We start from the raw sequence: 288,358 nt of genomic DNA, 5'->3' as shown, positions 1-288,358 counted from the left end.
AAAGAGAGAAAAGAAAAATCACTTACCAGTCACAAGCCAATCACTTACCTGCTGGCTGTGATGTAATTGCTCCCGAGACTCCCTCACAGGTCTGCTTCTCTGCACCTCCTTGAGATGAGCACCAAATTCCCTTAACTAGTTAATTAATTTAATTAATTGGTTGTTTTTTTTGGGAAACTCCACCCCAAACACCAAAAAACACAACCCTCACACACCTCTTACCGAACTCAGCCTTACCCAAACTCAGATACACTGTTTGCTTCCAGCATTCTGTTTCTAAAGGCTCTTCAGCCACACCTTTTGTATCCTTCCTGATTTACAGTCAGCCAATAGGCCTGCTCCCGGAACTGAACTCCCGAAACTAAGATGTGCGGTGGTATCCCGTCTGAGCGGACCCCTGCTCGGACGGAATTCCACATTGGTCCCGAACCCCCCCCCCCCAAGGTGCTGGTGCCCCGCAGCCCCAGCCGCCTCGCGGAAATACCCTTTGTGGCCTTTCGCACTGCGCGGAGGGGTTTCCTGTACGGCCTGCTGTTGCACACCCTCCACCTCCTTGTCCTCGCCCACCATCTGGACACGGCTTGGCGTACCTCATTGCCGTCCGGCGGCAGAGGTCCCCACTGGAGGTCCCTCTACGGAGGTGTCCTCCCCATAAAACTAGGGGACCTGGGGCGGAGGGTGCTGTGCGTGGCAGTGCCGTGCAACCATTGTTTAAATCACTTCACAGCTTTGCCAGAGACCTGCCACTTTTGCGGCCTGGTGGAGACCGTGGAGCACGTTTATGTCGTCTGTCCGCGGCTGCTCTCCCACTTTGTTGTCTTCACAATGTTTTTGTTGATGTTTCCTTTGCACTTCAGCCCCACGCTCCTGATCTACGGACATCCGGTGCGGAGAGGGGCGGGGAAGGCGGAGGACCTCCTCGTGAACCTGCTCCTGGGCCTGGCCAGACTTGCCATTTATAGGCCCAGGCGGCGGGCGACCAAGGGGGTCGTCCAGCCTGACTGTCTGCCCCTCTGCCGCGGCCTCGATCGCGGCCGGGTGTCCCTGGAGAGGGAGCATGCGGTGTCCACGGGCACACTGGAGAAATTCCGCGCTCGGTGGGCACCGCAGGGGTTGCATTGCCTTATCCACCCCGATTCTCACACTTTAATTTGACGGGTTTGTGATAAGTTTTTGTTTCCTTTCTCGTTCTTTGTGGGCTGTGCTCCACTCGTTTTGGGGCACTCCCCTCTTTGTTTTATCCATCAGTTACTTTCTGTTCTTTTGCTTGGTTGTCACACCCAGCATCACACCAGTGTCAGTGGCAGATGCTGGCTTTACTCCTGCACGTGTAGATAAACGTACAGGTCACAGATTCACGAAAAACACATAAAAAAACCAAACAAAACACACCCAAAAACATTAATTAGAGTAGTGAGGCCCTATAAAAAGGTCTAAACCAGCAACTTTGAAGTGAATTAACCAAAGTAAGAGTTTCAGCTTGGACTGAGGGCTCAGCTGAATTGAGCCTGTGAGGAAGTGCTTCCTGTTGCTCCATTGCTTCCTGTTGTTTCTGCCTCGTCCCCAATCACCAACCCAACCTGCCCCACCTTCTGTCCTCCCAGCCCTGTGTCTGTGGTGGGAGTGGGACCACCTGTGGTGGGGGTGGGGCAGCTTGGGACATTATTTTTAGGCCCCTCCAGGGCTGAAGAACGCTGCCCCGCTCTGCTGTTGCCCTGCAGCACCTTTCCCTTGTGGCACCTGCTGTTGTGGTGCTGAGGTGTTGGGTGCTCCAAGGTACAGACGAACCAACACGGTTGCGATTGGCACAACGCAGTTTTATTCCATCCAACTATTTATACATCTGACTTGGTACTCAGCACGTTGTGACTGTGTGAGTGTCTTGCTAATGAGGTCCTGGCCCTGTGCTGTCTCCAGATGGACTGCCCAGGAAGTGTCGTGTTTCTTGTCTTATACTGTGTCTGCTCTTGTCTGTGATTGGCTGTCGTGTTATGTGTGCTAATTGGTCCGTTGGTCTGTCTATCATTATGTATGTGTTATGATGTATGTTTGAATATCATGACATCCCCCCTTTTTTTACAAGATTATGTGCCTATGTGGTTATAAATATAAATGTGTCTTGAGTGCAGCTAAATGTGTGTGTGCGTAATATTGACATCATGTAAATGGGGCTTAACTATATACAAGAGGCGATGTCAGGTGTGACATGCTAACGGGTTGTACCATAACAAAAGAACGTTGTAATTTGGAACGATCAAACAAGGCCTGGAACGATAAAACAGTGACATGTTACAAAACAGTAGTTGCTAAAGTTTGACGTGTGAACAGTCTCATAAGTCCAGTCCAGTAGGTGGGCGACAAATTCGGGTTGACCGTCTCAAGGGTGGGTCGAGAACCACCGGCTGAGGTGCGAGCCTGGCCACGGGCGGCGACAGAAGGGGCATGGTATACGGCAGCTCCACAAAGTCGCGATCAGGAACTAGTGGATGACACGGCGTCTGTGTAGGGTCCCGTTGCGAGCGTGGAAGTAAGCGAAGGGCTCGGCGATTACGCCTATGCACGGATCCATCCAGCATGCGTACCAGGAACGAGCGGGGAGCCATGCGTCGGAGAACTTCGGCAGGTGCTGACCAGCCACCGTCTGGTAGGTAAATGCGGACGTTGTCTCCAGGAGCCAGGGAGGGAAGATCAGTTGCCCGTATGTCGTACGATCGCTTCTGGCGATTGCGCTGCAGTTGCATCCTATGCAGTACTGGAGCATGGTCTATTGTTGGTGCCAGGATGGAAGGCACAGTGGTTCTGAGGGCGCGACCCATCAGCAACTGTGCTGGTGAGAGACCAGTGGCTAGTGGGGCCGAGCGATAGGCCAGCAGGGCGAGGCAGAAATCCGATCCCGCAGCCTTGCAGAGGAGCCGCTTGGCAATGTGAACGCCCTTCTCCGCCTTTCCATTAGACTGGGGATGCAGAGGGCTGGATGCCACGTGGGCGAAGCCATACGAAGCAGCAAAGGACGACCATTCATGGCTGGCAAAACAGGGCCCATTGTCCGACATGACAGTCATCGGAATGCCGTGGTGAGCAAAGGTGTTTTTGCAGGCCCTGATGACAGCAGACGACGTCAAATCGTGTAGACGTATGACTTCTGGGTAGTTTGAGAAGTAGTCAACTATGACGACATAGTCCATGCCGAGCGCGTGAAATAGGTCGACACCCACCTTCGTCCACGGCGACGTCACCAGCTCATGGGGCAGAAGCGTCTCAGGAGGTTGCGCCGGCTGAAACCTTTGTCAGGTTGTACAGTTGAGCACCATGTTGGCAACATCGTCACTGATGCCCGGCCAGTATACCGCCCCTCGAGCCCTCCGTCTGCACTTCTCGACCCCCAAGTGGCCTTCATGTACTTGGTCGAGAACCAGCTGGCGCATGCTGTGCGGAACCACAATCCGGTCCAGCTTCAGAAGGACACCATCAATGATGGCTAGGTCGTCTCGAACATTGTAGAACTGCGGGCACTGCCCTTTGAGCCATCCTCCCGTCATGTGGCGCATCACTCGCTGCAGAAGGGGGTCGGCCGCAGTCTCTCGGCGTATGCGGGCCAGACTGGAGTCGTCAGCCGGCAGATTTGCCGCTGTAAAAGCCACCTGTGCCTCGACCTGACATACGAACCCCTCCGCATCTGGCGGCGTGCTCACTGCTCTGGATAGGGCATCCGCCACGATGAGGTCCTTCCCTGGAGTGTAGACCAGGTGGAAGTCGTACCTCCTGAGTTTAAGTAGGATGCGCTGGAGGCGAGGGGTCATCTAGTTCAGGTCCTTGTTTATTATGCTGACCAGGGGGCGGTGGTCAGTTTCAACCGTGAACCATGGAAGACCATAGACGTAATCGTGGAACTTGTCTAAACCGGTTAGCAAGCCCAGGCATTCTTTTTCGATTTGCGCGTAGCGCTGCTCTGTGGGGGTCATGGCCCGCGATGCATAGGCCACTGGGGCCCATGATGCCGTGTCATCCCGCTGCAGGAACACTGCTCCAATGCCGGATTGGCTGGCATCAGTCGAGATTTTGGTGGCACGAGACGTGTCAAAAAACGCCAACACTGGTGCCGTAGTGAGTTTGCGTTTGAGCTCCTCCCATTCCAGCTGGTGTGTGTGTTGCCACTGGAACTCTGTGGATTTTCTGACGAGGTGGCGCAGAGTCGTCGTGTGGGAGGCAAGGTTGGGAATGAACTTCCCCAGGAAGTTGACCATGCCAAGGAAGCGTAGGACAGCCTTTTTGTCGGCCGGCTGCGGCATGGCTGTGATGGCGCTCACCTTGTCTGCATCCGGACGGACCCCTGACCGGGAGATATGGTCCCCCAGGAACTTCAACTCTGTCTGGCCAAAGGAGAACTTGGCTCGGTTGAGGCGCAGGCCGTTTTCCCGTTTGCGGGCAAAAACGCGTTGGAGACGATGTATGTGCTCCTGCGGTGTGGTGGACCAGATGATGACATGTCCACATATACGCGCACCCCTTCGATGCCTTCCATCATCTGCTCCATGATTCTATGGAAGACCTTGGATGCCGAGATGATGCCAAATGGCATCCGGTTGTAGCAGAACCTGCCGAAAGGGGTGTTGAAGGTACATAGCTTTCGGCTGGACGGGTCCAGTTGGATCTGCCAAAATCCTTTAGAAGCATCCAGTTTCGTAAATATCTTGGCCTGGGCTATTTCACTGGTAATCTCCTCCCGTCTGGGTATGGGATAATGTTCCCTCATAATATTATTATTGAGGTCTTTGGGGTCTATACAGATGTGGAGCTTGCCAGAGGGCTTCTTGACACACACCATGGAGCTGTCCCATGGCGTGGGCTCCGTGACCCTGGATAGGACCCCTTGGTCCTGGAGATCCTGCAGCTGCTGCTTGAGGCGGTCTTTAAGTGGCGCAGGAACCCTGCGAGGTGCGTGAACGACCGGGATGGCGTCCGGTTTGAGGCGAATTTGGTAGGTGTATGGCAGTGTTCCCATGCCTTCGAATGCCTCCTGGTTGTGGGTGAGGAGCGATTGGAGCTGTGCGTAGAACTCTGCATCCGGGAAGTCAGACGTGCCGTCTGGAGAGAGAGCGAGAGCGAGAGCGAGAGAATGAGAATTTGTTGCACAAGGTGGAGAGCCTTATATGCCTGTGCGCCCAGCAGGGAGTCCTTCGATGAGCCAACTATCTTGAACGAGAGTTTGGCCGTGTGTGTTTTGTGTGTCACCTGGAGCTGGCAGGATCCCATGGCCGGGATAACCTTCCCGTTGTAGTCGACCATCTTGCTGGGTTGGTGGTCTGACCTTCATGGCATAGAAGGCTGACCATGCTATGAGGTTGGCGGAGGCGCCAGTGTCCAGGCGGAAAGTGATCGGCGATCGGTTGACCGTCAGGGTGGCACTCCATTCATCGCCCGGATTGATGATGTTGACCCGGTTCGCATCAATGACTGCAACACGGAAAGCGTCTTGGTCATCTGTGTCGTCGGTTTGGATGTCGTGATGTGGAGGCTGAATGGTCCGCACGTTCCTGCGAGGTTGTCGGAGATGTGGAAGATCAACAGGTTGAGCCGCTCGACAGTAGGCAGCGTAGTGGCCCATCTTGCCACAGCGTAGGCAGTCGGGTTTTTGCAGGACATTGCCCTTTTAAATGTGCAGCTCCACAGTTGCCGCACGTCATGGCGTTCGTTACGCCACTGCGCATGCGCAGTTCGGTCTTGCGTCGGGCGCGCCTGCGCAGCACGTCCCTCAGTGTTGCCGTAGGTTTTGGCGCGCACAAATGCGGGAGGCCTTAAAAAGCGCGCGAAACGGCCGCCCTCGTCCGGGCCGCGGGCCGGGAGAAACTCGATTGCCTGGATGAGTTCGGCCTCGAGTGCGGCCTGGCTTGCCGATTTGATCGCGTGGGACCCCCTCCGTGCCGATTCGGTCGCCTGAAATTGGGCATAGCGGCTGGTCGCATTCTCATGCAGGACACAGGCTTCAACTGCAGATGCTAAGGTCAGGCCTTTAATTTTTAGAAGCTGCTGGTGTAGGCCACTGGAGGCAACGCCAAAAACGATCTGGTCCCGGATCATGGACTCTGAGGTGGTGTCGTAACCGCAGGACTGCGCGAGTATGCGGAGGTGCGTCAGGAAGGACTGAAAGAGCTCATCCTTACCTTGCAGGCGCTGCTGAAAGACATACCTCGCAAAGCTTTCGTTGACCTCAACGTTGAAGTGCTTGTCGAGCTTGAGAAGGATCGTGTCATACTTAGCTTTGTTCTCGCCTTATACATCGATGGCGTGCTGACCTGCGGTAGTGAGGAGCATGGCAATCTTTGTTTCGTCCGAGGCGCCCTGTTTTTCATTGGCTTGCATGAAGAGTTCGAATCGCTGCTTGAAGAGCTTCCAATTTGTGCCCTGGTTCCCAGCGACTTGCAACGGCTGCGGTTTGTTGCGGGTGTCCATGGCTCAGGATGGCAGATTTGCCGGTAGGTATCGATTCACTCCTGGTATCATGAGGTGTTGGGTGCTCTGAGGTACAGACGAACCAACACGGTTGCGATTGGTGCAACGCAGTTTTATTCCATCCAACTATTTATACATCTGACTTGGTACTCAGCACGTTGTGACTGTGTGAGTGTCTTGCTAATGAGGTCCTGGCCCTGTGCTGTCTCCAGATGGACTGCCCAGGAAGTGTCGTGTTTCTTGTCTTATACTGTGTCTGCTCTTGTCTGTGATTGGCTGTCGTGTTATATGTGCTAATTGGTCCGTTGGTCTGTCTATCATTATGTTTGTGTTATGATGTATGTTTGAATATCATGACAGGTGCCACATCCATCACTGCCCCTCCCCCACCCCCCCCACTCACCCACCCTTCCCCCGACTACCCTGATCTCAGTTACACGACCATGCTGTACCAGGGGTGGGCATGGCTAGCACCTCAGGGGCATCCTACGCGGGGGCGGCAGCCCCTCGACCTTCCGCTGCCTCCGCGGCCCCCTCGCCCTTCCGCCTACTAACGCGGCAGGTGGGGGTGAAATGTAATATCCACCCCACCATGACCATCGAGGCGTGCACTCGTGCGATGGTGGGGTCGTCGGCCCCTCGGCAATCGTAGCCGCCTCGAGGATGTACGGCAAGGCCATGTCTTTCCTACGGGCCGAGCAGGCGGTCCACCGGGCCCTGGAAAGGGGGCTCACTGTGGGCGGGACAAACGTGGCGGTGGACCCGCTGGAGGCCACCGCCGAACGTGTCAACATCCTGCCCTACCTCCCCGTCGAGCTCCTCCTCCCCCATCTCAACCTACTGGGGGAGGTCAGGTCCAGGGCGACGCCGCTGACGCTCGGCCTGCGGGACCCCTCCCTCCGCCATGTTTACTCCTTCCGGCGTCAGGTTTTTGTCCGCCCGGCCCGGGAGGAGGTCACCGAGGGAGGTTTTGTGCTCTCCCATCAAGGGGAGGACCATATAGTGTTCTGGTCTGCGGATGGCATGCGGTGCCATGCCTGCAGGGGGCTGAGGCATCTCCGCCGGAACTGCCCCACCATAACGGCCGCCAACACCATCTCCAGGGCGACTGCGGCTGGCACTGCCCCACTTTTTCGTCTGCCCAGCAGCCAGCCCATGGCAACACCGCGGCTGCTGGCGGGGGGGGGGGGGGGGGGGGGGGGGGGGGGCAGGGGGGGAGGGAGCCTCCGCTACACCAGAGGCAGCCTAAAAAGACTAAACGGAAGACGGCGCAATGGTTGGACTGGGCCCATCTACACCTTGGCCCCATCTCGGGTACTGACCCCGTGCCCGTCCCAGCCTCACCTCAGGATACCGCCACCACCTCGCAACAACACGAGGGGCCCGGAGAGACCACCACACTGGCTCCGGAGGGCGGTGGGGAGCCTGTGTACGGTCACGAGCTGGAGGCGGTTCCGGCCTCGCCACCGTCCCAGGAGCTGGGCGATGCGGAGGGGGAGGATGCTGCCGAGGGCCCTCCAGTGAGATGAGCCTGCCCCCCCCCGCAAGCGCCGCCTGCCCGGGCTGGAAGAGGTGGTGGATCTCGCTGACCCCTCCCCAGGCGAGCAAAGTTCGGTACTCCGGTGTATGTCCCCATCACCCGGACTCCCAGCCCCGTTAAAAAGAAAGCAAGGGAGGCCTCCAAGGCGTCCGTGCTGCCATCGTCCCCCGAGCAGGGAGGCCTGGTGCCGGGCGGAGACTGTCGTGTTGGGTGTTCTGCTGCACAAATGATCCAACACGGCTGTAGATGGTACAATTCGGTTTTATTGTCTTAACTACGGTAACAACTAACTGCTGGCTTGGTACGTGCTTCACCAGCTAACCTGTGGACCCAGCCCTATCACTATCTTAGTGAGGCACTCAGCACATGGTCTATGTCTGAGTGGCGCACTGTGAGCTCTGTGCTCTGAGCTATCTCCTGGTAGAATGAGCGGGAACTGTGGTGTTCCCTGTTTTATAGTGCGTGTGCTCTCACTGGTGATTGGCTGCGATGTTATGTGTGTGCTGGTTGGTCCAACTGCCTGTCCATCAGTGTGTGTGTGATTGCACCATGATATGCTGATGTGGATATCATGACGGAGACGTGACCCCCGAGGGCTCGTTCCGCCCGGTGGAGTTTTACTCCCCGGTCACCTCCTTTGGTTCATGGCCGGCGGCAGCCACCAGTGTCCTCATATATTCGGGTCGTGGGCGGGCGACGGCAAGGAGGGCCTCCCGCTCACGACAACCAAGCAGACGATGCCAGGGAGCCCAGGTTCCATCCCGGAGCTGTTCCCGGGGGTTTTCCCGGGTCTCTCAGAGAGCCCAGCATCGACAGTGGAGGCAGGGTCAGAGACACCGCTGCCCACACAGACCCTAAATCGCGGGGGGAGCCTGCGCGGGACCCGCCTGAGGACGATCCTGGGGGTGGGATCGACTCGGGCCTAGGGTTAGCCAGTGGGCCCGTGCCGCCCGCCGCACTCCATGTGGCGGGGGACTCGGGCTCAGGTTGTGACCGCTTGGAGGAGGAAGGCTGCTCGGTGACTGGTGAGGAGGAGGATTTAGACGCTCTGCGCAGCGAGGCAGAGGGTGCCCTCACACCCTGCACTGAATCTCCCCTCATCCCCTCAGGGGAGGTCCGAGCACTTCTGAAAAAACATCACGGTCACCAGGACTGTGTGCGGCTGGCCCTGGACAGCTGGGGAAATCTGGGGCTGCTCCTCTGGTCCGCCCGCGTCTATGCCAGAGAGGCCCGGGAATTCGATCAGGACCAGAGGGAGCGGCGCCGAGCTGTTCTGTTCCTCACAGGGCTCCTGAGGGAGTGGAGGGAGCGACAACCCTCTTCTTCCTCTGAGCACTGAGGTGATTGGTAAAGGACACACGCTACAACTGACTTGGAGGTGACCATAGCCAGCCTCAACATCAACGGCAGCAAGGACGCACATCGCCGTTTCCAGTTCTTCTCTGTCCTTCAGGACGGAAAGTATGGGGGCTTCAGTTTGAAGTGAGAGCTGTTGGTGGTGAGGAAGTGGAGATCCTGCCTGTCCCAGCTTGTGTTGTGCCTGGTGGGAGTGGGACCATCCAGGGCTGCGGACTCTGTCCTCCCACCCCTCTGCCCGAGGTGGGAGTGGGACCCTGGGACTGCGGACGGTCCTCCCACCCCTCTGCCTGAGGTGGGAGTGGGACCATCGGGGACTGCGGACTCTGTCCTCCCACCCCTCTGCCTGAGGTGGGAGTGGGACCACCTGGGGCCGCAGCGTAAGTCTTTGTTTTTTGGGCTTTTACCATCTGTGGCGGGTGTGGGGCAGCTTTTGGACATTACTTTGGGCCCCTCCAGGGCTGAGGAACGCTGCCCCGCTCTGCTGTCGCCCTGCAGCGCCTTCCCTTGTGGGACCTGCCCTCAGGGTGCCACACGCCCACCTTGTGTACCCTTTCTACACGGCCGGGTTGTATCCGGGGTGGGCATGGCCAGCACCTCCGGGGCAGGGCGGCCAGCAGGTTATGCGGGCGTGGCAGCCTCTCGTCCATCCGCTGCCCCCGTGGTGCCCTCGCCCTTCCGCCTGCTCACGCGGCAGCTGGGGGTGAAGTGCTATGCCCACCCTTCCATGACCATGGAGGCGTGCACCCGTGCGATGGTCGGGGTAGTCGGCCCCTCGGCCATCGTAGCCGCCTCGAGGATGTACGGCAAGGCCGTGTTTTTCCTGCGGGCCGAGCAGGCGGTCCACCGGGCCCTGGAAAGGGGGCTCACGGTGGGCGGGACACACGTGGCGGTGGACCCGCTGGGGGCCACCACCGAGCGACTCATTCTATCCAACATCCCGCCCTACCTCCCCACTGAGCTCCTCCTCCCCCATCTCACCCTACTGGGGGAGGTCAGGTCCGGGGTGCGCCGCTGACGCTCGGCCTGCGGGACCCCTCCCTCCGCCATGTTTACTCCTTCCGGCGTCAGGTTTTTGTCCGCCTGACCCGGGAGGAGGTCACGGAGGGAGGTCTCGTGGTCTCCCATCAGGGGGAGGACCATAAGGTCTTCTGGTGTGCAGATGGCATGCGGTGCCATGCCTGCAGAGGGCTGGGGCACATCCGGCACAATTGCTCCACCCGGACAGCCGCCAACACCACCTCCGCGGCGGCTGGCACTGCCCCCCCTCCTCTACCACCACTTCGTCTGCCCAGCAGCCGGCCCAGGACAACGCCGCGGCTGCTGGAGTCGGGGGGGGGGACGACCCACCGCCCAACCAGCCTCCACTCGAGCAGCGGAGAAAGGCGGGTGGCGAAACGCGCGGCGGCGGCACGGGAGTGACCGGGCCCTCCAAGACCTCAGCCTGGCCCCGACTGCTGCCCCCACGTCCAGCTCAGAGACCGCCGCCTCCCTCGAACAACCAGAGGGGCCCGGAGAGACCACCGAGCGGGCTCCAGAGGGCGGCGGGGACACCACCGAGGGTCCCGGGGAGGGCCAGCCCACATCGCCATCCCAGGGGCCGAGCCACGTGGAGGAGGGGGATGCTGCCGAGGACTCTCCAGCCATGGAGGCCGTGCAGCAGGGTGATCCCGAGCCGTCCCCTCCCCGCACGCGGCGCCTGCCCGGGCAAGAGGGGGTGGTGGATTTTGCTGCCCCCTCCCCGGGCGAGGGGCGTGGGGGTCACCCGTGTTGGTGCCCATCCCCCTGACGCCTGATCCAGGGCACACTAAGAAGTGAAGCAAGGCCAGGGGGGCCTCTGCGGCCCCCGAGCTGCTGTCGTCCCCCGAGCAGGAGGACCCGGGGCCGAGTGGGGATGAAGCCCCTGGGGGCCCTGTCCCGCCCGGTGCAGGTTGCCTCCTCGGACGCCTCCTCTGCACCATCGCCGGGGGCCGGCAGCAGCGACCGATCTTCGTATCACTGTGGGTCGTGGACGGGGGAGGACGGGGAAGGTTCCCCGCCCTCCACACCCGGGCGGGCGACGCCGGGGAGCCCTGTTTTCAACCCGAACATGTTTCCGGGGGACTTCTCTGACATCTCCGAGGCCCCGGAGTCGCCGGCGGGGGTGGACGCGCCATCCACGGGCCCTGAACCGCGGGAGGAGCCTGCGAGGGACCTGCCTGAGGACGACCCTGGGGGTGGGGTCGACTCGGGCCAAGGATTAGCCGGTGGGCCCGTGCCGCCCGCCACACTCCATGTGGCGGGGGACTCGGGCTCGGGTGGTGGCCGTTCGGAGGAGGAAGGCTGCTCGGTGGCGGGTGAGGAGGATTTAGACGCTCTCTGCAGCGAGGCAGAGGGTGCCCACACACCCGGCACCGAGTCTCCCCTTGTCCCCCCCTGGGGAACTCCGGACATTTCTGGGTACGCACCATGGTCACCCAGACTGTGTGCGGCTGGCCCTGGACAGCTAGGGAAATCTGGGGCTGCTCCTTGGGTCATCCCACGTCTATGCCAGAGAGGCCCGGGAATTAGTTCAGGACCAGGGGGAGCAGCGCCGAGCTGTTCTGTTCCTCGCAGGGCTCCTGAGGGAGTGGAGGGTGCATGGTACCCTGTTATAACCTGACTACTTACTATTGGCTGGGGACTAATGACTATCCCACAATCCTGTGGGAGTATGAGCTTCCCCAATGAGGGGGGGGTGGAGAAACCACTAGTAAACTCCTAGTATATATAAAGCTGGCCAGTTCAGGAACCAGCAGGAAGGAGTGTGCAGCAAGGGAAGTTACTGCTGCTGTTATGTATATATGTTATAGTAAATAAATGCTATTACTTTGTATCCTTAAAACTCGTGCTGGGTTCTTCGTGGCCCTTACAAAACTGGCGACGAAGGTAAAAGTGAATAGCTGTCTACACTGCTGAAGCCACCTCCCTGGATTTTTGTTGGATACAGGTTGGAAGTTGTTTTCTATTACACCATGCCTCTGTACGGACGTTTGGATGTTTTTGATGCTGCGCTGGAAAGCTGGAACCAGTATGCACAACGGATGCGTTACTATTTCCGGGTAAACAATATCACCGAACATGAGCGCCAGGTGGTCATATTGCTCACCTGTTTGGGGTGATTAGGAGCCTTACGTACCCAGCTGCGCCGGACACCAAAACGTTTGAGGAACTTGTGAATGTAGTGGGGCAACATTTTAACCCAACCCTGTCCACGCTAGTCCAGCGTTACTGGTTTTATACCGCTGAGGGGACCCCTGGAGAATCCCTTGCCGATTTTCTTTCCAGGCTACGCAGGATTGCGGAATACTGTGACTATGGTGAGACCTTGTCAGAAATGTTACGCGACCGTTTGGTTTGCGGTATTAACAATGCGGCCACCCAGAGAAAGTTGTTAGCGGAGCCAACATTGACTTTTCAACAGGCCATTCAAATAGTATTGTCCCGAGAGAGCGCAGAGCGAGGAGTACAGGAGCTACAGGGAATGGAAGTGCATGCCTTGAGGCGCAACCCCTTCCGTCCGAAAACGTCCCCCCGCACTCCTGCGGTACCTTGGGCGAGGCAACGTCCGGACCGACGCCAGTGGCCGTCGGACATTCCTCCCCGAAGGGAGCCTTCTCCAGAGCCAATGGATGAGGAGCCATGTCCGTGTCAGACTTGTAGGCGCTGACCCCGTCGCGGACGGCGGTCCTGGGGACGCCAGAGGCGCCGTCGTTCCGACCGAAACTGGGACCAGCCCAGGGGCCGTAACTGGGACCAGCCCAGAGGCCGTACCTTCCATGTGGATGAACCTGCGGCGACTACTCCTGAGGACGTGGAGACAGAGGACGACTGCCTGCAGCTGCATTGTGTGGCAGCTCCCCGTGTGGCCCCCATTAAGGTGACAGTACGGGTCAATGGCCACCCGCTTGAGATGGAGTTGGACACTGGCGCAGCGGTCTCTGTGATCGCCCAGAGGACATTCGACCGCATCAAGCAGGGTATACAGACCCTTACATTAACCGACACACAGGCCAGGTTGGCCACCTGCACGGGGGAACCATTGGACATTGCAGGAACTACGGTGACCCCTGTTGTCTATGGACGCCAGGAGGGGCGTTTCCCACTTATCGTGGTGCGCGGCCATGGGCCCAGCCTGTTGGGTCGGGACTGGTTGCGCCATTTGCGGTTGCAATGGCAGCACATCCTCCAAACAGTTTCTGAAGGGTTGACTGAGGTGCTAGGACGATACCCAGATGTATTCCAGCCTGGCTTGGGGAAAATAAAAGGGGCCGTAAACCGTATCCAAGTTGAACCAGGAGCCACGCCGCGCTATTTCCGGGCGCGCCCAGTGCCTTACGCCTTGCTCGAGAAGGTAGAAGGGGAGCTCACTCGTTTGGAGAGTTTGGGTATTATCAGGCCCGTCCGTTTTGCTGACTGGGCAGCACCAATTGTACCTGTAATGAAGCCAGATGCCACAGTTCGCTGAATACGGTTTCCCGACTCGACCGATATCCAATGCCTCGCATAGAGGATCTCTACGCGAAACTTGCAGGTGGACTCTCGTTCACAAAATTAGATACGAGTCACGCCTACCTGCAGTTGGAGCTGGACCCTGCCTCCCGACCATATGTAACGATTAATACACACCGGGGCCTGTATGAATATACACGGTTGCCCTTTGGAGTATCCTCTGCCTGCGCAATTTTTCAACCTGTTATGGAGGGCATTTTGAGAGGTTTACCACGTGTGGCTGTCTACCTGGATGACGTTTTGATTACAGGGACGTCGGAGCAGGAACATTTGGAAAATCGGAGGCTGTCCTTAGACGCCTTTCGGAGGCTGGAGTCCGTTTACGTCGCACAAAGTGCGTATTTCAGGCAAAGGAAGTAGTCTACCTTGGTTATCGGGTGGACCACGAAGGTCTGCACCCCGTCGCAGAGAACGTGCGTGCAATTCAACATGCCCCCGCCCCGACTGACACTTCGCATCTTTGTCCTTTTCTCGGTCTCGTAAACTATTACGGGAAGTTCCTCCCCAATCTGGCAACTACGCTGGCCCCTTTGCACCTGCTGCTAAAGAAAAATCACACCTGGGTTTGGGGTCAGCCGCAAGAATCCGCTTTCGGGCGGGTAAAGCAACAATTGTCGTTGTCTGGGTTACTAACCCACTATGATCCGGGAAAGCCTTTGCTCGTCACATGTGATGCATCCCCGTATGGTATTGGGGCCACAAGATGGAGAACGGGGCCGAGCGACCGATAGCTTTCGCCTCCTGCACAGCGGAGAAAAAGTACGCGCAGATTGAGAAGGAGGGCCTGGCAGTGGTCTTTGCGGTGAAACGCTTCCACCAGTACGTGTACGGCCGCCATTTCACTATCGTGACCGATCATAAGCCCCTGCTGGGACTTTTCAGAGAGGATAAGCCGATACCGCCCATTGCTTCCGCACGGATCCAGCGCTGGGCTTTGTTGCTTGCTGCATACGAGTATTCTCTGGAGCACAAACCAGGTACGCAGATAGCAAATGCCGACGCACTGAGCCGATTGCCTTTATCGACCTGCCCCATGTCGACCCCCACGACCAGTGAGGTGGTTTCAACCGTAAATTTTATGGACACCTTGCCTGTCACGGCATCACAGATCCGTGAGTGGACCCAGACGGAGCCAGTCCTGTCAAAGGTTCGGCACATAATCCTGTATGGTGGGCAGCATAGACAGCTCCCAGGCGAGTTGCGGGCATTTTCCTCCAAGCTGTCAGAGTTCAGCGTGGAAGACGGCATCCTCTTGTGGGGGACGCGAGTGATTGTCCCGGAAAAAGGACAGGAGCTGATACTATCAGACTTACACAATGGGCATCCAGGCGTGACCAAAATGAAAATGTTGGCCCGGAGTTATGTTTGGTGGCCAGGCCTCGACGCTGACATTGAGAAGGTGGCCCAAAACTGCTCCATTTGCCAGGAACATCAGAAGCTTCCACCGGCCGTGCCCCTACATCACTGGGAATGGCCAGGGCGGCCTTGGGCACGCTTGCATTAAGATTTCGCAGGCCCTTTTCAAGGATCCATGTTCCTTCTACTAATTGTCGCCCAGTCCAAATGGCTAGAGGTTCATAAGATGCAGGGGACAACGTCCTGCGCAACAATTGAAAAGATGCGTTTATCCTTTAGTACGCATGGCATCCCCGAGGTGCTGGTCACGGATAACAGCACTCCATTCACGAGTGAGGAGTTTGCGGGGTTCACAAAGATGAACGGCATCCGCCATATCCGCACTGCCCCTTACCACCCGGCTTCAAATGGGTTGGCAGAGCGCGCAGTGCAGACATTCTAAAGAGGCCTAAAGAAGCAGTCTTCCGGATCAATGGACACGAGACTGGCTCGGTTTTTGTTTACCTACAGGACCACCCCCCACGCAGTGACTGGGGTAGCTCCCGCAGAACTCCTAATGGGCCGGAGACTTCGCACCCGCCTTAGTATGGTTTTCCCGGACATTGGCGCAAAAGTACGCCGCACACAACGGCAGGGACAGGGATTTTCTCGGCATCGGCCGATTCGGCAGTTTGTGCCCGGTGACCCAGTGTTGGTTCGCAATTTTGGTGGTGGTGCCCAGTGGGTCCCTGGTGTAATCTTTCGCCAAACGGGCCCTATATCTTACCAGGTGCAAGCACAGGGTCGTCTCCAGCGCAAACATGTAGACCACGTTCGGTCCAGAAGACTATCCCTTCCAGAGATTCCCCGCCCCCACAGTTCATTTCTACAGCCGCAGAGACCAGAGACAATGGAAAGTAGTCCTCACAATCTTCCTCTGGTGCCTCACTCAAAGCCTGCGCAGGTCGTTACAGAACCGTGTGGAGATAGAGACGCCGAGATGACGGAGGCAGCAGACTCTGACTCCGAGATGGAGACACAGGATGCATCAGAGGGGGAATCCTCGGGTCCACGGGCTGTGGATGTACAACCGCGCCGTTCATCACGGAAGCGCCAATCTCCGTCTCGTTACAGGCCACCTGATCCAGCGCCGCGTGCAAATGGTGTCCGGTCTGCGGCAAAACGAGTCCAACGCCCTCCTTCGCCAGGGTCTTCGGTGGATTCCTTGGACTTTGGGGGGGGGGGGGGGGAAGGGATGTTATAACCTGCCTACTTACCATTGGCTGGGGACTAATGACAATCCCACAATCCTGTGGGAGTATGAGCTTCCCCAATGAGGGGGGCGGAGAAACCACTAGTAAACTCCTAGTATAAATAAAGCTGGCCAGTTCAGGAACCAGCAGGAAGGAGTGTGCAGCAAGGGAAGTTACTGCTGCTGTTATGTATATATGTTATAGTAAATAAATGCTATTACTTTGTATCCTTAAAACTCGTGCTGGATTCTTCATGGCCCTTACAAAATACCCCCACTCCCTCTGAGCATTAAAGGTGGTTGGTGATGGATAAATATTGCTGGCGACATGGAGGTGACCATAGCCAGCCTCAACATCAATGGCAGCCGGGACGCACATCGCCGTTTCCAGTGCTTCTCTACCCTCCGGGACGGAAAGTACGGGGTGTGCTTCCTGCAGGAAACCCAGGCCATTCCGGGTGACGAAGCTCAGTGGACCCTGGAGTGGCAAGGAGGAGTCGTCATGTGTCACCTGGCCCCACGTTCGGGCAGGGTGGCCATCTTGTTGGCTCCACATTTTCAGCCAGAGATCTTGGGGGTCAAGGAGCCGGTGCCAGGCCGTCTGCTGCACCTAAAGGTCCGCGACGGGGCAGTGGTGACTCACTTTGTAAACGTCCACGCTCCCCTGGTCGGGCTGCAGCAGGCGACTTTTTTCACACAAGTGTCCACTCTTCTTGGCACCATCCCGGCGGACGAGTGCATCGTCCTCGGAGGGGATTTTAACTGCACCCTCCAGGACAAGGACCGTAGTGGAGTCCAGCGCAGCTCGGCGGTGGTGGTGAAGTTGAGGGACCTGGTTAGGTCCTTTGACTTGGTGGATGTTTGGCGGACTCTCCATCCTGAATGGCGGGTGTACACCTATGTGCATCCCCCGTTCAGAGCGTCCAGAATCGACCGTCTTTACATTTCTAAGACGTGCTTGCCCAGCGTTCCTACGGCCTCCATGGAGCAGGTGCCGTGCTCGGATCACAACCTGGTGTGGGTGGGGCTTTGCCGCATCCCGCGCTCAGACACAGTCCGCGTACTGGCACATTAACAAGCTGCTGCTGGAGGACGAGCGGTTCCTGGACTCGTTTCGCCGTTTCTGGGCCGGCTGGAGAAGGAAGCGGGGAGGCTTCCCCTCCTTGAGGCTATGGTGGGACATGGGCAAGACTCACGCCCGCGCCTTCTGTCAGGGGTACACAAAGGGGTCTACGGCGGGGCGGAACTCCACGATCGCCAAATTGGCTGGGGAACTCTTCGATCTGGAGTCACGTCTCGCCCAGCCCGATGAGGACCTGGCCCTGTGGCTGGTGTGCAGAGAGAAGAGGGGCGCGCTGCGGGACCTGCAATTGGCTGGGTCCCGCGGCGCGTACGTACGGTCGCGGATCCATCTCCTGACGGACATGGACTGCGGCTTCCCCTTCTTCTACTCGCTCAAAGAGGACGCGGTGCCCGTCGGTAGATTTCTACGATGCTGGCCAACGACGGGTCCCTCGTCTCGGATCCGGAGGGGGTCAGGACCCTGATTAGGGGTTTTTATTCGAACCTCTTTTCTCCGGATCCGTCCAGCGAGGACGCTTGCAGAGTTCTGTGGGGGGACCTGCCGCAGGTCGGCCCGGAGGGCGCCGGGAAGCTCGATAATGCCATCAACCTCCAAGAGCTGACCGGCACCCTGGACAGCCTGTCACAGGGCAAAGGCCCAGGGCTGGACGGGCCGACCGTGGAGTTCTTCAGGGTGTGCTGGGGAGAGACTATGCGGGGGTCCTGGGGGAATGTATTGCGACCGGGGAGATGCCCCTTTCGTGGCGCTGGGCCGTCGTTGCACTGCTGTCCAAGAAGGGGGATCTCCACCAAGTTCAGAACTGGCGACCGGACTCCCTTCTCAGCACGGACTATAAAATCTTTGCCAAGGTGCTGTCTTTACGCCTTGGCCCCGTGCTGGACCACATGATCCACTCTGACCAGTCCTACACAGTCCCGGACCGCACAATCCACGATAATGTCCACCTGGTCCAGGACATTATCCACCTTACCCAGTGGACTGGTATGTCGTGTGCCTTCCTGTCTCTCGATCAGGAGAAGGCGTTCGACAGGGTGGGGCACGAGTATTTGCTCGGGACTCTGCGAGCCTTCGGGTTTGGGACGCATTTTGTCGCCCGGATCCGGTTACTGTACGCTGCCTCGGAGTGGCTGATTAAGGTTAACGGGTCCCTGACGGAGCCCCATTGCTTTGGGAGAGGATTGCGTCAGGGCTGCCCCATGTCCGGTCAACTTTATTCCCTATGCGTGGATCCATTCCTGTGCCTCCTGCGGAAGAGGTTAACGGGGCTGGTTCTGCGTGAGCCGGACATGGGGGTGGTCCTCTCGGTGTACGCTGATGACGTGCTCATGTTCAGTGACCCCGGTGACCTGCGGAGGATGTGAGAGTGCCAGGATGTCTACTCCGCCACGTCTTCCGCACGGATCAACTGGGCTAAATGTTCCGGACTCCTGGTCGGTCCTTGGCAGATGGACCCCCTCCCGGAGGAGCTCAGGCCCTTCAGCTGGAGTCGGACCAACATCCTCTACTTGGGAGTCCATCTTTGCCCGGCAGAGGAAGCCTGGCCGGCGAACTGGCAGGAGCTGGAGACCAAGGTCACCGCTCGCCTGGGACGCTGGCCAGGACTGCTCCGAGTGCTGTCCCACAGGGGTCGAGGTCTCGTCATAAACCAGCTGCTCGCCTCCATGCTGTGGTACCGGCTGGTCACTTTGACCCCTCCCCCTGACCTGGTCACACGCATCCAGAGAGCCATGATTCGGTTCTTCTGGGACAATCGATTGCACTGGGTCGCTGCGGAGGTCTTCAGTCTCCCAATTGCGGAGGGCGGTTTGGCGCTGGTGTGCCTTTGCACCCAGGTCGCGACTTTCCGCCTTCGGACTCTGCAGCGTTACCTGTACGTTGAGCCTCCTCCACCATGGTGTACCCGGGCGACGGATTTCTTCCGCCAGGTGCACGGCCTGAACTACGACGTGCAGCTCCTGTTCGTTGACCGGAATGGTCTTCGGAAATCTTTGTTGGCGCTGCCCGTCTTGTACCAGGACCTCCTCAAAGTCTGGAACATGGTCGCCAAGCGCCGCAGCTCTCCCCCGTCAGGAATTCTGGCTCTCGTAAGGGAGCCGCTGCTCAGGAATCCGCACCTCCGCCAATATCCATTCCGGTGGCTGTCGGAGTGGAGGGCTGTGGATGCCGGGGTGACCAGGATCAGGGACGTGCTGGGTGGCGGAGGGGCGGGCTGGCTGACACCCCACGAGCTGGCCGAGCGCGGGGCAGTGTCTGTCCGGCTCGCGGCCAATGCCATCTAAGGCCTCAAAATGGCCGTGCTCGGCCCTGCGGGCACACTGGAGCTAGAGCCTGCGTGGTTGTGTGGTGGCATCCCGTCTGAGTGGACCCCTGCTCGGATGGAATTCCACCTTGGTCCCAGGCCCCGGCCGCCGGCACCCCACAGCTGCAGCCGCCTCATGGAAACGCCCTCCGTGCCTTTTCACACCGCGCGGAGGGGTTTCCTGTACGGCCTGCTGTTGCACACCTTCCACCTCCTTGTCCTCGCCCGCCATCCGGACACGCCTTGGCGTGCCTTGTTCCCGTCCGGCGGCGGAGGTCCCTGCTGGAGGTCCCTCTACGGAGGCGTCCTCCCCATAAAGTTGGGGGACCTGGGGTGGAGGGTGCTGCGCGTGGCAGTGGCGTGCAACCGCAAGATTTACCACTTCACGCATCTGCCAGCGACCTGCCATTTGTGCGGCCTGGTGGAGACCGTGGAGCACGTTTATGTCGTCTGTCCGCGGCTGCTCTCCCACTTTGCTTTCTTGACGACGTTGTTGTTGAGGTTTTCTTTGCACTTCAGCCCCACGCTCCTGATCTACGGACATCCGGTGTGGAGGGGGGGGCGGAGGACCTCCTCGTGAACCTGCTCCTGGGCCTGGCCAGACTTGCCATTTATAGGCCCAGGCGGCGGGCGACCAAGGGGGTCGTCCAGCCTGACTGTCTGCCCCTCTGCCGCGGCCTCGATCGCAGCCGGGTGTCCCTGGAGAGGGAGCATGCGGTGTCCACGGGCACACTGGAGAAATTCCACGCTCGGTGGGCACCGCAGGGGTTGCATTGCCTTATCCACCCGACGGCCCCGGACGGTAGCGAAAGCCACCACAACGATCGCCATCAACGGCCAAAGCTGCGTCCACCCCGACACGCTAAGGCGCTGTTTCCTTGTCACCCATCCCGTAAACCAACGGATATCCCTGGCCTCCGGGTCACACTCAGTGGAGATAAAGGGGTTCTGCCCAGCGAAACTCACTGTCCAAGGCAGGGAATTCTGCAATTTCCGCCTGTACGTTCTGCCGCACCTCTGCGCATCCACCCTTCTTGGATTGGATTTCCAGTGCCACCTACAAACCCCTACCTTGAGATTTGGCTGCCCTATACCCCCTCTTACTGTCTGCGGCCTCGCGACCCTTAAGGTCGACCCGCCTTCCCTGTTTGCGAATCTCACCCCGGATTGCAAACCCGTCGCCACCAGGAGCAGACGGTACAGTGCCCAGGACCGGACCTTCATCAGGTCAGAGGTCCAAAGGCTGCTGAAGGAAGGGGTCATCGAAGCGAGCAACAGCCCCTGGAGGGCTCAAGTAGTGGTGGTAAGGACCGGGGAGAAACATAGGATGGTCATCGACTATAGCCAGACCATCAACCGGTTTACGCAGCTGGACGCGACCCTCTTCCCCTCCCCCGTATAGCCGACCTGGTAAACAGGATTGCGCAATACAAGGTCTTCTCCACGGTGGATCTCAAGTCTGCCTACCACCAGCTGCCCCTCCGTCATGGGGACCGCCAGTACACTGCCTTTGAAGCAGATGGGCGGCTCTATCACTATTTAAGGATTCCCTTCGGTGTCACGAACGGGGTCTCGGTCTTCCAGCATGAGATGGACTGAATAGTTGACCGGTACGGCTTACACGCAATGTTCCCATTTGGTAGTTTGGTGCAGTGAGGTAACCAGGAAAGATAAGTGGTTAATCTAATTGTGCTGTTTTTCAGTTAAAAAGTGCAGGGTAGATTAGTGTCTGATTGGCTGAAGCTGCCCCCACCATAAACTTAAATTAAACTAATTAATTAATCAGTGATGGCTGGTCAGGTGATGTGCTTGAGCTGCTTGATGTGGGAGCTGGCAGATCCCATTGCGAGCTGCAGCGACCACATCTGCAGTAAGTGTTGGTTGCTCGAAGAGCTCCGGCTCAGATTTGATGAGCTGGAGTCTGAGCTTCAAACACTGAGGCACATCCGGGAGGGGGAGACTTACCTGGACACTGTTTCAGGAGGCAGTCACGCCTGTCAGAGTAAGTAGTTTAAATCCTGCCAGTGGCCAGGGACAGCAGGGTGTGACTGCAAGTCAGGCAGGTAAAGGGAACCAGCAGTCAGGAACTCAGGAGCCTCAGCCCTTGACCCTGTCCAACAGGTATGAGGCACTTGCTCCCTGTGTGGATGGCGAACAGGGCTGCAGGAAGGATGAGTCAGCTGACCAAGGCACCATGGTTCAGCAGGCCATTCAAGGGGAGGGAGTAAATAGGCAAGTTGTAGTTGTAGGGGATTCTATTATCAGGGGGATAGATAGTATCCTTTGTGAGCAGGATAAAGAGTCCCGCATGGTATGTTGCCTGCCCGGTGCTAGGGTGCGGGACATCTCTGACCGGCTTGAAAGGATACTGGAGAGGGAGGGGGAGGATCCAGTTGTTGTGGTCCATGTCGGTACCAACAACATAGGCAAGTCTAGGAAAGAGGACCCGTTTAGAGATTATAAAGAGCTAGGATTCAAATTAAAAAACAGGTCCTCAAGGGTCATAATCTCCGGATTACTGCCCAAGCCACGTGCAAATTGGCATAGGGAGGCAAGAATAAGGGAAGTTAACACGTGGCTGAAAGAGTGGTGTGGGAATGAGGGGTTCCTTTTCATGGGACACTGGCATCAGTTTTGGGACAGGGGGGGACCTATACCGTTGGGATGGTCTCCACCTGAACCGAGCTGGGACCAGTGTTCTGGCGAAAAGAGTAAATAGGGTGGTCAATAGGACTTTAAACTAGAGATTGGGGGGGGAAGGGAAAGTCAGGGAACCAAGAGGTGAAGTAATCAGCGGGGCGCTTAGCTGCTTAGGAATACAAAAAAACACGAACAGGCAAAACTCAAGAGTGGTTACGACTGTCCCCATCCCACAAAATATGACACAGTGTATGGAAAGGCTCAGTAAACCAAGGTCCACCACACTAAGAAAACAAAAAGGGACGGTCAATAGAGAATTAAAGGTGCTATATTTAAATGCGCGCAGTGTACGGAACAAGGTAGATGAGCTTGTGGCCCAGATTGTGACTGGCAGGTATGATGTGGTAGGCATCACAGAGACATGGTTGCAGGGGGTTCAGGACTGGCATTTAAATATCCAGGGATTCACAACCTATCGAAAAGACAGAGAGGTGGACAGAGGGGGCGGGGTTGCCTTGTTAATTAGGAATGAAATTAAATCGATAGCACTAAACGACATAGGGTCAGATGATGTGGAGTCTGTGTGGGTAGAGTTGAGGAACCACAAAGGCAAAAAAACCATAATGGGAGTTATGTACAGGTCTCCTAACAGTGGTCAGGACCGGGGGCACAAAATGCACCACGAAATAGAAAGTGCATGTCAGAAAGGCAAGGTCACAGTGATCATGGGGGACTTCAATATGCAGGTGGACTGGGTAAATAATGCTGCCAGTGGACCCAAGGAAAGGGAATTCATTGAATGTTTACTGGAGGGCTTTTTGGAACAGCTTGTGATGGAGCCCACAAGGGAACAGGCCATTCTGGACTTAATGTTATGTAATGAGCCAGACTTGATTAAAGATCTTAAACTAAGGGAGCACTTAGGAGGCAGTGATCATAATATGGTCGAATTCAATCTCCAATTTGAAAGAAAGAAGGTAGAATCAGATGTAAAGGTGTTACAGTTAAATAAAGGTAACTACAGGGGCATGAGGGAGGAACTGACGAAAATCGACTGGGAGCAGAGCCTAGTGGGAAAGACAGTAGAACAGCAATGGCAGGAGTTTCTGGGAGTAATTGAGGACACAGTACAGAGGTTCATCCCAAAGAAAAGAAAGGTTATCAGAGGGGGGATTAGGCAGCCATGGCTGACAAAGGAAGTTAGGGAATGCATCAAAGCAAAAGAGAAAGCCTATAATGTGGCAACGAGTAGTGGTAAGTCAAAAGATTGGGAAGGCTACAAAAACAAACAGAGGATAACAAAGATAGAAATAAGGAAGGAGAGGATCAAATTTGAAGGTAGGCTAGCCAGTAACATTAGGAATGATAGTAAAAGTTTCTTTCAATATATTAAAAACAAACGGGAGGCAAAAGTTGACATTGGGCCGCTCCAAAATGACGCTTGTAATTTTGTGATGGGAGACAAGGAAATAGCTGAGGAACTGAATAAGTACTTTGCGTCAGTCTTCCCAGTAGAAGACATGAGTAATATCCCAACAATTCCGGAGAGTCAGGGGGCAGAGTTGAATATGGTAGCCATCACAAAGGAGAAAGTGCTAGAGAAACTAAGAGGTCTAAAAATTGATAAATCTCCGGGCCCAGATGGACTACATCCTAGAGTTCTAAAGGAGATAGCTGAAGAAATAGTGGAGGCGTTAGTTATGATCTTTCAAAAGTCACTGGAGTCAGGGAAAGTCCCAGTGGATTGGAAAATCGCTGTTGTAACCCCCCTGTTCAAGAAGGGAACAAGGAAAAAGATGGAAAATTATAGGCCAATTAGCCTAACCTCGGTTGTTGGCAAGATTCTAGAATCCATTGTTAAGGATGAGATTTCTAAATTCTTGGAAGTGCAGGGTCAGATTAGGACAAGTCAGCATGGATTTAGTAAGGGGAGGTCGTGCCTGACAAACCTGTTAGAGTTCTTTGAAGACATAACAAATAGGTTAGACCAAGGAGAGCAAATGGATATTATCTATCTTGACTTCCAAAAGGTCTTTGATAAGGTGCCTCACGGGAGACTGCTGAGTAAAATAAGGGCCCATGGTATTCGAGGCAAGTTACTAACATGGATTGACGATTGGCTGTCAGGCAGAAGGCAGAGAGTTGGGATAAAAGGTTCTTTTTCGGAATGGCAACAGGTGACGAGTGGTGTCCCGCAGGGTTCAGTGTTGGGGCTGTGGTAGTATGTATTGGGGGTCATGTGGGACTGGAAGCCCTAATGTCATTGGCTGACAGATCCCGGGTCCTGGTTGGCCGTTGCCCTCTAGCTCCGCCCTGGAGGCGGAGTATAAGAAGCCGGAGTCTTCCCCCGCAGGCCAGTTTACTATCGAGCTGCTTCTTTGTGCGCTACAATTTATTAAGCGTGTCTGTTCCCCCGCAGCTCGAGGGGAGGAGGGGCGCCGATGTGCGACCCGCAGACGCCGCCATTTTGGGTCCCGGCCACCACGAGGGGAGGAGGGGCGCCGCCATCTTGGACCGCCCCAGCCACGTGCGATGTATGGGGGCGGCCATTTTGTCCATCCCCGACGCCATCTTGGACGGCAACAACGGACCCCACTCCACTACTGCAACCACGGCTCGCTTCAATTACGCTCGATCAAGCTCGGCCCCGGACACTCCAGACGACGACGACAACGGTGCTAATAAACGGCCACGAGACGCCATGCCTAGTCGACTCCGGGAGCACGGAGAGCTTTATACACCCCGACACAGTAAGACGCTGTTCCTTGACCACCTATCCCAGCGCACAAAAGATTTCCCTAGCTGCAGGATCCCACTCCGTACAGATCCAGGGATTCTGCATAGTTACCCTAACGGTGCAGGGGAGGGAGTTCAAAAACTACAAACTAAACGTCCTTCCCCAACTCTGTGCCCCCACCTTGCTGGGATTAGATTTCCAATGCAATCTACAGAGCCTTACGTTCAAATTCGGCGGCCCAATACCCCCACTCACTATCTGCGGCCTCGCAACCCTCAAGGTGCAACCCCCGTCCTTGTTTGCGAACCTCACCCCGGATTGCAAACCCGTCGCCACTAGGAGCAGACGGTACAGCGCCCAGGACCGGACCTTCATTCGGTCCGAAGTCCAGCGGCTACTAAAGGAGGGCATAATCCAGGCCAGCAATAGTCCCTGGAGAGCGCAGGTGGTAGTAGTGAAGACAGGGGAGAAACAAAGGATGGTCATTGACTATAGCCAGACCATCAACAGGTACACACAACTAGACGCGTACCCTCTCCCCCGCATATCCGACATGGTCAACCGGATTGCCCAATATAAAGTCTTCTCCACCGTGGACCTCAAGTCCGCCTACCATCAGCTCCCCATCCGCCCAAGTGACCGCAAGTACACAGCCTTCGAGGCAGACGGGCGATTATACCATTTCCTACGGGTCCCTTTTGGCGTCACAAACGGGGTCTCGGTCTTCCAACGGGAGATGGACCGAATGGTTGATCAACATGGGTTGCGGGCCACGTTCCCGTATCTCGACAATGTAACCATCTGCGGCCACGATCAGCAGGACCACGACGCCAACCTCCAAAAATTCCTCCAGACCGCCAAAGCCTTGAACCTCACGTACAACGAGGACAAGTGCGTTTTTAGCACCAATCGGCTAGCCATCCTGGGCTACGCAGTGCGCAATGGGATAATAGGCCCCAACCCCGAACGTATGCGCGCACTCATGGAATTCCCCTTCCCGCACTGCCCAAAAGCCCTGAAACGCTGCTTGGGGTTCTTTTCATACTACGCCCAGTGGGTCCCCCAGTACGCAGACAAGGCCCGCCCCCTAATACAGACCACGACTTTCCCTCTGTCGACAGAGGCTTGCCAGGCCTTCAGCCGTATCAAAGCGGATATCGCAAAGGCCACGATGCGCGCCATCGACGAGTCCCTCCCCTTCCAGGTCGAGAGCGACGCCTCCGATGTAGCTCTAGCGGCCACCCTTAACCAAGCGGGCAGACCCGTGGCCTTTTTCTCCCGAACCCTCCACGCTTCAGAAATCCGCCACTCCTCAGTGGAAAAGGAAGCCCAAGCCATAGTGGAAGCTGTGCGACATTGGAGGCATTACCTAGCCGGCAGGAGATTCACTCTCCTCACGGACCAACGGTCGGTAGCCTTCATGTTCGATAATGCACAGCGGGGCAAAATCAAAAACGACAAGATCTTAAAGGTGGAGGATCGAGCTCTCCACCTTCAACTATGAGATCCTGTACCGTCCCGGAAAGCTGAACGAGCCGTCCGATGCCCTATCCCACGGCACATGTGCCAACGCACAAATTAACTGCCTCCAAACCCTCCACGAGGACCTCTGCCACCCGGGGGTCACTCGGTTCTACCACTTTATTAAGTCCCGCAACCTCCCATACTCTTTGGAAGAGGTCCGTACAGTCACAAGGAACTGCCACATCTACGCAGAGTGCAAACCGCACTTTCAGGCCGGATGGTGCGCACTTGATTAAGGCTTCCCGCCCCTTTGAACGCCTTAGTCTGGATTTCAAAGGGCCCCCCCCCTCCACCGACCGCAACATATACTTCCTGAACGTGGTGGACGAGTACTCCCGCTTCCCCTTCGCTATCCCCTGCCCTGACATGACAGCGGCCACAGTCATTAAAGCCCTGAACACCATATTCACACTGTTCGGTTGCCCCGCATACGTCCACAGCGACAGGGGGTCCTCCATCATGAGTGACGAGCTGCGCCAGTTCCTGCTCAGCAACGGTATAGCCTCGAGCAGGACGACCAGCTACAACCCCCGGGGGAACGGGCAAGTAGAGAGTGAGAATGGCACGGTCTGGAAGACCGTCCTACTGGCCCTACGGTCCAGGGACCTCCCAGTTTCACGGTGGCAGGAGGTCCTTCCGGACGCCCTCCACTCCATCCGGTCGCTACTGTGTACTAGCACTAACCAAACGCCCCATGAGCGCCTCCTTGTCTTCCCCAGGAAGTCCTCCTCTGGAACGTCACTGCCGACCTGGCTGGCGGCCCCAGGACCTATCTTGCTCTGAAAACATGTGCGCACAAGTCGGACCCGTTGGTCGAGAGGGTTCACCTCCTTCACGCGAACCCGCAGTACGCTTACGTGGAGTACCCCGACGGCCGACAGGACACGGTCTCCCTGCGAGATCTGGCGCCCGCCGGCAACACACACAGCCCCCGACACCAACCACCCCCACCCTGCCACCGGCGCACCCCGCGACCGGCCCCTTCCCTGGAGGATCGGTCCTCCTCCCAGGCCCGACCAGTAAGGAAGCCGAAGCTGAAACCGTAAGGCTCCCGGAGACGACAACACTGGAACAAGCACCACCACCACCACCGGGGCCGAGGCGATCGACACGGACGACCAGACCGCCCGACCGACTCGTGGCGTCGATCTAACACTACAATATGTGGACTTTTAACGAGAACATTGTCTTTTTCTCCTGACGATTACTGTAAATACTTCGAAAAAAAACCTTGTACATACTGTAATAACATGCTAAAGGTTTTCCTCCCAGGACCAGCCTTGTAAACCCTTACCACCATGCGAAGCATCACCCCGCCGGGTTCATTTTTAACAAGGGGTGAATGTGGTAGTATGCATTAGGGGTCATGTGGGACTGTGAAGCCGTGATATCATTGGCTGACAGATCCCGGGTCCTGGTTGGCCGTTGACCTCTAGCTCCGCCCTGAAGGCGGAGTATAAGAACCAGGAGTCCTCCCCGCAGGCCAGTCTGCTACTGAACTGCGGGGGAACAGTCACGCTTAATAAAGCCTCATCGACTTCACTCTATCGTCTCTCGGAGTCTTTGTGCGCTACAGGGAGGCACCACAGAAATTCATCCCAAGGAGGAGGAAACATGCTAAGCGGAGGACAAGGCGCCCATGGCTAATGAGGGTTGTCAAGGACAGCATAAAACCTAAAGAAAAAGCATACAAAGTGGCGAGAATTTGTGGGAAGCCAGAGGATTGGGAAGCCTTTTAAAGTGAGCAGAGGACAACTAAAAGGCAATAAGGGGGGAGAAGATGGAGTACAAGCTAGCTAGTAATATAAAATAAGATAGGAAGAGTGTTTTTCAATATCTAAAAAGTAAGAGAGGCAAAAATAGACATTGGACCACTGAAAAATGTGGCTGGAGAAGTAATAATAGGAAACAAAGAAATGGCAGACGAACCTAATAGTTACTTTGCATCAGTATTCACGGTGGAAGACACCAGTGTGATGCCAGAGTTCCAGGAGAACCAGGGGGCAGAGGTGAGTGCAGTGACCTTTACTAAGGAGAAGAGTCTGGGGAAACTGAAAGGTCTGAAGGTGGATAAGTGACCTGGACCGGATGGACTACACCCCAGGATTCTAAAAGAGATAGCTGAGGAAATTGTGGAGGCATTGGTGGCGATCTTTCAGGAATCACTCGAGGCAGGAAGGGTCCCAGAGGACTGGAAAGTGGCAAATGTAACACCACTGTTTAAGGGAGGGAGGCAGAAGACGGGAAATTATAGGCTGGTTAGCCGGACTTCGGTCATTGGTAAGATTTGAGAGTCAAGGCTTCGTCAAGGGGAGGTTATGTCTGACAAATCTGTTAGTGTTCTTTGAGGAAGTAACAAGGAGGTTAGACAAAGGAGAACCAGTGGACATGATTTATTTAGATTTCCAGAAGGCCTTTGACAAGGTGCCGCATAGGAGACTGTTAAATAAGTTAAGAGCCCATGGTGTTAAGGGTAAGATCCTGGCATGGATAGAGGATTGGCTGACTGGCAGAAGGCAGAGAGTGGGGATAATGGGGTCTTTTTCAGGATGACAGCCGGTGACTAGTGGTGTGCCTCAGGGGTCGGTGCTGGGAACACAACTTTTAACAATGTACATTAATGATCTGGAAGACGATACTGAAGGCACTGTTGCTAAGTTTACAGATGATACAAAGATCTGTAGAGGGACAGGTAGCATTAAGGAAGCAAGGGGGCTGCAGAAGGACTTGGACAAGCTAAGAGAGTGGGCAAAGAAGTGGCAGATGAAATACAATGTGGAAAAGTGTGAGGTTATGCACTTTGGAAGGAGGAATTTAGGCACAGACTATTTTCTAAATGGGGAAATGCTTAAGAAATCAGAAGCACAAAGGGACTTGGGAGTCCTTGTTCACGATTCTCTGAAGGTTAACGTGCAGGTTCAGTCGGCAGTTAAGAAGGCAAATGCAATGTTAGCATTCATATCGAGAGGGCTAGAATACAAGACCGGGGATGTACTTCTGAGGCTATATAAAGCTCTGGTCAAACCCTATTTGGAGTATTGAAAGGAAGGATGTGCTGGCCTTGGAAAGGGTCCAGAGGAGGTTCACAAGAATGATCCCTGGAATAAAGAGTTTGTCGTATGAGTAACAGCTGAGGACTCTGGGTCTGTACTTGGGAATTTAGAAGGCTGAGGGGGGGGTCTTATTGAAACTTACAGGATACTGCAAGGCCTGGATAGAGTGGACATGGAGAGGATGTTTCCACTTGAAGGTAAAACGAGAAGCAGAGGACACCATCTCAGACTAAAGGGACGATCCTTGAAAACAGATATGAGGAGGAATTTCTTCAGCCAGAGGGTAGTGAATCTGTGGAACTCTGCCGCAGAAGGGTGTGGAGGCCAAATCACTGGGTGTCTTTAAGACAGAGATAGATAGATTCTTGATTAATAAGGGGATCAGGGGTTATGGGGAGAAAGCAGGAGAATGGGGATGAGAAAACGATCAGCCATGATTGAATGGTGGAGCAGACTCGATGGGCCGAGTGGCCTAATTCTGCTCCTTTGTCTTATGGTCTTAATCACCCCATTTAGTCTTCCTTTCCACTTTTCGCTGGCCCCTATCCAGCCCCACTGCTCCATGCCCACCCTCCCCCACAGTACAAATCTGAACCCATTTCCAGTTCTCTCCAGTTTTGACAAAGAGTCATCCAGACTCAATGTTAGCTCCCTTGTCCCCCCACAGATATAGCTGCTAAGATTGTCCAGTATTTCGGTTTTGTTTAGGCCGACACTCCCTGGAGTTTAATCGACTGAGAGGAGATGGAGGTTGTGATTTTAAGGGGTGGATGTAGAGCAAATGTTTTTCCTTGTTGGACATTCTGGGGAGGCAGATTTAAAACAGAATTGGAGGAATTACTTTAATTAATCTGTGGAATTCCCTACCCCAGAGTGCCATGGATGCTGGAACACTGAACAAATTGAAGGAGGAGATAGGTGGGGTTTTAATTAGTAGCAGGATGAAGGGTTATGGGAAGCGAGCAGGAAAGTGGAGATGAGGTTAGACTGATCATATTGAATAGTGGAGCAAGCTCGAGGGTCTGACTTGCCCACCCCTGCTCCCAGTTTTTAGGTTCCTCCAGTGTGGTAAACCACTGATCATACACTACGTGTATTACGGTACTGCCATTGTACTCCAGTCATTACAGTAAATCCCGGCCTGCTGGCTCCACCCAGCAGGCTCTGTATAAAAGTGTACGCTCTCCTGCACTGCCCCCATTCTTGGTTCCAGCTGCAGGAGGCATTAACATCTAGCACAATAAAGCCTCAATAGTTCACCATTCGTCTCATAGTCATTGATGGTACATCAATTTATTGTGCCAGAATTTTTAAGATGAACATCTTACTCAAGCCAGATCGCCTGGAGCTGAACCCTCATGCAGCCGACGCCACAGCGACTTTCGAGCACTGGCTAGCCTGCTTTGAAGGATATCGCGGAGCATCCACTGTAGTCATCTCAGACCCACAGAAGCTCCTACTCTACGCATGGGTGAGCCCACAAGTCTTCCTCCTCATTCGGGACGCTCCCACCTACACGGAGGCGATAGAACTACTGAAAGGACAGTATATCAGGACTGTTAATCAGGTGTTCGCCAGGCACGTCCTGGCCACGAGGCGGCAACTCGCGGGGGAGTCTCAGGACGATTTCCTGCGGGCCTTGCGGCTACTTGGCAGAAACTGCGCTTGCCAGGCGGTGTCGGCCATCCAACACATGGAGCTGCTGATAAGAGACGCCTATGTCACGGGCATCAAGTCCAATTACGTCCACGAGCGATTAATAGAAGGGGGTACACTCGGCCTTCGAGACATTTCAGCTCGTTAACTCCGTAGAAGTGGCCTCCCGCGACTTCCGGTTGCGGCTACGCCTAGGTAGGTCGCACGTTCGGCAGCTCCCACCGGGAACGGACTTTTGGGCCCTTTTGAGGAGCCCCAGCGGCACTTGTACAACGGTTCGCAGTGTGGGAAGGTGATAGTAAGGTTCCCCCAGCACTGGATGGAGTGGACCAGGAGTGGAGCGATCAAAAATGTGGTTTTGGAGCAGTGAAGAGAGCAGGGGAGGAAAAGCAAGATGGCGGCAGGTCGAGATCAAGCAGCGTGGGCGCAGTGGTCGCGGGAGCAGCAAGAGTTCCTTAAAAACTGCTTTGCGGAGCGGAGCGCAGAAATGCTGGCGCCAATTAAGGCGTCGATCGAAAGGCTGGTGGAGACCCAGAAGGCCCAAGGGGCGGCGATTCGAGGGGTGCGGCAGAAGGCGTCAGAGAACGAGGATGAGATTTTGGGCCTGGCGGTGAAGGTGGAGGCGCTACACAAGAAGTGGCAGGAGAAGTTTGAGGACCTGGAGAACAGGTCGAGGAGGAAGAATCTTCGGATTCTGGGTCACCCTGAAGGAGTGGAGGGGCCCGATGCCGGGGCGTATGTAGCTACAATGCTCAACACGCTGATGGGCACGGGAGCTTTCCCGAGGCCCCTGGAGCTGGATGGGGCTCATCGGGTCCTGGCAAGGAGGCCTAAAGCCAACGAGCCGCCAAGGGCTGCAGTGGTGAGGTTTCCACCACTTTATGGACAGAGAGTGTGTCCTGAGATGGGCGAAGAAAGAACGGAGCAGCAGGTGGGAGAACACGGAGATCCGAATCTACCAGGACTGGAGTGCAGAGGTGGCCAAGAAGAGAGCTGGTTTTAATCGGGCCAAGGCGGTTCTCCATCAGAAGGGGGTGAAGTTTGGAATGCTGCAGCCAGTGCGATTGTGGGTCCCGTTTCAGGACCGTCACCACTATTTTGAGATGCCAGATGAGGCGTGGACCTTTATTCAGACTGAAAAGCTGGACTCGAACTGAGGGTTTGTTGTGGGGGGGGGGGGGGGGGGGGGTTTACTGTATTTTGGGGGTGTCCTTCTTCTGGTTTCAGGTTGGGAAGAGGGGAAATGGGAAGGGGTGAGTGTATATGACGAGGGGGCTGTGAGAGAGTGTGGGCGCCGGTACTGTAGGGGTAGGTCCCCGCTGATTAAGGGGTGGTTGGAAGCCCGGGGTTGGGAGCTGGGGTGAGGTCGCAGAAAAAGGAGCTGCGCCATTGGGGGCGGCTCAGATGGAAAGCGCGGGCTTTTTCCCGCGCTAACGAAGGGAGGGGCAGGGCCTGGGGGGGGGGGGGGGGGGGGGGAGGGAGAAGGGTGGTGCTGGAGGAGAGCGCACATTGATCGACAGGGGGAGGTGGGGGGGGGGGGGGGATTCCCACACTGGGGGATCGTTGGAATGGTGGGAATGGCCGGGGTCAGCAGGAGTCAGCTGATTTACGGGAGTGTAATGGGGGGGGAGCAAAATGGCTGGATGGTGATCAGGCTGGGGAGGGGGGGGGAAAAACTGGGTTGCTGCTGTATTGGCCAAAGGGGAGCTGGAGGTAGAAGAGGGAGTCGGGGCGGGGGTCCGCCGCCTGGGGGACTGGAGGGTGCAGGAGGCGCGGGCACGTGGCTGGCCTAGAAAAGGGGATGGCTAGTCGGCAGGGGGGGGCGAGTAGCCCCCTGATTAGAGTGATAACATGGAATGTGAGGGGCCTGAATGGGCCGATCAAGAGGGCCCGGTTGTTCGCGCACTTAAAGGGACTGAAGGCAGACGTGGTCATGCTCCAGGAGACACACTTGAAGGTGGTAGACCAGGTCAGGCTGAGAAAGGGATGGGTAGGGCAGGTCTTTCACTCGGGGCTGGATGCGAAGAATAGAGGGGTTGCGACAGCTGGGGAAGCGGGTGTGGTTTGAGGCGATGAATATTGTGGCGGATAATCGAGGTGATACGGGATGGTGAGTGGTAGGTTGCAGGGGACGCGGGTGCTACTGGTTAAGGTATATGCCCCAAATTGGGATGATGCCGGATTTATGAAACGTATGTTGGCTTGGATCCCGGATCTGGAGGCAGGGAGCTTGATAATGGGGGGGGGGGGGGGGGGGGGGGGGGGGTGGTGGTAAACCACTGTTCTGATATGAGAGGTTGTACGGTAGAACCTGCACTACAGGTTCGCCTGTGGCCCCTGCATGCTAGCTCCGCCCAGGAGCCGGGTTATAAACATGCGCGGCCTCCAGCTAGCAGCCATTTCGTCAGCTGCTGTGGGAGGCCACACATCTGATACTAATAAAGCCTCAGTTTGGATTCAACTTGGTCTCCAATCAAATGGATCGCGCCTCGGTGGGGGGGGGGGACTTCATCCAGGTCCAGGACGGTTAAGAGGCCGGCTGCGGCCAAGGTGCTCAGGGTTTATGGACCAGATGGGGGGAGTGGATCCGTGGAGGTTTGCCAGGCCGGTGGCCAGAAATTTCTTTTTTCTCCCACGTCCATAAAGCCTATTCACAAATAGGATTCTTTATACTGAGTAGGGCACTAATCCCGAAAGTGGAGGGAACGGAATATTCGGCTATAGCCATCTCGGACCACGCCCCGCATTGGGTGGAGCTGGAGTTGGGGAGGAGAGGGACCAGCGCCCATTGTGGCGCCTCGATGTGGGACTGTTGGCGGATGAGGGGGTGTGCGGGCAGATCCGGGGGTGTATTCAAAGATACATAGAGGCCAATGACAACGGGGAGGTACAGGTGGGGGTAGTCTGGGAGGCTCTGAAGGCAGTGGTCAGGGGAGAGCTAATTTCCATTAGGGCCCATTGGGAGAAGAGAGAGAGGAGGGAGAGGGAGAGATTGGTGGGGGAGATATTAAGGGTGGACAGGAGCAATGCAGAGGCCCCCGAGGAGGGGCTACTTAGGGAGCGACGGAACCTCCATACGGAATTCGACCTGTTGACCACGGAGAAAGCAGAGGCACAGTGGGCGACGTATGAGTATGGGGAGAAGGCGAGTCGGATGCTGGCACATCGGTTTCGTGAGAGGGAGACAGTGAGGGAGATTGGTGGAATTAGAGATGGAGGGGGGGAATGCGGTGCGGAGTGCGGTGAGAATAAACAAGGTATTTAGGGACTTCTATGGGGATCTGTACAGGTCTGAGCCCCCAGCAGGGGAGGAGGGGATGCGACAATTCTTCGATCAACTGAGGTTCCCGAGGGTGGAGGAGGAGCAGGTGGCTGGTTTGGGGGCGCAGATTGGGCTGGAGGAGCTGGTTAAAGGATTGGGGAGCATGCAGGCAGGGAAGGCCCCGGTGCCGGAGGGGTTCCCGGTTGAATGCTACAGGAAATACGTGGACCTGCTGGGCCTGTTGCTAGTGAGGACTTTTAATGAGGCGAGGGAGGAGGGGACCCTGCCCCCGACAAAGTCCCGGGCGCTGATCTCGTTGATGTTGAAGCGGGATAAGGATCCATTGCAATGCGGATCGTATAGGCCGATCTCGCTCCTCAAATGTAGACGCTAAGTTGCTGGTGAAGGTGCTGGCTACGAGGATTGAGGAGTGTGTCCCGGGGGTGATCCATGAGGACCAGACGGGGTTTGTGAAGGGCAGGCAGTTAAACACGAATGTGCGGAGGCTCTTAAATGTGATCATGATGCCCTCGGTGGAGGGGGAAGTGGAGGTAGTGACGGCTATGGACGCGGAGAAGGCCTTTGATCGGGTGGAGTGGGAGTATCTCTGGAAAGTGCTTGGGAGGTTTGGGTTCGGGGAAGGGTTCATAAGATGGGTCAGGCTGTTATATTGGGCCCCAGTGGCGAGTGTGGCTATGAACCGGCGGAGGTCGGAGTACTTTAGATTGTACCACAGGACGAGGCAGGGGTGTCCCTTATCCCCCTTGTTGTTTGCACTGGCAATTGAGCTGCTGGCCATGGCACTGAGGGAGTCCAGGAAATGGAGGGGATTGGTCCCGGGGGGGGGGGGGGGTGGGGGGGGGGGGGAGGGAGAACACCGTGTGTCGTTATATGCTGATGACCTGTTGTTATATGTTGCAGACCCAGTGGAGGGGATGGTGGAGGTTATGTGGATCCTTAGGGAGTTTGGGGACTTCTCGGTGTATAAACTCAACGTAGGGAAGAGTGAGCTCTTTGTGGTGCATGCGGGGGTCCAGGGAAGGGGGATAGACGAGCTACCGCTGAAGAGGGCGGAGAGGAGCTTCTGATACCTGGGGATCCAGGTAGCTAGGAGCTGGGGGGCCCTGCACAAGCTCAATTTGACACGGTTGGTGGAGCAGGACTTCAAGAGATGGGATATGCTGCCACTCCCCCTGGCGGGTAGGGTGCAGTCGGTCAAGATGACGGTCCTCCCGAGGTTACTGTTTGTATTCCGGTGCCTGCCCATCCTAATCGCCAAGGCTTTTTTTAAAACGGGTAAGCAGGAGTATTGTGGGATTTGTATGGACGAATAAGAGCCCAAGGGTGAAGAGGGTGTTTTTGGAGTGTAGCAAGGACAGGGGGGGGGGGGCTGGCGCTGCGAATCTCTGTGGCTATTATTGGGCAGCTAATGTGGCGATGATCCGTAAGTGGGTAATGGAGGGAGAGGGGGCGGTGTGGAAGAGGCTAGAGGTGGCGTCGTGTGGGTACGAGTCTGGGGGCGCTGGTGACGGTACCGTTGCCGCTTCCGCCAACAAGGTACACCACGAGTCCGGTGGTGGCGGCAACGCTGAAGATCTGGGGGCAGTGGAGGCGACACAGGGGCGAGGTGGGGGCCTCGGTCTAGTCCCCGATATGAGAGAATCACAAGTTCGCTCCGGGTAGGATGGAGGGGGGGTTTCTGAGCCGGCATCGGGCTGGGATTAAAAGAATGGGGGACCTATTCATCGATGGGACTTTTGTGAGCCTAGGGGCGCTAGAGGAGAAATTTGGGTTACCTCCCGGGAATGATTTTAGGTACATGCAAGTGAGGGTGTTTGAGAGACGGCAGGTGAGGGAATTTCCGCTACTTCCAGCACGAAGGATTCAGGACAGGGTGATTTCGGGTGTATGGGTTGGAGAAGGCAAGGTCTCGGCGATCTATCAGGAACTGCAGGAGGCGGAGGAGGCCTCGGTGGATGAGTTAAAGGGCAAGTGGGAGGAGGAGCTTGGGGAGGAGATAGATGAGGGTCTGTGGGCTGATGCCCCGAGTTGGGTTAATTCGTCCTCCTCTTGCGCCAGGCTCAGCCTAATACAGTTCAAAGTTGGCCATAGGGCGCATGTGACAGGGGCGAGGATGAGCAGGATTTTTGGGGTGGAGGACAGATGTGGGAGGTGCTCAGGGAGCCCAGCAAATCACGCCCACATGTTCTGGGCATGCCCGGCACTGGAGGGGTTCTGGAGGGGCTTTGCGAGGACGATGTCCAAAGCACACCCGGGTCAAGCCGAGCTGGGGATTGGCATTATTTGGGATATCGGACGAGCCGGGAGTGCAGGAACTGAAAGAGGCCGGTATTCTGGCCTTTGCATCCCTGGTAGCCCGCCGAAGGATCCTGCTGATGTGGAGGGATGCGAAGCCCCCAAGCGTGGAAGCTTGGATTAACGATATGGCAGGGTTCATCAAGCTGGAAAGGATAAAGTTTGCCTTGCGAGGGTCTGTGCAGGGGTTCTCCAGGCGGTGGCAACCGTTCCTAGACTTTCTCGCGGAACATTAGGCGGAGGTCAACAGCAGCAGCAACCGGGGGGGGGGGCGGGTGGGGGGGGGGGGGGGGGTTTGGTTTTTCTGTTTTGTTTAGGTTAGAGTGGGGCATTTTCCTTACTGGCGCTTTTATTTGTTAAATGGGAGTTATTGTATTTTGTTGTAAATCTCATGTACAATTTTTGCTTGTTTTGTGCTTTATTCTTTTTTTCCTGGTTGGAGTGTTTTGTTGAAAATTGTTGAAAATTTGAATAAATATTTAAAAAATCATAAAGAAGTGGCCTCCCGCAATCTGGAGTCCTACACCTCCGACCACGCGGCACCCACGTGGGCGTCATGGGCCCCACCATCGTCCGACCCGGGTACACCGCAAGCCTGCGCCACGCGGCAGCCAGCGAACTCCGGAGGCCCCAAATGCTACTTTTGTGGCCAGAACAAGCACCCCAGGCAACGCTGCCCGGCACAGAGCGTGACGTGCAACGGGTGTGGCAAGACCACTTCGTCAACTTTTGCCAGGCCGGATCGTTCGCCGCCGTTTCTAGGCCCAGCATCGCTACTGCTACACCCACATGTGCGATCCAGGGGCGCCGCCATCTTCGCCGCCGCCTGCCACGTGCGGGCTGTGGGCGCCACCATCTTGGATGTCGCTCGCCATGTGCGCCCCGTGGGCGCCGCCATCTTGGAACGCACCCCAGGACCCCTGCTCGCCTGGCCGTACGCTGGCCGCCGATACCCTCCCGCCAACTTCCGCAGCTCGCCTCCATCACCCTCTGCCTCGCAATCTCGCGATCGCTACAACGACTGTACAGATCAATGGGCACAAGACGACCTGCCTCTTCGACTCTGGGAGCACGGAGAGTTTCATTCACCCAGCTACGGTATGGCGCTGCTCACTCCAGGTTCTCCCCGTCACCCAGAAAATCTCGCTGGCCTCCGGATCCCATTCCGTACAGACCCGGGGGTACTGCGTAGCGACCCTCTCGGTACAGGGCGTAGATTACAGTAACTTCAGACTCTGCGTTCTCCCCCATCTCTGCGCTGTCCTGTTACTGGGTCTCGATTTTCAGTGCCACCTCCAGAGCCTTACTCTGAAGCTCGGCGGACTCCTGCCCCCCCTCACCGTCCATGACCTCACAACCATTTAGGTCGATCCACCCTCACTCTTCGCGAACCTCACCCCAGACAGCAAGCCCGTCGCCACGAGGAGCAGACGGTACAGTGCATAGGACAGAACCTTTATTAGGTCGGAAGTCCAACGGCTTCTGCAGGAGGGGGTGATTGAGGCCAGTAACAGCCCCTGGAGAGCCCAAGTGGTAGTAGTTAAGACTGGGGAGAAACACCGGATGGTCATCGACTACAGTCAGACGATCAACGGTACACGCAGCTCGACGCGTACCCCCTTCCACGCATATCTGACATGGTCAACCAGATTGCGCAGTATCGAGTCTTCTCCACAGCTGACTTGAAGTCCGCCTACCACCAGCTCCCCATCCGCCCGGAGGACCGCCAATACATTCCATTCGAAGCAGATGGTCACCTCTACCATTTCCTTAGGGTTCCCTTCGGCGTCACCAATGTGGCGTCGGTCTTCCAGCGAGAGATGGACCGAATGGTTGACCAGTACGGGTTGCGGGCCATGTTCCCGTATCTGGATAACGTCACCATCTGCACCACGACCAGCAGGACCACGAAGCGAACCTCCAGAAATTCCTCCACACCGCTGAACTCCTTAACCTAACCTATAATAAGGAGAAATGCATTTTCCGCACAACCCGCTTAGCCATTCTTGGCTACCTTGTGGAAAATGGGAGTCCTAGGGCCCGACCCCGACCACATGCGCCCCCTCCTGGAACTCCCCCTCCCTCACTGTCCCCAGACCCTGAAGCGATGCCTGTACGCCCAGTGGATCCCTAATTATGCGGACAAGGCACGCCTACTCATCAAGTCCACCATTTTCCCCCTGACGGCCGAGGCCCTCCGGGCCTTCAACCACATCAAGACGGACATCGCCAAAGCCATGATGCACGCAGTCGATGAGTCCCTCCCCTTTCAGGTGGAGAGCTAAACATCGGACGTGGCTTTGGCCGCCACCCTCAACCAGGTGGGCAGGCACGTGGCTTTCTTCTCCCACACCCTCCATGCCTTCGAAATTTGGCACTCCTCTGTCGTAAAGGAGGCCCAAGCCATTGTGGAAGCTGTGCGACGTTGGAGGCATTACCTGGCCGGCAGGCGATTCCCTCTCTTCACTTGACCAACGGTCGGTTGCCTTCATGTTGAGTAACACACAACGGGGCAATATTAAGAACGACAAGATCCTGAGGTGGAGGATCGAACTCTCCACATATAACTACGAGATCTTGTATCGTCCTGGGAAGCTCAATGAGCCTCCAGATGCCCTATCCCGCGGTACATGTGCCAGCGCACAAGTAGACCGACTTCGGGCTCTCCAAAATGACCTCTGTCACCCGGTTCTTCCACTTTATCAAGGCCCGCAACCTGCCTTAGTCCATTGAGGAGGTCAGGACCGTAACCAGAGACTGCAGTTTGCATGGGGTGCAAACCGCACTTCTACCGGCCGGACAGGGTACATCTGGTGAAGGCCTCCCGCCCCTTTGAGTGCCTCAGCATCGATTTCAAAGGGCCCCTCCCCTCCTGACTGCAACATGTACTTTCTCAATATCATTAATGAGTACTACAGTTTCCCTTTCGCCATCACGTGCCCCGACACGACTTCTGCCACGGTCATCAAGGCCCTGCACAGCATCTTCACCCTGTTCAGTTTCCCCACCTACATCCATAGCGATCGGGGATCCTCCTTCATGAGCAATGAGCAGCGTCAGTTCCTGCTCAGCAAAGGCATCGCCTCGAGCAGGCCGACCAGCTACAGCCCCTGGGGAAACGGGCAGGTGGAGAGGAAGAACGCAACGGTCTGGAAGGCCGTCCTGCTGGCCCTTCGGTCTAGGAGTCTCCCAGTCTCCTGCTGGCAGGAGGTCCTCCCCGATTCGCTCCACTCCATCCGCTCGCTCCTCTGCACCGCGACCAATGAGACCCCTCACGAACGTGTGTTTGCCTTTCCCAGGAAGTCCACCTCCGGGGTCTCGCTCCCAACCTGGCTGACAGTTCCTGGGCCCGTCCTCCTCCGGAAGCATGCGAGGAGCCATAAATCAGACCCTCTCGTCGAAATAGTCCTCCTCCTCCATGCACACCCACAGTATGCCTACGTGGCACACCGTGACGGGCGACAGGACACAGTCTCTCTCCGGAACCTGGCACCCGCTGCTTCCCCATCCACCACCACCCCCGACCTGGTACCGTCTCCTCCCCCTCCGGTTGCCACCCCCACCCCTGCACCGTTCCCCCCTCCCCACCAGCGACTATGACCACCACCCCTGATGGCCACAGGTTGCTTTTGAGCCTGGAAGGCCGTGTCCCGTGGTGTACCGCAGGGATCAGTGCTGGGCCCCTTGCTCTTTACGGTGTACATTAATGATCTAAATGGGAATGCGGGAGGTACAATCAGTAAGTTTGCAGAGGACGAGAATTGGGGAGATGGTAAATCGCGAGGAGGAAAGATTACAGGGCGATATAGATGGTCTGGTCAGCTGGACATAATGGTGGCAAATGGAATTTAATCCTGAACAGAGAGGGGTGATGAATTTTGCGAGGACTAACAAGGTAAGGGAATGCATAATGAATGGTAGGAAATGCAGAGGACCAGAGGGACCTTGGGATGAGTGTCCCTAGATCCCTGGAGGTGGCAGGGCAGGTAGATAAGGTGGTTAAAGAAGGCATATGGGAGGGAAGTTCTAATGGACGTAGATAGAGGAGATAGGGAGGAACATTTCCCCTTAGTGGAGGGGTCAATGACCAGGGGGCATCGATATAAGTTAAGGGAAGGAGATTAAGGAGAGTTGAGGAAAATCGTTCACACAGAACGGTGGAAATCTGGAACTCACTGCCTGAGAGAGAGTCGCAGAATTGGGAAACCGAGACATTTGAGAAACATTTCGATGAGCACCTGACTTGCACATGACAAAAGCCATGGACCAATGCTGGAAAATGGGTTGACATTAGATAGATGCTCAAGCTTGAAAACTCTTCAGTGACCAATTGCCCGAAGCCTGGGACTGACCCTACATCCCATCCAGGAACCCAGGACCTGAGGCTTTGCGGCCTGCAAGGGAGAGTAGAGCACAGTAAGAGGGAGGACTGGGGACTGGAGGACTATGATCGGTTTGATTTACATCTCCAAGAGGTTGGTGTCAGGACTGTGTGTTTTGGGGGGGGGGGGGGGTGGGGGGGAGAGAGAAGAGACAGGGAACAGGAAGAGAAATGTAATTTCTATCAGATTTCATCAGGGAGAGGAAAAGAACAAACACTTGACTGTGTCAAGAAATAAGTGTCAGCGGCCTCCTGACAGAAAACATATATATTTATATAGAGAGCAGGAAATCAGCAATCATCTGCCAAGTGCCCCAACAGCCCATAATTCACCCATACCCACCATCACAGCTTCCGAAGTCAGATCGGCCTTCCTGAAAGTGAACCCTCGGAAGGTGATGGGTCCAGACGGGATCCCTGGTCGTGCACGGAGAGCTTGCGCGGATCAGCTGGCAGAGGTGTTTGCGGACATCTTTAACCTGTCACTACTCCACTCCGAGGTCCCCATCTGCTTCAAGAAGACCACCATCGTACCGGTCTCGAAGAAGAACCAGGCAACGTGCCTTAATGACGACCTCCCGGTGGCCCTGACTTCAGTCATAATAAAGTGCTTCGAGAGGTTGGTCATGAAGATCATCAACTCCATACTCGCAGAACGCCTAGATCCACTGCAATTCAGATACCTCCGCAACCGGTGCACAGCAGACACCATTTCCCTGGCCCTACACTCATCCCTAGAGCATCTCAACAACAAGGACTCCTACATCAGATACCTATTTATTGACTACAGCTCCGCCTTCAACACCATAATCCCTACCAAGCTCATAGCAAAGCTCCAAAACTTAGGACTTGGCTCCTCACTCTGCAACTAGATCCTTGACTTTCTGACCCACAGACCACAAATCAGTAAGAATAAACAACATCACCTCCACAATAGTCCTCAATACCGGGGTCCGGCAATGCTGCGTACATAGCCCCCTACTATACTCCCTGTACACACACGACTGCGTGTCAAAATTTGGTTCCAATTCCCATCTACAAGTTTGCTGACGATACGACCATAGTGGGCCGGATCTTGAATAACGATGAGTCCGAATACAGGCGGGAGATAGAGAACCTAGTGGAGTGGTGTAGCGACAACAATCTCTCCCTCAATGCCAGCAAAACTAAAGAGCTGGTAATTGACTTCAGGAAGCAAAGTACTGTACACACCCCAGTCAGCATCAACGGGGCCGAGGTGGAGATGGTTAGCAGTTTCAACTTCCTGGGATACACATCTCCAAAAATCTGTCCTGGTCCACCCACGTCGACGCTTCCACCAAGAAGGCACAACCGCGCCTATACTTCCTCAGGAAACTAAGTAAATTCGGCATGTCCACATTAACTCTTACCAACTTTTACAGATGCACCATAGAAACCATCCTATCCGGCTGCATCACAGACTGGTATGGCAACTGCTCAGTCCAAGACCGCAAGAACCCCGCCCAGTCCATCTCACAAACCTGCCTCCCATCCATTGACTCCATCTACACCTCCCGCTGCCTGGGGAAAGCTTGCAGCATAATCAAAGACCCCTCCCACCCGGCTTACTCACTCTTCCAACTTCTTCCATCGGGCAGGAGATACAAAAGTCTGAGAACACGCACCGACAGATTCAAAAACAGCTTCTTCCCCACTGTTACCAGACTCCTAAACGACCCTCTTATGGACTGATCCGATTAACACCACACCCTGTATGCTTCACCCGATGCCGGTGTTTATGTATTTACACTGTGGACCTTGTGTTACCCTTTTATGTATTTTCTTTTTATTTTATTTTCATCTGTGAGCTGCTCGCAGAAAAATACTTTTCACTGTACCTTGGTACACGTGACAATAAACAAAAGCCAAATCCAATCCAAGAAAGCAGGCATGAAGAGGGGATAGAGTTTACAGATCGGCTAGGAGTTTGGGCCAAAAGTTGCCAGAAGGCGTTGAATGTGGATCAGTGAGGTTATCCATTTTGGCCGAAAAAAAATAGAGGAAAGCCAATTCAGAAAGCGTCTGGGCAGAGGGATCTGGGTGTCTTTGCTCACGAATCGCAGAAAGTCGGTGTGCAGTTACAGCATTAATTAAAAAGGCAAATCGGATGTTCATACTTATAGCAAAAGGACTGGAGTAGAAAAGTGGAGATGTGTTGTAATTGTATAGGATGTTGGTGAGACCACATCTGGAGTATGGTGTCCAGTTTTGGTCTCCTTATTTGAAGGATGTGGTGGCATTGGAGGCAGTTCAGAGGAGGGTCACCAGATTGATTGCGGGGGTGAATGGATTGATATATGAGGAGATATTAAACAGTTTGGGCTTGTACTTGCTGGAGTTTAGAAGAGGGTGGGATCTGATCAAGGTGTATAAAGGTGAGCGGGATTGATAAAGTAAACAGACCAAATGTTCCCCCTTGTGGGGCAATCTAGAACAACAGGTCACAGATATACGTTGAGAGGCGGTAGATTTAAAACTGAGATGAGGAGGAACTACTTCTCGCAGAGGGTGGTGAATTTGTGCAACTTGCCGCCCCATAGATCGGTGGGGTCGGAATCATTAAATGGTTTCAAGGAGATAGATATATTTCTGATTTTTAAAAAACGGTTCAAGGAATATGGGGCACAGGTAGGGAGGTGGATTGGAGACCTGGAATAAATCAGCCACGATCTGATTGAATGACGGAGCAGGCTCGAAGGGCTGAATTGCCGACTTCTGCTCCTAGTTCCTATGTTCCCATTTCATTGACAAGAAGAGGAAAACTCTCGACAGCTGGCAAAATGACGTCACCAGGAAGGCAAAGAGGAGGGTTCATCAAACAGCAAAGACACGGGTAGAAAGAAGAACTAGGGGAACCAGTGATAGACTGAGAAAGCCAAGGAAGGCCTTCTTCAGTGCCACTAAGGAAATATATGGACCCAACACCCTAGGCCTCAAACCAGTGCGGAGTAAGGATGGAACCCTTGGAGAGACAGAGAAAATGTCAGCCTTCAATGGAGTGAACACTTCAAAACGATACAATCATTGGTGAGGATGTTTGAGGAAATCTCCCCGTCAATTATGATCTGTGATTCCTACCAATCGTGAATGAAGGTGAAGCTGCCATTAATGGAAAGCTGCAGGAGTGCACGGGACATCCATCACCTTGAGTTTTTTTCCTGAAAATCTGGGACAGAAAAGAAATTCCTGCTGATCTCAGGGATGCAGTCAGTCATTGCCACTCTCTTCAAGAAAGGAGAGAAAGTGGACTGTGGGAATTACCATCAACATCAAGAGAAATGCCAGGAGCAGCATCAACCACTCGACATGGTCTTCATCGATCTGAACCACTCGACATGGTCTTCATCGATCTGAACCAATGCTTTTGGCTCAATCAATCGGGAACTGCGATGGAAGACCCTGTCAAAGGCCGGCTGTCCTGAGAAATTCATCAAAGTCTTCACAGACTCCTCCACAACAAGAAGTCGGCAATAGTCTTCACCGACAGAAATAAGGTAGAAACCCTTTGGGGTCAAGCACGATGTGTCATCGCCCCCACCCTTCTCTCCATTTTTATCGCCACCATCCTTCACCTCGTCAGTAACAAGCTTCTCAGTGGCATGGACATAGTCTACAGGATGGATAGAGAATTTTTCAACCGACTGAAATAGAGCTGACATTGCAGTACGCGGATGACAACACCATCTCCATTCTCTCGGAAGAGAATCTCCGAGCCCTGTTTGACCCCTTTGCAGAAGCAAACCGAAGAATCGATCTCAGCCTCAATCTTAAAGTCCTTTCGCAACCCGCCCTAGGGAAAGATCCCGTCTCCCTCCGTTAAGAACCGCAGAAAAGTCCTCCCACACCGGATCATTTCCCCTGCCAGGGGAACCCCCTTTCATCTAGGCTAACAGTGCCGCGGAGATCCATCATATCCAATCCACGAGGGCAGATTCGAATGCCGATGGACAAGAGGCTTTGATGACCGCGATATCCGTGCCACCTCCAAGATCTTGATGTACGAGGTAGTCATCCTCACAATTCTTCCATATGGCTCAAAAATCCGGACTACATACAGACACCACCTCAAGGCCCTGGACAGTTACCATTAACGCTGCCGGAGATGTATTCTCTGAATCATAGGGCAGGCCTACTATCATGTTGCTGCTCTTCGCATCTTCAAGGAAACTGGAGGCCAGAGTCCCGATTGCCAAAGGAAATCCTCTTCGCCCAGCTCAAGGAAGGCATCGAAACATGAGTAGGACAAAGAAAGCACTTCGCCCAGCTCAGGGAAGGCACCCGAAAAAGAGAATGAGGAAGGCAGCAATTCAAAGATACCCTGAAGGCTTATCTCAAGAAATACAATATCGATGTCAATGCCTGGGAGACCCTGTCTCAGAAGAAGCCTACCTGGAGGAATCTCCTGACTAAAGGGACACAATTCCTGGAGTACACCAGATGGCAAGGAGGAGGCCCGAAAAAGGAGCCTGAGAAAGGAATACCAGCGACCTCAAATCCAAGGACCAATCCCACCTCCCGGAAACACCTGCCAAATGTGCGATGGAAGATGTGGCCCTCTGATCAGGTTCATTCGTGCAAGGACCCACAAAATGCTGACCAGTAACAGAGTTCTCTTAGGTGGGCAATCATACCCGTTCGTGAGTGTTCCCTGAAAAAGAGAAAGGAGCGATCTCAGAGAAGTTGTTTTAGAAATTTCCCAGATGCAGAAAGAAAACTCGGGAGACTGAACAAATGGGGCGGGATTCTCCGCTGGCGGGATGCTCCATTTTCCCGGCAGCTCGGGGGTTTCCCGATGGCGTGGGGCTGCCCCACAATGGGAAACCCCGTTGGCCAGCCGGCGAAACGGAGCATGTCGGCGGCGGGGTGAAACAGAAATGTGCCGTGGGGCGGGAGGGAGAATCCAGCCCATGGTTTTCCGGGGCAGGTGGGATTTTTCAGAGTGATCGGTTTGTTTTGCTTAAAATAGGTTAAGCTCCACGAGAAACTGATCTCGCTGCAAAAATCGACAAAAAACAGGAATGAAACTGAACGGACCACCCAGCATCGACACTGGTACCGGAAACTAAAATGGTAAACCCCAGCCCTGTCAACTCTACAAAGTCCTCCTTACTAACATCTGGAGTTTCCCCACAGACTAGACAAGCAATAGCCTGACAGCCACATTCACGGAATCAGACAGTACAGACAATGTCCCAGAAACCACGATCGCAATCCCTGGGTATGTCCTGTCTCATCAGGAGGACAGATGCAGATGTGGCAGCACCATGGTATACAGTCGGGTGAGAGAGTCGCCCTGGGAATCCTCAACATCCACTCCAGGCCCCATGAAGTTGAATTGGACCAGGTCAAATATGGACAGGAGAAGCTCCTGCTGATTACCACGTACTGACCACCATCAACTGATCAATCAGTGCTTCTCATGTTGAATACTTTTGTGGCAGCACTAAGGATGGCCAGGGCACAGTAGTACCATGACAGACCGAGCTGGCCGGGTCCTAAAGGACAGAGCCGCTAGACTGGGACTGCAGCAGGTGGTGAGGGAACCAAGAGGGAAAAACATACTTGACCTCATCCTCACCAACCTGCCTCTGTCCATGACAGTGTCGGTGGAAGTGACTACCGCACTGTCCTTGTGGAGACAAAGTCCCGTCTTCACATTGAGGATACCCTCCATCGTGTGGTGTGGCACTATCCCCGTGCTAAGTGGGATAAGCTCAGAACAGATCTAGCAACTCGAGGCTGTGCATCCATGAGGCGCTGTGAGCCATCAGCAGCAGCAGAATTGTATTCCACCGTAATCTGCAACCTCCCTCAGGGCCCGGCATATCCCCCACTCTACTGTTACCACCAAGCCAGGGGATCAACCCTGGTTCAATGAAGAGCGCAGGACTACCAGGAACAGCACCAGGCACATAGAAAAATGAGGCATCAACCTGGTGAAGCTACAACACAGGACTACTCGTGTGCAATACAGCATAAGCAGCAAATAATTGTCAATAAACTGCTAATCATTGCGCATGATAATTACCGTGTTCACAGAATTGCTAGTTATACTAGAATACTTTGTGGGTGGGAGCTTCTTGTGAGGAAGTGTCTTACAATAACCCAGCTTGAACCCAAAACTACCAGACTGGATTGATCCTTCCACCATAGCCCCTGGTTGTAAGTAACAATGAATGAGCTTTCAGCTTGGTGATTAACTGAAGCTTTTTGTCTCAATCCCGGAGGAAAGCAAACCGTTAGAAACACCACATTTAAGTTAAAATGGCGGAACGATGGCGCAAAATGGAAAATTTTGACTATCAATTGTTCGGATTTTGAATCATATCGGCAAGTGGAAAGCTGAAGCTGATATGTGGACCTGGGTTACCTCCACATCCCAAAAGCAGCAAGGTGTGGAATGAGCTTTACTGTCATTAAAGCTTTACTTTTCTGTCCTTGACAGAAATCTTTGGATCCTCGCTGTCTTCAGGGGATGTCCCGGAGGACTGGAGAATAGCCAATGTTGTTCCTCTGTTTAAGAAGGGTAGCAAGGATAATCCCGGGAACTACAGGCCGGTGAGCCTTTCTTCAGTGGTAGGGAAATTACTGGAGAGAATTCTTCGAGACAGGATCTACTCCCATTTGGAAGCAAATGGACGTATTAGTGAGAGGCAGCATGGTTTTGTGAAGGGGAGGTCGTGTCTCACTAACTTGATAGAGTTTTTCGAGGAGGTCACTAAGATGATTGATGCAGGTAGGGCAGTGGATGTTGTCTATATGGACTTCAGTAAGGCCTTTGACAAGGTCCCTCATGGTAGACTAGTACAAAAGGTGAAGTCACACGGGATCAGGGGTGAACTGGCAAGGTGGATACAGAACTGGCTAGGCCATAGAAGGCAGAGAGTAGCAATGGAAGGATGCTTTTCTAATTGGAGGGCTGTGACCAGTGGTGTTCCACAGGGATCAGTGCTGGGACCTTTGCTGTTTGTAGTATATATAAATGATTTGGAGGAAAATGTAACTGGTCTGATTAGTAAGTTTGCAGACGACACAAAGGTTGGTGGAATTGCGGATAGCGATGAGGACTGTCGGAGGATACAGCAGGATTTAGATTGTTTGGAGACTTGGGCGGAGAGATGGCAGATGGAGTTTAATCCGGACAAATGTGAGGTAATGCATTTTGGAAGGTCTAATGCAGGTAGGGAATATACAGTGAATGGTAGAACCCTCAAGAGTATTGAAAGTCAAAGAGATCTAGGAGTACAGGTCCACAGGTCATTGAAAGGGGCAACACAGGTGGAGAAGGTAGTCAAGAAGGCATACGGCATGCTTGCCTTCATTGGCCGGGGTATTGAGTATAAGAATTGGCAAGTCATGTTGCAGCTGTATAGAACCTTAGTTAGGCCACACTTGGAGTATAGTGTTCAATTCTGGTCGCCACACTACCAGAAGGATGTGGAGGCTTTAGAGAGGGTGCAGAAGAGATTTACCAGAATGTTGCCTGGTATGGAGGGCATTAGCTATGAGGAGCGGTTGAATAAACTCTGTTTGTTCTCACTGGAACGAAGGAGGTTGAGGGGCGACCTGATAGAGGTATACAAAATTATGAGGGGCATAGACAGAGTGGATAGTCAGAGGCTTTTCCCCAGGGTAGAGGGGTCAATTACTAGGGGGCATAGGTTTAAGGTGAGAGGGGCAAGGTTTAGAGTAGATGTACGAGGCAAGATTTTTACGCAGAGGGTAGTGGGTGCCTGGAACTCGCTACCGGAGGAGGTGGTGGATGCAGGGACGATAGGGACATTTAAGGGGCATCTTGACAAATACATGAATAGGATGGGAATAGAGGGATACAGACCCAGGAAGTGTAGAAGATTGTAGTTTAGTCGGGCAGCATGGTCGGCACGGGCTTGGAGGGCCGAAGGGCCTGTTCCTGTGCTGTACATTTCTTTGTTCTTTATTTGTTTGTTCTTTGTTAGCATCAACAGTAAGATCAGGACTAAGGTGTTCTCAGAGCAGAAAGTGGATGATCTAGATCAAGAAGAGGGATTGGACCGACGAGAATGAGTTATTGGAAACATATGAAACCTGGGCAATCAGTCCATGAAAGAAGATGTAAGGGGAAAATTCGGGACAACGGATCAAGACCGTAAATCATGCCTGACACTATCAGAAACAGGCAGGCAAAGGGTTAAATCAGATGGGTAGCACAGAAAGACCACACTTACAAAGCACAGACACAGATCCTATCAGGACAATAAACAAAGCTATCAGGGCAATACAAAGCCTGCATTTAACACCTAGTTGTGTAACCCGGAACATAACCCGGAGCCAGGAGTGAGACACAGCTAAGAGTGAGTTTGGGAATTTGAATCTTGGTGGGAATTGAATTAAATCAGTAAGGCAGGTCCTTTTAAATTTCAGGAGTTTAAATTAATTTAGATTAAGCTAGTATTGTGCATTGTGGGTTAACAAGGGCTGCCCCACCCACTCACATAACTGGTTGGCAGTTAAGTGTCAGTCACTTAAATCTACCTTGATCTAAAAGCAGGTGGGGGAGGGGAGTCAATTCAGGACAGTTTAAAAAGAGCAACTTGTAAACTCACTCTCAGTGAGTTCTCCCAGTGAGCCAGAGAAGACAGAGCCAGGAGTGAGACACAGCTAAGAGTGAGTTTGGGAATTTGAATCTAGGTGGGAATTCGAAGCTGGGTGGGGAGGAAGTGTTTTTTATCCCTGGTAAGTGACTGGTAAGTAGTGTTTCTGTTTTTCTGTTTCTTTCATTGGTATATTTATTTTTTCTTTCTTGTTTTTTTTGTTGAAATTGTAGTTGTTGAAGTTAACCGAAGGTTTAAGACATGGCAGGAGATCTCAGACCCGTGTCATGCTCCTCGTGTGCGATGTGGGAGCTCAGGGACACGTCCACTGTCCCTGGCTCCTTCACGTGCAAGAAGTGTGTCCAGTTGCAGCTCCTGTTAGACCACTTGACGGCTCTGGAGATGCGGATGGACTCACTTTGGAGCGTCCACGATGCTGAGGACGTCGTGGATAGCACGTTTAGCGAGTTGGTCACACCGCAGGTGAAAGGTACTGAGGGAGATAGAAAATGGGTGACCAAAAGACAGAGCAAGAGTAGGAAGGCAGTGCAGGTTTCCTCTGCGGTCATCTCCCTGCAAAACAGATATACCGCTTTGGATACTGTTGAGGGAGATGGCTCACCAGGGGAAGGCAGCAGCAGCCAGGTTCATGGCACCGTGGCTGGCTCTGCTGGGCAGGAAGAAGAATGGCAGGGCTATAGTGATAGGGGACTCAATTGTAAGGGGAATAGACAGGCGGTTCTGCGGACGCAATCAAAACTCCAGGATGGTATGTTGCCTCCCTGGTGCAAGGGTCAAGGATGTCTCGGAGCGGTTGCAGGACATTCTGGTTGGGGGGGGGGGGGGGGAAAGAGGGAGAGAGAGGGGAGGGTGAACAGCCAGCTGTCGTGGTGCACATAGGCACCAACGATATAGGTAAAAAAACGGGACGAGGTCCTACAAGCTGAATTTAGGGAGCTAGGAGATCAACTAAAAAGTTGGACCTCAAAGGTAGTAATCTCAGGATTGCTACCAGTGCCACGAACTAGTCAGAGTAGGCATGTCAGGATAGAGAGGATGAATGCGTGGCTCGAGAGATGGTGCAAGAGGGAGGAATTCAAATTCCTGGGACATTGGAACCGGTTCTGGGGAGGTGGAACCAGTACAAACCGGACGGTCTGCACCTGGGCAGGCCTGGAACCGATGTCCTGGGGGGGGTTGTTTGCTAGAGCTGTTGGGGAGAGTTTAAACTAATGTGGCAGGGGGATGGGAACCGATGCAGGTAGTTGGAAGGTAGTAAAACAGGGACAGAAATAAAAGGCAGTAAGGGGGAAAGTGTAAGGCAGAGAAGCCATAGTCAAAAATCAAAAAGGGCGACAGTACAAGGTACAGTGACTGAGGGGAGCTCAGTGAATAGGACCAGGAATACTAAAAGAAATAAAACGGGAAGTGAAAACATTCATGGTAAGCGACGCAGCAGGTTGTTACATGAAGATATGGGTTCAACGACAAGGAAAATTAGGAGAACATTTAAGAGGAAATATAAGTTAAGACAGGTTACTGATCGAGGTGTTAAGATTCAGAACAGAGGTAAAAAAGCCAACATATGTTTACTTTACCTGAATGCTCGTAGTATTCGGAATAAGGTAAATGAGTTGATGGCGCAAAACATCGTGAATGACTATGATTTAGTGGCCATTACTGAAACATGGTTAAAGGATGGTCATGACTGGGAGTTAAATATCCGAGGGTATCAAACTATTCGGAAGGACAGAGTGGATGGTAAGGGAGGTGGTGTAGCTCTGTTATTTAAGGATGACATCCGGGCAACAGTAAGGGATGACATCGGTGCTATGGAGGATAAGGTTGAATCCATTTGGGTGGAAATCAGGAATAGTAAGGCGAAAAAGTCACTGATAGGAGTAATCTATAGGCCACCAAATAGTAACATTATGGTGGGGCAGGCAATAAACACAGAAATAATGGATGCATGTAGAAATGGTACAGCAGTTATCATGGGGGATTTTAATCTACATGTCGATTGGTTTAACCAGGTCGGTCAAGGCAGCCTTGAGGAGCAGTTTATAGAATGTATCCGCGATAGTTTCCTGGAACAGTATGTAATGGAACCTACGAGGGAACAAGCGGTCCTAGATCTGGTCCTGTGTAATGAGACAGGATTGATTCAGGATCTCATAGTTAGGGATCCTCTCGGAAGGAGCGATCACAATATGGTGGAATTTAAAATACAGATGGAGGGTGAGAAGGTAAAATCAAGCACAAGTGTTTTGTGCTTAAACAAAGGAGATTACAATGGGATGAGAGAAAAACTAGTTAAGGTAGACTGGGATCAAAGACTTTATGGTGAAACAGTTGAGGAACAGTGGAGAACCTTCCAAGTGATTTTTCACAGTGCTCAGCAAAGGCTTATACCAACAAAAAGGAAGGACGGTAAAAAGAGGGACAATCGACCGTGGATATCTAAGGAAATAAGGGAGAGTATCAAATTGAAGGAAAAAACATACAAAGTAGCAAAGATCAATGGAAGACTAGAGGACTGGGAAATCTTTAGGGGGCAACAGAAAGCTACTAAAAAAGCTATAAAGAAGAGTAAGATAGATTATGAGTGTAAACTTGCTCAGAATATAAAAACAGATAGTAAAAGTTTCTACAAATACATTAAAAAAAAAAAAAGAGTGGCTAAGGTAAATATTGGTCCTTTAGAGGATAAGGGAGATTTAATAATGGGAGATGAGGAAATGGCCGAGGAACTGAACAGGTTTTTTGGGGTCGGTCTTCACAGTGGAAGACACAAATAACATGCCAGTGACTGATGGAAATTAGGCTATGACAGGTGAGGACCTTGAGAGGATTGTTATCACCAAGGAGGTAGTGATGGGCAAGCTAATGGGGCTAAAGGTAGACAAGTCTCCTGGACCTGATGGAATGCATCCCAGAGTGCTAAAAGAGATGGCTCGGGAAATTGCAAATGCACTAGTGATAATTTACCAAAATTCACTAGACTCTGGGGTGGTCCCGGCGGATTGGAAATTAGCAAACGTGACACCACTGTTTAAAAAAAGGAGGTAGGCAGAAAGCAGCTAATTATAGACCCGTGAGCTTAACTTCGGTAGTAGGGAAGATGCTGGAATCTATCATCAAGGAAGAAATAGCGAGGCATCTGGATGGAAATTGTCCCATTGGGCAGACGCAGCATGGGTTCATAAAGGGCAGGTCGTGCCTAACTAATTTAGTGGAATTTTTTGAGGACATTAACAGTGCGGTAGATAACGGGGAGCCAATGGATGTGGTATATCTGGATTTCCAGAAAGCCTTTGACAAGGTGCCACACAAAAGGTTGCTGCATAAGATAAAGATGCATGGCATTAAGGGGAAAGTAGTAGCATGGATAGAGGATTGGTTAATTAATAGAAAGCAAAGAGTGGGGATTAATGGGTGTTTCTCTGGTTGGCAATCAGTAGCTAGTGGTGTCCCTCAGGGATCAGTGTTGGGCCCACAACTGTTCACAATTTACATAGATGATTTGGAGTTCGGGCCCAAGGGCAATGTGTCCAAGTTTGCAGACGACACTAAGATAAGTGGTAAAGCAAAAAGTGCAGAGGATACTGGATCCCAGGGGGATTTGGATAGGCTAAGTGAATGGGCTAGGGTCTGGCAGATGGAATACAATGTTGACAAATGTGAGATTATCCATTTTGGTAGGAATAACAGCAAAAGGGATTATTATTTAAATGGTAAAATATTAAAACATGCTGCTGTGCAGAGAGACCTGGGTGTGCTCGGGCATGAGTCGCAAAAAGTTGGTTTACAGGTGCAACAGGTGATTAAGAAGGCGGGAAGGGCGCAGCCGTGATATTGAGGCGGGAAGGGCGCAGCCGCGATATTGAGGCGGGAAGGACGCAGCCGCGATATTGAGGCGGGAAGGGGGCAGTCGCGATATTGAAGCAGTGGCATAGTAGCATTGTCGCTGGACTAGTAATCCAGAGACCCAGGATAATGATCTGTGGACCCGGGTTCGAATCCCACCACGGCAGGTGATAAATTGAAGCTCAAAATATCTGGAATTAAAAATCTAATGACCACCGTGAAACCATTGTCTATTGTTGCAAAACCCCATCTGGTTCACTGATGTCCCCTTTGGGGAAGAAAATCTGCCATCCTTATCTGGTCAGGCCGACGTGCCTCTCCAGGCCCACAATGTGCTTGACTCTAAAATGCTCTCTGAAATGGCCGATCAAACCACTCCTTTGTGTTCGACCGCTACAGAAACACCCAAAAGCAATGAGACCGGATGAACCAGGCACCAGAAAAGACGACAGCAAACCCAGCCCTGCCGACCCTGCAAAATTCTCCTTCCTAACACCTGGGGGCTTGTGTCAAAGTTGGGAGAGCTGTCACACAGACTAGTCAAGCAACAGCACAACACTCATACACACAGAATCAGAATCATACTTTACAGACAATGTCCCAGACATCACTATCACCATTTCTGGTTGTCCTGTCTCACCGGCAGCACAGACCCAGCAGAGGTGGCGACACAGTAGTATACAGTGTAATTGATAATATGGAAAGTTGTCATTTGAAACATCGAAGTCTGGCAATACCTGGTCTGAGAGAAACATGAGAGGATACAGGGAAAGATCCCATGAAGGGTTAATAGCAGCTGCAAAGAGCAGGATTGTAAAATGCAGATTCCTTCCCCCAAACAAACAAACAGAATTTTTGTATGAAGCGAAAAATAAAGGTTTACACCTTCATTGAAATTAATTATCTTAGTAAGCATCTGGACAAGCATGGATGAGGGTTAGTGGAATTAGGTGACGAATGTTTAAAACAGGCAGGTCGTTCAAGGTCATAACCAAGTGGATTTTTAGCATTACGCTAAAAGCAATGATTCACACCTTCCTTGAAGTAAAATCAGCAGATACAAAAGAAGGAATTTGGTGACAATTCTAGGTGTGAAGCTCTGCCAACATCAGGTAAATTCAAGAAAATTGGAGACTATCAGTCTACGCGAAACATAATTTAAAGCCAAAATAAAAGTCAAAATTATGAGCTGGGGACACAATTGGAAAATAAAACTATAGAAATGACAGGAATTACAAGTAACACTTCTTGAAGTCAAAGCATTTTGAACATCACAAAGGAAACAATGTAATCAGAGACCTGAGAGGTGAGGTCATGTCAGAATGAATACTTAAGTCGTGTTAGAAAAATTTAGATTAAAAGGTACCTTTTACAATCCAGGTGAAATAAACGTGACTTTACAATAAAGTCACAACTTAATAACTGTTAGAAAGTGAATATAAACCCAGAGACCTGAGCAGGAACTACCAAAACTCAGAGAGAGGAGAGAACGAGAGAAGCAGCGAAGGAACAAGAGACAGCCAGCAGAGCCAGCTCTCACAGCTCGGTACATGGGAAAGATAGAACATAGCAACCGAGCAGAACAGTGAATACATGTAAAGAAGACCAGACTTTAAAGAATATTTATTGTCAAGTTGGGCCTGAAGGTCCCTTCAACCAACCAGAAGAATCCAGAAGCAAGATCTTTTTCCTTTCTGAAAAGACAGTAATTGCAGCTTTTAAAAGAAAAAATATAATAATAAAATAACTTAATTTAACCTGAAATAGTGGTTATTCCAAAGTCTACTTTACTTACTTAGCAATGCGGGACACAGGATCGATGCTACTAATTGGCAAGTAGATGAAATCTTCGGTGAAGGCATGGGTTATACCGGGGGATAACTTGAAAACATAGTTTGACCTGAATAGCACCCACTGAAGCCTGCATCGGAGTCAGGAAGTGAGAATCCCTGATCACCATTTGGAATGTCTTTTTGGTATTGGGGGACTTCTAAGAATAGTGCTGAGTTTTCAACAACAGTCGGGAGGGAGTTGCCCTGGGAATCCTCCACATCGACTCTGGACCCCATGAAGTCCCATGGCTTCAGGTTAAACATGGGCAAGGAAACCTCCTGCTGATTACTATGTACCGGCCACCATCAGCTGATGAATCCGTACTCCTCCATGTTAAGGAGAACATGGAGAAAGCAGTGAGGTTGGCAGGGGGGTGGAGGACTTCACCATCACCAAGAGTGGCTCGATAGTATCACCAAAGACTCAGCTGGCGGGGTCCTAAAGGATATAGCTGCTAGGCGAGGGAACCAATAAGAGGGAAAAACATACTTGACGTCATTCTCACAAACGGCCTGCTGCAGATGTCTCAGTCCATGACAGTATCGGTAGAAATGGCCACCGCACAGTTCTTGCGGAGACAAAGGACATCTTCACATGGAGGATGCCCTCCATAGAATTAACAGTGCAGAAGGAGGCCCTTCAGCCCATCGAGTCTACATGGCCCTTGAAAGAGCACCCTACCCAAGTCCACAATTCCACCCTTTCCCCATAGCCCAGTAACCCCACCTAACCTTTTTTGGACACTAAGGGCAATTTAGCGTTACCAATCCACCTAACCTGCACATCTTTGGACTGTGGGGGGAAACCGGAGCACCCGGAGGAAACCCACACAGACGCTGGGAGAAGGTGCAGACTCCGCACAGGCAGTGACCCAGCCGGGAATCGACCCTGGGACTCTGGAGCTGTGAAGCAACAATGCTACCCATTGTACTACCGTGTTGCCTACCGCACAACCCTTGTGGAGACAAAGTTCCGTCTTCACTTTAAGCATACCCCACAGTGTTGTGTGGCACTACTATCATGCATATGGGATAGACTTGTAACGGTCTAGCAACTCAAGACTGGACATCCATGGAGGTGCTGGGGGCCATCTGCAGCAAAATTGTATTCAACCACAATCTGCAACCTCGTGTCCCCCTTTCTACCATCACCACCGAGCTGGGGATTAACCCTGGATCAATGACTGCAGGAGAGCATGCCAGGAACAATATCAGGCATCCTGAAATATGAGGCACCAACCTGGTGAAGCTACAACACAGGACTACTTGTGTGCCAAACAGCAGAAGCAACAAGTGATAGACAGAGCTAAGTGATTCCACAACGAATACATCGGATTGAAGCTCTGCAGCCCTGCCACATCCAGTCGTGAATGGTGGTGGACAATTAAACAACTCACTGGAGGAGGAGGTTCCACAAATATCCCCATCCTCAATGATGGAGGGGCATTGTACCCACACGTCTACATCAATGGTGCCAAGGTAGAGATGGTTGACAGCTTCAAATTCCTACATGTGCACATCACCAAAAATCTGTCCTGGTCCATGCTACAACCAAGGAAGCACCTCTACTTCCTCAGGTAACTAAGGAAAATTGGCATGTCCACATCGACTCTTGCCAACTTTTACTGATGCACCATAGAGAGCATCCTATCTGGCTGCATCACAGCCTGGTATGGCAACTGCTCGGCCCAAGTCCGCAAGAAACCACAGAGTTGTGAACACAGCCCAGTCCATCACACGAACCCGCCTCCCATCCATTCTACACCTCCCGCTGTCTGGGGAAAGCGGGCAGCATAATCAAAGACACCTCCCACCCGGCCAATTCACTCTTCCAACTGCAGGAGATACAAAAGTCTGAGAACACGCAAGAACGGACTCAAGAACAGCTTCTTCCCCGCTGTTACCAGACTCCTGAATGACCTTATGGACTGAACTGATCTCTTCACACATCTTCTGAGGAATACACACTCCTGTATGCTTCACCCGGTGCCTGTGTCTATGTATTTGCCCTATTATGTATTTTCTTTTCATATGTATGGAATGGTCTGTTTGAGCTGCTCGCAGAACAATACTTTCACTATACACGTGACGTGACAACAAACCAATCCAATCAGCTCCAGGACATCACTGCAGGAGTTCCTCAGGGTCGGGTCCTCGGCCTCCCTTCCATCACAAGGTCAGATGTGGGGATGTTTGGGGATGACTGCACAATATTCAGCACCATTCTCAACTCCTCAGACACTGAAGCAGTCCATGTCCAAATGCAGCCAGACCTGGACAATATCCAGGCTTGGGCTGACAAGTGGCAAGTTACAGTCACGCCACACGAGTGCCGGGCAATGACCATCTCCTACAAAAGAGGATCCAACCACCGCCCCTTGACATTTAGTGACACCACCGTCGCTGAATCCCCCACAATCAACATCCTGGGGGATACCATTGATCAGAAACTGAACTGGACCAGGCACATTAATAATGTGGCTACCAGGGCAGGTCAAAGACCAGGAATCCTACGATGAGTAACTCACCTCCTGACCCCCCCAAAGCCTGCCAACTATCTACAAGGCACAAGTTAAGAGTGTAATGCCACTTGCCCACTTCCCTGGATGAGTGCAGCTCCAACAACACTCAAAAAGCACCTTCCAAACCCACCATCACAACCATCTGGAAGGACAAGAGCAGCAGATACCCATCACCTGGAGGTTCCCCTCGAAGACACTCACCATCCGGACTTGGAAATATATCGCCGTTCCTTCGCTGTCGCTGGGTCAAAATGCTGGAACTCCCTCCCTCACAGCACAGTGGGTGTACTTACACCTTAAGGACTGCAGCGATTCAGGAAGGCAGCTCACCACCACCTTCTGAAGGGCAACTTGGGGATGGGGAATAAATGCTGGGATAACCAACCACACCCACATCCTGCAAATGAATTGAAAAAAAGAAGTGGGATATGTCAGCCACACCATCAGGTCCGTAGCCAATTGGAAGAGTCCCAGAGACTACAGGCGCAGGAGATGGTGTCAGCAATGTGTGGCACAGAGGCCAACACTGCCAGGATGGCGGCCGCCAGCAGCCAGGTGTCTAAGTGTGGATCAGTCGGCGACGGCCATGACCGAGGGTCTCAGTGGACTGTCCCACTCACTGGGGACGTGTTATAACCTGCCTACTTACAATTGGCTGGGGACTAATGACTATCCCACAATCCCATGGGAGTATGAACTTCCCCAATGAGGGGGGCGGAGAAACTCCTAGTATAAATAAGCTGGCCAGTTCAGGAACCAGCAGGAAGGAGAAGGTAGCAAGGGAAGTTACTGCTACTGTTATGTATATATTGTTATAGTAAATAAAAGTTATTATTTTGTATCCTTAAAACTCATGCTGGATTCTTCGTGGCCCTTACAAAAGGACGTGACTCAGTATCAGGCGGCAGACCATGGGACACATCCCAGTCTCAGATGGGAATCGCCGAGGCACTGCGGAGCTTGTCCCAGTGTCAGGTGGGCATTAGGGAGGTGCTGCAGAGCATGTCCCAGTCACCGAGGAGCATCGCCAAGGGCATCGACACCATGGTGCAGATATTGAGGAGCTGCCAGGGCTGGCAGAGCGAGATGACGCTGGGTCAGCTGGCAAGGTGAACCCTCGAGCCCTATGGGCACCAGCCTGGAGGGGGCGCTGTTTGCCTTTCGAGACCAGTCTATGGAGTGGCGACAGTGGGCACCAGCTCCCAGGTTCCACCCCGCCGACGGCACCGCATCTCACAGTCAACACCTCGGTCAGGGCAGCATGGCTGTGCACGTCCCGCCAAGTGTGCCAGGGGCCTCCATCCCCAGAGGACACCCGCCAGGGGCATCGGGCCATGGGACGTGGTAAGCAGCAGGCTGCCCCCACCCCTCGTGCATCCTGGGGAAACACCTAGATGCAGCGCTAGGGCAAGAAGGCCCACCGAGGGTCACAGAGGGCACTGGGGGAGGGGAGAGTGAGGGAGATAAGAGCAGTGATGTGGATACATTAACAAGCTTTCACGACTTCCGGGTGCGGTGATGACCAGCTAAGTCGCACGTTTCGGCAGCTCCCGGTGGAACGGACTTTTGGGCTCTTAATAGGAGCCCCAACGGCAATTTAAACGGCCAAAAGCACTGTGCGGTAAACCAGAAGGGAATCCCCCCGGACACGCATGGATAAGGGAGAGGATAGCGGCCGGATTGCAGAGGATCCTCTGGAGCAGCGGCAAGGAAGGCAAGCTCAAAGCAAGATGGCGTCGGAAGGTGGCCGTTTGTTATGGGGCCCGGACCAACAAGAGTTCCTGCGGCGCTGTGTGGAAGAACTTAAAAAGGAGATGAAGAAGGAGCTGCTGGCCCCAATATTACAGGCGATTGAAGGGCTAAAGGAGGAACAAAAGACCCAGGAGCAGGAGCTTCGGGTCGTGAAGGCAAAGGCTGCTGAAAATGAAGATGAAATACAGGGCCTGGTGGTGAAGACAGAGACGCACGAGGCACAGCACAAAAGGTGTGTGGAAAGGCTGGAAGTACTGGAGAATAATTCGAGGAGGAAGAATTTAAGAGTCCTGGGTCTTCCCGAAGGCGCAGAAGGGGTAGACGTCGGGACATATGTGAGCACGATGCTTCACTCGCTAATGGGATCGGAGGCCCCGGCGGGCCCTTTGGAGGTGGAGGGAGCTTATCGAGTTTTGGCGCGAAGACCGAGGGCTGGAGAAATACCTCGAGCTATAGTGGTGAGGTTTCTCCGTTATAATGACAGAGAGACGGTCCTCAGATGGGCGAAGAAAACTCGGAGCTGTAGGTGCGAGAACGCGGTGATCCGCGTATACCAGGATTAGAGTGCGGAGGTGGCGAGAAGGAGGGCAAGTTTTAATCGGGCTAAGGCGGTGCTTCACAAAAGGAAGGTCAAATTCGGAATGTTGCAGCCGGCGAGATTGTGGGTCACACACCAAGGGAAGCACCACTACTTTGAGACGGCAGAAGAGGCGTGGACATTCATTGTGGACGAGAAGCTGGAATAGTCTGGCGAGAGAAAGAACTTTTGGGACAAAGTGGTGGGGTGGTTATGTGGGGTGAGGAAAAAGGGGGGGGGGGGGGATGATTTTTCAATTTGTTAATCTTGCGATCCTGTAGCTTTTCTCTCTTCCCCATGTCGTGGGGGAGGGGGTGAGGAAGGATGAGGAACTGTGGGCGGCGGTCATTAGGGGCGGGGCCGAGTGGGAAACGCGGGCTTTGTTCTCACGCTATGGTAATTATGGCGGGAACAGGGAAGCAGGAAGGAGGGAGCCTCGCACAGTGGGGGCCGAGGACAGAGGACAAGGGGGGAAGCCGAGGTCAGCCAGAGTTCGCTGACTTCAGGGAGCAACATGGGGGGTGCAACTACGCTGGAAAGGGATCTAGCGGAGGGGGGGGGGGGGTTAACTGGGTTGCTGCTGCTAAGGAGAAGGGGGAGCTGTTATGGGGTGGGGTGGTCGAGGCGGGAGGGCGCCGTCGGGGGGATACACGGGTACGTGGGAACTGTGTGAGCAGCTGGGTTAAAAAAGGGGATGGCTAGTCGACAAGGGGGGGGGGGGGGGGTAAAGAGTCCCCCAACCCGGCTGACCACGTGGAACGTGAGAGGGCTGAACGGGCTGATTAAAAGGGCACGGGTACTCGCACACCTAAAGAAATTAAAGGCAGATGTGGTTATGTTGCAGGAGACACATCTGAAACTGATAGACCAGGTCAGACTACGTAAAGGATGGGTGGGGCAAGTATTTCATTCGGGGTTAGACGCAAAGAACAGGGGGGTGGCTATATTAGTGGGGAAACGGGTACGGTTTGAAGCAAAGACCATAGTGGCGGATAGTGGGGGTAGGCATGTGATGGTGAGTGGCAGATTGCAAGGGGAGGCGGTCGTTCTGGTGAACGTATATGCCCCGAACTGGGATGATGCAAATTTTATGAGGCGTATGTTGGGACGTATCCTGGACCTGGAGGCGGGAAAGTTGGTAATGGGGGGAGACTTCAATACGGTGCTTGATCCAGGGCTGGACAGATCGAGGTCCAGGACCGGGAGGAGGCCGGCAGCGGCCAGGGTGCTCAAGGACTTCATGGAGCAGATGGGAGGGGTAGACCCCTGGAGATTTAGTAGGCCTAGGAGTAAGGAGTTCTCATTTTTCTCCCATGTCCACAAAGTATACTCACGGATAGACTTTTTTGTCTTGGGAAGGGCACTGATTCCGAAGGTGACAGGGACGGAATATACTGCCATAGCTATTTCGGACCACGCTCCACATTGGGTAGACCTGGAGGCAGGAGAGGAAAAAGAACAGCACCCACTCTGGAGAATGGATATGGGCCTATTGGCGGGTGAGGGGGTGCATCGAAAGGTACTTGGAGCTTAATGACAATGGAGAGGTTCAGGGAGGCGTTGAGGTGGGGTGAGAGATGAGGGAGAGATGGAACGGGGAGCGGAGAGAGTTAATGGGGTGTTCAAGGCATTTTATGAGAGGTTATATAAGGCTCAGCCCCCGGAAGGGAAGGAGGGAATGATGTGTTTCTTGGATCAGCTGGAATTCCCTAAGGTGGAGGAGCAGGAGAGGGCGGGACTGGGAGCACAGATTGAGATGGAGGAGGTGGTAAAAGGGATTGGGAGCATGCACGCGGGGAAGGCCCCGGGACCGGACGGATTCCCGGTGGAATTTTATAGGAAGTATACGGACTTACTGGCCCCGCTTTTGACGAGAACCTTTAATGAAGCTAGGGAAAGGGGGCAGCTGCCCCCGACTATGTCGGAGGCAACAATATCGCTCCTTTTGAAGAAGAAAAAAGACCCGCTGCAGTGTGGGTCCTACAGGCCCATTTCCCTTTTAAATGTAGATGCTAAGCTCCTGGCCAAGGTGATGGCGACGAGGATAGAGGACTGTGTCTCGGGGGTGGTCCACGAGGATCAAACTGGGTTCGTTAAGGGGAGACAGCTGAACACGAACATACGGAGGTTGCTAGGGGTAATGATGATGCCCCCACCAGAGGGGGAGGCGGAGTGTGGTAGTATGTATTAGGGGTCATGTGGGACTGGAAGCCCTAATGTCAATGGCTGACAGATCCCGGGTCCTGGTTGGCCGTTGACCTCTAGCTCTGCCCTGAAGGCGGAGTATAAGAAGCCGGAGTCCTCCCCCGCAGGCCATTCTACTATCGAGCTGCAGGGGAACAGACACGCTTAATAAAGCCTCATCGACTTCACTCTATTCGTCTCGCGGTGGCGATGGACGCCGAGAAAGCATTCGACAGAGTGGACTGGGATTATCTGTGGGAGGTGCGGAGGAGATTTGGTTTTGGAGAAGGGTATATCGGATGGGTACAGCTGCTGTATAGGGCCCCGGTGGCGAGCATGGTCACGAACAGACAGAGGTCTGATTACTTCCGTCTTCATAGGGGGACGAGGCAGAGGTGTCCCCTGTCTCCGTTACTGTTTGCATTGGCGATTGAGCCCCTGGCCATAGCACTGAGGGGCTCCAGGAAGTGGAGGGGAGTGCTCAGGGGAGGAGAAGAACACCGGGTATCCTTGTATGCAGATGATTTATTGCTGTATGTTGCGGACCCAGTGGAGGGGATGCCTGAGATAATGCAGACACTCAGGGAGTTTGGGGAATTTTCGGGGTACAAATTGAATATGGGTAAGAGTGAGTTGTTTGTGGTGCATCCGGGGGAGCAGAGCAGAGGAATAGATGACTTACCGCTGAGGAAGGTAATAAAAGATTTCAGGTACTTAGGGATTCAGATAGCCAGGAGTTGGGGAACCTTACATAGCCTTAATTTAACAAGATGGAACAGATGGAGCAGGACTTTAAGAGATGGGACATGGTGCCCCGTCACTGGTGGGTAGGGTGCAGGCGGTCAAAATGGTAGTCCTCCCGAGATTCCTCTTTGTGTTTCAGTGCCTCCCGGTGATGGTCACGAAGGCTTTTTTCAAGAGAATGGAGAAAAGTGTTATGTGTTTTGTGTGGGCCGGCAAGACCCCGAGAATGAGGAGGGGGTTCTTGCAGCGTAGCAGGGATAGGGGGGGGCTGGCACTACCGAGCCTAAGTGAATACTACTGGGCCGCCAATATCTCAATGGTGTGTAAGTGGATGGGAGAAGGGAAGGGAGCGGCGTGGAAGAGATTGGAGATGGCGTCCTGCAAGGGAACCAGCCTACAAGCAATGGTGACGGCGCCGTTGCTGTTCTCCCCGAAGAAATACACCACAAGTCCAGTGGTGGCGGCAACACTAAAAATTTGGGGGCAGTGGAGACGACATAGGGGAAGGATGGGAGCCTCGATGCGGTCCCCGATAAGAAATAACCATAGGTTTGTCCCGGGGAGAATGGATGGGGGATTTGGAGCATGGCAAAGAGCTGGGGTAGTACAATTGAGAGATCGGTTCGTAGATGGGACGTTTGCGAGTCTGGGAGCGCTGACGGAAAAATATGGTTGCCCCAAGGGAATGCATTTTGGTATATGCAACTGAGGGCTTTTGCGAGGCAACAGGTGAGGGAATTCCCGCAGCTCCCGACGCAGGAGGCTTTTCACCAGCAACATGCTTAGTCTTGGCTTGGAGACGCCTTCCATATCAAGCAGAATGCTAGCGCTCATTGTAAACTGGAGCCATTTGACACATGCCACTGACTGAGCCCAATACATACATCAGGCGAGCGCAACGTCTTTGTCCCAACGGCATCACAGGTGATGAATGACGGACTGTCACACTACTGACCATCAACAGTCCGATCTATGTGTTGATTATTAGCCTCACCTTGGCCAAACAGCCCTTCGTGACTTTGGTCACCTTGATCGAGAGGCATTTGAACCCCTGCCCCCAGTCACGGTCCGGAGACACTGATTCCACCTGCCTCTCAGCCCCCGACCGAGTCCAACGGGGAGTTTCAGACCCGCCTACGAAAGCTCGCCCTGCAGAGCAGTCTTGTCGGTGAGCTGCAGGACCGAGAAACACAGCGGAAGTCGCACATGGAGATGCCCCTGACCCTCCAGCGAACAGTAGGCATCGCACACGGCGGGAGTAACTATGACTCTCTTGGACGGGTCTCCCGGGAGTGTCAATTCTGGATAGTTACCCTTGGTGTTTTAACGTGTTTTTGTCACCACATGGAAAGGCGTGCCTCCACGACGGCCCTGCTGGTAAACGCAATAGGAGGAAAGGACTATTGAGGGACTAAACGTCGAGAAAAAGCACGAGACGGCTGTGATCGGAGTGGATCTGATATCTTGCGATATTGATTGTGAAAAGGTTTGTGGAAATGGAATTAGAGATGGCGGAGACCGGATGGGCTGCGTCCCGGAAGACAAACCGCCCGCAGGAGCATCAGCAGCAGCGCTCTGCGCAAAGTGCCGATACTGCACACGTGCCGATCCAGCCCGCTCGGCTCGTAACAGCGTCCACCTCAATCCAGACGCAAGAGGAAGACGCGAGACCAATCAGACAATACCTCCTTCCCTATTGGGCGCTGGATCTGGGTGCCAGACCAGAAAGACCAGTATCCCCAATAGCCGATGACACAAACACTGCTCGAGAAGAACCTGAGCGGGCGGCCCACCCGACAGAAGTAGTAGCAGCTCTGGTAACCCAGACCCTCTATAGTAAGAAATACGCTAATGGGAACCCGGGAACGGTGACTAAAACAAATCTGGGCGGACAAACTGTGGGCGAAGAAACATCCGATGCGGCCACCTTCATGGAAGAGGTCGTTATCGAACCCAGCTATGACAGAACAGCAGTCAAAGAAATGACGATGCACTATCCCACCGATCTGTTGTACTGCAGATTGCGATTCCGTCCTCTCCAGCATGGGACTGTTTAACATTCATATGACAAAGTCCATCAGGTCAAGAACATCAGGACCAAACACTCAAAATGCAGCAAAACGAGCGAGTACCACGCGATCGCCTGTCACTTTGCAAAGTGCAATGGGGTAAGGGAAACGGCTCCGGCCGGTGCCTTGGGTTGAGAATGTGCGAGAAACGGTTCACGACCAAAATTGGACTCGGGCAACATGAAAGGCACAAGCACCCAGCTCTGCGGAACGAGAAAAGGCTCGAGTCCTCTAGAGTCATGTCCAAGCCGGGGAGGCGAGACCAGAAGTGGTCCACAGAGGAGGTTGCCTTCTTGAGACAACTCATGGTACGGTTTGGAAGAGAGCGGTTTATCAATAAACAGATAGACGCGGTCTTGACAACGAAGTCTGCGAAACAGATCTCAGACAAGCGCAGAATCCTGCGGAGAACCCAGACGGAAGCCCCAGCAGCAACTGAGGACAATCCTGCGGAAGATGTCCCAGAATCCGAGCCTGAAGGGGAGATGAGCAACCCCAACACGTCAAACCCACGCCCAGAAAGAGTGTTAAGACCACCGACAGCCCCCCCAAGACATAGGGATGTGGATGATCAGCTAATGAAAGCTGAGCAGTTACTGGACGTGAGGAATGACCCCAACAGCAGGGCTGAGGGCATTGGGATGGTAGAAAGTATCACAGATTTGCTGCTGACGAGGGGAAAGAAATCCTCCAAAGCTAAAGGGCCTCGCAGAGGTCAGGAAAGAAAGAACAGCAAAGAGAAATGCAACGTTAACAGCGGCGTGCGCAAAAGATGGGCCACCCGGAAATCAGTCTTGAGAGCAACCCAGCTGCTCTACAAGACCAATAGGCGCCAGCTGGCAAGACAGATCATGGGCCCCCCAGCCACAACCACATGCCCTCTACCCTTTGAGGAGCTCGAACGGTGCTTTCGAGACAAGCTCTCAAAGCCCAATAATAAGGCGAATGTGAGCAAATTCGCCACCTACAAAGGCAGTACTGATAAGGGGGAGCTGATGAAACCATTTGAAGGAGAAGAGGTAACAAAAGCGATCAAGGACGTGGATGAAAAAAGCGCTCCCGGCCCGGATGGCATGACGCTGTCTGACATCCAGGACTTACATGTCGAGGATTCCTCGGCTCTTCTCCCTCTGGTTAAAATCAGCGACGATCCCTGATTCACTCAAAAAGAGTCAAACGGTCTTGATTTCTAAGTGCGAGGATCAAGAACGCCTGAAAGATAGACAACTGGCGCCCGATTACCATCGGTCCAATGCTGCTTCGCCTCTTCACCAAGATCATGGCGAAAGGTCTCAGCGAGACGGTCTGGATTAACCCTCGGCAGAAGGGTTTCCTGGCAGCTACTCCCGGGTGCAATGAGAACATCGCAATCCTTGAGACCATCATAAAGGGAGCGAAAAAGAACAGGAAGGACCTCGCACTTGTCTTTGTCGACCTGGCCAAGGCGTTCGACTCGGTTGGACACAAGCTCATTGTGAAAGCATTACAGAGAATGCGACTAGCACCAGATTTCACAACCATGGTCACTGACCTGTACACTGGCAACACTACCATGGTCAAAGGTAACAAAACCAAGACCGCTGAAATAAAGACAGAGAGGGGTGTCAAGCAAGGAGACCCACTCTCAACAATGCTATTTAACATTTCTTTGGATCCACTGGTATGCTCCCTGGAGGAGGCCAACTCAGGGTGTTATTGAAAATATGGGAAGATGTGTCATTTGAAACATGGAAGTCTGGCAATATCTGGTCTGAGAGAAACATGAGAGGATACAGGGAAAGATCCCACAAAGGGTTAACAGCAGCTGCAAAGAGCAGGATTGTAAAATGCAGATAGCCTTGGTCAAGCAGGCTTAGCAAACACAGGATTTTGAATGAAGCCAAAAACAATGGCTCACACCTTCATAGAAAGTAACTATCTTAGGAAGCATCTAGAAAGGAAAAGAGGAGGTTCAGTTGAATTTGGGACAATTCTAGGTGTGAAAATTAGTTAATTCCAGGTAAATTAAAGAAAACTGGAGACTATCAGTCTACGAGAAACATAATTCAAAGCCAAAATCAAAGTCAAAATTATGAGCTGAGGACACAATTGGCAAATAAAACTATAGAAATGACAGGAATGAAAAGTAACACCTCTTGAAGTCAAAGCATTTTTTAATATCACAAAGGAACTTTGAACGTCACAAATGACACAATGTAATCAGATTGATGTTGGATTAGAAAGTTTAGATCAAAGCTACTTTTTACAATCAAAGTTACACAAGAGTTACTTTACAATAAAGTCATAAAAACTAGATAACTGTTAGAAAGAGAATATAAACCTTGAGACCAGAGCAGGAACTCCCAGAACCAGAACTGATAGAGAGGCGGAGAAGCAGAGTCAGATTACAGTCAGCTCGGCCATGGGAAAGGGACAGGGCAAAGCAGCCAAGCTAAAATAGTTAATCCATCTAAAGAAGACTAGAATTTAAAGAGGAGGCAAAGTCAGCTCAGAAACAGCTCAGAGACGGTCAGCAGAATCAGCTCTCACAGCTCGGTACATGGGAAAGGTAGGACACAGCAACCGAGTTCATTAGCGAATATATCTAAAGAAGACCAGACTTCAAAGAAGATTGATTGTCAAGTTGGGCCTGAAGATCCCTTCAACCAACCAGAAGGATCCAGAAGCAAGATTTTTCTCCTTTCTGTAAAGAAAGTATTTGCAGCTTTTAACAGAAAAAATATAATAATAAAATAACTTAATTTAACCTGAAATAGTGGTTATTCCAAAGTCTACTTCACTCACTTAGCAATGCGGGACCCAGGATCGATGCTACTAAGTGATAAGTAGATGAAATCTTCGGTGAAGGTATGGGTTATACCGGGGGATAACTTGCAAACATAGTTTGACCTGAATAGCACCCACTGAAGCCTGCATCGGAGTCAGGGAGTGGGAATCCGTGATCACCATTTAGATTGTCGGCCCTTCTTGGTATAGGGGGACTTCTAAGAATAGTGGTGAGTTTTCAACAACAAGGGGTCATCACGCCGGAGAGAATCGAGTCAACTGCTCTGCTTCGGCCTTCGCGAATGACGTAGCCCCTCTGAGTGACTCTCACGCAGGGATGGAACAGAACCTGAAGCTCCTCCAGAAGTTTTGCACTAATACAGGCTGAGCGATTAACACCACGAAGGCCAAAGACTTCCACTTCGCCCACAAGTCGAAACCTTTGTATACAACCACCACGAAAACTGGAAGCTCGGGAACGAGGTTATTGCCTCCATCCCTCCAGGTGACACAGAGAAGTACCTGGGAGCCCGAATAGACCCATGGGCTGGCGTGACAGAAGGGGAGTGGTCAGAAAAGCTCAAAGCCTGGACTAGTGCTTTGCCAGCAGCGGCTCTCCGACCAGCACAGAAGATCGAGGTCCTGAAGACCCACGTCATCCCCAGGATGTAGTTTCATTTGATCCAATCCGAGGTATCGCAGAATACGCTCCGCAAATTGGATCAAATTATACGGAATACCACCAAAGAACTCCGACACCTCCCACCGCACGTGACCGACGGAATCCTGTATTCGAACAACAGGATTGGTGGACTGGGTTTGCCCAAAGTCGAAGTGTAGATTCCATCCGCGATTGTCCGCAAACGCGAAGCACTCGAAAGGTTTAAAATAAGGAACAACTGTTAAGCGTGAAAACTTGCTGACACCAGCAATAAGATGAGACAACTGATTTACAAATGAAGGAAACTAGAAGGTGACGCGGTGAGGCTCTGACATCCACCATTTTGACGTGAAAACCTTGAAGAAAATGGCCGAGCCAGATAAGGGTAGAGTCGATGGGGGCAACCTGACCATGACATTAGCTTGACCCAAAGGTGACCCAGGTGGAGACCGAAAGAATCATTAAGAAAGACAAATCTGAAAGGATACTGACGAAGACAGACAAATTTATTACATGTCAAACAACGTGAGAAAGTTCAAAGTAAGTAACTCGACCTTGTGGAATGAAGCCATGCTGTTGCAAAGGTGCCACCTTCGAACCGATAGAAACTAACCTTCAACTGTGTTATAACTTAGCTGCTTACCATTGGCTGGGGACTAATGACAATCCCACAATCCTGTGGGAGAATGAGCTTCCCCAATGAGGAGGGGGGGGGAGGGGGGGGGGCGGAGAAATCATTAGCAGACTCCCTGTAAAAATAAATCTGGCCAGTTTGGAACCAGCAGGAAGGAGTGAGCAGCAAGCGATATTTAAACAATATCATCGAAAACGAGCGCCAGGTGGTCATATTGCTCACCGCCTGCGGCCCGCATACGTTTGGGGTGATTAGGAGCCTTACGTACCCAGCTGCGCCGGACACCAAAACGTTTGATGAACTTGTGAATATAGTGGGGCAGCATTTTAACCCAACCCCGTCCACGATAGTCCAACGTTACCTGTTGAATACCGCTGAGAGGACTCAAGGAGAATCCCTTGCCGACTTTCTATCCAGGCTACGCAGGATTGCGGAGTACTGTGACTATGGTGAGACCTTGTCAGAAATGTTACGCTACCGTTTGGTTTGCGGTATTAACAATGCGGCCACCCAAAGAAAGTTGTTAGCTGAGCCAACATTGACTTTTCAACAGGCCATTCAAATAGTATTGTCCCGAGAGAGCGCAGAACGAGGAGTGCAGGAGCTACAGGGAATGGAAGTGCATGCCTTGGGGCGCAACCCCTTCCGTCCGAAAACGTCCCCCTGCACTCCTGCGGTACCTTGGGCGAGGCGACGTCCAGTGGCCGTCGGACATTCCTCCCCGAAGGGAGCCTTCTCCAGAACCAATGGATGAGGAGCCATGTCCGTGTCAGACTTGTAGGCGCCGACCCCGTCGCGGACGTCGGTCCTGGGGGCGCCACCGTCGTTCCGACTGAAACTGGGAGCAGCCCAGGGGCCATACCTTCCATGTGCATGAACCTGCAGCGACTACTCCTGAGGACGTGGAGATGGAGGACGACTGCCTGCAGCTGCATTGTGTGGCAGCTCCCCGTGTGGCCCCCATTAAGGTGACAGTACGGGTCAATGGTCACCCGCTCGAGATGGAGTTGGACACTGGCGCAGCGGTCTCCGTGATCGCCCAGAGGACATTCGACCGCATCAAGCAGGGTATACAGACCCTTACATTAACTGACACACAGGCCAGGTTGGCCACCTGCACGGGGGAACCATTGGACATCACAGGATCTACGATGACCCCTGTTGTTTATGGACGCCAGGAGGGGCGTTTCCCACTTATCGTGGTGCGTGGCCATGGGCCCAGCCTGTTGGGTTGGGACTGTTTGTGCCATTTGCGCTTGCAGTGGCAGCACATCCTCCAAACAGTTTCTGGAGGGTTGACTGAGGTGCTAGGGCGATACCCAGATGTATTCCAGCCCGGTTTGGGGAAAATAAAAGGGGCCGTAGCCCGTATCCAAGTTGAACCAGGAGCCATGCCGCACTATCTCCAGGCGCGCCCGGTGCCTTACGCCTTGCTCGAGAAGGTAGAAGGGGAGCTCACTCATTTGGAAACTTTGGGTATTATCAGGCCCGTCCGTTTCGCTGACTGGGCAGCACCAATTGTACCTGTAATGAAGCCAGATGCCACAGTTCGCTTGTGCGGCGACTATCAACTTAGTGAATACGGCTTCCTGACTCGACCGATATCCAATGCCTCGCATAGAGGATCTCTACGCAAAGCTTGCAGGTGGACTCTAGTTCACAAAATTAGATATGAGTCACGCCTACCTACAGTTGGAGCTGGACCCTGCCTCCCGACCATATGTAACGATGAATACACACCGGGACCTGTATGAATATACACCTTTGCCCTTTGGAGTATCCTCTGCCTGTGCTATTTTTCAACGCATTATGGAGGGCATTTTGAGAGGTTTACCGCGTGTCGCTGTCTACTTAGATGACCTTTTGATCACAGGGACGTCGGAGCAGGAAAATCTGGAGGCTGTCCTTAAGACTCTTTTCGGAGGCTGGAGTCCGTTTACATCATACAAAGTGCATCTTTCAGGCTAAGGAAGTAGTCTACCTGGGTTATCGGGTGAACCGCGAAGGTTTGCACCCCGTCGCAGAGAAGATGCGCGCGATTCAACAAGCCCCCACCCCAACTGACTTCGCATCTTCGTTCTTTTCTGGGCCTCTTAACGATTACGGGAAGTTCCTCCCCAATCTGGCAACTACGCTGGCCCCGTTGCATCTTCTGCAAAAGAAAAATCACACGTGTGTTTGGGGTCATGTGGTATTATCAGGTATTACAGTACACAAGAGGCCGAAGACCATTGGTTAAACCTAGGAGTTTACCATTGGCTGTTGGTATGTAGCTCCGCCTTGACAGGCGGGGTACAAGAACTGGTGCCGTCACAGCAGACCACACTTTCTGTACCGAAGCTGCTGGGGAACAGTTCTAGTCGATTAAAGCCTTCAGTTATGTTACAACCTCGTCTTTGAGTGTAATTGATCGTGCATCAGGTCAGCCGCAAGAAACCGCTTTCCGGCGGGTAAAACAACAATTGTCGTTGTCTGGGTTACTAACCCACTATGATCCTGGAAAGCCTTTGCTCGTCACATGTGATGCATCCCCGTATGGTATTGGGGCCGTCCTGTCCCACAAGATGGAGAACGGGGCCGAGCGGCTGATAGCTTTCGCCTCCCGCACATTGACTCCAGCGGAGAAAAAGTACGTGCAGATCGAGAAGGAGCGCCTGGCAGTGGTCTTTGCGGTGAAACGTTTCCACCAGTAAGTGTATGGCCGCCACTTCACTATCGTGACCGATCATAAGCCTCTGCTGGGACTTTTCAGAGAGGATAAGCCAATACCGCCCATTGCTTCCGCACGGATCCAGCGCTGGGCTTTGTTGCTTGCTGCATACGAGTATTCTCTGGAGCACAAACCAGGAACGCAGATAGCAAATGCCGACGCACCGAGCCGATTGCTTTTATTGACCGGCCCCATGTCGACCCCCACGACCAGTGAGGTGGTTGCAACCCTAAATTTTATGGACACCTTGCCTGTCACGGCATCACAGATCCGTGAGTGGACCCAGACGGAGCCAGTCCTGTCAAGGGTTCGACACATAGTCCTGTATGGTGGGCAGCATAGACAGCTCCCAGGCGAGTTGCGGGCATTTTCCTCCAAGCTGTCAGAATTCAGCGTGGAAGAGGCATCGTCTTGTGGGGGACGCGCGTGATTGTCCCGGAAAAAGGCCAGGAGCTGAGGCTTGCACAATCAGCGTCCAGGTGTGACCAAAATGAAAATGTTGGCCTGGAGTTATGTTTGGTGGCCAGGCCTCGACGCCGACATTGAGAAGGTGGCCCAAAACTGCTCCATTTGCCAGGAGCATCAGAAGCTTCCGCCGGCCGCGCCCCTACATCACTGGGAATGGCCAGGGCGGCCTTGGGCGCGCTTGCATGCGGATTTCGCCGGCCCTTTCAAGGATCCATGTTCTTTTTATTAATCAACGCCCAGTCTAAATGGCTAGAGGTGCATAAGATGCAGGGGACAACGTCCTGAGCAACACTTGAGAAGATGCGTTTGTCTTTTAGTACACATGGTCTCCCCGAGGTGCTGGTCACAGATAACAGCACTCCATTCACCAGTGAGGAGTTTGCGAGGTTCATGAAGATGAACGGCATACGCCATATACGCACTGCCCCTTACCACCCGGCTTCAAATGGGTTGGCGGAGCGCGCAGTGCAGACATTCAAACGAGGCCTAAAGAAGCAATCTTCCGGGTCAATGGACACGAGACTGGCTCGCTTTTTGCTTTCGTATAGGACCACCCCCCATGCGGTGACTGGGGTAGCTCCCGCATAACTCCTAATGGGCCGGAGACTTCCCACCCGCCTTAGTATGGTTTTCCCGGACATTGGCGCAAAAGTACGCCGCACACAAGAACGGCAGGGACAGGGTTTTTCTCGGAATCGGCCGATTCGGCAGTTTGCGCCCCGTGACCCAGTGATCGTTCGGAAATTTGCTGGTGGTGCCCAGTGGGTCCCTGGCGTAATCTTTCACCAAACGGGCCCTATATCTTACCAGGTGCAAGCTCAGGGTCGTCTCCAGCACAAACATGTAGACCACGTTCGGTCCAGAAGACTATCCCTTCCAAAGATTCCCCGCCCCCGGAGCTCATTTCTACAGCCGCAGAGGCCAGGGACAATGGTAAGTTGTCCTCACAATCTTCCTCTGGTGCCTCACTCAAAGCCTGCGCAGGTCGTCACAGAACCGCGTGGAGATAGAGACGCCGAGATGACAGAGGCAGCAGACTGACTCAGAGATGGAGACACAGAGAGATGGAGACACAGGACGCATCAGAGGGGGAATCCTCGGGCCCACGGGCCGTGGATATACAACCGTTATGCCGTTCATCACAGAAGCGCCGGTCTCCGTCTCGTTACACGCCGCCCGATCCAGCGCATCGTGCAAATGGTGTCCGGCCTGTGGCAAAACGAGTCCGACGCCCTCCTTCGCCAGGGTCTTCGGTGGATTCCTTGGACTTTTTGCGGGGGGGTGGGGGGGGGGGGATGTTATAACCTGCCTGTTTAGCATTGGCTGGCGACTAATGACAATCCCACAATCCTGTGGGAGTATGAGCTTCCCCAATGAGGGGGGGCGGAGAAATCATGAGCAGACTCCCCGTCTAAATCAAGCTGGCCAGTTTGGAACCAGCAGGAAGGGGTAAGCAGCAAGCGAGGTTGCTGCTGTTGTGTATATACATGTTATTTTAAATGAATGTTATTTCTTTGTATCCTGGAAATTTGTGCTGGATTCTTCGTGGCCCTCACAAAAAACAGCTAGGCTCAAACAGCGGAAGGGAGCCTTTTGTGAAGGTCAGGCTGCAGAAATTGCTATAAAAACTCTGACAAACATGTTCTTCCTCGGTGATGGGACGAGCAGCAACTGGAGACCGAGCAACCCAGAGAAGCGAACAGAAGACCAAAAGTTCAAGAAAAACCATTGACAAGATAGACTTGAAACTGACAACTGGTCCGAACAAGAAAAGATCTTTTTACCTTTCTGTAAAAGTAGTTTATCTTTTTAACTCGAAAACAAGTTTAAATTGATAACCTGAAAGAGTGGTTATTATTATGATGAACTTTACGGGGACGGCGAATCGCCGCAACCGCGCCACGACTCCCCGACGCGCGATTCTCCAAGGTGCAGGGACTCGGTGCCGTTTGCGCCGGCGCGTTTGGCACGACGCCAGCCGCTGGAATCGGTGGGGCCGCCAATTCTCCAGCACGGATGGGCCAACGGCGTTCACCCCTGATTGCTGCCGGTGGGAACTCTGCGCGAATGGTCGGGGGGCCGCCTGTGGGGGGGCTCCTTCACCTTGGCGGCCTCCGATGATGTCTGGCCCGCGATCGGGGCCCACCAATTAGCAGGCCGGCCTCTCTCCTCCCCCCCACTTTCTGGCACGGCCAGCCCCTGAACACCGATACCATGTTTGAGTCGGGGACGGCGCACTAAAGAGGTCCCCTGCGCATGCGCGGGTTGGCGCGCCGCCCATTTGGCACCACGAAAGGAGGCTGGAGCAGCGTGATCCACTCCAGCGCTCTGCTGGCCCCCCGTGAGGTCTAGAATCGGTCGCATCGTCGTTAAACGCAACGGCACAAACACTTGGCTCTATATTGGAGAATCGCCCCCTCCTTTACTCTACTTAGCAAGCCGGACCCCGTCAGTAAGCTACTAAGTGGTAAGTATTTAAAATTCTTCTATTAACGTATGGGTTATGCCGGGGGATAACTTGAAACACTAGATTGACCTGAATAGCACCCACCTAAGCCTGCATAGGAGTCAGGGAGTGAGAATCCCTGTTCACCATTTAGAATATCTTGACCTTTTTTTGGTATAGGGGGCATTCTAGGAATAGTGGTGAGGTTTTAACTTCAGGTTTCATCAAGCCCACAGAAGTGGATCAGGCCATGTCGGGGGAGCAGCCACAGGCAAGAGCAAAACTACACTCCAGCACAAGGAACGAGTTTGAGATGGGCGAGGAGCACGTTATCATGAAATGGAAGAACACCATCCACATTTAATCAGGACTTTGGTGCCACAGTAGCACACGTACACACTGCATCACCAAAAAGCCGTCCTGATCTACTCTTGTCGATGCTACAACCAAGAAAGCACAACAGCGCCTAGACCTCCTCAGAAAAAAGCAAATTCGGCATGTCCACATTGCATCTTACCAACTTTTACAGATGCACCCTAGAAAGCACCCTATCCTAAGGAGGAGGTAAATCCACCTTTTTATAGACATCAATACAACGTGGCATATGGGCAAAACTGGCCAAACTCACTGAAAACGTCTGGGGCTGGACTCTGGGATAACGGGGCTGGACTCTGGGATAACGGGGCTGGACTCTGGGATAACGGGGCTGGACTCTGGGATAACGGGGCTGGACTCTGGGATAACGGGGCTAAGTGTTGATGCCGTTGTAAATACCGGAGCGTTTTACGATGGTGTCAATGGCCCCCCAGGTGCATCGATTCAGCGGCCCCCCCCACAAGGGGCCAGCACAGGCGCCACAGGAAGCGCTCGAGGGAGCAGCCGCCGACACGCGGGGGTGTGTCACTGACACGACGGATTCCCCCCCGCACACAGCCATTGCTGGGAAGATGGCCGCCTGCCGTGTGTGGTGAGCCACGTATGGCTGTTGGATATATTATTGTATTTACTCTGTTACTGTTGTGTTGATGTTGTTGTTGGCTCCGCCCCTCTGAGAAGGTATATAACCCATTGATCCAGGACAGCCTCTCAGTGCGGGAGTGGCTACTGGTGGGCACATTCTAGCTGATTAAAACCACAGTTCTTGTTAACTACAGTTTCAACTGGATTGATTGGCTTCACCGTGCAGCACCCAGACTGCGAGCCGGCGAACTGGACACCCTCCTGGACCTGTGGAGCAGAGATGGGGGGGGGGGGGGGGGGGGGGGGGGGGAGGGGTCTGTACAATCCACCCCCCCACGGTCCAGCCCCCGCTTTGACCCACATGGCTGCTCCCACCCATGCCATCATAGACTCAACCGCTGGACTGCATGCGGCGGCCCATCTAACACTGTTGCGTGACCCCCCCCCCCCCAGGAGAAGTCTGCCACAGGGAGCGAGACACGACAGAGGGTGGAGCACCGTGCACGAGCAGAGGTCACTGGACATCATTGGGGGTCCAGAGGAGCGGGAGGTTGCCGATGTGGAGGCGCGACACCAAGTGAAACTCCCCCTGCCTGGCCATGGATGCGCCACCCAGTGAGGCCCCTCAACACATTTGTGCCAACCCCCACCCCCGTCGGCTGTCTTGTGTCTTACAGGACCAGCCGGTGATAGTCCTGGCCCATCCAGCACCCCCCACCCCCAGCCAGTGCGCCAGTGTCGGTGCCCCCCAGGGACACAGGCACCGACGCGGAGGGCAGCCGTCTCAACAGACCTGCACCCGAGACAAGCCTGGACCCACAGCACACGACGGACACAGGAGACCCGGACTTCGGGCCTGTGGTAGTCGGTGTTAGAAGGATTACGGTACCATTGGTGGAGAATGTACTTGCTCCCATTGGTTAAGCTTGTATGTTAGCTCCGCCCTGCAAGGCGGGGTATAAGAGCCCGTGCCGCCCCAGCAGCTTTCTGTACCTGCGCTGCTGGGGGAAACATCTAGCGTATTAAAGCCTTCAGTTGTCTCCAACCTCGCTTCTGGAGTTATTGATTGTGCATCAATTTAATAAGCTAGTTTTTAAAGGATGGAGCTCCGAATCAAGCCGGAGTGTCTGCAACTCAACCCCCACGCGGCAAACTCCGCGGCAACCTACAAGCACTGGCTGGCGTGCTTCAACAGATATCTCGCGACGGCCGCAAACACATCCACGGGAGAACAGAAAATGCAAGTCCTGCACTCGAGGGGGAGCCCAGAAATCTACACCCTCATCGAGGACGCGGACGATTTTGATGCAGCAATGGAGCTGCTGAAAGGACATTATACACGCCCTGTAAACCAGGTCTACGCCCGACATCTACTAGTGACGAGGCAACAAATCCCTGGGGAAATCACTGGAAGAATTCTACCGTGCGCTCCTGGTGTTGGGGAGAAACTGAAGCGGGAGCGGTGCGCAGGGGCCTTCTGGGAGATGAGTATTTACTTTAAAAACCCTTACCTGGTCCCGTTTCTGTTCTTCTTTTCTGTTTTATTTTATTTTTTTATGTAAGGCGGGAACCGGAAGTTTGACCCGCAGACTTTTGGGAAGGCCCCCCCCCAACCAATAAATTCTGGTGGAGAGGAAACCCGAGACACTACACGTGTAGTGTCTCACACCCACCCGCCCTCCTCCTCTAACCTAATAGTAAGACCCATTGGTGTGAGGTAAGTGCCATATTATATTATTATTATATATATATTTTTGTTTTTTATTTATTTATTCACCCGATCTTGGTTGGAGGTTAGAGGGATGGCACGGAAGGGAGTGCAATGTTCCTCCTGCAGGATGTTTGAGGTGAGGGATGCCGTTAGTGTCCCTGCTGATTTTACCTGCAGGAAGTGCAGCCATCTCCAGCTCCTCCAAGACAGAGTTAGGTAACTGGAGCTGGATGAACTTCGGATCATTCGGGAGGCAGAGGGGGTCAGAGATAGCAGCTTCAGGGAATTAGTTACACCAAAGATTGGAGATAGATGGGTAACTGTAAGAGGGACTGGGAAGAAGCAGTCAGTGCAGGAATCCCCTGCGGTCGTTCCCCTGAGTAACAAGTATACCGCTTTGGATACTTGTGGGGGGGGGGGGGGACGTACCAGGGGTAAGCCATGGGGTACGGGCCTCTGGCACGGAGTCTGTCCCTGTTGCTCAGAAGGGAAGGGGGGAGAGGAGCAGAGCATTAGTAATTGGGGACTCGATAGTCAGGGGCACAGATAGGAGATTTTGTGGGAGCGAGAGAGACTCACGTTTGGTATGTTGCCTCCCAGCTGCAAGGGGAGGTGATGTCTCAGATCGTGTTTTCCGGGTCCTTAAGGGGTAGGGGGAGCAGCCCCAAGTCGTGGTCCACATTGGCACTAACGACATAGGTAGGAAAGGGGACAAGGATGTCAGGCAGGCTTTCAGGGAGCGAGGATGGAAGCTCAGAACTAGAACAAACAGTTGTTATCTCTGGGTTGTTGCCCGTGCCACGTGGTAATGAGATGAGGAATAGGGAGAGAGAGCATTTAAACACGTGGCTACAGGGATGGTGCATTCGGGACGGATTCAGATTTCTGGATAACTGGGGCTCTTTATGGGGAAGGTGGGACCTCTACAGACAGGATGGTCTACATCTGAACCTGAGGGGCACAAATATCCTCGGGAGGGGGGGGGGGGGGGGGGGGGGGGGGAGATTTGTTAGTGCTCTTTGGGGGGGTTTAAACTAATGCAGCAGGGGCATGGGAACCTGGATTGTAGTTTTAGGGTACGAGAGATTGAGAGTATAGAGGTCAGGAGCACAGATTTGACTTTGCAGGAGGGGGCCAGTGTTCAGGTAGGTGGTTTGAAGTGTGTCTACTTCAATGCCAGGAGTATACGAAATAAGGCAGGGGAACTGGCAGCATGGGTTGGTACCTGGGACTTCAATGTTGTGGCCATTTCGGAGACATGGATAGAGCAGGGACAGGAATGGTTGTTGCAGGTTCCGGGGTTTAGGTGTTTTAGTAAGCTCAGAGAAGGAGGCAAAAGAGGGGGAGGTGTGGCGCTGCTAGACAAAAACAGTATTACGGTGGCGGAGCGGATGCTAAATGGGGACTCTTCTTCCGAGGTAGTATGGGCTGAGGCTAGAAACAGGAAAGGAGAGGTCACCCTGTTGGGAGTTTTCTATAGGCCTCCAAATAGTTCTAGGGATGTAGAGGAAAGGATGGCGAAGATGATTCTGGGTAAGAGCGAAAGTAACAGGGTAGTTATTATGGGAGACTTTAACTTTCCAAATATTGACTGGAAAAGATATAGTTCGAGTACAATAGATGGGTCGTTTTTTGTACAATGTGTGCAGGAGGGTTTCCTGACACAATATGTTGACAGGCCAACAAGAGGAGAGGCCACATTAGATTTGGTTTTGGGTAATTAATCAGGCCAGGTGTTAGATTTGGAGTTAGGTGAGCACTTTGGGAACAGTGACCACAATTCGGTGACGTTTACGTTAGTGATGGAAAGGGATAAGTATACACCGCAGGGCAAGAGTTATAGCTGGGGGAAGGGCAATTATGATGCCATTAGACGTGACTTGGGGGGGGGGGGGGGGTGGTGGAAGTAGGCTGCAAGTGTTGGGCACACTGGATAAGTGGAGCTTGTTCAAGGATCAGCTACTGCGTGTTCTTGATAAGTACGTACCGGTCAGGCAGGGAGGAAGGCGTAGAGCGAGGGAACCGTGGTTTACCAAAGAAGTGGAATCGCTTGTTAAGAGGAAGAAGGAGGCCTATGTGAAGATGAGGTGTGAAGTTTCAGTTGGGGCTATGGATAGTTACAAGGTAGCGAGGAAGGATCTAAAGAGAGAGCTAAGACGAGCAAGGAGGGGACATGAGAAGTATTTGGCAGGTAGGATCAATGAAAACCCAAAAGCTTTCTATAGGTATGTCAGGAATAAGCGAATGACTAGGGTAAGAGTAGGACCAGTCAAGGACAGGGATGGGAAGTTGTGTGTGGAGTCTGAAGAGATAGGCGAGATACTAAATGAATATTTTTCATCAGTATTCACTCAGGAAAAAGAGAATGTTGTGGAGGAGAATGCTGAGACCCAGGCTATTAGAATAGATGGCATTGAGGTACGTAGGGAAGAGGTGTTGGCAATTCTGGACAGGCTGAAAATAGGCAAGTCCCCGGGTCCTGATGGGATTTATCCTAGGATTCTCTGGGAGGCCAGGGAAGAGATTGCTGGACCTTTGGCTTTGATTTTTATGTCATCATTGGCTACAGGAATAGTGCCAGAGGACTGGAGGACAGCAAATGTGGTCCCTTTGTTCAAGAAGGGGGGGTAGAGACAACCCCAGCAACTATAGACCGGTGAGCCTCACGTCTGTTGTGGGTAAAGTCTTGGAGGGGATTATAAGAGACAAGATTTATAATCATCTAGATAGGAATAATATGATTAGGGATAGTCAGCATGGCTTTGTGAAGGGTAGGTCATGCCTCACAAACCTTAGAGTTATTTGAGAAGGTGACTGAACAGGTAGACGAGGGTAGAGCAGTTGATGTGGTGTATATGGATTTCAGTAAAGCGTTTGACAAGGTTCCCCACGGTAGGCTATTGCAGAAAATACGGAGGCTGGGGATTGAGGATGATTTAGAGATGTGGATCAGAAATTGGCTAGCTGAAAGAAGACAGAGGGTGGTTGATGGGAAATGTTCAGAATGGAGTTCAGTTACAAGTGGCGTACCACAAGGATCTGTTCTGGGGCTGTTGCGGTTTGTCATTTTTATCAATGACCTAGAGGAAGGCGAAGAATGGTGGGTGAGTAAATTTGCAGACGACACTCGAGTCGGTGGTGTTGTCGACAGTGTGGACGGATGTAGCAGGTTACAGAAGGACATCGATAAGCTGCAGAGCTGGGCTGAGAGGTGGCAAATTGAGTTTAATGTAGAGAAGTGTGAGGTGATTCACTTTGGAAGGAATAACAGGAATGCGGAATATTTGGCTAATGGTAAAGTTCTTGAAAGTGTGGATGAGCAGAGGGATCTAGGTGTCCATGTACATAGATCCCTGAAAGTTGCCACCCAGGTTGATAGGGTTGTGAAGAAGGCCTATGGAGTGTTGGCCTTTATTGGTAGAGGGGTTGAGTTCCGGAGTCAGGAGGTCATGTTGCAGCTGTACAGAACTCTGGTACGGCCGCATTTGGAGTATTGCGTCCAGTTCTGGTCACCGCATTATAGGAAGGACGTGGAGGCTTTGGAGCGGGTGCAGAGGAGATTTACCAGGATGTTGCCTGGTATGGAGGGAAAATCTTATGAGGAAAGGCTGATGGACTTGAGGTTGTTTTCTTAGAGAGAAGAAGGTTAAGAGGAGACTTAATAGAGGCATACAAAATGATCAGGGGGTTGGATAGGGTGGACAGTGAGAGCCTTCTCCCGCGGCTGGAAATGGCTGGCACGAGGGGACATAGCTTTAAACTGAGGGGTAATAGATATAGGACAGAGGTCAGAGGTAGGTTCTTTACGCAAAGAGTAGTGAGGCCGTGGAATGCCCTACCTGCTACAGTAGTGAACTCGCCAACATTGAGGGCATTTAAAAGTTTATTGGATAAACATATGGATGATAATGGCATAGTGTAGGTTAGATGGCTTTTGTTTCGGTGCAACATCGTGGGCCGAAGGGCCTGTACTGCGCTGTATCGTTCTATGTTCTAATACAGGCAGAAGACGGGAGGGCCGCTGAAACGGATGCGAACACGAGACGACAACGGCAGCGAAATCCGTCCGGGTGAAGCAAGGGACACCAGCACCAGACCCATTCGAGGATTGCCCTCCGGAATTGTCTCTCTGACACCCAAATATATATCGACCCCCACCCCCCCCACAAACAGATGCTTACTTATGTGTGTAAGTACTTTTGCCAAGTGTACAGAGTTGCTGCGAGTTTTGACAGCAGTTAAGTTTGCAGATAATGATACCTTATTCGATCAGATGATAGAGGCCTGAAAGAAGTTTCTGGGGAAACATGAAATTCCTATGGCTCTGAAGACACAAATGGGTCAGTCAGCAATAAAGCAGACTATGGAAGATACACTACTGACAGGATGATGAGATCGTACGGCTACAAGCAGGTTACGAGAGAATGGAAGGAGATCGGGACCTGGAAATTATAAGGACAGAAACCCATTTAAAACCTGTAACAGGACGAGGGACAAGGAGAATGGTAATAGGAAAATAAATCCCAGAAATGCCCGGGGTACGATAATTTGATGTTTTCGGTGTGACTCTCAATACCATTCTGCTATAAACTGTCTAACACGATAACGAGTGTTTGAAGCTACGCATGACATGGAGGAATTAGAAGAGGAAAACGATAGTGAGCAGAAAGAAGGCATTGTCCAATTAACAAGCAGTTTTTCGCCGGTAATGAGGGTGTTGGTTGCAGAATCCTTCAACTGTGCTGTATTGGACAGTGGCTGCACATCTACTGTGTGTGGAATTGACTGGTTAAAATGTTACCTGGAATCCTTGAATGCTGAAAGTCGTAACAAGGTTAAGGAATTTGAAAATTCCCCAAGTTTCAGGTTTGGGGATGATAATATTCTGAAGCCGCTGAAAAGAGTTGTGATCCCTTGCAATATTGCCGGAGTGAATCATTTCATTAGCACGGATGTTGGATCAAGTGAGATACCTTTGCTTCTGAGCAGACCGTCGATGAAGAAAGCACACATGAAACTGGATATGGAACAGAATAAGGCAACAGTTTTTGGAAAGACTGTGGATTTACAATTTACACAGTCGGGACTATTCATTACTGACAAATAATATTGCAGTTGTTAAGGATGGGTTATTGGCAGCTGGAAATGGGACTTCAGCTGATAAAAAGCTTGTTGTATTAAAACTGCATCGGCAATTTGCGCATCCGTCTCCTCGGAGACTTAAATTATTAAAGGGTGCAGGGGTCAGGGATGAAGACTATACTAAACTGATCGAACAGGTTAGTGATCGCTGTGAGGTTTGTAGGAAGCACAGAAGGACACCAGCACAACCGATAGTAACCCTACCTTTGGTCATGGATTTTAACGACATTGTGGCCATGGACCTTAAGATCTGGGATAAAGCCAATAATATATTTATTTTGCATTTTGTGGGTTTAGCGACCAGGTTTAGTCAATCAACTGTTGTATGAAGAAAGAAGAGAGTAATTCTGGATCAAATCGTGGAAAAATGGATCGGCACAGGAATGAGCCCACCGGCAAAATTCCTTACAGACAATGGGGGAAAATTTGCTAATGATGAGTTTAAGGATGTGTGAGAAAATGTGAATATCACAGTGATGAATACGGCTGCAGAAAGCCCATTTAGTAATGGTGTGTGTGAAAGAAACTATGCGGTAATGGATGACATGCTCCGGAGAATTTTGGCAGTTGGACCAAATTGCAACTTAAATTCAGCTTTAGCATGGACGGTACATGCAAAGAATTCATTGCAGATGGTTGGGGGCTGTAGTCCCCATCATTTAGTGTTTGGTGAAAATACTAAAATTCCGTCCATTTTGGATGACCAGCCAAAGCTTGGGAAGTGATTACAATTAGCTCTGGTTTTGCTGATCATTTTAATGCATTACATAGCAGTAGAAAAGCTTTTTTGGAAGCAGAAGTCTCTGAAAGAATTCGCAGAGCTTTAAGACATAACGTACGGCCATCAGATGCCGTTTTTCACGAAGGAAACGGTTTACTAGAAGAGACAACTATAATGAATGGAAAGGCCCACAGAAGATTATAGGCATAGATGGCAAAACAATTATTTTGCAACATGGCAATTAGGGTACATTCATCAAGGATAATGGGTACAGATTTTCAAGGTTAGACAGAGCAGACAGACATGAGGAAGCAGGGTCATCTGGTACGCACTTGTTACAGAACTATGAGGACCAGTTAACTGACATAGATAGACAGGGTTTCTGTAGGGGAACACAACATTTCTGATGAATTAGAACAAGCCATTTTTCCGAAAGGACAACTGCCAAAAGTTGGTACAAAAGTGACATACTTGCCTGAAGAGTCTAGTCAATGGAAGAATGCCACTGTTATTAGTAGAGCAGGGGAAGGCCACTGAAAGTATAAACACTGGTTGAATGCACAGCATACAGGGAGGAACATGAAGTTCAAAAATGGAGAGCACAGAAACGCAGTGCTAGTTCAGATAGTACATCGGATAGAGAACTATTGAAAGGACATCCCACAGCAGAAGGGAAAGATCAAGCAGTAGCAGTACAGAACGAGATACCAGGCGGGAGAGGGGACGTAGTTTGACAAGATCTCGGAACATGAGTAAGACTACGAATACTAATAGGAGTAGAAGCCCACATGCACGTGAGATTTTGGTGGCCTCCAATAAATTAGATGAAAAAGTTATCAAATATGCTAAACAGCAAGAATTGCATAGTTGGAGTGAATTTGGGGTATACACGGAAGTACTGGATAGGGGACAAAGAGCTCTATCCCACAGATGGATTGGCACGGAAAAGGTTCCTCCAGATGGAACTTATAAGGCAAAGGACAGGTGCTGCGTCATGCTCTCGCCTGGACCGGGAAAAATTCATCAACTTCGCTTCCGGTTTCCACCCCTCCATCACTTTCACCTGGTCCATCTCAGACACTTCCCTTCCTTGATCTTTCGGTCTCCATTTCCAGAAATAGACCATCAACTAATATCCACTACAAGCCCACTGACTCCCACAGCTATCTGGACTACAGCTCTTCGCACCCTACACCCTGTAAGGCCACCATCCCTTTCTCTCAACTCCTTCGCCTCCGTCGCATTTGTTCCAATGATGCCACTTCCCAAAATGGTGCTTCGAAAAAGTGTTCCCTCTTCCTCAACCAGCATTTCCCACCTACAGTTGTTGACAGCGCCCTCAACAGTGTGCGGTCCATCTCCCGCGCAACTACCCTGGCCTCCTCCACACATTTCACCCCACCAGCCTCCTTATGCAAAGAATAATCCTCCGCCATTTTCGCCAACTCCAGCGTGATGCCACCACAAAACACATCTTCCCTTCACTCCCTCTGTCAGCATTCCGCAGAGACCGTTCCCTCCGAGACAATCTAGTCCACTCCTCCACCATACCCAGTACCTCTCCCATCACCCACGGCACCTTCCCATGCAATCGCAGATAGTGTAACACCTGCCCCTTTACCTCTTCCATGCTTAACATCCCAGGCCCAAAACACTCATTCCAGGTTAAGCAGCGTTTCACTTGCACCTCTTTAAATTTGGTCTCCTGCATTTGCTGCTCACAATGTGGTCTCCTCTATATCGGAGAGACCAAAGGCAGACTGGGTGATCGCTTTGCTGAGCATCTTCAGCCTGTGCGCATTCAGGACCCTGACCTTCCTGTTGCTTGCCATTTCAACAAAAGACCCTGCTCCCATGCCCATGTCTGTTCTTGGCCTGCTGCAATGTTCCAGTGAAGCTCAACGCAAACTGGAGGAACAACATCTTATCTTCCGGTTAGGCACGCTACAGACATCCAGCCTGAACATAGAATTCAACAACTTCAGATGATCAGCTCTACCCCACCTCGACCCATTTGTTTTCATTTCATTTTATCTGTCTTTTACCATGTAAAAAAAATATATATACATTTAATTCTCCCACCCAATCTTATCCACCTTTCCTTCACCTTTCTCCTCTTTGCTTCCCCATTCCCCCCACATCTACAGTTCACCCTCTGATGTTAGTTTCCCTGCTGTTTGACCCTTCACATCTTTTGTTCTCTCTGGGGACTGCCATTAGCACTCTTTCCCCTTGGTTTCTGTGGCCATTAGCACCCAGTTTCCCCGGGTTTCTGTGGCTATAACTCATCTTTCATTCTCACTCCACAGTATAAATATTTCCCACTTTCTCTGTCTGCTAGCTTTGACAGAGTCATCGGACTCGAAATGTTAGCTCTTTTCTCTCCCTACAGATGCTGCCAGACTTGCTGAGATTTTCCAGCATTTTCTCTTTCATAGGCTAAGGCCAGGCTTGTGGCAAGGGGATTTGAAGAAAACTTAGAAGATTAGGGTTAGGAAAGGTTATTTTAAAGATCTTCTTGGCTCTATTAGCCACAAAGGCATGGGAATGCAAATCTATAGATATAAAAGCTGCCTTTTTGTAGGGGCATCAGCTCCAGAGAGGCATTTTTCTCCGTCCTCCTAACGAGGCAGCTAACACAGAAGGGGTACTCTGGAAGTTGAACAAATTTGTATATGGATTAAATGATGCGTCTAGAGTCTGGGATTTTTCGCTAAGGTCAGTTTTGTTAAAGTAAGGCTGTTGCCAGTTGAAAGACTATCCGGCAAAGTTTTACTGGCACTATAAAGGAAATCTTTCTGGCATCTTTATGATGCATGTCGATGATTTTTTGTGGGGTGGGACTAGTGATTTCAAAGCTATTGTAATCTCTGTGTTGAGGAAAGAATTCAGGGTTGGAAGTCAGGCTTCCGGTGCATTTAAATATATTGGACTGGAAATCGGCCAGACTAAGTTAGGGGCAACTTTACGTCAGCAATCTTATTTGGAGAGCATCAGCCCAATAGTAATTAGAAGGTAGGAGCAGGAGGCAGCCTTTTGGCCCTTCGAGCCTCATTCGTCTACGGCAGGAAATTAGTCCTGGCCGGGTTTCACAAAAAGACGCAGTGGTTTCAAAGGTGGAAAAAGAGCAACTGCGAAGTTTAATTGGGCAACTGAATTATTGGAGTACAAAAATGAATGCTCCTAACGTGGAAGACATAATGAGGGCAAATAAAGCGTTGGTCAAACAAAAAATGCAGGAGTGTTTTGAGTTTCCCGGTATTAGGTGATCTTAGGCACTTGAAACTCAGTTCATGTGATGGGGTTTCAAGCACAGGAAGGTTTATAATTTTCCTTTTGGGGAACAATGGTAAATGGTGCCATAAAATTCTAACAGGACTAGACAGGATAGATGCAGGGAAGATGTTCCCAATGATGGCTGTGTCCAGAACCAGGGGTCACAGTCTGAGGATTCAGGGTAAACCATTTCGGACAGAGATAAGGAGACACTTATTCACTCAAAGAGTGGTGAGCCTGTGGCATTCCTTACCACAGGACGTAATTGATGCTAAAACATTGAATATATTCAAGAGGTGGCTGGATATAGCACTTGGGGAGAATGGGACCAAAGGCTATGGGAAGAAAGCAGGATTAGGCTATTGAGTTGGATGATCAGCCATGATCGTGATGAATGGTGGAGCAGGCTCGAAGGGCCAAAAGTCTTCCTCCTGATCCTATCTTCTATGTATCTATGCATCGAGAAAATGTTGATCACGTGGCCAGAACTTGGGTTAGATCCTCAAAACAAAGAGGATTCAGCTCCCAAGGGAAAACCAGAAGAACGTAGAGGTTTGATTGGGCAGTTGAAGTGGCTGTCCACTTGGACTAGACCGGATGTTGGCTATGATGTGTTTGAACTGAGTACCATCATGAAACATGCTTCAGTTGAGGCAATTCTCAAAGCAAATAAAACTCAAATTCTGAAAGATGCGTGCTAATGTTCCCAGCCTTGGGTGAGCCAGAAAGATATGGTTGGTCATTTTTAGTGACCTCCCAGATGGGTACTCCAGCACAGCAGGATATATTTTCTTGGTGTGGAAAAGTGTTGCTCATTGGCTTGGGAGACCAAGAAAATTAAATTTTAAAATGGTTTAAAAAAAAAAAAGAGCACATTAGCTGCTGAAACAATGGTATTGGTTGAAGCACTGCATATGGGGGTTTACTTGTCCAAAATATTGTCCAAAATATTGTCAAAACGTAAGATTCAATGTGAGAAAGTTAACCCATAGAACGTTGCTGACGACCAGTCACAATGGTCATTCAACAATGAATGTAACGGAGAAAAGATGCAGAATAGACCTAGTCCACATGAAATAAATGTGAGAAGGGAAATCGCCAAAATAATGTGTTGACACAAGTCACCAGCTATCAGACTGATTTACACAAAGTGCCTGCTCATTATGAAGAAAAACATCCAATGTTATAATGATGGAACAAAAAAAATCATTTGTTTCTTAGATAATGGTTTATGTATATTTGGTGAAGGAATGGTAAAAGAATTACGGTATTTTCTATGATCATTTATTGCGGTTTAGATTCAAAAGAATACCCTTTAATTTTCAAACCTCAAGGAACAGAGGGGAATCTGTCACTGTACTGTTCATCACTGTGGCAATTACCTTAAGGGAACTTCTAGTTAAACGACATTGTATTTAAATACAGACAGTTGGAAGACTGGTGAGAGCTTCTTGTTGGTCAGTAGTCTTACAATAAACCAGCTTGAACCCTAAAACTTGGTCAGTAGTTCAAAGGAAGTGTCTTACAATAAACCAGCTTGAACCCAGAAACCATCAGACTGGATCGCTTCTTCGACCATAGCCTTGCTTGTCAGTAACAGTAATAGACAAGAGAGCCAAGCGATCCACAACCAACAGATCAGTTTGAAGCTCTGCAGTCCTGCCACATCCAGTTTGAATGGTGATGGATAATTAACCAACTCACTGGAGGAGGAGGCTCCACAAATACCCATATCCGCCATGATGGAGGAGCCCAGAACATCAGAGCAAAAAGATAAGACCGAGGTATTTGTCCAATCTTCAGTCAGACTTGCTGCGAGGGTGATCCATCTAAATGAAGCATCAAATGAGGCATGTCAACTGAGCTCAGAAATTAAAAGGCAAAAAGGTTGCCCCACTGCTTGGAGCGAGTGTGCCATCAATCCCCAAATTGTGGAAGAGAGTTAGAAGAGCCAATATGTAGACAGATTTTGGAGTGCTAAAGCAATCGGGCAGTAAACTCTTGGGGACTTCAACGACCCCAGTGTCAATTGGAATATGAACCGTGTACTCAATTCTTGAGCTGCATTCATTGGGCAGCACATAACCAGCCCAATGAGAGATTCTAGATTTAGTCTGAGGAAATTAAGCTGGGCAAGTGGATGAAGGAGTAGTGGGGACCATTTAGCATCATAACGGAAAAGGACAAAGAGAAAACAGGAGCAAAAGTTCTAAATTGAGGCAAGACAAGTTTTACAAAGTTGCGGGAGGAGCTGACAAGAGTGGACTGGAGAAGGGAAAGCTGTCAATCAGCGGGAGGCGGTATAGACACATCCCACAGGCACGGTATAGACATCCCACAGGCACGGAATAGACATCCCACAGGCACGGTATAGACACAACCCACAGGCACGGTATAGACACATCCCACAGGCACGGAATAGACACATCCCACAGGCACGGAATAGACACAACCCACAGGCACGGTATAGACACATCCCACAGGCACGGTATAGACACAACCCACAGTCTGGCACATTAGAAGCCGGGAATCTCAATTACCGAAATATTCTGATTATATTTAATCACCATCCACTGAATACTGTGCAGTCCTTACCCAGTTGCAATTTCTTGTATCCACTTTACCCACCATTTATCGACTCTTCCCTCCTCCGATATGCTTTAATGATTCAGTGAATGCTGAAGAATGTGGTCACAGTGAGTGTCAGGCACACGGACAGAGCTAAGCCCACTTTCACTGATCATTTGGGACTATTTCTCACCTTCAGAACCCTGCACAATGGAACCCTCATGTCCAAAACAGGAAACGAGAGCACAGTGGGCTTCAGAGAGAAGAAAGAGGATCTTCACATATCTTTTGATACCAAAGAAATTCTCAGTGAATTTTGTCATGTCCATGAATCCTTACAGAAGGGACACTGTCACTCAAACTACTGCTGTTTCACCATAGGTGATGACTATTTGGCCTATTAAATTTGTTCGCTCATCTCTGCTCCATGCTCCCTCATCTCCGCTGGGTCTTTCAAATTTTCAACCATTTACCAATTTTTATATTTAAAATAGCAATGATCTCCTCCAACACTCCACAATGTGATGAAAACCGGAGGTACTTTATTCATTTTAAGTTGCTGACTCCTCATCACTAAAAACCCGAGGTGCTCATTACCACTTCTTCCCGTTCAAGGCACCTTGTCTTGGGATAAAGGCAGACAACTGGTTTCAACATCCTCTGCTAGACCCGGCTGGACTTCAAACATCCGGTTTTGCTCGCCTGCCAAAACTGCTCAATTTCAGAATCACCACGAGTGCGACTCGGCCTCTTGTCCACGATCTCCACAATCCTCACCAACAGGTACAAGGACTTGGTGACCAAGAATGAATTGATGCAAACCAGTTGCTCTGCCATGTTTCTCCCCCCCCCCCCCCGTCCACCGGCCTCAATTCCTCAAACTCTTCCTGCCCCAGCGTCATCTCAGTTTGTCTCCCATCTGCCCTCATGGCTTCTCAGCTCATCTAGTCCAGGAGACCCACTTCCTACTCCAACTCCCACCTCCCCGGAACTGCTGACCGTCAAACGTCCCCTCCTTGTCTCCATGCAGCCTGTATTGGTAACCAGCTATTCCAACCCTTCAGATATTGCCCACTTCACCAAATCAGACATCACCGTCCCTCTTCAAAAACCTAACCTTGACCACATTGTCCTGTCAAACTACCAACCCATTGTAATTGAAAATATGGAAAGATATCTTATTTGAAACACGTTAGTCTGGCAATACCTGATCTAAGAAACATGAGAATGTAGGGGAAAATCCCACAAAGGGTTAACAGCAACTGCCAGGAGAGGATTATAAAATGCAGAGAGCCTTGGTCAAACAGGCTTAGCAAACAAAACAGCAGGTCTTTCAAGTTTTAGTATACAGCAAAAAGCAATGTTTTGCACCTTCGTTGAAGTTAAGTAAGCAGTTGGAAAGGAAAGGATGAGGTTCAGTTGAATTAGGACACAATTGTAGGTGTGAAATTCTGCTAACACCAGGTGAATATGAAAAGCTGGAGACAAGGTCTCTACGGGAACACATATTAGACCCAAATTAAAGTCAAAATTATGAGCTGGGGACACAATTTGATAATAAAACTATAGAAATGACGGGAATCAAAGCATTTTTGAACATCACAAAGGATACAATGTAATCAGAGGTCTATGAGATGAGGTCATGCTCAAAACGAATACTTAGTCGTGTTAGAAAAATTCAGATTAAAGGTACCTTTTATAATCCAAGTGACATAAAAGTTACTTTACAATAAAGTCATTAAAACTTAATAACTGTCAGAAAGATATATAAACCCTAAGGAAGGGGACAGCTCAAGAGTCAGCTCGGTCATGGGAAAGGGACAGAGCAAAGCAGCCGAGCTAAAACAGCTAATACGTCAAAGGAAGACCAGAATTTAAAGAGGAAGCAGAGTCAGCTCTCACAGCTCGGTACATGGGAAAGATAGAGCACAGCAACTGAGCAGAACAGCGAATACATCTAAAGAAGACCAGATTTTAAAAAGTAGTGTGATTGTCAAGTTGGGCCTGAAGGTCTCTTCAACAAACAAGAAGCAAGATCTTTTTACTTTTCTGCAAAGACAGGGATTGCATCTTTTAAAAGAAAAAATATATATATAATAATAAAATAACATTTTCACCTGCAACAGTGGTTATTAGTCAACTTTACTTACTTAGCAATGCGGGACCCAGGATATCAATGCTACTAAGTGTAAGTAGGTAAAATTCTTCTGTGAAGGTATGGGTTATACCGGAGGATAACTTGAAAATATAGTTTGCCCTGAATAGCACCCACTGAAGCCCACATACGAGTCAGGGAGTGGGAATCCCTGTACACCATTTAGAATATCAACCCTTTTTGGGATAGGGTGAATTCTACGAATAGTGGTGAGTTTTTAAACTTCACCATGTCCAACATCTCTATCCTCTCAATTCTTGGCAGATCACCTCCCAAAACTCCATTTTGAATCCCTCCAACCAGGTTCATACCTTGGCCGTGGCACCAAAACAGCTCCTGAATTCACGCCTAGTGCCTGTGATGAACGTGAACCCGTTTCCTCATCCGTCAAGATTTGTCTGCAATCTTTGACCAGACCATCATCTTTCAATATGTCTCCGCTAACATCAACTTGGAGGAGACTCGGTAGGGAATCATTTCCAATGGATTATCTGCCTGCTTCAGCACTGTTGCACCTTCAACTTGTGCCCCCCCCCCCCAACAAGAATCTGCCCTTGGCCCAGTCCTAATTCTTATCTGCATGCTGTCCCTCAGTCATCCAGAGACGGTGACAGTTTTCACACGTACACAGGCGATACCCAGCTCCTATCTCACCAGCAGACTGTTTATCCAACAAATGTGCAGACATTTGTTCATTAAATATTGAGGAACCTAAAGCGTTTTGTCTCCACGTTCACTCAACACCCAGGTCCCTCCCTGGCAACACCTGGAGATTAAGTCAGTCTGTTTCAAACAACCGTGTTTCATATTTGACGTCAGACGAGTTTCTGCTATCAATAGGGCTCCTCCATTTCCACCTCAGGCACGTCGCTTCTGTCTCAGTTCATCTGCTGTTGAAACCCTCATTCATGCCTTTGTCCGAAACACTCATCCACATTCAACCCTCCAAAAGCTGGTGCGGGTTTAAGGCACAGGTACAAACATTCCGTTCTGACCAGCCCTGGTGCTCACTGACTTACATCCTCATCAAACAACGTTTTGATTTTAAAATCCTTATCCTTGATTTCAAATCCCTCGATTGCGTCGACCCTTCCAATCAGTAATCTTCTTCCAGCACAAGTCTTAGATATCGGAGATCCTCTCATTTTAACTGGTCCACCATTGCTGGCTGTGCCTTCCAGTACTGAGGCCCCAACCTCTGGAATCTCTTCCCACTTCAGGAAAGTAGTGACTCTACCCCACTGTCCTTCCCACTCCAGGAAAGTAGTGGTTCTATCCCACTTTCTGCCTTTAAGACACTCCTTAAAGCTTACCTGTTGATAAAACCTTTGATCATCTGGCCTAATATCCTAGTGTGGGTTGGCTCACTTTGCTCCATGATGCTCAGGAGACTGGAATGCTTCATTGTTAAAAGGTGCTTTATTAGTAATGGATTGGTCTGGCTGTAACAAACAGAGTGCATTCCATTCAGAGCAAAAAGGAACATGGAGGCCGGTGATGGAACCAAGTTTTGAACTCGAGGGATTTGTTGAAAGCCAGCAATCAAGAATCTAATTGGGAAAATTGCAGCTACCTTAGTAAAGGATATTGACTGGAAGACTAAGGGGTGGGATTCTCCAACCCCCCCGCCGGGTCGGAGAATCCCCGGGGGGAAAGGGGGGGGGGGGCGCGCGTGAATCCCGCCCCGCCGCCAGCTGCCGTGATCTCCGGCACCGGTTATCGGGCGGGGTTTACGCTGGTCAGGGGCCTTTGGCAGAGGCCCCCCCCCCCCAGCGATTCTCCGGGCCCCGATGGGCCGAGCAGCCGTCCTTTCCAGGCCAGTCCCGCCGGCGTGAAATGGACATGGTCCCACACAGCGGGACCTGGCTGGTAGGCCTTCTCGTGGAGTCCTTGGGGGGGGGGGGGGGGGGGGGTGAAAGAGAGAAAGAGAGATCTGGCCCCAGAGGGGGCCTCCACGGTGGCCTGGCCCACGATCTCAAGAGCTTTGACAAAGGGTCATCGGACTCGAAACGTTAGCTCTTTTCTCTCCCTACAGATGCTGCCAGACCTGCTGAGATTTTCCAGCATGTTTTCTTTGGCGTTGTGTATTCAGTCTGATTTGATCTTACAATTATGCAGCTGTAAGGGGAAAATTCGGGACAACGGATCACGACCGTAAATCATGCCTGACACTATCAGAAACAGGCAGGCAAAGGGTTAAATCAGATGGGTAGCACCGAAAGACCACACTTACAAAGCACAGACACAGATCCCATCAGGACAATAAACAAAGCTATCAGGGCAATACAAAGCCTGCATTTAACACCTCGTTATGAAACACGGAACATATCTCAACCGCCAGCCAAAAGCCATCACCATTTGGTCTAGTTAAAGGGAGCTCTATTGTGAACCTAAATCAATCCTATTAAAGAGCATGGTATTGACTGACGTCAGAGCCAGGAAGCCCGCGAAAACTATCAATGAATGAAATCATGAATGAATGGGCTGTGAAGTGGGAACAGGTAATGGCCCACTGAAACTAACCGACGATAAAACCTTCATGAATAAGCCCACCAAGAATCATGTCTGCAGGGTAAACCTATAAATATGCATGAACCCAAAAGCCCGCCAAAACTAGTAAGAAACCTATATTATACAAGATGAAGCCTTTCTGTATGTATTTTGAGTTCAGTGTGGACCGTGCTGTCTTTTAACTCCGACCCGCTGTTCTCCCTGGAGCTTCAGACAATAAACCCTGTCTTGCGATTCAAACTTCTGACTCAGACTGCAACACACCCGACACTAGAATGTCATTCGTAGTCATAGAAACAGTCAGAGGGGAAGCCCTGCTAGACAGAGATTAGTCAAGTTTCAATCTCCTCAGACAAAACCATTACAAAGATCAAGTTCCAATACCTTAAAAGATGCATACACACAGAAGACTAAACTTGAATAAAATGTAATCCTGCAGCAAATTTCATCCAATCTGTACTGATAACCTTGTCAGCTAATTGACAGACATCTAGCTGGGCAGACCATAACAGGGTCCTCCGGGAAAAGGGCCAATTAGAGACAAAGCAAGGGTTAACCCAAAGATAAGCATCTCCTTGGAGAGGTGCCCAGCAAGCTGGTTATTGTTCAAATCCCCCATCGGTCTCCAAGCCTCTTCTTGACCAATGCTCATTAGGTTTTATACTGACCGGATGGTCGATTTGTTTTATTGAAGTAACAGAAATAGTGTATCGTCAGCCGCACTGCCTAACATTAACGTCAAAAGTGAACTTTTACCATCCCACAGAATTGGTCCTTTTAATCGAGAAAATACAAGGATTCATCAATATTAAGATTCCATCATAATTGGCGCCCGACCAGAGTGGGAAGAGAAATCGGACACTGAACCGTCGAACGGGAACCGAACCATCGACCGGCGGGATCGAGCTAAGAAATCATTTTGACCTCCTTGAAGCCTGAAGCCGTTCAGAGTCGGTTAGACTTTCCGCACCACAAAGAACCAAATTACAACGATAAGGTGTGATTGGACGTGCAAAATCACTTTAAGACGCCATTGCGATGTTATATGGTATGTTATACGGCGTTATAGTTATACATATTTTGACCTACGCCTCACAGAAGAGGCCAATGTTTTGCAACCCAGCGTTAGGAAAGTGAGTTTTTGGAAGAGAAATGGGGGATGATGACCTGCTGACAACCTCCAAGCAGGGGCCAGGGCCACCGGATGAGTCAGCGAAGGATTGAAAATATTTATAGAACAACAGGTTGAATTGGCAGAAGAGCAGAGATTGAGCAAAGATATAATATCCACAAGGGCCAATGGTCCCTCGATGATATTAGAGTTTGGGGCAAATTTACTAGGGGTCACGAGTTCAAGGTGAGGGGGGAAATGTTTAAGGGAGATATGCGTGGAAAGTTCTTTACGCAGAGGGTGGTGGGTGCCTGGAACGCATTGCCGGGCACGATAGCGTCATTTAAGATGTATCTAGACAGATACATGAATGGGCAGGGAGCAGAGGGATACAGATCCTTGGAAAATAGGCGACAGTTAAGAGGATCTGGATCGGCGCAGGCTTGGAGGGCCGAAGGGCCTGTTCCTGTGCTGTAATTTTTCTTTGTTCTTTGAACCCCAACATGATAAATGACAATAGTTTAAGAATTTTTGTAGCTTGATGCCATGGCAGGAAAATTGTTACCAAAATAGCAAACAATATTGCTTTGAAGAGCTGTAATAGTTATCAAGGAAGAAATATCATGTAAATTGTTAGTGACTGTTATGTATGTAGGATAATGGGGATGTGTGTGAACTTAATCAGCATTTCTAAACTGTGTGAATGTTTTAATAGAGGGGGAATAGTGGTAGTTTACTGTGTTTTCTTGATTTAACTGCATCGAACATCACAAATAATATTCATGTTGTTAACACACCATATAAAATATGTAATTATGATTGGTCCCAAAGCCACAAAGGGATGTGTTGATATTGTACTTTATTTTTACGGTTGAAATTGTGATAACATTTGCAAATATGTAAACTTGTGATACAGTCTATTTGTGTGGTTAGGTAATGAATAATGTGTTAAGGTAAGACTTAATTTTTTACTGCATATTTAACAATAGAGAGAATTTACGTGGAAGAAAAAGTGATAGTTCGACGTGGTTTTGCAAATACTGTTGGCTTATGTTGCAAATGTTATAATGGCAAATATACACTTCCTGTTGTAAGGGAAATGATAACAGACGAAAGGGATTTGGTGGAAATTTGGCAGAAAGTTATTATCTCATGTAAACCAGGGGCTGGCAGACATACATGGTTCAGAACAATGTTAGACATCAATAAGAGTCAGGAATAGAAGCCGGATCGATTGAACCTTTTAAATTGATGAAGCAAGGGAATCAGTGGAGAGTACATGATATTATAATTTACCACTCCAATGAGAAACGGAAAGGAATTTGGATGAAAATGGGACACTAGACAGCCAGTTATGGACAAAAGATCTTTTTGGTTACTGATGGACTGAGTTGTGTGCTGTTTCTAAGGGAAATGAGGAAGCTTCTATCGTGCTGCTACCCCAAGGAAGTAAAATGGTTTGGTGGTAGTGGAACACACGGATATAGCCATTGCGTTACATTCCTGAGCAGCTACAGCTATGGTTCACAGTGATTGGATTTGAGGAAAGAATGAAAAAAAAAAAAAAAAAAAAAAAAAAAAAAAAAAAAAAAGTGTATCGACACTGGCCTGAGACATGGATACTTTTCCAATTGATTTAGATTTCAAATCACGACACGTACATACAAATGACAAAGTCGAGGATAAATGTTTGTCAGTACAATTGGATGGGGGGGGGGGGGCGGGGGGGAATAATTGACCAAAAGGTATAGTTATGTTTCAAATGTCAAGACGGGGTGTAATTGAAAATATGGAAAGATATATGTCATTGATATGTCATGAGAAAATGTAGGGAAAAATCCCATGAAGGGTTAACAGCAGCTGCAAAAGAGGGTTTTGAAATGCAGATAGCCTTCATCAAACAGGCATTAAGAAAACAACGTGTGACTGTTGAAACTGTAAAACTGGCAGTCTTTTAAGTCACAGCAGATTGAACTTTTAGTACAAGGAAAAAAGCAATATTCCGCACCTTCTTTGAAGTTAATTGTTTTTGTAAGCAGCTGGAAAAGAATGAATAAGATTTTCAGTTGAATTAGGTGACAAATAATTAGGTGTGACATTCTGCTGACACCAGGTGAATATGGGAAGCTGGAGATAACGTGTCTACGGGAACACACGTTAGACCCAAATCAGAGTCAGAATTCTGTGCTGGGGGCCCTATTTGATAATGACTGGAATCTAAGCACTTTTGAACATCACAACGGATACAATGTAATCAGAGTTCTATGAGCTGAAGTCATGCTCAATATGAACATAGTCGTGTTAGAAATAATTCAGATTAAAGGTACCTTTTACAATGAGAAGTAAAATAAAGTTACTTTACAATAATGTCATAAAAACTTACTAACTGCTAGAAGGGGATATAAACCCTAAGAGAGGGGACAGCCAGCAGAATCAGCTCTCACAGCTCGGTCATGGGAAGAATAGAATATAGCAACCGAGCAGAACAGCGAATCCATCTGAGGAAGACCAAAAGCTAAAGAAAAGTGATTGTCAAGGTGGACCTGAAGAAAGTCTCTTCAACCAACCAGGAGAATCCAGAAGCAAGATCTTTATACTTTTCTGTAAAGACAGTGATTGCATCTTTTAAAAGAAAAAATATGATAATAAAATAACTTTAAAATGCCTGGAACGCTTTGCCAGCGGAGGTGATAGAGGCGGGCACGATAGCATCATTTAAGCTGCATCTAGACAGATATAGGAACAAGTGAGGAATAGAGGTAATTAGATCCTTGGAAAATAGAAGATAGTTTTAGATAAAGGATCTGGATTGGCGCAGGCTGAGGGGGCCGAAGGGCCTGTGCTGTAATTTTCTTTGTTCTTTGTTCTAAAAGTTTTAACCTGAAACAAGTGGTTATTACAAAGTCTACTTTACTTATTTAGCAATGCGGGACCCAGGATGGATGCTACTAAGTGGTAAAGTAGATAAAATTCTTCTGTGAAGATATGGATTATACCGGCCTCTCCCCCCTCCCCTGGGCCTACTTTCTGGCACGGCCGGCCCCTGAACACTGACACCCATCTTTGAGTCGGGGACGGCGCGCTAAACAAGTCCCATGCGCAGGTTGGCGCGGTGTCCATTTGGCACCGCGAAAGGAGGCTGGAGCGGCATTAACCGCAACAGCGCTGTGCTGGCCGCCTGTGGGGGCCAGAAGCGGTCGTACCTGGGCCGCATCGTCGTGAAACGCGACGGCGCAAACACTTGGCTCCATATTGGAGATTCGCCCCCTCCTTTACTCTACTTAGTAGATTACTGACGGGTCCGGCTTGCTAAGTGGTAAGTAGATAAAATTCTTCTATGAAGATATGGGTTTATGCCGGGGGTTAACTTGAAACACTAGATTGACCTGAATAGCACCCACCGAAGCCTGCATAGGAGTCAGGGAGTGAGAATCCATGTTCACCATTTAGAATGTCAACCCTTTTAGGGCGAATTCTAAGAATAGTGGTGAGTTTTTAAACTTCAAACTTCACACCGAAAGTAAAGCTTCGGGGCAGCACGGTAGCACAAGTGGGTAGCACTGTGGCTTCACAGCGCCAGTGGCCCAGGTTTGATTCCCCGCTGGGTCTGTGTGGAGTCTGCACGTTCTCCCTGTGTTTCCACCGGGTGCTCCGGTTTCCTCCCACTAAGACGTGCAGGTTAGGTGGATTGGCCATGATAAATTGCCCTTAGTGACCAATAAGGTTAGGAGGGGTTATTGGGTTACGGGGGGGAAGTGAGGGCTTAAGTGGGTCGGTGCAGACCCGATGGGCCAAATGGCCTCCTTCTGCATGGTATGTTCTATGTTCTATGTTCTTCCAATTATCCCTTCACATCACTACTCAATTTCCCATTAAACCAGGAACAGACAGCTCTCAATCTATCTTAGTGAGAGAATTGTGGACTCCACGTCAGGCAGATCAGAATTCAACTCATCTCTTCAAGGTTTCTCCACCAACTGCCTAGTTTTCAAAATGTCTCTCTGCCTTCCTTGGCTCTACCCAGCAATGACTTCATCACCCGAGCTGAAAATCCAGTTCTCTCTGCTGGCTGCTAAGTAACATCAACTTCCCAGGGACTTCCCCAGTCGAACCACAGCCCATTAGCCTCGACTGAAAAACACATGCTTTTCATCTTACAGCTGCTGAAAGCACCCAGGCCCTGCCAAGTTATTTTTTCATAAAAACATGGCCATTTCTGTCAAACACTCGGCCCGGGCTCGCCCAATACTTAGAACCCAATATTCTTCAAGACTTCCAGTCGTCACACTGGGTCTGCAACAAGTGGTGAGGGAAGCAACAAGAGGGGAAAACATACTTGATCTCATCCTCCCCAACTAACTGCCACAGAAGTATAATCAGTAGAAGTGACCACCGCACACCGCTCCTTGTGGAGACAAAGTCCTGACTTCACATGTTGATACCACCACCGTGCTAAATGGGATCGACTCAGAAGAGATCTAGCAACTCAAGACTGGGCATCCATGAGGTGCTGAGGGCCATCAGCAGCAGCGGAATTGTATTGAAGCAACCTCATGGCCCGGCATATCCCCCACTCCGTCATTACCACCACGACAGGGGATCAACCCGGGTTCAGGTAAGAGCGCAGGAGAGCACACCAGGAGCAACACTAGGCATACCTAAAAATGAGGTGTCAACCTGGTGAAACTACAACACAGGACTACTTGCGTGCCAAGCAGCACAAGCCAGCAAGTGGTAGATAGAGCTCTGCGATTCCACAACTAACAGAACGGATCCAAGTTCTGCAGTCCTGCCACATCCAGCTGTCAATCGTAGTGTACAATTAAACTCACTTAGGGAGGAGGCTCCACAAATATCCCCATCCTCAATGATGGGAGGGCTCCGTATGCGCAAAAGACAAGGCTGAGGCATTCGCCATAATGGATGATCCATTTCGGTCTCCTCTGGAGGTCCCCATCATCACTGTTGTCAGTCTTCAGCCAATACAATTCACTGGATACTGTCAAGGCTATGTGCCCTGACAATATTCATGCAATAGTATTGAAATCTTGTGCTCCAGAACTTGCCGTACCCCTAGCCAATCTGTCCCAGTACAGCTACAACACTGACATCTACCCGGAAATGTGGATAATTGCCCAGGTGTGTCCTGCACACAAAAAAAAAAGGACAAATCCATCTCGGCGAATTACCGTCCTATCAGTCTATTCTCCAACATCAGCAAAGTGATGGAAGGAGTCATCAGCAGTGCTATCAAGCGGCACTTACTCAGCAATAACCTGCTCACGGACGCTCAGTTTGGGTTCTGCCAGGGTCACTTGGCTCCTGACCTCATTACAGCCTTGGGTTCAAACATGGACAAAACAGTTGAACTCCAGTGGAGAGGGCGAGAGTGACTGCCCTTGACATCAAGGCAGCATTTGATCAAGTATGGCATCAAGAAGCCCTAGCTAAACTGGAGTTAATGGGACCAACTGGTGGGTGTGTTTGCGGACATCTTCAACTTCTCCCTACTGCGTTCCGAGGTTCCCACCTGCTTTTGAATTTTGGCGGGAGCGGTGTGCAGAGGCCTGCTGGGAGGTGAGTATTTACTTTAAAAACCCTTAGCTGGTCCCGTGTCTGTTCTTTTCGGTTTTATTTTTTATATAAGGCGGGAACCGGAAGTTCGACCCGCGGACTTCTGGGAAGGTTCCCCCCCGCCCCCCCCCCAAACCAATAAATTCTGGTGGAGAGGAAACCCGAGACACTACAAGTTTAGTGTCTCCCACCCGCCCTCCTCCTCTAACCTAATAATAAGACCCATTGGTGTGAGGTAAGTGCCATATTATATTATTATTATTTTTTTATTTTTTTTTAAACCAGATCTTGGTTGGAAGTTAGAGAGATGGCAGGGAAGGGAGTGCAATGTTCCTCCTGCAGGATGTTTGAGGTGAGGGATGTCGTTAGTGTCCCTGCTGATTTTACCTTCAGGAAGTACTGCCATCTCTAGCTCCTCCAAGACAGAGTTAGGGAACTGGAGCTGGAGTTGGATGAACTTCGGATCATTCGGGAGGCAGAGGGGGTCATAGATAGCAGCTTCAGGGAATTAGTTACACCAAAGATTGGAGATAGATGGGTAACTAAGAGGGACTGGGAAGAAGCAGTCAGTGCAGGAATCCCCTGCGGTCGTTCCCCTGAGAAACAAGTATACCGCTTTAGATACTTATGGGGGGGGGGGGGGGGGGGGGGAGAAAACTTACCAGGGGTAAGCCATGGGGTACGGGCCTCTGGCACGGAGTCTGTCCCTGTTGCTCAGAAGGGAAGGGGGAGAGGAGCAGAGCATTAGTAATTGGGGACTCGATAGTCAGGGGCACAGATAGGAGATTTTGTGGGAGCGAGAGAGACTCACGTTTGCTATGTTGTCTCCCAGGTGCAAAGGTACGTGATGTCTCGGATCGTGTTTTCCGGGTCCTTAAGGGGGAGGAGGAGCAGCCCCAAGTCGTGGTCCACATTGGCACTAACGACATAGGTAGGAAAGGGGACAAGGATGTCAGGCAGGCTTTCAGGGAGCAAGGATGGAAGCTCAGAACGAGAACAAACAGAGTTGTTATCTCTGGGTTGTTGCCCGTGCCACGTGGTAATGAGATGAGGAATAGGGAGAGAGAGCAATTAAACACGTGGCTACAGGGATGGTGCAGGCGGGAGGGATTCAGATTTCTGGATAACTGGGGCTCTTTCTGGGGAAGGTGGGACCTCTACAGACAGGATGGTCTACATCTGAACCCGAGGGGCACAAATATCCTGTGGGGGGGGGGGGGGGGGGGAGATTTGTTAGTGCTCTTTGGGGGGGTTTAAAGTAATGCAGCAGGGGTATGGGAACCTGGATTGTAGTTTTAGGGTACGAGAGATTGAGAGCATAGAGGTCAGGATCACAGATTTGACTTCGCTTGAGGGGGCCAGTGTTCAGGTAGGTGGTTTGAAGTGTGTCTACTTCAATGCCAGGAGTATACGAAATAAGGCAGGGGAACTGGCAGCATGGGTTGGTACCTGGGACTTCGATGTTGTGGCCATTTCGGAGACATGGATAGAGCAGGGACAGGAATGGTTGTTGCAGGTTCCGGTGTTTAGGTGTTTTAGTAAGCTCAGAGAAGGAGGCAAAAGAGGGGGCGGTGTGGCGCTGCCAGTCAAGAACTGTATTACGGTGGCGGAGAGGATGCTAGATGGGGACTCTTCTTCCGAGGTAGTATTGGCTGAGGTTAGAAACAGGAAAGGAGAGGTCACCCTGTTGGGAGTTTTCTATAGGCCTCCAAATAGTTCTAGGGATGTAGAGGAAAGGATGGCGAAGATGATTCTGGATAAGAGCGAAAGTAACAGGGTAGTTATTATGGGAGACTTTAGCTTTCCAAACATTGACTGGAAAAGCTATAGTTCGAGTACATTAGATGGGTCATTTTTTGTACAATGTGTGCAGGAGGGTTTCCTGACACAATATGTTGACAGGCCAACAAGAGGAGAGGCCACATTCGATTTGGTTTTGGGTAATGAATCAGCCCAGGCGTTAGATTTGGAGGTAGGTGAGCACTTTGGGAACAGTGACCACAATTCGGTGACATTTACGTTAGTGATGGAAAGGGATAAGTATACCCCGCAGGGCAAGAGTTATAGCTGGGGGAAGGGCAATTATGATGCCACTAGACATGACTTGGGAGGGGTAGGTTGGAGAAGTAGGCTGCAGGTTTTGAGCACACTGGATATGTGGAGCTTGTTTAAGGAACAGCTACTGCGTGTTCTTGATAAGTACGTACCGGTCAGGCAGGGAGGAAGGCGTCGAGCGAGGGATCCGTTGTTTACCAAAGAAGTGGAATCTCTTGTTAAGAGGAAGAGCAAATGTGGTCCCTTTGTTCAAGAAGGGGAGTAGAGACAACCCCGGCAACTATAGACTGGTGAGCCTTACGTCTGTTGTGGTTTAAGTCTTGGAGGGGATTATAAGAGACAAGATTTATAATCATCTAGATAGGAATAATATCATTAGGGATAGTCAGCATGGCTTTGTGAAGGGTAGGTCATGCCTCACAAACCTTATCGAGTTCTTTGAGAAGGTGACTGAACAGGTAGACTAGGGTAGAGCAGTTGATGTGGTGTATATGGATTTCAGTAAAGCGTTTGATAAGGTTCCCCACGGTAGGCTATTGCAGAAAATACGGAGGCTGGGGATTGAGGGTGATTTAGAGATGTGGATCAGAAATTGGCTAGCTGAAAGAAGACAGAGGGTGGTGGTTGATGGGAACTGTTCAGAATGGAGTTCAGTTACAAGTGGCGTACCACAAGGATCTGTTCTGGGGCCGTTGCTGTTTGTCATTTTTATCAATGACCTAGAGGAGGGCGCAGAAGGGTGGGTGAGTAAATTTGCAGACGACACTAAAGTTGGTGGTGTTGTCGACAGTGCGGAAGGATGTAGCAGGTTAGAGGGACATAGATAAGTTGCAGAGCTGGGCTGAGAGGTGGCAAATGGAGTTTAATGTAGAGAAGTGAGGTGATTCACTTTGGAAGGAATAACAGTAATGCAGAATATTTGGCTAATGGTAAAGTCCTTGGAAGTGTGGATGAGCAGAGGGATCTAGGTGTCCATGTACATAGATCCCTGAAAGTTGCCACCCAGGTTGATAGGGTTGTGAAGAAGGCCTATGGAGTGTTGGCCTTTATTGGGAGAGGGATTGAGTTGCGGAGTCATGTTGCAGCTGTACAAAACTCTGTACGGCCGCATTTGGAGTATTGCGTACAGTTCTGGTCACTGCATTATAGGAAGGACGTGTAAGCTTTGGAGCGGGTGCAGAGGAGATTTACCAGGATGTTGCCTGGTATGGAGGGAAAATCTTATGAGGAAAGGCTGATGGACTTGAGGTTGTTTTCGTTGGAGAGAAGAAGGTTAAGAGGAGACTTAATAGAGGCATACAAAATGATCAGGGGGTTAGATAGGGTGGATAGTGAGAGCCTTCTCCCGCGGATGGAAATGGCTAGCACGAGGGGACATAGCCTTAAACTGAGGGGTAATAGATGTAGGACAGAGGTCAGAGGTAGGTTCTTTACGCAGACAGTGGTGAGGCCGTGGAATGCCCTACCTGCAACAGTAGTGAACTCGCCAACATTGAGGGCATTTAAAAGTTTATTGGATAAGCATATGGATGATAATGGCATAGTGTAGGTTAGATGGCTTTTGTTTTTTGACTCCATGTCGGTGCAACATCGTGGGCCAAAGGGCCTGTACTGCGCTGTATCGTTCTAGGTTCAGGACCATTATTGTACCGGTGTGAAACGAGAACCAGGCAACGTGCCTCCACAACTGTAGCCTTGACATCTATCATTATGAAGTGCTTCGAGAAGTTGGTCATGAGACACATCAACTCCATATCCCAGAATGCCTTGATCCACTGCCATTCGCATACCACCATAACCGGTTGACAGCAGATGCCATCTCCTTGGACCTACTCTCATCCCTGTAGCATTTCGACTACAAGGACTCCTACAATAGACTCGGCCTATTCATTGACTCCAGCTCCGCCGTAATCCCCGACTCCAGCTCCGCCGTAATCCCCGACTCCAGCTCCGCCGTAAACACGGCCCAACTATAAAAACTCCAAAACCTAGGACTTGGCCCCTCCATCTGCAACTGGATTCTGGACTACCTGGCCCAGAGACCACAATCAGTAAGGATAAACAACACCTCCTCCACGATAGTACTCAATGCCGAGGCCCCGCAAGGACGGGCGGGCGCACGCGCGCACACACACAGTGGGGCAAAATGTGGCTCCAAGTTCATCTACAGGTTTGCTGATGACACGAGGCGAGTGTGTCGGATCTCGAACAACAGTGAGTCAGAATACATGTCTGTGTGTATGTATTTACATTGTATATGTGTGTAGGTTTTTCATGTATGGAACGATCTGTCTGGACTGTACACAGAACAATACGTTACACTGTACCTCGGTACACGTGACAATAAATCAAAGCCAAAGGGAATCAGCACGGGCAAAGGGCAGCACGGTAGCCTTGTGGATAGCACAATTGCTTTACAGCTCCAGGGTCCCAGGTTCGATTCCGGCTTGGGTCACTGTCTGTGCGGAGTCTGCACATTCACCCAGTGTGTGCGTGGGTTTCCTCCGGGTGCTCCGGTTTCCTCCCACAGTCCAAAGATGTGCAGGTTAGGTGGATTGGCCATGCTAAATTGCCCTTAGTGTCCAAAATTGCCCTTAGTGTTGGGTGGGGTTGCTGGGTTGTGGGGATAGGGTGGAAGTGTTGACCTTGGGTAGGGTGCTCTTTCCAAGAGCCGGTGCAGACTCGATGGGCCGAATGGCCTCCTTCTGCACTGTAAATTCTATGATAATCTATGAGGAGGAAAACTCTGCTGTTTGGAGTCATACCCGACACAAAGGAAGATACTCGTGGCATTGGAAGTCAGTCACCGCAGTCAAAGAACCAAGAACAAAGTACAGCACAGAAACAGGCACTTCGGGCCCTCCGAACCTGTGCTGATCATGATGCCCCTAACTAAAAAAATACCTTCTGCCCTCACTCGGCCAGTGTCCCTTTATTTTCTCCCTATTCATGTACCCATCCAGATGCCTCCTTAATGTTGCTAATGTGCCCGCTGAAGAACAGGAGTTGCTCAGGACTGTGTCCTAGGCCCAACCATCTTCAGCTGCTTCAGCAATGACCAGCCTTCCATCATAAGGGCAGACGTGGTGATCTTTTGTGTTCAACACCATTTGTGATTCCCCAGATAGTGAAGCAGTCCGTGTCCAAATGCAGCAAGATCTGGACAATATCCAGGCTTGGGCTGACAAGTGGCATTTGTGCCACACAAGTACCATGTAGTGACCATCCCAATAAGAAAAAAAACATTGCCCCTTGATATTCAATGGCATTACCATCACCGAATCCCCCATCAGCAACATCCTGGGGTTACCCATTGATCCGAAACAGAACTGGACCAGCCATACAGATAGTGTGGGAGCAACTTAGAGTATAGGAATCCTACGGCAAGTAACTCAGCTCCTGACCCCCCCCAAAGCCTGTCCACCATCTACAAGGCACAAATCAGGAGTGTGATGGAATACTCTCCACTTGCCTGGATGAGCGCAGCTCCAACAACACTCAAGAAGCTTGACATCATCCAGGACAAAGCAACTTCCACAAACATTCACTCACTCCACCACTGACGAAAAGTGGCAGCCGTGTGTACATCCATAAGACACATTGTCGGAACCCACCAAAGATCCAGCACCTTCCAAATTCATGACCACTGCCATCGAGAGGGAGGAGGGCAGCAGATACCTGGGAACCACCACCACCACATGGAAGTTTCCCTCAGAGTCACTCACCATTCTGACTTGGAAATAGATCACCGTTCCTTCACTGTTACCATCTACAGGATGCACTGCAGCAATTTTTCCAGCTTCCCTCAACAGCATCTTCCAAACCCATGACCTCGACCAGCTGAAATAACAAACGCAGCAAACGTATGGGAACGCCACGACAAGCAAACTCCCCTCCTCCTGCAGCCCCAACAAGTCACCAACATCCTCAACTATATCACCAATCATTCACAGTGGCTGGGTCAAAATCCAGAAACTCTCCTTAACAGCACCGTGGGTGTACCTACACCCCATGGACTGCAGCGGTTCTCCACCACCTTCTCAAGGGCAATTAGAGATGGGCAATAAATGCCGACCTCGCCAGCGAAACCCACAAAAATTAATTTAAGTTTGCCCAACCCCACCTCCATCTACTGGGGGAGGTGCAGTCCAGGGTGGCACTGGTCCCCTTCTGAGGGAGTGACCCTTCGCCACACTTACTTCTTCCGGCATCATATCTGTGTCCGCCTGGCCCAGGAGGGGTGTTGGAGGGCAACTTCGAGGCGTGCTATGAGGGGGGTAGCCTATCGCATCTTCTGCATGGAGAGGTTTCCTGCCTGGGCTTCAGTTCATCACCCAGACACGCCTTGGTTGCTGCCCAGCAGCGGAGGTCTCCAGTAGAGGTCCCTCGATGGAGGGTGAAGTAAAACTCACCACTATTCTTGGAATTCCCCCTATACCAAAAAGGGTCAATAAGACATTCTGAATGGTGAACAGAGGTTCTCACTCCCTGACTCCTATGCAGACTTCGGTGGGTGCTATACAGGTCAAACTATATTTTCAAATTATCCCCCGCAATAACCCATACCTTCATTGAAGATTTCATCTATTTACCACTTAGTAGCACCGATCCTGGGTCCCGCGTTGCTAAGTAAAGTAGACTTTGTAATAAGCACTGTTTCAGGTTAAATTAAGCTATTTTATTATTATATTTTTTCTTTTGAAAGATGCAATCACTGTCTTTACAGAAAAGTAGAAAGATCTTGCTTCTGGATCCTTCTGGTTGGTTGAAGAGACCTTCAGGTCCACCTCGACATTCACTTTTCTTTAGCTTTTGGTCTTCCTCAGCTGGATTCGCTGTTCTGCTCAGTTTCCGTGTTATATCCGTCCCATGTACTGAGAGCAGCTCTGAGAGCTGACTCTGCTGCCTGTTACCGATTTAGGGTATATATTTCCCTTACCACGGTTATTAAGTTTATATGACATTCTCATAAAGTAACTTTGTTTTGCTCAATTGTTCAAGGTACCTTTAATCTTAATTACTTGTAACATGACTATGTATTCATGTTGAGCATTACTTTAGCTCATCGAACTCTGATTACATTGTTTTCCGTTGTAATGTTCGAAAGTGCTTTGATCCAAGAGGGGTATTGCATCTGGTTCCTGTCACTTCTGAAGTTGCTTTATTACCAAATACTGCCCTAAGCTTGTCAGAACTCTGGCCCCGATTTGGGGTTAACCTGTGCTCTCGTGGACATGTCGTCTCCGGCTTCCCATGTTCACTTGGTGTCAGCAGAATTTCACACCTAAACATTTGTCACCCAATACAACTGAAGATTCTGGAAATTCTTTTTTAGCTGCTTACTAAAATAATTAACTTCAAAGGAGGTGTGAAGTAATTTTTCTCGCCATGTAACTACAAGTTCAATCTGCTTTAACTTAAAAGACATGCATCAGTTTTACAGTTTGAGCTGGAACAAGCCGCTTCCTTAACGCCAGTTTGATAAAGGCTATCTGCATTTCAAAACCTTCTTTTGCAGCTGCTGTTAACCCTTCGTGGGATTTTCCCCGACATTCGCTCATGTACCCTCAGGTCAGGTTTTGCCACTCGGGAATGGCGGCGGCAGCGGAGACGGAGGAGGCTTTAGCTTGGGATTCCGCCAGCTGGCAGCTATGGAGAGGGTTGCTCGCGCGGGGCTTCACCCCGCCCGAGCAGGAGGCCCGTCTGCCGGGTCAGAGCCGTGGGGGGGAGACACCAAGTCTTCGGCAGGGATTGCTGGCCTATTCATAATGAGAAAATGGCTGCATGCTTCAGAAAGGTGTACTTTGAGTGGATAAAGAAAATTGCGGATGACATGGGAAATACATTTCCTCGATTCACAGCATTGATATTCCGGTCTCCAGGAGGCCCAAGATTTGCTAACCTCATGTGCCATTGTCATGGAAATCATAAATAAAGACAAATTCCTCGAGGTTCGATTTCAGGAAATTTATTTCATAGAATTTACAGTGCAGAAGGAGGCCATTCGGCCCATCGAGTCTGCACCGGCTCTTGGAAAGAGCACCCTACCCAAGGTCAACACCGCCACCCTATCCCCATAACCCAGTAACCCAACCCTAAAGGGCAATTTTGAACACTAAGGGCAATTGATCATGGCCAATCCACCTAACCTGCACATACGGGGAGGATGTGCAGACTCCACACAGACAGTGACCAAAGCTGGAATCGAACCTGGGACCCTGGAGCTGTGAAGCGATTGTGCTATCCACAACGCTACCGTGCTGCCCCAAATATATTTACACAAATATATTTGCGGAGAGATAGTGTTCTAGCTGCAAAGCCATTGCACTGCACTCAGATTCGATTGAAAACAGCATGTTGTTATAATCGGAAGTAAACAGGCATGTTTATATTAAATAGACCTTGGAAAGTACGTACGATGAAATACGCAGCACGTATGTTCTTGCCCTTGGCTAAAAACAACTTGAGTACACATTGTTACCTTTCAGAGGACAATGTGTTTTCATAATAAGGCCGAAACCAGAATATTTCAGCAGTATTTCATTTATGTTAATTTCCCTTCCCCAGCCATTTTATAAACTATGTGCTCATTTACACACGTGGCTGTATCTTCAGAGATGTTTGTGCTCAGCGCGCAAAATTTGCTGCCAGCGTCATCAATTCAAGTCCGAGAAGTTGGACCTTCTGAACAATTCCCCCCACGAGGAAAGCCCAGTCTATGTCTGCACACTCAACAAGGCCCTGAATAAAGACAGAAAGCCAAAGCTCTCAGCAGTCATGGGATTTCAGTCAAAGGGCATGCTCAGAATAATATGCAAATCAAGAAATAAGCATTTTATGTAGGGCCTGCTGGCCAACACCGAATGTAAAATTTATTTGGTATGTATGTATTTTTTCCTGCAAATATAAGTTCTATTGACTGAAGAATTAAATAACACTGTTCAAACTGTCCAGCCAGAAAGAAAAAAGGTCAGGTTTTGCCACACTTCCATGTTTCAAGTGACATATTTTCCCATTTTTACTTTACAAGGGGTCCTCCCCCTTAACATCAGTAACCTGAAGTGGAGGATGTTGCACACAGCAGTGCCCCAAGTTGGATCGGTTCATGCACGCCAATATGCCTGGTCTTCTTGCTGCCATGTGTATGGACCATGCGTGTAGAGGTTGCTTTAGACTGCACCCCCTTTTTGATTGTTTAAAAGAAGCTTCATTTAGTTTATGTTTGCACTTCAATCCCATGCTCCTGATCGATGGACACCTGGTGTGGGGGGCATGGTGTCCACTGGTACAGTCCGTGCCCTGTGCCCAGTGGGCATCGCCAGGTCTACGGTGCCTTATTGACCCCTTCAATCACATTTTCGTTTGATGTATTTAACTTTCTTTTGTTTACAGTAATATCCCTTTAGGGTGCTGCCCCTTTCATTTTGTCCCTCAGTTTCTTCCATTTAATTGGTTTTATACAAAATAGTTGGAAGCCTAGCCCCCAAACCAAGATGAGCTGGTAATTCTTTTGATTGTTATCGTGCGGCTGCACATGGCCAGGGCCCTGCAGAGAGGGAAGCAGGGTCACAAGATGGCGGAGTCTCCGTGACAACCAGCCCTGGGTATTCTGATGTAGAACTTTCTACCTCCAGATGTGAGGTCCAGTGTCGGAAGACTGCATCTGTCCAGTCGGCCAGTGAGCCCCCTGTGCCTGGTGATGCAAGAGTTGGTACCACATGGACTGGAGGTCACCCGTTGCCTCTTGCCCCCAAAGTCACTGCTGCTCTTAAACTAGCTGCCTGGCGGATTAGTCTTTTTGGCGGGAATTCAGCTGGAGTGGGCGGAGCTACAGAGTCGAGCGGTGAGTATTTAAACTAGCTGCTTGGCGGATTGGAGTCTTTTTGGCGGGAATTCAGCTGGAGTGGGTGGAGCTGCTTCGCTGCTTAAACAGCGTACACAGGGTATTTGGCGATAAATTTGAAGAGTGATATCACAGCAAAGCAGTGACCCGATTGGCTGGTAAGGAAAGTGCTCCAATTAGCAGTAGGTGGGAGAAATGTAACTCTTCGTGTGTTGGTAAGCATTGTGATTGGTAAGTAAAATCTTTATTCCTCTCACTTATTCATTATTTGATATTATATTTGTAATCAGTTAAGGTAAAATGTAAAAATGGCAGGAGATCCCAGACCCGTGTTATGCTCCTCATGCTCAATGTGGGAGTTCAGGGATGCGGCCAATGCCCCTGACTCCTTCATTTGCAGGAACTGTCCAGCTGCAGCTCCTGTTAGACCTCATGGCAGCTCTGGAGCTGCGGATGGACTCACTTTGGAGCACCCACGATGCTGAGGAGGTCGTGGATAGCACGTTCAGTGAGTTGGTCACACCGCAGATTAGAATTGGTGCGGGAGACAGGGAATGGGTGACCAAAAGGTGGAGAAAGAGCAGGAAGGCAGTGCAGGTGTCCCCTGTGGTCATCTCCTTCCAAAACGGGTATACTGTTTTGGATACTGTTGTGGGGGGGGGGGGGGGGGGGGGGGAGATGACTCACCAGGGGAAGGCAGTACTAGGCCAGGCTCATGGCACCATGGCTGGCTCTGCTGCACAGAAGGGCGGGAAAAAGACTGGCAGGGCTATAGTCATATGGGGAATCAATCGTAAGCCGACTAGATAGGCGTTTCTGTCGTTTCTGCGGTCGAAAACGAGACTCCCAAATGATATGTTGCCTCCCGGGTGCACGGGCCAGGGATGTCTCAGATCGGCTGCAAGACACACTGAAGGGGGAGGGTGAACAGCCAGTTGTCGTGGTGCATATAGGCATCAATGATTTAGGTAAAAAATGGAATGAGGTCCTACAATAAGAATTTAGGGAGTTATGAGCGAGGTTAAAAAGTAGGACTTCAAAAGATAGTAATCTCAGGATTGCTACCAGTGCCACGAGACAGTCAGAGTAGAAATTCAAGAATAGTCAGAATGAATACGTGGCTTGAGGAATGGTGCAGGAGGGAGGGGTTCAGATTTTGGGGACATTGGAACCGGTTCTGGGGGCAGCGGGACAAATACAAATCGGATGGTCTACACCTGGGCAGGACTGGAACCAATGTCCTAGGGTGTGCTTTTGCTAACGCTGTTGGGGAGGTTGGAACCAGATTAGGAAGTTAGAGGTCAGTAAAGAGGCAGCAACTAAAGCCAGTAAGGTACCAGATAATAAACTCATTGTGACTAAGGGGAAGAGTAGACAGGGAAGAGATGATGAATGCAAAGGGACAGGTGGTCTGAGGTGCATTTGTTTGAATGCAAGAAGTGTAGTAGGTAAGGCAGATGAATTTAGGGCATGGATTAGTACCTGGGAATATTATGTTATTGGTATTACTGAGACTTGGTTGAGGGAAGGGGAAGATTGGCAACTAAATATCTCAGGGTATAGATGGTTCAGGAGGGATAGAGAGGGAGGTAAAAGGGGTGAAGGAGTTGCATTACTGGTCAGAGATGATATCACAGCTGTGATTAGGAGGGCACGATGGAGGTTTCAAGCACTGAGGCAATATGGGTAGAGCTAAGAAATAGGGAGGGTGCAGTAACATTGTTAGGACTTTACTACAGGCCTCCAAAAAGCGAGCGTGAAGTAGAGGTACAAATATGTAGACAGATTATAGAAAAATGTAGGAGCAATAGGGTGGTCGTGATGGGAGATTTTAACTCCCCAACATTGAATGGGACTCATGTAGTGTTGGAGGCGTAGATGGAGCAGAATTTGTAAGGAGCATCCAGGAGAGATTTTTAGAACAGTATGTAAATAGTCCAACTCGGGACGGGCCCATACTGGACCTGGTATTGGGGAATGATCCCGGCCAGGTGGTTGAAGTTTCAGTCGGTGATTACTTTGGGAATAGCGATCACAATTCCGTAAGTTTTAGAATACTCATGGACAAAGATGAGACTGGTCCTAAAGGAGGAGTGCTAAATTGGGGAAAGGCCAAGTATAACAAAATTCGGCAGGAGCTAGGGAATGTGGATTGGGAGCAGCTGCTAAATCCACATTTGAAATGTGAGAGTCTTTTAAGGAAAGGTTGATTAGAGTGCAGGACAGACATGTCCCTGTGAAAATGATGGATAGAAATGGCAAGATTAGGGAACCATGGATGATGGGTTGAATTGTGAGACTAGACAAGATGAAAAAGGAAGCATACATAAGATCTAGGCGACTTAAAACTGATGAAGCTTTGGAGGAATATCGGGAAAGTAGGACAAATCTCAAACGCACAATAAAGAGGGCTGAAAGGGGTCATGAAATATCTTTGGCGAACAGGGTTAAGGAAAATCCCAAAGCCTTTTATTCGTATATAAGGAGCAAGAGGGTAACTAGAGAAAGGATTGGCCCACTCAAAGACAAAAGAGGGAATTTATGCGTGGAGTCAGAGGAAATGGGTGAGATTCTTAATGAGTACTTTGCATCGGTATTCACCAAGGGGAGGGACATGATGGATGTTGAGGTTAGGGATGGATGTTTAAATACTCTAGGTCAAGTTGGCATAAGAAGGGGGAAGTTTTGGGTATTCTAAAAGGCATTAAGGTGGACAAGTCCCCAGGTCTGGATGGGATCTATCCCAGGTTACTGAGGGAAGCGATGGACGAAATAGCTGGGACCTTAACAGATATCTTTGCAGCATCCTTGAGCACGGGTGAGGTCCCGGAGGGCTGGAGAATTGCTAATGCTGTCTCTTTGTTTAAGAAGGGTAGCAGGGATAATCCAGGGAATTATAGACCTGTGAGATTGATGTCAGTGGTGGGCAAACTGTTGGAGAAGATACTGAGGGATAGGATTGTAAAGGGGAAAATTCGGGACAACAGATCAAGACCGTAAATCATGCCTGACACCATCAGAAACAGGCAGGCAAAGGGTTAAATCAGATGGGTAGCACCGAAAGACCACACTTAAAAAGCACAGACACAGATCCCATCAGGACAATAAAGTATTCCCAATCAATACAAAGCCTGCATTTTAACACCTCGTTATGAAACCCAGAACATATCTCAACCGCCAGCCAAAAGCCATCACCATTTAATCTAGTTAAAGGGAGCTCTATTGTGAACCTAAATACATCCTATTAAAATGCACGGTATTGACGTCAGAACCTGGAAGCCCTCGAAAAACTATGAATGAATGAAATCATGAATGAATGGGCTGTGAAGTGGGAACCGGTAATGGCCCACTGAAACTAACCTAATCATGTCTGCATAGTAAAGTTGTAAATATGCATGAACCCAAAAGCCCGCCAAAACTTGTAAGAAATCTATACTATATAAGATGAAGCCTTTCTGTATGTATTTTGAGTTCAGTGTGGACCGTGCTGTCTTTTAACTCCGGCCCGCTGTTCTCCCTGGAGCTTCAGACAATAAACGCTGTCTTGCGATTCAAACTTCTGACTCAGGCTGACTTTTTCCCTGCAACAGGATCTATTCACATTTGGAAGAAAATACTTATCAGTGATAGGCAGCATGGTTTTGTGCAGGGAAGGTCATGCCTTACAAACCTAATAGAATTCTTTGAGGAAGTGACAAAGTTAATTGATGAGGGAAGTGCTGTAGATGTCATATACATGGACTTCAGTAAGGCGTTTGATAAAGTTCCCCATGGCAGGTTGATGGAAAAAGTGAAGTCGTATGGTGTTCAGGGTGTACTAGCTAGATGGATAAAGAAGTGGCTGGGCAACAGGAGACAGAGAATAGTGGTGGAAGGGAGTGTCTCAAAATGGAGAAAGGTGACTAGTGGTGTTTCACAGGGATCCGTGCTCGGACCATTGTTTGTGATATACATAAATGATCTGGACGAAGCTTTAGGTGGTCTGATTAGCAAGTTTGCAGATGATACGAAGGTTTGTGGAGTTGCAGATAGCGAGGAGGACTGTCAGAGAATACAGCAAATTATAGATAGATTGGAGAGAGTTGGGCAGAGAAGTGGCAGATGGAGTTCAATCCGGGCAAATGTGAGCTGATGCATTTTGGAAGATCCAATTCAAGAGCGGGCTATACGGTCAATGGAAGAGTCCAGGGGAAAATTGACGTACAGAGAGATCTGGGAGTTCAGGTCCATTGTACCCTGCAAGTTTTTCGGGCAACTCAGGCTTTTCTCGGAGCTGGGAGAGGATTGAAATCAAGGAACTGTGAAAGTTGGCCACGTTTGGCTGCAAAACCTGACCAAAGCTCCCAGTAGGCTCAGCATGCCGGTGTGTGTGTGTGTGTGTGTGTGTGTGTGTGTGTGTGTGTGTGTGTGTGTGTGTGTGTGTGAGAGAGAGAGAGAGAGAGAGAGAGAGAGAGAAACCCCAGCCTTTGAATTGACAAACTGCAAGATGCCAGACAGCCACTGATTAGTTCAACCAACAGAACAATGGAGTGAATTATGTCACCAGACTCAACCAGCAGGATGTCAGAGCACAGAAACTGGACTTCAATACAGGTGCTAACGGCCGTATCTCAGGGTAATGAGAAACCCATTACCATGATGGGGAAGTAAGTTCAGAATCTCCGGAGAAACAAGGAACGGCTGTTAAGAAGTCCTTTTATCTTGCAGATAGAGAGTGGTTTTTGTCATAGGAACTTTGCCTGTTGGAGAGTGGGCGGAGGCTGCGGGAGCTTTGAAATCATATTATAAAGTAAGGGGCCAGGACAGCCATTGTTCAGTTCAATCAAGTGGTTCCAGGGACTGAAGTTCAGCAGTTCAGCTAAGTAACTCAAGGTCAGTTGAGCTAACAGTTCAGTTCTAAATGCTCCTGATTCTACGCTCCTGCCGTTTTTGTGTCTACAGTCTGCTCAGAAATCGGACCTTTTAAACTGTGAGTACCTCAAGCAGCTTGCGAAGTTTCCCGAGAGATTCATAGGTGTTGAGAATCTGGGGAAAGGGGGTTTGACTTGTTTATTAATTGTTTTGAAACATTGCTAAGAAACTGTGTAACAGTAAGCTTTTACCTTGTGTCCGTTATAGCAATTTCTTGATAGACATAGTTTTGGTAGAGTTTAAGGTTTTTATTGTATTTTCCTTCTGTTTTGGTGATTTCGACCTGGGTTTTGCAATAAACCTCGATTTGCTTGTAATTGGAGTCTGTTTAAATTCTTCAATCTCTCACCACCAATCTCTGACCAAGTCACTTTAAAAATACTCCTCACCCTAATTCCGGGGTTGAGAATCTGGGGTCACCTTGGAACGATTCGAACCCATTCACTCAGGACAGGCTGCTGGTTAGGCGATAAACAGCAGTGTCCTATTCTCTCTCTTGGGAAAGCTACTCCAGCGAAGTAGGAACCGGGTGGGTGTCGTACCACCGGCAAGAGAGAATCACCTGGGCATTGGTGGGGGTCTGGATATCTGTGCGATATAAGCCTCAGCTTCCGGTTAGGGATAAACGGCAGGCTTGATTCAGTGCTCTCTCCCGCGGAGGTGTCCCAGAGCGGCATCCCCTGGTCTGAAGTTTCAGTGCCAGCTGGAGAGAGACACACAGATATACAAACCCCAGATATCGGCCCAGTAGTGGAGTAAAGCAAGAATGGAACCCGCTACACTGGCGACCGCGGCAGGACCTCTGTGGTTTGCAGTATGTGACTTGGTAGAGGGGGTGAGGGAACAAAGTAAAATGGAGGAGAGAATCTCCTCGTATATGTGGCAAAAGGTCAACCTCACCAAACCTTGGGTCTCAGAGTTAATCAATGCGGAGCGACCCGTAATGGCGGCGGCCGCATGGACGGAGAGTAAGGCACACAAAAAGCATTTGGAGAAGGCAGTGTGGCTGGTCTGCTTGTCCCAGCAGGTAGTCAAAACAGAGCAAAGGGTCGAAGAATTAGAGCAGGAGTTGGGAGAAGTTAGGGCCAGCGCAGGGGGCAGCGCTCGCACAGCCGAACGACTGCGGGAGGAATTGGCAGAAGTGAAACAGGGCAGCCTACAGGACAGCGAGTCTAACCGGTATGAGAAGGAGTATCTCCACTGCCAGATAGTGGAGGGTAAGGAAAAGGAACAGAGGTTCCAGGAACTCTATATTCCTGGAGTAGTACAAGTAGTAATAGATATAGGACAGAGGTCAGAGGTAGGTTCTTTACGCAAAGAGTAGTGAGGCCGTGGAATTCCCTACCTGCAACAGTAGTGAACTCGCCAACATTGAGGGCATTTAAAAGTTTATTGGATAAACATATGGATGATAATGGCATAGTTTAGGTTCGATGGCTTTTGTTTCGGTGCAACATCGTGGGCCGAAGGGCCTGTACTGCGCTGTATCGTTCTATGTTCTATGTTCTATATTCGGAGTACAGAACAGTGTAGCAAGCTGGAGGGGAAGTTCCGGGACATCCAGGCAGCGTACCGGGTGGCTCGCGAGGAGGTAGGGGACTGTGATCACAGGCCGTGCCAGGCACGGATAAGGGAGTTGGAGGAGACCTTGTCAAAGGTCAGGGGACAGGTACACCTGGTAGGTCCAGGGGGGTTCCCTAGGGGCAAGGTGCTCCTCGCAGCGGATGATTCCCCAAAGGCCAAGGGGAATAGACCGCCTCCTGAGGCGCCGGGATTGTGTCCGGGTCGGCAGGCAGGGAACGGGATGTCTGGGGAGGGACGGGCCCAAGGGGGAGCCGAGAGGGATCCCCAGTTAACAGCATCTCCTGTGTGGGTAGTTAACCCAGGGGTGGTAGGGCCAAAGGACACAGGAGAAGAAGAGTCAGACAGTGAGGAGGAGGATCAGGAACCCCAGGTAGGGCAGATGTGCCCTGTAAGGCAGAGAAGGTATGGTCCCCCGGCGGGGCTGGCGAATAGGGGACCGGTTGAGGGCGACATTATCATTCCTCATGGGGCATCCGCGCTCAGGGGGATGGTGGCACACGTTCCCAGGCTAACTCCGAAAGGGGATCCGTCGCTTCATTTTATGGAGGTGGAGCAGGCAGCCAGCATTAATGACTGCGACAAGGGGGAGCAGGTAAGGATGCTCCTGATGACCCAAGATGCACAGCTATGCAGGGCAGTGACCTCCGGGAATGGGGGAAGACCTGACACATGGGCGGCAGCACAGACTGCTGTTCTGGAGGCAATGGGCTTGAAACTGGGGAGCCCTTTCCTGAGGGTGGGGGAAACCAAGCAGCAACCAGGGGAATCTCCAACTATGTTCGCAGACAGGCTGTGGACTGTCTATGTGGAGGCATGCGGGACTCCCGCGGATAGACAGAATTTAGGTGAGAGGACAGCTCACTGGCTGAAGACCCGAGAAGCCAACTGTCTCCCTAACGTTAGGGCAAAAGCCGAACACTGGTTCGACCCGCAGACCCCGGCCCTTAATGAGGCAGGAGGTCCTTAGAAAACTCACCCTTGCATATCGCAACGGGGAGACGAGTGAGGAAAGCCCATAAGGGTAAGGTGCATGAAATCGCGGCAGCACCCCTTAAGAGAGAGTGGAAGCATGAGGGCACCTGGACATCCGACAAGAAACCTGTTTGCTACGGGTGTGGTAAGGCCGGGCATTCCAAGAGGGAGTGTAAGAACCCTAGCAAGGAGGAGAGGGCTCCGCAGTAGGAAGTCCGACCCCGGCGGCAGGAGCAGCTGCCCCGGAAACCATCAACTTGAAAAAGCTTTTAGCCTTTTTGCAGGGCCCGGGACAGGGGTCGGGACAGGTGGCAATGGCAACAGGCCAGGGCCTGCCCGCTCCCGCACCCAGGGAAGCCTCCGTATGACTAGCCCCTAAACAGCCCACCTTTCTATGCCCACTGGAGTATGGCCCGTGCGGGAGACCCTGGGTCAAGATGGAGGTCCAGGATGTGGTCGGGAGTTACCTGCTGGACACGGGTGCTTCCAGTACCATCGTCCACGCGGACAATCCCCGAGCATCCCCTCTATCCAGCGGGGTACCCTATAGTCTAATCGGATTCACTGGGAACGAGAAGATTGGTTTTTTCTCTGTTCCCCCGTCTATCAGGTTAGGGACACTCCAGGCGCACTGGAAATGCGTCCTGATGAGATGGGAACAGGAGGGGAAGGGGATCCTCGGTGCCGATTTTATAGTGGCTCATCAGATCCTTGTGGACCTGAGAAACCACTGTTTGGGGGGTATAGCAACGGAAGGGAGTGAAAGGGAAGCGAGGGTAGAGCACAGGAGAAAGGAGCTTTGTGTGTGGTACAGCCAAAGGAAGGGTATGATTTAGAAGCCCTGGAGAGGAATATCCCGGAGGAGTTCAGGGAGTACGTCCGCAGGAATCTGGCTGTTTTTGCCACACAAGCAGGATTGTGGGAGGGTCACTGGGACAGAGGTCAGGGTAGATGGAGACCCCATGTCCCAACCCCAGAAACAGTACCGCTGTCCCCGGGAAGCAGAGGCAGACTTGGAGGGGGCCCTAAATTCACTGGCGCGGCAAGAGGTGTTGAGGACAATTGCCACCCATGTGAACTCACCGCTTTGGCCGGTGAGGAAGCCGGACAACTCCTGGAGGGCCACCGTGGACTACAGAGTCCTGAATAAAAACCTCCCGGCCTGCGCCCCAACGGTGGCGGCCGTGGCAGACTTGCTCGGGGAAATTCCAGCATCCGCCTCAGTTTTTACGGTGCTGGATATTTCCAATAGGTTTTGGTCCGTCCTGGTCAGACGGGAGGACCAATATAAGTTTGCCTTCACCTTTAAGGGACAACAGTACACCTGGACGTGTCTCCCGCAGGGGTTCCATAACAGCCCGAGCATTTTCCATCAATGCATGGCCGAATGCTTAAAGGGGTTCAGTGAGCCACACAGTCTGGTGCAGTATGTGGACGACATTCTATTGTTCACCGGTAATAGTGAGGAACATGGGCCCCTGGTGGACGAGTTGTTAGGGTTATTGCATAGAGGAGGGTTGAAAGTTAACCCTAAAAAGGCACAGATCGGGGTAGGAGAGGTGAAGTTCCTGGGGTTGACCCTGAGAGCCGGAGAGAGAGGTATTGACACTGCCAGGAGACAGCCAGTGCAGGAGCTCCCAGTCCCCGTAGATGTCAGGGGGATACGGTCCATTTTGGGAATCACCGGCTACTGCAGGGATTTCATTGAGGACTAGGCCACCACAGCAGCGCCTCTGTTTAGGCTGCTGCACAAGTGGGTGGAGTGGGACTGGGACAGTAAGAGTGAGACGGCGTTCGTCCGACTCAAGGGCGACTTACAGAAGGCCCCAGCCCTGGGAGCCATTAATCCCCGGGAGGAGTTTTTTCTGGAGGTGGCAGCAGGCAGTGATGGCCTGAGCGCTGTACTCCTCCAGGCCCGGCATGGCAACTTGAGAAGTTGAGGCCGGTGGTCTACTCCTCTCGGGTCCTCAGACGTGGAGCTGGCATACTCCAACTGTGAGAGGCATCTGCTTGCCACACACTGGGCGGTGAAGCGGATGCAAGTATTTGTCAGGATGGGACCCATCACCCCCTTGACACATCGCACCCCGACCCAAATGCTGCTGGACGGCAGGATTAAGGACAGCACGGTCAGCAGTGCCAGGATCACCAGGTGGACCCTCCTGCTGTCCCAAATGGCACTTCAGGTAAAGGGGCTGAGTGAGCCACAGCTCGCAGCCAATCTGATATACCCCGGGGAGCCACACCACTGTTCCGTAGAAGGGGTATGGGAGGTAGGGTTCGGACTCCGGGCAGGGCTGCATCCCACAGGGAGGGAGATCTATGTGGATGGGTCCAGTACTGTATCAGAGGGCGTCAGATTCACGGGCCATGGGATCTGGGACACCGATGCAGAGATAGCCCTGGCCCTTGAACTCCCCCATACACTCAGCGCCCAGCAGGCAGAGCTGGCTGCAGTGATGTATGTGGTGACCCACCCCAACCGCTTCCCCACGCCGTATACCCTCTGCTCAGATAGCATGTTTACATGCAACTCCCGCACGGAGTACCTGGCTATCTGGTCCCGCCAAGGATACACCTCCTCGGATGGAAAGCCCCTGAGCACAAAACCCCTCCTCGAGAAGATCGTGGCAGCAGTTGGGCAGGGGGAGGACAGGTATATCTTTAAAGTCAAAGCCCACTCAAAAACGGAGCCACAGGGCGAGGGGAACCAGAAAGCAGACGGCCTGGCTCGAGAGGGGGCCAAGAATGGGATAGCTTGGGACCCTTACGGAGAGGGACAGGTAGCGGCGGTTACAAGACAGCCCCGGAGGGGGGGATGGAACGAGTTTGGCCCCAGACCTAGCCACTGCCCAGGGACAGGACCCCGAGCTAAAGAAAGTCATAACGGCCATGGGTAGGCAGGAAAAGATAGAGGGACCCTATGGGGGAAAGGACATCACCCTGAAGGAGGGCATGCTCTTCAGGGGGGGGGCGGGGGGGGGGGAAAATCAGTGGGTAGTGCCTTCCCAACACCATAGAGAATTTATTGAGATGGCCCATGAGAGCCCCGGAGCGGGACATCCCGACCCTGAGACCACCTGGCAACGGGTGGAAAGGGTGGGATTGTGGCCTAGCCTCCGGGAGGATACTCGCGATTTCTGCGCGAGTTGTTTGGTTTGTGCCACCAATAACCCAGACCCCAAGAAAAGAAAGGTCTCGTTGGGGCACATCCGCAGGGTGGAGGGGCCCTGGCAGTCGATACAGATAGACTATATTGGAACCCTTCCCACAGCTGCAGGCGGTTACAGGTACAGTTTGGTGCTGGCGGACGTATTTTCAAAGTGGGTAGACGCCTTCCCCTGCCGAACAGCCACCGCTGCGGGCACCGCTAGGATATTGGTCAGGGAGGTATTTTCTAGGTGGGGACTCCCACAGTTTGTGGAGTCAGATCAGGGGAGTCACTTCACGGGACAGGTGATGCAAGCGACCCTAAAAGTCCTGGGGATCAAGGCGAAGTGGCATGTGGCCTATAACCCCCAATCCTCAGGCCCTGTGGAAAGATTGAACAGGACCATAAAGGAGAGGACAAGGAAGGAGACAGGCCACTCTCCCAACCGGTGGGTAGAAATCTTACCCCTAGTATTAATGGGGATCTGAGCAAGCCAGTCCAGGAGCACAGGGTACTCCCCGCACAAGCTCATGATGTCAGGGTACCTTCCCTGACAGAGGGACAGCTTAGGGAGGTGAACAGGGACAGGTTTGCTAGGAATCTGATGGAGCAGCTAATAAAATGGCAGGCAGCTTTTAACATGGGAACCCAGCACCGGAGGAACAAGCTGCTGCTCGAGCCCCACACTACCCAGGAATGGGCCATAGGGGACCAAGTAATGGTCCAAAATTTTGCACGGGTAGGAGCCTTTGAGCCACTGTACGCGGGACCGTACCAGTATAGTGGACAAGGCCAGCCCCATGGTTTACGCAGTACAGCTCCCCCGGAAGGTTAAATGGTTCCATGTGAATCAATGCAAGCTCTTCGACCCCCACCAGGGCCAGTAAGAGCAAGTTGGGGGGAGGACTGGGGGTGGTAGTGGAGAAAACCCCTGTAGAATTAAGGACGGTGGGGAAGGTCCCTGACTCCACGGTCACGCAACCGGTGGCAAGGTGCTGTCCCGAAGGGGCAGTCCCAAAGAAACCGACAGTGCTGCAAGCACACAGCCCAGGGACAGTAACAATCCCCAAGCCCCTGCCTGTGGGTCAGGTGGCCTGCCTTAGTATAGAAGCTAGGGAGGAAGAGGAGATGGAGGTATTACCTTTGGCTTAGGAACCATCCAGGGGACGAAGGAGCAATTGGGTCTCCAAGCCCCCGGTAAGATGGTCCCCATCACACATCCCTAGAACCCGGTCCCGCAGTAAGAGGGCCCGGGTAGAAGGGAACGGTGAGAAGTGTAGGACACTGCCCAGTGCTGCCACAAGTAGCCCAGTCTCCGGAGGGAGCAGAGAGGGATCCCCGTACCCCTTTGGGGAAGAAGAGGCAAGGGGCAGTCCGGAACCCCGGGCGGGGGAGGTCTGTACAGAGTGGTCGGGCCAAATGGATGACTGGCCCCAGCCAAGTGGGGACCAGTTTTGAGATGGCCACCCTGGGGGGGGGGGGGGGGGGGGGGGGTGGCTATGTAAGTTAAGGTTTAAGGTGTAAAGTATAGTTGTAGTGTAGGGTTAGAATTCCGTTAAGTTCTTGGTAAGGTGTATTAGTTAAATATGGTAAGAGTTTGGGATAACAGCAGGAAACCCGTTGAATCACTGCAAGATACAATGTATAAGGCATTGTTCCGTGCACTCCACGCATCGACCCAATCAGAGGGTGGATGACAATTGCAGAGGACAGGAGGCCTTGTTTTTATATCTTACAGATGGATCATCCTGCCTTATGCTTGCTGGTGATCTTGGCGATGTTGGGACCGGGAGAACTCCGCAGAGGCGAGACGGAAGAGTCCTTTGTCTATGGGTGCTCTGGCGGCAGAGCCCCTCTTGTCACTACCGGACAGGGAGACCAGGTGGCCACAGAGCAGACCCGCTACTCCCACCTGGGGAGGTGGCCTGGGTGGCTGGGGTCGAACTCGACCAGGTACTCCAGCCACCAGAGCTTCACCTATGGAGAGGCCTCTGTACTCTGCGAGGAGATACAGGTGGCGACTGACCGGGTTAGGGTGACTGAGGGCAGGCAGGTGTGTTTAACCTGTGAGGGGAACGTTCCTTTGGGGAGATGGTGGTGGCTCAGGAAGCTGAGCCTGGACATGAGGGATCGGTCCTCGGACTGGGAGCGCCTGGACAATGACACCCACCGGACCATCACGGGGTCACCGGGTGGGATCACCGTTTGCTGGGATAAGTGGTGGGCTTCTGACCAGGGCATTTATTTGTGTTTATGGGGGTCCGCCAAGGCATGTCCACAAGGGGCATCAATCACCTTCGTGAGGTGGTGGCAAGACGCCGGGAATGGGATTAATTGGGACCATAGTGGGAAGGGATGTGTAACCCCCGGGGGGGGGGGGGGGGGGGGGGGGGGGGGGGGGGGAGGGAAGAGAGAGAGACCGTGAGAGCTACCGAACTGCTGCTTCAGGTAAAGAGGCCCCTACCCACAGCCCAATCAATCGACCCTCACAACTGTCCGATCACCACCCGGGGGCCCAAAAATGGTTTGGTGCTTGTCCCCACAAAGAAAGTATTGTATCAGAGGGTACATTACGCCGTTGCCTCTGTGGTGCTAAATATAACCGAAGTGAAGTTACCAGCGTGGTGCCCTCGCGAGACAGAACTGTTGTATCAGGCGCTGCTGAAGGACATGTTCCAGAAATTCCACAATTTGGATTTTGGGGACATTGATGTGGAAGATTTGTATCGTGGGGAAGGGGAATTTAATGTGGAGTCCAGCCGGCAGCGGAGAGGGCTGGTCAATGATGGTTTCACTGCTTTCAATACGGGTCACCCATTGTTAACAGTGTGGATACTGTAGAGCTGGCCTTGCACATCAATCAGCTAAAAGGCCAGCTGAGAAAAGTGTTGGGGGATGAGAACACAGTAGTGGGGTCTGGTTTGCATGAGGAGGTGGCAATGACCCTCCATCTAAAGGAGATAATCGCGCAATTGGAAGATCATGCCAAAACCATTAACGCGCTAATTAGAGAAGACCGGAATGCATCTGATCAGGCTGCCCAGAATGAAGTGTGTGGGCTGTCTGGGGCCTGGTTGCTAGGAGAGGGGAGGAGTAATCTAGAGGACCAGCGACAGGGTCAGGTCCCCTCTTGGATTAGCAACAGGCACTTGGCAGCGCTGCATCCATTCCAGTGTTTTGAGTCCTTGCCAGCTCAGTGCAGCCTCGGAGGCGTACCCGGTACCGGTTGATTGTGGTAGCTCTGACCACACAATCTTAGGGGTCATTGTAAGAATCCCAGTGGTCTCGGGAAGTTCAGCACAACCAGTGCCGCTGTACCGAGTGGAGAATGTGGGGGTCATTCGTGGGGGAGTGCATATTCGTTATGGAAAGGTCCCGCCGTATGTCATAGTGCGGGAGCGAGCTGTGGCAGGCATTGACCTCTCGGGGTGTCGGAGCCGGGGAGCGCAGGTGATCCTGTGCCCCCAGCACATGGGCGCTGTAAGGTTTTCGGGCAATTCGGCCCTTTTTGGACTGCCCAAGGATAAAACCCAGAGACTGTAAACTGGACACTTTTCAGCCAAGGGAACGTAACCAAATTTCCCAGCAGGCTTGGTCCGCTGAGCTGAGTAGGGGCATAGGTATTTACAAACCCCCCCAGGAGCTACAAGGAAGAAGGAGCCAGACAACTAGATGAGATTAAAACACAGACAAAGGGGCATGGTAATGCTGTAAGGGGCCTGCCTGCAAGCAGGACAATGGGATGGTCATAGCCCCATGCAGATGTAAATGACTTGGCCTCCACCAGAGCAGAATCCAATTAACACCCCATCAACATAGCAAGGTGAGAATAGCAGCCATCTCCGGAGCAGCTGGAAGACTTTGAAAATCTTCACAAGAGAGCTTAACCTTGTTATCCCAAAAAGCAGACTGTCTGGGCTCAGTATATTGCGCTGGAAAAGCCCCTTGAAGATAAACGGTAGAAAAAAAACAAGTTGGAGGCGGACCTGGGGGAGGTACTCCAATCCTGACAGAAGCCACCGGCAGGAACTCACTGGGTGGAGGGGGCGGAGTCGGCGCCAAATTCAAATCGCGGCAGGTCTGCCTGGCTGGAAGGAGCGGACCCGCGAGGAGAACCCGGAAGTCGACAGCTCTGACCGGCTCAAAGGGGGCGGGACCAGCGGGAACTTTAAACCTTACCAATTCAATGCAAAAGGGGCTGGCCGAACACAGGAAAAAGCCAGGTAAAACGGATATAAAAGGGGCTGTGTTTCGATTGAGGGGCTCTTGGCTTGACCTCTCCACCTTTGACTTGACCTCCTGCAGCCTGTGACTGTAAGTACCCTGCAGCAGCTTGCGAAACTCCCTTGACCTTGATAGTGGTTGAGGCTTTGGGGAAGGGGACTTGATTTGTGTTCTGTGTCATTGCTAAAACTGTGTAACAATAAGATTTTTCGTTGTGTCCGTTATAGTACTTTCTGAATAGACTTAGTTTGTGTTAGAGTTTAAGATTTTATTATAATTTCTTCTGTTTGATGATTTTGACCTGGGTTTTGCAATAAACCTTGATTTGCTGATAATTGGAGTTGTTTAAATTCTTCAATCTCTCACCAGCGATCTCTGACCAAGTCATTGTTAAGATATTCCTCACCTTAATTCCGGGTTCAAGAATCTAGGGTCATCTTGAGCGATTCACTCAGGACAGGCTGCTGGTTAGGTAATAAAGAGCAGTGTCCTATTCTCTCTCTTGGGAAAGCTACTCCAGCGAAGTAGGAACCGGGTGGGTGTTGCACCACCGGCAAGAGAGAGAGTCACCTGAGCATTGGTAGGGGTCTGGATATCTGTGTGATATAAGCCTCAGGCTTCCGGTTAGGGATAAACGGCAGGCTTGATTCAGTGCTCTCTTCCGTGGAGGTGTCCCAGTGCGGCATCCCCTGGCCTCTGAAGTTTCAGTGCCAGCTGGAGAGAGACACACACAGATACTCAAACCCCAGATATCGGCCCAGTAGTGGGGTAGCAGAGATGGCACCCTCTACAATGGCGACCGCGGCAGGACCCCAGTGGGGTGGAGTATGTGACTTGGCAGAGGGGGTGAGGGAACGAAGTAAAATGGAGGAGAGAATATCCTCGTATTTGTGGCAAAAGGTCAACCTCACCAAACCTTGGGTCTCAGAACTAATCAATGCGGAGCAACCGGTAATGGCAGCGGCTGCATGGACAGAAAGTAAGGCGCACAAAAAGCACTTGGAGAAGGCAGTTTGGCTGGTCTGCCTGTCCCAGCAGGTAGTCAAGACAGAGCAAAGGGTCGAAGAGTTAGAGCAGGAGGCTAGCGCAGCGGAACGACTGCGGGAGGAATTGGCAGAAATGAAACAGGAAAGCGAGTCTAACCGGTGTGAGAAGGACTATCTCCACTGCCAGATAGTGGAGGGTAAAGAAAAGGAACGGAGGCTCCAGGAACTCTATGCTCGGAGTACAGAGCAGTGTAGGAAGCTGGAGGGGAAGTTCCGGGACATCCAGGCAGCGTACCGAGTGGCTCGCGATGAAGTAGGGGACTGTGTCCATGGGCCGTGCCAGGCACGAATAACGGAGTTGGAGGAGACCTTGTCCAAGGTCAGGGGACAGATACACCTGGTAGGCCCAGGGGGGTTCCCTAGGGGCAAGGTGTTCCTCGCAGCGGATGATTCCCCAAAGGCCAAGGGGAATAGACCGCCTCCTGAGGCACCGGGATCGTGCCCGGGTCGGCAGGCGGGGAACGGGGAGTCCAGGAAGGGACGGGCCCAAGGGGGAGCAGAGCGGGATCCCCAGGTAACAGCATCTCCTGTGTGGGTAGTTAACCCATGGGTGGTAGGGCGAGAGGACACAGGAGAAGAAGAGTCAGACAGTGAGGCGGAGGAGCAGGAACACCAGGTAGGGCAGATGTGCCCTGTCAGGCAGAGAAGGTATGGTCCCCCGGCGGGGCTAGCAGATAGGGGACTGGTTGAGGGCGACATTATCATTCCTCATGGGGCATCCGCGCTCAGGGGGATGGTGGCCCACGTTCCCAGGCTAACTCCAAAAGGGGATCCGTCGCTTCATTTTATGGAGGTGGAGCAGGCAGCCAGCATTAATGACTGCGACGAGGGGGAGCAAATAAGGATGCTCCTTATGACCCTAGATCCCCAACTATGCAGGGCAGTGACCTCCGGGAATGGGGGAAGACCTGACACATGGGCGGCAGCACAGACTGCTGTTCTGGAGGCGATGGGCTTGAATCTGGGGAGCCCTTTCATGAGGGTGGGGGAAACCAAGCAGCAACCAGGGGAATCTCCCACCATGTTCGCAGACAGGCTGTGGATTGTCTATATGGAGGCATGCGGGGTTCCCGCGGATAGACGGAATTTAGGGGAAAGAACCGCCCACTGGCTGAAGACCCTAGTTGCCAACTGTCTCCCTAACGTTAGAGCAAAAGCCGAACACTGGTTCGACCCGCAGACCCCGGCCCTTAATGAGGAAGAGGTCCTTAGGAAACTTACCCTCGCATATCGTAATGGGGAGAGGGGTGAGGACAAGCCCCTTAAGGGTAGGGTGCATGAAATCGCGCCAGCAGCCCCTAAGAGAGAGTGGAAGCATGAGGGCACCCGGACCTCCGACAAGAAACCGGTATGCTACGGGTGTGGGAAGGCCGGGCATGTCAAGAGGGAATGTAAAAACCCTAGCAAGCAGGAGAGGGCTCCCGCAGTAGAGAGTCAGACCCCGGCGGCAGGAGCAGCTGCCCCGGAAACCATCGAGGTAAGTAAAATTTTAGCCCTTTTGCAAGGCTCAGGACAGGTGGCAATGGCAACGGGCCAGGGTCAGCCCGCTCCCGCACCCAGGGAAGCCTCCGAATGACTAGCCCCTCAGCAGCCCACCTTTCTATGCCCACTGGAGTATGGCCCGTGCGGGAGACCCTGGGTCAAGATGGAGGTCCAGGATACGGTCGGGAGTTACCTACTGGACACAGGTGCTTCCAGTACTATAGTCCACACGGACAATCCCCGAGCATCCCCTCTGTCTAGCGGGGTACCCTATAGTCTCATCGGATTTACCGGGAACGAAAAGATCGGTTTTTTCTCTGTTCCCCTGTCCATCAGGTTAGGGGCACTCCAGGCGCACTGGAAATGCGTCCTGATGAGATGGGAACAGGAGGGGAAAGGGATCCTAGGAGCTGATTTTATAGTGGCTCATCAGATCCTGGTGGACCTAAGAAACCACTGCCTGTGGGGTGCAGCAACGGAAGGGAGTGAAAGGGAGTTGAGGGTAATTGACAGAGCCCAGGAGAAGGGAGCTTTGTGCGTGGTACAGCCAAAGGAAGGGTACGATTTAGAAGCCCTGGAGAGGAATACCCCGGAAGAGTTCAGGGAGTATGTCCGCAGGAATCTGGCTGCTTTTGCCACCCACAAGCATGATTGTGGGAGAGTTACTGGGACAGAGGTCAGGGTAGATGGGGACCCCATGTCCCAGCCCCAGAAACAGTACCGCTTCCCCCGGGAAGCAGAGGCAGACTTGGAGGTGGCCCTAAACTCACTGGTGCGGCAAGGGGTGTTGAGGACAATTGCCACCCATGTGAACTCACCGCTCTGGCCGGTGAGGAAGCCGGACAACTCCTGGAGGGCCACCGTGGACTACAGAGTCCTGAATAAAAACATCCCGGCCTGCGCCCCAACGGTGGCGGCCGTGGCAGACTTGCTAGGAGAAATTCCAGCATCCGCCTCAATTTTTACGGTGCTGGATATTTCGAATGGATTTTGGTCCGTCCCGGTCAGACGGGAGGACCAATATAAGTTTGCCTTTACCTTTAAGGGGCAACAGTACACCTGGACCTGTCTCCCGCAGGGATTCCATAACAGCCCGAGCATTTTCCATCAATGCATGGCCGAATGCTTAAAGGGGTTCAGTGAGCCACACAAGCTGGTGCAGTATGTGGACGACATCCTGTTGTTCACCAGTAATAGTGAGGAGCATGGGCCCCTGGTGGACGAGCTGTTAGGGTTATTGTACAAAGGAGGGCTGAAAGTTAACCCTAAAAAGGCACAGATCGGGGTAGGAGAGGTGAAGTTCCTGGGGTTAACCCTGAGAGCTGGAGAGAGAGGGATTGACACTGCCAGGAGACAAGCAGTGCAGGAACTCCCAGTCCCCGTAGATGTAAAGGGGATACGGTCCTTTTTAGGAATCACCGGCTACTGCAGGGACTTCATTGAGGACTATGCCACCACAGCAGCGCCTCTGCTTAGGCTGCTGCACAAGGGGGTGGAGTGGGACTGGGACAGTAAGTGTGAGACGGCGTTCGTCCTACTCAAGGAGGACTTGCAGAAAGCCCCAGCCCTGGGAGCCATTAACCCCCGGGAGGAGTTTTTCCTGGAGGTGGCCGCAGGCAGTGATGGCCTGAGTGCTGTGCTCCTCCAGACCCGGCATGGCAAGTTGAGGCCGGTGGTATACTCCTCTCGGGTCCTCACAGACGTGGAGCGGGCATACTCCAACTGTGAGAGGCATCTGCTGGCCACCCACTGGGCGGTAAAGCGGATGCAGGTATTTGTCAGGATGGGCCCCATCACCCTCCTGACACATCACACCCCGACCCAAATGCTGCTGGACGGCAGGATTAAGGACGGCACGGTCAGCAGCGCCAGAATCACCAGGTGGACCCTCCTGCTGTCACAAATGGCCCTTCAGGTAAAAGGGCTGAATGAGCCACAGCTCGCAGCCAACCTGATATACCCCGGGGAGCCACACCACTGTTCCGTAGAAGGGGTATGGGAGGTAGGGTTCGGACTCCGGGCAGGGCTGCACCCCACAGGGCGGGAGATCTATGTGGATGGGTCCAGTACTGTAGCAGAGGGTGTCAGGTTCACGGGCTGTGGGATCTGGGACCCCGATGCAGAGATAGCCCTGGCCCTTAAACTCCCCCATACACTCAGCGCCCAGCAGGCAGAGCTGGCTGCAGTGATGTATGTGGTGACCCACCCCGACCGTTTTCCCACGCCGTATACCATCTGCTCAGATAGCATGTTTACATGCAACTCCTGCACGGAGTACCTGGCTATCTGGTCCCGCCGAGGATACACCTCCTCGGATGGAAAGCCACTGGCCACAAAACCCCTCCTCGAGAAGATCGTGGCAGCAGTTGGGCAGGGGGAGGACAGGTATATCCTTAAGGTGAAAGCTCACTCCAAAACAGAGCCACGGGGCGAGGGGAACCAGAGAGCAGACGGCCTGGCTCAAGAGGGGGCTAAGAATGGGATAGCGTGGGACCCGTACGAAGAGGGACAGGTAGCGGCCGTTACAAGACAGCCCCAGAGGGGGGATGGAACGAGTTTGGCCCCAGATCTAGCCACTGCCCAGGGACAGGACCCCGAGCTAAAGAAAGTCATAACGGCCATGGGTAGGCAGGAAAGGATAGAGGGGCCCTATGGGGGAAAGGACATCACCCTGAAGGAGGGCATGCTCTTCAGGGGGGACCAGTGGATAGTGCCTTCCCAGCACCATAGGCAATTTATTGAAATGGCCCATGAGAGCCCCGGAGCGGGACATCCCGGCCCTGAGACCACCTGGCAACGGGTGGAGAGGGTGGGGTGGTGGCCGAGCCTCCGGGAGGATGCTCGCGATTTCTGCGCGAGCTGTTTGGTGTGTGCTACTAATAACCCGGATCCCAAGAAAAGAAAGGTCTCGTTGGGGCACATCCGCAGGGTGGAGGGGCCCTGGCAGTCGATACAGATCGACTATATTGGACCCCTTCCCCCAGCGGCAGGGGGTTACAAGTACTGTCTGGTGCTGGTGGATATTTTCACAAAGTGGGTAGAAGCCTTCCCCTGCCGAACAGCCACCGCAGCAGGCACAGCCAGGATATTGGTCAGGGAGGTATTCTCGAGGTGGGGACTCCCACAGTTTGTGGAGTCAGATCAGGGGAGTCACTTCACGGGACAGGTGATGCAAGCGACCCTAAAAGTCCTGGGGATTAAGGCAAAGTGGCATGTGGCCTATAACCCTCAATCCTCAGGTCCTGTGGAAAGGTTAAACAGGACCATAAAGGAGAGGATCAGGAAAGAAACAGGCAACTCGCCCAACCGGTGGGTAGAAATCTTACCCCTAGTTTTAATGGGGATCCGAGCAAGCCAGTCCAGGAGCACAGGGTACTCCCCGCACGAGCTCATGACAGGGAGGGTTATGAGAACCCCGATCCATGTCAGGGTACCTTCCCTGACAGAGGGACAGCTTAGGGAGGTAAACCGGGACAGGTTCGCTAAGAAGCTGATGGAGCAGCTGAAGGCAATTAATTGGCAGGCAGCATTTAACATGGGAACCCAGCACCGGAGGAACAAGCTGCTACTCGAGCCCCACACTACCCAGGAATGGGCCATAGGGGACCAAGTAATGGTCCGGAATTTTGCACGGGTAGGAGCCTTTGAGCCACTGTACGCGGGACCGTACAGTATAGTGGACAAGGCCCGCCCCATGGTTTACGCAGTACAGCTCCCCCGGAAGATTAAATGGTTCCACGTGAACCAATGCAAACTTTTCGACCCCACCAGGGCCGGTAAGAGCAAGTTGGGGGGGGGGGGCTGGGGGTGATAGTGGAGAAGCCGCCTGCAGAATTAACGACGGTGGGGGAGGTCCCTGACTCCACGGTCACACAACCGGTGACAAGGTGCTGTCCCGAAGGGGCAGTCCCAAAGAAAACGACAGTGCTGCAAGCACCCAGCCCAGGGACAGTAACGATTCCCAAGCCCTTACCTGTGGGTCAGGTGGCCTGCCTTAGTATAGAGGCTAAGGAGGCGGAGGAAGTGGAGATATCACCTTGGGCTTGGGAACCATTCACGGGACGAAGGAGCAATCGGGTCTCCAAGCCCCCGGTAAGATGGTCCCCATCACACCTCCCGAGAACCCGGTCCCGCAGTAAGGGGGCCCGAGTAGAAGGGAGCGCTGAGGGATCACCGAACCCTGTTGGGGAAGGAGAGGCAAGGGGCAGCCCGAACCCCCGGGAGGGGACGGTCTGGCCCGAGCCGTTGGTCCAAACAGGTGAACTGCCCCAGTTTAGCGGGGCCCAGTTTTAATTTGGCCACCCGGAGACGGGTGGCATTGTATATATCATTTTCCCCCTCCTAGTTCTAATTAGTGTGTAGTGGTGTGTGGGTTATTTAGGATCGTGGGATCACAGAAGCGCCTAGTGCAATGGTATAATGATGGAGCAGCAGGCACTAGGACCCTGGTGGAGCCGGGCTGTGGACACAGAACCACAGACAGGCTGCGGCAACTTCAAAGCGGGAGCTGCTGCTGCCGCCGGATAGCAGCAGGCACTAGGACCCTGATGGAGCCGGGCTGTGGACACAGAATCACAGACAGGCTGCGGCAATTTCATGTTGATTTCACAACTTCAAAGCGGAAGCTGCTGCTGCCGCTGGATAGAAGCCATGCACTTTAAGGTAGGTAGTTCTGTAGAGGCAAGGATGTGTTTTGTCTGTTACAGATGGGGCACCCGACGATGTGGAGCTTGCCGATGATCTTGGCGATGGTGGGACCGGGAGAACTCCGCAGAGGCGAGACAGAAGAGTCCTTCGTCTATGGGTGCTCTGGCGGCAGAGCCCCTCTTGTCACTACCGGACAGGGAGACCAGGTGGCCACAGAGCAGACCCGCTACTCCCACCTGTGGAGGTGGCCTGGGTGGCTGGGGTCGAACTCGACCAGGTACTCCAGCCACCAGAGCTTCACCTATGGAGAGGCCTCTGTACTCTGCGAGGAGATACAGGTGGCGACTGACCGGGTTAGGGTGACTGAGGGCAGGCGGGTGTGTTTAACCTGTGAGGGGGACGTTCCTTTGGGGAGATGGTGGTGGCTCAGGAAGCTGAGCCTGGACATGAGGGATCGGTCCTCGGACTGGGAACGCCTGGACAACAACACCTACCGGACCATCACGGGGTCACCGGGTAGGATCACCGTTTGCTGGGATAAGTGGTGGGCTTCCGACCAGGGCATTTATTTATGTTTGTGGGGGTCGGCCAAGGCATGTCCACAAGGGGCATCAATCACCTTTGTGAGGTGGTGGCAAGACGCCGGGCATGGGATAAATTGGGACCATAATGGGAAGGGATGTGTAACCCCCGGGGGGGAAGAAACCGTGAGAGCTACCGAACTGCTGGTTCAGGTAAAGAGGCCCCTACCCACAGCCCAACCAATCGACCCTCACAACTGTCCAATCACCACCCGGGGGCCCGAAAATGGTTTGCTGCTCGTCCCCACAAAGGAACTATTATATCAGGGGGTACATTACGCGGTTGCCTCGGTGGTGCTAAATCTAACCGAGGTGAAGTTACCAGCGTGGTGCCCTCGCAAGACTGAACTATTGTATCAGGCGCTGCTGAAGGACATGTTCCAGAAATTCCACAATTTGGATTTTGGGGACATTGAAGTGGAAGATTTGTATCATGGGGCAGGGGAATTTAATGGGGACTCCAGCCGGCAACGTAGAGGGCTGGTCAATGATGGTTTCACTGCCTTCAATACGGGGACATCCATTGTCAACAGTATGGATACTGTGGAGCTGGCCTTGCAAATCAATCAGCTAAAAGGCCAGCTGAGAAAAGTGTTGAGAGATGAGAACACAGTAGTGCGGTCGGGTTTGCACGAGGAGGTGGCAATGACCCTCCATCTAAAGGAGATAATCGCGCAATTGGAAGAGCATGCAAAAGCCATTAACGCGCTAATTAAAGAAGATCGAAATTCATCGGATCAGGCTGCCCAGAATGAAGTGTGTGGGCTGTATGGGGCCTGGTTGCTAGGAGAGGGGAGGAGTAATCTGGAGGACCTGAGACAGGGTCAGGTCCCCTTGTGGATTAGCAACAGGCACTTGGCAGCGCTGCACCCATTCCACAGGGTTTTGAGTCCTTGCCAGCTCCGTGCAGCCTCAGAGGCATACCCGGTACCGGTTGATTGTGGGAGATCAAACCACACAATCTTGGGGGTCATCGTAAGAATCCCAATCTTGGGAAGTTCAGCACAGCCGGTGCCGCTGTACCGAGTGGAGAATGTGGGGGTCATTCGTGGGGGGGTACACATTCGTTTTGGAAAGGTCCCGCCGTATGTCATAGTGCGGGAGCGAGCTGTGGCAGGCATTGACCTCTCGGGCTGTCGGAGCCGGGGAGCGCAGGTGATCCTGTGCCCTCAGCACCTGGGCACTGAGGCGCGACCTCAGTGCGGGTTCAGGACTGTTGGGGCAGAACCTATAAACTGCACCATGGAGGCGATGGCAGCGAGCCATGTCCAGCCCCAGGTGGCATATATAGGAAGTGGGACATACTGTGTAACCACTGGAGCCCAGCAGTATCAACATGGGCCACAGCAGTGGTGTCCGATACTGCACAGCAGCTTCTGTTTTAAACCCAAGGCAGAGGTCCAGGTGGCACAGCAACGAATACTGCCCATTCCACAACCCTCCTCAGTTCACCTCTCGGTACGGGAAAACACTACTAACTTACAAGAATATGTGGCCCGTTTTGGGTACGATATTCCCCCGGTCAAGGAAGACCTAAAGGTATTATTACAAGCTGTGGAAGTTTCACAAAGACACTTTTTCTCCTTAGAGCAAAAAACCCAAAACATTGATCACGAAATAACAGATATCAAAGCCCCGGACTGGTGGAACATGGGATCATGGATTGTGATCCCAGCCTGGATCCGAATAGCCTCCCACTTGTTAGTGGTATTACAAGTGTTCGTAGTTATATATTTATGTTGCCTCAGCTGCAGGTATCGACGACTGAGGAAAATGAAGAGCCTTCATCGGGTCCTGGGGAAGACGCGGAGTGCAGCCCACAAAAGAAAAGTCGTAGTGTAATAAATAGAGCCACATGTAAATAGTTGTATGGATTCGCGGGTTTCAGTTACTTGATTGTGATATATGTACAGGGACCCTTACGTTTGGGGTTCCGGTGAAATGTGTGTATGTTACTGTGTGTTTGAATTAAGTATGGTCTTGTCTTTCCCTTTCAATGAAATCAGGGGTAGCCTAGATTAAGGGAACTGTCTTGGGACTTGTAGTTTCGCATGTTGTTGAGGGGGGGCCTACGGTCCACACAAAAGGAAATGATTGCCCTTCACCTGTGTCGATACGGTCCAAGCAGGTAGGGACGTATCGAAGGGGCATCTGTAAGGTTTTCGGGCAATTCGGCCTTTTTGGACTGCCCAAGGATAAAACCCAGAGACTGTAAACTGACTTTTCAGCCAAGAGAACGTAACCAGATTTCCCAGCAGGCTTGATCCGCTGAGCTGAGTAGGGGCATAGGTATTTACAAACCCCCCCCTAGGAGCTACAAGGAAGAAGGAGCCAGACAACGAGATAAGATTAAAACACAGACAAAGGGGCACGGGAATACACAGGGGGCCTGCCTGCAAGCAGGACAATGGGATGGTCATAGCCCCATGCAGATGTAAATGACTTGGCCTCCACCAGAGCAGAATCCAATTAACACCCCATCAACATAGCAAGGTGAGAATAGCAGCCATCTCCGGAGCAGCTGGAAGACTTTGAAAATCTTCACAAGAGAGCTTAACCTTGTTATCCCAAAAAGCAGACTGTCTGGGCTCAGTATATTGCGCTGGAAAAGCCCTTGAAGATAAACGGTAGAAAAAACCCAGTTGGAGGCGGACCTGGGGGAGGTACTCCAATCCTGACAGAAGTCACCGGCAGGAACTCACTGGGTGGAGGGGGCGGAGTCGGCGCCAAATTCAAATCGCGGCAGGTCTGCCTGGCTGGAAGGAGCGGACCTGCGAGGAGAACCCGGAAGTCGACAGCTCTGACCGGCTCAAAGGGGGCGGGACCAGCGGGAACTTTAAACCTTACCAATTCAATGCAAAAGGGGCTGGCCGAACACAGGAAAAAGCCAGGTAAAACGGATATAAAAGGGGCTGTGTTTCGATTGAGGGGCTCTTGGCTTGACCTCTCCACCTTTGACTTGACCTCCTGCAGCCTGTGACTGTAAGTACCCTGCAGCAGCTTGCGAAACTCCCTTGACCTTGATAGTGGTTGAGGCTTTGGGGAAGGGGACTTGATTTGTGTTCTGTGTCATTGCTAAAACTGTGTAACAATAAGATTTTTCGTTGTGTCCGTTATAGTACTTTCTGAATAGACTTAGTTTGTGTTAGAGTTTAAGATTTTATTATAATTTCTTCTGTTTGATGATTTTGACCTGGGTTTTGCAATAAACCTTGATTTGCTGATAATTGGAGTCGTTTAAATTCTTCAATCTCTCACCAGCGATCTCTGACCAAGTCATTGTTAAGATATTCCTCACCTTAATTCCGGGGTCGAGAATCTAGGGTCATCTTGAACGATTCACTCAGGACAGGCTGCTGGTTAGGTAATAAACAGCAGTGTCCTATTCTCTCTCTTGGGAAAGCTACTTCAGCGAAGTAGGAACCGGGTGGGTGTTGCACCACCGGCAAGAGAGAGAATCACCTGGGCATTGGTAGGGGTCTGGATATCTGTGTGATATAAGCCTCAGGCTTCCGGTTAGGGATAAACGGCAGGCTTGATTCAGTGCTCTCTCCAGTGGAGGTGTCCCAGTGCGGCATCCCCTGGCCTCTGAAGTTTCAGTGCCAGCTGGAGAGAGACACACACAGATACTCAAACCCCAGATATCGGCCCACTAGTGGAGTAGCAGAGATGGCACCCTCTACACGCCAGCAGTACTTGTAGATTGCTCACTTCATGGCAGCACCAAAGTGTGCAACAAGGTCACATGGTCATCTCCTCCGAGACATGAGCAAGGCTGGATCATGAACTGCTGACTTGTATTCGCACCTTGTTACGGAAAGTCAGAGTGCCATTTTCGGTGAGGAAATCTGTGCGATTCCTGCCAGCCTCGGCAGCGCAATCCCAAACGCATTTTTAAAATTCCCCACACCTGAAGCACCGCGTGCTGCATTAGCCTACCCTGGGGTGCTATATTGAAACCGCTCCACAGCACCTGCTCTCATTCAAGCTGGGAGAAGAGGGGCCCCTCCCATATGCTGAATACCAAGGAGAGGTGGGTTACAAAATCCCTCGGGCTGGCAGGATGCCCTTTAGCACAGGTGACGAATCACGCCTGGGAGACGGTCGCAGCTCAGGGCAGTGCCAGCAGCCTGACCAAGGAGTACGAGTGGACTATGGAGAATGACCTCCTCCATTCTGCCAGGGGGGTGCTCCCCCATCTCCACTCCGCACGTCACCCCCCCAGAATGTTATCTCGATTACACCTACTGCCATCTTGCAAAGCCCCTGTACCCCAACTTCAGTCAAGCATCCTCTAACTCTGCCTGGCACTCAACAGAATCCCTCCCTGCTTTGGATCAGTGCCAATACACGCCAGTGTCATCAACATCTGACCCACCAGGGGCCAGCTCACATCATCCCATTTGTCTTTGTGCAGGAGGCTTGCCCACAATCTGTGCGAGTGGGAGAAGACGTGCGGTGGTATGCCCGAGCCGAGGATCCTAACTCTATGAGGAGCGCGCCATGGAGCTCGCATTTCATCATCAAGGTATGTATCCCTATGGAGTTCCTGACTTGCATATTCTATTCGAAATTGGATGCCTGTTGAAAAGGTACGGCACTCCTTTTTCAGATTTATAGGCTCCGCTATGTCTGCCTTGCTCCTATAAGGTTTCTGCAGGTTATGTAGCGCTATTGGGAATTCACTAGACATGTTGGTGTGCACTGTATCCATGTTTACATGACCTTATCAGTTTATCCAACCATTGTATAGTCAGACGCCCAGGTTTAATGATTAAGCTGAACTGACTGCGTTGGCGTTCACCTATAAAATCATAGAATTGACAGTGCAAAATGAGGCCATTCGACCCATCAGGTCCGCACCAGCCTTTGAAAGGGCACCCTACTTAAGCCCACACCTCCACCCCATCCCTGTAACCCCACCTAACCTTTTTGAACACGAAGGGCAATTTAGTACGGCCAATCCACCTAACCTGCACATTTGGACTGTGGGAGGAAACCAGAGATCCCAGAGGTAACCCACGCACACACAGTGACCGAAGCTGGGAATCGAACCAGAGACCCTGGAGCTGTGAAGCAACAGTGCTAACCACTGTGCTACCGTGCCACTACATTTTTCTGCATGAAGGGTTGCTGAAGCAGTTACAGTGTCAGTTGAGGGTTTATTGCATTTTTGTAAAAATGTAAATACCAAATACAAGTAGTAATTCACAGCAGCATGACATCAACTGTTTGGTGGGGAGATCTAATGAGGGTTGAAGATTGACATTAACGACATGAAGTAGATGTTAATAAATCAAATTCATACAAATTTGGTTCATACCCTCCCTGGGTCATAAACCCAATTGCAACATGGAGGAGACCTGACAAGTGATCATAAATCGCACCGACACAAATCCAGTTTTGGCCTCTCGAGCTTCAGCGACCAGGACTAACCAGGCACACTAAATCCTGCCCAGAGTAACTCGTTATTGAGTCAGAGTCCTTTACAGCACAGGGAACCATTCAGCACCAGGTCCTGGAGGCCATTCAGCACCTCGAGGCCATACCACCTCCCCCAGAGCACTCGTCAGGCCCACTCCTTGCTTTAATGGTCTATTCACACTTTCATATCCTAGAAATTTCAGCCCGACCGAGGGAGAATTCCCAGAATCTGGTTTTATTTCACTGGAGTCTAATTGCCCACGGTGCAGGGTCAGCCCCGCTCTCCACACCCCTCACCAATAAACATTTTCAACTGAGAATTAATCTCATGGCTCTTGTCCGGCAAAATTGAATAGTCATCGCATTCTGAAACTCCATCCTAATGGATAATGACAGGAAAGGGACTGTGCAGCTTGCATTGCAGAAGAACATGGAGTCTCTCAAATTCAGTTAGTCTCCAATACACCACAGTCACAACCAACTCAAATATCAAGGGCCAAGTCCCAGGTGTTGCCACTACACACTAATGACTGCCAACACAAATCTTCACCTTCAACAGCAAAGCTCCCAGTATCAACACTTCAAATGGTGAAGTGAAAGGCAGTTTGGTGATTAAACAAACCTAACTGCTGGTATCAAATAGAGTGTTTTGCCAATTCAGCTCTATTTAAGCCTATTCTAACACTCTGATGGAATCATGTCAATATATACATGCACAGGATTCACATTGCCTAGACGGGCTTCCATATCTCAAATAACTTAGCTTCAAAACCCATCTATCTCAATTTGGAAATAGATAAGTGCAAGCTACACTGCTGGAATTTCTACATTGAAAGTGTTGAGAATATCTCAACATGATGAAGATGTTACTTAATAAAAACAGTGCCTTAAGTGACTACTGATGTGAGGCAGAGGCCAATCAGTTTCAACTGCACACTGTTACTTTTCCCCCTAGAGGTTTACCTACTATTTATAGATGCACTTTAAGGTCAACAAGTTGTTGGGGAAAGAAAGCTCTCCCCACTGTGGTCAAGATTTTAAGTGTTACAAAATGGCGCCATCTGCTGGAGTGCCTTGGCCAGTCCAGTCCATTTCCACAGACCATGTCATGTCCATACAGGATTAGAATCCTCCAGGCAACAGATGGCGATCACTCCCAGTATGAAACTTCCCTGAGCAAAAGCGACTATTCTTTCTCTCTCTCAATTGATTGAAGACTTGTTGCCCAACTCCCCACCCCTCAGCTCCTTCCTTTAGTATAAATACATGCAGGAGCATGGTCTTGGAGTTGTTTGTAGAGGAATGCTGTGAGGAATGGCTAGAATGGCATATAGGAAATCTATAGAATTCTAGCCAATTAGGACCAAAGGACTAGAAGTACTGTTTTCTAGTTTTATTATTTGATGTTAAACAAACTACAACTGGCTTCTGTTGTAGATCAATAGATATTACTGCTCCTCAAGAAATGGGAGTTAGTAGATTTAACCTTTAATTCAAATTCAAGTGCAGTTTGGGAGAGTGAGAAAAAGTTTTCCCAAGTTGTTAAAGTTTGTGCTATGTATCCTGGAGCTTTCTTTCGAGAACTAATTCAGTGCAAATTAATTGTTACAGAATAATCAGCTGAGTGGTTTCAGCTTGAAGTTATTCTTCTTTAAACTCTGCAACGTAAGAGAACTATTTGGTAGGAATGTTCTACCATTGCAAATAATAGGGGCTGTGTAACTCCAGAAATAGCCCTTGTGGGGAAGCAGTTGTTGCTTCATAACTGCAATGTGGAGTTGAGGGATGTTGGAGCAAAGCTTTGGGTTATGGGGATAGGGTGTAGGGTGTGTTGACCTTGGGTAGGGTGCTCTTTCCAAGAGCCGGTGCAGACTCGATGGGCCGAATGGCCTCCTTCTGCACTGTGAATTCTATGAAGGCTTTTTTAAAAAAAAAAAAAGCCATGTGGCAAAATAAAAAGCTGATGAGTAAGAACAGTGAGGGAACAGATGCTATCAATCATTAAGCTCTGAAATAGCATCTTAAAGTTTGGCCAATCAATTCACTCATCACATGCTCCAGGTGGACAGATCCAGATTTTGGTCCACTCCTATTACACCTATCATTGTCGTTGTTTGCATTTGTTCGAGTTCCACTGAACATGTAAGCTTTGCGGTGAATTCCATTATTTGCAAGCTTTTATCACTGCACACCATTTGTGTATAAATGAAGCATACATATGTTTTTAGGTTGCACTAACTGCACAATGTCAGTTTTGGAGGTTAGCTAATTGCAAACATGCCACACTTGGTGAGGAAATTAATGGCTTCCCTTACCTCGCAGCATATTAGACCTCAATCAGGTGTTTAACTTAATTAGAGAGCTGGCCTGTTTGTGTAGGGATTGTTTTTTTAAAAAAAAAACTAGTCCGGAGGGTTTTCCTAAGATGAGATTTAAACATATCTGCCCTGGTTATTCTAACAAGGGTATCAAAAGCATTAATACTCTTAAAACCACACCGGTTAGGAGAGTAAAATTTGGACTGAATTTTGATAATTATTGCAGTTAAACTAAGCCGGTGAATCTTCATTATTGTGACAAGTCTGCTTGCATAACTGAAAATCCCCTAGCCGCCGAATTCCAGCACCTGTTTGGGTACACTTAAAGAGAATTCAGAATGTCCATTCCACCTAACAGCACTTCTTTCGGGACTTGCTGGAAGAAGTAGGAGCACCCGGAGGAAACCCACGCAGACACTGGGAGGACGTGCAGACTCCGCACAGACAGTGACCCAAGCCAGGAATCTAACCTGGGGCCCTGGTGCTGTGAAACGTTAGTGCTAACCCCTGTGCTACCGTGCTGCCCAACAGTGAGCGGCTGAAAAGGAGAACTGGGCCAGGTATCAAACAGTTTGGAATGCAACTGCTCCTGAGAAACCAATTCTCACCACTTAAGCCCTGTTTCCATTCCATCTCCCTATTTGCCCTTGGAGAATTATCCTGAAATATGCAGCTGGACTCCGTTTTCAATGAAAATGATACTTTTGACTAATTTACTTTAACCATGTCCCCTTTCGGGAATTCAAAAGTTCCTTTAAAAATCTCCTTTTTGCTTTCCCAGGTTCATAATGACATGGCGGTTTCCCTCTGATCAGTCCAAGCTGCCTGCTACTGCCACAGCCACACCGCCACAGCCACACTAGCTGTGGCCGAGCAAACGGGTTCCTGAGTCATTGGACTGATTTGCAGTCTGAATGGTGACCTGGTATTGAGCACAGTAAAACGGGGAGATCTCGGTGTTATGGGCCAGGGTTTAGAGAATCCCAAAGTGTATCAGAGTTCACCTGACCCACAACTTGTAATCGATTGTGGTATGGGGAGCACACGGCCCACTCTAAACCTGTTGATGGTCTGACTGTAGTCGATGACCATCTTGTGCTTCTCCCCGGTCTTCACCACCACTGCTTGAGCTCTCCAGGGGCTGTTGCTAGATTCAATGACCCCCTTCCCTCAGTAGCTGTTGGACCTCTGACCTAATAAAGATCCGGTCCTGGGCACTGTACCGCCTGCTCCTGGTGGCGACGGGTTTGCAATCCGGGGTGAGGTTCGCAAACAGGGAAGGCGGATCGACCTTGAGGCTCGTAAGGCCGCAGATCGTGAGGGGGGTATAGGGCCGCCGAATTTGGAAGTTAGACTTCGGAGATTACACTACAAGTCTAAAGCTAGGAGTGTGGCTGCGCAGAGGTGGGGAAGGACGTAGAGCCGGTAATTTTTAAACACCCTTCCCTGGACTGAGGTTTGCTACACAACCCCTTTTGTCTCCACTGAGTGGGAACCGGAGGCCAGGGAGATTTTTTGATTTTAACAGGGTGGCTAAGGAGAGAACAGCGCCTTACCGTGTCTGGGTGTATGAAGCTCTGAGTGCTCCCAGTCAATTAAGCAGGATGTCTCATGCCCTTGATAAATACAGTCGTTGTAGCAGTTGAGAGTATTAGAGACCGGGACTGATCCAGTCACAGAGGCTAATCGCAGCAGTTGAGTGTTCTCTTTGGGCAGTGTGGGGTCAGCCGAGCTGGGGGTGCACAAAATGGCAGCTCCCATTGGTCACATGGCTGGGGGTGCACACAATGGCAGCGCCCATCCATCTAACATGGTGTCCGCAGGGCAAGATGGCAGCGCCTGGGGTCTGCACGTGGCCCTGGAGTAGGAAGAGGGCGGCACCCGCTTGCTGCACGGGGACCATGGAGAGGTTTGTGGTGGCGGTCCGCATTTGCCGCCGGAGACCGCGGCAACCGCACAGGCCTGGCATACCACCACAAAATGGCCCTTTTTACCGCATCCCTTGCAGGTGGATGCGCGGGCCGGGCAGCACTGGCGGGGGTGTTGGGCCTGCCTGCAAAAGTAGCAGCAGGGCCCCCTGGGGTTGCCAAGCCACCTTTCAGCACAAGCTTGTGGGGGTATGGGGATGTCTCGGTCGGCTGCGGGGGGGTTCAACTTTGCCCAGGGGGCTGCTGGGCGGTTGAGAAACCAAGCGCGGGCATTTCTGGAGGCCACATCAGGGAGCCTGCAAGGACCTGTGCCTCCTTGAGACCTAGTGTGCTTTTCCAGCAATCGCTGGTGGATTTGGGCGGTCCTGGACCAAGAGTTCTGTGTTCGCTGACCGAAACGTGCAGGCAGCTCCAGTTTCTCCCCCAGCTGCAGTTTCTCCCCAAGACCAGGACTGCACAGTAGAATTCTTCCAGCGATTTTCCCCAGGGATTTGTTGTCTCGTTGCTGGTAGATGTCGGGCATAGACCTGGCTTACCGGGTGAATATCATGTCCTTTTAGCAGCTCCATTGCTGCATCGAAGTCTGCCGCTTCCCTTGACAAGGGTGTAAATTTCCGGGCTCACCCTCGAGTACAGGACTTGCATTTTCTGTTCTCCCGTGGGTGTGATTTTGGCCGTCCCGAGGCATCCTTTAAAACACGCCAGCCAGTGCTTGAAGATTGCCGCTTGAGTTCGCCGCGTGGGGGCTGAGTTGCAGACACTACAGCTTGATTCGGAGCTCCAACCTTTTAAATCTAGCTTATTAAATTGATGCACAATCCATGACCACTAAAGCGAGGTTGTAGTCAACTGAAGGCTTGAAGAAGCTACATGTTTCCCCCAGCAGCTCAGGTACAGAATGAAGGCTGCTGGGGCAGCACGGGCTCTTATACCCCGCCTTGCAGGGCAGAGCTACCATACAGCTTGACAAAGAACAAAGTACAGCACAGGAACAGTCCCTTCGGCCCTCCAAGCCCGTGCCGACCATGCTGCCTGACTAAACTACAATCTTTTACACTTCCTGGGTCTGTATCCCTCTATTCCCATCCTATTCATAGAACATAGAACAATACAGCGCAGTACAGGCCCTTCGGCCCACGATGTTGCACCGAAAAAAAAGCCATCTAACCTACACTAGACCATTATCATCCATATGTTTATCCAATAAACTTTTAAATGCCCTTAATGTTGGCGAGTTCACTACTGTAGCAGGTAGGGCATTCCACGGCCTCACTACTCTTTGCGTAAAGAACCTACCTCTGACCTCTGTCCTATATCTATTACCCCTCAGTTTAAAGCTATGCCCCCTCGTGCCAGCCATACCCATCTGCGGGAGAAGGCTCTCACTGTCCACCCTATCCAACCCCCTGATCATGTATTTGTCAAGGTGCCCCTTAAATGTCACTCTTGTCCCTGCTTCCACCACCACCTCCGATAGCGAGTTCCAGGCACCCACTACCCTCTGCGTAAAAAAACTTGCCTCGTACATCTCCTCTAAACCTTGCCCCTCGCACCTTAAACCTATGCCCCCTAGTAATTGACCCCTCTACCCTGGGGAAAAGCCTCTGACTATCCACTCTGTCTATGCCCCTCATAATTTTGTAGACCTCTATCAGGTCTCCCCTCAACCACCTTTGTTCCAGTGAGAACAAACCGAGTTTATTCAACCGCTCCTCATAGCTAATGCCCTCCATACCAGGCAACATTCTGGTAAATCTCTTCTGCACCCTCTCTAAAGCCTCCACATCCTTCTGGTAGTGTGGCGACCAGAATTGAACACTATACTCCCAAGTGTGGCCTAACTAAGGTTCTATACAGCTGCAACATGACTTGCCAATTCTTATACTCAATGCCCCGGCCAATGAAGGCAAGCATGCTGTATGCCTTCTTGATTACCTTCTCCACTGTGTTGCCCCTTTCAGTGACCTGTGGACTTGTACACCTAGATCTGACTTTTTCAACACTCTTGAGGGTTCTACCATTCACTGTATATTTCCTACCTGTATTAGAGACCCCCCCCCCCCCCCCTATATCTTCTACCATTCACCTTAAATTTATGTACCCCTGTAATGGTTTGTTCCACCTGGTGATAAAGTCTCTGACTGTCTACTTTATCTGTTCCCCTGATCATCTTGTAAATCTCTATCAAGTCGCCCCTCATCCTTCTCCGGTCTAATGAGAAAAGGCCTAGCACCCTCAACCTTTCCTCGTAAGACCTACTCTCCATTCCAGGCAACATCCTGGTAAATCTTCTTTGCACATTTTCCAAAGCTTCCACATCCTTCCTAAAATGAGGCGACCAGAACTGTACACAGTACTCCAAATGTGGCCTTACCAAGGTTTTGTACTGCATCACATCATGGCTCTTAAATTCAATCCCTCTGTTAATGAACGCTAGCACACCATCGACCTTCTTCACAGCTCTATCCACTTGAGTGGCAACTTTCAAAGATGTATGAACATAGACCCCAAGATCTCTCTGCTCCTCCACAATGCCAAGAACTCTACCGTTAACCCTGTATTCCGCATTCATATTGTCCTTCCAAAATGGACAAACTCTCTCTTTTCAGGGTTAAACTCCATCTGCCACATCTCAGCCCAGCTCTGCATCCTATCTATGTCTCTTTGCAGCCGACAACAGCCCACCTCACTATCCACAACTCCACCAATCTTCGTATCGTCTGCAAATTTACTGACCCACCCTTCAACTCCCTCATCCAAGTCATTAATGAAAATCACAAACAGCAGAGGACCCAGAACTGATCCCTGCGGTACGCCACTGGTAACTGGGATCCAGGCTGAATATTTACCATCCACCACCACTCTCTGACTTCTATCGGTTAGCCAGTTCGTTATCCAACTGGCCAAATGTCCCACTATCCAATGCCTCCTTACTTTCTGCAGAAGCCTACCATGGGGAACCTTATCAAATGCCTTACTAAAATCCATGTATACTACATCCACTGCTTTACCTTCATCCACATGCTTGGTCACTTCCTCAAAGAATTCAATGAGACTTGTGAGGCAAGACCTAGCCCTCAAAATCAGTGCTGACTATCCGTAATCAAGCAGTGTCTTTCCAGATGCTCAGAAATCCTATCCCTCAGTACCCTTTCCATTACATTGCCGACCACTGAAGTAAGACTAACTGGCCTGTAATTCCCAGTGTTATCCCTATTCCCTTTTTGAACAGGGGCACGACATTCGCCACTCTCCAACCCCTGGTTCCACCCCTGTTGACCGTGAGAACGAAAAGATCATTCCCAACGGCTCTGCAATTTCATCTCTTGCTTCCCAGAGAATCCTTGGATATATCCCGTCAGGCCCGAGGGGCTTGTCTATCCTCAGGTTTTTCAAAATGCCCAACACATCTTCGTTCCTAACAAGTATCTCCTCAAGCTTACCAATCTGTTTCACACTGTCCTCTCCAACAATATGGCCCCTCTCATTTGTAAATACAGAAGAAAAGTACTCGTTCAAGACCTCCTATCTCTTCAGACTCAACACACAATCTCCCGCTACTGTCCTTGACCGGACCTACCCTCGCTCTAGTCTTTCTCATGTGTAAAAGGCCTTGGGGTTTTCCTTGATCCTACCCGCCAAAGATTGTTCATGCCCTCTCTTAGCTCTCCTAATCCCTTTCTTCTGTTCCCTCCTGGCTATCTTGTATCCCTCCAGCGCCCTGTCTGAAACTTGTTTCATTAGCCTTACATAAGTCACCTTTTTCCTCTTAACAAGACATTCAACCTCTTGTCAATCATGGTTCCCTCACTCGACCATCTCTTCCCTGCCTGACAGGGCCATACATATCAAGGACACGTAGCACCTGTTCCTTGAACAAGTTCCACATTTCACTTGTCCTTCCTTGACAGCCTATGTTCCCAACTTATGCACTTCCATTCTTGTCTGACAACATTGTATTTACCCTTCCCCCAATTGTAAACCTTGCCCTGTTGCACGTACCTATCCCTCTCCATTACTAAAGTGAAAGTCACCCAATTGTGGTCACTATCTCCAAAATGCTCCCCCACTAACACATCTATCACTTGCCCTGGTTCATTACCAAGTGCCAAATCCAATATGGCTATCACCCCATCCCAACTATTTGATGTAAGAGTTTCCACTCCACATTTGGGAAGTTGAAGACACCCATGACTACTACCCGGTGACTTCTGCACCTTTCCAAAATCTATTTCCAAATCTGTTCCTCCACATCTCTGCTGCTATTGGGGGGCCTGTAGAAAACTCCCAACAAGGTGACTGCTCCTTTCCTATTTCTGACTTCAACCCATACTAGCTCAGTAGGCAGATCCTCCTCAAACTGCCTTTCTGCAGCTGTAATACTATCTCTAATTAACAATGCAACCCCCCCCCCCCCCCCCCACCTCTTTTACGACCCTCCCTAATCTTATTGAAACATCTATAACCAGGGACCTCCAACAACCATTTCTGCTCCTCTGCTATCCAAGTTTCCGTGATGGCCACCACATTGTAGTCCCAAGTACCGATCCATGCCTTAAGTTCACCCACCTTATTCCTGATGCTTCTTGCGTTGAAGTATACACAATTCAACCCATCTCTGTGCCTGCAGGTACTCTGCTTTTGTCACTGTTGGATAGATCTACCATGCAGTTTCATTAGCACTTGCGACTTCTATTGTGTTACCTTCCCCACGGCTCACTACACGCTTTGACGTCCTGAATATCGGCTACCTTAGTTGCTGGACTAATCCAGTTCCCATTCCCTTGCCAAATTGGTTTAAACCCTCCCCGAAGAGTACTAGAAAACCTCACTCCCAGGATAATGGTGCCTCTCTGGTTCGGATGCAACCCGTCCTGCTTGTACAGGTCCCACCTTCCCCAGAATGCGCTCCAATTATCCAAATACCTGAAGCCCTCCCTCCTACACCATTCCTGCAGCCACGTGTTCAACTGCACTCTCTCCCTATTCCTAGCCTCGCTATCACGTGGCACCGGCAACAAACCAGAGATGACAACTCTGACTGTCCTGGCATTTAACTTCCAGCCTAACTCCCTAAACTTGTTCATTACCTCCACACCCCTTTTCCTACCTACGTCGTTGGTACCAATGTGCACCACGACTTCTGGCTGCTCCCCCTCCCCCTTAAGGATCCTGAAGACATGATCCGAGACATCCCTGGCACCCGGGAGGCAACATAGCTTCCGGGAGTCTCGCTTGTGACCACAGAATCTCCTATCTATTCCTCTAACCTTGAGTCTCCTACAAATATTGCTTTCCTATTCTCCTCCTCCCCTCTTCTCAGCCCCAGAGCCAGACTCCGGAGGAGAGAGGTTCTGTTGAGGGACCTATGCTTCCTTATCAGGCCATATTGGCATTTTTCTACCAACTGCAGAACACCTTGGTGTGACTGGAACAGGAATACTAACTCCTGCCCTGTCGGGAGCATGTACACAAACAGGGATACTAACTCCTGCCCTGTCGGGAGCGTGTACACTGGAGGGCATGTCAGCAACTGAGTATATGAATAGAGCCTTGTGTCCTGGTGAAGAGGATTATTTGATTTGATTTACTATTGTCACATGTATTAGTATACAGTGAGAAGTGTTGTTTCTTGCGTGCTGTACAAATAATGCAGACTGTACATAGGGAAGGAAGGAGCGACTGCAGAATATAATGTTACAGTTATAGCAAGGTGTAGAGAAAAGATCAACTTAATACGAGTTAGGTCCATTCAAAAGTCTGGCAGTATGGAAGAAGCTTGTCGTGTTTGGTACACTGGTCTAACGGGCTGCAACAGGATGCAGCTTAGATCGAAAAGATATTCCAGGCCTTGAAGTTAGTTCAATCCGGTTTATTGAACTAATAGCACAGGTTAGCACAGTTCTGAGTTTGACTCTCCTCTAACTTATAAGGGTGGTGACTCTGACTGAACCAGACTAGCTCTTAGCCACGTGGTGGTGGTGGTGTGAGATTGTAACTAGACCCTTGACTGACTCTCTAGCTGTTAATCAGTGGAAAGAGGTGGAGTGTGACGCCTGTAGGGGGCTCCCTCTTTTTAACTGCACTCGCTGGCTTATTGTGGGTTTGGTTCTCCGTTGCCCAAACCCCAATGCCAGTGATTTTTCTCTCTGTGGGTGTGCTCACAATCCCTGACATAGAGGACAAAGTCGTAGAAGCAAGTTTCTTTATTAGTTTTGAGTCTGCAGAGTCGGGTGCCTCCACTAGAGAAGCACACCATATACGGCAATTGTTCTGTCCCCTTTATCCTAATCCCATCGCCACAGTTCCCTCCCCTCTTGCCTGATTGGTTCAGCTTGTCGAGGTTCACATTCTTTCCGGTACGCCTACCATATGTTGCATTGCATGTTCACGTTAATGTCAGTTGCTCGCCTTAGGGGCGTATTTTACAATATGCATTAGTTTATTACGCAGTAGCGCAATTGTTTGTGGTAGTTGACCCACTGCCTTACTCATCACATCCTGTTATCTCCACATCCTGTGGCCCATTCTAATGATTTAATCAAACCTTATCCCTCACAACCACCAAGATTAAACCTCCTCATCAACACCAGAAAACATGTCGGTACCTTTATGCTCTAGTTCTTATTCCCGTAGTCATAGTTTATAAACGGACACAAATGTAAATTAGCAATGTATTCCACTATGAAAGGTTCATGCACCCACCATTCCCACAAAGCCTCAAATGCTATGTTACCCTCGGGAACTTCACGAATTACTAGGAAATACTCCCAATTCTGGATTATAAATTACTCAGTTGAGTCGACCTTGACCTTCTGCGCTGGCTGCGTGCTGTGAAAAAACTGCTGTCTGTAACTCTGTTCAGGAGAGTCGGAAGAGAAAGAGTTGCCATGCGGGTCCGAAGAGAGCTGCCATGCACGGTAGCATTGTGGAGAGCACAATTACTTCACAGCTCCAGGGTCCCAGGTTCGATTCCGGCTTGGGTCACAGTCTGTGCGGAGTCTGCACATCCTCCCCGTGTGTGCGTGGGTTTCCTCCGGGTGCTCCGGTTTCCTCCCACAGTCCAAAGATGTGCAGGTTAGGCGGATTGGCCATGATAAATTGCTCTTAGTGTCCAAAATTGCCCTTGGTGTTGGGTGGGGTTACTGGGTTATGGGGATAGGGTGTAGGGTGTGTTGACCTTGGGTAGGGTGCTCTTTCCAAGAGCCAGTGCAGACTCGATGGGCCGAAAGACCTCCTTCTGCACTGTGAATTCTATGATATGATAATGCGCGTCTGGAGAGAAAAGAGAGCGAAATGGCGGCCAAGCCACACTTTTTAAAGTTCAGATTTCAAAAGGTCCCGTGAGCTCCGCCCTCATCGGCAATTGCAAGAACAATGGTCCTGGACTGCTATCAGCCTCAAGTGATACAACCACAGTCTATTGAAATTACAAACTGCTGAGACTGCCCTGCCCAGTACGAATGGGCCCCATCGATGTTCCTAATCCCTTTACCGGAGCTTACAGATTGCTTTCCCATCATGGAGATGGGTTTCTCCTTACTGCTGGACAGCCCCGTTATCATGCCATTATTATCGTGTCTATTGTCTCTTATCCAGGTCCATTGTGGTTGGTATCGATCTTCCAATCTCGATGCGGGTCTGGTAATGTCATCTGCCCCATTTGTGTTTCAGTCAATCTAATGAGCAGCCTGTCTGGGCTCTGAGCGTTTGTGAATTCGACCGGGGGCTGAGCCTGCTGGGAGAAACGGCCAGTTTCTGCAGCCAAAGGTAGCCACTTCGACCATTTAAAATGGCCAATGTGCGTTTTACAACCCTTATAGGTGCTGGTGTTGCCCAAAAAATATAGTGCCTTGTGTCTTTTATAGTCCGATCCCACCCCCGGGTGTCCTGCCTGCTTATTGGTCATGTCCATGTTCTGTTCTGTGTCTGTTAGCTGCTTGTCTGTGCCTAGCTGTGTCTGCATATCATAACATTCCCCTTTTTAAAAAATGTTTGGATGACCTATGTGAACGTATTGACAAGAATAGGCCAATATTAACATATATACATGCAGTGGATGTGAACATATGTACATGTGAAAACCGCTGTCTAATGCGAGAACACAGAACATGGCAAACAGAACACATGTTCATAAGTCCAGTCTCTGTGGCTTGCGTTTGATCCTGGTCGACTGCTGGAGAGGTGATGGTGGTGGGGACGACAGCGCCTGGATGGGCGGGATGGAAGCCTGACTGGTGGCCTCATGAGTCGAGGTATCAGGAGGTCACCAAACAACAGAAGGAAACGGAGAATGTGGTTGCGGGCAGGCAACTTTGCGCAGTGCCCGTCTGTTTCGCCGCACAACAGAACCATCAGCCAGACGCACAACATATGAGCGGAGGGCAGCCTGTCAAGCATCAACAGCTGGAGCTGACCAGCTTCCATCAGGGATCTTGACCCGAACCGTGTCTGACGGGGATAACCCTGGCAAATCGGTGGCATGAGCATCATAGCCCTGCTTTTGCTGGTTTCTGAGTTGCTTCACCTGCAGCACCGGGAGGTGATCCCGGTTGGGCAAGTGTATGGCTGGAAGTGTCGTTCGCAGGTCCCTGTTCATCAGGAGTTGAGCCAGCGACATGCCAGTGGACAGTGGGGTCGCCCTGTGCGCACGCAGCGCAAGGTGAATGTCAGACACCGAATCTGCGGCCTTGCAGATGAGCTGCTTCACTATGTGCACCCCTTTCTCAACTTTTCCTTTTAGTGTGGGCTGGAAGTCATGTGTTTGAGCTGATACAACTGGGCAAACAGACCACTCGTGGCTGCTGAAGCACGGGCCATTGTCACTCATGACCGTGAGTGGGATACCATGCTTGGAGACGCTCCTTCCAGGCCCTGATGTTCCGAGATGAGGTCTGAGAGCTTCACTACTTTAGGGTAATTGTAATCACAACCATTTGAATGAAAGAAATCGATGCCAACCTTGGACCACAGAGGTTTCGATTTTGTGCTGCTGAAATGTCTCATTAACTGTGCGCTGGCTGGAAGCATTGACAGGTCGCACAGTTAAGGACCATGTTTGTGATGTCTTGGCTGATCCCGGGCCAGTAGACAGCCTGCATGGCTCTGCGTCTGCACTTTTCCACACCCAGAATGCCCTCATGGATTTGATGGAGCACCAAGTTCTGGAGACTGTGGAATTACAATCCAGTCCAGTTTGAGGAGGATACCATCAACCACCTGTAGAAGTCAATATTTTTCCTGCTTCTTGACTGTGGTAGAAAGACTCAACAAAGTTTGTTCTGACAAAATAACTGGTCTTTATTCACAAAAAGACTGCATGCAGTATTGGCTGCAACTTGAGGTTAGAGAGCAGTTGTTACAAACTGCTAATTCTTCCTCAGTCCGTGCTTACACACCGAATCAGTTCATGCATTATCATTATCAGTATTGTGTGACTAGAGCTTGTTTAGGAATTCGATCAGTGGTAGAAACATAAGCAATGTCATAAATCATGGTGCAACCTGCTGACCTCCTAGAACTCTTTGTCTTATCACTCACCCTTATCTTGTCCTTTGATAGAACATTAAAAGGTCGGTGACTCCGTCATGCCTGACCTTATCTTGTCTTACTCGTACAGCCCTGGGTCATGAGGAGTTAATCTTATCAAAATTTACAGAGGTCAGGCATTTTGGAATAGCTTGGTCAGCTTTTCTTGGTACCAAGTAGTTGACCAATTTTCCCATCATGCCATTACTTTATTCGTACCATATCACATTCCCTCCTTTTGTCATATCATGACAACTAGTTAAATATGTAGCATGAAGGCCTTAAAGATCCAGTCAAATAATCCGTGACCCAATCACCCTAGCCAACCCGGTGGGTTATAGTCATGACATTCACTGCCAATCTCTTGAATTTGAGCAGCCTGTCTCTTAATATGGTCGGCCAGGTTAGTGATATTTTCAGAGCCATCTGGAATACAAGTTCAGCACTCCTGAACTACGATAGCGCACGTTCCTCCCTGCGAGGCTAACAGATAAACCAAAGCCAGTCAATTTTGTAATGCCACGGTCCGGACAGCCACTAGCTCAGCTGAGACATCAGCCAGTGCCTGTCCAGTTTCCCTGGCTTCTGCTGACGTTGTGTTCACCAGTTGTTCCAATGCTGTGGCCATGTGGATCAGTTCGTTGGCTGCCTTCCCGTTCCGTACAAGGGAAAGGCCATCATAAAGAACTGTTCCGTTTTAGTAACAGTCCTTGTTGCTCGCAAGGGGGAGTGCTTAAAGGTGGGTAGGTGACACATTTGGGGTACGACATATCCCAGATGACAGGATCCTGTCCATTCATTAGGGAGCCACGGGTATGCTTTCGTGCCGCATATGAAATGGGTTCCATTACAGGCCGTAAAATCATCAGCTAATGTCAGGTATGGGGTTGGGGATCTATGTGCCCATGACCTATTAGAGGTTATATTCCATACCCTGGACCAATCACAATTAAACATGCCCTAGCTGGATATGCCTGGTACCGGTCCTTGACAGTCAACTCTACGGTTGCACCTACTTCACCGCATTAACTTCGCTTTCCCTGATTAACTGAAACACATGGGAACCTTGAACATCAATCGAGTGGATGGTGAGGGAGGGCAGAATCAAGGCATGATTATAAGCAGGCTGATAACGAGCCAAAAAACCTAGTCATGTCATAGCCAGCAGATCTCCATATTTCCATATCCTCCTTCCCACCCCTTTTCTCCCCTGTTCCCTGTTGGATTTTGTCGTAAAATCCATTCAACTGTCTCTGCGGCAGGGAAAGAGGGATTGGAGAGGTATCCCTTCCCTTGAATGGACGGGATGTGGGTACAAACCCAACACTAGCTTATATCTTTATGCTGAAAAATTGAATGTGACACATATAAATTGGTATTGGCATGCAGTTCCTGGGTAGTTTGTTTCTATACGACCAAGTGGCCATGAAGGCCAAATAGTCCAGAGTCCAAAAACTATAATGAAGGTCTTCATCCTGTGTTCGTGTCTGGGTTGGAGACTGTCGTGTCAGAGCACCTTTAAGACATGGATGTTTAATCAAAGTACCTTTTAGAAAACAGTGATGTCAGTGTGTGGGGCTGGGCTTTAGGTCAGCCATTTTGCAGGTCTTTAGTTTCAGTTTAAAAAGCAGTGTGTATGTCTGTGTTTCCAGAGAGCTGCAAGTTTTGAAAAGAGCTGGGTGTGTGTCTGTGTTTTGCAGTGAGCTGGATCTCTGCCATGAAAGACTATCTCTGGATCATTTGGGTGATTTAAACTTATAATAGTGAAGCCTTTAACCTGATGTGATTTTGTTTAAAGGTGTTAATTCTCTTGGAAGTTTGAAGGAACATTTGGAGGAATTATTTACTGTTGCAATATTTTCTGAGTTATCTTTGAAGTAAGAGGTGTTAAGAGATCCAATGTTTATTTAAGATGTTAAGTTGAGTTCATGGAATAAACAGTGTTTAAAAACCCACGTGTCCATTGTTATTCCACACCTAGGGAACAAGCCGTGTGCTAGGAAAAGCAACAATACATTAAAGGGAGAGGTTGGTTGAACTCCATGATACATTTTTGGGGTTCTGAAAATGCCTCGCCCATAATTGCTTCAAATAATTCTGCATCTGTTACCCCATCACATGGAGGTCTAGTCCATCCAGGGATTTTTCATGGGCATCCCAGGGAGTCCTCATTGGCCGACCATAGACTATCTCTGCAGCTGACTGTCCGGTCCGCGAATGGGGAGTCACCCACTGGGCGCCACCAGCAATTTAACCCAGTTTCTTCAGTTAATTTTTCTTAAAGTCCCATTGGCTCTTTCCACAATTCCTGCTGCCTGCGGGTGATACGCGCAGTGCAGTTTCAGTTTAATTACGAAAACTCAATATTGATCCGAGCCACAAAATGTGGTCCATTATCTAAGCTCCGATAATGGACCCCAAAACTGACAATAACTTTGGTAACAACAACTTGTTAACACCAACTCCACCACCGTATGTGCAGTACAATTCGTGGTGGGGAAGGCTTCAATCCATTTACTAAACACATCAATTATTACTAAATAATATTCATAGCATTGTACTTTTGGTAATTCAATAAAATCAAGCTGTATACAGGCAAAAGGGCCATCTGGCAAGGGAGTGGTTCCTGGAGGGTCCAAGGAATCCACTGAGGACCCTGGCGAAGGAGGGCGTCGGACTCGTTTTGCCGCAGGCCGGTCGGCATTAGCACGAGGCGCTGGATCGGGCGGGGTGTAACGAGACGGAGACCAGCGCTTCCGTGATGAACAGCGTAACGGTTGTACATCCACGGCCCGTGGGCCCGAGGATTCCTCCTCTGATGCGTCCTGTGTCTCCATCTCTGTGTCACCATCTCTGAGTCAGTCTGCTGCCTCTGTCATCACGGCGTCTATCTCCACGCGGTGGCGTCTATTTCCACGCGGTTCTGTAACGACCTGCGCAGGCTTTAAGTGAGGCACCAGAAGAAGACTGAGGACTACTTTCCATTGTCTCTGGTCTCTGCGGCTGTAGAAATGAAATCTGGGGGTGGGGAATCTCTGGAAGGGATAGTCTTCTGGACCGAACGTGGTCTACATGTTTGTGCTGGAGACGACCCTGTGCTTGCACCTGGTAAGATATAGGGCCCATTTGGCGCAAGATTACGCCAGGGACCCACTGGGCACCACCAGCAAAATTGCAAACGAACACGGTCACTGGGCACGAACTGCTGAATCGGCCGATGCCAAGAAAAATCCTGTCCCTGCCCCGTTCCTGTGTGGCGTACTTGTGTGCCAATGTCTGGGAAAACCATACTAAGGCGGGTGCGAAGTCTCCGGCCCATTAGGAGTTCTGCGGGAGCTACCCCAGTCACCGCATGGGGGGTGGTCCTATACGAAAGCAAAAAGTGAGCCAGTCTCGTGTCCATTGACCCGGAAGACTGCTTCTTTAGGCCTCGTTTGAATGTCTGCACTGCGCGCTCCACCAACCCATTTGAAGCCGGGTGGTAAGGGGCAGTGCGGATATGGCGTAAGCCGTTCATCTTCATGAACCTCGCAAACTCCTCACTGGTGAATGGAGTGCTGTTATCCGCGACCAGCACCTCGGAGACCATGTGTACTAAAAGACAAACGCATCTTCTCAAAGGTTACGCAGGACGCTGTGCCGAGCATCTTATGCACCTCTAGCCATTTAGACTGGGCGTCGATTAATAAAAGGAACATGGATCCTTGAAAAGGGCCGGCGAAATCCGCATGCAAGTGTGCCCAAGGCCGCCCTGGCCATTCCCAGTGATGTAGGGGCGCGGCCGGCGGAAACTGCTGATGCTCCTGACAAATGGAGCAGTTTTGGGCCACCTTCTCAATGTCGGTGTCGAGGCCTGGCCACCAGACAACTCCGGGCCAACATTTTCATTTTGGTCACTCCTGGATGCCCATTGTGCAAGTCTCTTAGTATCAGCTCCTGTCCTTTTTTCCAGGACAATCACACGCGTCCCCCACAAGTGGATGCCATCTTCCACGCTGAATTCTGACCGCTTGGCGGAAAATGCCCGCAAATTGCCTGGGACCTGTCTATGCTGCCCACCATACAGGACTATGTGCCGAACCTTTGACAGGACTGGCTCCGTCTGAGTCCACTCACGGATCTGTGATGCTGTGACAGGCAAGGTGTCCATAAAATTTAGGGTTGCAACCACCTCACCGGTTGTGGGGGTCGACATGGGGCCGGTCGATAAAGGCAATCGGCTCACTGTGTCGGCATTCGCTATCTGTGTTCCTGGTTTGTGCTCCAGAGAATACTCGTATGCAGTGAGCAATGAAGCCCAGCGCTGGATCCGTGCGGAAGCAATGGGCGGTATTGGCTTATCCTCTCTGAAAAGTCCCAGCAGAGGCTTATGATCAGTCACGATAGTGAAGTGGCGGCCATACACGTACTGGTGGAAAAGTTTCACAGCAAAGACCACTGCCAGGCCCTCCTTCTCGATCTGCGCGTACTTTTGTTCCGCTGGAGTCAATGTACGGGAGGCGAATGTACGGGAGGCGAAAGCTATCGGCCGCTCGGCCCCGTTCTCCATCTTGTGGGACAGGACGGCCCCAATACCATACGGGGATGCATCTCATGTGACGAGCAAAGGCTTTCCAGGATCATAGTGGGTTAGTAACCCAGACGACGGCAATTGTTGTTTTACCCGCCGGAAGCGGTTTCTTGCGGCTGACCCCAAACCCAGGTGTGATTTTTCTTTTGCAGAAGATGCAACGGGGCCAGCCTAGTTGCCAGATTGGGGAGGAACTTCCCGTAACAATTTACGAGGCCCAGAAAAGAACGAAGATGCGAAGTGTCAGTCGGGGCGGGGGCATGTTGAATCGCGCGCACCTTCTCTGCAACGGGGTGCAAACCTTCGCAGTCCATCCGATAACCCAGGTAGACTACTTCCTTAGCCTGAAAGATGCACTTTGTGCGATGTAAACCGACTCCAGCCTCCGAAAAGCGTCTAAGGACAGCATCCAGACTTCCGCTCTGACGTCCCCTGTGATCAAAACATCATCTAAGTAGACAGCCACACGCGGTAAACCTCTCAAAATGCCCTCCATAATGCGTTGAAAAATAGCACAGGCAGAGGATACTCCAAAGGGCAACCGTGTATATTCAGACAGGCCCCGGTGTGTATTCATCGTTACATATGGTCGGGAGGCAGGGTCCAGCTCCAACTGTAGGTAGGCGTGACTCATATCTAATTTTGTGAACGAGAGTCCACCTGCAAGCTTTGAGTAGAGATCCTCTATACGAGGCATTGGATATCGGTCGAGTTGGGAAGCCGTATTCACTAAGTTTATAGTCGCCGCACAAGCGAACTGTGGCATCTGGCTTTATTACAGGTAGAATTGGTGCTGCCCAGTCAGCGAAACGGACGGGCCTGATGTTGCTAACTTTGTTGCTAACTTTGCCTTAGTTCAATTGCTCTGTTTTATTACCTTTGCTCTCGAGTCGCCAGGTACCTTTGTGATTCCGCCACGAGGTTCAAGTCCGAGTCATGATCAATAATCCAATACACCAATTAGTAAGATTTAAATCCAAGCACATTTATTATACACAGTAATCGCTACTCATGCACAAATTCTACTTCTATAACTAACAGGCCTATACTTAACTTCGGACTGGCCCACCAGGTCAGGGAACAAATGGCCTTTCGTTCGGGTTCTGAGCCTGCGGGATTCGAAGTTGGTACAGATTGGTAGCTAGGAGCGCCTATCTCGTAGCGAGCGTTGAATTAAAACTTACGGGTTCGATCTTCACTGGAGTCACTGCACCAGTCACGGTCAATGTTGGTTCGTTGTTGCTGGGCAGGACTAAGAGGTGGCGAGGAAGAGAGGAGAGCGATTTGAACTTGGGGCTTAACTCTTGTAGTCCCCAGGGGCTTCCCGCCTTTCGGGGCGGGCCCTGTACCTGGTCCCAAGTGATTGGACTTTGTCCCAATTGCTTGGTTCGATTTTCTCCAATACTGGAGCGGTTCCCTGATCGATGGGCGGTCTGGAGGTGCTCGTTCTCTTTGTGTAGGCTGCTGCTGGTGCCGAGGAGTCTGGTTTTGCTTTGTCTAAATGTTGCTTATTGTTCCCGGGGATTGCTCATTAGTATGCAGATGGCTGTTGTTTTGTTATGCGGATGGACGCTGATGGTTGCTGGTATCGATATTGTCTGGCCTTTCCAGAGGTAAATACACAGCCAACCTGCAGCTGCTCATTTTTGTCTTGTTGGCTGACTTTCCCATCAGCCTTTGCCGTTCGCCATTTTGAATCAGGAGTTGGCCATTGTAAGCGGCTACATCCCCTCCTTGTGATCATAACGCAAAACGTGAAGGATCACAACTATGTTGCTTTCCATTCCCTGACCTGGGGGGGGACACTTCCTTCATGGCCTCTGCACTGACCATAGCTATGCAAAACATTTTTAACTAACAATTCTTAGGGCGCTATGTCAAACAGGGATATGCATTACAAAACAATAAACTAGGAACCTACTACACTCAAACATTTCATCATACTACCTTCCTCAACCATACAAACAAAATCATAGCAGTTCATGCATTTTTTTCCTGGCTTGGCAGTCAAGCTCGGGATCGTACAATTTGCTCATGAACAGTTCTTTACATCTATTTACAATAAAACCGCAAATGAATGCTCTTTATTATAGATCGCGGGGGTCTGGTCATATCCAAAAATAGGGGATCTGATCCTACATAACGGGGTTCGAGAGCGGTAGGCTCTCCGTCTCCATTTCCTGAGACACATAGTCTGCACGATGCAGCAGATTATCGCCAATACCAGTAAGGTTCCTATTACGTATGACAGAGTACCAGGTTATAAACCTGGCACACCAAGATGGTGTGGTGTCGCTGGTGACTGGGTTCTGGGTACTATGGGGAAGTGAAACATTAACGGCTGGAGAGTTTGAAGTCATGGGGTTTGCGTTCACTCGCAACCAAATGTCCATCAGTATGATGCTGATCCATGTGGAAGAAGTCCTCATTGTAGCGGGTCCCCTTTTACCTCCACCCCCGTGGGCTTCTACCAGGCTCGGCACCCTGTCGTCCAAGCCCCACCACTGCCCGGGTGATCCTCTCTCTCTACGGTGGATTCGCTACCACCTGCGCCTGCTTCACCTGAGCAGCGCCCCCAAGAGAGAGAGGAAAGGAAAACCTCTGCCCACCTGTACCTGGCAGCCTTTCCTGGGTGAGCGGGTTCGAATCGCCCAGGGATTTCCCTCCGTTCTCTACACCGGATACCGGATTTATGGTAAGGAGTATTTTAATAGTGACTTGGCTAGAGCTCATTGAGGGATTGAAGGAATTGAGACAGATGCCAATTCCAAAATCCAAACATATATATATTTATTAATTGCCAAGATCAACCACCACCAAATACAGAAAACCCACCATTATCTTATACTTTAATGACTATTACTATGGAAGGAATATTATCGCAGCACAACGTAAAATTTACGTACACTTTTAGGAATCTTTTAAAAAGACAAAATAGGAGCATGTGACAAAACATAAATTTCTTTACCCGTCAGTCTGGCCTCAATAAAAGTAGAGATGGATTTGCAGGTACAGCATTAGTTATTTTATTTGACTTGCAAGCCTGACTCAGTTCACAGAGGTACAAAACACATCTTGCTTTCTGTACCTCTGGAATCAAGTGAGTCTGTAGGATGAAGGAATCTCTACTGATACACACATGGCATCAAGTTTCACATACACGATTCCCATAGGTCAGCCTACACCCCTCCTGACCTGGCCATACATCCTAATTAGCTCACTTCCAATCCTTTCCTCTGGCCCCCTTATTACCCAGCATCCTTTTCCCCTCTGTAGCTGGACACACCTCCTCCTTGCTTTGCCATGCGTTCTGAAATCCATTGTCTGTGAACTCACCAAAATGAGACTGGCCTATCTCTACATTACAGTAACTAATATCTCTAAAACAATTATTTTATATCACATTCGTCATTCCCTCCTTGTATCATTCCAAGATAACCGAGGCTTTTCCCCAGGGTAGAGGGGTCAATTACTAGGGGGCATAGGTTTAAGGTGAGAGGGGCAAGGTTTAGAGTAGATGTACGAGGCAAGTTTTTTACGCAGAGGGTAGTGGGTGCCTGGAACTCACTACCGGAGGAGGTAGTGGAAGCAGGGACGATAGGGACATTTAAGGGGCATCTTGACAAATACATGAATAGGATGGGAATAGAAGGATACGGACCCAGGAAGTGTAGAAGATTGTAGTTTAGTCGGGCAGCATGGTCGGCACGGGCTTGGAGGGCTGAAGGGTCTGTTCCTGTGCTGTACATTTCTTTGTTCTTTGTTCTTCGTTATTCAATCCATAGCTACAGTCCCTCATCTAAAAAGATCCGTCGCTGCATTTCCAATTCCTGTAGTAGCCCCCTTCATCTGCTGCACTGTCATGTATTTTGACAGCCAAGATTTTAGGGGCGTTGATCTGTTCCAGTGCACCCTGCATTCTACCCATCACACATTTAAGGATGGCTGGGCCCACAAAGATGCAGCCAATAGCCACTGCTAAATACATGGCCATATTTATCAACCAGTCCTTCCAACATCCAAATCCCCAGTTACCCCAAGATCCTGCATTCCGTCCAGGTGATCCCGTATGCGATCCATAAATTTAGTGATGTTAGCGGTTAAGTCCTGAACTCCCATGATACACTTGCCCTGTACGATGGCGCATGCCCCACCCTCAAGAGCCAGAAGATAGTCAAGAGCATACCGGTTCTGCATTGCAAACAACCACAGCTACAAGACGCTCAGAATTCCCCCACCCGGCTGAGTGGCCCCGGTTGGGTGCGAGAACCTGAGGTTTTTTCCAGTTCGCGCAGAATTCAGCTGAGACTGCCTGGCGTGCTAACTGATTATGCAGCATCCACGCCGAGTGGCAGGGGACTGTGGTAGGGACTAGAATCCCGTTAGCAATTTGGCGGGGAAATGAGGCTGACAAAACATGGGTCGTTGTGCCATTTAAAAAAAAAAAAAAAAAAAAAGTAGTATCCTTGCTCCGTGTACAGGCTAGCATCACAATCAGTATATCGGTTGCGTGGGGATCCCCCAGTAACCCAGTTTATCCAGCCTTGGAACGCCCATTCGGGCCTCCTAGCAATGCGGAAAACCCTAGTCCCAACAGTGATATGAGACAATCGCCCAGCCACAAAGGAGCTGGAGGCCGGCGTTCAATGGAACGCAGGTGGTGTTATAACAAACTCATTGGCCAGACGCCTGGGTGATATGACACCTCCTGTCCGTACAGGTGGGGAACAGACATGTTATATTCGTTTCCACCTCTACCAGCAAACAGCCGTATCCTTCTCTTCTGAAACAATTCTCGTACGACCGGGAGTCCCTATTGGGAGTGAAGTGGCTAGGTATGTACACCCTCCTAGTTGCAGCCTATCATACTGTGAGTGGGAATTATCCCGAGGAAGGGGAAGGCAAATAGCCGGTGGTGCTGAACCCGGATCGTAAGGAAGAGGGACTTGCTCGGGCGGTGGCTCGGAATGCTGACAATGAACCACCGTTTGGGGACTGCCCCAAAGCGGTGAAACAGAAAATAACCTAGACACGGCTGCGGGGTTTGGGTAGCAGACGACCCGTCTGTGGCCATACAAGCGGTGGTAAATCTGGTAGAAGAGATTCATACTACCCAGGTTTTCCTCAGTGTGGCCTTTAACTATCTTCTGATAACCTACGTTCCAGCTGTACTCCCCTTCTCACACGCCCTGTCCTCTCTCTAGTCTCCCTCTCTCTCTCAGCCTCTTCCTACCCTCTGACTGTCTGATGTTACATGTATCACACCAATCTTAACACATCCAAAATCAAATTTACATGTACTCCAAAATAAGGCAATGTCCATATAATGTTCCCTTCCCATCGCCGGGACTGGTGCAATTGCTTTGAGTCCTGCATTGTCCGTGAATTTGATGACCTTCCATGAGGCGATACCATGTCCTCGTATATGGGGGCAGCGAAGAACATCACCTTTTGCATAAATGAAATGTCCTTGATAGTTTGGTTGGGGTTAGAAATGTAGATAATATTTCCCTTTTCCATGTCCGTCGCCAATAACACTCCAAGCGCGGTGAGGCCGTAGATCTCAGATGGTGCGTAGCCACACCATCATACACAGTCGTCACATGCACCGCCTTTCCCCAAAGCCTCAACCACTATGCTAGTCCCGGGAGCTTCGCAAGCTGCTGTGGGATACTGACAATCCAAGGCTGATGTTGTAGGAGCAGAGTTCAGCACGAGCAGAAGATCCTAAGAGATCGAACGGCCATTTGACCACCCTTTTCATAGTCCAAAATCAAAAGTTTTTTTTTTCGCTCCAGTCCAGCTTCTTTTGTGTGAGCATATCAGTTAGCATTTCAAAGTTCCTGCAGGTCCCGCCCCTTCTCCTGATACGTCCAGGTAGCCAGCTCCAGTCTCCGGGCAGTTTCCCTCCAGGGTAAACTGCTTCCTGCCCGCTCCATTGTCCTGGGAGATCGCAGTCTTCCACACCTCGTTAAGAAGATGGGATTTTCGAGTCTGCCATTCGCTCGCCATTATGACCTGATTATGCTGATGGGTTTTTCAGCTCCGATGGAGACAAGGTCATTATCATATGTAAGGAGTTCTTACCAACACATTGTTTCTTGGCTGGGGGAGTTTCAGGGCTATTAGTATTTCCATTTGTGTCCTTTTTGCTGATCCAATTAGTGCTGTCAGTCTACTGATGAGTTGTAAGTCCAGGGGGGGTTGCTGCAAACATTCCTTTCACACTCTCAGCCCTGCAAGCCAAGGTTGCTGGGAAAAATTTGGCCAAGAAAGGTGTCCAATTTACAGTTTGAGGTTAAAGTCCGGTTTCGCTGTTCAAGGGGACCAGGGGTTCCCCGATATTCTTACAGTATGGGCCGCGACGGGTAAGAGTTGGATGGAGTCCCCGGGTAGGACGGCTACCAATGCCGTGTCTCTCCTACCCGAGCGTAGTTGACCAGAGGGGGATTCCCAGGCAGGGCGGGTCCCAAGCCGGTTCTCCACTGCCTGAGCAACCGACGAGAACGGGCAAGAAATGTAGTCATCGTGGTGGGGCTGCCGTAGTGGTTTCCCTCGAACCAGAAGGGCAGTTATGAACGGGCGTCTGGTACCTTAACCAGTCTTTGCAGACAAGCTAGTTCCACTGAACTTCAGCAGACAAGCTAGTTCCACTGAACTAGTGTCTGGCAATAGTGAGTCTCTGTGGGCAAGTCCTGGGAGGTTTCTGCTGAAAAGGTGTGGGGCTGTGAATTTTTGTCCTGTCGGACATACAACATTTAACAAACTTACAAACAACACAAAACATGCGGCAGGTTCCATCAGAAAGGACACCACTTCTCCCAAGCGGTTCCTTTTAAAACATCATCTGGACACCTCAGTTCTCTGTTGCGAACTGGGTCGCAAAGGGGTTCTCGGTTTGGGAGTCAGACCCAAGGTAGTCCTCTTCTCCCGGGTGCCAAACTCTGGAGGATTAGGGCTGAAAGGGCTGCGTGGTGTGATCTGGGATCGCTCTCGTCGTTCCGGACGAGTTGGAACGAGTATTTCGGTGCCAATAGTTGGTGTCTATTTGTGTGGGGACAAAAGGAAAGTGAGCATCAAGGTATCACTCTGATCATAGTCGGAATCGCTGGGTGTGAGGCCTGTTGCATGGGGATAGTAGGGAGGTGTGCTGTGGCTATCGTCCGAGTCACAGTCGCTGTCTCTGCTGTTGCAGTCTGTGGGCATTCCGGGGCGGAGTGTATATTTAGGGGGTGGAGTCGAGGTAGAGTCCGTGGCTGGGCTGGATGTGTTGGGGGATGGTAGGGTTACGTTGGCTGTGGGCGGGGCTTGGTGTGCTGCGTCGAGCATGACGTGGTGTGCATGGTTCGACTGTTCCATAAGCCTTCAGTTAGTTTATATGAAACCACGCAGTCTTGCCATTGGGGTACTTTATTTTGTAGACGGAAGGGCTTACTTCGTCCGCAATGGAGTACGGACCTGAGTATTTTGGTGACAGGAATGTGCTGGGGTTGTATACGGAGAGCATGACTTGCTGTCCTATACTGTACTCAGTCGCATGCACTGTCTTGTCGAAACAAGCCTTGCTCTGGTTTCTTTCTGGTGCCCAATTTTACTGCGGCTGCGAGCTGAGCCGTTTTAACATGTTCAACTAATTTCTCTACTGCTCTCTCTCGTGTGTGAGGGCCGTCACCTCGAGGCTGGCTGAGCCTAAACCTAATAAATATTCTGTGCCTTTCATGGGGCGTCCGGTCATGAGGGTGTGGGGTGTAACCTGTGGATGTGTAAACTGTAGTACGCAGAAACATCAGCGCGAAAGGGAGGACTGAGTCCCAAGTGGTGTTCTGCTGGACCATTTTGCTGAGGGTGGTTTTTAGGGTCCGATTCATGCGCTCCACGATACCACTCGACTGGGGGTGGTATGCTGTGTGGAATTTTTGGGTGATGCAAAATATCGTGAGGACGTTCTGCATGACACGTCCCGTAAAATGGGAACCTCGGTCTGATTCAATGCTGCGGGGGAGTCCCCATCTTGTAAAGATGTGGTGGGTCAAAACCTTGGCTGTGGTTTTTGCAGTGTTTGTGCGGGCTGGGAATGCTTCCACCTATTTCGTAAATGTGTCCATCACCATGAGTACATACTTATAGCCATTCCTGCAAGGGGGCAATGGTCCTATAAAATCAATCTGGAGGTTAGTCCAGGGGCCATTAACGGGTCGGGTGTGGCTGAGTTGAGCCTTTTTGGCATATCTGTCCGGATTATTCTGGGCACAGATAAGACCATTCTCGATGTAGTGATTAACATCTTCCTTTAAATTCGGCCACCAACAAAGCTGCTTGAGATGGGCTGTAGTGGGATCGATTCCCTGATGTCCGTGACCGTCATGGAATAAACAAATCAGTTGATTCCTGTCCTGTTCAGGAACCACATAGGGTGTTTTTTAACACCACACCGTCATGTGTGGTCATAGCGTGCTGGATATTTTCCTTTTCAATCTCCCTGAGATTGCTGTCCTGCTTCTGGGCCTCTACTAGATCCTCTATCCTTGTCTGCGAGACCTGAACTGCGCTCACTGGTGCGCTTGCGGGGGTTGTCCAAAAATATCCATGCCTGGAACCTGCTTTAGCCAGTGGGTCGGCTTTCACATTTCCAGGGTGAGACATGATGGTGACTACGAACTTTGACTATCCCAAAAGTCCTGTTCTGTGCTCGGTCTAAAATGTGATGGGGCAATGGGGCTGAGGGGAGGGTTACCTGTCTGCAGAAAGAAATCCTCTTGCTTTCCACGGGCAGAAATTCCGTGAGGCTGTTACAGACATAGAGGCTGTCCGAGTATATGTCTGCTGGGCTGGGGAAGGAATCTGGGCGTTGCACTATGAACGCGATGGCTGCGAGCTCTGCTGCCTGCGTGCCTAAGTGGCCTGGAGGTTTTAATGATATTTCCTCAAGGACATGTCCCTGCGCGTCCTTGACATGTATACCGCAACCTTTTATGCACTTCCTATCCAAGACTGGAAGATGCGTCCACATATATCTTTATGGGCTCACACGTGTCCGTGTGCTGGGGGCTCTGGTTTGAACTACCCATCTTTTAAGTTGTCGGCTAAAAAGGTGTGCGTCTTTGTCGGTGGTGGTAATACATAGAACATAGAACATAGAAAATACAGCACAGAACAGGCCCTTCGGACCACTGTTGTGCCGAACCTTTGTCCTAGATTAATCATAGATTATCATTGAATTTACAGTGCAGAAGGAGGCCATTCAGCCCCTTGAGTCTGCACCAGCTCTTGGAAAGAGCACCCTACCCAAACTCAACACCTCCACCCAACACCAAGGGCAATTTTGGACATTAAGGGCAATTTATCATTGGCCAATTCACCTAACCTGCACATCTTTGGACTGTGGGAGGAAACCGGAGCACCCGGAGGAAACCCACGCAGTCACTGGGAGGACGTGCAGACTCCGCACAGACAATGACCCAAGCCGGAATCGAACCTGGGACCATGGATCTGTGAAGCAATTGTGCTATCCACAATGCTATCGTGCTGCCCTTAAGAACAAATAAATCTACACTATCATTTTCCCGTCATCCATGTACCTATCCAACAGCTGCTTGAAGGTCCCTAATGTTTCCGACTCAACTACTTCCACAGGCAGTGCATTCCATGCCCCCACTACTCTCTGGGTAAAGAACCTACCTCTGATATCCCTCCTATATCTTCCACCTTTCACCTTACATTTATGTCCCCTTGTAATGGTGTGTTCCACCCGGGGAAAAAGTCTCTGACTGTCTACTCTATCTATTCCCCTGATCATCTTATAAACCGCTATCAAGTCGCCCCTCATCCTTCTCCGTTCTAATGAGAAAAGGCCTAGCACCCTCAACCTTTCTTCCTAAGACCTACTTGTAGAGGGTGCCATCTCTGCTACTCCACTACTGGGCCGATATCTGGGGTTTGAGTATCTGTGTGTGTCTCTCTCCAGCTGACACTGAAACTTCAGAGGCCAGGGGATGCCGCACTGGGACACCTCCACGGGAGAGAGCACTGAATCAAGCCTGCCGTTTATCCCTAACCGGAAGCCTGAGGCTTATATCACACAGGTATCCAGACCCCCACCAATGCCCAGGTGATTCTCTCTCTTGCCGGTGGTGCAACACCCACCCGGTTCCTACTTCGCTGGAGTAGCTTTCCCAAGAGAGAGAATAGGACACTGCTGTTTATTACCTAACCAGCAGCCTGTCCTGAGTGAATTGTTCAAGATGACCCTAGATTCTCGAACCCGGAATTAAGGTGAGGAATATCTTAACAATGACTTGGTCAGAGATCGCTGGTGAGAGATTGAAGAATTTAAACGACTCCAATTATCAGCAAATCAAGGTTTATTGCAAAACCCAGGTCAAAATCATCAAACAGAAGAAATTATAATAAAATCTTAAACTCTAACACAAACTAAGTCTATTCAGAAAGTACTAAAACGGACACAACGTAAAATCTTATTGTTACACAGTTTTAGCAATGACACAGAACACAAATCAAGTCCCCTTCCCCAAAGCCTCAACCACTATCAAGGTCAAGGGAGTTTCGCAAGCTGCTGCAGGGTACTTACAGTCACAGGCTGCAGGAGGTCAAGTCAAAGGTGGAGAGGTCAAGCCAAGAGACCCTCAATCGAAACACAGCCCCTTTTATATCCGTTTTACCTGGCTTTTTCCTGTGTTCGGCCAGCCCCTTTCGCATTGAATTCATAAGGTTTAAAGTTCCCGCTGGTCCCGCCCCCTTTGAGCCGGTCAGAGCTGTTCGCTTCCGGGTTCTCCTCGCAGGTCCGCTCCTTCCAGCCAGGCAGACCTGCCGCGATTTGAATTTGGCGCCGACTCCGCCCCCTCCACCCAGTGAGTTCCTGCCGGTGGCTTCTGTCAGGATTGGAGTACCTCCCCCAGGTCCGCCTCCAACTTGGTTTTTTCTACCGTTTATCTTCAAGGGGCTTTTCCAGCGCAATATACTGAGCCCAGACAGTCTGCTTTTTGGGATAACAAGGTTAAGCTCTCTTGTGAAGATTTTCAAAGTCTTCCAGCTGCTCCGGAGATGGCTGCTATTCTCACCTTGCTATGTTGATGGGGTGTTAATTGGATTCTGCTCTGGTGGAGGCCAAGTCATTTACATCTGCATGGGGCTATGACCATCCCATTGTCCTGCTTGCAGGCAGGCCCCCTGTGTATTCCCGTGCCCCTTTGTCTGTGTTTTAATCTTATCTCGTTGTCTGGCTCCTTCTTCCTTGTAGCTCCTAGGGGGGGGGTTTGTAAATACCTATGCCCCTACTCAGCTCAGCGGACCAAGCCTGCTGGGAAATCTGGTTACGTTCTCTTGGCTGAAAAGTCAGTTTACAGTCTCTGGGTTTTATCCTTGGGCAGTCCAAAAAGGCCGAATTGCCCGAAAACCTTACAGACTCTCCATTCCAGGCAACATCCTGGTAAATCTTCTTTGCACCTTTTTCCAGAGCTTCACATCCTTCCTAAAATGAGGCGACCAGAACTGTACACAGTACTCCAAATGTTTTGTACAGCTGCATCATCACCTCACGGCTCTTAAATTCAATCCCTCTGTTAATGAACGCTAACGCACCATAGGCCTTCTTCACAGCTCTATCCACTTGAGTGGCAACTTTCAAAAATGTATGAACATAGACCCCAAGGTCTCTCTGCTCCTCCACAATGCCAAGAACTCTACCGTTAACCCTGTATTCCGCATTCATATTTGTCCTTCCAAAATGGACAACCTCACACTTTTCAGGGTTAAACTCCATCTGCCACTTCTCAGCCCAGCTCTGCATCCTATCTATGTCTCTTTGCAGCCGACAACAGCCCTCCTTACTATCCACAACTCCACCAATCTTCGTATCGTCTGCAAATTTACTGACCCACCCTTCAACTCCCTCATCCAAGTCATTAATGAAAATCACAAACAGCAGAGGACCCAGAACTGATCCCTGCGGTACACCACTTGTAACTGGGATCCAGGCTGAATATTTGCCATCCACCACCACTCTCTGACTTCTATCGGTTAGCCAGTTTGTTATCCAACTGGCCAAATTTCCCACTATCCCATGCCTCCTTACTTTGTGCAGAAGCCTACCATGGGGAACTTTATCAAATGCCTTACTAAAATCCATGTACACTACATCCACTGCTTTACCTTCATCCACATGCTTGGTCGTCACTTCAAAGAATTCAATAAGACTTGTAAGGCAAGACCTACCCCTCTCAAATCCGTGCTGACTATCCCTAATCAAGCAGAGTCTTTCCAGATGCTCAGAAATCCTCAGAAATCCTATCCTTCAGTACCCTTTCCATTACTTTGCCTACCACCGAAGTAAGACTAACTGGCCTGTAATTCCCAGGGTTATCCCTAGTTCCTTTTTTGAACAGGGGCACGACATTCGCCACTCTCCAATCCCCTGGTACCACCCCTGTTGACAGTGAGGACGAAAAGATAATTGCCAACGGCTCTGCAATTTCATCTCTTGCTTCCCATAGAATCCTTGGATATATCCCGTCAGGCCCGGGGGACTTGTCTATCCTCAAGTTTTTCAAAATGCCCAACACATCTTCCTTCCTAACAAGTATTTCCTCGAGCTTACCAATCTGTTTCACACTCCTCTCCAACAATATCGCCCCTCATTTGTAAATACAGAAGAAAAGTACTCATTCAAGACCTCTCCTATCTCTTCAGACTCAATACACAATCTGCTACTGTTCTTGATCGGACCTACCCTCGCTCTAGTCATTCTCATATTTCTCACATGTATAAAAGGCCTTGGGGTTTTCCTTGATCCTACCCGCCAAAGATTGTTCATGCCCTCTCTTAGCTCTCCTAATCCCTTTCTTCAGTTCCCTCCTGGCTATCTTGTATCCCTCCAATGCCCTGTCTGAACCTTGTTTCCTCAGCCTTACACAAGTCACCTTTTTTCTCTTAACAAGACATTCAACCTCTCTTGTCAACCATGGTTCCCTCACTCGCCCATCTCTTCCCTGCCTGACAGGGACATACATATCAAGGACACATAGCACCTGTTCCTTGAACAAGTTCCACATTTCACTTGTGTCCTTCCCTGCCAGCCTATGTTCCCAACTTATGCACTTCAATTCTTGTCTGACAACATCGTATTTACCCTTCCCCCAATTGTAAACCTTGCCCTGTTGCACGTACCTATCCATCTCCATTACTAAAGTGAAAGTCACAGAATTGTGGTCACTATCTCCAAAATGCTCCCCCACTAACTAATCTATCACTTGCCCTGGTTCATTACCCAGTACTAAATCCAATATTGCCCCTCCTCTGGTCGGACAATCTACATACTGTGTTAGAAAAGCTTCCTGGACACACGGCACAAACACTACCCCATCCAAACTATTTGATCTAAAGAGTTTCCACTCAATATTTGGGAAGTTAAAGTCGCCCATGACTACTACCCTATGACTTCTGCACCTTTCCAAAATCTGTTTCCCAATCTGTTCCTCCACATCTCTGCTACTATTGGGGGGCCTATAGAAAACTCCTAACAAAGTGACTGCTCCTTTCCTATTTCTGACTTCAACCCATACTACCTCAATAGTGTGATACTTCTCGAACGGCCTTTCTGCAGCTGTTATACTATCTCTAATTAATAATGCCACCCTCCCTAATCTTATTGAAACATCTATAACCAGGGACCTCCAACAACCATTTCTGCCCCTCTTCTATTCAAGTTTCCATGATGGCCACCACATCGTAGTCCCAAGTACCGATCCATGCCTGAAGTTCACCCACCTTATTCCTGATGCTTCTTGTGTTGAAGTATACACACTTCAACCCATCTCCGTGCCTGCAAGTACTCTCCTTTGTCAGTGTTCCCTTCCCCACTGCCTCATTACATGCTTTGGCGTCCTGAATATCGGCTACCTTAGTTGCTGGACTAGAAATCCGGTTCCCGTTTCCCTGCCAAATTAGTTTAAACCCTCCCGAAGAGTACAAGCAAACCTCCCTCCCAGGATATTGGTGCCCCTCTGGTTCAGATGCAACCCGTCCTGCTTGTACAGGTCCCACCTTCCCCAGAATGCGCTCCAATTATCCAAATACCTGAAGCCCTCCCTCCTACACCATTCCTGCAGCCACGTGTTCAACTGCACTCTCTCCCTATTCCTAGCCTCGCTATCACGTGGCACCGGCAACAAACCAGAGATGACAACTCTGTCTGTCCTGGCTTTCAACTTCCAGCCTAACTCCCTAAACTTGTTCATTACCTCCACACCCCTTTTCCTACCTATGTCGTTGGTACCAATGTGCACCACGACTTCTGGCTGCTCCCCCTCCCCCTTAAGGATCCTGAAGACACGATCCGAGACATCCCTGGCCCTGGCACCCGGGAGGCAACATACCTTCCGGGAGTCTCGCTTGTGACCACAGAATCTCCCATCTATTCCCCTAACCATTGAATCTCCAACTATTGCTTTTCTATTCTTCCCCCCCCCCCCCCCTTCCCTTCTGAGCCCCAGAGCCAGACTCAGTGCCAGAGACCTGGCCGCTAGGGCCTTCCCCCGATAGGTCATTCCCCCCCCTCCCCCCCCCCCCCCCCTCCCCCTCCCCTCCCCCCCTCCCCCCCTCCCCCTCCTCCCCCTCCCCCCCTCCCCTCCCCTCCCCCCCTCCTCTCCTCCCCCCCCTCCCCCCCTCCTCTCCTCCCCCCCCTCCTCTCCTCCCCCCCCTCCTCTCCTCCCCCCCCTCCCCCCTCCCCCCCCTCCCCTCCCCCCCCTCCCCCCCCTCCCCTCCCCCCCCTCCCCCCCCCTCTCCCCCCCCTCCCCCCCCCCTCTCCCCCCCCTCTCCCCCCCCTCTCCCCCCCCTCCCCCCCCCCTCTCCCCCCCCCTCTCCCCCCCTCTCCCCCCCCCTCTCCCCCCCTCTCCCCCCCTCCCTCCCCCCTCCCCCCCCTCTCCCCCCCTCCCTCCCCCCTCCCCCCCCTCCTCCCCCCTCCCCCCCCCTCCCCCCCTCCCCCCCTCCTCTCCTCCCCCCCCCCTCCTCCCCCTCCCCCAACAGCATCCAAAACGGTATACTTGTTTTGAAGGGGAACGGCCACGAGGGATCCTTGCACTGTCTGCCTGTTTGTTTTTTTTCCCCCTGACTGTAACCCAGCTATTCTTGTCCTTGGGTGTGGTTACCTCCCTGTAACTCTTCTCAATCACCCCCTCTGCCTCCCGGATGATCCGAAGTTCATCCAGCTTCAGCTCCAGTTCCCTAACGCGGTCTTTGAGGAGCTGAAGTTGGGTGCACTTCCCGCAGGTATAGTCAGTGGGGACACCGGTGGTATCCCTCACCACCCACATCCTACAGGAGGAGCATGTAACTGGCCTAGCCTCCATCCCCTCTTACCTTACAGAATATAGCTGCTGTGTGGACTAACTAGATCTCCGCCCTCCGACTCTGCTCCCAGTCAGCTACACTTCCTGTAAACTCCTGGCTCTCTTCGCACTCTTTGCGGAAATGTCGGAAACAAAATGAAAGGAGCACCTTACTCCCTCCTCACCTAACTCCCTCGGTCACCAAACTCTCCCTATCGCACTCAAAAAGCACCAAATTCAGCACTCAGTGCAAACAAAGTCTGCACTGTAGGGGATCACTTTTATACTGTGAATCTAGCCTCTGAAAAACTGGCCTAATCCAATTAACTAATTAACAAGCTCCAGCTGCAAGTGCCTAGAAGTAGAAGCCTGTTTAAAGCTGATTGAAAATTCACTTTCTAAACCAAACAGCAACTTTTAAGTTAATTAACTAAATAAAAGAAAGACTAAACTTTAGATAAAAATGAAGCCTTATACTCCCTCGGTCACCAAACTCTCACTATCGCACTGAAAGCACCAAATTCAGCACTCAATACGGTACACCATGAATGCCGAGGAGCCATTGGAGGACAGATGCTGGATCCTGATTGGATCCGCCGCCTACTGGGCTCCACCCAGATAGGCGGGGTATAAGAACCTGGGTTAATCCCTGCAGCTGCATTCTGTGACTGAGCTGCTGGGGAACGAGTCTGAACAAGTCTTCTCAATAAAGCCTCGATTGAAGTTCTCTACGTCTCGCCTCGTGTGTGATCGATGGTGCTACAGTCCGTTAACAGTCATGTCCCGTCCCTGCAAGAGAAGGGTCCATCTAGCTGCTCTAATCTGGCTTACTGTACCGTCCATGAGTCGTCCGTCCAGTAAAAGTTGGGTGGGGCTGTGTTCGGTGAGAATTGTGATGGGGTTCAGTCCGGTAATGTATGAAAAATATTGCACTGCCCAAAATACTGTGAGCAGGTACCTCTCTCAGGCTGAAAATCCCTGCTCCACAGCATCTAAAATCCTGGAGGCGTAAGCTACGGGCCTTAACTGGTCGTGCCGTTCCTGTAGGAGCACGGCCGAAAGGGTGCGGTCTGTGGCCGCTACCTCTATGGTGTAAGGGGAAAGCGGGTCTGGAACTTGTAGTGCGGGGGCTGCTAGGAGTGCCTGTTTTAAAGAGTCCATAGCATCCGTATGCTGCGGAAGCCATTCCCAGGGGGCTCCTTTCTTACGAGGTCTAAGAGGGGCGCTGCCTTGCTGGCGAAACAGTCAGTGGTTTCGGCAGTAGCCAACCAGTCCTAAAAACGAGTGGAGGGCTGAAATGTTCTGGGGAAGGGGCAATTTAGCAATAGTCAATCCTTTTATGCTCGATCTCGCGTTTACCATGTGTAATAATTGTACCCAAATATATCACTTTTTCTTCCGAAATCTGTGCCTTTTTGGGGTTGACTTTACTGGGGTTGACTTGAGTGTAAGAGTTCCGGGAGTTCGGACAGAAGCTCAATGTGCTCTTCCTTGGTGTCTGTCTGCAGTAGTAGGTAGTCTACGTACTGAACAAGACATTCGGGGGGGGGGGGGGGGGGGGAGAATTTGGCTAAACCATTTGCCAGCTGTCGGTGGAAAGTGGAGGGGGAGTTGTGGAAGCCTTGTGGCAGGCATGTCCACGTGTACTGCTGCGCTCTGAAAGTGAAGCAAATTTGTACTGGCACGCCTTTGCCAATGGAATGGACCAGAATCCATTACTGACATCCAAAACCGTAAAGTATCGGGAATTGAGTCCCTGCTTGAGCATGGTCTCGGGACTTGTGGCTACTGTGGGGGCTGCTATGGGGGTGACTTTGTTGGGCTCCCGATAATCAATGGTCAGTCGCCATGATCCATCGGGCTTTCTCACTGGCCAAATCGGGGCATTATTAGTGGAGGCTACTGATCTGAGTACGCCCTGCTCTAATAAGCTTTCTATTACCTTGGAGATTTCTCCCTCTGCCTCTTGGAGAAATCCGTACTGATTTTGGGGTCTAGGGTCAGGTCCTGTTATTTGTACGGAGCTAGTCATCCGTCCACAGTCGTGCTTGTGGGTCGCGAATGCTGCCCTGTTCTTTTGCAGGACTGCCCTAACCTGTCCGTCCGTGCTGAGTGTGGTGGGGTTGAACCAAAACTCGCCTACTGCGCTAATTTTGTTCATATAGTCCCCAATGTTGAGCGTTGCGGGGGCTCTTGCGGATTTTGCCATCTTCCAGACACACTGGTTGACTGAATCAAATGAACGATTATGGGAATTCATGAAGTCGATTCCCAGAATGTGTTCTGCTGTGTGGAGCAGGTCTACTAAAACTATGGGGTGCTTGGTGGTGATGGTACCGATTTGAATGGGTACAGGGGCTGTGATGTGTCCCTGCTGTGAGTGGCCTGTAAAGCCGCTGAGTGTGATTGTGGCTGTAGTGGGCCACGTGTTCTTTTGAAATAGGGTGGAGGAATTTATTGTGGTGCGGGACCCTCCTGTGTCCCAGAGAAATTCGATGGGCTGTCTCCGAATTTTCACTGCAACTACCGGTCGTCCGGACCTACCCAAAGGGTGTCGCAGACCCAACTGGGGGAGCCTGTACACCGTCAGTCCGTTCCGGTCAAGTCCGTCTGATCTGAACGGGCGCTAACGCTATGAATGGGCTCTCTTCTTACTCGCGTGCCCGTCTGCTTGGCTCTCTGTGGCTTTTTAGGGGTATTGCATTCCCTTGCGAAGTGTCCCAACTGTCCGCAGTTGTAACATTCCTGTGACTTGGGTGGCGGGCTGTTCTTTCCCTCATTCACCCATGCGGGGTTCTGGTGTTTTTACTGCCTGCATATCTGCGCCGGCCTGCTTTTCCTCAGGATTCTTGACTGCGGGTTTGCTTTGTACCGATTGCTCCCAAGCGCGGGACAATCTTTTCACTACCCACTTCTCGTTATGGACCTCCTCTGAGGGATCAGAACTCGCACAAGCTTTCTGTCCTGTTTCTGTGGCATGGGAGAAGGGTGCGGGTCCATTTGGCCATGTTGTCTGGGGACAAATGGGCACGTTCTAAGTCTCCCAAGACTGCTGCAAAGTGGATCCACAGGCGTCCAGCAAACGCTGTGGGGTGCTCTGATTTCTTTTGCCTACATTTGTTGAGGCCATCTATGGGGTCACCGCGGTTATACCCGATCACATCCAGGATCGCGGTATGCATTTAGCAAAGGGTGCCTCCTCCTACGTTCTGTGGGTCGGGAAGGGCTACTGCTACTGAAGGGTCTAAACTTAAAACTGAGCTTTACATGCTCTCGCTCATCCAGGCCGTACATGGTCGCCTGATGCTTAACTGTGGCAAAGAAATGGTGGGGGTCTGAGGTGGGGAGGAACGGTGTAATCTTCTCGCACGCGTCCCATAATTGGGTCACTGTTAAGGGGATGGAGTATAGAAATTCCGCATCGTCTGATGTGGCTGTGCGGTGGGTGGTTACTGGGTTCATTGGAGCTTGAACTATCTGCTGTGTGGGGGGTTGGGGCGCTTTCCTTTTTTTGTGGCTTTCCCTGCGCATATGCTCCCTGAACATATCTCTGCGCTGTTTCGTTCAAATTCGTCCCAATCAGGGCCGTCTTCCTGATCTAATCTTTCTCAATGTTTCCTGGAAACCTTTCTGAACGGAAAGCAGCGATTGCAGCTCTGCAATCTGCTTCCGGCACTTTGCGTGATCTAGCGTGCTTTGTCTTTGTTCTGTGGTGGCAGCATGGAGTGCTCTTAATGCTGCCCGAGGTCACTACACTGTCTCTGTAATGCCTCTACCTGCTTTTCTGTCTCTTCACGTACCAGGACTGCACGTTGCGTGTCCTGATCAGCTTCCAGTCCCAATATGAAAAGGCCTAAGTGCTCCAGACAAGACTGGTGTGCCCTTCTGGCATCCTCCACCTCTCCATCTTTTGCTGCCAACTTCTTTCTCAATTCCAAATTCTCCTTTTCTACCTCGCTTACATCGACCTTAGTCATTCGATGTATGCCCTTAACTTCTTTCTGGAGCGTCCTAACGACCACCTGTGTGCCTCGCAATTGTGCCAAGCAGGACACGATTGCCATCGGCTTTCGAGCTTTCCCTAAGCTCTTTTTGTGGATCTCGCTCAGGGTCTCCCACCAAGTATGTCCTATACTCCCGGGGCCTGATTCCTCGTTGTCACAGAATTCATTCCAAAGGGGCCATCCTTTCCCTTTGAGACATTTCCTGATCTCTTACTCACAAATGGGACATTGTCCCACTCTACTGCTGCTGGTCGCTGCGACCGCAAATTCCTCTGGGTTCATGAGGCATTGCATTGCCATCTTTCCTATCTGAATGCTGCTTGTCAAATTTGGGACAGGGGTATTTAGGCGGTGCTGTAAATACGGGTACCGGTTTCGCTACTTTCTGAAATACAAACTTCCGACAGTTTTGTCGCAACAAAATGTTTTACCTTCTCGCCCTCTTAGTTACGCATGCATTGACACAGTTCCGAATTATGAGTATTGATCAGAACTGCTTGAACACTTGTGGTTTTCTGTTTCCAATTGGATCTCTAATTCAAATTCTGGGTTCTCACTGAGTGGTTTTCCACTTCTACATCGGGTCCTGTCAGGATGTCGCCAAATAATGTTGCAACTTTGCCTTGGTTCAATTGCTCTGTTTTATTACCTTTGCTCTCGAGTCGCCAGTTATCTTTGATACCGCCACGAGGTTCAAGTCCGAGTAATGATCAATAATCCAATACACCGATTAGTAAGATTGAAATAAAGCCCATTTATTATACACCGTAATCGCTACTCATGCACAAATTCTACGTCTCAGCTACTTCTATAACTAACAGGCCTATACTTATCTTCGGACTGGCCCACCAGGTCAGGGGAACAAATGGCCTTTCGTTTGGGTTCTGAGTCTGCGGGCTTCGAAGTTGGTACGGCTTGGTAGCTAGGAGCGCCAATCTCGTAGCTAGCATTGAATTTAAGACTTATGATTGTCGGTCTTCACTGCACCGGTCATGGTCAATGCTGGTTCGTGTTGCTGGGTGACCCGGGCAGGGAGAAGAGAGTGAAGGGCAGGTGAAGAGCTGGAGAGAGCGATTTGAACTTGGGGCTTAACTCTTGTAGTCCCCAGGGGCTTCCTGCCTTTCGGGGCGGACCCTGTACCTGGTCCCAAGTGATTGGGCTTTGTCCCAATCGCTTGGTTCGATTTTCTCCAATACTGGAGCGGTTCCCTGATCGATGGGCGGTCTTGAGGTGCTCGTTCACCTCCTTTGTGTTGGCTCCTGCTGGCACCGAAGAGTCTGGCTTTGCTTTGTGTGTCCAAAATGTTACTTATTGTTCCTGGGGATTGCTCAGCAGTATGCAGATGGCTGTTACTTTGTTATGCTGATGGCCGCTGGTATCGATGTTGTCTGGCCTTTGCAGAGGTAAATACACAGCAAACCTGCAGCTGCTGGTTTTTGTCTTGTTGGCTGACTTTCCCATCAGCCTTTACCATTGTAGAGGGTGCCGTCTCTGCTACTCCACTACTGGGCCGATATCTGGGGTTTGAGTATCTGTGTCTCTCTCCAGCTGGCACTGAAACTTCAGAGGCCAGAGAATGCCGCACTGGGACACTTCCACTGAAGAGAGCACTGAATCAAGCCCGCCGTTTATCCCTAACCGGCAGCCTGAGGCTTATATCACACAGATCTCCAGACCCCTACCAATACCCAGGTGATTCTCTCTCTTGCTGGTGGTGCAACACCCACCCGGTTCCTACTTCGCTGGAGTAGCTTTCCCAAGAGAGAGAATAGGACACTGCTGTTTATTACCTAACCAGCAGCCTGTCCTGAGTGAATCGCTCAAGATGACCCTTGATTCTTGAACCCGGAATTAAGGTGAGGAATATTTTAACAATGACTTGGTCAGAGATCGCTGGTGAGAGATTGAAGAATTTAAACGACTCCAATTATCAGCAAATCAAGGTTTATTGCAAAACCCAGGTCAAAATCATCAACAGAAGAAAATATAATAAAATCTTAAACTCTAACACAAACTAAGTCTATTCAGAAAATACTATAACGGACACAACGAAAAATCTTATGGTTACACAGTTTTAGCAATAGCACAAAACACAAATCCAGTCCCCTTCCCCAAAGCCTCAAACACTATTAAAGTCAAGGGAGTTTCGCAAGCTGCTGCAGGGTACTTACGGTCACAGGCTGCAGAGGTCAAGTCAAAGGTGGAGAGGTCGAGCCAAGAGACCCTCAATCGAAACACAGCCCCTTTTATATTGTTTTACCTGGCTTTGTCCTGTGTTCGGCCAGCCCCTTTTGCATTGAAAAGGTAAGGTTTAAAGTTCCCGCTGGTCCCGCCCCCTTTGAGCCGGTCAGAGCTGTTTGTTTCCGGGTATTCCTCGCAGGTCCGCTCCTTCCAGCTAGGCAGACCTGTGCGATTTGAATTTGGCGCCGACTCCGCCCCCTCCTTCCAGTGAGTTCCTGCCGGTGGCTTCTGTCAAGATTGGAGTACCTCCCCCAGGTCCGCCTCCAACTTGGTTTTTTCTACCGTCCGCGATTTGAATTTGGCGCTGACTCCGCCCCCTCCTCCCAGTGAGTTTCTGCCGGTGGCTTCTGTCAAGATTGGAGTACCTCCCCCAGGTCCGCCTCCAACTTGGTTTTTTCCACCGCTTATCTTCAAGGGGCTTTTCCAGCGCAATATACTGAACCCAGACAGTCTGTTTTTTAGGATAACGAGGTTAAGCTCTCGTGAAGAATTTCAGTGTCTTCCAGCTGCTCCGGAGATGGCTGCTATTCTCACCTCGCTATGTTGATGGGGTGTTAATTGGATTCTGCTCTGGTGGAGGCCAGGTCATTTACATCTGCATGGGGCTATGACCATCCCATTGTCCTGCTTGCAGGCAGGCCCCCTGTGTATTCCCGTGCCCCTTTGTCTGTGTTTTGATCTTATCTCGTTGTCTGGCTCCTTCTTCCTTGTAGCTCCTAGGGGGGGGGGTTTGTAAATACTTATGTCCCTACTCAGCTCAGCAGACCAAGCCTGCTGGGAAAACTGGTTACGTTCTCTTGGCTGAAAAGTCAGTTTACACTCTCAGAGTTTTATTCTTGGGCAGCTCCAAAAAAGGCCGAATTGCCCGAAAACCTTACAGATGCCCCTTCGATACGTCCCTACCTGCTTGGACCGTATCGACACAGGTGAAGGGCAATCATTTCCTCTTGTGTGGACCGTAGGCCCCCCCCCCCCCCAACAACATGCGAAATTACAAGTCCCAAGACAGTTCCCTTAATCTAGGCTGCCCCTGGTTTCAATGAAAGGGAAAGACAAGACCATATCTAATTCAAACACACAGTAACATACACACATTTCACCGGAACCCCAAACGTAAGGGTCCCTGTACATATATCACAATCAAATAACTGAAACCCGCGAATTCATACAACTATTTACATGTGACTCTGTTTATTACACTACGACTTTTCTTTTGTGGGCTGCACTCCGCGTCTTCCCAAGGACCCGTTGAAGGCTCTTCATTTTCCTCAGTCGTCGATACCTGCAGCTGAGGCAACATAAATATAAAACTACGAATACTTGTAATACCACTAACAAGTGGGAGGCTATTCGGATCCAGGCTGGGATCACAATCCATGATCCCATGTTCCACCAGTCCGGGGCTTTGAGATCTGTTATTTCATGATCAATGTTTTGGGTTTTTTGCTCTAAGGAGAAAAAGTGTCTTTGTGAAACTTCCACAGCTTGTAATAATACCTTTAGGTCTTCCTTAACTGGGGGAATATCGTACCCAAAACGGGCCACATATTCTTGTAAGTTAGTAGTGTTTTCCCGTACCGAGAGGTGAACTGAGGAGGGTTGTGGAATGGGCAGTATTCGTTGCTGTGCCACCTGGACCTCTGCCTTGGGTTTAAAACTGAAGCTGCTGTGCAGTATCGGACACCACTGCTGTGGCCCATGTTGATACTGCTGGGCTCCAGTGGTTACACAGTATATCCCACTTCCTATATATGCCACCTGGGGCTGGACATGGCTCGCTGCCATCGCCTCCATGGTGCAGTTTATAAGTTCTGCCCCAACAGTCCTGAACCCGCACTGAGGTCGCGCCTCAGTGCCCAGGTGCTGGGGGCACAGGATCACCTGCGCTCCCCGGCTCCGACAGCCCGAGAGGTCAATGCCTGCCACAGCTCGCTCCCGCACTATGACATACGGCGGGACCTTTCCAAAACGAATGTGTACCCCCCCACGAATGACCCCCACATTCTCCACTCGGTACAGCGGCACCGGCTGTGCTGAACTTCCCAAGATTGGGATTCTTACGATGACCCCCAAGATTGTGTGGTTTGATCTCCCACAATCGACCGGTACCGGGTATGCCTCTGAGGCTGCACGGAGCTGGCAAGGACTCAAAACCCTGTGGAATGGGTGCAGCGCTGCCAAGTGCCTGTTGCTAATCCACGAGGGGACCTGACCCTGTCTCAGGTCCTCCAGATTACTCCTCCCCTCTCCTAGCAACCAGGCCCCATACAGCCCACACACTTCATTCTGGGCAGCCTGATCCGATGAATTTCGATCTTCTTTAATTAGCGCGTTAATGGCTTTTGCATGCTCTTCCAATTGCGCGATTATCTCCTTTAGATGTAGGGTCATTGCCACCTCCTCGTGCAAACCCGACCGCACTACTGTGTTCTCATCTCTCAACACTTTTCTCAGCTGGCCTTGTAGCTGATTGATTTGCAAGGCCAGCTCCACAGTATCCATACTGTTGACAATGGATGTCCCCGTATTGAAGGCAGTGAACCCATCATTGACTAGCCCTCTACGTTGTCGACTGGAGTCCCCATTAAATTCCCCTGCCCTATGGTACAAATCTTCCACTTCAATGTCCCCAAAATCCAAATTGTGGAATTTCTGGAACATGTCCTTCAGCAGCGCCTGGTACAATAGTTCAGTCTTGCGAGGGCACCACTCTGGTAACTTCACCTCGGTTAGATTTAGCACCACCGAGGCAACCGCGTAATGTACCCCCTGATATAATAGTTTCTTTGTTGGGACGAGCAGCAAACCATTTTCGGGCCCCCGGGTGGTGATTGGACAGTTGTGAGGGTCGATTGGTTGGGCTGTGGGTAGGGGCCTCTTTACCTGAACCAGCAGTTCGGTAGCTCTCACGGTTTCTTCCCCTCCGGGGGTTACACATCCCTTCCCATTATGGTCCCAATTTATCCCATGCCCGGTGTCTTGCCACCACCTCACAAAGGTGATTGATGCCCCTTGTGGACATGCCTTGGCCGACCCCCACAAACATAGATAAATGCCCTGGTCGGAAGCCCACCACTTATCCCAGCAAACGGTGATCCTACCCGGTGACCCCGTGATGGTCCGGTAGGTGTTGTTGTCCATTCGTTCCCAGTCCGAGGACCGATCCCTCATGTCCAGGCTCAGCTTCCTGAGCCACCACCATCTCCCCAAAGGAACGTCCCCCTCACAGGTTAAACACACCCGCCTGCCCTCAGTCACCCTAACCCAGTCAGTCGCCACCTGTATCTCCTCGCAGAGTACAGAGGCCTCTCCATAGGTGAAGCTCTGGTGGCTGGAGTACCTGGTCGAGTTCGACCCCAGCCACCCAGGCCACCTCCCCAGGTGTGAGTAGCGGGCCTGCTCTATGGCCACCTGGTTTCCCTGTCCGGTAGTGACCAGAGGGGCTCTGCCGCCAGAACACCCATAGACAAAGGACTCTTCTGTCTCGCCTCTGCGGAGTTCTCCCGGTCCCACCATCGCCAAGATCCTCAAACTCCACATCGTCGGGTGCCCCATCTGTATAAAAAAAAAAAAAAAAAAACACATCCTTGCCTCTACAGAACTACCTACCTTAAAGTGCATGGGTTCTATCCAGCGGCAGCAGCAGCTTCCGCTTTGAAGTTGTGAAATCAACATGAAATTGCCGCAGCCTGTCTGTGATTCTGTGTCCACAGCCCGGCTCCCCAGGGTCCTAGTGCCTGCTGCTATCCGGCGGCAGCAGCAGCTCCCGCTTTGAAGTTGCCGCAGCCTGTCTGTGATTCTGTGTGCACAGCCCGGCTGCACCAGGGTCCTAGTGCCTGCTGCTCCATCATTATACCATTGCACTAGGCGCTTCTGTGATCCCACGATCCTAAATAACCCACACACCACTACACACTAATTAGAACTAGGAGGGGGAAAATGATATATACAATGCCACCCGTCTCCGGGTGGCCAAATTAAAACTGTGCCCCGCTAAACTTTGGCAGTTCGCCTGTTTGGTCGAACGGCTCGGGCCAGACCGTCCCCTCCCGGGGGTTCGGGCTGCCCCTTGCGCCTCCTTCCCCAACAGGGTTCGGGGATCCCTCAGCGCTCCCTCCTACTCGGGCCCCCTTACTGCGGGACCGGGTTCTAGGGAGGTGTGATGGGGACCATCTTAGAGGGGGCTTGGAGACCCGATTGCTCCTTCGTCCCCTGACTGGTTCCCAAGCCCAAGGTGATACTTCCACTTCCTCCGCCTCCTTAGCCTCTATACTAAGGCAGGCCACCTGACCCACAGGTAAGGGCTTGGGAATCGTTACTGTCCCTGGGCTGGGTGCTTGCAGCACTGTCGGTCTCTTTGGGACTGCCCCTTCGGGACAGCACCTTGTCACCGGTTGTGTGATCGTGGAGTCAGGGACCTCCCCCACCGTCGTTAATTCTGCAGGCGGTTTCTCCACTATCACCCCCAGTCCCCCCCCCAACTTGCTCTTACCGGCCCTGGTGGGGTCGAAACGTTTGCACTGGTTCACGTGGAACCATTTAATCTTCCGGGGGAGCTGTACTGCGTAAACCATGGGGCTGGCCTTGTCCACTATACTGTACGGTCCCGCGTACAGTGGCTCAAAGGCTCCTACCCGTGCAAAATTCCGGACCATTACTTGGTCCCCTATGGCCCATTCCTGGGTAGTGTGGGGCTCGAGTAGCAGCTTGTTCCTCCGGTGCTGGGTTCCCATGTTAAACGCTGCCTGCCAATTAATTTCCTTTAGCTGCTCCATCAGCTTCTTAGCAAAGCTGTCTCGGTTTACCTCCCTAAGCTGCCCCTCTGTCAGGGAAGGTACCTTGACATGGATCGGGGTTCTCATAACTCTCCCTGTCATGAGCTCGTGCGGGGAGTACCCTGTGCTCCTGGACTGGCTTGCCCGGATCCCCATTAAAACTAGGGGTAAGATTTCTACCCACCGGTTGGGTGAGCTGCCTGTTTCTTTCCTGATCCTCTCTTTTATGGTCCTATTTAACCTTTCCACAGGACCTGAGGATTGAGGGTTATAAGCCACATGCCACTTTGCCTTAATCCCCAGGACTTTCAGGGTCGCTTGCATCAGCTGTCCCGTGAAGTGACTCCCCTGATCTGACTCCACAAACTGTGGGAGTCCCCACCTCGAGAATACCTCCCTGACCAATATCCTGGCTGTGCCTGCTGCGGTGGCTGTTCGGCAGGGGAAGGCTTCTACCCACTTTGTGAAAATATCCACCAACACCAGACAGTACTTGTAACCCCCTGCCGCTGGGGGAAGGGGTCCAATATAGTCTATCTGTATCGACTGCCAGGGCCCCTCCACCCTGCGGATGTGCCCCAACGAGACCTTTCTTTTCTTGGGATCCGGGTTATTGGTAGCACACACAAAACAGCTCGCGCAGAAATCGCGAGCATCCTCCCGGAGGCTCGGCCACCACCCCACCCTCTCCACCCGTTGCCAGGTGGTCTCAGGGCCGGGATGTCCCGCTCCGGGGCTCTCATGGGCCATTTCAATAAATTCCCTATGGTGCTGGGAAGGCACTATCCACTGGTCCCCTCTGAAGAGCATGCCCTCCTTCAGGGTGATGACCTTTCCCCCATAGGGCCCCTCTATCCTTTCCTGCCTACCCATGGCCGTTATGACTTTCTTTAGCTCGGGGTCCTGTCCCTGGGCAGTGGCTAGATCTGGGGCCAAACTCGTCCCATCCCCCCTCTGGGGCTGTCTTGTAACGGCCGCTACCTGTCCCTCTTCGTACGGGTCCCACGCTATCCCATTCTTAGCCCCCTCTCGAGCCAGGCCGTCTGCTCTCTGGTTCCCCTCGCCCCGTGGCTCTGTTTTGGAGTGAGCTTTCACCTTCAGGATATACCTGTCCTCCCCCTGCCCAACTGCTGCCACGATCTTCTCGAGGAGGGGTTTTGTGGCCAGTGGCTTTCCATCCGAGGAGGTGTATCCTCGGCGGGACCAGATAGCCAGGTACTCCGTGCAGGAGTTGCATGTAAACATGCTATCTGAGCAGATGGTATACGGCGTGGGAAAACGGTCGGGGTGGGTCACCACATACATCACTGCAGCCAGCTCTGCCTGCTGGGCGCTGAGTGTATGGGGGAGTTTAAGGGCCAGGGCGATCTCTGCATCGGGGTCCCAGATCCCACAGCCCGTGAACCTGACGCCCTCTGCTACAGTACTGGACCCATCCACATAGATCTCCCTCCCTGTGGGGTGCAGCCCTGCCCGGAGTCCGAACCCTACCTCCCATACCCCTTCTACGGAACAGTGGTGTGGCTCCCCGGGGTATATCAGGTTGGCTGCGAGCTGTGGCTCATTCAGCCCTTTTACCTGAAGGGCCATTTGAGACAGCAGGAGGGTCCACCTGGTGATTCTGGCGCTGCTGACCGTGCCGTCCTTAATCCGGCCGTCCAGCAGCATTTGGGTCGGGGTGTGATGTGTCAGGAGGGTGATGGGGCCCATCCTAACAAATACCTGCATCCGCTTTACCGCCCAGTGGGTGGCCAGCAGATGCCTCTCACAGTTGGAGTATGCCCGCTCCACGTCTGTGAGGACCCGAGAGGAGTATACCACCGGCCTCAACTTGCCATGCCGGGTCTGGAGGAGCACCGCACTCAGGCCATCACTGCCTGCGGCCACCTCCAGGAAAAACTCCTCCTGGGGGTTAATGGCTCCCAGGGCTGGGGCTTTCTGCAAGTCCTCCTTGAGTCGGACGAACGCCGTCTCACACTTACTGTCCCAGTCCCACTCCACCCCCTTGTGCAGCAGCCTAAGCAGAGGCGCTGCTGTGGTGGCATAGTCCTCAATGAAATCCCTGCAGTAGCCGGTGATTCCTAAAAAGGACCGTATCCCCTTTACATCTACGGGGACTGGGAGTTCCTGCACTGTTTGTCTCCTGGCAGTGTCAATCCCTCTCTCTCCAGCTCTCAGGGTTAACCCCAGGAACTTCACCTCTCCTAGCCCGATCTGTGCCTTTTTAGGGTTAACTTTCAGCCCTCCTTTGTACAACAACCCCAACAGCTCGTCCACTAGGGGCCCATGCTCCTCACTATTACTGGTGAACAACAGGATGTCGTCCACAAACTGCACCAGCTTGTGTGGCTCACTGAACCCCTTTAAGCATTCGGCCATGCATTGATGGAAAATGCTCGGGCTGTTATGGAATCCCTGCGGGAGACAGGTCCATGTGTACTGTTGCCCCTTAAAGGTAAAGGCAAACTTGTATTGGTCCTCCCGTCTGACCGGGACGGACCAAAATCCATTCGAAATATCCAGCACCGTAAAAATTGAGGCGGATGCTGGAATTTCTCCTAGCAAGTCTGCCACGGCCGCCACCGTTGGGGCGCAGGCCGGAATGTGTTTATTCAGGACTCTGTAGCCGGCAGAAACTCACTGGGAGGAGGGGGCGGAGTCAGCGCCAAATTCAAATCGCGGACGGTAGAAAAAACCAAGTTGGAGGCGGACCTGGGGGAGGTACTCCAATCTTGACAGAAGCCACCGGCAGGAACTCACTGGAAGGAGGGGGCGGAGTCGGCGCCAAATTCAAATCGCGCAGGTCTGCCTAGCTGGAAGGAGCGGACCTGCGAGGAATACCCGGAAACAAACAGCTCTGACCGGCTCAAAGGGGGCGGGACCAGCGGGAACTTTAAACCTTACCTTTTCAATGCAAAAGGGGCTGGCCGAACACAGGACAAAGCCAGGTAAAACAATATAAAAGGGGCTGTGTTTCGATTGAGGGTCTCTTGGCTCTTGGCTCGACCTCTCCACCTTTGACTTGACCTCTGCAGCCTGTGACCGTAAGTACCCTGCAGCAGCTTGCGAAACTCCCTTGACTTTAATAGTTTTATTCTTGGGCAGCTCCAAAAAAGGCCGAATTGCCCGAAAACCTTACACCGTTCGCCATTTTGAATCGGGAGTTGGCCAATTCAAGTGGCTACATGCATCCGGTCAGGGTCGGGCCCTAGGACCCCGTTTTCCACGACGTAGCCGAGGATGGCTAGCCTGGTTGTGCGGAAAACGGAATTTCCTTGTTATAGGAGAGGTTGAGTTTTTGGGCGGTTTGGAGAAATCGGTGGAGGTTGGCGTCGTGGTCCTGCTGATCATGGCCGCAGATGGTGACATTGTCCAAGTACGGAAACGTGGCCCGCAGCCCGTACTGGTCCACCATTCGGTCCATCGCTCGTTGGAACACCGAAACCCTGTTCGTGACACCAAGGGGGACCCGGAGGAAATGGTAAAGGCGTCCGTCTGCCTCCAACGCCGTGTACTGGCGATCCTCCGGGCGGATTGGAAGCTGGTGGTATGCAGACTTCAGATCCACCGTGGAGAACACGCGGTAGTGCGCGATCTGATTTACCATGTCTGCAATCCGGGGAAGGGGGGTAAGCATAGAGTTGCGTAAACCGGTAAATGATCTGGCTGTAATCAGCGACCATCCGGAACTTTTCCCAGTCTTGACGACAACCACCTGAGCTCTCCAGGAGCTATTGTTGGCCTCTCTGACCCCCTCCCTCGAGAGACGCTGGACCTCGGACCTAATGAACATCCTGTCCTGCATGAGGTGAGGTTTGCCAAGAGTGGGGTGGGGGGGGGGGTCGACTGTTAGGGTCGCGAGGCTGCATATGGTGAGCGGGGGCAGGGGCCCCCCGAATTTCAGAGTTAGGCTCCTGAGGTTGCACTGCGAGTAGAGTTCCAATAGGAGAGGAGCGCAGAGGTCTGGGAGCACATAGTTGAACATCAGCATACTCAGCGCCCTGTATCGCTAGGGTTGCAGTAGTGCACCCTTGGATTTGCACCGAATGCGACCCAGAGGCGAGGGATATGGCTTGTTGCGTCGGGAATATTGGAGCGAGCAGCATCTTACCATGTCCAGATGAATGAAGCTCTCTGAGCTCCCGGAGTCAAAAAGGCAAGGGCCCGATTCTCCGATGCCATGCCGTTTGGGAGCCTGGGGCGACGTTGTTCCACGCGACGCCGGTCCGACGCCCTCCCGCGATTCGCCCAAGCGGCGAGATCGGCACTTGAGTTCTGCGTGGCACAGGCCGGCGAATTGCCCGAGACACCCAAAATGGCGATTCTCCACCACCCCCGCTATTCTCAGGCCCGGATGGGCCGAAGTCCCGACGGCGTGACCCTAGTTCACGCCCTCGCCGTTCACACCTATTTAAAGTTATCAGCCAGTCGTGCTGGTTGACGCTGAGCAGTGAGGAGGTGAGTGGACTGTTCCGCAGCTCCTGGAGACCGGGTCAGCTTCCCCAAGAAGGCTGCGGCCAGTGGGGGGGGGGGGGGGGGGGGGGGGGAGGGAGAGGGAGAGTGTGGATGGTATCGTCCATCCGCGGATGCCACATGTCAGCCGCCCCGATATGGCAGGACGGTGACGAGGACACTGCCACTGTCGTGTGGCTGATTGGCACAGGCGACTGGCACACTGGTGAGCAGTACGGTGTGAACTGACCGTTGGACGCAGGAAGTGACCAGGTGTTGCGCTGGGTGCGTATCTGCAGTGCGACCATCCCACCAGGGCACACCGGTAACCCATGCAACCCGGCTGGCGAGGTGTGGAAGAATCTGTGTAACATGTCGTCTCTCTGCCCCCCCCCACCACCCTCCTGCAGGTCACCATGTATGCCAACCAGACAGCGATGTTTACTGCCGTGGTTGGAGCCGCAGTTCTGGAGTTCGCCATCCGGCAGCGTAGAGTCGGACGGCCCACAGTGGCTGCAGATGCAGTGGTCGCTGGTGCAGCAGAGGAGATGGCCGCGGAGTGGCCAGTCATCGCCGCACAGGCCGCAGGCACTCGCGCCCTGTTGCTCTTCTTAACCTTAGTCTATTTGCTCTGTTTAGGTCACCATTGCTCATGAGTCGCCAGGTATCTTTATGATACCGCCATGTGGTTCAAGTTCAGGTTATGGTTAATAACACAGCACACCGCTTAGTAAGGATTAAAATAACGGTCATTTATTATATACAACAAGCAATATTAATACCCTAATACTACATTCTATACAATAAACCTATCACTACTGGCCAATACTTAACTTAGGAAGAGCCCACCAGGTCAGGGAAACAAATGGCTTGTCCAATCAAATCTGGTCCGTGGGATTCAAAAGGCTGCTACAGGTCGGTGGCTAGGTGTCTCTACCGGATAGCGATCGCTGGATTCAAACTTACTATACACGGTGGCTGGTCTTGCGAAGGTCTCGAGCAGGCGAAGAGGAGAGAGCTCTGAACTTGGACCTTCACTTTTATAGGGCCCAGGGGCTTCCCGCCTCCCGGGGCGGCCCTTGACCCTGAGTCCCAAGTGATTGGATTCTGTCCCCAGTCTCTGGGGTCGATGTGTCCAATGGTGAGGCGATTCCTCGATCGGGGGGTGGTCGTTCACCTGTCTTTGTTTCCGCCACTGCAGGCGCCGACAGGTCTGGCCCGGTATTGAATTGCTAATCTGTTGCAATTGTTCCCGGGGATAGCCGGTTTAACGGAGGATGGCTGAATAGATTGGCTGCAAACAGTCCTGAATGCAACTGTGAATACCTGGGTTGATGGGCTGTTGATAGCCCTGAGTATCGATCTGGGCTACCTTCCCAGAGCCGAATATGCAAACCTGTCTGCAGCTGCCTGCTTGTGCCTTCTTGGCTGCTTTTCCCAGCAGTCTTTCGGGTTAGCCGTTTTAAACTGGGTTTTGGCCAGATTAATCGGAACGCATCCATTTTACATGGCTACAGCCCCGAACGTACAGGGGGATACCGAGGGGAACATTGACCGCCAGACGGCGAGGAATGCAGAGGAAGTGCTTGGGGGGAGGGGGGAGAGCAGGAGGATCCACTGATGGTGGTGCCAGGGCACCACAGGCGTCCAGCAAGGCCGAGGGTGTACCGTGACAATGTCGTTCGAGGCCCTACCGGACATCTGTAGCGGGTTCCATTCTTGCTTTACTCCACTACTGGACCGATATCTGGGGTTTGAGTATCTGCGTGTGTCTCTCTCCAGCTGGCACTGAAACTTCAGAGGCCAGGGGATGCCGCACTGGGACACCTCCGCGGGAGAGAGCACTGAATCAAGCCTGCCGTTTATCCCTAACCGAAAGCCTGAGGCTTATATCGCACAGATATCCAGACCCCCACCAATGCCCAGGTGATTCCCCCTCTTGCCGGTGGTAAAACACCCACCTGGTTCCTACTTCGCTGGAGTAGCTTTCCCAAGAGAGAGAATAGGACACTGCTGTTTATCGCCTAAACCAGCAGCCTGTCCTGAGTGAACGGGTTTGAATCGTTCCAAGGTGACCCCAGATTCTCAATCCCGGAATTAGGGTGAGGAGTATTTTAAAAGTGACTTGGTCAGAGATTGTTGGTGAGGGATTGAAGAATTTAAACGGACTCCAATTACAAGCAAATCGAGGTTTATTGCAAAACCCAGGTCAAAATCAGCAAAACAGAAGAAGATACAATTAAAACCTTCAGCTCTAACAAAACTATATATATCAAGGAAATTCTATAACGGACACAACGTAAAATCTTATTGTTACACAATTTAACAATGGTACAAACAGAGTAAAAGAACACACACAACAAGCCCCCTGTCCCAAAGCCTCAACCACTATCACAGTCCCGGGGTTTCGCTCGCTGCTGCAGGGTACTTACAGTCCAAGGCTGCGGCTGGAGCAGGAGGTCAAGTTGAAGTTGGAGAGGTCAAGCTAAGAGTCAGAAAAAAAAAAGCCCCCGATGACAGTTTGACCACCCCTTTTATACCCGTTTACCTGGTTTTTCCTGTGTCAGGCCAGCCCCTTTTTGCATTGAATAGGTACAAGTTTAAAGTTCCCGCTGGTCCCGCCCCCTTTGATCCAGGCAGACCTGTCAAATTCTGAGTTCTCCAGCAGGTCTGCCCCTTCCAGCCAGGCAGACCTGTCAAGATTTGATTTTGGCGTGGACTCCGCCCCCTCCAACCAGTGAGTTCCTGCCGGCGGCTCCTGTCAAGATTGGAGTACCTCCCCTAGGTCCACCTCCAACTTGGTTTTTTTTCCACCGGTTATCTTGCAGGGGCTTTCCCAGCGCAATACACTTATCCCAGACAGTCTATTCCTTTAGACAACGAGGTTAAGCTCCATTGTGAAGATTTTTCAAGGGCTTCCATCTGCTTCGGAGATCGCTGCTATCCTCACCTTGTTATGTTGATGGGATTCCGCTCTGGTGGAGACAGTCATTTAATACATCTGCATGGGGCTATGACCATCACATTGTCCTGTTGCAGGCAGGCCCCTTACAGCATTACCATGCCCTTGTCTCGCTTTTTAATCCCATTAAGTGGTCTGGCTTCTTCCTTGTAGCTCCGGGGGGGGGGGGGGTTTGTAAATACCCATGCACATAGCTCAGCGGGCCAAGCCTGCTGGGAAATTTGGTTATGTTCCTTTGGCTGAAAAGTGTCCATTTTTTACAGTCTCTGGATTTTATTCTTGAACACAGTCCAAAAAGGGCCGAATTGCCCGAAAACCTTACAGATGCCCCTTCGATACGTCCCTACCTGCTTGGGCCACATGCAGGAGGAGACTACGGTTCAGCAGGGAGATGGTTGCACATATATGCAACCTCGTTGCGCACCTCGCACCACTTGGAATGGGTGGAGGACACGCGGTATCGGTCTCCGTCAAGGACCGGTTCCTTCCAGGGGCCGAGCGGGGACCTAACCGGGATATCACAGGCATCAGTCCACAGCATCAGGGCCGTGACCGACGCCTTGTACGCCATCGCGGACAGGTACATAAAATTCCGAGGACCAAGCACAGCAGGAAGCACGGGCACGTGGATTCGCCAAGGTGGCCGGGATACCGATTGGTCCAGGGTGTCATCGATGGTGTGCACGTCCCCATGCGCCCACCTACAGACAGCAGGGACGTGTTGATGAACCGGAAGGGCGCATACTTTATGAACATTCAGGTGGTGTGCGACCCCCACATGAATATCATGCACGTGTGTGCAAGGTACCCCGGGAGTGTGCATGGCGCCTACATTCTGGCACAGTCGTTCATCCCCGCATTGTTCGATGGATGCCCCCCCTGGCTGAGGGGCTGGTTGCTGGGCGACAAAGACTATCCATTGAGATCATGGCTGCTGACGCCAATACGGAGGCCTCACACCAACGCGGAGAGCCTATACAACGAGGCACATGCAGCAACCAGGGGTGTGGTGGAGCGGTGCTTCGGCCTGCTGAAGATGCACGTCAGATGCCTGGACCGATCAGGAGGGGCCCTGCAGTAGCGACCCGACAGGGTCGGTCGCATAGTTGTGGTCTGCTGTGCGATGCAGAGGGGAGATGACCTGGTGGAGGAGCCGGAGGGAGGACCCGACTGCACCGGAGCCAACGCAAACGAGGGGGGATGGGGAAGAGGAGGATGCTGGGGCGCATCAGGGGGAGGGGAGGGGCGCAGGCGCACACTGCCCGGGTGCTGGTTACGTCCAGGAGGCTGCACGACAGCACCGCAGCGGGCACGCGATGCGTTGGTGGCCGCACGGTTCACACATTTGCTGAACACTGCCACTTGCACCGTCAGTCCTGCACATGGGCACCCACCACCACCCCACCCCCGCACCGCGTACACGGCAACAATTCCACATCACCTTACCATTGCGGCACTACGGGATTGCACCAGTGATGATTGGGTAAGCGGGTGTGATCAGTGCCATGTTGAATGATGACGGCCCGCTCTGCGATGACCTGTGCTCAGATTCGCCAGCTGAGGTCTGACTCATGGCTATAGCTGAACCATGAACTCCGGTGGTCACAGCCTTTGTGACGGATATTTCACCACATGCCCGTGTGGGGTGGCTGACATCGGTGTGCTGAGGACAACGGTGTCGGATTATGGGAGGCAGGGGGGCAAGGGTCAGCACATCCGGAACAGACCTTGAACGGCTCGTATACCACTATGCCACTCGGTCACCCTTCCGAGCCCCCTGGCACCGGACATAGCACAGAGTCTTACAAGTCAAATTCAACAGTGAGTTTATTTGTGAGATTAACATACAGATGCCCTACCCCTACAAATTAACTGTGCCCTGCACCTGTGCCAACTTATGTGCCTAACTTTGCCTTACGGGCCCCACCACGTCTAGGTGTGTTCTGCTGTACCATCTGGGGAGTGGAGGCGGACTGCTGAGAATCACTCCCTTCGACATGGCTCACTGTCGGCACACGCTTCCTGAGGCGGCCCGGCTTCGATGGGCCAGGCTGCTCGGCAGGCGTGCTGGATGGCGTTGTCACCCTGACCTGCCCGCTGCCCATCAGATGCGACAGGGACGGAACGGGGGGGGGGGGAGGCCGAGACGTCCATTGCTGGAGGTACCGGGACGGGTCCCAGAACCATCTCCTCCCTTGGGGAGCCCGGTGGCCCCTGGGCCTCAATGTGGGACGGAGATGCGATCTGAGACATGCCCCGTCGCACCACCGACAGCTGGCGCTGCCAGTCCTGGAGGCCTGCAGCGGGATCGGCCACGGTCCGAATGTTTGCAGAGACAGAGCCCAGGGAGTGCAACATTCCTACCAGTGACTGTGCTATCTCAACCTGAGTGTGCGACGCCATCCATCACGTGTGCCAAGCGGTCAATGCTCTGCGCGACTGACTGTGCCATTGCTTGCTGGGACCGGGCCATGGCATGGTGCCATGGCATGGTGAGACTCGGCTAGGGCTCGGAGAGCGGCGGCAATGTCGTGTTGGCTCTGGCGCGTGGCTACCTGTGAGAGGGCAGCCTTCTCCTAGGCCATGGATGATGCGTGCACGTGAAGCCCAACGCCTCAGGAAGCCCAGCGCGGCGGAGCCAACAACAACATCAACACAGCCATACGTGGCTCACCACACACGGCAGGCGGCCATCTTCCCAGCAATGGCTGTGTGCGGGGGGGAATCCGTCGTGTCAGTGACGCACCCCCGCGTGTTGGCGGCTGCTCCCTCGGGCGCTTCCTGTGGCGCCTGTGCTGGCCCCTTGTGGGGGGGCCGCTGAATCGATGCACCTGGGGGGCCATTGACACCGTCGTAAAATGCTCCGGTATTTACAACGGCATCAACACGCAGCCCCGTTATCCCAGAGTCCAGCCCTGTTATCCCAGAGTCCAGCCCTGTTATCCCAGAGTCCAAGCCCGGACGTTTTCAGTGAGTTTGGCCAGTTTTGCCCATATTCCACGTTGTATTGATGTCTATAAAAAAGGTGGATTTACCTCCTCCTTAGGATAGGGTGCTTTCGAGGGTGCATCTGTAAAAGTTGGTCAGGTGCAATGTGGACATGCCAAATTTGCTTTTTTTCTGAGGAGGTGTAGGCGCTGTTGTGCTTTCTTGGTTGTAGCATCGACAGGAGCAGATCAGGACGGCTTTTTGGTGATGCAGTGTGTACGTGTGCTACTGTGGCACCAAAGTCCTGATTAAATGTGGATGGTGTTCTTCCATTTCATGATAACGTGCTCCTCGCCCATCTCAAACTCGTTCCTTATGATGGAGTGTAGTTTTGCTCTCGCCTGTGGCTGCTCCCCCGACATGGCCTGATCCACCTCTGTGGGCTTTGATGAAACCTGAAGTTAAAACCTCACCACTTTTCTTAGAATGCCCCCTATACCAAAAAAAAGGTCAAGATATTCTAAATGGTGAACAGGGATTCTCACTCCGACTCCTATGCAGGCTTAGGTGGGTGCTATTCAGGTCAATCTAGTGTTTCAAGTTAACCCCCGACATAAAATTCTTCTATTAAGATGTGGGTTTATCTACTTACCACTTAGCAAGCCGGACCCGTCAGTAAGCTACTAAGTAGAGTAAAGGAGGGGGCGATTCTCCAATATGGAGCCAAGTGTTTGCGCGTCGCGTTTCACGACGGTGCGGCCCAGGTACGACCGCTTCTGGCCCCCACAGGCGGCCAGCACAGTGCTGTTGCGGTTAATGCCGCTCCAGCCTCCTTTCGCGGTGCCAAATGGACACCGCGCCAACCTGCGCATGGGACTTGTTTAGCGCGCCGTCCCCGACTCAAAGATGGGTGTCAGTGTTCAGGGGCCGGCCGTGCCAGAAAGTAGGCCCGGGGAGGGGGGGAGAAGAGGCCGGCCCGCCGATGGGTGGGCCCCAATCGCGGGCCGGAGCCCCCCACAGGCTGCCCCCCGACAGTTCGTGCAGAGTTCCCGCCGGCAGCAACCAGGGGTGAACGGCGCCGGCGGGACTCTGTCCTATCGGCGCGGCCCATCCGGGCTGGAGAATAGGCGGCCAGCGGCTGGCGCCGGTGCAAATGGTGCCGATTCTCTGCACCTTGGAGAATCGCGCGTCGGGGAGTCGTGGCGCGGTTGCGGCGATTCGCCGTCCCCGTAAAGTTCATCATAATAATAACCACTCTTTCAGGTTATCAATTTAAACTTGTTTTCAAATTTAAAAAGATAAACTACTTTTACAGAAAGGTAAAAAGATCTTTTCTTGTTCGGACCAGTTGTCAGTTTCAAGTCTATCTTGTCAATGGTTTTTCTTGAACCTTTGGTCTTCTGTTCGCTTCTCTGGGTTGCTCGGTCTCCAGTTGCTGCTCGTCCCATCACCGAGGAAGAACATGTTTCTGCTCACTTGTCAGAGTTTTTACAGCAATTTCTGCAGCCTGACCTTCACAAAAGGCTCCCTTCCGCTGTTTGAGCCGAGCTGTTGAAGGTTAGTTTCTATCGGTTCGAAGCGTAGCACCTTTGCAACAGCGCGGCTTCATTCCACAAGGTCGCCTTTACATAATTTGAACTTTCTCACTTTGCTTGACATGTAATAAATTTGTCTGTCTTCGTCAGTATCCTTTCAGATTTGTCTTCATGATTCTTTCGGTCTCAACCTGGGTCACCTTTGGGTCAAGCTAATGTCATGGTCAGGTTGCCCCCATCGACTCGACCCTTATCTGGCTCGGCCATTTTCTAAAAGGTTTTAACGTCAAAATGGTGGATGTCAGAGCGTCACCGCGTCACCTTGTAGTTTCCTTCATTTGTAAATCGGTTGTCTCATCTTATTGCCGGTGTCAGCAGGTTTTCACGCTGAACAGTTGTTCCTTATTTTATACTTTAGATTTTGGCTGTTTTTCCGAATTGTTCAATAAAATAATTTATTGCTTAAAGAATTGTGAAATACTGTTCCCTTTCATATAACTTGAGAATTTAAGTTGATCAAATGACTTTTTAACTTGTAAATCAGAATGAATTGTTCCTGGCTGTTTCACACCAGTGAAGCTGTCTGCATTACAAACCAGCTGCTGCTGTTAACCCCTTGTGGGACTTTCATTAAAAGCCTCAGGCATTCTCAGTGTTACTTCCACGTTTCTAACTTCATATTTTTCCAATTTTTCATGACAAACCTCATCCCCCCCAAGTTTGCAAGCATCCTGACGAGGAATTCTATTGGGTTCCTAACCCCCTGCACCCTCTGTTCGCCTGACTAATTGAAGGTTCTGTCAAAAGGACCGTTTCTTTAGAACAGAACATTACAGCGCAGTACAGGCCCTTCGGCCCTCGATGTTGCGCCGGTCACCCACTTTCCCCTTTAGTGCTTTCTGGGTCACCAATCCCGCGACCTCTGCTGCCAGGTGAGGTAATCCGCCTCCTGTCTCAGCTCCAATGTTCCCTTTATGAGGGCCAATGTGACCTCACTGACCTCATTGTCGCCACCATGCGGTCTGCTTTTACCACCCCTCTGCTTTCGAGCTCTGCGGAGGTAAAACTCTGTCCACTTCTCTGCCAATGGCTCTTGCGTTGGTGGTGTCCATGGTCAGATCTGGTTGGCCAGGCTGGTCCCCCTGTCCAGAGGTTGGGGTTTGCCCCTCGGTGCTCTTATCGGCCTTGCTGCTGCGTTGGCGCATCTCAATCAGTCAGCTGCCAGAGGAGGTTCAGTTCGGGAAATGTTTAATACTTCGGGTGCCCATTTAGACCAGAAGACATAGGAGCAGAATTAGGCCAATCGAGTCTGCTCCGCCATTCAATCACGGCTGATATTTTCTCATCCCCATTCTCCTGCCTTCACCCCATAACCCCTGATCTCCTTATTGATCAAGAACCTTTCTATCTCTGTCTTAAAGACACTCAGTGATTTGGCCTCCACAGCCTCTTGCGGCAAAGAGTTCCACAGATTCACCACCCTCTGGCTGAAGGAATGCCTCCTCATCTCTGTTTTAAAGGATCGTCCCTTTAGTCTGAGATGGTGTCCTCTGGTTCTCGTTTTTACCTTCAAGTGGAAACATCCTCTCCACGTCCACTCTATCCAGGCCTCGCAGCATAGAACATAGAACATTACAGCGCAGTACAGGGCCTTCGGCCCTCGATGTTGCGCCGACCTGTGAAACCACTCTAAAGCCCATCTACACTATTCCCTTATTGTCCATATGTCTATCCAATGACCATTTGAATGCCCTTCGTGTTGGTGAGTCCACTACTGTTGCAGGCAGGGCATTCCACGTCCTTACTACTCTCTGAGTAAAGAACCTACCTCTGACATCTGTCTTATATCTATCTCCCCTCAATTTAAACCTATGTCCCCTCATGCTAGACATCACCATCGGAGGAAAAAGACTCTCACTGTCCACCTTATCCAATCCTCTGATCACCTTGTATGCCTCAATTAAGTCACCTCTTAACCACCTTCTCTCTAACGAAAACAGCCTCAAGTCCCTCAGCCTTCCCTCATAAGATCTTCCCTCCATCCCAGGCAACATTCTGGTAAATCTCCTCTGCACCATTTCCAATGCTTCCACATCCTATAATGCGGTGACCAGAATTGCACGCAATACTCCAAATGCGGCCGCACCAGAGTTTTGTACAGCTGCAACATGACCTCATGACTCCGAAACTCAATCCCTCTACCAATAAAAGCTAACACACCGTACGCCTTCGTAACAACCCTCTCAACCTGGGTGGCAACTTTCAGGGATCTATGTACATGGACACCGAGATCTCTCTGCTCATCCACACTGCCAAGAATCTTACCATTAGCCCAGTGCTCTGTCCTCCTGTTATTCCTTCCAAAATGAATCACCTCACACTTTTCTGCATTAAACTCCATTTGCCACCTCTCAGCCCAGCACTGCAGCTTATCTATGTCCCTCTGTAACTTGTAACATCCTTCCGCACTGTCCACAACTCCACCGACTTTAGTGTCATCTGCAAATTTACTCACCCATCCTTCTACACCCTCCTCCAGGTCATTTATAAAAATGACAAACAGCAGTGGCCCCAAAACAGATCCTTGTGGTACACCACTAGTAACTGGACTCCAGTCTGAACATTTCCCATCAACCACCACCCTTTGTATCAGAAAATGGCTAGCTGGAAGAAGACAAACTGCTCAATCTCCCTGAATCCCAAGCTCCTGTATTTTCTGCAGTAGCCTACCATGGGGAACCTTATCAAATGCTTTACTGAAATCCATATACACCACATCAACTGCTTTACCCTCATCCACCTGTTTGGTCACCTTCTCCAAGAACTCAATAAGGTTTGTGAGGCACGACCTCCCCTTCACGAAACCGTGTTGACTACATCTAATCAAATTATTCCTTTACAGGTGATTATACACCCTATCTCTTATAAACCTTTCCAAGATTTTGCCCACAACAGAAGTAAGGCTCCCTGCTCTATAGTTACCGGGGTTGCCTCTACTCCCCTTCTTGAACAAGGGGACAACATATGCTATCTTCCAGTCTTCTGGCACTATTCCTGTAGACAAAGATGACATAAAGATCAAAGCCAAAGTCTCAGCAATCTCCTCCCTAGCTTCCCAGAGAATCCTAGTATAAATCCCATCCGGCCCAGGGGACTTATCTATTTTCACCCTTCCCAGAATTGCTAACACCTCCTTATGAACCGCAAGCCCTTCTAGTCTAGTAGCCTGAATCTCTGTATTCTCCTCGACAACATTGTCTTTTTCCTGTGTAAATACTGACGCAAAATATTCATTTAGCACCTCTACTATCTCCTTGGACTCCAAGCACAACTTTCCACTACTGTCCTTGACTGGCCCTACTCTTACCCTAGTCATTCTTTTATTCCTGACATATCTATAGAAAGCTTTAGGGTTATCCTTGATCCTACCTGCCGAAGACTTCTCATGTCCCCTCCTAGCTCTTCTTAGCTCTCTCTTTAGGTCCTTCCTCGCTAACTTGTAACTCTCGAGCACCCTGACTGAACCTTCATGTCTCATCTTTACATAAGCCTCCTTCTTCCTCTTGACAAGTGTTTCGACTGCTTTAGTAAACCACGGTTCCCTCGCTCGACCACTTCCTCCCTGCCTGACAGGCACATACTTATCAAGGACACGCAGTAGCTGTTCCTTGAACAAGCTCCATATTTCCGTTGTGCCCATCCCCTGCAGTTTTCCTCTCCGCCCGATGCATCCCAAGTCTTGCCTTATCACATCATAATTGCCTTTCCCCCAGATATAACTCTTGCCCTGCGGTATATACCTATCCCTTTCCATCACTAAAGTAAACTTAATCGAATTGTGGTCACTGTCCCCAAAGTGCTCACCTACCTCCAAATCTAACACCTGGCCTGGTTCATTACCCAAAACCAAATCCAATGTGGCCTCTCCTCTTGTTGGCCTGTCAACATTTTGTGTCAGGAAACCCTCCTGCACACATTGTACAAAAAAGGACCCATCTAATGTACTCTAACTATAACATTTCCAGTCAATATTTGGAAAGTTAAAGTCTCCCATAATAACTACCCTGTTACTATCACTCTTATCCAGAATCATCTTCGCCATCCTTTCCTCTACATCCCTAGAACTATTTGGAGGCCTATAGAAAACTCCCAACAGGGTGACCTCTCCTTTCCTGTTTCTAACCTCAGCCCATACTACCTCGGAAGAAGAGTCCCCATCTAGCATCCTCTGCGCCACCGTAATACTGTTCTTGACTGGCAGCGCCACACCTCCCCCTCTTTTGCCTCCTTCTCTGAGCTTACTAAAACACCTAAACCCCGGAACCTGCAACATCCATTCCTGTCCCTGCTCTATCCATGTCTCCGAAATGGCCACAACATCGAAGTCCCAGGTACCAACCCATGCCGCCAGTTCCCCTACCTTGTTTCGTATACTCCTGGCATTGAAGTAGACACACTTCAAACCACCTACCTGAACACTGGCCCCCTCCTGCGATGTCAAATCTGTGCTCCTGACCTCTCGACTCTCAATCTCTCGTACCCTAAAACTACAATCCAGGTTCCCATGCCCCTGCTGCATTAGTTTAAACCTCCCCCAAAGAGCACTAACAAATCTCTTTCCCCCCCCCCCCCCCCCCCCCCCCCCCCGCCCCCCCAGGATACTTGTGCCCCTCGGGTTCAGATGTAGACCATCCTGTCTGTAGAGGTCCCATCTTCCCCAGAAAGAGCCCCAGTTATCTGGAAATCTGAATCCCTCCCGCCTGCACCATCCCTGTAGCCACGTGTTTAATTGCTCTCTCTCCCTATTCCTCATCTCATTATCACGTGGCACGGGCAACAACCCAGAGATAACAACTCTGTTTGTTCTAGTTCTGAGCTTCCATCCTAGCTCCCTGAAAGCCTGCCTGACATCCTTGTCCCCTTTCCTACCTATGTCGTTAGTGCCAATGTGGACCACGACTTGGGGCTGCTCCCTCTCCCCCTTAAGGACCCGGAAAACACGATCCGAGACATCACGTACCCTTGCACCTGGGAGGCAACATACCAAACGTGAGTCTCTCTCGCTCACACAAAATCTCCTATCTGTGCCCCTGACTATCGAGTCCCCAATTACTAATGCTCTGCTCCTCTTTTTTCCCCCCCCCCCCCCTTCCCTTCTGAGCAACCGGGACAGACTCCGTGCCAGAGGCCCGTACCCCGTGGCTTACCCCTGGTAAGTTGTCCCCCCCCCCCCCACCCCCCCCCCCCCCCCCCCCCCCACAAGTATCGAAAACTGTATACTTGTTACTCAGGGGAACGACCGCAGGGGATCCCTGCACTGACTGCTTCTTCCCAGTCCCTTTTGCAGTTACCCATCTATCTCCAATCTTTGGTGTAACTAATTCCCTGAAGCTGCTATCTATGACCCCCTCTGCCTCCCGAATGATCCGAAGTTCATCCAACTCCAGCTCCAGTTCCCTAACTCGGTCTTGGAGGAGCTGGAGATGGCTGCACTTCCTGCAGGTAAAATCAGCAGGGACACTAACGGCATCCCTCACCTCAAACATCCTGCAGGAGGAACATTGCACTCCCTTCCGTGCCATCCCTCTAACCTCCAACCAAGATCTAGTTAATAAATAAATAAAAAATAAAAAATATAATAATAATATGGCACTTACCTCGCACCAATGGGTCTTATTATTAGGTTAGAGGAGGAGGGTGGGTGGGAGACACTACACGTGTAGTGTCTCGGGTTTCCTCTCCACCAGAATTGTATTGGTTGGGCGGGGGGGGGGCCTTCCCAGAAGTCCGCAGGCGAACTTCCGGTTCCCGCCTTATATTAAAAAAACATATAAAAAATAAAACAGAAAAAGAACAGAAACGGGACCAGGTAAGTGTTTTTAAAGTAAAAACTTACCTCCCAGAAGGCCCCTGCGCACCGCTCCGGCCGAAATCCAAAGGCCTTATTCAGGATGATCCTGGCATTGAAGAAGACACACGTTAAAAAGCCTTCCTGCCTGCCGGTACACTCCTGCAACTTTAAAACCTTAATCATGACCTCACTACTCTCAACCTCCTGTATACTTGTTACTAAGGGGAATGACCACAGGGAATCCCTCTACTGACTGCTTCCTCCCAGCCCCTCTCACCGTCGCCCATCTATCTTTATTCTTCAGAGTAACTACATCCCTGAAGCTTCTATCTAGGACCAGCTCTGGCTCCCGAATGATATGAAGTTCATCCAGCTCCAGTTCCCTAATGTGGTTTCTGAGGAGCTGGAGATGGGTGCACTTCCCACCGATGAAATCAGCAGGGACACTGTCGGCGTCCCTCACCTCAAACATTCTGCAGGAGGAACATTGCACTACCTTCCCTGCCATCCCCTCTAGATAAAACAAGAAAGAGCTTCCCTGTTATTCCCTCCCCTTCTCAGCAAGCACTCACTCAGCAACCTCCTGTGCCCTGCACGATAACACCTGAGGGAAAATAAAAGAAAAACTACTTACCAGTCACCAGCCAATCCCTTAACTGCAGGCTGTGGCATCACGGTCAACTTCTTTCTATTTCTACCTGACCTCGAGCCTTCCTCTTGATCTTTACAGCGGTTGGCTTTTTTTGGTTAGAGGAGGGGGTAGGGAGGGAAACACTGAAGAAGTGTTTCGGGTTTAAGTGTCATTTGACAACCGCTCCTCCACAAACTACCTTCAAATTAGGGTGATCACGACGGAGGTATGCACATTTCCCTTATGTTAGAATCTGCAACTCAAGGAATGATAACTCCTGGCTGGCTCGCCAATTGTTGAAATCTTTAATTTGAGAGGAATCTTAACCTGCCGAACTACCGCCAAGTTTGGGGGAAGCTTAGTTGATGAATCAAGTTCCTGGTGCAATAGGACAAGTTGTAAGATTTGTAATATTTCTAGACTGTTGTTGGATGCCAAGTTGTTGGATTCCTTGTATTATTCGACTGTGTAAAGTTGAAGGAATTTATATTATTTCTGCTATTCGGTTACCAGTAGCACTTTGCGATTACTGGGACACAGCAGAAACTTCAGTTAAAACTTCTCAGGTGCCAAAAAGAATTGTTTTATTTGTAGTCGCTTGATTACAATTTGAAAGTCATTTAAAAGGCAATTCGTAGACAATTCGAAGCTTTCAGAGAATTACTGACATTATCTTTCTTTGCTTAGGCAGACAGCTCGAAAGTAACTTTTAAAAGGTCAAAGTCTGGCAATGAAACATGAAGAGAGAGAGAGAGCTAATCTTCAGCTAAACTCAAACTCAAAGTCAAAAGTACACTACATCACTGACACACAATAACACAAAGACAGAACCCCCAAAAGACAACTCCTGAACTAACAGACTATTAAGGACAAAACTGACTAAACTAACAGAAAGACAACACAAAGACACTACAGAAAGACTAAGAATTAAAGACAGCAAAGGACAGACAACACTAAAATGGCGGGCGGAAACCTTTCAGTTATACACCTTCATGTCTGTCTTAAGTCATCTAATCACACCCTAATATAATCCAAATTGGTTTGGGTTAGACTCAAACACATTTGATGGCAAGCCGTCCATCTTCAATGTGCAACATTAGCTTTTCTGACCCAGCTGTTATCTGCATTGTGAACAATGGTGCCTTCATGTTGCTATGGTATTCAGTCCTTGTCCTTGACAATTAGCACAAGCAGTGTCAAATTGTCTTGCAACTGTGCTGTTTTAATGTCACACTGACTTTGAAAATATGCATTTTCCAGAACGACGGACCTCAGTAAAAGTGAATTATGCTGTATAAATGGGTACTTAAAACTGGGGCTTAATATTTATGCTTAAACAACTATCTTTTACCTATACTAGTTGTATTTGAAATACCTGGCTTCTACACTAGCTCAGGTACACGTTCAAGTTAGGGTGACCACGACGGAGGTACGCACATTTCCCTTGCAACAGCCAATCAGCAGCTCCGCTCTACTGCCCTCTGCTGGATTTGTAAACATCCCCTCATCTTTCTAAACTCCAACGAGTACAGACCCAGAGTCCTCAAATGTTCCTCATAAGACAAGTTATTCATTCCACGGATCATTCTTGTGAACCTCCTCAGGAGCCTTTCCAAGGTCAGCACATCCTTCCTTCGATACGGGGCCCAAAACCGCTCACCATGTTCCAAATAGGGTCTGACCAGAGCCTTATACAGCCTCAGAAGAACATCCCTGGTCTTGTATTCTAGCTCTCTCGACATGAATGCTAACATTGCATTTGCCTTCCTAACTGCCGACTGAACCTGCACGTTAACCTTAGGAGAATCGTGAACAAGGACTCCCAAGTCTCTTTGTGCTTCTGATTTCCGAAGCATCTCTCCATTTAGAAAATAGTCTGTCTCAATTCCTCCTTCCAAAGTGCATAACCTCACACTTTTCCACATTGTATTCCGTCTGCCACTTCTTTGCCCACTCTCTTAGCCTGTCCAAGTCCTTCTGCAGCCCCCTTGCTTCCTCAATACTACCTGTCCCTCTACAGATCTTTGTGTCATCTGCAAACTTCGCAACAGTGCCTTCAGTATCATCTTCCAGATCACTTGTGGTCCCAGCACTGACCCCTGAGGCACACCACTAGTCACTGGCTGCCATCCTGAAAAAGATCCCTTTATGCCCACTCTCTGCCTTCTGCCAGTCAGCCAATCCTCTATCCATGCCAGGATAACCTCCTTGTTACCTCCTCAAAGAACTCTAACAGATTTGTCAGACATGACCCCCCCTTGGTGGGTTGAAAAGGTCCAAACACATTGCCAGGAGGGAGACTCCCTTTGTGCTGCCACCACCTTCCGTGCTGCCACCAGAAGTCCGCGATCTCTCCTGAGGCTCCCCTGTCTGCCCTTGGGTGCTTGGAGCTCCATCAATTACACACCGACCCAAGTTCAGGCAGCTGGCTACGGGGATTCCTCCCAAGTGTCAGATCCCGGAAATGTCCCTGCCTCCGCAGGGACAGTGAGGTGCACACAGCACCTCTACTAAGAGCCACTGTCCGCACCAGTGGAGGGTGCGGGTGAAAGATTCACACACCGGAGGTATCGCGTCTACTTGCAGATGGCTCTGGCTGCTCCCCTGCGATGCTTAAAAGAAGGGAGGTAGCATTTGTGTATGGAAGGGCCACTAGCGTATAAGCGAACTGGTGTTTGGTGACATAGATAGTGCTATGGACCCTCTCTACACAATAGCGGCCCTCTTCCTCCTTGGCCAGCAGGAGTGCTTTCTCCTCCGGATATTTAACTCTAGCCCTCTGCTCTCGCCAGCCTAATGTGTCCCAGCTTGTTCTGGGAGAGTAATCGGGCCGTGTACTGGGTCAGTGATCTATGCTGCAAGTAGTGGCGATTCTGAGGTGGCCATACCCCAGCGGAGGTACAACATGAGACCGAGCAGAGGATCATTCATTCTCCTTCTGCCCTGCACCCTGTCCTGTGCAGGAAGTTGGTGCTTCCCTTGCCTCCTGCCTCCCGTGCTGGGGTTGGTCACCTTGCACCCCCTTGCTTCCCGTGCTGGGGTTGGTCACCTTGCACCCCCCCCCTTGCTTCCCGTGCTGGGGTTGGTCACCTTGCCCCCCCCCCCCCCTTGCTTGCCGTGCTGGGTTTGGTCACCTTGCACCCCCCTGCCTCCTGTGTTGGGGTTGGTCACTTTGCACCCCCCTGCCTCCCGTGCTGGTGTTTGTCACTTTGCCCCCTGCCTTGTGCATAGTATCCAGAATCCTGCTCCGGGCTCCATGTACAAATTTTGGCATGGCTTCCCAAGCGCCCATCCTCCTTTTGAGGATACCGGTTTTCCCACCCTCGTTGACACTTGCCAGAATATTGGAAAATTCCTTCTCGGGTCTCAATACCATGAATCCAGGATGAGGATCGGAAATGATGCCGATCAGCATGTGCCAGGGATTTGTGATTTATATTCCCAAGAGGTTTGAATTGGGCTACTTGGGCGAGATCGAAAATGGGGAATTCCAAATGCCTTGGGGCTAGTCTGCATGAAACTTGCAAAAGGCCTGATGCGCGATCAATTACACGCAAAGTGATTTCATAACTGAAGGCTTTAATCTACTAGAACTTGTTCCCCAGCAGCTTCGGTACAGAAAGTGAAGGCTGCTGGGACAGCCCCGTTTCTTATACTCCGCATGTCAGGGCGGAGCCACGTATCAACAGCCAATGGTAACCTCCTGGGTTTAACCAATGGTCATCAGCCTGTTAGGTACTGCAATGCCTGGTACTACCAGGTACTACCACAAGGCCATTCAGCCAAACATGTCACCATTGACAACATGATGACTGAGTGTCACTCCCCTGCCTTTTCCCCATACCCCTGCCCTTGTTTCAATTCAAATAATCACCTAATGTCCTCTCGAATGCCTCCATTGAACCTGCCTCCACCACCCTTCCAGATAGTGCATTCCAGACCCCAACCACTCGCTGTGAAATATTTTGATCTCCTCACATTTGCTGTTTTTGCAAATTGCTTTAAATCTGTGCCCTCTATCCTAGATGCTTCTAGAAGATTTTGAACATCTATCAAATTTCCTCATGGCCTTCTTCTCTCCAAGGAGAACAGTCCCAACCTCTGCAATCGGTCCTTACAGCTGGAGATTCTCATCCCTAGAACCATTCTTGTAAACCTCTTCTGCGCTCTCTCCAAATATGTTCACATCGTTCCTACAGTGTGGCGGCCAGGACGGTATACAATCTTCCAGCTGAGGTCCAACTAGTGTCCTGTATAAGTTGAGAATACTAAATGCTTTATTAACTCCTCTCTCCACCTGTCTTGCCACCTGTTTTTATTGGAGTTTTGACAAATGTTTTGGTTCTTGTCTCGTGCAATGTATCGACAAGACTTGACAGCAACTGTTGTTAATTTACAGGGTTTATCCTCCGGTATGTGTAGCTTGTCATTCAGGGTATCTGGGCTACAAGTAATGTGGAAGCCTGGCTCTGATTTGGCATTTTGCTTTCTCTAGCCTTAGGAATTCTGAGAGGTCGGGTAGCCAGTCTGCAGCTTTGGGTGGTGCTGCTGATGGCCAGCCAAGCAGGAGTCTCCAGCAGGCTGGCGATCGGAGGCCAGGGTGGCAGCCCCCCTCTGCATGGAAAGCTCTGGTTGTTCTCGTGCTCCAAAGAGGGCAAGGCTCCATTCTCAGCCCCACAACCCGAGTCATGGCCTCAAGTTACGCCCAGTACCCAGCAAGTCTGGGGCAAGACCAGAACATGGTGCGGTTGACTGGGCCTCCCTGGCACGGTTCACGTTTAGCCTCCACCACTGGGAAAACCTCCTCGTTCTTGTCCCGGTTAGGTGTGCCCTGTACACCAGCTTCAGTTGTTTGGCTCAGCCCTGCACAGTGCTTCGGTCCAGAGTCCTCTGCTGCCCACTTCTCCCATGCCTCCAGAGCTGAGCGTGCCTCGTCTAGTAATCGCCCGTCTCCTAGTTTGCCCGTGGTCAGAGACGATAGTGATGTTTAAGGGGTGTGTGACGTTAAGGGGTGTCTTGACAAATGCATGAATAGGATGGGAATAGAGGGATACGGACCCCGGAATAGGATGGGAATAGAGGGATACGGACCCCGGAAGTGTAGAAGACTTTAGTTTATACGGGCAACATGGTTGGCGCAGGTTTGGAGGGCCGAAGGGCCTGTTCCTGTGCTGTACTTCATTTTATTCCAACAGTGAGTGTGGTGCTACCTGCGCAAATGCTGTCTCTCTGCAGGGGAGGTTTTTGACTTTGTTATATCTTAGTTTGTTTCCTTTCAAGAGCTGGAACTTGTCTGATGGTGCCCCTAGGGTCACTGCTGCCTTCAATGTACATAGTTCCCTTAGGGTCACTGCTGCCTTCAATGTACATGTCTCTAACCTTGGGAGTCCCTTTTTCCTGTCTCCACCTTGTTGAAGGAGGCACACATTGTACCAAGGGATCTTTGTATCTGGAGGGGGTTGGGGAAAGAGATTGGGAGTGTCCTCGTGGCCATTGCTTGGAAAGTTGTCCCTGTGCAGGAACTCTCTTCCATTCTGACTATCCCCGTATCTTTGTGTGGTAGCTGCCCAGTGGTAGTGCTGGAGGTTTGGGGGGGCCAGATCTCCCCCCCCCCCCCCTCCCAAATCCAGCTTCACAGGGAAGGTTTCATTCCCACTCTGGTTTATTTTGGAGTTCCATTATTCCTCCCATGTCAGGGAGCCGGTCATCTGCACAGAGGGACTCTACGCTCTGTCTGCCCTTTGAATGCCTTGCCACCCCTTTGCTGCTCCCAGAGTGATGGCCAGTGGCTCGATTGCCAGGACAAACAGCAGTGGATGTAAAGGGTGATGCACTAAGCGTCAAGATCCACAAAGACATGTGAGACTTTAACCAAGGCTTTAATACACTACCATAGGAAGCTTACCCGACACAGACGACCCCAGACAAAATGGGTCAGGTCTCAGAAGCTGGGTTGTATACCTAACTCCCGGGGGCGTGGCCAAGGCGGAGCTCTCCGTGGCCAGGTCAGGTTACATACAGGTGACCGAACCTCTGCAGAGCTACAGTACAATACACAGGATTACAGGGCCACGTTGCACACAACTATTATATAACTATGTACAATGCTAGGGAAGTACAGTGGTGTATCACCACAGCCTGTCCCACAGGTACTATCGGTGGTTCTGCCCGGTCTGTTCCTACAGCTTGCTCCTAGCCCGTGGGACTGAGCGTTCAGAGGGGCTCCGAGGCGCTCCTGCCTGTGGTTCTGTACTGTGAAATTACCAGAGTGTGAGTAAAAAGACATGCAAGGCTTCTGAGGCAAGGTCAAAAATAGGCTTTCTTTCAAACCAGATGAAATCACCAAACTTGCACTGATAGAAGTTATAGAATTTACAGAACAGAAGGAGGCCATTCGGCCCATCGAGTTTGCACCATCCCTTGAAAGAGCACCCTACTTAAGCCCACGCCTCCACCCTATCCTTGTAACCCAGTAACCCCGCCTAATCTTTTCAACACCAAGGGACAATTTAGGATGGCTAATCACCGAACATGCACGTCTTTGGACAGTGGGAGGAAACCGGAACACCCGGAGATAACCCCCGCAGACACAAAGTGCAAACTCCCACTGACGTCACCCAAGGCCAGAATTGAACCCTGGAGCCGTGAGGCAGCAGTGCTAGCCGCTGTGCCACCGTGCTGCCCCAGATAATACAACAATACAAACTGGATGAGGGAGAAGGAAGGGAAGATGCAAATACAATGAACCACAAGCAAAACAAAAACTCCCTCCCACTTCCCTCTGCTGACTGACGAGATTGTGGCTTGGCGTGTCCGGATCGACGCTCGCCACTGATCTGGACAGATGCTTCCAAAATGTGGTTCACTCCCCCCTTGGCTTTGCTGGTTGGAAGCACTGTAACCCGTTGGAGGCACTGCCCTCCGGTTGGGACGCACGGCACTCCGGTTGGGACGCACGGCACTCCGGTTGGGACGCACGGCACTCCGGTTGGGACGCACGGCACTCCGGTTGGGACGCACGGCACTCCGGTTGGGACGCACGGCATCCCGTTGGGACGCACGGCATCCCGTTGGGACACACGGCATCCCGTTCGAAAAAGAATCCAACTGTTCACCCTATCTCTACCCCTAATAATTTTTTTAACTTTGATCAGGTCGCCCCTCTGTCTCCGTCTCTCTCTCGGGAGAACAATCCCAGTTTACTTGGTCTCTCCTCATAGCTAATACCCTCGATACCAGGCGACATCCTGGTAAACCTTTTCTGTACTCTGTCCAAAGCCCCCACGCCCTTCTGGTAGTGCGGTGATCAGAATTGGACATTATTCCAAATTTGGATTTGTTTATTGTCACGTGTACCGAGGTACAGTGAAAAAGTATTTTCTAAAAGTATGGCCTAAGCAACGTTCTATATAACTCTCATAATTTGCCATTTCCCTGCCCAATTTTGCAGCCTATCTATATCCTGTTGTATTCTCTGACAATCTTCATCACTATCCGCAACTCCTGCAATCTTAGTATCATCCGCAAACTTGCTAATCAGACCCGCTACGTTTTCTTCCAAGTCATTGATATAGATTACAAACAGCAGAGGTCCGAGTACTGATTCCTGCGGAACACCACTAGTTACAGACATCCATTTGGAAAAACACCCTTCCATTGCTACCTTCTGTCTTCCATGGCCAAGCCAGTCCTGGATCCATCCAGCTAGTTCACCCCTGATCTCCAACATCGTCTGATATTAAGGGGAGGATTTACAGACATCACCACAAACCAAACGTCACATCAAAATCTGGGAGTCGCTCAATTCACAGGAATCTAGGAGGAGAAATGTTTGTCTGCTCTGTCTGCTTAAGAAGGCTTTAAATATCAGTGTGACTGGAAAAGCAACGGGACACACACACACACGAGTGTGTTCAACTGCACCAACTGTGGCAAGAGCTTTAACAAGTTACACAGCCTGAAAGAAATTGCACCATTCACAGCAAGGAGGGACTACCCTGGTTCGGTGTCAGACTAAAATGGATTATCTAACCTTGAGAGACATGAGGATACCCGCACCATGGAGAAACGTTGGGAATGTGGACACTGGGAAGTTATTTCGGTCTCCATCTGCAGTGGAAACTCATCGACGCATTCACACCGGGTTTCAGCTGCTCTCACTGCACAAAGAGGTTCAGAGCGTCTTCCACCCTGCAGGGGAGCATCAGCGAGTTCACACTGGAGAGACTGGACTTGCTCTGTGCAATGGGGTTCGTTCTGCTGTCCAAACTACTGACACAGGCAGGTTCACCCCGGGGAGAGGCCGTTCAGCTGCTGTGTTGGAAGGGATTCACTCATTCATCGCCTGCAGAGACGCCAGAGAGTTCACCAGCGATTTACAGGCATTGGATTCTGTTGTTAATCACATTCAGGACAGAACTATGTTCATTCAAATGCGTAGTAAAGAGGGAGGGTCGAAGAGTTTCTTGCTGCTGGATTGGCTAGTCACGACATTGCTTCCAGTGGGCTGATGCTCTTGAGCCTGGAAGAGCGCATTTCCCCCTGAAATGATCCACAAAAGCTGATGAAGTATATTTATTTTATGCTGATTTTATCCCGCCACTACAGGCAGATCTGTAACAAGACCGAATTGTTATTGATACGCCTTCAATCACCACAAAACGAGTGATGAATGTAACTGAGACTTTAATACACTAAACAGCAAGCCTCCTGCCTCTGGACCCGAACTGGGTTCGGGGCGGAGACTGTATTTCTTAACTCACCACAATTCTTAGAATTCCCCCTATACCAAAAAGGGTTGATTTATTCTAAATGGTGAGCAGGGATTCTCACTCCCCGACTCCCACGCAGACTTCGGCGGGTGCTATTCGGGTCAAACTAGTGTTTCAAGTAATCCCCCGGTATAACCCGTATCTTCGTAGAAGAATTTTATCTACTAACCGCTTAGCAAGCTGGACCTGTGTGTAAGTTACTAAGTGAAGTAAAGTAAATTTTTAAAGCAAATAATAACCACTCTGTCAGGTTATCAATTTGAACGTAACTTTATTTTCAAGTTAAAAGAGGATAACTACTTTTACAGAAAGGTAGAAAGATCTTTTCCTGTTCGGACCAGTTGCAGACTTTCAAGTCTCTCTTGACAATCAGTTTTCTTTCACTTTTGGTCTTCTGCTGACTTCTCTGGGCCGCTCGGTCTGTCGATGCTGCTCGTCCCATCTCCGAGGAAGATGCTCTTCTGGTTATCTGCTCATTATCCCCAGTCTTTATAGCCGTTTGGGGCCCCTTAACCTCTGCACCCGGCACCCTTCAGACTGTCTGCATGACATTTGGAAGGCTGAGTTTTAGCAGTTTAGCCGCGTGGCGCTGCTTGAACAGCCACATTTGCAGCTTCACCCTCCCCAGCTCGCCATCCTTGATGAACTTTCCTCGCTTTGCTCGACATGTCACAAATTTGTCTCTGCCTTAGTTCGCACTCTTTTTGGTTTTATGTCTTTTTCGATGCGTTTTTTCTCCGACTCGACTCGGGTCATCTTCAGGTGAAGCTAATGTCATGTTAGTGTTATCCCCCCGGACTCTAACTTTATCTGCTCCGGCCATCTTCAAAAGGTTTTAACTTCAAATGTGATGTACGTTAAAATGTTACCTTGTCACCTTCTAGTGTTCTGCAGTTGTTTCACTTTATTACTAGTGTTAGCAACTTTTCCCACTTAACAATTGTTCCTTATCTTATACTTTAGATTCTGGCTGCTTTTCCTAATTGTTGAATAAAATAATTCCTTACTTAAAGATTTGTGAAATACTGTTCCCTTTCATATAAGAGTTTTTCAGTCAATCAAATGTCTTTTCTAACTTGTGAATTAAAATGAAGCTGCTATCTGTTTTCATCCCAGTCTGTGAAGTTGTCAGCTTTCAAAACAGGCTGCTGCTCTTAACCCCTTGTGGGACTTTTCCCTTTCATTTAAAAGTCTCAGGCATTCTGTTTTGCTTTCATGTTTCAAATGTCATATTCTTCCGAGTTTTCACAACAAGACTTGCCACCTTTATAAACAAGCCCGAGGGGAGGAAGCCCAGGTATGTACAACACACACAAACAATTACTCACTCAAGTCGAGAAGAGATTAAATCAAACTAGGCTTTATTAAGCAAGACTTGTTCCCCAGCAGCTCAGTTACAGAATGCGGCTGCTGGGAGAACTCGAGCTCTTAGACTCCGCCACATTCACCGCTTGTTTTTTAAAAAAAAAAAAAAAAAAACCGGCGGGGTGGTGCTTCGCATGGTGGTAGGGGTTTACAAGGCTGGTCCTGGAACTAATTTCGTACAGTGGCTATGCATTTAGCCCAACAGTTAACTGTTGTGGCACCATCGATAACACACAAGGCGGGTCATAGTAAATTCAAACGAGGCTTTATTGAGCAGACTTGTTCCCCAGCAGCTCAGTTACAGAATGCGGCTGCTGGGAGAACCTGGGTTCTTATACCCCGCATTCTGGGTGGAGCCCAGTAGGCGGCAGATCCAATCAGGACCCAGTACCTATCCACCAATAGCCTCTCGGCATCATGGTGTACTGTATTACCCCTAATGACTTATATCGCACATATCCAGACCCCCACCAATGCCCAGGTGATTCCCTCTCTTGCCGGTGGTGAAACACCCACCCGGTTCCTACTTCGCTGGAGTAGCTTTCCCAAGAGAGAGAATAGGACACTGCTGTTTATCGCCTAACCAGCAGCCTGTCCTGAGTGAACGGGTTTGAATCGTTCCAAGATGACCCCAGATTCTCAACCCCGGGATTAGGGTGAGCAGTTTTTAAATATGACTTGGTCAGAGATCGCTGGTGAGAGATCGAAGAATTGAAACGGACTCCAATTACAATTCAAATCGAGGTTTATTGAAAAACCCAGGTCAAAATCACCAAACAGAAGAAAATACAATAAAACCTTAGAGCTCTAACAAAACTATGTCTATCAAGGAAATTCCATAACGGACACAAGGTAAAATCTTATTGTTACACAATTTAACAATGGTACAAACAGAGTAAAAGAGCACACAAACCAAGCCCCCTGTCCCAAAGCCTCAACGACTATCAAAGTCCCGGGAGTTTCGCTCACTGCTGCAGGGTACTTGCAGTCCAAGGCTTCGCCTGGAGCAGGAGGTCAAGTCGAAGGTGGAGAGGTCAAGCCAAGAGACCCTCAATCGAAACGCAGGCCCCTTTGATATCCGTTTACCTGGGTTTTTTCCTGTGTTCGGCCAGCCCCTTTTGCATTGAATCGGTAAGGTTTAAAGTTCACGCTGGTCCGCCCCCTTTGAGCCGGTCAGACCAGTCAAGATGGGAGTACCTCCCCTAGGTCCGCCTCCAACTTGGTTTTTTTCCACCGGTTACCTTTCCGGGGCTTTTCCAGCGCAATATACTGAGCCCAGACAGTCTACCTTTTGAGATAACGAGGTCAAGCTCCTTGAAGATTTTCAAGGTCTTCCATCTGCTCCGGAGATGGCTGCTATTCTCACCTCGCTATGTTGATGGGGTGTTGATTGGATTCCGCTCTGGTGGAGACCAAGTCATTTACATCTGCATGGGGGCTATGACCATCCCATTGTCCTGCTCGCAGGCAGGCCCCTTTGTATTACTGTGCCCCTTTGTCTCTGTGTTTAATCCTATCTAGTTGTCTGGCTCCTTCGTCCTTGTAGCTCCGGGGTTTTTTTTGTTGTAAATATCCATACACATACCCAGCTCAGCGGGCCAAGCCTGCTGGGAAATTTGGTTATGTTCCAGTCTCTGGATTTTACTCTTGAACAGTCCAAAAAGGGCCGAATTGCCCGAAAACCTTACAGATGCCCCTTCGATACGTCCCTACCTGCTTGGACCGTATCGACACAGGTGAAGAGGGCAATCATTTCCTTTCGTGTGGACCATAGGCCCCCCGACTCAACAAACTGCGAAACTACAAGTCCCAAGACAGTTCCCTTAATCTAGGCTACCCCTAATTTCATTGAAAGGGAAAGACAAGACCATACTGAACTTAAACACACAGTAGCATACACAGATTTCAATGGAACCCCAAACGTAAGGGTCCCTGTACATACACTACAATCAAATAAACTGAAACCCCGCGAATCCATACAACTACTTACATTTGAATCTCTTTATTACACTAGTGATCCTCTTTTCTGGGCTGTAATTCGCTTATTCCCAAAAGCCCGTTGAAGGCTCTTCATTTTCCTCTGTCGTTTATACCTACAGCTGAGACAACATGAATACAATACTACAAACATTTGTAATACGACTAACAGATGGGAGGCTATACGGATCCAGGCTGGGATCACAATCCATGATCCCATGTTCCACCAGTCAGGGGCTTTGATATCAGCTATTTCGTGATCGATATCGTGGGTTTTTTGCTCTAAGGAGAAAAATGTCTTTGTGAAACTTCCACAGCTTGTAACAATACTTTTAGGTCTTCCTTGACCGGGGGAATATCGTCACCAAAACGGGCCATATATTGTTGTAAGTTACTGATACTTTCCCGTACTGAAAGGTGGACTGAGGAGGGTTCTGGGGTGGGTAATATTCGTTGCTGTGCCACATGGACCTCTGCCTTGGGTTTAAAACAGAAGCTGCCGTACAGTATCGGACACCACTGCTGTGGTCCGTGTCGATGCTGCTGGGCCCCAGTGGTGACACAGCATGTCCCACTCCCTATATCTGCCACCTGGGGCCTGACGTGGCTCGCTGCCATTGCCTCCATGGTGCAGTTTATAGGTTCTGCCCCAACAGTCCTGAACCCGCACTGAGGTTGTGCCTCAGCGCCCATGTGCTGGGGGCACAGGATCACCTGCGCTCCCCGGCTCCGACACCCCGAGAGGTCAATGCCTGCCACAGCTCGCTCCCGCACTATGACATACGGCGGGACCTTTCCATAACAAATATGTACTCCCCCACGAATGACCCCCACATTCTCCACTCGGTACAGCGGCACTGGTTGTGCTGAACTTCCCGACACTGGGATTCTTACAATGACCCCCAAGATTGTGTGGTCAGAGCTACCACAATCAACCGGTACCGGGTACGCCTCCGAGACTACACTGAGCTGGCAAGGACTCAAAACACTGGAATGGATGCAGCGCTGCCAAGTGCCTGTTGCTAATCCAAGAGGGGACCTGACCCTGTCGCTGGTCCTCTAGATTACTCCTCCCCTCCCCTAGCAACCAGGCCCCATCGAGCCCACACACTTCATTCTGGGCAGCCTGATCAGATGCATTCCGGTCTTCTCTAATTAGCGCGTTAATGGTTTTGGCATGATCTTCCAATTGCGCGATTATCTCCTTTAGATGGAGGGTCATTGCCACCTCCTCATGCAAACCAGACCCCACTACTGTGTTCTCATCCCCCAACACTTTTCTCAGCTGGCCTTTTAGCTGATTGATGTGCAAGGCCAGCTCTACAGTATCCACACTGTTAACAATGGATGACCCGTATTGAAAGCAGTGAAACCATCATTGACCAGCCCTCTATGCTGCTGGCTGGACTCCACATTAAATTCCCCTTCCCCACGATACAAATCTTCCACATCAATATCCCCAAAATCCAAATTGTGGAATTTCTGGAACATGTCCTTCAGCAGCGCCTGATACAACAGTTCTGTCTCGCGAGGGCACCACGCTGGTAACTTTACTTCGGTTATATTTAGCACCACAGAGGCAACGGCGTAATGTACCCCCTGATACAATACCTTCTTTGGGGACAAGCAGCAAACCATTTTCGGGCCCCCGGGTGGTGATTGGACAGTTTATATTAAAAAAAAAAAAAAATAAATAATAATAAAATAAAATAAAAATAAATATATATATATTTTATTCAAGTTTTTTGGCCAAACATAACAATACGTAGTGTTTTTTTTACACAACAATAAAGCAATATAAATAACCGTGGCCAGTTTTAAACAAATAAATAAGTAATATATAAACAAAAACAAAACTAAATGGCAACTGCCTTGTCCAAAATAAATACACTTCCAAAATACAATCCAACAATCCAATATACAATTACATATACCAAATACCTATACATATACAATAACATCTCAGAGTCCGTACGATTCCTCCCCCCTCCCCCCTGGGTTGCTGCTGTTGTCTACTTCTTTTCCATTCCATCTATCTTTCTGTGAGGTAGTCGACGAACGGTTGCCACCGCCTGGTGAACCCCTGAGCCGAACCCCTTAACACGAACTTAATCCGTTCCAACTTTATAAACCCTGCCATGTCGTTTATCCAGGTCTCCACACCCGGGGGTTTGGCTTCCTTCCACATTAACAATATCCTGCGCCGGGCGACAAGGGACGCAAAGGCCAACACGTCAGCCTCTCTCGCCTCCTGCACTCGCGGCTCTTCTGCAACCCCAAATATAGCCAACCCCCAGCTTGGTTCGACCCGGACCCCCAACCCCTTCGAAAGCACCTTTGCCACCCCCACCCAGAACCCCTGTAGTGCCGGGCATGACCAGAACATGTGGGTGTGATTCGCTGGGCCTCTCGAGCATCTCGCACACCTACCCTCCACCCCAAAAAATTTACTAAGCCATGCTCCAGTCATGTGCACCCTGTGTAGAACCTTAAATTGTATCAGTCTTAGCCTGGCACACGAGGACGATGAGTTTACCCTACATAGGGCATCAGCCCACAGCCCCTCTTCAATCTCCTCTGCCAGTTCTTCCCATTTCCCTTTCAGCTCATCTACCATGATCGCCCCCTCGTCCCTGATCTCCCTGTATATGTCCGCCACCTTACCGTCCCCCACCCATGTCTCTGAGATCACTCTATCCTGCACTTCCTGCGTCGGGAGCTGCGGGAATTCCCTCACCTGTTGCCTCGCAAAAGCCCTCAATTGCATATACTGAAATGCATTCCCTTGGGGTAACCCATATTTCTCCGTCAGCGCTCCCAGACTCGCAAACGTCCCATCTACAAATAGATCTCTTAGTTGTACTACCCCAGCTCTTTGCCATGCTCCAAATCCCCCATCCATTCTCCCCGGAACGAACCTATGATTGTTTCTTATCGGGGACCGCACCGAAGCTCCCATCCCTCCCCTGTGCGGCCTCCACTGCCCCCAAATTCTCAATGTAGCCACCACCACTGGGCTTGTGGTGTATTTCTTTGGTGAGAACGGCAACGGCGCCGTCACCATTGCTTGCAGGCTAGTCCCCCTGCAGGACGCCCTCTCCAATCTCTTCCACGCCGCTCCCTCCCCTTCTCCCATCCACTTACACAGCATTGAAACATTGGCGGCCCAGTAGTACTCACTTTGGCTCGGTAGTGCCAGTCCCCCCCCTGTCCCTACTACGCTGCAAGAATCCCCGCCTCACTCTCGGGGTCTTCCCAGCCCCCACAAAACTCATAATGCTCTTCTCAATTCTTTTGAAAAAAGCCTTCGTGATCACCACCGGAGGCACTGAAACACAAAAAGGAATCTCGGGAGGACCACCATTTTAACCGCCTGCACCCTACCTGCCAATGACGAGGACACCATGTCCCATCTCTTAAAATCCTCCTCCATCTGTTCCACCAACCGTGTTAAATTAAGCCTATGTAATGTACCCCAATTCTTGGCTATCTGGATCCCCAGGTACCGGAAGTCCCTTGTTACCTTCCTCAACGGTAAATCCTCTATCTCTCTGCTCTGCTCCCCCGGATGCACCACAAATAACTCACTTTTCCCCATGTTCAGTTTATACCCTGAAAAATCCCCAAACTCCCCAAGTATCCGCATTACCTCTGGCATCCCCTCCGCCGGGTCTGCCAAATATAGCAACAAATCATCCGCATACAGAGATAACCCCCCCCCCCCCCCCCCGGTCCATTCGTGATATGCAGATCCCCGTCCATTTGTGACCACGCTCGCCACTGGGGCCCTATACAACAGCTGCACCCATCTAACATACCCCTCTCCAAAACCAAATCTCCTCAACACCTACCACAAATAATCCCACTCCACTCTATCAAATGCTTTCTCGGCATCCATTGCCACCACTATCTCCGCTTCACCCTCTGGTGGGGGCATCATCATTACCCCTAGCAGCCTCCGTGTGGCGCACAAAGACTCCGTGAGACGAATAGAGTCAAGTCGATGAGGCTTTATTAAGCGTGTCTGTTCCCCAGCAGCCCGATAGTAAACTGGCCTGTGGGGGAAGGCACCGGCTTCTTATACTTCGCCTTCAGGGCGGAGCATGAGGTCAACGGCCAACCAGGACCCGGGATCTGTCAGCCAATGACATTAGGGCTTCCAGTCCCACATGACCCCCAATACATACAAATATACGGAGTGTGGTAGTATTTAGCTGTCTCCCCTTCACAAACCCAGTTTGGTCCTCATGAACCACCCCCGTGACACAATCCTCCATCCTCATTGCCATTACCTTGGCCAGAATCTCAGCATCCACATTCAGGAGGGAAATGGGCCTGTATGACCCGCATTGCAGCGGGTCTTTTTCCTTCTTTAGGAGGAGCGATATCGTTGCCTCTGACATAGTCGGGGGCAGCTGCCCCCTTTCCCTCTCCTCATTAAAGGTTCTCATCAGTATCGGGGCCAGCAAGTCCAAATATTTCTTACAGAATTCAACTGAGAATCCGTCTGGTCCCGGGGCCTTCCCCGCCTGCATGCTCCCAATCCCTTTCACTACTTCCTCCGTCTCAATCTGTGCTCCCAGCCCCACTCTCTCCTGCTTCTCCGCCTTAGGAAATTCCAGCTGCTCCAGAAAGCACATCATTCTCTCCTTCCCTTCCGGGGGCTGAACTTCATATAATCTTACATAAAATGCCTTGAACACTCCATTCACTCTCTCCGCTCCCCGCTCCATCTCCCCCTCATCTCTCACCCCCCCCCCCCCCCATCTCCCTCGCTGCTCCCCTTTTCCTCAGTTGGTGGGCCAACAACCTACTCGCCTTCTCCCCATATTCGTACTGTACACCCTGTGCCTTCCTCCATTGTGCCTCTGCATTACCCGTAGTCAACAAGTCAAATTCTACATGTAGCCTTTGCCTTTCCCTGTACAGTTCCTCCTCCGGTGCTTCCGCATATTGTCTGTCCACCCTCAGAAGTTCTTTCAACAACCACTCCCTTTCCCTACCCTCCTGCTTTCCTTTACGTGCCCTAATAGATATCAGCTCCCCTCTAACCACTGCCTTCAGCGCCCCCCCCCCAGACCACTCCCACCTGTACCTCTTCATTATCATTGAGTTCCAAGTACCTTTCAATACACCCCCTCACCCTTAAACACACCCCCTCATCTGCCAATAATCCCATGTCCATTCTCCAGGGTGGAGCTATTGTTTTTCTTCCCCTATCTCCAGGTCCACCCGGTGTGGAGCATGATCCGAGATGGCTATAGCCGTGTACTCCGTCCCCGTCACCTTTTTGGGATCAGTGTCCTTCCCAAAACAAAAAAATCTATTCGTGAAAATGCTTTGTGTACATAGGAGAAAAACGAAAACTCCTTACTCCTAGGTCTACTAAATCTCCAGGGATCTACTCCTCCCATCTGCTCCATAAAATCCTTGAGCACCCTAGCTGCAGCCGGCCTCCTTCCGGTCCTGGACCTCGATCTGTCCAGCCCTGGGTCCAGCACCGTATTAAAGTCTCCACCCATTACCAACGTGATTGGACAGTTGTGAGGGTCGATTGATTGGGCTGTGGGTAGGGGCCTCTTTACCTGAACCAGCAGTTCGGTAGCTCTCACGGTCTCTTCCCCCCCCCCCCCCCCTCCCCCGGGGGTTACACATCCCTTCCCACTATGGTCCCAATTAATCCCATTCCCGGCGTCTTGCCATCACCTCACGAAGGTGATTGATGCCCCTTGTGGACATGCCTTGGCGGACCCCCATAAACACACATAAATGCCCTGGTCAGAAGCCCACCACTTATCCCAGCAAACGGTGATCCCACCCGGTGACCCCGTGATGGTCCGGTGGGTGTCATTGTCCAGGCGTTCCCAGTCCGAGGACCGATCCCTCATGTCCAGGCTTAGCTTCCTGAGCCGCCACCATCTCCCCAAAGGAACGTCCCCCTCACAGGTTAAACACACCCGCCTGCCCTCAGTCACCCTAACCCGGTCAGTCGCCACCTGTATCTCCTCGCAGAGTACAGAGGCCTCTCCATAGGTGAAGCTCTGGTGGCTGGAGTACCTGGTCGAGTTCGACCCCAGCCATCCAGGCCACCTCCCCAGGTGTGAGTAGCGGGTCTGCTCTGTGGCCACCTGGTCTCCCTGTCCGGTAGTGACAAGAGGGGCTCTGCCGCCAGAGCACGCATAGACGAAGGACTCTTCTGTCTCGCCTCTGCGGAGTTCTCCCGGTCCCACCATCGCCAAGATCACCAGCAAACTCCACATCGTCGGGTGCCCCATCTGTAAAACAGACAAAACACATCCTTGCCTCTACAGAACTACCTACCCTTCCTGGAACATACCCTGACTTAAAGTGCATGGCTTGTTATCCAGCGGCAGCAGCAGCTACCGCTTTGAAGTTGGAAAATTGACATGAAATTGCCGCAGCCGGCCTGTGGTTCTGTGTTCACAGCCCGGCTCCACCAGGGTCCTAGTGCCTGCTGCTCATTCATGATATCACTGCACTATGCGCTTCTGTGATCCCATGTACCTAAATAACCCTCACACCACTAAACACTAATTAGAACTGACGGGGGAATGCTATATACAAGGCCACCCGTCTCCGGGTGGCCAAATTAGAACTGGACCCCGCTATACTGGGGCTGTTCACTTGTTTGGACCAACGGCTCGGACCAGACCTCCCCCTCCTGGGGGTCCGGACTGCCCCTTGCCTCTCCTTCCCCAAAGGGGTTCAGGGATCCCTTTCTGCTCCCGCCGGAGACTGGGCTACCTATGGCAGCACTGGGTAACGTCCTACATCCCTCACCGTTCCCTTCTACAGGGGACCATCTTACTGGGGGCTTGGGGACCCAATTGCTCCTTCGTCCCCTGGATGGTGCCCAAGGTGATAACTCCATCTCCTCTGCCTCCCTAGCCTCTATACTAAGGCCACCTGACCCACAGACAGGGGCTTGGGGATTGTTACTGTCCCTGGGCTGGGTGCTTGCAGCACTGTCTGTTTCTTTGGGACTGCCCCTTCGGGACAGCACCTTGCCACCGGTTGTGTGACCATGGAGTCAGGGACCTCCCCCACCGTCGTTAATTCTACGGGGGTTTTCTCCACTACCACCCAGTCTTTCCCCCCCCCCCCCCAACTTGCTCTTACCGGCCCTGGTGGGGGTCGAAGAGCTTGCATTGGTTCACATGGAACCATTTAACCTTCCGGGGGAGCTGCATTGCGTAAACCATGGGACTGGCCTTGTCCACTATACTGTACGGTCCCGCGTGCAGTGGCTCAAAGGCTCCTACCCGTGCAAAATTTCGGACCATTACTTGGTCCCCGATGGCCCATTCCTGGGTAGTGTGGGGCTCGAGCAGCAGCTTGCTCCTCCGGTGCTGGGTTCCCATGTTAAAAGCTGCCTGCCATTTTATGAAGTCGATGAGGCTTTATTAAGCGTGACTCGTTCCCCGCAGTTCAGCAACAGACTGGAGCTGCGGGGTGAATTCCTGGTTCTTATACTCAGCCTTCAGGGCGGAGCTAGAGATCAACAGCCAACCAGGACCCGGGATCTGTCAGCCAAAAACATCACGGCTTCACAGTCCCACATGACCCCTAATGCATACTACCACATTCACCCCTTGTTAAAAATGAACCCGGCGGGGTGGTGCTTCGCATGGTGGTAGGGGTTTACAAGGCTGGTCCTGGGAGGGAAAAAAAAGTGTTGCATGTCATTACAGTGCCCTACACTGGGCTATGTACAGGGTTTTTTTGTTTTGAACTATTTACAGTATTCGTAAGAGGGAAAAGGAAAAAAAAACAGGCTCGTTAAAGTCCTCAACATTCGAGTGCTACACCGATGCCACGAGTCGGGCGGGTGGTCTGGTCGTCCTTGTCGATCGCCTCAGCCCTGGTGGTGGTGGTGCTTGTTCCAGTGTTGTCGCCTCCGAGAGCTTTACGGTTTCTGCTTCAGCTTCACTTCTGGTCGGACCTTGGAGGAGGACCGATCCTCCCGGGAAGGGGGCTGTCGCTGGTGGCAGGGAGGGGATGATTGTTGTCGAGGGGGTGTGTGAGATGCCGGCGGGCGCCAGATCTCGCAGGGAGACCGTGTCCTGTCGGCCGTCGGGGTACTCCACGTAGGCGTACTGCGGGTTCGCGTGGAGGAGGTGAACCCTCTCGACCAACAGGTCCGACTTGTGCGCCCGCACATGTTTCCGGAGCAAGATGGGTCCTGGGGCCGCCAGCCAGGTCGGCAGCGACGTTCCAGAGGAGGACTTCCTGGGGAAGACAAGGAGGCACTCATGAGGCGTTTGGTTAGTGGTGGTACACAGTAGCGACCGGATGGAGTGGAGGGTGTCCGGGAGGACCTCCTGCCACCGTGAAACTGGGAGATCCCTGGACCGTAGGGCCAGTAGGACGGTCTACAGACCGTGCCATTCTCCCTCTCTACTTGCCCATTCCCCCGGGGGTTGTAGCTGGTCGTCCTGCTCGAGGCTATACCCTTGCTGAGCAGGAACTGGCGCAGCTCGTCACTCATGAAGGAGGACCCCCTGTCGCTATAGACGTATGCGGGGCAACCGAACAGTGTGAATATGGTGCTAAGGGCTTGAGTGACTGTGGCCGCTGTCATGTCAGGGCAGGGGATGGCGAAGGGGAAACGGGAGTACTCGTCCACCACGTTCAGGAAGTATGTGTTGCGGTCGGTGGAGGGGAGGGGCCCTTTGAAATCCAGACTGAGGCGTTCAAAGGGACGGGAAGCCTTGATCAGGTGCGCACTATCCGGCCTGAGAAAATGCGGTTTGCACTCTGCGCAGATGTGGCAGTTCCTTGTGACTGTACGGACCTCCTCCACGGAGTAGGGGAGGTTGCGGGACTTTATAAAATGGTAGAACCGAGTGACCCCCGGGTGGCAGAGGTCCTCGTGGAAGGTTTGGAGACGGTTAATTTGTGCGTTGGCACATGTGCCGCGGGATAGGGCATCGGACGGCTCGTTCAGCTTTCCGGGACGGTACAAGATCTCGTAGTTGAAGGTGGAGAGCTCGATCCTCCACCTTAAGATCTTGTCATTTTTAATTTTGCCCCGCTGTGCATTATCGAACATGAAAGCTACCGACCGTTGGTCAGTGAGGAGAGTGAAGCTCCTGCCGGCCAGGTAATGCCTCCAATGTCGCACAGCTTCCACTATGGCTTGGGCTTCCTTTTCCACTGAGGAGTGGCGGATTTCTGAGGCGTGGAGGGTTCGGGAGAAAAAGGCCACGGGTCTGCCCGCCTGGTTAAGGGTGGCCGCTAGAGCTACATCGGAGGCGTCGCTCTCGACCTGGAAGGGGAGGGACTCGCCGATGGCGCGCATCGTGGCCTTTGCGATATTCGCTTTGATGCGGCTGAAGGCCTGGCAAGCCTCTGTCGACAGAGGGAAGGTCGTGGTCTGTATTAGGGGGCGGGCCTTGTCTGCGTACTGGGGAACCCACTGGGCGTAATATGAAAAGAACCCCAGGCAGCGTTTTAGGGCTTTTGAGCAGTGAGGGAGGGGAAATTCCATGAGGGGGCGCATACGTTCGGGGTCGGGGCCTATTATCCCATTGCGCACTACATATCCCAAGATGGCTAGCCAGTTTGTGCTAAAAACGCACTTGTCCTCGTTGTACGTGAGGTTCAAGGCTTTAGCGGTCTGGAGGAATTTTTGGAGATTGGCGTCGTGGTCCTGCTGATCGTGGCCGCAGATGGTTACGTTGTCGAGATAACGGGAACGTGGCCTGCAACCCGTGTTGATCAACCATTCGGTCCATCTCCCGTTGGAAGACCGAGACCCCGTTTGTGACGCCAAATGGGACCCTTAGGAAGTGGTATAATCGCCCGTCTGCCTCGAAGGCTGTGTACTTGCGGTCACTTGGGCGGATGGGGAGCTGATGGTAGGCGGACTTGAGGTCCACGGTGGAGAAGAGCTTCTATTGGGCAATCCGATTGACCATGTCGGATATGCGGGGGAGAGGGTACGCATCTAGCTGTGTGTACCTGTTGATGGTCTGGCTATAGTCTATGACCATCCTTTGCTTCGCCCCTGTCTTTACTACTACCACCTGTGCTCTCCAGGGACTATTGCTGGCCTGGATTATGCCTTCCTTCAGTAGCCGCTGGACTTCGGACCGAATGAAGGTCCGGTCCTGGGCGCTGTACCGTCTGCTCCTAGTGGCGACGGGTTTGCAATCCGGGGTGAGGTTTGCAAACAAGGATGGGGGTTGAACCTTGAGGGTTGCGAGGCCGCAGATAGTGAGTGGGGGTATTGGGCCGCCGAATTGGAAAGTTAGGCTCTGCAGATTGCACTGGAAGTCTAATCCCAGTAATGTGGGCGCGCAGAGGTGGGGAAGGACGTAGAGCCTGTAGCTTTTAAACTCCCTCCCTTGCACCGTTAGGGTCACTATGCAGAAGCCTTTGATCTGTACGGAGTGGGATCCTGCAGCTAGGGAAATCTTTTGCGCACTGGGACGGATGGTCAAAAAACAGCGTCTTACCGTGTCGGGGTGGATGAAGCTTTCTGTGCTCCCGGAGTCGACCAGGCATGGTGGCTCGTGCCCGTTGATCAGCACCGTTGTTGTCGTCGTCTGGAGCGTCCGGGGCCGTGCTTGGTCCAGCGTCATTGAGGCCAGACGTGGTCGTAGTGCTTGAGCGTCTTCCTCGAAACCCGTGGAGCCGTCGATGCTGGGGTCCATTGTTGCCATCCAGGATGGCGGCGGGGGTGAACAAAATGGCCGCCCCCATGCGTCGCGCAGGGCCGGGGGGTCCCAAGATGGCGGCGCCCCTCCTCCCCTTGTGGTGGCCGGGACCCAAAATGGCGGCGCCTGCGGGTCGCACATGGGGCGCTGGGGGGGTTGGGGAGCGTTTGGAGCTTCAGTACTGGACCCATCCACATAGATCTCCCTCCTTGTGGGATGCAGCCCTGCCCGGAGTCTGAACCCTACCTCCCATACCCCTTCTACGGAACAGTGGTGTGGCTCCCCGGGGTATATCAGATTGGCTGCGAGCTGTGGCTCACTCGGCCCTTTTACCTGAAGGGCCATTTGGGACAGCAGGAGGGTCCACCTGGTGATCCTGGCACTGCTGACCGTGCCGTCCTTAATCCTGCCGTCCAGCAGCATTTGGGTCGGGGTGCGATGTGTGAGGAGGGTGATGGGGCCCATTCTGACAAATACTTGCATCCGCTTCACCGCCCAGTGGGTGGCAAGCAGATGCCTCTCTCAGTTGGAGTATGCCCGCTCCACGTCTGAGGACCCGAGAGGAGTAGACCACCGGCCTCCAGTTGCCATGCCGGGCCTGGAGGAGTACAGCACTCAGGCCATCACTGCCTGCTGCCACCTCCAGAAAAAACTCCTCCCGGGGATTAATGGCTCCCAGGGCTGGGGCCTTCTGTAAGTCCTCCTTGAGTCGGACGAACGCCGTCTCACACTTACTGTCCCAGTCCCACTCCACCCCCTTGTGCAGCAGCCTAAACAGAGGCGTTGCCGTAGTGGCATAATCCTCAATGAAATCCCTGCAGTAGCCGGTGATTCCCAAAATGGACCGTATCCCCCTGACATCTACGGGGACTGGGAGCTCCTGCACTGCCTGTCTCCTGGCAGTGTCAATTCCTCTCTCTCCGGCTCTCAGGGTCAACCCCAGGAACTTCACCTCTCCTACCCTGATCTGTGCCTTTTTTAGGGTTAACTTTCAACCCCCCTTTATACAATAACCCTAACAACTCGTCCACCAGGAGCCCATGTTCCTCACTATTACCGGTGAACAACAGGATGTCGTCCACATACTGCACCAGACTGTGTGGCTCACTGAACCCCTTTAAGCATTCGGCCATGCATTGATGGAAAATGCTCGGGCTGTTATGGAACCCCTGCGGGAGACACGTCCAGGTGTACTGTTGTCCCTTAAAGGTGAAGGCAAACTTATATTGGTCCTCCCGTCTGACCGGGACGGACCAAAACCCATTGGAAATATCCAGCACCGTAAAAACTGAGGCGGATGCTGGAATTTCCCCGAGCAAGTCTGCCACGGCCACCACGGTTGGGGCGCAGGCCGGGAGGTTTTTATTCAGGACTCCGTAGTCCACGGTGGCCCTCCAGGAGTTGTCCGGCTTCCTCACCGGCCAAAGCGGTGAGTTCACATGGGTGGCAATTGTCCTCAACACCTCTTGCCGCGCCAGTGAATTTAGGGCCACCTCCAAGTCTGCCTCTGCTTCCCGGGGACAGCGGTACTCTTTCTGTGGTTGGGACATGGGGTCCCCATCTAACCTGACCTCCATCCCAGTGACCCTCCCACAATCCTGCTTGTGTGGCAAAAGCAGCCAGATTCCTGCGGACGTACTCCCTGAACTCCTCCGGGGTATTACTCTCCAGGGCTTCTAAATCATACCCTTCCTTTGGCTGTACCACACACAAAGCTCCTTTCTCCTGAGCTCTATCAATTACCCTCGCTTCCCTTTCACTCCCTTCCGTTGCTACACCCCACAGACAGTGGTTTCTCTGGTCCACCAGGATCTGATGAGCCACTATAAAATCGGCACCTAGGATCCCCTTCCCCTCCTGTTCCCATCTCATCAGGACGCATTTCCAGTGCGCCTGGAGTGTCCCTAACCTGATCGACGGGGGAACAGAGAAAAAAACCAATCTTCTCGTTCCCAGTGAATCCGATTAGACTATAGGGTACCCCGCTGGATAGAGGGGATGCTCGGGGATTGTCCGCGTGGACTATGGTACTGGAAGCACCCGTGTCCAGCAGGTAACTCCCGACCACATCCTGGACCTCCATCTTGACCCAGGGTCTCCCGCACGGGCCATACTCCAACGGGCATAGAAAGGTGGGCTGCTGAGGGGCTAGTCGTTCGGAGGCTTCCCTGGGTGCAGGAGCGGGCTGGCCCTGGCCTGTCGCCATTGCCACCTGTCCCGACCCCTGTCCTGGGCCCTGCAAAAAGGCTAAAAGCTTTTTCAAGTTGATGGTTTCCGGGGCAGCTGCTCCTGCCGCCGGGGTCTGACTTCCTACTGCGGAGCCCTCTCCTCCTTGCTAGGGTTCTTACACTCCCTCTTGGAATGCCCGGCCTTACCACACCCGTAGCAAACCGGTTTCTTGTCGGATGTCCAGGTGCCCTCATGCTTCCACTCTCTTAAGGGGTGCTGCCACGATTTCATGCACCTTACCCTTATGGGGCTTTTCCTCACTCCTCTCCCCGTTGCGATATGAGAGGGTGAGTTTTCTAAGGACCTCTGCCTCATTAAGGGCCGGGGTCTGCGGGTCGAACCAGTGTTCGGCTTTTGCCCTAACGTTAGGGAGACAGTTGGCTTCTCGGGTCTTTAGCCAGTGGGCTGTCCTCTCTCCTAAATTCTGCCGATCCGCAGGAGTCACGCATGCCTCCACATAGACAGTCCACAGCCTGTCTGCGAACATAGTTGGAGATTCCCCTGGTTGCTGCTTGGTTTCCCCCACCCTCCGGAAAGGGCTCCCCAGATTCAATCCCATTGCCTCCAGCACAGCAGTCTGTGCTGCCGACCATGTCAGGTCTTCCCCCATTCCCGGAGGTCACTGCCCTGCATGGTTGTGAATCTAGGGTCATTAGGAGCATCCTTACCTGCTCCCCCTCGTCGCAGTCATTAATGCTGGCTGCCTGCTCCACCTCCCATAAAATGAAGCGACAGATCCCCTTTCGGATTTAGCCTGGGAACATGGGCCACCATCCCCCTGAGCGCGGATGACCCATGGGGAATAATAATGTCGCCCTCAACCGGTCCCCTATTCGCCGCCCCCGCCGGGGGACCATAGCTTCTCTGCCTTACAGGGCACATCTGTCCTACCTGGGGCTCCTGTTCCTCCCTGTCTGACCCTTCTCCTGTGTCCTTTGGCCCTACCACCCCTGGGTTAACTAACCACACGGGATGCTGTTACCTGGGGATCCCTCTCGGCTCCCCCTTGGGCCCGTCCCTCCCCGGACGTTCCGTTCCCTGCCTGCCGACCCGGACACAATCCCAGCGCCTCAGGAGGCGGTCTATTCCCCTTGGCCTTTGGGGAGTCATCCGCTGCGAGGAGCACCTTGCCCCTAGGGAACCCCCCTGGACCTACCAGGTGTACCTGTCCCCTGACCTTGGACAAGGTCTCCTCCAACTCCATTATCCGTGCCTGGCACGGCCCGTGAGCACAGTCCCCTACCTCCTCGCGAGCCACCCGGTACGCTGCCTGGATGTCCCGGAACTTCCCCTCCAGCTTGCTACACTGCTCTGTACTCCGAATATAGAACATAGAACATAGAACGATACAGCGCAGTACAGGCCCTTCGGCCCACGATGTTGCACCGAAACAAAAGCCATCTAACCTACACTATGCCATTATCATCCATATGTTTATCCAATAAACTTTTAAATGCCCTCAAGGTTGGCGAGTTCACTACTGTAGTAGGTAGGGCATTCCACGGCCTCACTACTCTTTGCGTAAAGAACCTACCTCTGACCTCTGTCCTATATCTATTACTACTTGTACTACTCCAGGAATTTAGAGTTCCTGGAACCTCTGTTCCTTTTCCTTACCCTCCACTATCTGGCAGTGGAGATATTCCTTCTCGCACCTGTTAGACTCGCTGTCCTGTAGGCTGCCCTGTTGCACTTCTGCCAATTCCTCCCGCAGTCGTTCGGCTGCGCGAGCGCTGTCCCCTGCGCTGGCCCTAACTTCTCCCAACTCCTGCTCCAATTCTTCAATCCTGCGCTCCGTTTTGACTACTTGCTGGGACAAGCAGACCAGCCACACTGCCTTCTCCAAATGCTTTTTGTGTGCCTTACTCTCCGTCCATGCGGCCGCCGCCATTACGGGTCGCTCCGCATTGATTAATTCTGAGACCCAAGGTTTGGTGAGGTTGACCTTTTGCCACCTATACGAGGAGATTCTCTCCTCCATTTTACTTAGTTCCCTCAATCCCTCTACCAAGTCACATACTCCAAACCACCGGGGTCCTGCCGCGGTCGCCATTGTAGCGGGTTCCTCCTTGTTTTACTCCACTACTGGGCCGATATCTGGGGTTTGTATATCTGTGTCTCTCTCCAGCTGGTACTGAAACTTCAGAGACCAGGGGATGCCGCTCTGGGACACCTCCACGGGAGAGAGCACTGAATCAAGCCTGCCATTTATCCCTAACCGGAAGCCTGAGTCTTATATCGCACAGATATCCAGACCCCCACCAATGCCCAGGTGATTCCCTCTCTTGCCGGTGGTGAAACACCCACCCGGTTCCTACTTCGCTGGAGTAGCTTTCCCAAGAGAGAGAATAGGACACTGCTGTTTATCGCCTAACCAGCAGCCTGTCCTGAGTGAACGGGTTTGAATCGTTCCAAGATGACCCCAGATTCTCAACCCCGGGATTAGGGTGAGCAGTTTTTAAATATGACTTGGTCAGAGATCGCTGGTGAGAGATCGAAGAATTGAAACGGACTCCAATTACAATTCAAATCGAGGTTTATTGAAAAACCCAGGTCAAAATCACCAAACAGAAGAAAATACAATAAAACCTTAGAGCTCTAACAAAACTATGTCTATCAAGGAAATTCTATAACGGACACAACGTAAAATCTTATTGTTACACAATTTAACAATGGTACAAACAGAGTAAAAGAGCACACAAACCAAGCCCCCCTGTCCCAAAGCCTCAACCACTATCAAAGTCCCGGGAGTTTCGCTCACTGCTGCAGGGTACTTGCAGTCCAAGGCTGCGGCTGGAGCAGGAGGTCAAGTCGAAGGTGGAGAGGTCAAGCCAAGAGACCCTCAATCGAAACGCAGGCCCCTTTGATATCCGTTTGCCTGGGTTTTTTCCTGTGTTCGGCCAGCCCCTTTTGCATTGAATCGGTAAGGTTTAAAGTTCCCGCTGGTCCGCCCCCTTTGAGCCGGTCAGACCTGTCAAGATGGGAGTACCTCCCCTAGGTCAGCCTCCAACTTGTTTTTTTTCCACCGGTTACCTTTCCGGGGCTTTTCCAGCGCAATATACTGAGCCCAGACAGTCTACCTTTTGAGATAACGAGGTCAAGCTCCTTGAAGATTTTCAAGGTCTTCCATCTGCTCCGGAGATGGCTGCTATTCTCACCTCGCTATGTTGATGGGGTGTTGATTGGATTCCGCTCTGGTGGAGACAAAGTCATTTACATCTGCATGGGGGCTATGACCATCCCATTGTCCTGCTTGCAGGCAGGCCCCTTTGTATTACCGTGCCCCTTTGTCTCTGTGTTTAATCCTATCTAGTTGTCTGGCTCCTTCGTCCTTGTAGCTCCGGGTTTTTTTTTTTTTTTTTTGGTAAATATCCATACACATACCCAGCTCAGCGGGCCAAGCCTGCTGGGAAATTTGGTTATGTTCCAGTCTCTGGATTTTACTCTTGAACAGTCCAAAAAGGGCCGAATTGCCCGAAAACCTTACAGATGCCCCTTCGATACGTCCCTACCTGCTTGGACCGTATCGACACAGGTGAAGGGCAATCATTTCCTTTCGTGTGGACCGTAGGCCCCCCCTCAACAACATGCGAAACTACAAGTCCCAAGACAGTTCCCTTAATCTAGGCTACCCCTGATTTCATTGAAAGGGAAAGACGAGACCATACTTAATTCAAACACACAGTAACATACACACATTTCACCGGAACCCCAAACGTAAGGGTCCCTGTACATATATCACAATCAAATAACTGAAACCCGCGAATCCATACAACTATTTACATGTGACTCTGTTTGTTACACTACAGCTTCTCTTTTGTGGGCTGCACTCCGCGTCTTCCCAAGAACCCGTTGAAGGTTCTTCATTTCCATCAGTCGTCGATACCTGCAGCTGAGGCAACATAAATATAAAACTACGAATACTTGTAATACCACTAACAAGTGGGAGGCTATTCGGATCCAGGCTGGGATCACAATCCATGATCCCATGTTCCACCAGTCCGGGGCTGTGATATCTGTTATTTCGTGATCAATGTTGTGGGTTTTTTGCTCTAAGGAGAAAAAGTGTCTTTGTGAAACTTCCACAGCTTGTAATAATACCTTTAGGTCTTCCTTGACCGGGGGAATATCGTACCCAAAACGGGCCACATTCTTGTAAGTTAGTAGTGTTTTCCCGTACCGAGAGGTGAACTGAGGAGGGTCGTGGAATGGGCAGTATTCGTTGCTGTGCCACCTGGACCTCTGCCTTGGGTTTAAAACAGAAGCTGCTGTGCAGTATCGGACACCACTGCTGTGGCCCATGTTGATACTGCTGGGCTCCAGTGGTTACACAGTATGTCCCACTTCCTATATATGCCACCTGGGGCTTGACATGGCTCGCTGCCATCGCCTCCATGGTGCAGTTTATAGGTTCTGCCCCAACAGTCCTGAACCCGCACCGAGGTCGCCCAGGTGCTGAGGGCACAGGATCACCTGCGCTCCCCGGCTCCGACAGCCCGAGAGGTCAATGCCTGCCACAGCTCGCTCCCGCACTATGACATACGGCGGGACCTTTCCAAAACGAATGTGTACCCCCCCACGAATGACCCCCACATTCTCCACTCGGTACAGCGGCACCGGCTGTGCTGAACTTCCCAAGATTGGGATTCTTACGATGACCCCCAAGATTGTGTGGTTTGATCTCCCACAATCAACCGGTACCGGGTATGCCTCTGAGGCTGCACGGAGCTGGCAAGGACTCAAATCCCTGTGGAATGGGTGCAGCGCTGCCAAGTGCCTGTTGCTAATCCACGAGGGGACCTGACCCTGTCTCAGGTCCTCCAGATTACTCCTCCCCTCTCCTAGCAACCAGGCCCCATACAGCCCACACACTTCATTCTGGGCAGCCTGATCCGATGAATTTCGATCTTCTTTAATTAGCGCGTTAATGGCTTTTGCATGCTCTTCCAATTGCGCGATTATCTCCTTTAGATGGAGGGTCATTGCCACCTCCTCGTGCAAACCCGACCGCACTACTGTGTTCTCATCTCTCAACACTTTTCTCAGCTGGCCTTTTAGCTGATTGATTTGCAAGGCCAGCTCCACAGTATCCATACTGTTGACAATGGATGTCCCCGTATTGAAGGCAGTGAAACCATCATTGACCAGCCCTCTATGTTGCCGGCTGGAGTCCCCATTAAATTCCCCTTCCCCATGATACAAATCTTCCACTTCAATGTCCCCAAAATCCAAATTGTGGAATTTCTGGAACATGTCCTTCAGCAGCGCCTGATACAATAGATCAGTCTTGCGAGGGCACCACGCTGGTAACTTCACCTCGGTTAGATTTAGCACCACCGAGGCAACCGCGTAATGTACCCCCTGATATAATAGTTTCTTTGTGGGGACGAGCAGCAAACCATTTTCGGGCCCCCGGGTGGTGATTGGACAGTTGTGAGGGTCGATTGGTTGGGCTGTGGGTAGGGGCCTCTTTACCTGAACCAGCAGTTCGGTAGCTCTCATGGTTTCTTCCCCCCCGGGGGTTACACATCCCTTCCCATTATGGTCCCAATTTATCCCATGCCCGGCGTCTTGCCACCACCTCACAAAGGTGATTGATGCCCCTTGTGGACATGCCTTGGCCGACCCCCACAAACATAAATAAATGCCCTGGTCGGAAGCCCACCACTTATCCCAGCAAACGGTGATCCTACCCGGTGACCCCGTGATGGTCCGGTAGGTGTTGTTGTCCAGGCGTTCCCAGTCCGAGGACCGATCCCTCATGTCCAGGCTCAGCTTCCTGAGCCACCACCATCTCCCCAAAGGAACGTCCCCCTCACAGGTTAAACACACCTGCCTGCCCTCAGTCACCCTAACCCGGTCAGTCGCCACCTGTATCTCCTCGCAGAGTACAGAGGCCTCTCCATAGGTGAAGCTCTGGTGGCTGGAGTACCTGGTCGAGTTCGACCCCAGCCACCCAGGCCACCTCCCCAGGTGTGAGTAGCGGGCCTGCTCTGTGGCCACCTGGTCTCCCTGTCCGGTAGTGACAAGAGGGGCTCTGCCGCCAGAGCACCCATAGACAAAGGACTCTTCTGTCTCGCCTCTGCGTAGTTCTCCCGGTCCCACCATCGCCAAGATCAGCAAACTCTACATCGTCGGGTGCCCCATCTGTAAAAGAGACAAAACACATCCTTGCCTCTACAGAACTACCTACCTTAAAGTGCATGGGTTCTATCCAGCGGCAGCAGCAGCTTCCGCTTCGAAGTTGTGAAATCAACATGAAATTGCCGCAGCCTGTCTGTGGTTCTGTGTCCACAGCCCGGCTCCACCAGGGTCCTAGTGCCTGCTGCTATCCGGCAGCAGCAGCTCCCGCTTTGAAGTTGCCGCAGCCTGTCTGTGGTTCTGTGTCCACAGCCCGGCTCCACCAGGGTCCTAGTGCCTGCTGCTCCATCATTATACCATTGCACTAGGCGCTTCTGTGATCCCACGATCCTAAATAACCCACACACCACTACACACTAATTAGAACTAGGAGGGGGAAAATGATATATACAATGCCACACGTCTCCGGGTGGCCAAATTAAAACTGGGCCCCGCTAAACTGGGGCAGTTCACCTGTTTGGACCAACGGCTCGGGCCAGACCGTCCCCTCCCGGGGGTTCGGGCTGCCCCTTGCCTCTCCTTCCCCAACAGGGTTCGGGGATCCCTCAGCGTTCCCTTCTACTCGGGCCCCCTTACTGCGGGACCGGGTTCTAGGGAGGTGTGATGGGGACCATCTTAGAGGGGGCTTGGAGACCCGATTGCTCCTTCGTCCCCTGAATGGTTCCCAAGCCCAAGGTGATACCTCCACTTCCTCCGCCTCCTTAGCCTCTATACTAAGGCAGGCCACCTGACCCACAGGTAAGGGCTTGGGAATCGTTACTGTCCCTGGGCTGGGTGCTTGCAGCACCGTCGTTTTCTTTGGGACTGCCCCTTCGGGACAGCACCTTGTCACCGGTTGTGTGACCGTGGAGTCAGGGACCTCCCCCACCGTCGTTAATTCTGCAGGCGGCTTCTCCACTATCACCCCCAGCCCCCCCCCCCCCAACTTGCTCTTACCGGCCCTGGTGGGGTCGAAAAGTTTGCATTGGTTCACGTGGAACCATTTAATCTTCCGGGGGAGCTGTACTGCGTAAACCATGGGGCGGGCCTTGTCCACTATACTGTACGGTCCCGCGTACAGTGGCTCAAAGGCTCCTACCCGTGCAAAATTCCGGACCATTACTTGTTCCCCTATGGCCCATTCCTGGGTAGTGTGGGGCTCGAGCAGCAGCTTGTTCCTCCGGTGCTGGGTTCCCATGTTAAATGCTGCCTGCCAATTAATTGCCTTTAGCTGCTCCATCAGCTTCTTAGCGAACCTGTCCCGGTTTACCTCCCTAAGCTGTCCCTCTGTCAGGGAAGGTACCCTGACATGGATCGGGGTTCTCATAACCCTCCCTGTCATGAGCTCGTGCGGGGAGTACCCTGTGCTCCTGGACTGGCTTGCTCGGATCCCCATTAAAACTAGGGGTAAGATTTCTACCCACCGGTTGGGCGAGTTGCCTGTTTCTTTCCTGATCCTCTCTTTTATGGTCCTATTTAACCTTTCCACAGGACCTGAGGATTGAGGGTTATAGGCCACATGCCACTTTGCCTTAATCCCCAGGACTTTTAGGGTCGCTTGCATCACCTGTCCCGTGAAGTGACTCCCCTGATCTGACTCCACAAACTGTGGGAGTCCCCACCTCGAGAATACCTCCCTGACCAATATCCTGGCTGTGCCTGCTGCGGTGGCTGTTCGGCAGGGGAAGGCTTCTACCCACTTTGTGAAAATATCCACCAGCACCAGACAGTACTTGTAACCCCCTGCCGCTGGGGGAAGGGGTCCAATATAGTCTATCTGTATCGACTGCCAGGGCCCCTCCACCCTGCGGATGTGCCCCAACGAGACCTTTCTTTTCTTGGGATCCGGGTTATTAGTAGCACACACCAAACAGCTCGCGCAGAAATCGCGAGCATCCTCCCGGAGGCTCGGCCACCACCCCACCCTCTCCACCCGTTGCCAGGTGGTCTCAGGGCCGGGATGTCCCGCTCCGGGGCTCTCATGGGCCATTTCGATAAATTCCCTATGGTGCTGGGAAGGCACTATCCACTGGTCCCCCCTGAAGAGCATGCCCTCCTTCAGGGTGATGTCCTTTCCCCCATAGGGCCCCTCTATCCTTTCCTGCCTACCCATGGCCGTTATGACTTTCTTTAGCTCGGGGTCCTGTCCCTGGGCAGTGGCTAGATCTGGGGCCAAACTCGTTCCATCCCCCCTCTGGGGCTGTCTTGTAACGGCTTGGAGGCGGTCTAGTTGTGCGTTGGCACATGTGCTGCGGGATAGGGCATTGGACGGCTCGATCAGCTTTCCGGGACGATACAAGAATCTCATAGTTACAGGCGGAGAGCTCAATCCTCCATCTCAAGATCTTGTTATTCTTGATTTTGCCCCGCTGTGCATTATCGACCATAAAGGCTACCGACTGTTGGTCAGTGAGGAGAGGGAATCTCCTGCCGGCCAGGTAATGCCTCCAATGTCTCACATCTTCCACTATGGCTTGGGCTTCCTCTTCCACTGAGGAGTGGCGGATTTCTGAGGCGTCGAGGGCCCGGGAGAAAAAGGCCACGGGTCTGCCCGCTTGGTTGAGTGTGGCCACCAGAGCTACAGCGGATGCGTTGCTCTCTACTTGAAGGGGAGGGACTTGTCGATTGCGTGCATCGTGGCCTTTGCGATATCCGCTTTGATGCGGCCGGATGCCTGGCGGGCCTCTGTCGACAGGGGGAAGGCAATGGACTGGATTAATGGGCGGGCCTTGTCTGTGTACTGGGGAACCCACTGGGCGTAATACGAAAAGAAGCCCAGGCAGCGTTTCAGGGCTTTGGAGCAGTGGGGGAGGAGAAATTCCATAAGGGGGCGCATGCGTTTGGGGTCGGGGCCTATCCCTCCATTACGCACTAGGTATCCCAGGATGGCCAGACGGTTGGTGCTAAAAACGCTTTTTTCCTCATAGTTGAGGTTCAGGGCGTTAGGGGTCTGGAGGAATTTGCAGAGGTTGGCATCGTGGTCCTGCTGGGCATGGCCGCAGATGGTGACGTTGTCGAGGTATGGGAATGTGGCCCGCAAACGGTGCTGGTCAACCATTCAGTCCATCTCCCGTTGGAAGACCGAGACTCCGTTCGTGACGCCAAATGGGTCCCTTAAAAAATGGTAGAACCGGCCGTCTGCCTCTAAGGCCGTGTACTTGCGGTCACTCTGGCGAATGGGGAGCTGGTGGTATGCGGATTTGAGGTCCATGGTGGAAAAGACCTTGTACTGTGCAATCCGATTGACCATGTCGGAAATGCGGGGGAGAGGGTACGCATAGAGCTGCGTGTACCTATTGATGGTCTGGCTATAGTCTACGACCATCCTCTGCTTCTCCCCGGTCTTTACTACTACCACCTGGGCTCTCCAGGGACTATTGCTGGCCTGGATTATGCCTTCCTTCAGCAGCCGCTGGACTTCAGACCGGATAAACGTCTGATCCTGGGCGCTGTATCGTCTGCTCCTAGTGGTGATGGGTTTGCAATCCGGGGTGAGGTTCGCAAACAAGGAAGGCGGTTCAACCTTGAGGGTTGCGAGGCTGCAGATAGTGAATGGGGATATTGGGCCGCCGAATTGGAACATTAGGCTCTGGAGGTTACACTGGAAATCTAACCCCTGTTGCTTTTATGAGCCTTAGTTTTATTAGCTCTAATTCTGTCACCTTTGCTCACGAGTCGCCAGGTATCTTTCTGATACCGCCACGTGGTTCAAGTCCAAGTAATGATTAACAAGGCAGCACACCGCCTAGTAAAATTTAAATCAACGATCATTTATTATATACAGCAATAAATACTTATACAATAATCCTACTTCTAGACTATTACCTACCACTAAAGGCCAATACTTAACTTTGGTGATGGCCCACCAGGTCAGGGAAACGAATGGTCTATCGAATTGGGTCTGGCCTGCGGGATTCAAAGGCTGGTACGAGTCGATAGTCTGGAGCACCTATCTGATAGCGATCGCTGGAGTAAGACTTGTTTTCTTTATCGAAGGGTCTCGAAGGTTGCGAGCAGGAAAAGAAGGGTCGATCTGAACTTGGCCCCTGTTTGTATAGTCCCTAGGGGCTTCCCGCCTCTCGGGGCGGACCTTGACCCTGGTTCCAAGTGATTGGACTTGGTCCCAATCACTTGGTTCGATATGCCCAATAATGGGGCGATTCCTTGATCAGGGGGATGGTCGTTTACCTTTCTTTGTGTCAGCCCCTGCTGGCGCCGAAAGGTCTGGGTCGGCTTTCAAGTGCTAATTTGTAGCAATTGTTCCCGGGGATGGCTGGGTTGTTGTGATGTTGATGGCTGCAGGTATCAGTCTGGGCCGACTTCCCCAGAGCCGAATACACGGTTTTACCTGCAGCTGTCCGTTTGAGTCCTGTTGGCTTATTTTCCCATCAGCCTCTTTCGTTCGCCATTTTAGATCGGGGTTTGACCATTCTAATCGGGAATCTGCCATTTTAGGTGGCTACACCACAATAGAGTGGGAGCGCAGAGTTGGGGAAGGACATAAAGCCTATAATTCTTCAACTCCCTCCCTTGCACCGTTAGGTTCGCGATGCAGAACCCTTTGATCTCTACGGAATGGGATCCCGCTGCCAGGAAAATCTTTTGGGTGCTCGGACGAATGGAAAGAAAACAGTGTCTTACCGTATCGGGGGGGATAAAACTTTGCTGGCTCCCAGAGTCGATCAAGCATGGCGTCTCGTACCTGTTGACCAGCGCCGTTGTTGTTGCTGTTTGGAGCGTCCGGGGTCACGATTGGTCCAGGGTCACCGAAGCCAGTCGTGGTTGTTGCATCGTGGCGTTTTCTCCAGACCCCGTGGAGCCGTCTATGCTGGGGTCCTTGGCTATCAGCCAAGAAGGCGGCATCCAAGGATCGCACGCGGTCGGGGGCGGACAAAATGGCCACCCCCATGAATCGCACGTGGCCGGGGAGTCATAAGATGGCGGCGCCCATCCTCCCCGCGTGGTGTCTGGGACCCAAAATGGCGGCGCCCGCGGGCCGCACACGGATCGTTGGGGGGGTTGAGTCTGCTGTCCCCGTTCTCCACCGGAGATTGCGGCGACCCCCCCGGGACTGGCACACCGCTGCGTAATGCCCCTTTTTGCCACAGCTCTTACAAATAGCTGGAGCAGGCCGGGCAACGCTGTCGGGGGTGTTTCGCCTGCCCGCAAAAATAGCAGCGGGGCCCACCAGGATGGTCTGGTGCTCTAGCCACGCAGGCGTGCCGGGGAATCGGTCCCAACGAGGGTCCACTGAGCCCAAGGGGCTGCCGCGCGGTCGGGGCCATAGGCGCGGGCATTGAGGCCGCGTCGAGGGAGGCCGCAAGGGCCCGTGCCTCTGAGTCCTAACGAGTCTCTCTAACAGTCTTTGGCGAATTTGAGAAGAAGTCATACCTGCCACAAAAGCATCCCTGATTAGTAGCTCCGTGTGCTCGATCGCGCTCACCGGGCAGTTGCAATTCCTTCCCAATATCAACAGTGCACTGTAGAATTCGTCTAGCGATTCTCCAGGGATTTGCCGTCTCATCGCGAGTTGGGGGCGTGCGTAGACCTGGTTTATGGGCCTAATGTAGACTCCTTTCAGCATGGTGAGCGCCGTTGGGAAATCCTCCACGTCTTCGATGAGCGTGTAGATCTCCGGGCTCACCCTGGAATGCAGGACCTGCATTTTCTGATCTTCCGTGGTCCGGTCGGGGGCTGTTCAAAGGTGACCTTTGAAGCATGCTAGCCAGTGTTTAAACACGGCCGCCGAGTTTGCTGCATGGGGGCTGATTCGCAGACACTCCGGGGCGATCCGGAGCTCAATAGTCTTTTAAGCTTGCTTAATAAATTGTAGCGCACAATGGCTTACACAAGTCGAGAAGTGATGAAGTCAATCGAGGCTTTATTAAGCAAGACTTGTTCCCCAGCAGCTCAGTTACAGACTGTGGCTGCTGGGAGAACTCGGGCTCTTATACTCCGCCTTCTGGGCGGAGCCAGCAGGTGGCAGATCCAACCAGGACCCGGGACCTGTCAGCCAATAGCCTCTCGGCTTCACAGGTACCGTACTACCCCTAATGCATATCACGACACACGGTAGCACAGTTAGCTCTGTTGCTTCACAGCTCCAGGGACCCAGGTTCAATTCCCAGCTTAGGTCACTGTCTGTGCAAAGTCTGCACGTGCTCGCTGTCGCCGTGGGTTTCCTCCGGGTGCTCTGGTTTCCTCCCACAGTCCAAAGATTAGGTGAATTGGCCAAGCTAAATTGCCCTTAGTGTCCGCAATGTTAGGTGGGATTACTGGGTTACGGGGACAGGGTGGATGTGGGCCTGGGTACGGTGCTCTTTCCAAGGGCCAGTGCAGACTCGATGGGCCTTGGGGTTTTCCTTGATCCGACCTGCCAAGGACTTCTCATGCCCCCTCCTAGCTCCCCTAAGCTCTTGTTAACTCATTCTTTGCTGCCTTGTAACTCAAGCAACACAAGTGAACCTTGTTTTCTCATCCTTATGCTTACTTATTCCTCTTGACAACCTCTTGTGAACCATGGTTCCCTCACACGGCTATTTCCCCCCTGCCTGACAGGGACATATCTATCAAGGACACGCAGTATTTGTTCCTTGAACAAGCTCCACTTTTTGTGCCTTTCCCTGACAGTTTCTGTTCCCATCTTAAGCTCCCTAATTCTTGCCTGATTGCATCATTATTACCCCTTGCCCTGCCATATGGCCCTATCCCTCTCCATTGCAATAGTGAAAGACACCGAATTGTGGTCACTATCTCCAAAGTGCTCTCCCACAAACAAATCTAACACTGGGCCCAGTTCATTACCCAGTACCAAATCCAATGTGGCCCCACCTCTTGTCGGCCTATCCACATATTGTGTCAGGAAACCCTCCTGCACACACTGTACAAAAACTGCCCCGTCCGAACTGTTCGATCTATAGCGGTTCCAATCAATATTTGGAAAGTTAAAGTCACCCATGACAATTACCCCGAGACCTCCACACCCACCCATAATCTGTTTTGCAATTTCTTCCTCCACATCTCTATTACTATTTGGGGGCCTATAGAAAACTCCGAACAATGTGACCACTCCTTTCCTATTTCTAACTTCGGCTCATATTACCTCAGCAGGCAGATTCCCCCTCAGACTGCCTTTCTGCATCTATTAAACTATCCTTGATGAACAATGCTACCCCTCCACCTCACCACCTTCCCTACTCTTACTGAAACATCTATACCCCGGAACTTCCTACAGCCATTCCTGTCCCTGTTCTAACCATGGGTGCGATTCTCTGGTCCGACACCCTCCCACGATTCTCTTAAGCGGCGGGAACGGCCCGGTCGAGTTTCGCGGGCTGGAGAATCGCCCGAGACACCCAAAACGGCGATTCTCCGGCACCCCTGCTATTCTCAGGCCCGGATGGGCCGAAGTCCCGACGGCGTGACCCCAGTTCGCACCTGCTGTGTAAAGTCGTCAGCCAGTCGTGCTGGCTGACGCTTAGCAGGGAGGAGGTGAGCGGACTGTAGTGCAGCGCCCGGAGACCGGGTCGGCTTCCCCGAGGAAGGCTGCGGCCAAAGGGGGGGGTGCGGGAGAGTGTGCAGGTGGGAGGGGGGGATGGGATCTGGGGGGCGATGACGGGTTGGGGGTGGGGAGGACGTGCAGGGTTCTCTCACTTCAGTGCCTCTGACCTGGCATGGCGCGACCTCCCGGGTGGCGGATCCCCCAGTGAGGTCCAGGGCCCTCTGCTCGTGAACTGTTAGGGGGTGCAGGACCGGAGAACCCCCTCCGGTTCTCATGCGCTCCCGCTGGTTGTGCGCTGTCTTGTCCTGGGGGGGGGGGTTGGATAAAGCATCACTATTAGGCGGGTATCACATGCAGATATTGACAACATTGTTGCCGGTTCAGGAGACAGCACGCCATGGCATCGCTCCAGGGGGGTCCCAGGGCTCATGTGGGTCGAGTAGATAGTTGGGCACCGTGGCCCCCCCCCCCGATCTCCTCCCCCACCCCCCCCCCCCCCCCAATGCCGGGAGGGGGCACCCTCATGGCACTTACCCTGGCAGCCCGGGTGAGGTCGTGCAGCTTCTTGCGGCACTGCTCCCCGCCCGGGGGGCCTGCCCCACAGCACTGACTGCAGTGCCCACCTCCCGCCAGCCGCGCCTCACCGCGCTGGATGGCTGGCGATGCCCATGTCTTGGGCAGAGGGTGTCCCTTCTCCGCTCCACCTCATCCACCAGGGTGTCCAGGTCCGTATCCCGGAACCTCGGTGCGGCTCTTCGGGGCTCAGCCATCACCTCTCTTCTCCTCCGGGTCCTCTGCGCGGATCGCGCAATTTATGACGCAGCGCCGCGTCATTCGGGCGTCGCACGGTGACTACGCGGCCTTCACGGAACGCCTCCCCGAGGTTCTCGCGGCCCCGATCCTAGCCCTTTTTCGGGCCCTGAATCGGTCGGTATCGGGGCCGGTCCGCGCCGTTGTGAACCTCGACGGCGTTCCCGACGACGCGGCCACTTCGGCGTGGGAGTGGAGAGTCGTGCCCCATGTCTCTGTAATGGCCACAACATCGTAGTCCCAGGTACCAATCCACGCTCCCAAGTTCACCTACCTTATTCCGGATGCTCCTTGCATTGAAGTAGACACACTTTAACCCACCTTCCTGTCTACCGGTGCACGCCTGCGACCTTGCTACCCTCCTCAGTACCTCACTACTCTCAACACTGGCTTCTGGACTACAGCTCGTTTTCCCATCCCCCTGACAAATTAGATTAAACACCCCCCCCCCCCCCCCCCCCCCCCGAAGAGCCGTCGCAAATTTCCCTCCCAGGATATTGGTGCCCCTCTGGTTCAGGTGCACACTGTCCTGTCTGTACAGGTCCCACCTTCCACAGAATGTGCTCCAATTATCCACGTAACTGAAACCCACCCTCCCCACACCATCCCTGCAGCCATGTGTTTATCTTCACTCTCTCCCTGTTCCTCAATTCACTAGCACGTGGCACCGGCAACAAACCAGAGATGACAACATGGTTTGTCCTAGCTCTCAGCTTCCACCCTAGCTCCCTAAATTCCTGTTATAAATCCCCGTCCCTTCTCTGACCTATGTCGTTGGCACCGATGTGTACCACGACTTGTGACTGTTCCCCCTCCCCCTTAAGGATTCTGAAAACACGGTCCGAGACGACACGGACCCTGTCACCCAGGAGGCAAAATACCATCTGTGAGTCTCTTTCGTTGCCACAGAACCGTCTATCTGTCCCTCCAACTATCGAGTCCCCAATAACTATTGCTCTACTGCTCTCCCTCCTTCCCTTCTGAGCCATAGGGACAGACTCCGTGCTGGAGATCTGTTCACCGTGGCTTTTACCCCTGGTAGGTCGTCCCCCTCAACAGTATCCAAAGCGGTATACTTGTTACTGAGGGGAACGACCACAGGGGATCCCTACACTGACTGCTTCCTCCCAGCCCCTCTCACCGTCACCCATCTATCTTGATTCTTCGGATGATTCGGGATGATCCGAAGTTCATCCAGCTCCAGATCCCGAACGCAGTTCCCGAGGAGCTGGAGATGGACGCACTTCCTCCAGGTGAAATCAGCAGGGACACAGATGGCGTCCCTCACCTCAAACATTCTGCAGGAGGAACATTGCACTACTTCCCTGCCATCCCCTCGAGATAAAACAAGAAAAAGAAAGAAAGAGCTTGCCTGTTTTTATTCAAAAATATATACTTTGTTCGTTGTTGCTCTTATTAGCCTTAGTTTATTAGCTCTAATTCTGTCACCTTTGCTCACGAGTCACCAGGTATCTTTCTGATACCGCCACGTGGTTCAAGCTTGAGTTATGATTAATACGTCAGCACACCGCTTAGTAAGATTGAAATCAACGGTCATTTATTACATACAACAGGTAATGCTTACACAATAATCCTACTATCTATATCGAAACCTACCACTACTGGCCAATACTTAACTTTAGGAAGGGCCCACCACGTCAGGGAAACAAATGGCTTATCGAATCGGATCTGGCCCGCGGGATTCAAAAAGGCTGATACAGGTCGATGGCTAGGAGTCTTTATCGGGTAGCGATCGCTGCAGTCAAACTTACAGTTTCTGGTGGCTGTTCTTGCGAAGGTCTCGAGCAGGAGAAGAAGGGAGAGAGCGATCTGAACTTGGCCCCTCACTTTATAGGGTCCCGGGGCTTCCCGCCTCTCGGGGCGGCCCTTGACCCTGAGTCCCAAGTGATTGGACTTGTTACCAATCACTGGGTTCGATATGTCCAATAACGGGGCAATTCCTCGATCGGGGGGTGGTCGCTCACCTGTCTTTGTTTCGGCCACTGCAGGCGCCGAGAGGTCTGGACCGGCCCAGCATTCAATTGCTAATATGTTGCAATTGTTCCCGGGGATAGCCGATTAAACTGCAGATGTCTGGGTTGATGCGCTGCTAATAGTCTTGAGTATCGATCTGGGCCGACTTCCCCAGAGCCGAATACGCTATTCTGTCTGCAGCTGTCTGTTTGTGTCCTGTTGGCTGTTTTTCGCATCAGCCTTTTCAGTTAGCCATTTTAAATCTGGTTTTGGCCAAATTAATAGGGAATCAGCCATTTTAGGTGGCGACATCATAAAATCTCTAATAAACATTACAGAGCATTTTGAATTGTCGTGACTGTACATTTCCAAAAAAGTTGCATATTCGCTTGCCTTTCTTGCATTCAATTGGGATGACATTCCACACATTTCCCTGTTTACTTTACAATTCTTTCGGAAGTATTTACATTGTCCTGTTTCTTTCAATACTTTTGTACATTAGAGAGCTAATGACACAGACCGAGGGGTTTTACACGGTTACCAGCCCCTCTGTGTACATTTGCTGGCAAGACCTTACACCGTGGTCTTTACCCATTGCGCCTTGCCGGCAGCTGCCCCAAGCTTGAGTGCGTCCCTCAGCACGTAGTCCTGGACCTTGAAATGTGCCAGTCTGCAACACTCGGTCAAGGACAGCTCTTTGCACTGGGAGATCACGTTTCGGGCAGACCAGAGAGCGTCTTTCACAGAGTTGATGACCTTCCAGCAGCAGTTGATGTTTGTCTCTGTGTGTGTCCCTGGAAACAGTCCGTAGAGCACAGAGCTGCTCGGGATGAACATTGACAAATAAACAAAACAAACAAAGAACAAAGAAATGTACAGCACAGGAACAGGCCCTTCGGCCCTCCAAGCCCGAGCCGACCATGCTGCCTGACTAAACTACAATCTTCTACACTTCCTGGGTCCGTATCCCTCTATTCCCATCCTATTCATGTATTTGTCAAGATGCCCCTTCAATGTCACTATCGTCCCTGCTTCCACCACCTCCTCCGGTAGCGAGTTCCAGGCACCCACTACCCTCTGTGTAAAAAAACTTGCCTCGTACATCTACTCTAAACCTTGCCCCTCTCACCTTAAACCTATGCCCCCTAGTAATTGACCCCTCTACCCTGGGGAAAAGCCTCTGACTATCCACTCTGTCTATGCCCCTCATAATTTTGTATACCTCTATCAGGTCGCCCCTCAACCTCCTTCGTTCCAGTGAGAACAAACCGAGTTTATTCAACCGCTCCTCATAGCTCATGCCCTCCATACCAGGCAACATTCTGGTAAATCTCTTCTGCACCCTCTCTAAAGCCTCCACATCCTTCTGGTAGTGTGGCGACCAGAATTGAACACTATACTCCAAGTGTGGCCTAACTAAGGTTCTATACAGCTGCAACATGACTTGCCAATTCTTATACTCAATGCCCCGGCCAATGAAGGCAAGCATGCCGTTTGCCTTTTTGACTACCTTATCCACCTGTGTTGTCCCTTTCAATGACCTGTGGACCTGTACTCCTAGATCTCTTTGACTTTCAATACTCTTGAGGGTTCTACCATTCACTGTATATTCCCTACCTGCATTAGACCTTCCAAAATGCATTACCTCACATTTGTCCGGATTAAACTCCATCTGCCATCTCTCCGGCCAAGTCTCCAAACAATCTAAATCCTGCTGTATCCTCTGACAGTCCTCTTCGCTATCCGCAATTCCACCAACCTTTGTGTCGTCTGCAAACTTACTAATCAGACCAGTTACATTTTCCTCCAAATCATTTATATATACTACAAAGAGCAAAGGTCCCAGCACTGATCCCTGTGGAACACCACTGGTCACAGCCCTCCAATTAGAAAAGCATCCTTCCATTGCTACTCTCTGCCTTCTATGGCCTAGCCAGTTCTGTATCCACCTTGCCAGCTCACCCCTGATCCCATGTGACTTCACCTTTTGTACTAGTCTACCAAGAGGGACCTTGTCAAAGGCCTTACTTAAGTCCATATAGACAACATCCACTGCCCTACCTGCATCAATCATCTTAGTGACCTCCTCGAAAAACTCTATCAAGTTAGTGAGACACGACCTTCCCTTTACAAAACCATGCTGCCTCTCACTAATACGTCCATTTGCTTCCAAATGGGAGTAGATCCTGTCTCGAAGAATTCTCTCCAGTAATTTCCCGACCACTGAAGTAAGGCCCACCAGCCTGTAGTTCCCGGGATTATCCTTGCTACCCTTCTTAAACAGAGGAACAACATTGGCTATTCTCCAGTCCTCCGGGACATCCCCTGAAGACAGCGAGGATCCAAAGATTTCTGTCAAGGCCTGAGCAATTTCCTCTCCAGCCTCCTTCAGTATTCTGGGGTAGATCCCATCAGGCCCTGGGGACTTATCTACCTTAATATTTTTTAAGACACCCAACACCTCGTCTTTTTGGATCTCAATGTGACCCAGGCTATCTACACCCCCTTATCCAGACTCAACATCTACCAATTTCTTCTCTTTAGTGAATACTGATGCAAAGTATTCATTTAGTACCTCACCCATTTCCTCTGGCTCCACACATAGATTCCCTTGCCTATCCTTCAGTGGGCCAACCCTTTCCCTGGCTACCCTCTTGCTTTTTATGTACGTGTAAAAAGCCTTGGGATTTTCCTTAACCCTATTTGCCAATGACTTTTTGTGACCCCTTCTAGCCCTCCTGACTCTTTGCTTAAGTTCCTTCCTACTTTCCTTATATTCCACGCAGGCTTCGTCTGTTCCCAACCTTTTAGCCCTGACAAATGCCTCCTTTTTCTTTATGACGAGGCCTACAATATCTCTCGTCATCCAAGGTTCCCGAAAATTGCTGTATTTATCCTTCTTCCTCACAGGAACATGCCGGTCCTGAATTCCTTTCAACTGCCACTTGAAAGCCTCCCACATGTCAGATGTTGATTTGCCCTCAAACATCCGCCCCCAATCTATGTTCTTCAGTTCCCGCCTAATATTGTTATAATTAGCCTTCCCCCAATTTAGCACATTCATCCTCGGACCACTCTTATCCTTGTCCACCAGTACTTTAAAACTTACTGAATTGTAGTCACTGTTACCGAAATGCTCCCCTACTGAAACATCTACCACCTGGCCGGGCTCATTCCCCAATACCAGGTTCAGTACCGCATCTTCCCTAGTCGGACTGTCTACATATTGTTTTAAGAAGCCCTCCTGGATGCTCCTTACAAACTCCGCCCCGTCTAAGTCCCTGGCACTAAGTGAGTCCCAGTCAATATTGGGGAAGGTGAAGTCTCCCATCACCACAACCCTGTTGTTTTTACTCTTTTCCAAAATCTGTCTCCCTATCTGCTCCTCTATCTCCCGCTGGCTGTTGAGAGGCCTGTAGTAAACCCCCAACATTGTGACTGCACCCTTCTTATTCCTGATCTCTACCCATATAGCCTCACTGCCCTCTGAGGTGTCCTCCCGCAGTACAGCTGTGATATTCTCCCGAACCAGTAGCGCAACTCCGCCTCCCCTTTTACATCCCCCTCTATCCCGCCTGAAACATCTAAATCCTGGAATGTTTAGCTGCCAATCCTGCCCTTCCTTCAACCAGGTCTCTGTAATGGCAACAACATCATAGTTCCAAGTACTAATCCAAGCTCTAAGTTCATCTGCCTTACCCGTAATACTTCTTGCATTAAAACATATGCACTTCAGGCCACCAGACCCGCTGTGTTCAGCAACTTCTCCCTGTCTGCTCTGCCTCAGAGCCACACTGTCCCTATTCCCTAGTTCTCCCTCAATGCTCTCACCTTCTGAGCTATTGCTCCCGTGCCCACCCCCCTGCCATAGTAGTTTAAACCCTCCCGTGTGACACTAGCAAACCTCGCGGCCAGGATATTTATGCCTCTCCGGTTTAGATGCAACCCGTCCTTCTTATACAGGTCACACCTGCCCCGGAAGAGCTCCCAGTGGTCCAGATAACGGAAACCCTCCCTCCTACACCAGCTGTTTAGCCACGTGTTTAGCTGCTCTATCTTCCTATTTCTAGCCTCACTGGCACGTGGCACAGGGAGTAATCCCGAGATTACAACCCTTGAGGTCCTGTCTTTTAACTTTCTGCCTAGCTCCCTGAACTCCTGCTGCAGGACCTCATGCCCCTTCCTGCCTATGTCGTTAGTACTAATATGTACAACGACCTCTGCCTGTTTGCCCTCCCCCTTCAGGGTGCCCTCTACCCGTTCGGAGACATCCTGGACCCTGGCACCAGGGAGGCAACATACCATGCTGGAGTCTCTTTCACGTCCACAGAAGCGCCTATCTGTGCCCCTGACTATAGAGTCCCCTATTACTATTGCTCTTCTGCGCTTTGACCCTCCCTTCTGAACATCAGAGCCAGCCGTGGTGCCACTGCTCTGGCTGCTGCTGTTTTCCCCTGATAGGCTTTCCCCCCGACAGTATCCAAAGCGGTATACCTGTTCGTGAGGGGGACAACCACAGGGGATTCCTGAACTGACTGCCTGCCCTTTCTGGTGGTCACCCATTTCTCTGCCTGCACCTTGGGTGTGACCACATTTACATAACTGCGATCCATGACGCTTTCCGCCACCTGCATGCTCCTAAGTGCATCCAATTGCTGCTTCAAACGAACCATGCGGTCCGTGAGGAGCTCCAGTTGGGTGCACTTTCTGCAGATGAAGCCATCCGGGATGCTGGAAGCCTCCCGGACCTGCCACATCTCACAGTCAGAGCACTGCACCCCTCTAACTGACATTGCATCAATTAATTAAAATTAAAATTTAAAATTTTTTAAAAAATAGATATATATTTTAAAAAGTTTTTCAAAGTTACTGTTAACTATCTGTTTCCTAGCACTAGATTTCTAATAGAAATGCGAAAGCTAAATATAGTACTCTCCGATCTCTGGCTTAGATATCCCTCTAAATTATAATTGAGTAATTATGTTTAATTAGTTACCAATGCTTAATTTTTTAAATTTAGTGTAGATTCCCAACCAGCCACTTGGGTCACAGCTTTTCTGTGATGTCACTTCAGTTTCCCCCCGACACACACAATTTGAAAAAGGTATAAAAGTAAAATTGAGTAAAAATCACTTACTTACCTTCTTACCCTCCTGAGTGTCTTAGATGTTCTCAGGTTCTCTCCCTGACAGAGACTGCTCCTCCTCCTCCGAAGTACCACTGCATCTCTCTCCAGACCTTCTTTGCAAAGGCACATTCCACAAGGAGGTGGGTGACCGTCTCATTTCCCCCACAGCCACTCCGAGGGCAGCGTGCAACGGCGCTGAGCCTTCGGGTGTACATGAAGAATCTGACAGGGAGGGCCTGTGGTAGTCTGTGTAGAGGTATTAAGGTACCTCCATAACTATAATTTCTACCACGTTACCATGTTGTAATATGTATGTTTCCTATTGGTCAAGCTGTATGGTAGCTCCGCCCTGCAAGGTGGGGTATAAGAGCCCGTGCCGCCCCAGCAGCCTTCTTTCTGTACCTGAGCTGCTGGGGGAAACATCTAGCTTAGTAAAGCCTTCAGTGGGACTACAACCTCGCTTTAGTGGTCATTGATCGGGTATCAGGGCCCTTCTCACCACCAGCCAAGCTAGGTCTTGGTGCTTGTTTGAAAGTTCTGGTGATGAGGCGTCCTGCCAAATGACAGTCTGCTCAGGGAACCATAAATGTCCTCCACAGTCTCCTTTTCCCTGAGGGCCTCGAGGACATTACGTGCTGACCACTGCTTCATTGCCTTGTGGTCAGAGGCGTTTTCCTTCAAAAGGTTTCCCACGAGGGACCGGTGATACGGCACGGTCCAACTACTTGGAGCGTTCCGCGGCATTGAGGCCAGGCCCATCCTTCGTAACACCGGGGACAGGTAGAACCTCGGTATGTAGTGACACTTGGTGTTTGCTTACTGGGGGTCCACACACAGCTTGATGCAGCTGCACACAAAGGTGGCCAACAGGATGAGGAAGACGTTGGGTACGTTTCTCTCTCCCTTCTCCAGAGGTTTGTACATGGTGTTCCTTCGGACACGGTCCATCTTGGATCTCCAGATGAATTTGAAGATGGCCGGGTGACTGCTATGGCGTAGGGTCAGGTAATGGGCCAGACCTGCGCTACATACAGTAACACCGAGAGTACCCCTCACCTGATGACCAGGGTTTTGCCCGCACTGGAGAGGGAGCGATGCTCCCACATGGCCAGTTTCTGTCTTACCTTGGTGATGCGCTCCTCACAGTTTTTGGTGCACGCCCCAGCCGTTCCGAACCATATCCCCAGCACCTTCAGGTAATCTGACCTGACAGTGAAGGGGACTTGCATGCCTCCACTGCCTAGGATCGTCACTCTTATACCCGGATCCTTCCTGATGGACTCTGCAAAAGGTTCGATGCAGCACACAAACAGGGCTGAGGAGAGAGGGCAGCCCTGCCTGACTCCAGATTTGATCTGGAACTTTTCTGATTCCCACCTACTAATTGAGACTGCGCTATAGATGTTTTTGTGTAGAGCAGTTTGATCCAATTGCGGATTCCCTCCCCAAACCCCATTTTGGAGAGCACATCCATCATGTAGCTGTGCGATATTCTGTCAAAAGCCTTCTCCTGGTCAAGGCTGATGAGGCAAGTGTCCACCCCCCTGTCCTGCACGTAGGCGATCGTATCCCTGAGTAGCGCGAGGCTATCAGAGATCTTCCTGCTGGATACCGCACAGGTCTGGTCAGGGTGGATCACTGACTCCAGAGCAGACTTGACCCAATTGGCGATGACCTTGGCTAGAATTTTGTAATCCACATTCAGCAGTGAAATGGGTCACCAATTTCGAATTTCCTCCCTTTCCCCCTTCTGCTTGTAGATGAGGGTGATGATGCCTTTCCTCATGGACTCTGACATGCTGCCATCCAGAAACATACTCTCGTACACTTCCAGCAGGTCTGGGCCCATCCAGTCCCACAGAGCCGAATACAACTCAACCGGTAAGCCGTCGCTTCCGGGAGTTTTACTCGTCTCAAAGGACCTGACGGTCTTTGTCCGCTCTTGCAGAGTTAGCGGTTTATCCAGGTTTTCCCGCTCACTGTCGCCTAAGACCTCCGTGATAGATGATAGGAAGGTCTGGGAAACAGTGCTATCTGTTGGCTTCAGATCATACAGTCCGGCATAAAAGGATTTACTGATCCTCAGGATGTCAGACTGCGATGACTTTACAGAGCCAACTTCTTCCTTCAGGCTGCTGATCACAGAGGTCTCTCTGTGCACTTTTTGGAAGAAGAGTGAGCACGTTTCATCCTGCTCCATGGAGCGGACTCTGGAACGGAAGATAACCTTGGAGGCCTCCGAGGTGTAGAGCGAGGCTTGCTGGCTCTTCACCTCTCGGAGGTCCTCCTTGACATCAACCCCCATCGACTGCAGAAGGAGCAAATTCTGCATACTTTTCTGGAGCCTGGACATGGCCCCTCGTCTCTCTCTTACCTTTTGAATGCCTTTTGAGGAATGTAGCGCACAAAGACTCCGAGAGACGAATAGAGTGAAGTCGATGAGGCTTTATTAAGCGTGACTGTTGCCCCCGCAGTTCAGTAGTAGACTGCCTGCGGGGGAGGACTCCAGGTACTTATACTCCGCCTTCAGGGCGGAGCTAGAGGTCAACGTCCAACCAGGACCCGGGATCTGTCAGCCAATGACATCACGGCTTTACAGTCCCACATGACCCCCTAATGCATACTACCACAAGGAAGAAGAACCTTATGATGTTCCCCTTGATTGCTTCCACCAGAGATGTGGAGACTCAGAGGGGTTTCACGGTTCTCCAACCTTTGTAATCCCTTTTAAGTTCCTTGAGGTTCTCTGGAGTCAACAGTTTCACATTCCGCTTCCACGTCCCCTGCCCGCCCCCTGGTTTTCCTGCAGGTGGCAGTCGGCCAGTAGGAGGCAGTGGTAAGAGAAGAACACGGGCTTAACGCCGTGAAAGCACGGAATGAAGTCTACCCTGGAGTGGACGGACCCGTCTGGCCATGACCATGTGTATCTATGCTGCGCGCCGTCTGCAGGGTTGCTGAAGACGTCGAGCAGCTTGCCGTCTTTTACCGTTTCCATCAGGAGCCTGGACGCAGCTTCTAGTTTGCTGTTGGCTGTGCCGGGTCGTCCTGCCTCATCGATGATGCAGTTGGAAGTCACCGCCCAGAATGACGGGCTTGGAGGTGGCCAACAGCAGTGGGAGTTGCTGAAGGACTGCCAGCCGCTCACATTTTACAGCCGGGGCGTACACATTAATAAGTCTGAGAGGGGTGTTTTTGTATTTGACGTCTGCTCCGAGGAGGCCTCCGCCTACCATCTCCTTAACGTCGGAGATGGTGAAGTTGCCTCCCCGCAGCAGAATACCCAGGCCGGAGGAACGACAGTTGTTTCCTCCTGACCAGATGGATGGCCCGTGGGACCACCAACTCGACCAGCGCCTGTAGTTGCTGAGGTGCGGAATCCCACACTCCTGCAGGAACAGTAGGTCAGCTTTCACGTTGGCTAAGTAGCTGAATGTGGCTACACACCGTGAAGTGTCTAATGCTTCGCACATTAATAGATGCAATTTTAAACCCCATTTTTAAAAAGGTGGATTTACCAGTCTGAGTCCAGAGTCTCTTCAGTTGGCTGTTCCAGCTGTTGAATGTTACCCAGCAAACTGGTCGTGCTCACAAACTGTTGCACAATTGCAGGACTGAGAAAGCTGTCCTGGTCCGCACTGGGCCTGTGAACTCGCCGGGGATGTGTTTGGGGGGGGAGGGGAGAGAGGGGGTTAGTGTAGCCCTGGCGTCCGTCGTTGCAGTCAGTGAGTGTTGGGGTTGCAGGCTGGTTTTCGCCCGGGTTGTTGCTGCTCCTGAATTTCTGGAGCTGGTCTGTGACCTTGTTTTCAATAACCGGCGTCTGGTGAGTGTTGGTCACATTGCTGTTCCCATCGACCAGAGGCTGATGGTCTCGGCGTGTTTCATTTTCTTTCCTGCCTGTGGTTTTGGGGGTCTGTGCATCCCGTTCCACATTGGTACTTTGCCTCCGTTCTTCCTCATCGGAGGAGGTGTCAGCAATCAGGCCGCTGCTGGAAGTTGCCGCTTTTTGCCATTCACCATCAGGCATTTCTTCGGTTTATTTTTCTATTTCCTCTTTCGTTTGTCCCTGTTGGGCATTTCCCGGCGCCTTTCATTCTTCGTTCCAGCCTCCTTCCATTGAGTCTTCCTCGCCAGATGAGGTTGGGGTTGAGTTGTCAGGGGGCGCTGGGGCCTCCACGTTTTGTTGAGGGCCCTTCTGTTGAGTTCCAGCATTGTCTTTGTTATGGAGGGTGCATGAACCTCCTCTGCGGTCACCTTTTGGACTCCGCCGCTGATGATTTGTGCGTACGTTGCCCCGCGTGTTGGGCAGGCCCTGTAAAGATGGCCGGCCTCCCCACAAAGGTTGTAGACTTGTTCTCCTTGCAGTCCTTTGTCATGTGTCCCTCCTGCCTGCAGTTTTTGCAGAAGGTGACGTTGCAGTTGGTGGCAACGTGCCCTGTTTTGCCCCGGGTGCGGCGCACGTGGCTGCCCCGCATGATAGAGTTGGCCGCGATTTCCTCCAATGGCGAAACTGGAGGGGGGGATGCAAGATGGTTCCGTTGCTGTCCGTTCTCGGGGTCACCTTGACCTGGCGCTCACTTGTCCAGATTCCAAAGGTGTCCTTCAGTTGCACGCTGTTACCTTTGAGCTCGACGTACCTGGCGAGGAACGTAAGCACATCAGACCCGGGGACGTGGGGGTTGCACGTGTGCAGTGTAACAACCCGGTTTTGCTGCAACGGTAGCGTGAACAGAGGCTCCGCAGTCAGGATGGACAGGGGACTCTGGTTGCCTTTTTCTTTAAACACATTCAAGAATTTGATGCAAGCTGCCACAATACAGAAATTGACATCAAAATAACCAATTTTGGGGAAGTCTTGCAAGCAGAAGATATCTGTTGGTTGAAACCCGCAGCACTCGCTTCACGAAGAAAATTCGATCCACAGGCGAGTCCCCTTCCGACGTCTTCACTGTAACTCGGACAGTGTTTCGCACTCCCCAGCCTGGTGGTCGGAATGCAACTGCAGCCACAGCTCACACGTCGAGTCGAAACAGTATCGGCGTTAGGCTTAGACCAGCATGAAGATCCACCAATAGCAGCAGAGCTCAAAATTTCCTCATCGATGTCTAAAATACCTCTGTGTTCTCCAATCCACGATCGACATTGAAATCCTCAGCTTCACTTGAAGTGTGATACTGCACCTAATCTCAGCCAAAAGGCCAAGAAGGCTTACCTGTTATTCACTCTACCCCTTAGGTTAGAGGAGGTGAAAGGGTGGGGGACACGACAAGTGTATTAACTGTCGCTTGACATCAGCTCCTCCACAAAACACCTTTTAGATAGTGACCGAAATGCACTGATGCAAATTTTCCCCACAACAGCCAATCACCAGCTCTGCTCTGCTGCCCTCTGCTAGAAATTTGAGCCTGCTCCACCATTCAATAAGATCATGGCTGATCTTTGTGGACTCAGCTCCACTTTCAGGCCCGTACACCATATCCCCGAATCCCTTTATTCTTTAGAAACGCATCTATCTTTTTCTTAAAAACCTTTAAAGGAGCCTCAACTGCTTCACTGGGCAAGGAATTCCAGAGATTCACAACCCTTTGGGTGAAGAAGTTCCTCCTACACTCCGTCCTAAATCTACTTCCCCTTATTTTGAGGCTATGCCCCTAGTTCTGCTTTCCCCGACCAGTGGAAACAACCTACCCGCATCTATCCTATCTATTCCCTTCATAATTTTATATGTTACAATAAGAACCCCCCGCATCCTTCTAAACTCCAATGAATACAGTCCCAGTCTACTCAACCTCTCGTCATAATCTAATCCCCTCAGATCTGGGATTAACCTAGTGAATCTCCTCTGCACACCCTCCAGTGCCAGTACGTCCTTTCTCCGGTAAGGAGACCAAAACTGAACACAATACTCCAGATGCTGCCTCACCAACACCTTATACAATTGCAGCATAACCTCCCTAGTCTTGAACTCCATCCCTCTAGCAATGAAAGACAAAAGTCGATTAGCCTTCTTAATCACCTGTTGCACCTGCACACCAACTTTTTGCGACTCGTGCACCAGCACACCCAGGTCCCTCTGCACAGCAGCATGTTTTAACATCTTACCGTTTAAATAATAATCCATTGTGCTGTTGTTCCTCCCAAAATGGATAGCCTCACACTTGGCAACATTGAATTCCATCTGCCAGACACTAGCCCATTCACCTAACCTATCCAAATCCTTCTGCAGACTTCCGGTATCCTCTGCACTTTTTGCTTTACCACTCATCTTAGTGTCATCTGCAAACTTTGCCACATTGCACTTGGTCCCCAACTCCAAATCATCTATGTAAATTGTGAACAACTGCGGGCCCAACACTGATCCTTGAGGGACCCCACTAGTTACAGGTTGCCAACCAGAGAAACACCCATTTATCCCCACTCTCTGCTTTCTGTTAGTTAACCAATCCTCTACCCATGCTACCACTTTACCCTCAATGCCATGCATCTTTAGTTTATGCAGCAACCTTTTGTGTGGCACCTTGTCAAAAGCTTTCTGGAAATCCAGATATACCACATCCATTGGCTCCCAGTTATCTACTGCACTGGTAACGTCCTCAAAATTCTACCAAATTAGTCAGACACGACCTACCCTTGATGAACCTATGCTGCGTCTGCCCAATGGGACAAATTCCCTGCAGGTGCCCCGCTATTTCCTCCTTAATGATAGATTCCAACATTTTCCCTACAACCGAAGTTAAGCTTACCGGCCTATAATTACCCGCTTTCTGCCGACCTCCTTTTTTAAACAGTGGTGTCACGTTTGCTACTTTCCAATCCTCTGGGACCACCCCAGAGTCTAGTGAATTTTGATAAATTATCACTAGTGCGTTTACAATTTCCCTAGCCATCTCTTTTAACACTCTGGGATGCATCCCATCAGGGCCAGGAGACTTGTCTACCTTTAGCCCCATTAGCTTGCCCAATACTGCCTTCTTAGTGATTACAATCATCACAAGGTCCTCCCCTATCATATCTTTATTTCCATCAGTCACTGGCATGTTTATTTGTGTCTTCCACTGTGAAGACTGAACCCAAAAACCTGTTCAGCTCCTCAGCCATTTTCCCGTCTCCTATTATTAAATCTCCCTTCTCATCTTCCAAAGGACCAATATTTACCTTAGCCACTCTTTTTTTTTTTTTTTGTCTTGTATATTTGGAGAAGCTTTTACTATCTGCTTTTATGTTCTGAGCCAGTTTACTTTCATAGTCTACCTTACTCTTATTTATAGCTTTTTTAATAGCTTTCTGTTGTCATAGAACATAGAACAATACAGCGCAGTACAGGCCCTTTGGCCCACGATGTTGCACCGAAACAAAAGCCATCTAATCTACACTATGCCATTATCATCCATATGTTTATCCAATAAACTTTTAAATGCCCTCAATGTTGGCGAGTTCACTACTGTAGCAGGTAGGGCATTCCACGGCCTCACTACTCTTTGCGTAAAGAACCTACCTCTGACCTCTGTCCTATATCTATTACCCCTCAGTTTAAAGCTATGTCCCCTCGTGCCAGCCATATCCATCCGTGGGAGAAGGCTCTCACTGTCCACCCTATCCAACCCCCTGATCATTTTGTATGCCTCTATTAAGTCTACTCTTAATCTTCTTCTCTCTAACGAAAACAACCTCAAGTCCATCAGCCTTTCCTCATAAGATTTTCCCTCCATACCAGGCAACATCCTGATAAGTCTCCTCTGCACCCGCTCCAAAGCCTCCACGTCCTTCCTATAATGCGGTGACCAGAACTGTACGCAATACTCCAAATGCGGCCGTACCAGAGTTCTGTACAGCTGCAACATGACCTCCCGACTCCGGAACTCAATCCCTCTCCAATAAAGGCCAACACTCCATAGGCCTTCTTCACAACCCTATCAACCTGGGTGGCAACTTTCAGGGATCTATGTACATGGACACCTAGATCCCTCTGCTCATCCACACTTTCAAGGACTTTACCATTAGCCAAATATTCCGCATTCCTGTTATTCCTTCCAAAGTGAATCACCTCACACTTCTCTACATTAAACTCCATTTGCCACCTCTCAGCCCAGCTCTGCAGCTTATCTATATCCCTCTGTAACCTGCTACATCCTTCCACACTATCAACAACACCACCGACTTTAGTATTGTCTGCAAATTTACTCACCCACCCTTCTGCGGCTTCCTCTAGGTCATTGATAAAAATGACAAACAGCAACAGCCCCAGAACAGATCCTTGTGGTACTCCACTTGTGACTGTACTCCATTCTGAACATATCCCATCAACCACCACCCTCTGTCTTCTTTCAGCTAGCCAATTTCTGATCCACATCTCTAAATCACCCTCAATCCCCAGCCTCCGTATTTTTTGCAAAAGCCTACCGTGGGGAACCTTATCAAACACTTTGCTGAAATCCATATACACCACATCAACTGCTCTACCCTCGTCTACCTGTTCAGTCACCTTCTCAAAGAACTCAATAAGGTTTGTGAGGCATTACCTACCCTTCACAAAGCCATGCTGACTATCCCTGATCATATTATTCCTATCTAGATGATTATAAATCTTGTCTCTTATAATCCCCTCCAAGACTTTACCCACTACAGACGTGAGGCTCATCGGTCTATAGTTGCCAGGGTTGTCTCTGCTCCCCTTTTTGAACAAAGGGACCACATTTGCTGTCCTCCAGTCCTCTGGCACTATTCCTGTAGCCAATGATGACATAAAAATCAAAGCCAAAGGTCCAGCAAACTCTTCCCTGGCCTCCCAGAGAATCCTAGGATAAATCCCATCAGGCCCCGGAGACTTATCTATTTTCAGCCTGTCCAGAATTGCCAACACCTCTTCCCTACGTACCTCAATGCCATCTATTCTAATAGCCTGGGTCTCAGCATTCTCCTCCACAACATTATCTTTTTCCTGAGTGAATACTGACGTAAAATATTCATTTAGTATCTCGCCTATCTCTTCAGACTCCACACACAATTTCCCATCCCTGTCCTGGACTGGTCCTACTCTTTCCCTAGTCATTCGCTTATTCTTGACATACCTATAGAAAGCTTTTGGGTTTTCCGTCATCCTTCCTGCCAAATACTTCTCATGTCCCCTCCTTGCTCGTCTTAGCTCTCTCTTTAGATCCTTCCTCGCTACCTTGTAACTATCCATCGCCCCAACCGAAACTTCACACCTCATCTTCACATCGGCCTCCTTCTTCCTCTTAACAAGAGATTCCACTTCCTTGGTAAACCACGGTTCCCTTGCTCGACGCCTTCCTCCCTGTCTGACCGGTACATACTTATCAAGAACACGCAGTAGCTGATCCTTGAACAAGCCCCACTTATCCAGTGTGCCCAACACTTGCAGCCTACTTCTCCACCTTATCCCCCCCAAGTCACGTCTAATGGCATCATAATTGCCCTTCCCCCAGCTATAACTCTTGCCCTGCGGTGTATACTTATCCCTTTCCATCATTAACGTAAACGTCACCGAATTGTGGTCACTGTCCCCAAAGTGCTCTCCTCCCTCCAAATCCAACACCTGGCCTGGTTCATTACCCAAAACCAAATCCAACGTAACCTCGCCTCTTGTTGGCCTGTCAACATTGTTTCAGGAAACCCTCCTGCACACACTGTACAAAAAACGACCCATCTATTGTACTGGAAATATATCTTATCCAGTCAATATTTGGAAAGCTAAAGTCTCCCATAATAACTACCCTGTTACTTTCGCTCTTATCCAGAATCATCTTCGCCATCCTTTCCTCTACATCCCTAGAACTATTTGGAGGCCTATAAAAAAACTCCCAACAGGGTGACCTCTCCTTTACTGTTTCTAACCTCAGCCCATACTACCTCGGAAGAAGAGTCCCCATCTAGCATCCTCTCCGCCACGGTAATACTGCTCTTGATTAGCAGCGCCACACCTCCCCCTCTGTTGCCTCCTTCTCTGAGCTTACTAAAACACCTAAACCCCGGAACCTGCAACATCCATTCCTGTCCCTGCTCTATCCATGTCTCCGAAATGGCCACAACATCGAAGTCCCAGGTACCAACCCATGCTGCCAGTTCCCCTACCTTGTTTCGTATACTCCTGGCATTGAAGTAGACACACTTCAAACCACCTACCTGAACACTGGCCCCCTCCTGCGACGTCAAATCTGTGCTCCTGACCTCTATACTCTCATTCTCCCTTACCCTAAAACTACAATCCAGGTTCCCATGCCCCTGCTGCATTAGTTTAAACCCCCCCCCAAAGAGCACTAACAAATCTCTTCCCCCCCCCCCCCCCCCCCCCCCCCCCCAGGATATTTGTGCCCCTCCGGTTCAGATGTAGACCATCCTGTCTGTAGAGGTCCCACCTTCCCCAGAAAGAGCCCCAGTTATCCAGAAATCTGAATCCCTCCCGCCTGCACCATCCCTGTAGCCACGTGTTTAAATGCTCTCTCTCCCTATTCCTCATCTCACTATCACGTGGCACGGGCAACAACCCAGAGATAACAACTCTGTTTGTTCTAGTTCTGAGCTTCCATCCTAGCTCCCTGAAAGCCTGCCTGACATCCTTGTCCCCTTTCCTACCTATGTCGTTGGTGCCAATGTGGACCACGACTTGGGGCTGCTCCCCCCCTCCCCCTCAGGACCCGGAAAACACGATCCGAGACATCACGTACCCTTGCACCTGGGAGGCAACATACCAAACGTGAGTCTCTCATGCTCCCACAAAATCTCCTATCTGTGCCCCTGACTATCGAGTCCCCAATTACTAATGCTCTGCTCCTCTCCCCCCTTCCCTTCTGAGCAACAGGGACAGACTCCGTGCCAGAGGCCCGTACCCCATGCTTACCTCTGGTAAGTCCCCCCCCCCCCCCCCCACAAGTATCCAAAGCGGTATACTTGTTTCTCAGGGGAACGACCGCAGGGGATCCCTGCACTGACTGCTTTTTCCCAGTCCCTCTTACAGTTACCCACCTATCTCCAATCTTTGGTGTAACTAATTCCCTGAAGCTGCTATCTATGACCCCCTCTGCCTCCCGAATGATCCGAAGTTCATCCAACTCCAGCTCCAGTTCCCTAACTCGGTCTTGGAGGAGCTGGAGATGGCTGCACTTCCTGCAGGTAAAATCAGCAGGGACACTAACGGCATCCCTCACCTCAAACATCCTGCAGGAGGAACATTGCACTCCCTTCCCTGCCATTCCTCTAACTTTCTACCAAGATCTGGCTAACAACTAAATTAAATTTTTTATAAAAAATAATAATAATATAATAAAATATGGTACTTACCTCAGACCAATGGGTCTTATTATTAGGTTAGAGGAGGAGGGCGGGTGGGAGACACTACACGTGTAGTGTCTTGGGTTTCCTCTCCACCAGAATTTATTGGTGAGGGTCTTCCCAGACGTCCGCGGGTCGACTTCCTGTTCCCGCCTAAAACACTAATTTAAAAAAAAAAAAAAAAAAATTCTCAGCTCCTGCTGAAATTGACTAACCAGCCAGCTCCACTCCCGCCAAAATCAACTGGCCTGCCCCTGCAAAGACAAGTGCTTTTAAAGGACAGACTTACCTCCCAGCAACCACTTCCGCACTGCTCCCGCTGAAACTGACTCACCAGCTGTTCTCCCGCCGAAATCTACTCCAAGACTTTGTCCCCTAAAGACTTCCCAGTCCTCTAGTCTCCCACTAATTTTTGCCACTTTGTATGTTTTTTCCTTCAATTTGATACTCTCTCTCACCTCCTTAGATACCCACGGTCGATTTTTTTCCCCTTTCTACCGTCTTTCTTGTTTGTCGGTATGAACCTTTGCTGAACACTGAAAGATCGCTCGGAAGGTTCTCCACTGTTCCTCAACTGCTTCACCATGAAGTCTTTGCTCCCAGTCTACCTTAGCTAGTTCTTCTCTCATCCCATTGTAATTGCCTTTGTTTAAGCACAATGTAGCGCACAAAGACTCACGAGAGACGAATAGAGATGAAGTCGATGAGGCTTTATTAAGCGTGACTTGTTCCCCGCAGTTCAGCAACAGACTGGCCTGCGGGGGAGAACTCCTGGTTCTTATACTCCGCCTTCAGGGCGGAGCTAGAGATCAACAGCCAACCAGGACCCGGGATCTGTCAGCCAAAAACATCACGGCTTCACAGTCCCACATGACCCCTAATGCATACTACCACATTCACCCCTTGTTAAAAATGAACCCGGCGGGGTGGTGCTTCGCATGGTGGTAGGGGTTTACAAGACTGGTCTTGGGAGGAAAAGAACTTTTGCATGTCATCACAGTGCCCTACACTGGGCTATGTACAGGGTTTTTTGTTTTGAACTATTTACAGTATTCGTAAGAGGGGAAAAAAGGAAGAAAAATTCTCGTTAAAGTCCACAACATTCTAGTGTTACACCGATGCCACGAGTCGGTCGGGCGGTCTGGTCGTCCTTGTCGATCGCCTCAGCCCCGGTGGTGGTGGTGCTTGTTCCAGTGTTGTCGTCTCTGGGAGCTTTACGGTTTCTGCTTCAGCTTCACTTCTGGTCGGACCTGGGAGGAGGACCGATCCTCCCGGGAAGGGGGCGGTCGCGGGGTGCGCCGGTGGCAGGGAGGGGGTGATTGGTGTCGAGGGGGTGTGCGTGTTGCCGGCGGGCGCCAGATATCGCAGGGAGACAGTGTCCTGTCGGCCGTCGGGGTACGCCACGTAGGCGTACTGCGGGTTCGCGTGGAGGAGGTGAACCCTCTCGACCAACGGGTCCGACTTGTGCGCCCGCACATGTTTCCGGAGCAAGATGGGTCCTGGGGCCGTCACCCAGGTCGGCAGCGACGTTCCAGAGGAGGACTTCCTGGGGAAGACAAGGAGGCGCTCATGAGGCGTTTGGTTAGTGGTGGTACACAGTAGCGACCAGATGGAGTTGAGGGCATCCGGGAGGACCTCCTGCCACCGTGAAACTGGGAGATCCCTGGACCGTAGGGCCAGTAGGACGGTCTTCCTGACCGTGCCGTTCTCCCTCTCTACTTGCCCGTTCCCCCGGGGGTTGTAGCTGGTCGTCCTGCTCGAGGCTATACCCTTGCTGAGCAGGAACTGGCGCAGCTCGTCACTCATGAAGGAGGACCCCCTGTCACTATGGACGTATGCGGGGCAACCGAACAGTGTGAATATGGTGTTAAGGGCTTTAATGACTGTGGCCGCTGTCATGTCAGGGCAGGGGATGGCGAAGGGGAAACGGGGGTACTCGTCCACCACGTTCAGGAAGTATGTGTTGCGGTCGGTGGAGGGGAGGGGCCCTTTGAAATCCAGACTGAGGCGTTCAAAGGGACGGGAGGCCTTGATCAGGTGCGCACTATCCGGCCTGAAAATTCGGTTTGCACTCTGCGCAGATGTGGCAGTTCCTTGTGACTGTACGGACCTCCTCCATGGAGTAGGGGAGGTTGCGGGACTTTATAAAATGGTAGAACCGAGTGACCCCCGGGTGGCAGAGGTCCTCGTGGAGGGTTTGGAGACGGTTAATTTGTGCGTTGGCACATGTGCCGTGGGATAGGGCATCGGACGGCTCGTTCAGCTTTCCGGGACGGTACAAGATCTCACAGTTGAAGGTGGAGAGCTCGATCCTCCACCTTAAGATCTTGTCATTTTTAATTTTGCCCCGCTGTGCATTATCGAACATGAAAGCTACTGACAGTTGGTCAGTGAGGAGAGTGAATCTCCTGCCGGCCAGGTAATGCCTCCAATGTCGCACAGCTTCCACTATGGCTTGGGCTTCCTTTTCCACTGAGGAGTGGCGGGCTTGGGAGAAAAAGGCCACTGGTCTGCCCGCTTGGTTAAGGGTGGCCGCTAGAGCTACATCGGAGGCGTCGCTCTCTACCTGGAAGGGGAGGGACTCGTCGATGGCGCGCATCGTGGCCTTGGCGATATCCGCTTTGATGCGGCTGAAGGCCTGGCAAGCCTCTGTCGACAGAGGGAAGGTCGTGGTCTGTATTAGGGGGCGGGCCTTGTCTGCGTACTGGGGGACCCACTGGGCGTAGTATGAAAAGAACCCCAGGCAGCGTTTTAGGGCTTTGGAGCAGTGAGGGAGGGGAAATTCCATGAGGGGGCGCATACGTTCGGGGTCGGGGCCTATTATCCCATTGCGCACTACATATCCCAAGATGGCTAGCCGGTTGGTGCTAAAAACGCACTTGTCCTCGTTGTATGTGAGGTTCAAGGCTTTAGCGGTCTGGAGGAATTTTTGGAGGTTGGCGTTGTGGTCCTGCTGATCGTGGCCGCAGGTGGTTACGTTGTCGAGATACGGGAACGTGGCCTGCAACCCGTGTTGATCAACCATTCGGTCCATCTCTCGTTGGAAGACCGAGACCCCGTTTGTGACGCCAAATGGGACCCTTAGGAAGTGGTATAGACGCCCGTCTGCCTCGAAGGCTGTGTACTTGCGGTCACCTGAGCGGATGGGGAGCTGGTGGTAGGCGGACTTGAGGTCCACGGTGGAGAAGACCTTATATTGGGCAATCCGATTGACCATGTCGGATATGCGGGGGAGAGGGTACGCATCTAGTTGTGTGTACCTGTTGATGGTCTGGCTATAGTCTATGACCATCCTTTGCTTCTCCCCTGTCTTCACTACTATCACCTGTGCTCTCCAGGGACTATTGCTGGCCTGGATTATGCCTTCCTTTAGTAGCCGCTGGACTTCGGACCGAATGAAGGTCCGGTCCTGGGCGCTGTACCGTCTGCTCCTAGTGGCGACGGGTTTGCAATCCGGGGTGAGGTTTGCAAACAAGGACGGGGGTTGCACCTTGAGGGTTGCGAGGCCGCAGATAGTGAGTGGGGGTATTGGGCCGCCGAATTGGAAGGTTAGTCTCTGCAGATTGCACTGGAAATCTAATCCCAGTAGTGTGGGGGCGCAGAGTTGGGGAAGGACGTGTAGTTTGTAGTTTTTGAACTCCCTCCCCTGCACTGTTAGGGTAACTATGCAGAAGCCTTTGATCTGTACGGAGTGGGATCCTGCAGCTAGGGAAATCTTTTGTGCGCTGGGGTGGGTGGTCAAAGAAGAGCGTCTTACCGTGTCGGGGTGGATAAAGCTCTCCGTGCTCCCGGAGTCGACTAGGCATGGTGTCTCGTGCCCGTTTATCAGCACCATTGTCGTCGTCGACTGGAGTGTCCGGGGCCGAGCTTGGTCCAGCGTTATTGAAGAGAGACGTGGTTGTAGTAGTTGAGCGTCTTCTTCGAACCCCGTGGAGCCGTCGACACTGGGGTCCGTTGTGGCCGTCCAAGATGGCGTCGGGGTTGAACAAAATGGCTGCCCCCATGCATCGCACATGGCTGGGGGGTCACAAGATGGCGGCAGGGGTGGACAAAATGGCAGCCCCCATGCGCCGTACAGGTCTGGGGTGGTCCAAGATGGCAGCGCCCTTCCTCCCCTCGTGGTGGCCGGGACCCAAAATGGCTGCGCCTGCGGGTCGCGCATGGGGCGCTGGGGGGGGGGGGGCGTTAGAGCCTCGCAGAACTCCCTCTTCTCCGGGGAGAGCAGTGGTCGGGACCCAGAGTGGCTGCGCCTGCGGGTCATACATGGGGCGCAGGGGGGGCTGGGGAGCGTAAGCGGCGTGCAGGGCTCCCTGTTCTCCCGGGACAGCGGCGACCTCGCGGGACCGGCACACAACCGCGAAATGGCCCTTTTTCCCGCAGCTCTTGCAGATCGCTGCGCGGGCCGGGCAGCGCTGCCGGGGGTGTTTCGCCTGGCCGCAGAAGTAGCAGCGGGCGCCCCCGGTGCGACTTGGTGTTTGGACCGCGCAAGCCTGTGGGGTGTCCGGGGGGGGTGGGGGGGGCGCGTGGGTTTGTCGCGACGGGTGCCTACGGAGCCCAATGGGCTGCCGCGTGGTCGGGGCCGTAGGCGCGGGTATTTCGCGCGGCCACGTCTAGGGAGGCTGCTAGGGCCCGTGCCTCAGTCCTAGCGACTCTTTTTCTAGAAGTCTTTGCCGGATTTGGGAGGAGTTCATAGCTGCCACAAAAGCATCGCGCATTAACATGTCCGTGTGTTCATTTGCGTTCACCGACGGGCAGCTGCAGGCTCGTCCCCAAATTAGTAGCGTGGCGTAGAATTCGTCCATCGATTCTCCGGGACTTTGCTGTCTCGTTGCGAGTTGATAGCGAGCGTAGATCTGGTTTACTGGGCGGACAGCCGTTCTGAGGTAGGCCTCAAAACAAGTCTGCCAGTGCTTGAAAGCTGCTGCCGCGTTCACTGCGTGGGGGCTGATCCTCAGGCATTCCGGGATGATCCTGAGCTCCATAGTCCTTTTTAGTCACGCTGAATAAATTGTAGCACACCAAGACTCCGAGAGACGAATAGAGTGAAGTCGATGGGGCTTTATTAAGCGTGACTGTTTCCCCCGCAGTTCGGTAGTAGACTGCCTGCGGGGGAGGACTCCAGGTACTTGTACTCCGCCTTCAGGGCGGAGCTAGAGGTCAACGTCCAACCAGGACCCGGGATCTGTCAGCCAATGACATCATGGCTTCACAGTCCCACATGACCCCTAATGCATACTACCACAGACCCCGCCGCCAGGAAAATTTTTGGGTGCTTGGCCGAATTACAAGGGAACAGCGTCTTACCGTGTCCGGGTGAATAAAACTCTCCGTGCTCCCCGAGTCAGTCAAACACGGCGTCTCGTGCCCGTTCACCAGCACCTTTGTCGTTGTCATCTGGAGCGTCCGGGGCCGCGACTGGTCGAGGGACACCGATGCCAAAAGTGGTTGGTGTATCAGATCGTTGTCTTCGGGCAGTGTGGAGCCGTCCACGCTGGGGGCCTTGCCTGTCAGCCAAGATGGCGGCGTCCATGGATCGCACGCAGTCGGGGGTGGACAAAATGGCCGCTCCCATGGATCGCACGCGGCCTGTGGGTAGGAAGATGGCAGCGCCCGTCCCCCCCTCGTGGTGTCCGGGGTCCAAAATGGCGCCGCCCGTGGGTCGCTGGGGGTGGGGGTTGAGCCTGTGGTCCCATTTGTTCCCCGGAGATAACTGTGACCCCACGGGACTGGCACACCGCTGCGTAGTGCCCCTTTTTACCGCAGCTTTTGCAGGTGGGTGAGCGGGCCGGTTTTGGCTCGCCGCAAAAGTAGCAGCGGGGCCCCGCCGGGTTGTCTGGGATTCTGGCTGCGCACGCTTGCGGAGGGGTGGGGGTTGCCGGGGGGTCGGTCGCGGCGGGGGTCCACGGAGCCCAAGGGGCTGCAGCGCGGTCGGGGGCATAGGCGCGGGCGTTTTGGGAGGCCACGTCGAGGGAGGCTGCGAGGGCCCGTACCTCTGAGTCCGAGAGAGTCTTTCTCTAAAAGTCTCTGGCGAATTTGCAACGATGCCAAACCTGCTACGTAAGCGTCTCTGATCAGGAGGTCCATATGTTCGTTCGCCGTAACCGCTGGGCAGTTGCAGTTTCGTCCCAGGATCGTTAGAGCATTGAAGAAATCGTCTAGCAATTCCCCGGGGATTTATCGTCTCGTCGCGAGCTGTTAGCGTGCGTAGACCTGGTTGACGGGCTTAATGTAGGTCTCCTTCAAGTTGAACGCCGCTGGGAATTCTTCCGTGTCCTCGATGAGGGAGTAGATTTCGGGACTTACCCTGGAATGCAGGACCTGTATCTTCTGGTCTGCCGGGGGCTGTTCGGAGGTATCCCTCAAAGCACGCCAGCCAGTGCTTAAACGCCGATGTTGCGTTAGCTGCTTGGGGGGCCGATTCGCAGGCACTCCGGGGTGATCCGGAGCTCATTCCTTTTTAAGTCTGCTCAATAAATTGTAGCACCATCGATCACACACGAGGCGAGACGTAGAGAACTTCAATCGAGGCTTTATTGAGCAGACTTGTTCAGACTCGTTCCCCAGCAGCTCAGTCACAGAATGCAGCTGCAGGGATTAACCCAGGTTCTTATACCCCGCCTATCTGGGTGGAGCCCAGTAGGCGGCGGATCCAATCGGGATCCAGCATCTGTCCTCCAATGGCTCATCGGCATTCATGGTGTACCGTATTACCCCTAATACATACCACCACAATGGGGTTTGCGGTTTGTGGTCAATGCTTGCACTGAATTTGGAATTGGCTCCACTGTGGGGCTTCTGGGGAGGATGTGCTTCAACTCCGTCTCAGGCTATTGTTTCAACGTTAATATTTGGGGTGTGATTCACAGAGAGGCTGCTGCTCCATCACCATGAACAGATCTTTCTCCTACCATTCTGTAACTGTTCCAAAGCGCATTAACCATAACTCTGGGCGATTTTTGAACATTCTACAGCACATCTTCCCTGTACAAACAAAGATGATTAGTTATACATTTCAAAAGTCTATTAAGTCACATACAGATTATAGATTATATAGATCCAAAGAAATTAGTTTAGCTGTTCGACATGATGGGTTACGTGATCAGCTCATGGTCATGCAGAGTCTCGCTGTTATAAGACCCTTTATCAAATGTCCTGGGCCCTCACAATTCAAGCTCGAGGTACTTGTCTAGCTGGTTCCATTATTCGGAGACGAGTTCATCGGATATCGGAGCAAAATTAGGCCGTTCAGCCCATCCATTCGATCATGGCTCATCTGCTACCTACAATATGCCAGACCAAGAGCTGGATTGCAAAATCAGCCAGAGCATCTCGTCCCTAGAGCACATGGCCTAGGAGGAGGCAATTTAGCCTCCCGAGCTGAAACACCCTTGTGGTACCGTCAATAACGGCGCTTAGAGTGTAAACGGTAAAGAAGGCTTTATTAGACTAAGAACTATGCGAGAGCTGAGACAAGTGCTGACTGCTGCACAGCCCACAAGGCAGCCCCTTGTATATGGCTCACAGATGGGCGGAGCCAGAGGCGGAGTCCCCAGGGTTCCAAGCCCAGTCTTAAAGGTGACATCACCTTACATGATGACAAGGCAGTAACCGTTCATCACATTCACCCCCTGTTTTTAAAAAAAGAGTCTGGCGGGGGTGAAGTGCCATCATGGGTCCATTCATCTCGGTGGCCGTACGTCCTCATCGACATCCTCAGTTCGGGCGGTGGTGCGGCGGGCACGGGCGTCCAGGTTGAGGGTACATCCGGAAGCACAGCGGTCGGAGCTTCGGTCCGGGTCGGGGCAGGGGGACTAGGCAGGGCTGGGGGTAGCGGTGCCCGCGCCGGCGGGGTATGTAAAGGGGGGGCGCACGGTAGGTGCTGGAAGGGGGTGGGTTGTAGGGGGCGCCGGGTCCTGCAGGGGAGCGGCGCAGGAAGGGGCGTCTGTAGTGGGGGATCCAGCGGGTGCCAGATCCCGGAGGGAAACCGTAGCTTGCCTGCCGTTGGGGTACTCAAGATAGGCGTAACTGGGGTTGGCGTGGAGCAGTCGGACTTTTTCAAACAGGGGGTCCGTTTTATGGCTCCTCGTGTGCCTCCGGAGAAGAACAGGTCCCGGAGCCATCAGCCAAGGTGGAAGCGAGACCCCGGAGGTAGACCTCCTGGGATGACAAACAATCGGTTGTGAGGGGTCTCATTCGTGACCGTGCAGAGGAGTGACCTAATGGAGTGTAGGGCATCGGGTAGGACCTCCTGCCAGCGGGTGGTTGGGAGACTTCTCGACCGCAGGGCCAGAAGGACAGCCTTCCAAACTGTCGCGTTCTGCCTCTCCGCCTGCCCGTTTCCCCGCGGGTTATAACTGGTCGTTCTGCTCGAGGCGATGCCTTTGCTGAGCAGATACTGACGCAGTTCATCGCTCATGAACGATGTACCCCGGTCGCTGTGGATATAAGCAGGGAAACTGAACAGGGTGAAGATGCTGTGCAGTGCCTTAATCACAGTGGCTGAGGTCATGTCGGGGCAGGGAATGGTGAATGGGAAACGGGAGAACTCATCGATAACGGTGAGGAAATAGGCATAACGGTTGGTGGACGGGAGGGGCCCCTTGAAGTCCACGCTCAAAGGGACCCGAGGCCTTCATGAGCCGAACCTTGTCTGGCCGGTAGAAGTGCAGTTTGCACTCCACACAGATCTGGCAGGCCCTGACCATGGCCTTGACCTCCTTGGTTGAGTGAGGTAGGTTGCGGGACTTGATAAAATGGACGAGCCGGGTAACCCCCGGGTGGCAGAGGTCATTGTGGATGGCTTGCAGGCGGTCCTCCTGCGCGTTGGCACGTGCCATGGGACAGGGCATCTGGGGGCTCGTTGAGCTCCCCTGGACGATACTTGATAGTGTACATGTAGGTGGAGAGTTCGATCCTCCACCTCAAAATGTTATCGTTTTTTAGTTTGCCCCGTTGCGTGTCATCGAACATATAGGCGACCGACCGTTGATCGGTGATGAGGGTAAACCTCCTACCGGCGAGGTAGTGTCTCCAGCGCCGCACAGCCTCCACAATGGCTTGTGCCTCCTTTTCGACTGCAGAGTGTCGAACCTGGGGGGCGGTGAGGGTTCGGGAGAAGAACGCGACTGGTCTGCCTCCTTGATTGAGGGTAGCAGCCAGGTTGATGTCTGATGCATCGCTCTCTACCTGGAAAGGAATGGTTTCGTCCACCGTGTATAGCGGCCTTGATGTCGGCCTTGATGCGGTTGAAGGCCAATTGAGCCTGAGCCGAGGGAGGAAAATGGTGGTCTTTATGAGTGGGCGGGCTTTGTCCGCATAGTTGAGGACCCACTGGGCATAATAAGAGAAAAACCCCAAGCACCGTTTGAGAGCCTTGAGGCTGCGGGGGAGAGGGAGTTCCTTAAGGGGTGGACCGAAGGGCCAGCAGGACTGACTTCCAGACTGTCCCGTTCTCCCTTTCTACCTGCCCATTTCCCCGGGAGTTGTAACTGGTCGTCCTGCTCGAGGCGATGCCTTTGCTGAGCAGGAATTGACGCAGTTCGTCGCTCATAAAGGAGGACCCCCTATCACTGTGAATGTATGCGGGGAAACCGAACAGTATAAAGATACCCTGGAGGGCCTTGATGACGGTGGTCGTGGTCATAAATAAAAAACGTGGGTTTAGATAGGGTGGATGTAGGGAAGTTGTTTCCATTAGCAGGGGAGACTAGGACCCGGGGGCACAGCCTTAGAATAAAAGGGAGTCACTTTAGAACAGAGATGAGGAGAAATTTCTTCAGCCAGAGAGTGGTGGGTCTGTGGAATTCATTGCCACAGAAGGCGGTGGAGGCCGGGACGTTGAGTGTCTTTAAGACAGAAGTTGATAAATTCTTGATTTCTCGAGGAATTAAGGGCTATGGAGAGAGAGGGGGTAAATGGAGTTGAAATCAGCCATGATTGAATGGTGGAGTGGACTCGATGGGCTGAATGGCCTTACTTCCGCTCCTATGTCTTATGGTCATGGCCATGTCCGGGCAGGGGATGGCGAATGGGAACCGGGAGTATTCGTCAATCACGTTCAGGAAGTACATGTTGTGGTCAGTGGAGGGGAGGGGGCCTTTGAAGTCCATGCTGAGGTGTTCAAAGGGATGGGAAGCCTTTATCAGATGCGCTCTCTCTGGCCGGTAGAGGTGCGGTTTGCACTCCGCGCAGATTTGGCAGTCCCTGGTGACTGTCCTGACCTCCTCGATGGAGTAGGGCAGGTTTCGGGTCTTAATGAAATGAAAGAAACGAGTGACCTCCGGGTGGCAGAGGTCCTCGTGGAGAGCTCGGAGGCGGTCTATTTGTGCGGTGGCACAAGTGCCGCGGGACAGGGCATCAGGAGGCTCGTTCAGCTTCCCGGGACGGTACAAGATCTCGTAATAGTAGGTGGAGAGTTCTATCCTCCACTGCAAGATTTTGCCCCGCTGTGCATTATCGAACATGAAGGCCACCGACTGTTGGTCCGTGAGGAGAGTGAATCTCCTGCCGGCCAGGTAATGCCACCAGTGTCGCACAGCTTCCACTATGGCCTGGGCCTCCTTTTCCACCGAGGAGTGGTGAATTTTGGAAGCATGGAGAGTGCGGGAGAAGAAAGCCACGGGCCTGCCCGCTTGGTTGAGGGTGGCCGCCAGAGCTACGTCGGACGCGTCGCTCTCGACCTGGAAGGGGAGGGACTCGTCGATGGCGCGCATCGTGGCTTTTGCGATGTCTGCTTTGATGCGGCAGAAGGCCTGGCGGGCCTCTGTCGACAGGGGGAAGGTTGTGGACTGGTATTACCACACGTCTCACTGGGTCAGAGGGGTTGGTGGTCTGGGCGGGAGTCCCCCTTAGTTTTGCTGCTCACCACATGGTCGCCACTGGTCCGTTGGGGGGGGGGGGGGGGGTGTCACCCTCTTGGTCACTGGCTCCGCTCCCAAGCACATTAGGGGAGGGCTCAGTCGGGCGGGAGGGGGTTTGCTCGGTCGGGCTACGAGATGTGACTCAGGGGCCCCTCAACCCGTGACCGCTCTCGTCCCCTGTCGGAAGTCGAATCTCATGAGAATTTTATGTGTCTCTGAGATCCCTTCTCATTTTTCTAAACTCCAGTCAGTACAAGCCCAGTCGATCCAGTCTTTCTCCATCTGTCAGTCCTGCCATGCCGGGAATTAGTCTGGTGAACCTTCACTGGACACGCTCAATAGCAAAAACGTTCTTCCTCAAACTAGGAGACTAAAACTGCACACAATTCTCGGGTGTAGCATCGCCAAGGCCCTGTATAACTGCAGCAAGACATCCCCACTCCGAAACTCTAGTCCTTTCGCTATGAAGGCCAGAAAGGACAGTGAGGCACATTGAAGAATGAGTTTAGTAGGTAGGAATTGAATTGGTCAGAATTCCATTTAAAATTTCACTCTTAGTATTATAGGGTCAAACAACTAAACAGAAGATAATTAACTCTGGGACAAATTAAAAGGGGCTGCTCCGAGTAGGAGGACAGCCCCCAAAAAACCCTTCAAATCACAATGTGGGAAGAGGATTCGAGACAACAACCCAACCCCTGCGATGCCCACTGAGCACGGAAGGCCTCGAGTGTGCCCGTGGGCACAGTGCTCCTGCTCCAGGGACACCAGCCACCCATGAAGCTGCAGAAGAGGGGCAGACAGTCCGGTTAGCCGACCCCTTGGTTGCCCGCTGCCTGGACTCTTTGATGGCAAGTTTGGCCAGGCCCAGGAGCAGGTTCACGAGGAGCTGAAGTGCAAAAAAAACCTCAACAACATTGTTAAGAAACTAAAAAGGGGAATGCAGCCTAGGACACTGAATATGGACATGGCTCACAGACTCCGCAGGTCCACAAAAATGGCAGGATTCTTGTGTCTCCATGAGCCGGTGTAGACAATGATTGCACGTTACTGCTGCGTGCTTCAATCTCCACCTCGGGTCCCCAAGTTTTAGGGGGAGGACGTGTCCATAGAGAGACCTCCAGCTGGGACCTCTGCTGCCAGACTGCAACGAGGTACACCAAGAAGTATCTGGACGGCGGGTGAGGACAAGGTGGTGGAAGGGTGTGCAGCAGCAGGCTGTACAAGAAACCCTTCTGCACCGTGTGAAAAAGCACTGAAGGTCTGAGGATTTTTCTGAGGGGCAGCCATGGTTGTGGGACTCCAGCGCCCAGGGATGCTTCCAGGGCTTGGGACCAATGCGGAATTCTGTCTGAGCAGGGGTTCACACAGACGGCATACCACCGTACACCTGCGCCACCTCATGACAGGGCCCTCGGGTCTGAGCATGACCGTTTTGAGGCAGTGAGCCGGAGAGACACTGCTGCACACTCACCGATCTCGTAGGGTGTCATTCAGCCCAAACCTCCTCCACCCAGTATGTCTCTGATCCTGGTCACCCAGCCGCCACCTGAGGATATTAGTGGAGGTGCGGATTCCTGAGCATCGTCTCCCAAATGACAGCCACCACTCCTGATGGGGGGAGAGCTCTGGAAGGTCCTGGTACAAACAGGCAGCTCCAGCAAGTTGGTCAGAAGACCTTGCTGGTCAACAAACAGGAACTGCACGTCGTGAGCCGTGTCGGGGCTGCACTTACGTTTTGGTTTCTTAACAACAATGTTGTTAAGGTTTTGTTGGATCTGTTTATTGTCACCATGTACCAAGGTACAGAAAGTATTCTTCGGCGAGCAGCTTAAACAGACCATTTAGTAGAAAATAAAACGAAATAAAAAGAAAATACATAATAGGGCTACACAAATGTAAATACGTAGACACCGGTATCGGGTGCAGCTGCGACGGGTTTAAGTATTTCCGGTGCAGCTGTGACAGTTTTAAGTATTTCCGGACCTGATAATACTTTCTTACAAACCTATGATGGAGGTTAAGCCACCAAAAGAGGGAAATCTGTTTCTCTCCTGACTCTGATTAATTAGCTCTCACGAGGGGAGGGTGACTTCCGGAGTCTCAAACAGTGAAACAAGATTTTGGTTACTTTCTTGTGGAAGAAGTTCAGATATGTCACTTGTAACTAAATCGTTACCTCTCAGTCGTGGATCCTTGTCATTTAAGACTTCCTAAGTGAGTGTCTAGGATCTAAAACTTTGAGAGTAAGTCTACACAGTTTAATTTCTAATAGTATTTTATATTAAAAAGTACTCAATTGATACACAGAATTGCAGAGTTAATAGATTAACAGTCCTTCGTTATCTGTTAAGAATATAAAACAGTTAACATTCCTTTGTTATCTGCTGACAAACTAACTTCTCTAAGAGAATGATCTATCTAAAACATGGAAAATCCTAAGGTATCTCATATCAATTTTGAATACATTTCTAAGGCGTTTAACAGAAACATACTTCCAAAAACCACGTTGGTCTTTGTTGAACAAGGCAAGCTGCTGAACAGACTTTGACTCCCACTTGAGCAGGGCAGAGTGAGAATACCTTTCTGCTGAAGTGCCCCTCTTTTTATACATAAATTCTCCTATTTAGTCAAGGATTTTTCTCTTATTTTATCACTTATGTTGGCTAATTTTCGATATCCAAATGGTCAGGTTAGTTGTGTTATCAACAATAATGTGCTTTAATGATCTCATGTCTGCTTAAATGTCGGGTGTCTAAGATGTCTGGTTAGGCAGGGAGTTGTTTAAGAGATCTTTCTACTTCTGTCTATTTTCAATGTTTCAAGTTTCTTAGATATATAGATGGTCAGATAGACACTATTCCGAAGGGGGTGTTATCTATTTAGGTTATAATTGCAGGAAGGTAATTTAAAGAATTTATGGACTGTCAATTCGAGGATCTTTCTCATCACACATTTGTCTGCAATGGCTTAATGATCCTTGGTCAGCTACAGTTTCTTGCAGCAAATGGGGACTTTTGAAAGAACTTTTATTCCACTTTGAATGAAAATACTTGAAGTATAATTTCTGCTGCTTACACTTGTCCTTATTCTAAACCGAATTTTGCGGTCAGTGTGATCTCCATCACTTCCCCCTCTTGATAGACCTAAATTCTTATTAATTAATGAGTTGTTCTTACTCAAGTCTGTCCTCTCTCTTCCATAAATATTGACTTCCCTACCAAAGGAGAACCTTTTGTCGGAAGGAATAGTACAATGTGCATTTGTTCGGCAGACTAATTCATTCTCGGCTCCATTTTACAGTGGAAGATAATCGCTTCCAAGGCATGCCCACATTCATTGAGGATTCCATGGATTCGATCCTTCAAACGTTGTTGGTCTATAAGGGGTAATGTTTCCATTTTCTGTAGGAACAATGGTAACATTTGCTTCCCTGCCTAATGTAGGAACTTTATTTCTATAGTTCTAATCAATGCCTTTTTTGTTATGTCTCTTGCTGTGATAGCGGTGATTGCATTTTGCATGAGGCCTCAGCCTTGTTGTAAAGCTGATTTTAAAGTTTCTGATTGTTTTCCCTTTTCAGGATTCAGTTAATACTCCATTTCCTTTCCTGTTCGGTCCATTTCTTTTTGCATCAAGTTCATCAGATAATGACAAATTATATCAAACTTCTCTGAATTGTTAAAGTTTACTCTACTTTTCTTGTTCCTTATGGGGAGAAATTTGAGTCTTATTCCTGTAAAGCACAGGAGTGTATCCACAAGCTCCCTGAGATTCTTTATCTTTTAGTTGCAGCAGGTGAGTGAAATCAATTTTATATTTTAGTTCATCATCATACACATGTTCCTTTTTTAGACTGTCTGTGGGAGGTCTTGCCGAGATTGGATTCATTCTCTGGTATTCACATCCACAGTCCAGCTTTCGAGTTGCTTCTATACTTTCCCTATTCTCTGATGTAAGCGAGTTGGAAAGTGGTTAAGTCTCCAAATCTCCGGTATTCCCATGTTGAATAATTGGGATAGCGAGATTGATAGATTAGTTTTGTACTCACTTCTGAGATGCATACGATGTATCTTTTTTGGAAAGGGGGGATAGAATAAAATTGTTTTCTTCACTGGAGAACTAGTATCATGAGTCTCATCCGGAGTACATTGTGTTCATTCCGAGGTGTTATATTTTTGAACATAAGCTTGTTCAGATTGTTGGAGAGATTTATCATAAGAACATAAGAACATAAGAACTAGGAGCAGGAGTAGGCCATCTGGCCCCTAGAGCCTGCTCCGCCATTCAATGAGATCATGGCTGATCTTTTGTGGACTTGGCTCCACTTTCCAGCCCGAACACCATGACCCTTAATCCCTTTATTCTTCAAAAAACTATCTATCTTTATCTTGAAAACATTTAATGAAGGAGCCTCTACTGCTTCACTGGGCAAGGAATTCCATAGATCACAACCCTTTGGGTGAAGAAGTTCCTCCTAAACTCAGTCCTAAATCTACTTCCCCTTATTTTGAGGCTATGCCCCCTCGTTCTGCTTTCACCCGCCAGTGGAAACAACCTGCCCGCATCTATCCTATCTATTCGCTTCATAATTTCATATGTTTCTATAAGATCCCCCCCTTCATCCTTCTAAATTCCAACGAGTACAGTCCCAGTCTACTCAACCTCTCCTCGTAATCCAACCCCTTCAGCTCTGGGATTAACCTAGTGAATCTCCTCTGCACACCCTCCAGTGCCAGTATCCTGGAGCTCTTCTCGATATTCGGCCTGTAATCAAGTTCCAGTGTTTTCTTGTTGTACTTGATTACCCACTAACAATTCCCATAGGGTGGCCAGATTGTCCGAGTTCCATGTGGTACTCGGGAATCCAAGGATTCACTGTATCCTTTACTTGAAATGGCAGGAAAATAGAATCCTCGACAAGAGGAGTCTATATCGCATTAATCATTTCGAAATTTCAGCATGCAACTCGGGCATGGCTTTATTTGTCTCTGGCCATTCTCTTGGTGACAAATTAAACATTTGGTCTTCCCAAGAGGATGTACAGTATTATTACAAATAACAGCAAGAAAGTGAAGAGTGTCTTGATCATCACTTAACATATTATTTTCATGCTTGTACCCTGAGGCTTGAATGGCAAGTGCCTCAAAGTAACCTGTTCTGAGTTCAGTTTTTAAACTTCATATCGTTGTAATGCAGTCCTTCCTTCATACGTGAGGACAAATCTTTCTCTATCATTTTCCCAAAATATCATTCGAAGTTTTTGTTCATAAAACCCATATTGGAGTTACTGGTAATAAACGGTTTCAATCCCTGGAGAAAGGGCTGCCTTCAATTCAACGGACAGTCGGGATAATAACTGTTCCTGGTTCTTCATTGTTAAAAGGAGCAGATCGTCGGTTAAGTACTGTTGGTTCCAATAATGTTGGGCTTCTCGATAGCTGAATGATGTTGGAACAAAAGGAGTTTTGATTGCTTCTAAACACTTTGTCGATGTATCTGAACAAGGTCTTGCAAAAGACGGAGTTTGGTCGATACAGGAACAAAGTGTTTTCCAACTTTCCGATGAGATTGGGATAAATCTGTTTATCACATGAAGATAATGTTATACAGGTTCTAGCATCAATTTGGGTATATTCTGGGCCAGGGTTTAGAGAACACCAAAGTATATCATGGAGTTCACCTGACCCACAACCTTTAATAGATTGTGGTTATGGGGAGCACACGGCCCACTCTACAGGTGTGATGCAACAGAGAAGTAAGGTATTTTTAAACAAAAAAAACAATGTTTATTCTATGAATCCAGGAAACATTTTTATGAACACACAGTAAACATCAACTACCAACACAAATAATCCTCACAGATACAATACTCTATAGATAACACTTAATAACTTTCCAAACAACAGACAGAAGTCAAAAAACCCTTTTAATGACGACAGTAGGTTTGCTTTCCTTACAGAAACGGTTATTACTTTGAAATCATCAAGTGATCAGGAGACATGCTTTAGATTCCAGACGGAGATATCAATTCGTACATCTCTGTTTGGTTTGAATACAGCTCTCCAACTGAGAGCAAAACTAAATACGAGCCAAAAAACGACATACCACAGCCATAAGGAACTGCGTGGGGACTGAGGTTAATCTTGACATGGCGAGCCGACCTTTAATTGCGTGGGTTCACCAAGCGTGGCTTCACCACCCACCGCGAAGTGAGCTGGGAACAGGATAGTTGTTTTGGAATACTCCGGAGACGCCTACCCATTACATCAGCTTTCCTGTGAGGTACTAACTGAACAGTCGCCATTTGACAAATTTTTTTAATGAGTTTGTTACAGTTTATAACAATACAACAACAAAGAACAAAGAAATGTACAGCACAGGAACAGGCCCTTCGGCCCTCCAAGCCCATGCCGACCATACTGCCCGACTAAACTACAATCTTCTACACTTCCTGGGTCCGTATCCTTCTATTCCCATCCTATTCATATATTTGTCAAGATGCCCCTTAAATGTCCCTATCGTCCCTGCTTCCACTACCTCCTCCGGTAGTGAGTTCCAGGCACCCACTACCCTCTGCGTAAAAAACTTGCCTCGTACATCTACTCTAAACCTTGCCCCTCTCACCTTAAACCTATGCCCGCTAGTAATTGACCCCTCTACCCTGGGGAAAAGCCTCTGACTATCCACTCTGTCTATGCCCCTCATAATTTTGTATACCTCTATCAGGTCGCCCCTCAACCTCCTTCGTTCCAGTGAGAACAAACCGAGTTTATTCAATCGCTCCTCATAGCTTATGCCCTCCATACCAGGCAACATTCTGGTAAATCTCTTCTGCACCCTCTCTAAAGCCTCCACATCCTTCTGGTAGTGTGGCGACCAGAATTGAACACTATACTCCAAGTGTGGCCTAACTAAGGTTCTATACAGCTGCAACATGACTTGCCAATTCTTATACTCAATGCCCCGGCCAATGAAGGCAAGCATGCCGTATGCCTTCTTGACTACCTTCTCCACCTGTGTTGCCCCTTTCAATGACCTGTGGACCTGTACTCCTAGATCTCTTTGACTTTCAATACTCTTGAGGGTTCTACCATTCACTGTATATTCCCTACCTGCATTAGCCCTTCCAAAATGCATTACCGCACATTTGTCCGGATTAAACTCCATCTGCCATCTCTCCGCCCAAGTCTCCAGACAATCTAAATCCTGCTGTATCCTCAGACAGTCCTCATCGCTATCCGCAATTCCACCAACCTTTGTGTCGTCTGCAAACTTACTAATCAGACCAGTTACATTTTCCTCCAAATCATTTATATATACTACAAACAGCAAAGGTCCCAGCACTGATCCCTGTGGAACACCACTGGTCACAGCCCTCCAATTAGAAAAGCATCCCTCCATTGCTACCCTCTGCCTTCTATGGCCTAGCCAGTTCTGTATCCACCTTGCCAGTTCACCCCTGATCCCGTGTGACTTCACCTTTTGTACTAGTCTACCATGAGGGACCTTGTCAAAGGCCTTACTGAAGTCCATATAGACAACATCTACTGCCCTACCTGCATCAATCATCTTAGTGACCTCCTCGAAAAACTCTATCAAGTTAGTGAGACACGACCTCCCCTTCACAAAACCGTGCTGCCTCTCACTAATACGTCCATTTGCTTCCAAATGGGAGTAGATCCTGTCTCGAAGAATTCTCTCCAGTAATTTCCCTACCACTGAAGTAAGGCTCACCGGCCTGTAGTTCCCGGGATTGTTCTTGCTACCCTTCTTAAACAGAGGAACAACATTGGCTATTCTCCAGTCCTCCGGGACATCCCCTGAAGACAGCGAGGATCCAAAGATTTCTGTCAAGGCCTCAGCAATTTCCTCTCCAGCCTCCTTCAGTATTCTGGGGTAGATCCCATCAGGCCCTGGGGACTTATCTACCTTAATATTTTTTAAGACACCCAACACCTCGTCTTTTTGGATCACAATGTGACCCAGGCTATCTACACCCCCTTCTCCAGACTCAACATCTACCAATTCCTTCTCTTTGGTGAATACTGATGCAAAGTATTCATTTAGTACCTCGCCCATTTCCTCTGGCTCTACACATAGATTCCCTTGCCTATCCTTCAGTGGGCCAACCCTTTCCCTGGCTACCCTCCTGCTTTTTATGTACGTGTAAAAAGCCTTGGGATTTTCTTTAACCCTATTTGCCAATGACTTTTCATGACCCCTTCTAGCCCTCCTGACTCCTTGCTTAAGTTCCTTCCTACTTTCCTTATATGCCACACAGGCTTCGTCTGTTCCCAGCCTTTTAGCCCTGACAAATGCCTCCTTTTTCTTTTTGACGAGGCCTACAATATCACTCGTCATCCAAGGTTCCCGAAAATTGCCGTATTTATCTTTCTTCCTCACAGGAACATGCCTGTCCTGTGTTCCTTTCAATTGACACTTGAAAGCCTCCCACATGTCAGATGTTGATTTGCCCTCAAACATCCGCCCCCAATCTATGTTCTTCAGTTCCCGCCTAATATTGTTATAATTAGCCTTCCCCCAATTTAGCACATTCATCCTCAGACCACTCTTATCCTTGTCCACCAGTACTTTAAAACTTACTGAATTGTGGTCACTGTTACCGAAATGCTCCCCAACTGAAACATCTACCACCTGGCCGGGCTCATTCCCCAATACCAGGTCCAGTACCGCCCCTTCCCTAGTTGGACTGTTTACATATTGTTTTAAGAAGCCCTCCTGGATGCTCCTTCCAAACTCCGCCCCGTCTAAGCCCCTGGCACTAAGTGAGTCCCAGTCAATATTGGGGAAGTTGAAGTCTCCCATCACCACAACCCTGTTGTTTTTACTCTTTTCCAAAATCTGTCTACCTATCTGCTCCTCTATCTCCCGCTGGCTGTTGGGAGGCCTGTAGTATACCCCCAACATTGTGACTGCACCCTTCTTATTCCTGATCTCTACCCATATAGCCTCACTGCCCTCTGAGGTGTCCTCTCGCAGTATAGCTGTGATATTCTCCCGAACAAGTAGCGCAACTCCGCCTCCCCTTTTACATCCCCCTCTATCCCGCCTGAAACATCTAAATCCTGGAACGTTTAGCTGCCAATCCTGCCCTTCCCTCAACCAGGTCTCTGTAATGGCAACAACATCATAGTTCCAAGTACTAATCCAAGCTCTAAGTTCATCTGCCTTACCCGTAATGCTCCTTGCATTAAAACATATGCACTTCAGGCCACCAGACCCGCTGTGTTCAGCAACTTCTCCCCGTCTGCTCTGCCTCAGAGCCACACTGTCCCTATTCCCTAGTTCTCCCTCAATGCTCTCACCTTCTGACCTATTGCTCCCGTGCCCACCCCCCTGCCATACTAGTTTAAACCCTCCCGTGTGACACTAGCAAACCTCGCGGCCAGGATATTTATGCCTCTCCGGTTTAGATGCAACCCGTCCATCTTATACAGGTCACACCTGCCCCGGAAGAGCTCCCAGTGGTCCAGATAACGGAAACCCTCCCTCCTACACCAGCTGTTTAGCCACGTGTTTGTCTGCTCTATCTTCCTATTTCTAGCCTCACTGGCACGTGGCACAGGGAGTAATCCCGAGATTACAACCCTCGAGGTCCTGTCTTTTAACTTTCTGCCTAGCTCCCTGAACTCCTGCTGCAGGACCTCATGCCCCTTCCTGCCTATGTCGTTAGTACCAATATGTACAACGACCTCTGCCTGTTTGCCCTCCCCCTTCAGGATTCCCTCTACCCGTTCGGAGACATCCTGGACCCTGGCACCAGGGAGGCAACATACCATCCTGGAGTCTCTTTCACGTCCACAGAAGCGCCTATCTGTGCCCCTGACTATAGAGTCCCCTATTACTATTACTCTTCTGCGCTTTGACCCTCCCTTCTGAACATCAGAGCCAGCCGTGGTGCCACTGCTCTGGCTGCTGCTGTTTTCCCCTGATAGGCTATCCCCCCCGACAGTATCCAAAGGGGTATATCTGTTCGAGAGGGGGACAACCACAGGGGATTCTTGCACTGACTGCCTGCCCTTTCTGGTGGTCACCCATTTCTCTGCCTGCACCTTGGGTGTGACCACATTTACATAACTGCAATCTATGACGCTTTCCGCCACCTGCATGCTCCTAAGTGCATCCAATTGCTGCTCCAACCGAACCATGCGGTCTGTGAGGAGCTGCAGTTGGGTGCACTTTCTGCAGATGAAGCCATCCGGGACGCTGGAAGCCTCCCGGACCTGCCACATCTCACAGTCAGAGCACAGCACCCCTCTAACTGACATTGCGTCAATTAATTAAAATTAAAATTTGTTTTCTTTTTTTTTTTTTGAATACTTTAAAATTTCAAAGTTACTGCTAACTATCTGTTTCCTAGCACTAGATTTCTAATAGAAATGCGATAGCTAACTATAATACTCTCCGATCTCTGGCTTAGATATCCTCTAAATTATAATTAAGTTATTATGTTTAATTAGTTCCCAAATACTCAATTTTTTAAAAAATTTAGGTTAGAATCCCAACCAGCCACTCTGGCCACAGCTTTTCTGTGATGTCACTTCAGTTTCCCCCCGACACACACAATTTGAAAAAAGGTATAAAAGTAAAAATAAGTAAAAATCACTTACTTACCTTCTGAGTGTCTGAGATGTTCTCAGGTTCTCTCGCTGACAGAGACTGCTCCTCCACCTCCGAACCTTGACCTGCACAATGCTAATAATATAATAATAATATAATATGGCACTTACCTTACACCAATGGGTCTTATTATTAGGTTAGAGGAGGAGGGCGGGTGGGAGACACTACACGTGTAGTGTCTCGGGTTTCCTCTCCACCAGAATTTATTGGTTGGGGGGGGGGGGGGGGTACTTGCCAGAGGTCCGCGGGTCGAACTTCCGGTTCCCGCCTTATTCGTTTCTGTTTTATTTGTTTTTATATAACAGACACGGGACCAGGCAAGGCTTTTTAAATACACTACTCACCTCCCAGAAGGCCCCTGCGCACCGCTGCCGCCGAAATCCAAAGGGCTGCTCCTGTAAAGGTAAGGCTTTTAAATACACTACTCACCTCCCAGAACATAGCCACATGATCAGACATCACATGGTGGCAACAGCGATACCCCGCGCACACGTCCCGGGAGGTCACTCGCCCAGCCACCTTCACCCGACCATTCCGGGATCAGGCGGATGAATTGTTCAAAGTTAATTTGCTGTGGTTTTTCGGTTTTCGCGAACCTCTCCTTGTCCACTTTGCACGACATCAGAACTCGAACAAAAAGACAGAACCAAAACGAATAGAAGACTTGGCCATGCGTTCCCTCTCCACTCCGCCCAACTCAACACCCAAGGGATGTCGGGCACCGAGACGTTCCTCGAACTTGTCTTTCTTCAATGGTGCTTCGAGGAGGCACACGTTTCCCTCTGCTGTCTGGTATCACACGAACATTAAATTTTGGTAGAATGCGGGCAGAATACCCCCGTTAACCGTAGATGAACATTCCAACTTTTTAAATCGGATGACCGCTCGGGATCGAAGTGTTGGTCATTCCCGGCGAGCTGAATTCCTTCCCTGCGGAACCAAATTAGTCAGGTTCAGCTCACTGTGGCTTAGAATAACCAAGATTGCCCCAGCTAAGGTGATGGCTATTCCTCCATCATGCAGGTATCCACAATCTGGAGGTCCCACCGTTACTCAATGAGGCACGATCAATTTGACTGGAGACGAAATTGAATCCAAAATGAGGCTTTATTCGTATCAGATGTGTGGCCTCCCACAGCAGCTGGTGAAATGGCTGAGAGCTGGAGGACACGCATATATATACCCCGCCTCCTGGGAGGAGCTAGCATGCAGGGGCCACAGGCGAACCTGTAGTGCAGGTTCTACCGTACAACCTCTAATATCAGAACACAGTGGTTTACCACACTGCGCAAATTGCTCCAAGTTGCTTTGGTCGCCACCGCAGATGTTATGTGGAAGTGAAGTGGGACCTCGGAAGGTGCAACTCGCTACATTATAGAGCTCCAGATTCCCGTAGCTACACTCCACATTCTCGGCCTCTCACTTTGTATCGTCCCCCTCTTGTTCCTGGAGGAATCAACGCGGGGATCCCTTGGGAGCCGTAACTCTTTTTGGGCGCAAGCCATTGCGGTATAGACCCCCACTTCCTGCAGCTACAGGTAACTGTGATCTCCACTGTAGAAGGCCTGGCTATGAGCTGGCCACCCTATTTGAACACACTCCGGAACGGAGTGCCTTTTCCGAGTGTTCACGTTGCTCGTCAACGGTTTTGAACTACCACCAAGCATATTACCACAGCCCATGGGAACTGTGTGTTGGACCCGGGGTATCTTGTTCAGGACGAATGACCATTCATTACACGGGATCACAAGCGTGGTGTCACAACCCACCAATTGCAAGCTGGGAACCAGTTAGTTGTAATAATAAATGTCCGGAGATGGCCTACCCTGTACGTCATCTGCACAAGTATATTGGAGGCGACAAGCCAGCTCGGGAGAAGGCCATTCATCTGCCTTCACCCGACCCTTCGGGGATCGGGCAGATGGGACTGTGGAAAGTCAATTCAATGATTGGTGCGGTTCCCCAGAACCTCTCTTCTTGCGTCACCACCGACATCCACTCGGACGAACCGACAAGCCGAGACGAATAAGATCACTGGCCAGGTGTTCCTTCTCCATCACGACCGCCTGGATGTCCAAGGGTCGACGGGCATTGTAAATTGCTCGATCGAGCTGACTTCCTCGATGTAACGAGGCAACACCGTTCCTCTCCTCTGGCTGGTTTCCAGCACGCGTCCAACGAAGTCGGATGCAGCGGAACTCGCCCTTAACTTTTGTTTCATGGATGCCGCGAGGGAACAAAAATGTTGGTTATTCTGGGCCAGCTGAATTCCTTGCCTGCGGAACCCATGGCCAGGCTCAGCTCACTGTGGTATAGAACAGCCTAAATTCCCACAGCTACTATGACGGCATCCTCCATCACGTGAGTAACGCGTGCACAATCTGAAGGTCCCGCCGTCACACCGCAAGTTCTTGGAAGTTGCTTTGGCGCAACCACAGGTGTTTTGTTAAGGCGAGGTGGGACCAGCCCGCGCGCAACCCGCTACAGGATAGAACCCATGATTTCCGTAGCTAAAGTAACCGTGGCCCACCACTGGTTCACTTACCAGGGAGTGACACGAGATACCTCCACCTGTTCTCGGCTAGTCGCTTTTTATCGTTCCTCCTAGTGCACCTGGAGGAATCGACGCGGGAATGCAGGAAACCTGGGGCGCAACTCATTGCAGTATAGAACCCCTGATTTCTGTAATTACAGGTAACTGCGATCTCCCCCGTAGATGGGGTGGGGGTGCCACAACCATCCTCTCATTAAGAGATGCCAGTTACTCCCGCTATGTTCTCGGCCAGTTGCTTTAACCGGTTCCTACTCCACTCCCCCATCATTGGAATCGTTGCCCGGAGGCACCGACGCGGAGGCGCAACTCACTACGGTACAGAACCGTGCTTAAATCTTAGATTCCCGTAGTTACTGTAACCATGACTCTGGCCAGAAAGAGAGTCATAAGAGAATCGCAGTTACTCCCACACATGCTCTCGGCCAGTTGCTTTGGCCGATTCCACGCCACAAATAGTGGGGTCACCTGTGGGACCATTGCCTGGCGGGAACCAACGCGAAGGTGCAACGTGTTGCGGTATAGAATGCTTGCTTAGAATCGAGATTCCCGCAGCTACGGTAACCTTTTTAAATACGCTCACGCGAGTGTCTTTTCCGAGTCTATACGTCGCTCGTCGACGGGTTTGTAACCTCTAGCATTGCCACAACCAAGGCGACACACTATTGTTAATTGAGGGCGGTAGATAGGGAGTCCCTGGTGTCACACTTTTTGGGCTGATCTTCTGAGTCAGCACATGCTGTTCCGGGGACACTGGTATTTGGCCGGCTCTTCCGTTTCACCGAGCGTGGTGTTCTAAGCAAGAAAATCGCGGAGGAAGCTTGTTCTTGATTGTATTTTTGGTCCGATGATGACCGGAACGTGCTGAACCATCGCACCCGTGTTGGTTCCTCCGTTTGCCTTCGATGGTCAGAATGCCAGACCCAGGTACCGAGGGTCGGCTTGTCGTCTCCAGCTAGTAGCTGGGAAAATGGTGAGGGTATCCCTCGCCTGTCACTGAAGATTTGCAGTAGTTCCAGCGTCAGGGATGAAGTCGGGATACCTGCTAGGCTAAAGACTTGTATCTTTCGATACCAAGCAATGTGAACTGAGTGTTATTCAAGTCTAGCCATTTGCCTCTTGTGCCCAGTACAAACCCAGATTGCTTAGACTCCGAGCCTCCCGTCAACTCCACGATCTCCGATCCAAGGTGTTTATATTTAAGCACTTTTTCTTGCCATGCCTTCTCGAGGGATATGCAGTTGTCCTCGTAACGAACTGTGACATCACCCCTGACTATTTACTGGTCTTCCCTGAATATAATATCAGGTTTCCAGAAGGTTCCGTCTTTGGCCACAAGCCTTGGTTCTCGGTATGATGTCCAGCTGTACGTGCGTAGCTGGTCTAAGATCGTGTTGTGTCGTTTGATCCTCGCCATCTTAACAAGCGGGCAGCCACCCAAAATGTGGTTGTGGTCACCGTTCGAATTCCCGCTCTCTCCACGCAACGTACCGGTTCACCATTCGAATTCCCACTCTCTCCGCGCAAAGTACCGGTTCACCATTCAAATTCCCACTCTCTCCGCGCAGCGTACCGGTTCACCGTGCGAATTCCCACTCTCTCCACGCAGCGTACCAGTTCACCGACTTCTCTCTGGGCCGGTCTTGGTCTCTTAACATGGGCATTGCCGCCACGATGAGATTTCCGGGTTGCAATCTGACGTGTTGGAAAGGAAGTCCTCGACTTCCTTTAGTACCTTGAGCATGCGCAGTCCTCCGATGGTGTCAGTATTGCTGTCGTCCCGGCACTGGAAGGACGGCCTTACGACTGAGTCCATGGACCTTTTGAGTGCTTCGCGTTTGCGGACAGTCGTGGAAGGAATCTGCACTTCGACTTTGGGCAAACCCAGTCCACCAATCCTGTTGGAATACAGGATTCCGTCGGTCACGTGCGGTGGGAGGTGTAGGAGTTCTTTGGTGGTATTCCGTATGATTTGATGCAATTTGCGGAGCGTATTCTGCGATACCTCGGATTGGATCAAATGAAACTACATCCTGGGGATGACGTGGGTCTTCAGGGCCTCGATCTTCTGTGCTGGTCGGAGAGCCGCCGCATGTAAAGCACTAGTCCAGGCTTTGAGCTTTTCCGACCACTCCCCTTCTGTCACGCCAGCCCATGGGTCTATTCAGGATCCTAGGTACTTCTCTGTGTCACCTGGAGGGATGGAGGCAATAACCTCGTTCCCGAGCTTCCAGTTTTCGTGATGGTTGTATACAAAGGTTTCGACTTGTGGGTGAAGTGGAAGTCTTTGGCCTTCGTGGTGTTAATCGCTCAGCCTGTATTAGTGCAAAACTTCTGGAGGAGCTTCAGGTTCTTTTCCATCCCTGCGTGAGAGTCACTCAGAGGGGCTACGTCATTTGCGAAGGCCGAAGCAGAGCAGTTGACTCGATTCTCTCAGGCGTGATGACCCCTTGTTGTTGAAAACTCACCACTATTCTTCGAAGTCCCCCCTATACCAAGAAGGGCCGACAATCTAAATGGTGATCAGGGATTCTCACTCCCTAGCTCCGATGCAGGCTTCAGTGGGTGCTATTCAGGTCAAACTATGTTTGCAAGTTATCCCCCGGTATAACCCATACCTTCACCGAAGATTTCATCTACTTACCACTTAGTAGCATTGATCCTGGGTCCCACATTGCTACGTAAGTAAAGTAGACTTTGGAATATCCACTGTTTCAGGTTAAATTAAGTTATTTTATTATATTTTTTCTTTTAAAAGCTGCAATTACTGTCTTTACAGAAAGGAGAAAGATCGTGCTTTTGGATCCTTCCGGTTGGTTGAAGGGATCTTCAGGCGCAACTTGACAATCAATCTTTTTAAGTCTGGTTGGTCATCTTGAGATGTAGTCGCTGATGAACTCGGTTGCTATGTCCCGTCTTTCCCATGTACCGAGCTGTGAGAGCTGACTCTGCTGGCTATCTCTGAGCTGACTCTGCCTCCTCTTTAAATTCTAGTCGTCTTTAGATGTATTAGCTATTTTAGCTTGGCTGCTTTGCCCTGTCCCTTTCCCATGGCTGAGCTGACTGTAATCTGACTCTGCTTCTCCGCCTCTCTCCGAGTTCTGATTCTGGTAGTTCCTGCTCTGGTCTCTAGGTTTATATTCTCTTTCTAACTTTTTTCACTTCGATTGTTTAAAAAGTAGCTTTGATCTAAATTTTCTAATCCAACATCGATCTGATTACGTTGTGTTCTTTGTGACGTTCAAAGTTCCTTTGTGATATTCAAAAATGCTTTGACTTCAAGAGGTGTTACTTTTAATTCCTGTCACTTAGAACATAGAACATAGAACGATACAGCGCAGTACAGGCCCTTCGGCCCACAATGTTGCACCGAAACAAAAGCCATCTAACCTACACTATGCCATTATCATCCATATGTTTATCCAATAAACTTTTAAATGCCCTCAATGTTGGCGAGTTCACTACTGCTGCAGGTAGGGCATTCCACGGCCTCACTACTCTTTGCGTAAAGAACCTACCTCTGACCTCTGTCCTATATCTATTACCCCTCAGTTTAAAGCTATGTCCCCTCGTGCCAGCCATTTCCATCCGCGGGAGAAGGCTCTCACTGTCCACCCTATCTAACCCCCTGATCATTTTGTATGCCTCTATTAAGTCTCCTCTTAACCTTCTTCTCTCCAACGAAAACAACCTCCAGTCCATCAGCCTTTCCTCATAAGATTTTCCCTCCATACCAGGCAACATCCTGGTAAATGTCCTCTGCACCCGCTCCAAAGCCTCCACGTCCTTCCTATAATGCGGTGACCAGAACTGTACGCAATACTCCAAATGCGGCCGTACCAGAGTTCTGTACAGCTGCAACATGACCTCCTGACTCCGGAACTCAATCCCTCTACCAATAAAGGCCAACACTCCATAGGCCTTCTTCACAACCCTATCAACCTGGGTGGCAACTTTCAGGGATCTATGTACATGGACACCTAGATCTCTCTGCTCATCCACACTGCCAAGAATCTTACCATTAGCCAAATATTCCGCATTCCTGTTATTCCTTCCAAAGTGAATCACCTCACACTTCTCTACATTAAAGTCCATTTGCCACCTCTCAGCCCAGCTCTGCAGCTTATCTATATCCCTCTGTAACCTGCTACATCCTTCCACGCTATCGACAACACCACCGACTTTAGTATCGTCTGCAAATTTACTCACCCACCCTTCAGCGCCTTCCTCTAGGTCATTGATAAAAATGACAAACCGCAACGGCCCCAGAACAGATCCTTGTGGTACTCCACTTGTAACTGAACTCCATTCTGAACATTTCCCATCAACCACCACCCTCTGTCTTCTTTCAGCTAGCCAATTTCTGATCCACATCTCTAAATCACCCTCAATCCCCAGCCTCCGTATTTTCTGCAATAGCCTACTGTGGGGAACCTTATCAAACGCTTCGCTGAAATCCATATGCGCCACATCAACTGCTCTACCCTCGTCTACCTGTTCAGTCACC

At 51.2% G+C, this 288,358-nt stretch overlaps 1 long non-coding RNA gene across 1 annotated transcript; it reads left to right on the top strand.

Moving 5' to 3' along the window:
* The first annotated feature begins 115,751 nt into the window (after positions 1–115,751).
* Positions 115,752–281,969, top strand: LOC140425688 (uncharacterized). The gene is made up of 3 exons (XR_011947918.1): positions 115,752–115,837; positions 137,884–137,994; positions 281,606–281,969. It is a non-coding gene; the product is annotated as an uncharacterized lncRNA (long non-coding RNA).
* The last annotated feature ends 6,389 nt before the right edge of the window (positions 281,970–288,358 follow it).

This window comes from Scyliorhinus torazame, chromosome 6, assembly GCF_047496885.1.
Source record: "Scyliorhinus torazame isolate Kashiwa2021f chromosome 6, sScyTor2.1, whole genome shotgun sequence".
In the NCBI taxonomy this organism is placed as follows: Eukaryota; Metazoa; Chordata; class Chondrichthyes; order Carcharhiniformes; family Scyliorhinidae; genus Scyliorhinus; species Scyliorhinus torazame.
Note: the sequence above shows the minus strand (reverse complement) of the source record. Positions and strands in the feature narration are given on the sequence as shown.